We start from the raw sequence: 244,205 nt of genomic DNA, 5'->3' as shown, positions 1-244,205 counted from the left end.
GCCGGGCGTGGCTGGGTGTGGCGGCTCACACCTGTAGTCCCAGCATTTTGGGAGGTCCAGGCGGGCAGATCATCATGTCAGGAGATGGAGACCATCCCGGCTAACATGGTGAAACCCCGTCTCTACTAAAAATACAAAAAATTAGCCGGGCGTGGTGGCGGGCGCCTGTAGTCCCAGCTACCTCGGGAGGCTGAGGCAGGAGAATGTCGTGAACCCGGGAGGTAGAGCTTGCAGTGAGTGGAGATTGCGCCACTACACTCCAGCCTGGGCGACAGAGCAAGACTCCGTCTCAAAAAAAAAAAAAAAAAAAAAAAATTAGCCGGGCGTGGTGGCGGTCGCCTGTAGTCTCCCAGCTTTGCGGGAGGCTGAAGTGGGAGGATCATTTGAGCCTGGAAGATGGAGGTTGCAGTGAGTTGAGATTGAGCTGTTGTACTACAGCCTGGGCAAGAGAGTGAGACTCTCTCTCTCTCACACACACACACACACACACAAAGAAATTTAAAAACAGTGAGTACTGAGGATAAATACCTTCCCACCAGTTTGTAATCTACTGTCATTCTGCCTTGTGACTTGTCTGTTCACGTCCTTGTCCATTTTTTATTGGCATAACAGTTCTGCATTTTCTATTTCTTTCTTTCTTTTCTTTCTTCCTTTTTTTTTTTTTTTGAGCTGGAATCTCGCTCTGTCACCCAGGCTGGAGTGCAGTGGCATGATCTTGTCTCACTGCAACCTCTGCTTCCCAGGTTCAAGTGATTTTCCTGCCTCAGCCTCCTGAGTAGCTGGGATTACAGGCACACGCCGCCACAACTGACTAATTTTTGTATTTTTACTAGAGACAGGGTTTCACCATTTTGGCCAGGCTGGTCTTGAACTCCTAACCTCAAGTGATCAGCCCACCTCAGCCTCCCAAAGTGCTGGGATTACAGGCGTGAGCCGCCACTCCCGGCCCATTTTCTATTTCTTTACCCATGTATCACATCTACCACCAAAACGATATGAATGTCATTGATTGAATATCTGCTCTGTGACAACTACCTGGCTAGATGCTTTGTTCTATTTATCTCAGGTAATTCTGCCCGGTAGGTGTGAAATTAAATCATTCAAACTTAAAGCTATTGGAACATTACATTATTTTGAGCCTCAAGAGAAATCTAAGTGGCTTGAGTCATGCAGCCAGCAACTGCAACTTCTGCTTCTTCCTGTAAATGATGAGAAGTAATGGAATGGCGTCAGAGATGAGACCCCCTCAGATCACTATCCCTCTTCCTGGAATGTTAAAATAATCTTCCTTAGTCTGGCGCGGTGGCTCACGCCTGTAATCCCAGCACTTTGGGAGGCCAAGGCAGGCGGATCACCTGAGGGCAGGAGTTTGAGACCAGCCTGGCCAACATAGTGAAACCCCGTCTCTACTAAAAATACAAAATTTAGCCAGGCGTGGTGGCACGTGCCTGTGCTCCTAGCTATTTGGGAAGCTGAGGCAGGAGAATCGCTTGAACCCAGGAGGCAGAGGCTGCAGTGAGCCGAGATCACGCCCGTGCACTCCAGCCTGGGCGACAGAGTGAGACTCAAAAACAAACCAACAAAAAAACCAAAAAATAAATCTTCGTTAAAATCTAGCAAACTGCCACCGATCATATCACAGAACGTTGTGTACTGGCTTTGTATGGAACACGTTAAATGCTGTTAAACTTCTCTGTTTCTGCCTACATAAGTGAAACCTTTTCTTCCCCACTTAAGAATCACCACATTCTTTCAGAGTCTGGCTATCTCAAACTTTGTGCTTGAGTAAACCCTGTTGTTTTGTTTTGGTGGGGTTTTTTTGGTGTTTTGGTGTTTTGTTTTGGTGTTTTGGTGTTTTGTTTTGGTGTTTTTTAGAGACAGGATCTCACTCCAGGCCCAGGCTGGAGTACAGTGGCACAATCATAGCTCACTGCAGCCTCGACCTCCTGGGCTCAAGCGATCTTCCTGCCTCAGCCTCTCAAATAGCTGGGACCACAGGTGCATGCCACCACGCCCAGCTAATTAAAAAAAAATTTATAGTGTTGGGAGCCTCATCATGTTGCCCAGGCTGGTCTCAAACTCTTGGACTCAAGTGATCCTCCTGCCTCGGCCTCTCAAAGTGCTGAGATTGCAAGTGTGAACCACCACACTCAGTCTTAAACTCAATTCTTTTTTTTTTTTTTTTTTTTTGAGACAGAGTCTTGCTCTGTCACCCAGGCTGGAATGCAGTAGCGTCATCTCGGCTCACTGCAAGCTCTGCCTCCCAGGTTCACGCCATTCTCCTGCCTCAGCGTCCCGAGTAGCTGGGACTACAGGCGACTGCCACCACGCCCGGCTAATTTTTTGTATTTTTAATAGAGATGGGGTTTCGCTATGTTAGCCAGGATGGTCTCGATCTCCTGACCTCGTGATCCGCCCTCCCCGGCTTCCCAAAGTGCTGAGATTACAAGTGTGAACCACCAGGTCCAGTCCTAAACTCAATTCTTAATCATATTTCCTGCTTCTCATTGAGGTAGACATAGGTGTTGTCTTCATTTCACAGATATACAACTTGAAGGTCCGAGAAGTTGAGTAACTTGCCCAAAGCTACACAGCCTTGGTGGCACACTGGGATTCAAATATAAACAGCCCAGGCTCTTAACCACTGGACAATCCCGTTTCTAAACAGTCTTTGACTCTGATTTGTTATCTTATTTGATTATTTGTTTCCCTGTCAATAACATTTTTTATAGTTTTTATTGGGTTATACTGTACAAACATAAGACAACACGGCACCTGTAATCCCAGCTACTTGGGCGGCTGAGGCAGGAGAATTGCTTGAACCGGGAGGCGGAGGCTGCAGTGAGCTGAGATTGTGCCACTGCACTCCAGCCGGAGTGACAGAGTGAGACTCTGTCACAAAAAAAAAAAAAAAAAAAAAAAAGAGACAACACGTTTCAGAAGTGTACAGCTTGATGAATTAATTCCAAATGAACACATCAGTTATGCTGCAACCAGATTAAAAAAAAAAAAAAAGAACATTCCCAGCCTCCCAAAAGCCCATCCCCATCCCTTATCCCGGGAGCCCTCATTCCCATTCTCTCCATCCCCAAGATAACCACGACTCTTACTTCTCAGATTTGGTCATCAGAATTTAACTGCCAGCTCTGAATTCCAAAGGCATACTTAGAAGACGCCTTTGTGGAGCCAACAGAGGATCCTTAGTATGCATCACGCTCTTTTCTCTTTGTAAAAAAAGGTAAAATAAAACCCACAACTCTGTATTCTCTGCATTTAAAGAGAGTGAGGATATTTGTCTCATTTAAATTAACAGCAGATGTGCAAACACACAAGCGCAAAGCCAGAGGGGAATTGGGACGACCCGCTGGACGCATCAAGGCAGCTACGTCACCGGGAACAGAGCAACGTGGTCCCCCCAGGGGCTGGCAGCAGTGGCATTGGTCAGTGGGGAACGTTTCAGCCACGGCTTTGAAAGATAAATCGGCCGGGCACGATGGTTCCCGCCTGTAATCCCAGCACTTTGGGAGGCTGAGGTGGGTGGATCACCTGAGGTCAGGAGTTCGAGACCAGCCTGACCAACACGGAAAAACCCTGTCTCTACTAAAAATACAAAAATTAGCCCGGCGTGGTGGTGCATGCCTGTAATCCCAGCTACTCGGGAGGCTGAGGCCGGAGAATTGCTTGAACCGGGGAGGCAGAGGTTGTGGTGAGCCGAGATCGTGCCACTGTACTCTAGCCTGGGCAACAGGAGCGAAACTGTGTCAAAAAAAAAGAAAGAAGGAAGGAAGGAAGGAAAGATCAGAGTGTCCTAGACAATTGGAGATGGATGAGTTTTATTTATTTATTTATTTATTTAATTTATTTTTTGAGAGGGAGTCTCACTCTGTCACCCAGGCTAGAGTGCAGTGGTGCAAGCTTGGCTCGCTACAAGCTCTGCCTCCTGGGTTCAAGCAATTCTCCTGCCTCAGCCTGAGTAGCTGGGATTACAGGAGCGCACCACCATGCCCGGCTAACTTTTATGGTTTTAGTAGAAATGCAGTTTCACCATGTCTGTCAGGCTGGTCTCAAACTCCTGACCTCATGATCTGCCTGCCTTGGCCTCCCAAAGTGCTGGGATTACAGGCGTGAGCCACCGTGCCCGGCCAAGTTTCAGTTATTTTAACTGCATGTGATATCAGCCCCAGATGGCAGCAGACAGATTCCAAGATGGCGCCTAATGATTCCCGCCACCCAGTGGTCACATCTTTGTGTAGTCTCCTCCCTATGGAATCAGGTTTGGCTTATGGGATCAAAGGAATGTAACAGAAGTGACAGTAAAAGAAATCTGAGACTAGGTCACAAAAGGCATTGCAACTTCCACCATAGATAACTTGCTTTGGGGGAAGCTGGCTGCCATGTTGTGAGGACACTCAAGCAGCTCTGTGGAGAGGAACCATCTTGCCAGCTCCAACATGCCAGCCATGTGAACAAGCCCAGGTGGCAAATCATCCAGCCTCAGTCAAGCTTTCAGATGACCACAGCCCTAGTTGATATCTGACTGTAACCACATGAAACACCAAACTCTGGACTCACAGAAATCATGAGATAATAAACAATGATTGTTTTGAGTTTGGAGATGATTGATTTATTTATTATTTATTTTTTGCGATGAAGTTTCGCTCTTGTTGCCCAGGCTGGAGTGCAATGGCGCGATCTCGGCTCACTGCAACCTCCACCCCCCGGGTTCAAGTGATTCTCCTGCCTCAGCCTCCCTAGTAGCTGGGATTACAGGCACCTGCCACCACAGCTGGCTAATTTTTTGTATTTTTAGTAGAGACGGTTTCTCCATGTTGGTCAGGCTGGTCTCAAACTCCCGACCTCATGTGATCCGCCCACCTCGGCCTCCCAAAGTGCTGGGATTACAGGCATGAGCCACCGCACCCGGCTTGGAGATGATTTTTTAATGCAGCAATAGGTAACTGAATACACAAATGTTTACTGTTGTTCACCCATTCGTTCAGGCAACAGCTGTAGCTTTCTGAGGCTATATCACAGGAAAAGGCAGAATGCAGACGACAAAGAAGGCCATTTTTGGCTTTTGAATTTCAAAAGCCCTGGGCAGGGCAGAGACAATAGATTTAGAGGAAGAGATTCCAGGGAGACTGGAGGAGCTGATAGGACATTAGAAATGTGGGACTGGTAGGCCAGGCGTGGTGGCTCACGCCTGTAATCCCAGCACTTTGGGAGGCTGAGGCAGGTGGATCATGAAGTCAAGAGATCGAGACCACCCTGGCTAACACAGTGGAACCCGATCTCTACTAAAAATACAAAAAATTAGCTGGGCGTGGTTGCAGGTGCCTGTAGTCCCAGCTACTTGGGAGGCTGAGGCAGGAGAATGGTGTGAACCTGGGAGGCGGAGCTTGCAGTAAGCCGAGATCGCGCCACTGCACTCTAGCCTGGGCGACAGAGTGAGACTCTGTCTCAAAAAAAAAAAAAAAAGTGGGACTGGTGGTGCTGGGGCAAGGAGCCCAGATCTGGAGAGACCCCCTTGGACAAGAGAAAAGTCACCAGGTAGAGCCCTCCCTTCCAAATCTTGATGGAGGGAAGCCAGCCTGTCACCAGGGCAGAGAGCCCGCAGCAGCTGCACTAGGACCCACACTGAGCACCAGGCATTACCTAGGTTGAGGAGCTACGTAGACTCAGTGGGATGTGGTGGCTGCTCAGGATGGGTGAAAGGGACTCATACAACAGGTGGAAATTCAAGGGGGGTCTTCAACCTGTTCTTGCACCATGGACCCTGAAGGGTCTCAGTGAACCACACCTCCAGATGTTTGCACCCTGTGGAGTCCCCTCCATGGGATATTGGGCTTGGCCAGTACAACATTATCAAACATGATGCAAGCAGAAGTTTGGTAAAGTACTTGTATGTTTGGGCTTGTCCTCTTGAAACACTCCCTTTTGGGGTCCAAGCAGCCATGTGAAGAGACTACATGGAGAAAGATCATTGCAACCCTCCCAGCTACCCCACCACAACACCAGATGTACAAATAAAACCATCTGGGAAGTTCCATTCCCTGGGGGCCGGGCACGGTGGCTCACGCCTGTAATCCCAGCACTTTGGGAGGCCAAGGTGGGCAGATCAGGAGGTCAGGAGTTTGAGACCAGCCTGACCAACATGGTGATACCCCCATTTCTAAAAAATATATACAAAAATTAGCTCGGCACAGTTGTGCATGCCTGTAGTCCCAGCTACTTGGGAGGCTGAGGCAGAAGAATCGCTTGGACCCAGGAAGTGGAGGTTGCAGTGAGCCAAGATCGTGCCACTGCACTCCAGCCTGGGTGACAGAGTGAGACTCCGCCTCAAAAAAAAAAAAGTTCCAGTCCGTGCCACTACCTGACTCCAATTTGACCAGAGACTCCAAGAGAAATGAGATGAACAGAAGAACTGCCTTGCAGAGCCCAGTCAACACATGGTATCATGAAAAATAATAAATCATTGTTGTTTAAGCCACTACATATTGGGGGGATTTTTTTTAATGCAGTAATGAATAACTGAAATATTTCTTTAGCAGGCCTTGGGCCTTGTTGAGAAAGATTAACTGAACTCTGGATATAATGTATACTTCCTATGTTATTCGACATCAGTGCTTCCCAGGGTAACACTTTGCAACACACCTGAACTGTGCAAAAGCCACTAGCCACATGTGGCTATTGAAGACTTGAAATAGAGAGTGTAACTGAGAACTGAATTTTTTGTTTTTTATTTCATCTGAATTAAATTTAAATAGCTAAGTGACTGGGGCTACCTTATTGGACATTAGGGCTCTAAGGGCACTGTCTAACAAGACCACTTAAGTAGCATCTGATATTCTAGGAATGGGGAGGCAAATTTTTTTCTATAAAGGGTCAGATAAATATTTAAGGCTTTGAAGCCATGTGGTCTCTGTTACCACTACTCAACTCTACTGGTGTCATGCAAAAAGCTCATAAGTGATAATAAGATAACACAAAAATGAATGTATGTGACTATGTTCCCATAAAACTTTATTTACAAAAATGGGCAGAATTTGATCTGTGGGCCACAATTTGCCAACCACTACTCTGGGGGAATTTGTATGACTTTCTATTGATTAAGGGTCTAAACTCTGTAAAGTTATATGTTAACTTGTTCAGAACCAATGCATCGAAATTATTGTTTTTTGGGTAGACATAAAATCCCAAAAGTTATTGTTCTGAATGTTATTAACTGTTTTTCTCTATAAATTCATCATTTTCATCTAGAATTCTCTCTTTTTCTTTTCTTGAGGCAGAATGTCGCTCTGTCACCCAGGCTGGAGTGCAGTGGCGCAATCTCAGCTCTCTGTAGCCTCCACCTCCTGGGTTCAAGTGATTCTCCTCAGCCTCCCAAGTAACTAGGACTACAGGCTTGCACCACCATGCTCAGCTAATTTTTTTTTTTTTTTTAATAGAGGCAGGGTTTTGCCATGTTGCCAGGCTGGACTTGAACTCCTGACCTCAGATGATCTGCCTGCCTCAGCCTCCCAAAGTGCTGGGATTCCAGGCGTGAGCCACTGTGCCTGGCCTGTCCTATCCTCCTTTGAACAAGTCTGTCATTCTTTTGGTTCTCTCATTAATGTATTAAATAAATCCTAGATGTGTGCTTACTATATATTTGTATGAATCATATTTTTAACTGTTTTTTGAATATTATACTCTGACAATACCTTCTCAAAAAAGTTAAGTGTATAAAAGAAAATTCATAGGCTTACAAAACCAACTAAAACAGTTTTCAAAATATTCAAAAGTCACATTTTTATATAATATATACGCTTCTTTATTAACATTAAATAACAAGATCTAGCAGATCCAGCCATATGCAGTGGCTTATGCCTATAATCTCAGCACTTTGGTAGGCCCAGGTAGGAGGATCGCTTGAGCCCAGGAGTTTAATTAGCCTGGGCAACATAGGGAGACACTGTCACTATTTAAAAAGAAAAAAAAAAAAAATCAGGCTGGGTGTTGTGGTTCACAGCTGTAATCCCAGCACTTTGGGAGACCGAGGTGGGTGGATCACAAGGTAAGAAGTTCAAGACCAGCCTGGCCAGCATGGTGAAACCCCTTCTCTACTAAAAATACAAAAATTAGCTGGGTGTTGTGGTGTGCGGCTGTAATCCCAGCTACTCGGGAGGCTGAGGCAGGAGAATCACTCGAACCTGGGAGGCAGAGATTGCAGTGAGTCGAGATCGCACCACTGCACTCCAGCCTGGGCAATAGAGTGAGACTCCATCTCAAAAAAAAAAAAAAAAAAATCTAGCAGATCTAATAGCAAGTCTAATAACTGATATTTCTTTTTCTTTTCTTTTCTTTTCTTTTTTTTGAGACAGAGTTTTGCTCTTGTTGCCCGGAATGGAGTGCAATGGTGTGATCTTGGCTCACTGCAACCTCTGCTTCCCAGGTTCAAGGATTTCTCCTGCCTCAGCCTCCTGGGTAGCCGGGATTACGGGCACATGCCACCATGTCAGGCTAATTTTGTATTTTTAGTAGAGACGGGGTTTCTCCATGTTGGTCAGGCTGGTCTCGAACTCCCGACCTCAGGTGATCTGCCTGCCTCAGCCACCCAAAGTGCTGAGATTACAGGTGTGAGCCGCCGCGTCTGGCCTATAACTGATATTTCAAAACAGTGAGGAAGCAAAAGAATATTTCAAGTATTTGCAACAACCATGATGTGATTTGGAAATATCTGTGATTTATGTTGCTAGAATAATAAATTCCAGAATAAACAAAATCACAGGTCTTGCTAATGTTACCTGTATTCATAACTGTATGAGTCATCTACTGCTGTGTAACAAACCACTGCAAAACTTAATTGCTTAAGACAATAGTAGTTATTTATTTTGTTTGTAGGTCTTCAATTTGGGTGGAGTTCAGCAGAGGCAGCTCATCTCTGATCAATGAGGCAACAATTGAGGCAGCTCCTCTGGGAGCTGAAGAACCCACTTTCTGTATTTTATTTTTATTTTTCTATTCATGTCTTCAGTGCATCTAATAAGAAACCACTTTCAAGATGGCTCACATGGCTGGCAAGTTAGTGCTGACTGTTGGCTAGCAACTTAGTGGGGACTAAGGGCTGGGACATAATTTCCGCTCTTTGTGGGCTTCCTCGTGGACTCTTGAGCTTCCTCACAGCACGGAGGCTGAGTTCTAAGAATTGGTGCTAGCTGTTGGCTAGCAGCTCAGAGGGAATTGAGGGCTGGGGATTTCATTTCCTCTCCATGTGGGCCTCCTCACAGACTCTTGGGCTTCCTCACATCATGGAAGCTGAATTGTAAGCGTGTTTGTACTAAGAAAACAAGGCATGGCATTTTTACAACCTGACCTCAGAAGTCACACAGAAGCACTTCTATTGAATCCTTGTTGGTTGAGGTAGTCCCTTCAGGTTCAAGGTGTAGAGACATAGTCTTCACTTCCCATAGTCTTCACTTCCCAATGGGGAAGTGGCAAGATCTGGAAGAGCATATGGAATGGGAGATATTATTGAGGCTATCTTTGGAAAATACAATCTGACATGAAAATAGGAAGAAATAGCCGGGCGCAGTGGCTCAAGCCTGTAATCCCAGCACTTTGGGAGGCTGAGGTGGGTGGATCACGAGGTCAGGAGATCGAGCCCATCCTGGCTAACACAGTGAAACCCCATCTCTACTAAAAATACAAAAAAAAAATTAGCCGGGCATGGTGGCGGACGCCTGTAGTCCCAGCTACTTGGGAGGCTGAGGCAGGAGAATGGCGTGAACCTGGGAGGCGGAGCTTGCAATGAGCCAAGATCGTGCCACTGCACTCCAGCCTGGGTGACAGAGCGAGACTCCGTCTCAAAAAAAAAAAAAAAAAAAAAAAAACGAAGAAATACTAGATATCAATTAGAGCTTGGGGAAAAGGAAAATGTGATTTGTGATTTTTCTTCTTATCTAAGGCCATAGACCCCATGAATTATATCCACAAGACTTTTGAGGGTCCCTGGACCCCCGGCCAAGAACCTTTGAACCACAGTTAGGTGGGTTCAGTCATGAGAACTTCTGGAAGGATGGAAGAGTTGCTATCTTTTAAACAACAGCTCTAGAGTATTCATTCATTTGTTCAGCAGATAATTATTAAGCTAGCTTCCAGATCTATAACTACAATCAAGACCAAGGCAGTCCCTGCTTGCCTGACAGCAGCATTGCTGTGGGAGTCAAGTATTTATAATTACACTACCTAATTATATTACTCAATATAATATGCTAATAAAACAAGATGCTATGAAATAAAGGAGCCAAGTTCTTTGAGAGCATATAGAAAAGGAAATAATCTAGATTGTGGTGCCAAGGAAGTCATCTCTTAAAAAGTGACTGCTAAGCCAGGCATGGTGGTGGGTGCCTGTAGTCCCAGCTACTTGGGAGGCTGAGGTGGGAAGATTGCTTGAGCTCAGGGTTTCAAGGGTGTGGTGTGGTATGATTATTCTGTGAATAGCCGCTGCATTCCAGCCTGGGCAACATAGCAAGACTCCTGTCCCTGAAAAAAAAGAAAAAGATTAACTGCTGTGCTGGGGTATGGATGTTCTACCTTGCTCCAAAACCTCCTATGACTCACCACTGCCCAGAGAATACAATCCAAGCAACTGTCCTGGCATTCAAGATATTTTATGAACAGGCCTAACTTAAAATGCAGATCCTCCTTATTGATACCCAACATCAATTATCCACCTCTCCTCTTCCTTCTCCTTCCTTTTCTTTTTTGTTTTGTTTTGTTTTGTTTTTGTTTTTGTTTTTTTGAAACAGGGTCTCACTCTGTCACTCAGGCTGGAGTGTAGTGGCGCGATCTCAGCTCATTGCAACCTCCACCACCAGGGTTCAAGCAATTCTCCTGCCTCAGCCTCCCCAAGTAGCTGGGACTATGGATGAGTGCCACCACACCCAGCTAATGTTTGTATTTTTTTGGTAAAGACGGGGTTTCGCCATGTTGGTCAGGCTGGTCTTGAAGTTCTGATCTCAGGCGATTCACCCAACTTGGCCTCCCAAAGTGCTGGGATTACAGGCAAGAGCCACCGCGCCTGACCACCTAAGTTTTAAACGACAATTTAAAATATATGGAGCCCGGGGCCAGGCACGGTGGCTCAAGCCTTTAATCCCAGCACTTTGGGAGGACAAGGTGGGCAGATCACGAGGTCAGGAGTTTGAGACCAGCCTGACCAACATGGTGGAACCCCACCTCTACTAAATATACAAAAATTAGCCGGGCGTGATGGAGCGTCCCAGTAATCCCAGCTACTCGGGAAGCTGAGGCAAGAGAATCGCTTGAACCCGGGAGGCAGAAGTTGCAGCAAGCCGAGATCGACCACTGCACTCCAGTCTGGGCAACAGAGCCAGGCTCCGTCTCAAAAAAAAAAAAAAAAAGAAAAGCAGGGCGCGATGGCTCATGCCTATAATCCCAGGACTTTGGGAGACTGAAGTGGGCCGATCACCTGAGGTCAGGGGTTTGAGATCAGCCTGGCCAACATGGTGAAACCCTGTCTCTACTAAAAATACAAAATTAGCTGGGCGTGGTGGCACATGCCTGTAATCCCAGCTACTACAGAGGCTGAGGCAGAAGAATTGCTTGAGCCCAGGGGGCAGAGGTTGCAGTGAGCGGAGATCACGCCACTGCACTCCAGCCTGGGCAACAGAGTGAGACTCCGTCTCGAAGAAAAGAGAGAGAAAAAAAAATATATATATATATATAGAGAGAGAGAGAGAGAGAGAGACCGGGCGTGGTGGCTCATGTCTGTAATCCCAGCACTATGAGAGGCCTGGGTGGGAGGATTGCTTGAGCCCAGGTGTTCAAGACCAGCCTGGGCAACATTGTGAGACCCTGTCTCTACAAAAATGAAATAATTAGCCAGGCATGGTGGTGTCCACCTGTAGTCCCAGTTACTCAGAAGGCTGAGGCAGGAGGATTGCTTGAGTCCAGGAAGGCAAGGCTACAGTGAGCCATGGTGGTGTCACTGTACTCCAGCCTAGGCAATAGAACAACATCCTGTCTCTTAAAAAATAAATAAATAAAAATGAACAAATAAAAAATATAGGGATACTTAGTATGTATTAATATAGTCTTCTTTTTTAAAAATTTGAGGCCAGGCACAATGGTTTATGCCTGTAATCCCAGCGCTTTGGGAGGCCGAGGTGGGCAGATCACTTGAGGTCAGGAGTTTGAGACCAGCCTGGCCAACATGGGGAAACACTGTCTCTACTAAAAATTCAAAAAAAAAATTAGCCGGGCGTGGTGGCGCATGCCTGTAGTCTCAGCTACTCAGGAGGCTGAGGCAGGAGAATCACCTGAACCTGGGAGGCAAAGGATGCAGCGAACTGAGATCATGCCACTGCACTCCAGCCTGGGTGACAGAGAGAGACTCCATCTCAAACAACAAAAATATTGAGTGATACAGACCTCACATTTCATGTGCACCCTGAGTTTCATTACTATACTATCCTTGCACACCTTTTGCTGGGCGTGTGTGTGTGTACATCAAAAAGTATCTTTGGGGCCAGGTGCAGTGGCTCACACCTGCAATCCCAACACTTTGGGAGGCAGAGGCAGGCGGATCACTTGAGGTCAGGAGTTCAGGACCAGCCCGGCCAATATGGTGAAACCTTATCTCTACTAAAATACAAAAATTAGCAGGGCATGGTGGTGCATGCCTGTAGTCCCAGCAACTCAGGAGGCTGAGTCAGGAGAACTGCTTGAACCCAGGGAACGGAGGTTGCAGTGAGCCAAGATCGCGTTACTACACTCCAGCCTGGGTGACAGAGCAAGACTCAGTCACACACAGAAAAAAGCAGCTTTGGTGGGAGGCCGAGAGGGGCGGATCACGAGGTCAGGAGTTCGAGACCAGCCTGGCCAACATGGTAAAACCCCATCTCTACTGAAAATACAAAAATCAGCCGGGCGTGGTGGTGGGCACCTGTAATCCCGTCTACTAGGGAGGCTGAGGCAGGAGAATCACTTGAAACTAGAAGGCAGAGGTTGCAGTGAGCCAAGATCGCACACTGCACTCCAGCCTGGGCAAAAGAGCGAGACTCCGTCTCAAAAAAAAAAAAAAAAAGCAGCTTGGGATTGTTGTTGCTTTCTGTTTTTTTATTATTTTTAGAGATGGGAATGGGATCTTCCTTTGTTGCCTAGGCAGGAGGGCAGTGACATGATCATAGCTCACTGCCACTACAAATTCCTAGGCTCCAGGGATCCTCCTGCCTCAGTCTCCTGAGCAGCTGGAACTACAAGAAATGTTCCCACGCCCGGCTTGTTTTCTTCTTATGTAAATTGTATCACACTATTCTCATTGTTCTGTGACTTGATTTTTTTCACTTCACATTATATCTTGGAGCTCTTGGAGCTTTTTCTTCCCAGGCCATCGTGTTCTCCAGTTTTTTGTTTTTTGTTTTTTGTTTTTTGTTTTGAGATGGAGTCTCACTCTGTCTCTCAGGCTGGAATGCAGTGGCGTGATCTTGGCTCACTGCAACCTCTGCCTCCCGGCTTCAAGCAATTCTCCCACCTCAGCCTCCCTAGTAGTTGGTATTACATGCATGCATGCATCGCCACGCCCGGCTAATTTTTGTATTTTTAGTAGAGACGGGGTTTCACCATGTTGGCCAGGCTGGTCTCGAACTCCTCACCGCAAGTGATCCACCTGCCTTGGCCTCCCAAAGTGCTGGGATTACAGGCGTGAGCCACCACACCCAGCTTTTTTTTTTTTTTTTTTTTTTTTTTTTAGAGACAGGGTGTCACTCTGTCACCTAGGCTGGAGTGCAGTAGTTCGATCATAGCTCACTGCAGCCTCCAACTCCTGGGTTCAAGTGATCCTCCTGCCTCAGCTTCCTGAGTAGCTAGGACTACAGGTGTGCGCCACCATGCCCAGATTATTTTTTAATTTTTATTTTTGTAGAACCAGGGTCTTACTATGTTGCCCAGGCTGGTCTCAAACTCTCCAACTTTGCACCAAAGTGCAAAGTGCAAAGTGTTGTGATCACAGGCATGAGTCATCATGCCTGGCCTCAAATTGTACCCTTAAGATCTCTGCTTGTTGGCCGGGCGCAGTGGCTCACACCTGTAATCCTAGCACTTTGGGAGGCTGAGGAGGGTGGATCACTTGAGGTCAGGAGTTCGAGACCAGTCTGACCAATGCGGTGAAACCCCATCTCTACTAAAAACAAAAAAAAATTAGCTAGGTGTGGTGGTGCATGCTTATAATCCCAGCTACTTGGGAGACTGAGGCAGGAGAATCACTTGAACCCGGAAGGCAGAGGTTGCAGTGACCCAAGACTGCGCCATCGTGATAGAGCCTGGGTGATAGAGCGAGACTCCGTCTCAAAAAAAAAAAAAAAAAAAAAAGGCCAGGTGCGGTGGCTCACGCCTGTATGTAATCCCAGCACTTTGGGAGGCCGAGGCGAGTGGATCGAGACCATCCTGGCTAACACGGTGAAACCCTGTCTGTACTAAAAATACAAAAAATTAGCCAGGCATGGTGGCAGGTGCCTGTAGTCCCAGCTACTCGGGAGCCTGAGGCAGGAGAACGGCGTGAACCCGGGAGGCGGAGCTTGCAGTGAGCCGAGATCGCGTCACTGCACTCCAGCTTGGGCAACAGAACAAGACTCTGCCTCAAAAAAAAAAAAAATCTCTGCTTGTTATTGTTGTAAATTATACCTCCATTAATAGTGAAATAGGCCAGGCTGTGGTGGCCCATACCTATAATCCCAGCACTTTGGGAGGCCGAGGCAGGCGGATCACTTGAGGTCAGGAGTTTGAGGCCAGGCTGACCAACATGGCGAAAGCCCACCTCTCCTAAAAATACAAAAATTAGCCAGGCGTGGTGGTGCGTGCCTGTAATCCCAGCTACTCGGTAGGCTAAGGCACGAGAATCGCTTGAGCCCAGAAGGTGGTGGCTGCAGTGAGCCGAGATTGCACCACTGCACTGCAGCCTGGGCGACAGAGAGACACTGTCTAAAAAAAAACAAAGAGTGAAATAAATGCTGTTTTGGCAGGTGTGGGAAAAGAAAAAATTTAAAAAGTAAAAAAAAAAAAAAGGTGAAATAAAATATCATTATTGATATTGCTGTCCCTTCAGCTTCTTTCTTTTTGTCCACCCAACCAGGCTGCTGGAATGGAGGCTTGTTTGTTTGCTGAATGGATGAATGAATGAATGAATGAATGAATGAGTTAGTGAACGAAGTCTGAGGCAGCATCCTGGGCTCATGGAATATTCCTCCCCCGGCCTCTCATACCCTAATGGTGCTTCAATTTCATAAAAGAGGAGGAGGCTGTGTCCCCGCCATCCTGCAGCTTGGTCACCCTGGTTACCCTGCTGCACACACACTCGCTTTCCCAGTGGAGACTCAACTCCTTGGCTCTGCAGACAGAGCCTCTGGCAACCTCTGCCCACTGCTGGGGCTGTCTCTCCCTATCATCCCAGCCTCATTCCTGCAGTCACAGTCACTGAGCTTCTTCTGTGTACCCGGCACTGGGGACACAGCAGGAAACAAAAGCAAAGATCCTTGTTCTCCAGGGCTCTATGCATGAATATGCGGCCCCAAGTCAGGTGGAGCTGATTGCAATGAAGAAAAATGAAACAGGGACCAGCTGCAGTAATTCCAGCACTTTGAGTGCCAGAGTCTGGAGGATCACCTGAGGTCAGGAGTTCGAGACCAGCCTGGCCAACATGGTGAAATACTATCTCTACTAAAAATAGAAAAATTAGCGGGGCGTGGTGGCACGCACCTGTAATCCCAGCTACTCAGGAGGCTGAGGCAGGAGAATCGCTTGAATCCGGGAGGCAGAGGTTGCAGTGAGCCAAGATCGTGCCACTGCATTCCAGCCTGGGTGACAGAGCAAGACTCTGTCTCAAAAAAAAAAAAAAAAAAAAAAAAAGAGGCTGGGTGCAGTGGCTCACACCTGTAATCCCAGCACTTTGGGAGGCCGAGGCAGGTGGATCACCTGAGGTCAGAGTTTGAGACTAGCCTCCCAACATGGTGAAACCCCGTCTCTACTGAAAATACAAAAATTAGCCAGGTATGGTGGCGGGCGCCTGTAATCCCTGCTACTTGGGAGGCTGAGGCAGGAGAATCTCTTGAACCCGGGGAGCCGGAGGTTGCAGTGAGCTGAGATCGCATCATTGCACTCCAGCCGGGGCAATAAGAGCAAAACTCCATTTCAAAAAAAAGAAAAAAAGAAAGAAAGAAAAATGAAATGGGTTAAGGGACAAGAAGGGGGTAAGGGTCAGGGCTGCTCCATTGGTGGCCAAGGAAAGCATCTCTGGGGAGGCCACACGTGGGCAGAAGCCTAACTGAAAGAAAGACGTCAGCCAGGTGCAGACCTGGGGAACGGGGAGTCCCCAGAGAACGCGGGGCGCCGAGTACAAAGGCCCCAAAGCTGTTTCTTGCCCATGCAGTGTTGGAGGAACAGGGAGGAGGCCAGCATGGCTGGAAGGGAATGAACAAGGCAAAGTGTACCAGCGAACAGGGCAAACAGACTCGGGGGGCCAGATAATTTGGAGTTGCGTGGGCCGTGGGGAGGATGCTGGCCTTTACTCCAAATGAGATGGGAGCCGTGGGAGGGTTGAGAGCACAAGAGGGACGTGGGCTAACTTCGGAGTTAAGAGGCTTCCTCGGCTGCTGTAGCAAGAAGAGACCATGGGGTGAGGGGCCGAGTGTGGAGATCATCAAGGAGGCTACTGCAATAGTCCAAGCAAACAACGAGGGTGGAAGTAGAGGTGGTGAGAGGTGGCCAGATTCTGGGAATATTTTGAAAATAGAGTCAGCTAATGGACTGGACGTGGAGGTGTGGGAAAAAGACAGCCAGTCGGCAGTGACTGGAAGGTTTGGGCCGGAGCCACCACGCTGGGGAGGCGGTGGGCGGGGCAGGTGCAGGTTTCCCAAAGGTCCCAAGCAGTTCCACAGCTCCAGGCCTTTGTGCCCTCTGTGGCCCCTGCCTGGAATGCCCTCCCTGCTCAGCTCCCCACCCCCAGCCTCAGACTCAACCCTGCTCCCAGCCACAGCCGGGCCTAAATGTCATACTCTCTGGAGGCTTCTCTGCAAGGAACCCTGGTTCAGTGCAGTGCACCCTTCTGCGTCCTCATGACACCTTGCTCTTCCTCTTCCCTGGAATGGACAGTCATAACCCATCGGCTGGAAACTTGTGCTGAGTGGACAACACCCAAGCAACAGGGGAGTGGTCCTGGCTTGAATCAGTCATCAAATGCACCTGCAGGAAATAACCTCGTTCTTTCCTTCATTCAGCCAATTTGTTGTTGTTGCTGCTGTTTTTGAAACAGAGTCCTGCTCTGTAACCCCGGCTGGAGTGCAGTGGCACCATCTCAGCTCACTGCAACCTCTACCTCCTGGGTTCAGACGATTCTTGTGCCTCAGTTTCCTGAGTAGCTGGGACTACAGGCGTGCGCCGCCATGCCTAGCTAATTTTTGTATTTTTTATAGAGACAAGGTTTTGCCATGTTGGTCAGGCTGGTCTTGAACTCCTGACCTCAAGGGATCCTCCCACCTTGGCCTCCCAAAGCACTTGGTTTCCATTGCAAGTTAACGTATAAACCTATTTTTATAAAAATAATAACTATTTGGCAGGGCGTGGTGGCTCACTCCTGTAATCCCAGCACTATGGGAGACCAAGGCGGGTGGATCACTTGAGCTCAGGAGTTCAAGACCAGCCTGGGCAATACGGTGAAACCCCGTCTCTACTAAAATACAAAAAATTAGTCAGGCATGGTGGCGAGCGCCTGTAGTCCCAGCTACTCGGGAGGTTGAGGCAGGAGAATCGCTTGAACCTGGGAGGAGGTTGCAGTGAGCTGAGATTGCACCACTGCACTCCAGCCTGGGCAACAGAGCAAGACTCCATCTCAAAAAAAAAAAAAAAAAAAGCCAGTGGCAGTGGCTCCTCATACCTGTAATCTCAGCACTTTGGAAGGCCAAGGCAAGTGGATCACCTGAGGTCAGGAGTTCGAGACCAGCCTGGCCAACATGGTGAAACCCTGTCTCTACTAAAAATACAAAATTAGCTGGGTGTGGTGGCACATGCCTGTAATCCCAGCTACTAGAGAGGCTGAGGCAGAAGAATTGCTTGAGCGCAGGGGGCAGAGGTTGCAGTGAACGGAGATCACACCACTGCACTCCAGCCTGGCCGACAGAGCGAGACTCTGTCTCGAAGGAAAAAAAAAAAAAGAAATAAAAGTTTCATATATAGGCTACGCACGGTGGCTCAGGCCGGTAATCCCAGTACTTTGGGAGGCTGAGGGAGGAGGATTGCTTGAGGCCAGGAGTTCGAGACTAGCCTCGGCAACATAGGGAGATGCCCATCTCTACAAAAATAAAATTTTAAAAATTAGCCGGGTGTGGTGGCATGCACCTGTAGTCCCAGCTACTCCAGAGGCTGAGGTGGGAGGATTGCTTGAGACCAGGAGTTTGAGGCTGCAGTGAGCTACGATTGCACCACTGCACTCCAGCCTGGGCAACAGAGCGACACCCTGTCTCAAAAAAAAAAGTTTCTTACATTAACATTTCTTTTATACTGAGCATGCAGTCTACTATGGAGTTCTAGTTTATTCGATTCCATTTTTCTTTTCTTTTCTTTCCCTTTTTTTTTTTTTTTTTTTTTTTTGAAACGGAGTCTTACTCTGTCACCAGGCTGGAGTGCAGTGGCGCGGCGATCTCGGCTCACTGCAATCTCTGCCTCCTGGGTTCAAGCGATTCTCCTGCCTCAGCCTCCTGAGTAGCTGGGACTACAGGCACGCACCACCATGCTCAGCTAATTTTTGTATTTTTAATAGAGACCGAGTTTCACCATGTTGGCCAGGATGGCTTCGATCTCCTGATCTCATGATCCACCCTCCTCGGCCTCCCAAAGTGCTGGGATTGCAGGCATGAGCCACCACGCCCGGCCCCCATTAAAAAAAAAAAAGTGCTGATTGCCACGGAGGATTTTTTGTCTTTCTTTCTTTTCAGAGAGTGACTTTGTTTCTGAGACCACCGAGGATCTTGATATCACCCCTGCTAATGGCTGGGCGCTCACAGTTTGGAAAGCTCTAGGGAACCCTCTGTTACTCCCCAGACAAGACCCACTCCATCCCCACCCTGACTCAGTGGTGCCCGGCAGTGCTAAGTCCTGATGTGCAATTATTCCACTCGTGGCTGCTTTCCTTGAACCCCCGAGACTCCCAGAAGGTGAGGGAACGCGTCTCACTTGCTTCCTGTTGCAGCCCCAGCTTCTGGCCCAGCGCCTGCCTAATCACATAGTGGGCACCTAATAAACGTTTGTTGAGTGAATACATGAACAAGCGAGCTGGGGCCAGAGTCAGGACTGCAGCCCCGCCTGTGCCGCTCCCTAGGACTTGATAATTCTGCCCACATCACTTCCAAAGACCCAGGCAGCGGACCCTTCCTCGGCTCCTGCTACCCGCATCCAACCGCAGCTTAATCTGAGCCTCCTTGCTGGGTCGAGCAGGACTACATTTCCTACAAGTCTCAAGGCCAGGACTACACCTCCCATAAGCCTCTGCTTCCGCCAGGTTCTGTGCCCTTCAGCCACCCGGGCAGCGAATTGCGTCTTTTCTCACTCCCCGCCCCCCGATTGCATCCCCTCCACCCTGCAGCCCTGGCCGTGCGCCCCCTCCCTCCCGCGATGAACCTGCCTCAGTTTCTCCAATGAGACACCCCGAGGGCAGCCCCTTCCCCTGAGCCCCCCGATGAGGACGGCTGCGCTCTGCGGGGAGTGTGCACTGCCCGGCCGGTGTGCGCCACGGCTGCGCGTTTTGGTGGAAAGCCCTGGGCCCCTGCTGGGGGTTGGGGTTGGGGGCTGGGTCGCCTGCGCCGAGTGTTGCTGAGGCTGCGTCTTGGGTGCGCAGCTCCGGCCCAGCCTCACCCAGGGGAACGCCTCGCAGGTGCTCACGGACGATGGAGAGGTCCGCGCCCAGGGTGGGAGTCCGCGCTTCCGGGTGTGTCTGCAGCTCGGGGCGCTGGAGGGTGGGATGTGACCCCGAGACGGCGGCGGCCTGGCACGTGATGTATGTGTGTCCTTGTCTGATGTGTCGATGTCCCCGATGGACCGGGTTCCAGTCCCAGCTTTGCCACTCCCCGGCTTGTGTGCCTTGGGGCAGGTGACTACCCCGCGCTGTGCCTCAGTTGCCTCATCTGTACAATGGGCATGATTAAAAAATACCTGTCTCAGAGGGCGGTTGTGAGGATTGAGAGGTAATTCTGTACGTGTAAAACGCTGCGGACGATACCTGGCACAGACTAAATACTCATAAGAATAAATACATTAAATAAACTATGATCATGTATCTTTTGTATGAGGCAAGTGCTGTGGTTGTGTAATGTCTGCGTAACCGCACGGGAAACGTGGGTATTTGCGACCCGTGTGTCTGTGCGCGTGTCTGTCTGTGTTGTGGGTGTGTGACTCTTTGTATGTGTTATGTGTGCCAGTGCGTGTTTATGTATGTGATGTGTGACTGTGGTGGGGTTCTGTGTCTTTGTAACCTTGTGTGAAAGGTGTGTGTATTTGTGATGTGTGTGTCCATGTCTGTTTAGGTATGTGATGTGTGCAACTCTGTGTGTCTGTGTATTTGATCTGTGTGCCTATGTCTGTGCTTATGTATGTGTGACTGTGTATATGTGCATGTTATATGTGTCTGTATGTATCAGTGTGTGGTGTATTTATGTGTATTTTTGCATGTGATTTATGTAGCCCTGTATGTATGAGTTGTGTGTGCCCGTATGCATGTGTATGTAGTGTGTCTGTGTGTATCCATGTGAGTGAAGCTTGTGTCCGTGTGAGTGATGCATGTTATGTGTCCATATACATGCATGTATTATGTTTCTGTGTACTCATGTATGTGATGTGCCTGTCTCTGTGTAGCTGCTGTGTCCGTGTCTATGTTAGTTCATGTGATGTGTGTGTCTGCGTGTGTCTGTGCAATTGCTGTCTGTGCATGTCTGTGTGACGTGCATGTATGTGATACTTGTGCCTGTGGGTATTCTTTGTTGCCCATTTGTCTAGGGACTGTCTGCGTGGCTGTGACTATGAGTGTCAGCATGTCACAGTGGTGTCCGTGGGGATCTTTGTCTGTGGCGTGTGCGTCTGTGGATCTGGGGCTTTACTTTGTCTGGGGTATGTGTGGGTCTTTGTGATGCTTTGACGTTCCTGCGTGGCCGGGTGCATCTGTGCTGGAAGCTGGCCTGCCTGTGCGTTTCCAGTGCGGTCCCTGCGTCTTTGTGTGTGACGTGTACGTGTCCCCGTCTGCTGATGGCTGTCCACCTTTGTATGTGATGCGCTTGTCTATGAGGGTCCCTGCGACGTGTGTCAGCTGTGTGTGGGCTGCGCGTGCCTGACATCTGCATCTTAGCGTGTAGCACATGTGTCCATGCTGGTGGCATGTCACAGCGGTGTCCGGGCCAGGCACCCGTGGGCCCTGCCCCCCCACCCCCGCTGCAAGTGTGTGCCGGTCCCTGTCTGTCCCTCCCCCTCCCATTTCCTCCCCTCCCTCCTGGCAGCCAATGCTACGGGGGAGCCAGTTGCCATGACGACGCTCCATCCTCCCTCCTCCCACCCTTCCTGTGACAGGCTCTCTGCTCCCCCAATCCTGGCTGCCCTCGGGGGCGGGGCCCTCTTTCTCGCCCCCCCCATCCTACCCTCTCCCCCCCACCCCAGCAACCCCGGCTCCCCAGCATCTCTCCTCTGTCCGCCTCTCCATCCCTTCATCCGTCTGTCCCTTCAAAGAGGGGGAGGGGGGTACCTGAGCCAGCAAGCAGCCCCTCCCTCCCCCTGTCCTGCGTCTCCTGCCCCTCTCCTGGGCCGGGAGGAGGCCAGGGTCGCGCGGGTCCCCATGGCTGGGGGCTGAGGGCCCGCCCCCCCCTCCTCCCCAGCCGCCACCACCTCCACCTCCCTGCCATCCTCGACAAGATGCCTGCCCCCGGCGCCCTCATCCTCCTTGCGGCCGTCTCCGCCTCCGGCTGCCTGGCGTCCCCGGCCCACCCCGGTGAGTCTGTCGGGCCATCAGTCTGTCCGGTGGCCCCCACCCCCGCGGCGGCCTCGCTGTCTGCCCAGGGGTCTGTCTGCGGGTCCTGCTCCGTCACCTGGTGCGCGTCTTCCCGCAGCCCAGCCGGGCACGGAGCGGCGGGGACGGTGCCTCTGTCAGCAGGGCCTGTGGGAGGGAGGCTGGGGGCTGGGTGGGGAGGGGGCTCCGTTTGGGCAACATGTGTGTATGCGTGCACGCATGTGTTTGTGCTGGTGTGTGCAGGAAGCCGGGGAAGGACAGGGCCTCTGGGAGAATTGGGGGCAGAGGACAGGAATACTATTTCTAAGGGGGACACAACACGGGAGGCTGTCTCTGGCTTCTGGAGAGACCCAGGGCTTGCGGAGTTCCCTTCTCTGGGTCTTGGGCTGGGGATAGAGGACATCGGTGTGCGCCAAGCGGCCCTAAAAGAGACAGATCTCAACCCCACAAACTGGGGGGTTCCAGCATGGGGCAAGAATCTTCTCCCAGCCTGCAGCTGAGAGCTAGTCCTCCTCCCCAACGAGGGGTAATGAGGCTGTCCACGGGAGCGTATTTTAAATTCTGCAAGCTCCAGACTTCACTATCACTCCTCTTTCCTTCAACCCTCATTGGAATTCATCCAAGCCTGGGGTGAGGGGATGGGGTGGGGTGAGGTGGTGGGGGGTCCCAGTTTGGGACGAGAAGAGAGACCCCACCCCCAATCCAACCACTTGGGAAGGCCCCAAACTACAACTCCCACAATGCCTTGGGCCACTCTGCACCTCTGCCAAGGGACCCTGGTCGCAGAGCATCACGGGAGTTGTAGTCCAAGACGTGCCGGGACGGGAGGGGGCATGATTCCGGTATCCAGGGACTTGAAGCTGGGACCCCAGCCCAGCCCTGTGCCCACAGATGGATTCGCCCTGGGCCGGGCTCCTCTGGCTCCTCCCTACGCTGTGGTCCTCATTTCCTGCTCCGGCCTGCTGGCCTTCATCTTCCTCCTCCTCACCTGTCTGTGCTGCAAACGGGGCGATGTCGGCTTCAAGGTGAGGTGCATGAGGGGATTCAACTTGGGGAGGAAGACTCCAGCAAGGCCTTTACCCCCTACACAGGTGGTTGGTGGGGAGAAGGGGGCAGTAAATCCGAGAGCACCTTCCAGCTTGAAGCTATGGCAAGATCTGGAGCCTTGGGATGGGGAAATGGGGGATGGAAATTGGGCTGGGACTGGGAGACAGTTACAAAAATGAAGGGGAGACAAACTTAAGAGAAAGACGATGGCGTGTCTCTCAGCCCTGCGTTCTCCCACCCCTCTTCTCCTCTCCCGGCCCCAGGAGTTTGAGAACCCTGAAGGGGAGGACTGCTCCGGGGAGTACACTCCCCCTGCGGAGGAGACCTCCTCCTCACAGTCGCTGCCTGATGTCTACATTCTCCCGCTGGCTGAGGTCTCCCTGCCAATGCCTGCCCCGCAGCCTTCACACTCAGGTACTGCCCCACGCCATGACCAGCATCCCATGGTGTCCCGGGAAAGGCCAGAAGATGTTGAGTGTGTTCCTTCAGGGGCTGGGGCGGTTGAGACCAGCGGCAGCCAATGGGAAAGGCATAGGTGGGAGCGCTGGAATCTTGGAAGCAGCCTATGGGGAGGCAGACAAAGATCATCTTGGTGGAAGCCATTGCTTAATCCAAAACCAGATTTGGGGATTTTAAGGGGCAAGCGGTGGTGAGATTACCATAGAGCACAGTCTCAGAGGCAGCCAATGGGAGGCTGAAATCACATCATAGGAGCTTGGGATGCCAAAAGGAAGGACTGATTGGATGCTGGAGCCTTGTGAGCAGCCAATGAGGAAGCTGAGATTCTGACATGAAATGTGGGTGGCAGCCAATGAAAAGAGAGTGATGTCTGCTCTGTCCCAGTCCCCACTGACCTGGGGTGTGTTGGTAGCACTCAGGAAGGGGGAGAGACTCAGGGGCTTTCCCCTCTTGCCCTCCCCAGACATGACCACCCCCCTGGGCCTTAGCCGGCAGCACCTGAGCTACCTGCAGGAGATTGGGAGTGGCTGGTTTGGGAAGGTGAGTGGGCTGGGGAGGGGAGGCAGGGCTCCATGGATCCCGAGCTGTCCTCCTGTTCTGTGTCCACACCCCTGCTCTCACCACTTCTCATCTGTCCCTCGCCTCCTCCCCATGCCCCCTCAGCCTCCCATCCCCCCTCCGTCCACCTCTCACCGGCTCCCACCCGCCCCATCCCCGACATCTGTCAGTCAGCGCCTCCCTCCTCACTCCATTGACCACTCCGCCGCGCCACCCGGCTCTCCACGCGTCCGTCCGTCTGTCCATTCCTCCATCCGTCCCTGCGTCCATCGGATTCTGGGCCCGTGAGTGTCTCACCCCATGTCTGGTGGGGGTCAAGGGTGGTGGGATGTGGAGGGAGAAGCTGGGAAGGAGCCGGGGGTTGGGAGCTGTGTGGTGGAGTGGAGCTGGTCCCAGGGGACGGGGCTGGGGAAACGGCACTCGCTGACTCCTGGGTGCCCCTTGACCAGGTGATCCTGGGAGAGATTTTCTCCGACTACACCCCCGCCCAGGTGGTGGTGAAGGAGCTCCGAGCCAGCGCGGGGCCCCTGGAGCAACGCAAGTTCATCTCGGAAGCACAGCCGTACAGGTACTGAGGGTTTCTCAGTGGGTGTGTGCCTTGTTGAGGTGACATTCAGGAGTGGAAGGAGTGCTGTATGGGGTCACACCTGGAATCTACCTCTTCCGGTTGTGCGGCTCTGGCAGGAGAACTTCCCTCCCTGAACCTCAGGTTCTTCCTCTGGACCGAGCTAAGGGTGGGAAGTGAGAGGCAGGATGGTGGAGGAGGCGGGAGCACAGAAGCTGAGCTAGAGGCCTGCCCTCTCCCCTCTGAACCTCCGGATCTTCATCTGGAAAGTGAGTCCAGGAAGCCCTAGTGTCCTCATGAAGGGGGCAGCTGAGAGGATGTGAGATTCCCATGTCCAGTGTTGGGTACCAGCTGGTACTTCCCTTCCCCAGGCCACAGACTAGGTCCCTGAGCAGGTGCCCGAGCAGGCCACTGTGGAGCTCCATCCCTGCCCTGCTTGGTCTCTACTCCACTCTCAGTGCTTCTAGGATGGGGTCTAGGTATCCATTTGCCAGATAAATTCCTTGTGAGGTAGTGAGTTCCCTGTTTTGGAAAGCGTGTGTTCGCAGAGACCCCTTATCAGAACAGTTGTAAAGGTGGGCTTTACCCTGAGAAACACATTGGGTTTTGGCACTCCCTCACTCCAAAACCTCCCATGGCTCCCTACTGCCTACAGGACACATCTGCTCCTCCTGACAGCCCACAGGCCCTGCGCAGTCTGACACTGTCCCCTTCCTTCCAATGTCCCCCTCACCCCAGCCACGCTGGCCTCTTCACTGACCCTCCCCACGGAAGCCAATTCCCTGCCGCAGCGCATCGGACCTTGCTATATCCTCTCTAGAATATCACTCCTTGCTCATCCCCAGGTGTGGATGGGGCCCCTTCCCTTCCTCAGGCCTCAGCTCAGAGACATCTTCCCTTACTCCTCCCCTCCTTCCAAAGAGGGTCCTGGGGTGCTTCACCCCGTCATGGCATGTGTTTTCTTCATAACTCATACCCCAGGTTGTCACTATATCATTTGCTTACTTGCTTATTGCCTGTCTCTCCCTAAACCTGTGCCAGCAAACACTGGCCACATATGCCTATTACATTTAAGCTAAGATGGGCACGGTGGTATACTCGTGTAGTCCCGGCACTTTGGGAGGCCAAGGTGGGAGGATCACTTGAGGCCAGAAATTGGAGGATGCAGTGAGCTATGACTGCACCACTGCACTCCCACCTGGGCAACAGAGCGAGACCCTGTCTCTATTATATAAATAAATAAATAAAATGTAAGCTAATTAAAATGCAATCAAATTAAAAACACATTTCCTCAGCCACCCTCATCATATCTCAAGTGCTCAATAGCCACCTGTGGCCAGTGGCTCCCCTGGTAGGCAGGGCTGGTCCAGAAGATTCCCACCTTCGCAAAGCTCTGTTGGACAGTGCAGGTCTCTACTAGCAGCAGCTCAGGGTCCATCTCGTTACCCGAGCACAAGTGCCGCTGGCTCTCAGTAGACGTTTGCTGAGCGAGCCACAGACCTGAGATCAAATCCCAATGTTCCCATCATTACCAGCTGTGTGACCCTAGGCAAGTCGCTTCACCTCTGTTCCATCTGGATCAAATGGGGATCATCATCCTGCCTAGCAGGTTGCTGGGAGGATTTGAGAGCAGAGCGGCCGGCCTTGGCCAGATTCGTGGGTGTACAGTGAATCCTGGCTTCCTTCTACACCAGCCACCCCAAGTCTCCCATGCTGGGAACTCCAGCCACTGTTGAAGCCCCACACATGGCAGGAGCTTTATGAACACTTTGTCGGGCTCCCGCCTGTAATCCTAGCACTTTGGGAGGCCAAGGTGGGCAGATTGCCTGAGCTCAGGACTTGGAGACCAGCCTGGGCGAAACCCTATCTCTACAAAAATACAAAAAAATTGGCCAGGCACGGTGGCTCACAACAGTAATCCCAGCACTTTGGGAGACTGAGGTGGGCAGATCATGAGGTCAGGAGTTCGAGACCAGCCTGGCCAACATGGTGAAACCCCATCTCTACTAAAAATGCAAACATTAGCCAGGTGTGGTGGGCAGGCGCCTGTAATCCCAGCTACTCAGGAGGCTGAGGCAGGAGAATCGTTTGAACCCCAGAGGCAGAGGTTGCAGTGAGCCAAGATCACACCACTGTACTCCAGCCTGGGAGACAGCATGAGAAAACAACAACAATAACAACACTTTGTTACACGATTCTTCCACCAAGCAGAAGCAAGAGACCCTGTTCTCCTGAGGACACACAGCATAAACAGCAGAGCCGCGGTTACACACAGGCAATAGAAGGCTGGGTACTGGCAGTGGCCCCACAGCACACAAGTGGCTCTGCCTCCCGCCAGGCCCCAGTAGGAAAATAACTAGTAAGTTACTGTGCACCTACTCCTGGCCAGACCCTGGGCTGCAAGCCTGAAATGTTCTCATCCTCCTGCAGACCTCCAAGCCAGTCCTTCTCTCCACCTGTGTTTATTGAGCATCTACTAGTCTAGGCACTGAGGACACAGGCAGGAAGACACACCAAATTATCATCCTAGGAGAGCTCACCCCCTAGTGGAGAAGACACACAATAGATAAATAAATACTTCTTTTTTTTTTTTCAAGGCTCACTTCAGCCTTGAGCTCCTGGGCTCAAGTGATCCTCCTGCCTCAGCCTCTTGCATAGCCACCATGCCTGGCTAACTTTTATTTTTATTTATTTATCTTTTTTTTTTTTTCAGATGAAGTCTTGCTCTGTTGTCAGGCTGGAGTGCAGTGGCGCAATCTCAACTCTCTGCAACCTCTGCCTCCCGGGTTCAAGCGATTCTCCTGCCTCAGCCTCCAGAGTAGCTGCGATTACAGGCGCCCACCACCACATCTGGCTAATTTTTTGTATTTTTAGTAGAGACGGGGTTTCACCATGTTGGCCAGGCTGGTCTCGAACTCCTGACCTCAGGTGATTCACCCACCTTGGCCTCCCAAAGTATTGGGATTACAGACTTTTTTTTTTTTTTTTAGACAGAGTTTCAATCTTGTTGCCCAGGCTGGAGTGCAATGGCGGGGCCTCAGCTCACTGCAACCTCCGCCTCCCGGGTGCAAGCAATTCTCCTGCCTCAGCCTCCCAAGTAGCTGGGATTACAGGCATGTGCCACCAAGCCCAGCTTATTTTGTATTTTTAGTAAAGACAGGGTTTCACTATGTTGGCCAGGCTGGTCTCGAACTCCTGACATCAGGTGATCCACCCATCTCGGCCTCCCAAAGTGCAGGGATTACAGGCATGAGCCACTGCACCCAGACTATATATTTTTTTTAATTGTAGAGATGGAGTTTCACTATGCTGCTCCAGCTGGTCTCAAACTTCTAGGTTCAGGCCATCCTCCTGCCTCGGCCTCCCAGAGTGCTGAGATTTCAGGTGAGAGCCACCAGACCAAGCCAGAAATGCATTTTAAAAAGAGAAACTGTCAGCAGGGCATGGTGGCTCACACCTGTAATCTCAGCACTTCGAGAGGCCCAGGCAGGCGGATTACCTGAGGTCAGGAGTTCAAGGCCAGCCTGGCCAACATGGTGAAATCCCGTCTCTAATAAAAATATAAAAATTAGCCAGGCATGGTGGCACATGCCTGTAATCCCAGCTACTCAGGAGGATGAGGCAGGAGAATTGCTGGAGCCCGGGAGATGGAGGTTGCAGTGAGCCAAGATTTCACCACTGCACTCCAGCCTGGGCGACAGAGCAAGACTCTGTCTCATAAAAAAAAAAAAAAAAAAGAGAGAGAGAGAGAAACTGTCAGAGAATGACAAATACCAGGAGAAAATGAGGCAGTATGTGACAGAGACAGGGGCCACCTTGGACAGGACCATCAGGGAGGCCGGGTTGACTTGGAGAAGTCAGCCATGCAAAGCACCATGGGAAGTACATTCCAGGCAGAAGGAACAGCAGGTGCAAAGGATGTAGGACAGGAAGAAGCTCATGGAGAGTGAGCAGCCCTGGAAATATATTTAGAATGCAGGGTGAAGCCTGGGCACGGTGGCTCATGCCTGTAATCCCAGCACTTTGGGAGGCCGAAGTGGGTGGATCACTTGAGGTCAGGAGTTCAAGAGCAGCCTGGCCAACATGGTGAAACCCATTATCTACTAAAAATACAAAAATTAGCCGAGTGTGGCAGTGTGTACCTATAATCCCAACTACTCGGAGTTGAGGCAGGAGAATCACTTGAACCCGGGAGGTGGAGGTTGCAGTGAGCCGAGATTGCACCACTGTACTCCAGACTGGGCGAAAGAGCAAGACTCTGTCTTAAAAAAAAGAATGCAGGGTGAAAATAAAATCAAATAATATGTTGCCATTAAAACAGCAGTAATTGCTAGGATCTCAGCACATACCAGCTTCTCTCAGATCTCATGTAATTCCTCAGAGGAAGTTGTTATCGCTGTCCCATTTTTACAGATGAGGAAAACTGAGGCAGGGAGCAGCGAAGTGGCTTGCCTGAGATGACACACCTAGGAAAGTGGGAGTCAGGGTTCAAACCCCCAAGTCTGACTCTTTCCCACAGCGTGAGGGTAAAGGGGAGGGTATCCAACCTGGCATTGGGGGGCAGCAAAGCTTCCCGGGGAGATGATGTTGAGGCAGAGGCCCGGAGGGGCCAAGAGAACTCTGATGAGAGGAGGGCGTTCTGCAGAGAGAGAACCGTAGGTGCAGGCAGGGTGCGGTGGTTCACGCCTGTAATCCCAGCACTTTGGGAGGCTGAGGCGGGCGTATCACCGGAGGTCTGGAGTTTGAGACCAGCCTGGCCAACATGGTGAAACCCTGTCTCTACTAAAAATACAAAAATTAGCCAGGCTTGGTGTCGGGCATCTGTAATCCTAGCTACTCGGGAGGCTGAGGCAGGAGAATCGCTTGAACCCGGGAGGTGGAGGTTGCAGTGAGCTGAGATCACTCCATTGCACTCCAGTCTGAGTGATAAGAATGAAACTCCCTCTCAAAAAGGAAGGAAGGGAGGGAGGGAGGGAGGGAGGGAGGAAGGAAGAAGGAAGGGAGGGAGGAAGCAAGGAAGGAAAAATAAAAAGAGAGAGAGAGAGAAAGAGAAAACTGTAGGTGCAAAGGCCCGGGCCTAAGCAAGGGCCTGCAGGTTTGGGAAAACCCACATGGGATAAAGCTGACTCCTGGGCCAGCCGGAGGAGCAGGAGGAATCAAAGAGCCGGCGCTCTATCCTGGGGTGCTGGGGATCGACAGAGGGCTGTGTGTGGTGAAAAGCAGGTGAGGCAAAGGGAAGGGGAGAGACTAGAGCCAGGGAGGCTGGGAGGAGGCTGTGGGGACGAGGAGGAGAAGACTGAGAAGAGTCTGGGGCAGGAATGAAGGTGGAGGTGAGGTGTAAGGAGGAAGGAGAGGTAAAGGGGTCCCTGGGGACCTGCTCCCCCAGGAGCAGGCCAGTGAGGGCCATCCAGAGATGGGGACCTGGGGAAGGAGTGGGGTGTGGTCGAGGAGAGAGACTCCGAGGTGAGGAAACTGAGATCAAAAAGGTAGAGTGGGCCGGGTGCGGTGGTTCACGCCTGTAATCCCAGCACTTTGGGAGCCTGAGGAGGGTGGATCACTTGAGGTCAGGAGTTCGAGACCAGCCTGGCCAACATGGTGAAACCCCATCTTTACTAAAAATACAAAAATTAGCCAGGCGTGGTGGCGCATGCCTGTAATCCTGGCTACTCAGGAGGCTGAGGCAGGACTCCAGCCTGGGCGACAGAGCGAGACTCCGTCTCAAAACAAACAAACAAACAAAAACAACAAAAAAGGGTGGAGGCAGCAGTTTGGTTCTGCTGGGGGTTGGGGCAGGATGAAGAGGAAGGGGCTGCCTTCCCAACTCAGCCGCCTCCTCACTCCACAGGAGCCTGCAGCACCCCAATGTCCTCCAGTGCCTGGGTCTGTGTGTGGAGACGCTGCCGTTTCTGCTGATTATGGAGTTCTGTCAACTGGTGAGGGTCTTGGGGGGTTGGGGAAGGGCAGAGGGGGCAGCTGGACAAGGCCGGGGCCAAGCCTGGTGCCCCTGGGCTTCGTCGTCATCATCATCATCATCGTAGATGATGTGTGGCATGCGCTAACATTTCATGAGTGCTGCCTGTCCTGGGGGCTGGCCTGAACAAGCAGGCAAGATGGGCTGTGTTATTACCTGCTGCAAGCAGCAGAGGAAACTAAGGCTCAGAGGGGCTACCCAGTGACAGCAGAAGCCATTCCAGCCTCCGGGCCGACTGGCTGGAGACCTGAGCGGCTGGTGGTGCTGACCTTCTTTGCTTCCCTCCCAGGGGGACCTGAAGCGTTACCTCCGAGCCCAGCGGCCCCCCGAGGGCCTGTCCCCTGAGCTACCCCCTCGAGACCTGCGGACGCTGCAGAGGATGGGCCTGGAGATCGCCCGCGGGCTGGCGCACCTGCATTCCCACAACTACGTGCACAGGTGGGCGGGCCGGGGAGCCGCGGGAGGAGCTACTAAGGGGAAGGGGGAAGGAGGTGAGGCCTCAAGGGAGGGGCTAAAGGGGGGGCGGACCCATGACTGGCTGACACAAAATAGGGACGAACCGAGGAGGGTATGGAGGAGGAGGGGCCAGGAGAGGAGGCGGGACCAGGAGGGGAATGAGAGGAACCAAGTGAGAGGGAGGCGGGGTCAGGTGATGAGGGGAAGGGCCAGGAGAGGAGAAGGGGTCAGGAGAGGAGGAGGAGGAACCAGGGGAGGGGAAGGGGTCAAGGGAGGAGGAGGAAGAACCAGGATAAGGGGAGGAGCCAGGAGAGGGGGAGGAGGAGCCAGGAGAGGGGGAGGAGGAGCCAGGGGAGGGGAGGGGCCAGGAGAGAAGGAGGAGGAGCCAGGATAGGGGAGGGTCCAGGAGAGGGAGGAGGAGCCAGGGGAGGGGGGCAGGGGAGGGGGAGGAGTCAGGAGAGGAGGAGGGGCCAGGAGAGGAACGGAAGGAGCCAGGTGAGGGGGAAGCAGGGTCACGTGATGAGGAGAGGTGTCCGGGAGAGGAGGGGGAGGAGTCAACAGAGAAGCAGGAGAAGCCAGAAGGGTCAGATGAATAAGAGGAGGAGCCAGTGCAGAGGAAAAGGAGAGGAGACTTGGAGGAACCAGGGGTGGGGAGAAGACAAGACAGCAGGGGAGAGTGAAAGCAGTCAGAGGGGAGAGACAGATCAGAGGGAAGGGGCAGAGTCAGTGTGGCGGGGCAGGGTCATGGGAGGGGTGGAGTCAGTGTGAAAGGGCGGGGTCAGGGCGTGGCTGGAGGGCTGCCCCTGCGCTCACCTCCTCGCGTTCTTCCCGCAGCGACCTGGCCCTGCGCAACTGCCTGCTGACCTCTGACCTGACCGTGCGCATCGGAGACTACGGGCTGGCCCACAGCAACTACAAGGTAGGGCTTCCTTCCGTCGGGATGGGGGCTGTGGGGTGCCCTGACCCGCCTGACACCGCCCTGGTTCCCTCAGGAGGACTACTACCTGACCCCAGAGCGCCTGTGGATCCCACTGCGCTGGGCGGCGCCCGAGCTCCTCGGGGAGCTCCACGGGACCTTCATGGTGGTGGACCAGAGCCGCGAGAGCAACATCTGGTGAGGACCACGGGCCGCGGGGGCCGAGGCAGGCCAGGAAGGTGGAAGGGTTACTAGATGCCACCGGTTCTGCAGATGGGGAAAATGAGGCCCGGGTGGGTCAGGGCTGGGCTCTGACCTCTCTCTGCTCTCTGCAGGTCCCTGGGGGTGACCCTGTGGGAGCTGTTTGAGTTTGGGGCCCAGCCCTACCGCCACCTGTCAGACGAGGAGGTCCTCGCCTTCGTGGTCCGCCAGCAGCATGTGAAGCTGGCCCGGCCGAGGCTCAAGCTGCCTTACGCGGACTACTGGTGAGGGCTAGCCCACCCGGGGCTCCTGGCCTGCCGCACCCCACCCAGGATGGTCCCAGCATCCCCCCTCGTTTCCCACATCACCCACATCCCGTTTGCCCTCCATACCCCTCAAGAGTGAAGAGGAGCTGTCCCCACCCTTTCTGCCAGCATCCGCTACTTGCAGGGGGACACAGGCAGGGGATGGCAGAGCTGTGATTTGAACCCACTTCACCCTAAGAGGTCCCTGCTTCTTACCTGTCTGATTCCAGAGCTCACAGCGCAAACAGGGACACCACTACCCTCACCAGCCGTTCCCATCTGCTGCTGTGTCCCCTCTGCCTCCAGGTCCCTGTCAGCCTCTCTCTATGGGCATCTTCCCCCCACCCCTGCTTCTTTGGGTCTCAATACCCAGCTCCCCAGCCCAGTTACCTCCTCTGAATCTCTACCGTCTGCTGTCCCCTCTTCTCCCTGGATCTCTGCCCCACTTTTTGGGTCTATGTTTCCCTATCTCTCTAGGTCTTTGTCCCCCTCTCTCTGGGTCTCTGTCCCTCTCTCTCTGGGTCTCTGTCCCTCTCTCTCTTTTTTTTTTTTTTGTGGCAGATTTTTGCTTTTGTTGCCCAGGCTGGAGTGCGATGGCACGATCTTGGCTCACTGCAACCTCCGCCTCCCGGGTTCAAGCGGTTCTCCTGCCTCAGCCTCCCAGGTAGCTGGGATTACAGGCAGGTGCCACCACGCTAGGCTAATTTTTTGTATTTTTAGTAGAAACGGGGTTTTACCATGTTAGCCAGGCTGGTCTTGAACTCCTGACCTCAGGTGATCCACCAGCCTCAGCCTCCCAATGTGCTGGGATTACAGGCGTGAGCCACCACGCCTGGATCTCTGTCCCTCTCTCTCTGGGTCTCTGTCCCTCTGTCTCTGGATCTCTGTCCCTCTGTCTCTGGGTCTCTGTCCCCCTCTCTCTGGGTCTCTGTCCCCCTCTCTCTGGGTCTCTGTTCCCCTCTGGGTCTCTGTCCCCCTCTCTCTGGTTGTCTGTCCCCTCCCTGGGTCTCTTTCCCCTCCCTGGGTCTCTTTCCCCTCCCTGGGTCTCTGCCCTGCTCACTCTGCCCCACCTCTCCCCAGGTATGACATTCTTCAGTCCTGCTGGCGGCCACCTGCCCAGCGCCCTTCAGCCTCTGATCTCCAATTGCAGCTCACCTACTTGCTCTCCGAGCGGCCTCCCCGGCCCCCACCGCCGCCACCCCCACCCCGAGACGGTCCCTTCCCCTGGCCCTGGCCCCCTGCACACAGTGCGCCCCGCCCGGGGACCCTCTCCTCACCGTTCCCCCTACTGGATGGCTTCCCTGGAGCCGACCCCGACGATGTGCTCACGGTCACCGAGAGTAGCCGCGGCCTCAACCTCGAGTGCCTGTGGGAGAAGGCCCGGCGTGGGGCCGGCCGGGGTGGGGGGGCACCTGCCTGGCAGCCGGCGTCGGCCCCCCCGGCCCCCCACGCCAACCCCTCCAACCCTTTCTACGAGGCGCTGTCCACGCCCAGCGTGCTGCCTGTCATCAGCGCCCGCAGCCCCTCCGTGAGCAGCGAGTACTACATCCGCTTGGAGGAGCACGGCTCCCCTCCTGAGCCCCTCTTCCCCAACGACTGGGACCCCCTGGACCCAGGAGTGCCCGCCCCTCAGGCCCCCCAGGCCCCCTCCGAGGTCCCCCAGCTGGTGTCCGAGACCTGGGCCTCCCCCCTCTTCCCTGCGCCCCGGCCCTTCCCAGCCCAGTCCTCAGCGTCAGGCAGCTTCCTGCTGAGCGGCTGGGACCCCGAGGGCCGGGGCGCCGGGGAGACCCTGGCGGGAGACCCTGCCGAGGTCTTGGGGGAGCGGGGGACCGCCCCGTGGGTGGAAGAAGAAGAGGAGGAGGAGGAGGGCAGCTCCCCAGGGGAAGACAGCAGCAGCCTTGGAGGTGGCCCAAGCCGCCGGGGTCCCCTACCCTGTCCCCTGTGCAGCCGCGAGGGGGCCTGCTCCTGCCTGCCACTGGAGCGGGGGGACGCCGTAGCAGGCTGGGGAGGCCACCCTGCTCTTGGCTGCCCCCACCCCCCCGAGGACGACTCCTCGCTGCGGGCAGAGCGGGGCTCCCTTGCCGACTTGCCCATGGCCCCCCCCGCCTCGGCCCCCCCCGAGTTTCTGGACCCCCTCATGGGGGCGGCGGCGCCCCAGTACCCCGGGCGGGGGCCACCTCCCGCTCCCCCCCCCCCGCCGCCACCTCCTCGGGCCCCCGCGGACCCGGCCGCGTCCCCCGACCCCCCTTCGGCCGTGGCCAGTCCCGGTTCAGGCCTCTCGTCGCCGGGCCCCAAGCCGGGGGACAGCGGCTACGAGACCGAGACCCCTTTTTCCCCAGAGGGAGCCTTCCCAGGTGGGGGGGCGGCCGAGGAGGAAGGGGTCCCTCGGCCGCGGGCTCCCCCCGAGCCACCCGACCCAGGAGCGCCCCGGCCACCTCCAGACCCGGGTCCGCTCCCACTCCCGGGGCCCCGGGAGAAGCCGACCTTCGTGGTTCAAGTGAGCACGGAACAGCTGCTGATGTCCCTGCGGGAGGATGTGACAAGGAACCTCCTGGGGGAGAAGGGGGCGACAGCCCGGGAGACAGGACCCAGGAAGGCGGGGAGAGGCCCCGGGAACAGAGAGAAAGTCCCGGGCCTGAACAGGGACCCGACAGCCCTGGGCAACGGGAAACAAGCCCCAAGCCTGAGCCTCCCAGTGAACGGGGTGACAGTGCTGGAGAACGGGGACCAGAGAGCCCCGGGCATCGAGGAGAAGGCGGCGGAGAATGGGGCCCTGGGGTCCCCCGAGAGAGAAGAGAAAGTGCTGGAGAATGGGGAGCTGACACCCCCAAGGAGGGAGGAGAAAGCGCTGGAGAATGGGGAGCTGAGGTCCCCAGAGGCCGGGGAGAAGGTGCTGGTGAATGGGGGCCTGACACCCCCAAAGAGCGAGGACAAGGTGTCAGAGAATGGGGGCCTGAGATTCCCCAGGAACACGGAGAGGCCACCAGAGACTGGGCCTTGGAGAGCCCCAGGGCCCTGGGAGAAGACGCCCGAGAGTTGGGGTCCAGCCCCCACGATCGGGGAGCCAGCCCCAGAGACCTCTCTGGAGAGAGCCCCTGCACCCAGCGCAGTGGTCTCCTCCAGGAACGGCGGGGAGACAGCCCCTGGCCCCCTTGGCCCAGCCCCCAAGAACGGGACGCTGGAACCCGGGACCGAGAGGAGAGCCCCCGAGACTGGGGGGGCGCCGAGAGCCCCAGGGGCTGGGAGGCTGGACCTCGGGAGTGGGGGCCGAGCCCCAGTGGGCACGGGGACGGCCCCCGGCGGCGGCCCCGGAAGCGGCGTGGACGCAAAGGCCGGATGGGTAGACAACACGAGGCCGCAGCCACCGCCGCCACCGCTGCCACCGCCACCGGAGGCACAGCCGAGGAGGCTGGAGCCAGCGCCCCCGAGAGCCAGGCCGGAGGTGGCCCCCGAGGGAGAGCCCGGGGCCCCAGACAGCAGGGCCGGCGGAGACACGGCACCCAGCGGAGACGGGGACCCCCCCAAGCCCGAGAGGAAGGGCCCCGAGATGCCACGACTATTCTTGGACTTGGGACCCCCTCAGGGGAACAGCGAGCAGATCAAAGGTGAGGAGGCTGCGGGGCACAGTCAGGGCTGAGGTCCGGCTGTTTCCGAGGCGTGCGGAGGGTGAGTGTGGGTAAAGATGTCGGGTCGGGCTGGCAGTGATGAATGCAGGTCCTGAAGCCTGCACCACCTGGGCTCACATCCTGGCTCGGCCCCCTCTCTAGCTCTTTGGCCTTGGGCAAATGTCCTTGCTGCACGGTGCCTCAGTTTACCCATCTGCCAAAAACGGATGGCAGGGATAGAACCTACGTCATAGGGTTGCTATGAAGGTTAAATGAATTAGGACATCCAAGGCACTTAATCAGAGCAAGGGATTCAGTAAGCACCTGCTTTTATTATTGCAACTCACTTAGACCAGGGGTCTCAAACTCATGCCCACAGGGGCCAGACCACATAGGGAAACGGATGAAGCATGCTAGGGAGGCAGAGTGGGGCTTCAGAAGAAAATGCCCTGTGTAGAAGGGGCAGCCACTTCTCAGGAATGTGCACCTGGTGTTGGCGAATCTGCTACTTTTCCCTTTTAAACTAGAGCTCTGGTTTTTATTTCTTTTGTTTTTATGGTTGCAGCCAATTCAAAGGAAGCCTGTCTGTGGATGGCTCAAGGGCCCCAGGCTGCCAGCATGTGCTGATTTAAACTTAATAAGCTGGCTGGGCTCTGTGGCTCATGCCTGTGATCCCAGCACTTTGGGAGGCTGAGGCAGGAGGATCACTTGAGGTCAGGAGTTTGAGACCAGCCTGGCCAACATGGCGAAACCCCATCTCTACTAAAAATACAAAAGTTAGCCAGGCATGGGCCGGGCACGGTGGGTGGCTCATGCCTGTAATCCCAGCACTTTGGGAGGCCGAGGTGGGCGGATCACCTGAGGTCAGGAGTTCAAGACCAGCCTGGACAACATGGCGAAACCCTGTCTCTATTAAAAATACAAAAATTAGCCAGGCTTTATGGTAGGCGCCTATAATCCCAGCTACTCGGGAGGCTGAGGCAGGAGAATCGTTTGAAGCCAGGAGGCGGAGTTTGCACCGAGCCGAGATTGTGCCACTGCACTCCACCCTGGGCAATAAAGCGAGACTCTGTCTCAAAAAAAAAAAAAAGAAAGAAAAAGAAAAAAAGAAAAAATTAGCCAGCGTGGTGGCATGCACCTGTAGTCCTAGCTACTTGGGAGGCTGAGGCACAAGAATCACTTGATCCTGGGAGTCAGAGATTGCAGTGAGCCGAGATCACGTCACTGCACTCCAGCCTGGGTGACAGAGCAAGACTCTGTCTCAAAAAACAAACAAACAAACAAACAAAAACAAACAAACAACTTTCCAGTAAGCTAAGGCATCTATCCAGTGTGCCAGGCCTCCTGTGTTCGAGGCCCTGAGCTACCCAAGGCTGGGACCCAGGGAGCTTCAGATCTTGCCCTGACAACTCCACCACCATAGGACTAGTGAGCTGGAAGGCACAGATATGCCTTTCTGAAAATTAAGTTTTGGTAGGAATGCAGGAAGTATTTTGCCACAGAGAAAACTCTTTAAGATAAATGAAGGGTAAAAATAAATAGCCCTTGTTTAGATGTGGACATAGGAAATACAGTTCCAGCAGAATCTCTGGGAGGGGCAATTTCTTTAAATACGGGTATGAAAGTTATAAGTGGCTGGGTCCTGTTTTATATTGGCAACCTCACAGCCACACTTGAGGAAACAGTTATCATCTCCATAGAGGAGCCTGTGGCTCAGTGGGCAAGGGTCAGGAAGTGGGCTGGACGGAGGACCTTTCTTCCTCATAGCCTGTGGTGTTCGAACACTGTCACTTCCTTGAGATTGTTGTAGGGAGTTTGTGAACAGCTGTATCAGGAAACAGCCCAGGCTGCATGAAAATGTTGGGAGATGAGCAGCTAAGATGCGTCAGAGGATCTGGGTTGGATTAGGATTGGGGCGTGAAAAGAGGCAGAGAATGGCCCGCTTTTTCCCAAGTGAACTACTCATCCTTCAAGACCCCAAATTTCCCCTTTCCAGGAAGCCTTCCTAATTTTTAAAGGTTGTCAACCTGACCTTTATCTGGGTACTCATAACTCCAGAAAAACCCCCTCTAGGCTGGGTGCGGTGGCTCACACCTGTAATCCCAGCACTTTGGGAGGCCGAGGTGGGAGGATCGCCTGAGGTCAGGAGTTCGAGACCAGCCTGGCCAACATGGTGAAACCCTGTCTCTACTAAAAATACAAAAATTAGCTGAGCATGGGGGCAGGCACCTGTAATCCCAGCTACTCGGGAGGCTGAGGCAGGAGAATCGCTTGAACTCAGGAGGCGGAGGTTGCAGTGAGCCAAGATCGTACCACTGCACTCCAGCCTGGGCGACGAGAGCAAGACTTCATTTCAAAAAAAAAACAAAACAAACAAAAAACACTCCCTCTATGCAGCATCGCCCATAACCCCATCACCCTGAGATGTCTGGTCAACAAAAGTGTGACTTTTGAGCAGATGTGAAGGAAAGGAGGGAGTGAGGCAGGTGGACATCGGCGGGAGAGTGTTCTAGATAGAGGGCACTGAGATGGGCACTGGCTCACCATGTTTAGAGAATAGCAAAAGGTAGTAAAACTTGAGTAGAGAGAACGAGGACCAGAGAGGGACCATCTGCATTCATCTTTCTCCCTGCCCCACCTCCACCCTCCTCTTGCCCCTGCCATCAGCTCAGAAAGGGCAGTTCACGTATGCAGTAATGGAGAGCTAAGTGACCCTTGTTCATTTGCCAGTGAGGAAACAGAGGCTCAGAGAGGTGGATCTGGCCGGGTGTGGTGGCTCATGCCTGTAATCCCAGCACTTTGGGAGGCCAAGGAGGGCAGATCATAAGGTCAGGAGTTCAAGACCAGCCTGGCCAGCATGGTGAAACCCCGTCTCTACTAAAAATACAAAAAATTAGCCGGGCATGGTGGCGCGTGCGCCTGTAGTCCCAGCTATTCGGTGGGAGGAATGGTGGGGTGGCCCATGTGGCTAGATGGAGGTCAGGCCAGAGGAGGTGGGGACAGAGGCCAGAGAAATCAGGTAGGCCAGGGCATGAGGGCCTGGTGGGCTGTGGGAAGTTGGGGCTTAAAGCCGTTGGCACTGGGGAGCTCTGGGGAGGTTGAGCACTGGAGAGGACCTTTCCCACCCTGCCTGGAGAAAGGCCCCGGTGCAGCCCTTCCGTTCACAAAGTGGGTGCTGAGGCCCAGATTGTGCGGGGGGCTTATCTGAGGCCACACAGCTAGGTGGGAGGGCCTGCCTCAGTTTCACCCGGACAGGGGCTCACCAGGTCTCTCCCCTCGCAGCCAGGCTCTCCCGGCTCTCGCTGGCGCTGCCGCCGCTCACGCTCACGCCATTCCCGGGGCCGGGCCCGCGGCGGCCCCCGTGGGAGGGCGCGGACGCCGGGGCGGCTGGCGGGGAGGCCGGCGGGGCGGGAGCGCCGGGGCCGGCGGAGGAGGACGGGGAGGACGAGGACGAGGACGAGGAGGAGGACGAGGAGGCGGCGGCGCCGGGCGCGGCGGCGGGGCCGCGGGGCCCCGGGAGGGCGCGAGCAGCCCCGGTGCCCGTCGTGGTGAGCAGCGCCGACGCGGACGCGGCCCGCCCGCTGCGGGGGCTGCTCAAGTCTCCGCGCGGGGCCGACGAGCCAGAGGACAGCGAGCTGGAGAGGAAGCGCAAGATGGTCTCCTTCCACGGGGACGTGACCGTCTACCTCTTCGACCAGGTGCGGAACCCGAGAGGGCGCGGTTGCGGGGTCGCGGCCTGGAGGGAGCCGGAGCCTAGAGCTGGGCGGGGCCTGGCGGGAGGCCGAGCTTAGAGTTGGGCGGGGCCTGGAGGGAGGCGGAGCTGGAGTGGGGCGGGGCCTGAAGGGAGGCCGAGCTAGGGTGGGGCGGGGCCTGGAGGGAGGCCGAGTTAGAGTGGGGCGTGGCCTGAAGGGAGGCCGAGCTGGAGTGATGCGGGGCCTGGAGGGAGGGCAAGCTGAATTGGGGCGGGACCTAAGGGGAGCCCCAGTCTAGAGTGGGGCGGGGCCCAGGGAGAGGGCGGGCTGGGGGGCGGAGCCCAGGGCGGGGCCTGGAGGGAGGTCGAGCCTAGAGGTGCAGGGCCTGGGGCGGGGCCTAGACGAAGGCTGAGCTTAGGGTGGGGCGGGGTCTACAGCAGGGTTTGAAGGCAGGCTGAGCCTAGAGCGGGGGCGGGGCCTGGAAGGAGACCGGGCCTAGGATCGGGACAGAGTCTGGATCGGGGCCTGAGGGAGGCCAAGTCTGTGGCGCGGCAAGAGGAGGCCTGGAGAAAGTCCAAGGATGGAATGGGGGCGGAGCCTAGGGCGGGGCAGATCGAGCAGGGCGCGGGAAGGGCCTGAGGGGTGAAGGCGGGGTCTGGGGAGAGACTGGTCAGGGAAATGGGGCGGGACTAGGAAGATGGGAGGAGGCTTTGAGTGTGAGGGCAGGGCCTGGCAATGGGGCAGGGCCAGGAGGACGGGCCGAGCCTAGAGCTGGGGCGGGACCTATGGTGAGGGCAGGGCTTGTGACGGGGGCGTGGTCTAGAGGGCGAGGAGAGGCCTGGAGAGAGAGTGTGGGTCTGGAAGGAAAGAGGGGGTACTGGGTAGTCAAGTATGGGATCCTGGAGAGGCTAGGGAGGAAGTGTTGAGAAGAGGCCTGGATGGTGAAGGGGCCTAGTGAGAGTTTGGGCATGGTTTGTTGACTAGAGTTCTAGTAGGCTGGTTCGGGTTGGAGCAGATCTTACCCACTAGGGAAGGGCCATGGCTAGGCTGCAGGTGGGCTTCAGAGATGGAGCAGGCAGTCTTAAGGTATTCTGGGGTGAGGTCAGGGATGAGCGAACCTAACGACTGGGACGGGTCTTTAGAGAGATGGGTTGAGGAATGTGTTAAGAGTTAGGCCTGTCCCGGGTGGCTCACGCCTGTAATCCCAGCACTTTGGGAGGCCGAGGCGGGAGGATCACTTGAGGTCAAGAGTTCGAGACCAGCCTAGCCAAAATGGCGAGACCTCGTCTCTTAAAAAGAAAAAAATTATCTTGGTGTGGTGGTGCGCATCTGTAGTCCCAGCTACTTGGGAGGCTCAGGTGGGAGGATTGCTTGAGCCCAGGAGGTTGAGGCTGCATTGAGCCATGATCACAACACTGCTCTCCAGCCTGGGCGACAGTGAGACTCTGTCTAAAACAAAAAGAAAAACACAGGATATGGTGTTGAAGAGAAAAAGGGAGGGCGAGTGGTGCTGAGGAACTGGGACCTTGTCTAGATGAACCTGGGGCGGGCATACTGGGCTGAGATTATGAAAGGAATGGAAACAAGGCCAAGAACTGGGGCCTGGGCCACTGAGATGTTTTCAGAGGGGTGGGACTTGGAGGGCGGGAGCAGGTCTACTTCTGAGGGAGGGCTCAGGGGCAGGGTCACTGCATCCAGCACGGCATGCGCTCAGGATGGGGCAGGGGTTGGGAGGGCCACTGGAGCAGGTCAAGATCTCAGAGGTGGGTGGGACTGACGTGGACGGGGTGGGGCTTATGGAGATCGCTTTGGGTTAGGGGATCCGGTGGAGGCCTCACGTTAATGAGCCAGGAGAGAATCCCCGCGTTGGGCTACTTAGCTGTGCGCGGGGCTCCGCTGTCAGGTAAGGAGCCTCGGGCCAGGTTGAGGTTAAGGCTGGCCCAAGGCTTCGAAGCCAGATTAGGGGCTCCAGCCACCTCTCCAGAGCGTGCGAGTCAGTGATTACAAATTGGGATTCCTAGAGCCCCAGAAATATTAGCCGGTTTTGTTGCTTTTGGGGGATGCGGTAAATGGGACGTGAAGGTTTGTCCCCTCTGGCTTCCCCCTAATCTGCCTTCACAGGAGACGCCAACCAACGAGCTGAGCGTCCAGGCCCCCCCCGAGGGGGACACGGACCCGTCAACGCCTCCAGCGCCCCCGACACCTCCCCACCCCGCCACCCCCGGAGATGGGTTTCCCAGCAACGACAGCGGCTTTGGTGAGGACGGGCCCTATGGGGCGGGAGGGGGCGGGAGCCATGGGGCGGACGGGGCGGGGTCTATGGGGTGGGAGGGGCTTGGTCGGGAGGGGCGGGACCAGAGGGCGGGAGTGCCGCAGGTGCCTGCAGCCTGACCGCGGTCTTTCCTTCTGCCGCAGGAGGCAGTTTCGAGTGGGCGGAGGATTTCCCCCTCCTCCCCCCTCCAGGCCCCCCGCTGTGCTTCTCCCGCTTCTCCGTCTCGCCTGCGCTGGAGACCCCGGGGCCACCCGCCCGGGCCCCCGACGCCCGGCCCGCAGGTACCATATCCTCGGCCCTGCCCCCTCCTCTGCCCATCTCTGTCCCCCTATGTTCCACTGCCAACTTCTTGTGACCATCTTTCAATGTCCCTGCCTCTCTCTTCCCAGTCTCTTCTCTCTCCCCTCTCAGTCAACAGACACCCCACCCAGCTCTGGAACCAGCTCAGACCAGGCGACGTCCATCAGACGGTCGTAGGCAGGCAGGCCGGCCGTCCCCAACCCCCGAGCCTCAGTTTTGCCTTCTGTGGGGATTACCCCCACCCCCGACTCTTGCCCATCTTTGTCCCATCTCTGGGCTCAGACTCCGGCCTGGCACTTGCCGGATCCTGATCCCACCTCCGTTTGGGGAACACGGTGCTCAGGGGCAGACAAGGAGAGAGAAACCCAGAGTGCTCAAAGCCGGTTGGTGTGAACCAGAGCAGGGAGGACACAGCTGGGGGTTAAAGAGCAGTCACAGCGGCACCGCTGCTCTCGCGTGGACCCTGCAGTGCCTCACCACAGTTTAACCCATTTAATGTTCATTGCGATCCCATGGGGTGGATTCTAGCCTCGTCCTCATTTCTTTTTTTTTTTTTTTTTTTTTTGTGACGGAGTCTCGCTCTGTCGCCCAGGCTGGAGGGAGTGGTGGAATCTACACTCAGTGCAACCTCTGCCTCCTGGGTTCAAACGATTCTCGTGTCTCAGCCACCCAAGTAGCTGGGTTCACAGGAGTGCACCACCACGCCCAGCTACTTTTTTTGTATTTTTACTACAGACAGGGTTTCACCATGTTGGCCAGGCTGGTCTCCAACTCCTGACCTGGAATGATCCACCCACCTCGGCCTCCCAAAGTGCTGGGATTACAGGCGTGAGCCACCGGGCCTGGCCAGTCTGGTCCCAATTTTACAAAAGAGAACACTGAGGCACGGAGAGAAGTGAGGAGCTGGGATTCAAACCCACAGTTGCGCGGCCTCTGAGTCTGTGCCCTCTCCAGTAGTGAACATTGGTCAGGTTTCTTTCCTGGCGTTTCACATGCGCCATATCGCTAATCCTCGTGGCCACCTTGGGAGAGGGGTCATGCCGCCCCTAGTTTCCAACTTTTAGCGATGCTAAGGCCACTCTCTGGGAGAGGAGGGCACACGGGCAGGTCCCAGCGCAGGACTGGAACGGGACTGGGCTCTCTGCTGCCCTCTGCTGCCGAGCCAGGGAACACCCCCAGGACCCAGGGCTTGTGCCCAGCTCGGCAGGACAGGTGGTGCTCCCCGGTATCAGAGCTAAGGTAGAAGACGCCACTGGAGGGTTTCACTCCTACTTCCCCAATCTTGCCTGAGTCCAGATATTGTCCCTGCCATTTCTTAGCTGTGTGACCTGGGGCAAGTCGCTTTCCCTCTCTGTGCTTCAGTTCCCTCATCTGTAGAGTGGGAATGATAACAGGATCTAACTAATGAGATTGCTGAGGGAATTAAATGGCTTAATCCTCCCGAGTATGCAGCACAGAGCCTGTTCGTGCAGCAGCAGTCTCTAACCATTAGCTATTATTATTATTTAGTTAGTTAGTTAGTATTTTTGAGACGGAGTTTTGCTCGTCGCCCAAGCCGAAGTGCAATGGTGTGATCTCGGCTCATTGCAACCTCCACCTCCCGGGTTCAAGCGATTCTCCTGCCTCAGCCTCCTGAGTAGCTGGACTTACAGGCACCCACCACCACACCTGGCTAACTTTTGTATTTTTAGTAGAGACGGGGTTTCACCATGTTGGACAGGCTGGTCTTGAACTCCAGACCTCAGGCGATCTGCCCGCCTTGGCCTCCCAGCTGGGATTACAGGCATGAGCCACCGTGCCTGGCCCCATTAGCTATTATTATTATTATTAGCTATTACTGCACTTAATTAAGTCAATGTTTTCTGATCATCTTCTGCGTGCAGGCGCCATGCTGGGCACAGGGGATTCAATGTGGCGCAAGACGGGTGAGCCTGCCTGGCCCTCCCCACAGACGCTGACCACACACTGCTATGACAAATGAAGAACTGCAAACTCAGGCTTGCAGAGAAAGCAGATGACAAGAGGAAAGGGCTTTGTTTTCCCCTTAGAAGTGTCATTTAAGGCCAGGCACAGTGGCTTACGCCTGTAAGCCCAGCACTTTGGGAGGCCAAGGCAGGCAGATCACCTGAGGTCAGGAGTTCAAGACCAGCCTGACCAACATGGAGAAACCCTGTCTCTACTAAAAGTACAAAATTAGTTGGGTATGGTGGTGCATGCCTGTAATCCCAGCTACTTGGGAGGGTGAGGCAGGAGAATCGCTTAAACCTGGGAGGTGGAGGTTGCCGTGAGCCGAGATCAAGCCATTGCACTCCAGCCTGGGCAACAAGAGCAAAACTCCATCTCAAAAAAAAAAAAAAAAGTGTAATTTAACTGGGAACTGGAAGGGTTGGTTGTCATTAACTAGGTGAAGGGGAAGGGGATGGCGTGCTGGCAGAGGGGACAGCTTGCACACAGGGCCTGAGGCAGGAGAGAGCTTGGCCCGCTCAAGGAACAGAAGGACACTGGTGTGGCTTGAGGGTTACTTAGAGTGCATGGAGGGCTGAGGAGAGATGGCAGGGGGTGCACTGAGAAGCTGGGACTTTGTCCTGGGGGTGCCAGGGAGCCACGGACGACTATAAGCAAGGGAGGGAAGTCAATGTTGGGTGTAGGAAGACTGCTCTGGGGTCTCTTGGGGGCAGAAGGGCAAGAGTGGGAGCTGGGAGGCTGGGGAAAGGCTGAGGAGAGGATAGTGAGCCAGGGCCGTGGGAATGGAGAGGTTGGACAGGGCAGAGAGTCAAGGGCAGGTGGGACAGGTCTGGGGGCTGACTCTTCCTTCACTTGGCTGCATCCTCAGGCTTCACTCTGAATGTCACTTCCTCCCTTAGGCCATCATCGCAGGGCCTCTGTGAGGACAGGGTGGGGGTGCATTCCAGGGTATGGGGACACTGCCAAGTGGTGAGTCAGGGCTGAGCTGGCAGGGCTGGCAAGCGAGAATGGCTTCACCTTTAATCACCAGGAGAGGAGACGGAGGGTGCAATTGTGCCAAACCCCAAATCCCTTTGCTCAGTTGACAAATATTCCTGCGGCAGCGTGGGCTGCGAGCTGCTGAGCCTGTCTGGCTCCCAAGACCATGGTGTGGGGGCCTGAGGCGGGTCCTCTCCTCTGCCCTGCTCAATGTGGCTCTGTCCACTTAGCAAACATTTACTGGGTACCAAGAGATGCCACATACCCCAAAGTCTCCATGAAGCATGAAGGTCATGCTTCCCATTAAAAGAGCGAAACTCAAGCTCAGGGACTGGGAGTGAGGGCAGTGACTTGACCCAGACCTCCCAGGTACGAAGTACAGGGTGGAGCATGAGGGAGCCTGATATGAGGCCCCCGACGAGAGCCTGCACCTCCCGGACCTTAGCTTTCTGGTCTGTACAATGGATGGGGCTTTCATTCTGCTCGCCCAGGGAAGTCAGAGCTAGAGTCATAGGAAAGTTTGGTCGGAGTTCCTGGGGAGAGCTCTTTCCACAGGGAAAAGGTGTGCTTTGTGCCAGACGGGATGCTGGGGACACAGCAGTGACCGCAGCCCCTGTCATTGAGCTTACATTTTATAGGAACAAGCAGACAGGAAGCTTTTCCACAAGGACAGGGTAGGCCAGGCACGGTGGCTCACACCTGTAATTCCAGCACTTTGTGAGACCAAGGCGGGCGGATCATTTGAGGTCAGGAGTTCGAGACCAGCCGGCCAACATGGTGAAACCCTGTCTGTATGAAAAATACAAAAATTAGCCAGGTGGGCTGGGCGCGTGGCTCCCGCTTGTAATCCCAGTACTTTGGGAGGCCGAGGCAGGTGGATCACAAGGTCAGGAGTTCGAGACCAGCTTGGCCAATATGGTGAAACCCCATCTCTCCTAAAAATACAAAAATTAGCTGGGTGTGGTGGCACACCTCTGTAATCTCAGCTACTTGGGAGGCTGAGGCAGGAGAATTGCTTGAACCTGGGAGGTGGAGGTTGCATTGAGCCAAGATCGTGCCACTGTACTCCAGCCTGGGCGACAGAGTAAGACTCTGTCTTAAAAAAAAAAAATTGCCGGGTGTGGTGGCAGGCACCTGCAATCCCAGCTACTCAGGAAGCTGAAGCAGGAGAATTGCTTGAATCCAGGAGGCGAAGGTTTCAGCAAGTCAAGATTGCGCCACTGCATGCCAGCCTAGGCAACAGAGTGAGACTCCATCTCAAAACAAACAAGCAAACCCCCCCCCGCCAAAAAAACAAACAAGGACAGGGTCGGCCGGGCTCAGTGGCTCACGCCTGTAATCCTAGCACTTTGGGAGGCTGAGGTGGGTGGATCATGAGGTTGGGAGATTGAGACCATCCTGGCTAACACAGTAAAAACCCGTCTCTACTAAAACTACAAAAAATTAGCCGGGCGTAGTCGTGGGCGCCTGTAGTCCCAGCTACTCGGGAAGCTGAGGCAGGAGAATGGCGTGAACCCAGGAGGCAGAGTTTGCAGTGAGCCGAGATCGTGCCACTGCACTCCAGTCTGGGCAACAGAGCAAGACTCCGTCTCAAAATAAAACAAAGCAGCAACAACAACAACAAAACCAAGGACAGGGTCATCCCAGAGTAACAAATGCAAACCAGTCAGAGGGAAATGAGTGAGAAAGATGAGCATGCAGGGGTGACTGCTTGATTCAGTATGGTTGGGGAAGGACTCTGTGGAGGGGACGTTGCAGGTGGGGCCTGAGTCACGTAGGAAGAATGTTCCAGGCAGCGGGAACAGCATGTGCAAAGACCCCGGGGTCGGACTGTGCTGGGAGCACTGGAGGAACAGCAGGAGGCCCAGTGGCTGGAGCAGAGGGGAGAAGAGGGGTAGGTGAGGACAGAGAGGGAAGAGAGCAGATCTTTTGGGCCATGGTGGGTGAGGGCTTTGCTTTTCCGCTGAGTGACCTAGAAGCCATGAGGCTGTCCCCCTAGTAATTTCATTTCTCTGTCTCTTCTGTCCATCCTCAGGCCCCGTGGAGAATTGATTCCCCGAAGACCCGACCCCCCTGCACCCTCAGAAGAGGGGTTGAGAATGGAATCCTCTGTGGATGACGGCGCCACTGCCACCACCGCAGACGCCGCCTCTGGGGAGGCCCCCGAGGCTGGGCCCTCCCCCTCCCACTCCCCCACCATGTGCCAAACGGGAGGCCCCGGGCCCCCGCCCCCCAGCCCCCCAGATGGCTCCCCTGACCCCCCTGACCCCCTCGGAGCCAAATGAGGCAGGAATCCCCCCGCCCCTCCATAGAGAGCCGCCTTTCTCGGAACTGAACTGAACTCTTTTGGGCCTGGAGCCCCTTGACACAGCGGAGGTCCCTCCTCACCCACTCCTGGCCCAAGACGGGCCGCAGGCTTCGGGGACCCGGACCCCCCATTTCGCGTCTCCCCTTTCCCTCCCCAGCCCGGTCCCTGGAGGGGCCTCTGGTTCAAACCTTCGCGTGGCATTTTCACATTATTTAAAAAAGACAAAAACAACTTTTTGGAGGAACACGGGGCCTGTGCGTGTTTCGCGAGGTGAGGAGGGGAGGATGCAGGGAGCGAGTGCGACCCTGAGAAGTCCCATCCTCACAGCCTGGCCCACATGGCAGATGGGACATCGGATGCTCAGAGAAGCGGAAACTCCCTCACAGTGGCAGAGGCCCGGCTTCTCTGCTTCTCCAGATCCCTGCTCTGCGCCTGGGGTTTGCATCGCCCAACCTTGGCCGCTGCAGCAGCAGCACTGCTGGCTCAAGAGGCCATAAGGATGAAGCAAGAGAATCGCTCGAACCCAGGAGACGGAGGTTGCAGTGAGCCAAGATCGTGAGACTCCATCTCAAAAAAAAAACAAAACAAAAAACAAACAAACAAAAAACCATAAGGAGCCCACTGGGGTTGGGTGGGAAGGTGCAGGCTGCGGTCAGAGCCACGTTTCTGCAAGGTGGCCCGCGGTGGTGGCCAGACGCTATCCCAGGGCCAGGGGCTAGTGGGGCAGGGGCTCAGAAATGACCTGCTCATGCCCACACTGGATCACGATCACATCCCACCCACCTCAGGTCGGCACTGCCTGTTCCTTGAAGTTCAGGGTCTACCTCCCCGCCCAGCGTGGTGCTGCCTCAGTTTACCTGTTTTTCCATGCGACCGCCCACCTCGCTGACATTCTCATCCCTTGTCTTTACCCTAACCGCACCTATCTGTGTGGCTCTCTCTCATTTCCATCCTTCTGGCTCCCTGTCTCACCCTGCCCCAGTTTTGGTCTCCAACTGATCTGGAGTTTTCCTGTCTCCCCATCTGAGTCTCTTGCTCTTGGCCTCCTCCTCCCTGTCTAATTCTATTTCAATGTTTTTGTCTCGAGTTCCTCCCTGCCTCCACATTTTTCTCCTTGTCAGTGTCTCCCTGTCACCTCCTCCTGTCTCGATTATGTCCTTCTGCCTTGTGCTTTTGTCTCTATTTCCTTTTTTTATGAGACGGAGTCTCAGTCTGTTACCCAGGCTGGAGTGCACTGGGGCGATCTTGGCTCACTGCAGTCCTCCTGGGTTCAAGTGATTCTCCTGCCTCAGCCTCCCAAGTAGCTGGAATGACAGGTGCCTGCCTCCAGGCCCAGGTAATTTTTATATTTTTAGTAGAGACGGGGTTACACCATGTTGGCCAGGCTGATCTCGAACTCATGACCTCAAGTGATCTGCCTGCCTTGGCCTCCCAAAGTGTTGGGATTACAGGCGTGAGCCACCACGCCAGGCTGTCTCTATTTCTTGTTCTCAGTTTCTCCTGGATTCTGTTTTGACTCTGTCTTTTTCCCTCTGACTGGGTTTGTCTTTGTGGCTCTGATCTCTTGGCCTTGACCTGTCCCCCATCACCTTGGTACCAGGTTCACTGGTGTATTTGCGGGATGTAGTCTGGATTCGGGAAGAGGGAAGGAGCAAGGGGTGGGAACCCAGCCCCTTCCCTCTGTTAGGGAGGCTGTAGTGTAGACTCTGGCCTTGGAGTTAAGGTGATGGCGGCATTAGGGTCGCATGTGAGTCCTGGGGGATTGGGGAAAGGGAGAGAGAGGATAAGGTTTTAGCTTCTTCCCAATAAGTCCTGCTGGGAGACTTGGTGGTGCTTGAAGTGATCCTGAGACACCTGCCACAGGGGGGGTGGGTGCTGCATGAACCAAGCCAGCGGGGGGAAGGTGAGAGCTGGACTTTCTGGGTCTGAGGGAGGAAGGGCTGGTGACTGGGGGCAGGACTTCCGGGTCTGAGGGAGGAGGGGCTGGGGGCCTGGACTCCCGGGTCTGAGGGAGGAGGGGCTGGGGGCCTGGACTCCCGGGTCTGAGGGAGGAGGGGCTGGGGGCCTGGACTCCCGGGTCTGAGGGAGGAGGGGCTGGGGGCCTGGACTCCCGGGTCTGAGGGAGGAGGGGCTGGGGGCCTGGACTCCCGGGTCTGAGGGAGGAGGGGATGGGGGCCTGGACTCCCGGGTCTGAGGGAGGAGGGGATGGGGGTCTGGACTCCCGGGTCTCAGGGAGGAGGGGATGGGGGCCTGGACTCCTGGGTCTGAGGGAGGAGGAGATGGGGGCCTGGACTCCTGGGTCTGAGGGAGGAGGGGATGGGGGCCTGGACTCCTACGTCTGAGGGAGGAAGGGCTGGGGCCTGGACTTCTGGGTCTGAGGGAGGAGGGGCCGGGGTCCCCAACTCCTGGGTCTGAGGGAAGAAGGGGCTGGGCCTGGACTCCTGGGTCTGAGGGAGGAGTGGTTAGTTCTCTAGGGCTGACATAACAAAGTACCTCAAAATTAGTGGCTTAAATCACAAAAACTGATGGTCTCCCAGTGCTGGAGGTCAGAAGTCTGAGATGAGGGTGTCAGCCCTGGCTGCTCCTGAGGCTGTGAGGGAGGATGAGTCCCCGGTCTCTGGCTTCTGAGGGTGTGCCGGCAGCTTTGGTTTTCCTCGGTTTGTAGAGGCGTCACCCCAATCTCTGCCTTCACCTCCACATGGTGTCCTTTCTGTGTGTCTGGGTCTCTGTACAAACTTTTATAAGACACACATCCTATTGGATTAGGGCCCACATGAATGACCTCATCTGAACTAATTATATCTGCAATGACCTTATTTCCTAATCAGATCACATTCTGAGATGCTGGGGGTTAGGATTTTAATATAAAGTTTTTTGTGGGGGTGGGGGAGACACAATTTGACCCGTACTGAGTCCATTTTGTGTTGCTCTGACAGAAGACCTGAGGCTGGGTCTTTATAAAGGAAGAGGTTGATTTGGCTCAGATTCTGATGGCTGGAAGGTTCAAGACTGGGCAGGTGCACTCACTGAGGACCTCCCTCATCCCTGAGGCTGCTGCTGCTTCTGGGGGAGGGCAGAAGGATGCAGCTGTGTGCACAGAAATCACATGATGCTGAAGGAAACAAGGGAGAGAAAACCAAATTCCCAAATTCCCAAGGGTGAGAACTCACTCACCCCTTAAGGCAGGCATTAATCTATCCATGAGGACTCCACCTCCAAGACCACACAGCTCCTATGAGGCCCCACATCCCAACACCTGCCACACTGGGGCTCGAATCTCAACATGAATTTTAGGACAAACGATATCCAAACCATTGCCACCCGAAAGAAGTGGGCCGAGGCCCGGCGCGGTGGCTCACACCTGTAATCCCAGCACTTTGGGAGGCTGAGACAGATGGATCGCCTGAGGTCAGGAGTTCGAGACCAGCTTGGCCAATATGGTGAAACCCAGTCTCTACTAAAAATACAAAAATTAGCTGGGTAGGGTGGCTCACATCTGTAATCCCAGCTACTCGGGAGGCTGAGGCAGGGGAATCGCTTGCACCTGGGAGGTGGAGGTTGCAGTAAGCCGAGATGGCGCCATTGCACTCCAGTCTAGGGCACAAAGTGAGACTCCCTCTCAAAAACAAAACAAAACAAAAAACAACAACAAAAAAAACAACTACAAAAAAAAATCAGAAGCGTGCTGGGAGCTTGGGGGTCCTGGGCGAGGAGGGAGCCGGACGCAAAATCCTCAGGTCCCGGGGGAAGATGGACTGTGGGCAATGCTGAAGGTCAGTGTGAAGTGATGCAGCCTGGCTGGAATGTTCCACAGGCATCTCCAGCTTAATTTGGTCAAAACGGAATGCCTGATTTCCCCTTAAATACTCCCTTTCGACCACCTCAGTCATGGCACCGTCATTCACCAGCTGCGGCAGCTCTCAGCAAGTCCTTTTGGCTCCTCTTTCAAGACTCCTAGCGTGGCCCAACGTTCTCCACCTCCACAGCCACGCCATCCTGCACCGCACAGCTTCCTCTCACCTCCCCGCTCGCCTCCAAATTATTCTCCCTGAAGCAGCCAGGGGCCCCTCCTGCAACCTCAATCCAAACACGTCAGGCCCCTGCCTCCTGCCCTTGCACGGCTTCCATCTGCTAAGAATCCAGCCAGAGGCCCTCCTGGGGCGGCCCAGGCCCCACGCGACCGGCCGCCTGCCTCTGCCCTCCCCTTCCGCCGCCCTCCCCTTCCGCCGCACTCCCCTCTTCGCCACGAGCGGGCTCCGCGCCTCTTCCTGCCTCTGCCTGCCACGGAGCCGGCCGCCCTGCATGCAGTTCATCCGGGGAGGCGGCAGGAAAGGGTGACATAGTGGCGGGACCCGCTGTTTACCCTGGGACCTCATCTCCCACGACCTTCTTGGGTCGATGACTCCGTTTCCCTGGCACCTGTGGGAAAGAGAAGTGGGGAATTCTATTCTCATTTGGAACTCCATTTCCCACCAGCCCCCGAGGCCGCGGCGGTCAAAGCCTCCTCTGTACCCTCCACAAAAGTACGGGATCTGACTAAGAAAAAGAAGACAAACGCCGCCACGGAGTCTCGGGAAACTGCGACGCCCGGAAAAACCTCGGGTCTGGGTCACCGTGGCTTTGGCGCCGCACAGCCTGCCGGTAACTGTAGTCCACCTCCCCGCGGAGGGGCGCAGGGTACCCGCACCGCGGGGGCCTTCAGGCCGGCAGGTGCCTGTGGCCAAGGGCGGGACAGGGATCAAAGCCCGAAATTCCGAAGCGCCGCATCCCATCGGAGAGCTCAAAAGCGAACACAGCGGGCAGGAGGGACTACAACTCGCGGCACGCCTCGGGGCCACAGGCGCCTCTCCCACCCGCGTCCTGGTCCCGGGCCCTGCCGGGACTTGTAGTTTGTTAACTAAAGAGCTCCTCAGCTTCAAAGGCGGGCATGGGAGAGTGACATGGGACCTCCCAATCCGCCATCGCACCCTGCTCGGGATCCACGAGCCCTTGTTCTTTGGGGACACCACACACACCCCAACTGGAGGGCAAAAGGTCACAGACCTTAGCCCAGGATTCAGGGGTACCCCACATGCCAAGACGTCACCTTCATAGAGGCGATCCTCGAATTTCTTTGGCTGTCAAGAATCCCAGGAAAGACGTTCAGAACGCAGGTCCTCAGCCCTATCCTTGACACAAAATGTCCCCCAAAGGAGGCTGATCCTTTGAGAACAGACAAGCCTGGCTCTGGCACTGGCCCATAGTCCTGCCCTCTTAGCCCGATCTAAGGCTGCCCAGCCCTTCGGGACATCCCATCAGCAAGGCCCTTGCAGGACATGGGCCACCTCCCCACTCATCCTTCCCTGACCCTCCCTGAGGTGGTCGCATGTTCTTCCAGCTCCAGGTTGTCCTCAAAGCCCTGGCCCAGCTCACAACCTCACCAGCTTCATCTCCTGCCCCTCAAAGACCTCAAGCCCCATGAAAGCAACGATGGGAACTAGCTGATGGCTGTAGCGTAACTGGCTGATGGCTGTCAAGTAACTTCTAGAATGAATGCTAGACCTTGACCCTGAATCCCTGCATTCTAAACTCTGTCCCCGGCCAATTCCAACTCCAGACTCCCACCATATTAACCTTCTCCCTTTACTCCACTCCTGCTGGGCTCGGGGTGAAACCAGAACAGACCCACTGGGACAGCCCAGGCAGCACCCAGAGACAGGTGGGTCCAGGCCCCTGTCCAGGGAAACAGGCTGGCTCCACGGAGCACCTCGACTCTGTCAACCCCAAGAAATGAGGGGGTCAGCAGGCCAAGTGGTTAAATAATTAATAAGATTACCAACAGCGTGTTAATTACAAAGAACAGTGAGGAGCTAGAGGTGGTGAATTTTCCAAACAGGGAACCAGGATCCACAGCCCCAAGGCCCAGGGGTCCGGCCACCCAGGCGGGGCAGCTCCGTAATAAATAATGGAGTTGGGGGCAGGGGGTCAGGGCTGCTCCTGCTTCTTCTTGACTGAAATCCGCTTCTTTCTCGCTGCCAGCATCTCATAGAAGGGGTCCACACTCACAGCCGCCCTGCAGAAGGGGAGGGGTCCCAGGATGAGGGCCAAGGAGTCCAGGCCTCCAGCCCCTCCCCCCTCATACCCAGGAGGAGTCTCAGACCCCTGGCCCCTCCTCCCTCAGACCCAGGAGTCCAGGCCCCCGGCCCCTCCTCCCTTAGACCCAGCAGTGCAGGCCCCTGGCCCCTCCTCCCTCAGACTCAGGAGTCTAGGCACCCAGCCCCTCCTCCCTCACACCCAGGAGTCCAGGCCCCCGGCCCCTCCTTCGTCAGACCCAGGGGTCCAGGCCCCAGCCCCTCCTCCATCAGACCCCGGTGTCCAGGCCCCTGCCCCTCCTCCATCAGACCCAGGATTCCAGGCCCCAGCCCCTCCTCCATCAGACCCAGGAATCCAAGCTCACTGGATGGACTTGATCCACTCGTCCTTCTCCTCCTGCGTGGGGGCCGAGATCCGGTACACCATGTGGTTTCCCTCCACCACTCGGCCGTCCGCCTCAGTTTTGCAGGCTTTGATGAGCTGCCCCTTGTTGTTGGGGATGTAAAGTTCAAAGCAGTTCTGGGGACGAGAGAGGAAGGGCGCAGGTAAGAACCAGCCCTGGGCAGAGGAGGCCCCGCCCTGGCAGGAAGGTGTACAGAGAGGGTCTTACCGGTTTCCGGGGGTCGTCCACCTCTCGGATGCTCAGATTCTCCAGGGGGATGATTCCTCGGGGCTCCTTGTCCTGAAGAAGCAAGGTGGACAGAACTCAGACTTCCAAGTCCTCACCCCACCCCACCTCCCTCAGCCCCAGGAGTCCAGGCTCCCAGCCACTCCGCCCAGGACCCCAGAGCCCGGGTCGGGTCACGCTCACCGTGGTGTACTCAAAGTAGTACAGGCAGTTGTCTGTGAGGATAAACCAGCGCCGCTTCCACGTCTTCACCCGGCCCCCTGAAAGGGAAGGGGTGGGAGGGGGCCTGGGCTCAACAGGGGGACAGGGCCTCTGGGAGATGGGAGGGGCGTGAGAAGCAGAGCAAGAGCAGTAGAGGTGGGGCTCCTGGGGCCTAGACAAAGCCGCTGCGTTGGGGGAGACAGACAAGCAGGGCCAGGCATGTTGGGGCTCCAGGAATCGTCCACCCCCAGCTTGGGGCTCCACATTTTCTGAGTCTGTCAGTCCCAGCCCAGGAGCCTGAGCCCCCAGCCCCCTCCTCCTGTGGGCAGGAGGCCAGGGCGCCAGGGCAGCCCCCTCCCCTCGTCTAGTGATGGGAGACAAAGACAGGTCGTGTACCTACCTCCTGGGGCAGACAGCGAGAAAGCAGGCAGGACCAGGTGCAGGAGAAGGGAAGGCGGGAGAATGGAGCACCCCCAAGAGCCGCAGGCGACAGAAACAGGGTGGGCACAGGGAGGGATGCGCAGGGGCGGGACAGAGAGGCAAACACAGGAGAGAGAGAAAGATGCAGAGAGGAGGGGAGGGAGAGAGAGGGAAGAAAACCAGTTACATCCACGAGGGGGGGGATGGCCGGGGCTCCTCCCTCCCAGAGAGGCCAAGGGCCATGAGCCCCGGGTGGCAGCCTTGAAAACCCCTTGCTTCGGTACAGGGCCCCAGCCTACCCCCTAGGGTCTGTCCTAGGCCAGGAGCGTCCTCCCTTGACATGGTAAAAGTGCCTCTGCCCTGGAGGAGGCCCCCACAGGACAGAAGGCAAAACCCCCAGCCCTTGGTCTGAGGTGGGTGTGGGGGCCCATCTCAGCTCCTGCACAAACTGGCTGTGTGACTTCAGGGCACTCTCTTGGACTCTCTGGACTCCAGCCTGGAGACTCACTCGGGCCTACACCTTCCTGTGGCAAAATGACCTGCTGCTGGCTTCCTTGTGGGCCCAGAGTTAAACAATGACAGTAAGAATGGCTTTTATCAGGCATGGAGTAGCAACCACCATCACCAATCTCCACTCCTGTATTTCCATCTTTTAAGGAAGGGGTCCCTCTAACTGGCACAAAGGGAACAGAGGCCCTTTGGTCAGAGATGTCCCTGGGGCTGGGCAGCCTTAGGTGGGGCTCAGAACCAAACTGAGGCGTGAGCCTCAATTTCCTCATCTGGGAAATGGGAAAGTTACTGCTCACAGGAGCAGTTTTTGTTTTGTTTTGTTTTTTTGAGACTGTCTCGCTCTGTCGTCCACGCTGGATTTGCAATGGTGTGATCTCGGCTCACTGCAAGCTCCACCTCCTGGGTTCAAGCAATTCTTGTGCCTCAGCCTCCCAAGTAGCTGGGATTACAGGTGCCTGCCACCATGCCCAGGTAATTTTTGTATTTTTAGTAGAGACGGGGTTTCACCATGTTGGCCAGGCTGGTCTCAAACTCCTGACCTCAAGTGATCTGCCTGCCTCAGCCTCCCAAAGTGCTGGGATTACAGGCCTGAGCCACCGTGCCTGGCCTGACAGCAGTTTTGAGGGAAGCAGTTCCTCGTGATGCTGGCGCCTTCCTGCTTCTCTTTCTGGCCCGCTCACTGCCAGGGGCACCTCGAGGACTCTCAATTTCCCCCAGCAGTCTGCCTCCCTTGGATCGAATGCAGGGATCTGGACTGGGGTGCTGGCTGGACAGTGATTTGCATGTTTTATTTTTATTTTATAGAGACGGGGTCTCGCTCTGTTGCCCAGGCTGGACTGCAGTGGCACAATCACGACTCACTGAAGCCTCGACCACTTGAGCTCAAACAATCCTCCTACATCACCATGCCTGGCTAATTTTTTTATTTTTTGTAGAGATGCGGGGTATCATTATATTGCCCAGGTTGGTCTCAAACTCCTGACCTCTAACAATCCTCCTGCTTTGTCCTCCCAAAGTGCTGAAATTACAGGGGTGGGCCCCTGTGCCCTGCCTGACTTGTGTATTTTATATTTACCAGGAAACCCTGGCATCTGTTGAGGTGGTGATGCCCTGGTTTAAGAGCACAGTTCCACATGAGGAGGCCCCCAAGACTCAGAGGCCAAAGCTGCCCTGTCCAACCTCCTTCCAAGAAGCCTGACCTTGACTCCCTTCACTGAGCTGAAAGCTTCCTGTGGGCTCTCCTGCTGCCGTGGGAAGCCTCCACTGCTGTGCTGGACTGTAACTGCCCAGATGTGTCTCTCTGGAGCAGCTGTGCACCGTGTCTCCATTATAAACCACATCTAACACGCAGGTGGCACCTACTGTTACCAGGCACGGCTCCAGGCCAGCAGCTCTCAACCTTGACTATGCATTGGGAGCACCCGAGGAGCTTAAACAATGACTGATGGCCCTTCTGCTCCTGAGAGCCTGACTTCAGGAGTCTATGGCCCAGCCACCGGAGTTTTCGAGGTGCCCAGGCAAATCTCATGTACAGCCAGGGCTGAGAACCACTCCAGTCCTTGTGCTAACCCCTCATCATGCTACGATCCTGTCTGATCCATGCTAACCGACCTTGAATGTGCCAGTGCCACGTGTTATGACGAAGACTCCCCCCTCCATCTCTGCTGGGTTTCCCGACTCATCTGCACCAGCCCTGGCTATTCCCTCCACAGCTGGAAGCCAGAATCTGGGACAGGTTTCCTGGCCTGTTTGGCTCTTTTCTGCCTGTGGGTGGTGTTTCGGGAAGGATGGCACCTGGATCAGCAAGTGCTCTGGGCCTGATGCCTTGGAGTGCGGGGTCAGTCCTGCCTGGGACCCTGGGAGTTCTTGCCAAGGGGAATAGATTCCAGGGGTTTGGCTCCCTCAGGCTGGGTTAACGCAGTGGAAAGAAGCCTGAGTGAACTCTTCTCCCAAGAAAGGACAATGTCAGCTGCCTCTCTGCCTCCTCAGCCCAGCTCAGGGCCTGGCACAGAAGGGCTCCATCAACATTTGTGGGTCAAGAGAAGGGGTTGGGAAGTACTTACTACAGGCCAGGCCCAGCACACAGGCCTGATTTTATTTTCAGCCCCATTTTTTGGGTGTGGAAAACTGAGGTTCAGAGAGGTCGAATCATTTGCCTCAGTTCAGGCAGCAGGTTTGTGCGGAAGCTGAGTCCAGGGCCCAGGCCCACAAATGTCCTCCTGCGGAGGGACCAGCGGGGTCGGGAGGGCACGTACCCAGCTTCAGGAGCCAGCCCTCCCGGTCCGGGTTGAAGAAGGTGTGGGTCAGGTCATTCCCGTCGTCCTCAGGAATCTTGAAGGGCTCATTTCGGATGCTGTCGTACAGGTTCTGAGGAGTAAAGGCTGTATTAGCCATTCGAGCCCCCTGGGGCCCCCCAGGGTTACTCAGGGTGGGGGGCAGCGAGACCAGGGATGGGATGACTCATAGTGGGGAAGAGAGAGGGGTAGTGGGGAGGAGAGGGAAGTGAAAGGCAGAGAAGTGGAGGGAGGCTGAGGTGGCGGAGGAAAGAAGAGATGCCCTGGTGATAGGTGGAGGAGCCGGCTACGTCCTCAGAGAAACAGACAGATGGGGAATGAGGCCAATCGAGGGCCGGAAAGCGCAACAGCCAGAGACAGAGAAGACAGACAGGCCAAAATTGTCAGGGCCAAAGCCTGAGAGAGACAGTCAAGAAGAGAAGCACCCAGAGAGAGAGAAAAAGATCACACACGAGTTGGCATGATCGCACCATCTTGGGGGTGAGGGCAGACAGCTTGGGCACTAGGAGACCACAGGTGGGGCGGGGGTGTCTGTGGCAGGAAGAGGGGCAGGGCTGAGGGGCAGGGAAGGGGGGCTGACCCTGAGCAGCTCCTCAGGCAGGTCCCCGCCCTCGTTGATGCCCCGGTTCATGGCCACAAAGCGCTCCAGGCCCGGCTTGTCCCGGACATTGGGATTGTGGAGACTGGTGTTGAGCATGATGACGGCGAAGGACAGCACATAGCACGTGTCTGCACCGGACAGGGCAGGTGGTGACGACCCAGGCATGTCAGTCCCCAGTGCCCCCGTTCCCCAGGACCCAGGATTCCCAGCTCCCAGCCCCCTCCCTCCCTCAGACCTAGGAGTCTGGGCCCCAGTCTCCTTTCCCAGGACCCAGGATTTGGGGCCCGCACCTGTGGACTGGAAAACCCCAGGGTTGCACAGGCAGTATCGCTGGGCGAAGGCCTCCATCATCCGGTCAATTTTCTGGGCCTCTCCGGGTAGGCGAAAGCTCCATAGAAACTGCCTGGGTTGGGGAGGGGCCAGGAATGGATGCCAGGGCTGGTGGGAGCCTGTCCCCACTCTCAGTCCCTGTGTTAAGAACTGGTCCACGAGGAATCCCGACCTTCCGGCCTCAGCAGTTGTTTCAGGTATGGTCACATGATCCAATCTCACCAATGGGCATTGGCCACGGGAGTGTTGTGAATCCGTACAGAAATAGCCTCTTTCTGCTAAGTTTGCTAGACAGGTCTGGGGGTTGGTTGAGGCTTGTTATCAGGTAAGCGGGTCTGCAGAGAGCAATGCTGACACAGTGGCAAATACAAGAGGCAAAGAAAGTCGACTTTCTGACCACCATTTGAGCTCCTGGATATAGCCATACCTGAAGGAGGCCATAACCCTGAACTTTTATGGTGCAGGACACACTCAGTTCCCTAGTTTTTGTTTCTGTTTTGCTTGTTTCTGTTTTTTTCTTGAGTAAGGTTTGTCACTTGTAACTAGGAAGGCCCTGACAGGTACATTCCTGGCATTCCAAACCCCTCCCCCTCACTCACCTGAGGGCCTGCACCAGATTGAGGTCGGTGAACTCATGCAGATCCACAAAAGCATGGAGCACTGCCAGGTTCAGCTCTTCCCTGGAAGGATGGGACAAAGACACATACAGTTTGGAAAGGATGGGGCAGGAATGGACAGAGGGCAATGCCCTGGGGAAGTCGTGCCCCCTCTACTGCACCACAGCTGCCCACTGCCGAGGGTGAAGTTTCCTGCTGGACTCCCACACAGGCCTGCCCCCAGGGTGGGGGATGCTCAGAACACACTCTTGGGAGGAATATCTGGCTTGGGAACCCTGCTTAGGCCAGACCTTTGTACAGTTGCGAGAAATGCCGCAAACATATATGCTACCTACTGTCACCTCTCTCAAATGATCCCCACGCTCCCCAAGTATCCAGACACAGCCCCCACATCCCCCAGACATCCAGAGATGCTTCCCAAGCACCCCAGATCTCTATAAATCCCTGATTCCCAGACGTCCACAGATGGCCTCCAATCATCTGATGTCCAGTCCTGTGCACCCTAGGCTTCCAAATGACCCCCACAACTCCTAAGCTCCCACAAGGGCCCAGTGGTCCCCACAGCTCCCAGATGGCCACCCAGTGCCTATGCACAGCCATGGTCTACCCACGGTTCTCAAGCTCCCATGATCCTTGAGAGATGTTCTCTACCCTTCTCAGACATAAATGGATGCTTCCCCACAACCGCCAGGTAATTCCAGAAGGCCCCACATCCCCAGATGCTCTCGGTTGGCCGCAGGCTCCCCTAGCCCATGTCAGTCCATTCTGTCACAGTCCAGTCAGAAGGCTGATCTGCCAGGGCCCCTCTGCGGGGAGGCTGCAGGGCTGTTCCACCTGTGAGCTGCCAGTGTGAGGGCAGGAGCTGGGCCTGGGGGGTGGGAGGGAGGGGCCCCACAGGAGCTGAGTGGTGACCGTACCTCTCCCCCAGGTAGTCCCCGATGGCTGTCTTGTTCAGCCCCTCGCCCTTGTACAGGAAGCGGGCGATCTCCTCGGGTGTGTTCTGCAGCAGTTCATTCTCCACCAAGAACTGGATCCCCTGGTGAGTGGGGACAAGGTCTCAGTGCTGAGGGCCAGAAAGCCACCCCACTCACCTCCCTGGGAACCTCAGCATCCAGACCTACCCCCACCCTCAACAGACCAGGGCCAGGTTTCATTTTCAGCTTTCTCACGGGTCTTAAATAGCATTCTTCCCAACTCATGGCCTTTGCACTTCATGGCCTACCCTCTCTGCCTTTGCCTGGTTAATTCCAGCACCAACAACAGGGTCTGGCAAGGCACAGGTGCTCAGTACATTTTCTCTTTTTTCTGAGACCTGGTCTCGCTCTATTGCACAGACTGGAGTGCAGTGGCGTGATCACAGCTCATTGCAGCTTCGAACTGCTGGGCTCAAGGGATCCTCTCACTTCGGCCTCCTCAGAAGCTGGGACTATAGGCATGCCCCAACACACCTGGCTAATTTATTTATTTATATTTTTTCTAGAGATGAGTTATCACTATGCTGCCCAGGCTGGTCTCAAAGTCCTGGCTTCAAGCAATCCTCCCTCCTCGGCCTCTCAAAGCACTGGGATTACAGGCATAAGCCACCGAACCCAGCCAATCAATGTTTGTTGAATGACTGAACAGAATTCCAATTGCTTCAGGAAAGAATAACGTGACAACCTGTTAGCAGACGCAGTCCTTCAAGGGCTGTGAACTCGAAGCCCTGGCTAGACTGGAGGTTTCTCTCACTCTCTGTGCTACGAAGACCTCTCTACTACTGCTTTATCTCACTGTGAACTGTGGTATCGGTGTCCAAGGGCTCTCTGAGTACAAGGCAGCATCTAATTCTTCTTTGGGTCCCCAGCATTGCCCTACACAGGATCAGACTCTTGAGAGGCCTCAGAAAATGGGTGTTAAATGAGTATGTGAACAGGCCGGGCACGGTGGCTCATGCCTGTAATCCCAACACTTTGGGAGGCTGAGGCGGGCGGATCACCTGACGTCAGGAGTTTGGAAGCAGCCTGGCCAACATGGTGAAACCCCATCTGTACTAAAAATACAAAAATTAGCTGGGCATGGTGGTGGGAGCCTGTAAGCCCAGCTACTTGGGAGGCTGAGGCAGGAGAATCGCAGGAGGCGGAGGTTAGTGAGCCAAGATCACATCGCTGCACTCCAGCCTGGGTGATAGAGCAAGACTCTGTCACACACACACACACACACACACACACAAAAAGAGTAGGTGAACAAAAGCCTTTCCTCCACCTGGTGAACACCTACTCATCCTTCAAACCCGACCTGAATGTCTCCTCCTCAAGGAAGCCCTCCCTGACCCCACCAGCCTGCCTCCTCCAGAGGTCCACTACCCTGATACCTTCCTCCGTCACGGCACCTTTGCGGGAGGGAGGTCAACTCTCCTTTGTGCATGTCACTTTGTCCACAGCCCCTACAAGACTCGAGCTCATCTTGGGACCAGAAATGCGCCCATACAAGTAGAAAGTGGAAGACGACCTTCCAGGCAGGGGACAAAACAGTCAGGAGGGCTGGAACACTTGGTCAGTGTTCAGTGTTCAGAAAACAAATGGACAGCCAATATCTGAATCCAGAGATTAGGACCAAGTCTGTCCACCTAGAATAGACCCGGCACCATCACGCTTCTTGAACCCGGAGGTGCCAGAAGCCCCTGCCTGGATGTTTGCCCAGCTGATCCCAGTCCTGTGGCCCCAAGCACCTTCTTGGGGTCCATGTTGAACTTCTTCCTGCCCATTGCCATCTTCCGGTTCCGTTGCAAGGTCTTACTGCAGGAGCAGAGAGCAGGGTTGGGGGTGGAGGGTCAATGCCTGGGCATCCCTGGCCTCAGCCAACCCCACGCCCCCTAGGTCATCCGCCCCAGCCCTCACCTGCCCTCATTGGCCTCCAGCCCCTCCACCTCGCTCATGGCTTCACTGAGCTCCTCCCGCAGGCGCTGAATCTCCACCAGCAGCTCCTGCTTCCGCCGCCGGATGTTCTCCAGCTCCATCCGCTCCTCCGGAGTCAGGTCTGGGGGTTCTAGGGATCGGGGTCAAGGTTTAAAAGTCAGTGCTAGGGGCCGTGAGCCTGAATTCCTGCAATCTGGGGGCGGACAGAGCTGGGAGAGGATGTGTAACGGGCTTCCTATGTCTGCACAGAAGAATGGGCTGGGGGCCTGGATTCCTCCCTGCAGAAGAGAAAGAGCTGGGGCTCTAAACTCTTGAGTCCTGGGGGACAAGGGGAATTGGGTCCCGGATTCCTGAGTCTGAGGGAGAAGGGAAATGGGTGCCTGAGCTCTTAGGTCTGAGGGAAGAAAGGGCTGGGGGCCTCGGCTTCTAGGTCCATTACTTGGAAGGGGACTGAGGCCTTGGTTTTCTGACTCCATTACTGGCGAGGTAGCTGGGGACCTGGTTATCCGGACTACTGGGTCCATGAAAAGTCACTACAGCCGGGGGAACTGATGACAGCTCAGGAGAGTTGGGAAGGTGGGGCGGGACATCGAAGGTCCCCGCCCCCCAAGATTTCTCCCCTCCCCGCAACCCAAGCGCCCCTCCCCGGCCCCGGCAGGCGCTGGGCTCGCCCGCCCCTCCAGCGGGAATGGTTCCGCCCCGGCCTCGCCTCCACCACTCCATCCCGCCCCTCCCGCCGCCACCGGAAACAGGCTCAGCCCAAACAATGGCCTGGAACGCCCGGCTTTCGGGCCCCGCCGGAAGCCCGTCCAGCGCCCAACAAAAGCGGCGCGACAAGTCTACGACTGAGCCGAACGCTTCTGGGCGCCGCGCGCCAGGGGGAAACGTTCGCGGGGGAACGTTCAGGAGAAAACGCTCCAGCAACTCCCAGCCGACCCCGCCCCTCCCCGACCTACCATAGACGCCGTCCTCCATGGCGGCTAGGAAGGCCCGCGGGGAGTCCGGGGCGGTCCCGCCAGTCGGGCCTGGATCCGCGTTGGCCCGCGGGCTCGGGTGAGCCCGCTCAAACGCCCCGGGAGCCACCGCCGCCTCCTCAGCGCCAGTCCTCAGCGCTGAAAAGACTCTCCCTTCGTCGCCCAACCGCCCCTTCAGTAGGGACCGCCCCTCTTTTTGACACTGTCCAATCCACAGTGGGCGCTTTCGTCCTCCCCGCCCTCGCCACCAAAGGATCGTTCTCCAGGGCCAACAGCCGTACAAAAAGCGGGTGTAGGTATGTCCGGCCAGAGGTAGACGGCCCGCGGGGCCAATCGGAGTGCAGGCAGGGCAGCAGGCCCCGCCTCCGAAACAACAGAAAGCACTTGACAGGCTTGCTCTCCAATGAGAAGCCCCGGAAAAGTGTCGCGCGGAGGCGGAGCCACGCGGTACAGCCACCTCTGCGCCTGCTCAAAGGCCCTGGACACTTGGAGTCTAGGTGAACCGAGCCCCGCCTCCGATAATACGTTGTTAGGGGGCGGTACTTTGTTAGTCTTGTTGCTAGGAGGCGGGGCTAGAACTGGCTTGTTTCCGTAAGCCACACCTCCTAGCAGGCCATGCTGGCTTCTGACCGCAAAGGTTGCCATGCAACCGGGAGCGGCTTTAGGCCTCCTTTTCTTTTGCATTTCTTCTCCGCGTATTTCTCCTCCTCTCAGCCCCTTCTTACCGCCGAACTCCTTCTTTATCACCATCTATGCCCTCCCCATCCCCCTCAGCCTCTTCGGAGTCGTGGAGTGGTGAAACAAAAGACTTCTTCGTTTTTTCTTTTTTTTTTTTTTTGAGACAGAGTCTTGCTCGGTCGCCCAAGCTGGAGTGCAGTTGCGCGATCTCGGTTCACTGCAACCTCCGCCTCCCGGGTTCAAGCAATTCTCCTGCCTCAGCCTCCCGAGTAGCTGGGATTACAGGGTTGCACCATGATGGTGCATGCCTGGCTATTTTTTGTATTTTTAATAGAGACGGGCGTTTCACCATGTTGGCCAAGCTGGTCTCGAACTCCTGACCTCATGATCCGCCCACCTTGGCCTTCCAAAGTGCTGGGATTACAGGCGTGAGCCACCGCGCCTGGCCAAGATTTACTTTTTTCTAAATGCTATGCTATTTGGTATCGGTCATGGGGAATGGAACAGGGGAAGGTAAAATTTAGTGAAAGCACAGGCTTGGCCTTCCTGGCACCTTCTGCCGCTCAGACTCCTCCCTCATTTCTCCAAACTCCTTCCTTTAGCTTAGCATCCTCCTAAGACTCCTCCCTTCCCCAAGCATCCTCCTGCTAAGACAACTCCCCTTTCCTCAGCATCCTCCCACCTCTCTGATTCCTTCTCCCATCTCAGAGGCCTTTCTTCCTCTCTGGCTACCCTCAAGTCACGGTCCCCCTTGTCCTCTCATACTCTTGCCCTTTTTTTTTTTTTTTTTTTTTTTTGAGACAGAGTTTTGCTCTTTTGCCCAGTCTGGAATGAACTGGCATGATCTCAGCTCACTGCAACCTCCACCCACAAGGTTGACGCGATACTCCTGCCTCAGCCTCCCAAGTAGCTGGGATTATAGGTGCCCACCACCATGCCCGGCTAATTTTTGTATTTTTAGTAGAGACGGGGTTTCGCCATGTTGGCCAGGCTGGTCTCAAACTCCTGACCTCAGGTGATCCACCCGCCTCAGCCTCCCAAAGTGCTAGGCGTGAGCCACCGTGCCCAGCCACCCTTGCCCTTCTTAAACTCCTCCCTCCTCTGAGGCCCCTTCCCCTTCCCCTTCCCCTTCCCCAGCCTCTATGTCCCATTATTTGTAAGGGAATGTGGTCAAGGGGCTGGCTGGAATAGGGAACCCAGGCACCCCTGTAAAGAGGGAAGCCGTAATGGGGGCTGAAGTGGTGTCTGGGCCTCGTCCTCATTTGCTGTCCCTGGGCTGGGCAGGTGGGGACGGATTCAGGGCCAGGACCTAGTTAAGCTGTCGGATTAGACATGGAGGCTCCTAATCCCCTCACTGACCTTTATGAGTGGCCCAGGCCCTGCCCTCCCCAGTGGAAACCCAGGCTGGGCTTCCCTGCTCCCATACTCCTTTCAAACGAAACCCCCTCCCTGCCCCTTCACTTCCAACTTAACATCTTTCCCCAACCCTGCGTTTCCATTGCCCCCATCCCTACCTACCCCAGACACCCTGAGCTGAGAGAGCAGGCAGCTAATTAATCCCATCCGGTTATTACATGGGGATTCTGAGGGATAAAGGGAGATGGAGAAGCTGCAGGGGGCATTTGGGTTGATGCAGCACTTGTGAAGGCTGAATGGCAATGACAGTGGCTGCCCTCGGTCCAGAACACGGGGTGGGAACACGTCCTCCTCACTGTCACTGGCTCCCTCTGCAGTTGGCTCCCAGCCTGCGGGGCACTTAGGTAGATGGTAGCATGGGCAGGGGGCCAGGTCGGAGGACCCATGCTCGAGAAGCACATTCGCAGACACACCCGCTAGGGCTCCCAGTTCTTTAATCTGGGGGACAGGTCTCCCCCTAAAACACTCACTCTCCCACAATGGGAAGAACCCTGGTGTCCAGAGCTACCTCCTCCTCCCGAGGTCCCCAAGCTGGGCCAGGGAAGTGACTCTGGCTGTTAGCCACAGCCCACGCCTACCCTTGCCCTGTGATTCAGACACCCGAGTTCAGAGCCAGCCTCCAAGAGTATCTTACATCCCAGCGTCTCCTGGAAGGCCGTATGATCCAGCACTGGGGAGAGGAGGGAAATCCCCAGGACTCGAATGCCCATCCCACCCTCGGTGTAGTGAGGACTCATCCTGCTGGAAAGGCCCCTGAAGAACTTCAAGTTCCAATGTCCCGTTTTTACAGATGGGGAAACTGACATGAAGAGGAGTCCAAAGTGACACAGTAAGTTGGGGCAGCATTGGGATTTAGAGCAAAGCTTCTGGGGTCCTTGAAAAGGACCTCATTCCAATTAGCTAGCACTCCATCTCTAAGCCTGTTGTAGGGACCAAGGGAAAAAATAGATAGATATCTGTATTTATATTACATATATATAATATACATATGTATAATATCTTTAAGAAACAGACACACGGCTGGGCATGGTGGCTCACACCTGTAATCCCAGCACTTTGGGAGACCGAGGCAGGTGGATCATCTGAGGTCGGGAGTTCAAGACCAACCTCGCCAACATGGCGAAACCCCGTCTCTACTAAAAATACAAAAATTAGCCAGGCATAGTGGCTCATGCCTGTAATCCCAGCGACTCAGGAGACTGAGGCAGGAGAAACACTTGAAGCCGGGAGGCGGAGGTTGCAGTGAGCTGAGATCACGCCATTGCACTCCAGCCTGGGCGGCAGAGCGAGACTCGGTCTCAAAAAAAAAAAAAAAAGAAAAGAAAAAGAAAAAGAAATAGACACACATCACTAGGTGTAGGGTTCCAGAGCATTCTAGACCCACCAGCCCTGGGCCTCCCCCTTCCCTTGTCCACTAATTAGCCCTGTGCCCTACAGGGTCTCACCTTCACCTTCACCTTCCAGGTCAGGCCAGAAATGTTGCTTCTGAAGTCCTGAGTCCACCTCCTAGCACTGCCAAGCAGTCCACCTGGAGGTGATGAGAACTTCCAGGCTTTGGTAATGGACAACTCTGTATCCCTGGAGCCTTCATTCCTTTTGGCATTACAGAACCACAAGAAGTCATCTAGAATCATTGAGATTCTCAACTCCATTGGGCAAACTGGAACCAGCAAAATCTCAGATATCTAGAATTGCCACTGCTTCCTTGACTCTGTGATCAGTCTACAGCCACAGAATCCTGATTCCCTTTGGACATTCTAGAATGGCACTTAAAAAAAAAATAACAACCCACCCAGTGGATCCTTTCAAAGCATTGCTTATTCTCTTGGCTGAGTGCTCTACAGCCAGAAGTTGGAGTTATCTAATATTAAGAACTCTTAATCTGTCACTTCAGTCTTTCTAAACCCACAGACTAACAATGTTTTGTGCATTCTAGAAACATTACTCTTTAGTTTCTGGAGTAGTTCAACTCTCCAGGTAAAATCTGTCCTAGACTCACCAGTGCTTGCCTCTGTGGTCAACCTAGACTCACAGAATCTCAACTAATGAGCTTTCTGGAACCACAGGTCTTTTTTTTTTTTTTTTTTGGTCTTTGGTCAATCAAGATGATCTTGAATACTTGGGGCATTCCATAACCTTCCCTCCTTAGGTGGTCTAGAACAAATGATTTGCTACTCAGTTGGCTGAGTTGAGAAGCAACACTCCCTTGAATCTTAGGTGAATCCAGACCTACAAACTCTTGATATCTGATGCTGTTCAAGAACTGCCAACTTGCTTCCCCAGAGGCAGTCTATACCATTGGCTTCTCACCCTGGTCAACAATCCAGGTCTCCCCATATAGAGGAATCTAGAACCGCCAGTCTTTTCCTCATGGGTGATCCAGAATTCTGGTGAGACTGAGGAATCAGGCTCATAAAGGGTTCTCAGGAGGGAGCACAGAAGCAGAGGAATTAAGGTCCAGTATGTCCATGGTGGGTCACCAGGCATGGCAGAACCTTACCACCTAGTCATTTACCCAGCAGGCCTGTCGGTATTCAGGAACATCTGCCCCCATCCCAGAAGAGAGCCCCATCCCTCCATCTTGCTACCTTGGGGAAGGGGGCATACATGGGGAAGGGGACATCAGTTTGCATCATGGAGGCAGGGTCAGCGCCAGGGTTGGTGTGAGAACTTGGGGGCTAGCAGCCCCATCTTCTGTTTCCACCCCATTCCCTTCCTCAGTCTCATCGTCCTCATCTTCCTCCTGGCAGCAGCTCAGAGCAAGTTCATTCTCATAACAAAATGCAGTCAGAGAGCCGGGGAAACTAGACTTGAGGCTGTGGGAAGCCTGCTCTGCCCGTTCATCCAGCTCCTTAGCACTGCAGACCGGTGTCCCTGGGACCTCATAAGTGCGATGGAAGTGGCGATAGTCGACCTCATACTGGGAGCCACGCTGGAAGAGAACTGGCTCAAAACGATGGCCCCAGAGCAGTTCACCAGGGAGGTAGGACGAGCGACACTGTGTGGTCATGGCTGTGGCCTCAACCATCCCCTCGAGAATGACCACCAGCTCGAAGTCAGCCCTGGCCAGCTCGGCACGTCCTAGCTCATACAGAGGACTGGCAGAGTCGATCTCATGGACGATGGTGATGGGGGACACGAGGAAGATACGATCGGTGCCTCCATCAAAGCCCACATCCACATCCTGGTGGTCCAGCGGGATGTACTCACCCTCTGGGGTCACACGGGGCTGCAGCAGGAGGCGAGGAGCCAAAGACAGCAGGGAGCACAGAGACGGGCAGAGACGAAGTGAGAGGAAGAGATGCAGAGAAAGAAGGCAAAGACCACAGGAGTGAAGAAAAGGGTGAGAACACAGATCAAGAGATGGGGCCGGCAACCCAGAGAGAGAGGAAGTCAGAGAGGCAGGGGAGGGCACAGAAACCCAGTGAGGGAGCCAGAGACCCAGGAGGGGAGGATGGAGGTCCAGAGAAAACATGGGACATGGGACAGAGACCCAGAGATAAAGAGAGAGGAAAGAGACTCAGGGTTTGGGGTAGAAAACGGGAAGAGGGGCGTGGTGGGGGAAGAGGAGAGAGGGACAGAGTGATATTGGCATAGAGACACAGAAATCAGCAAGACAGAGATGAAATCAAAGCGACAACGGAAAATAAGGATGACATTCAACAGAGAATTGGAGAAGGAGCAGGAGAGAAAAATGGCTTTTAGTATGTGGCCAGAGAAAGATAAATCAGATGACAAGAAGGGGGAGTTAGGGCAACCTAGGTCCAACATTCTGCACCCACCACTGCCTCAGGCTTATCCCTGGGCTCTCCCCTGAGCTATCCTAGCTGCCAGGGCAACTGCAAACCCTTCCATGTCATTCTGTGTGTGAGCACGCTTTGTGGGGGTGTGGGTATTTCACCCCCGCCTACCCGCTGGTTCCATAGCCACCTCCCAGGCCAAGTCACTGCCCCACCGACTTCTGCAAGAGCCAGTGTCCCTCCTATTCATGAATCCTGGTATCTCAAAGCTTCAGGCAGGAGATTGAAGTGGGAGGTGGGCATCTATCCTCCTCTTGTAAGTGTCTCTGGAAGCCCCAAGTAGAGGAACCCCAGAGGCGGCTGGGAGTTGCAGCTCCCACCACCCCCGATCCTCTCCAAGTCCAGCCTCAGCCCAGAGTCCTAAAGTCACTTTACTTGGGCCACGGCAGCTGCTGGCCCAGAGTTTCTTGGGAATGGAGATGTTTGAGCAATTTGACCACAATTCTAGGAACGCTAAGGCCCCTTCCTCAGGGCAGGGAGGGAGCCAGTACCCCAGGGGCCAATGGGAGGTGCAGTTTCGTTTCGTTGCCACCTCCACCCTGCTCTCAGAGGTTAGGAGGCTGGTGGGACACAATGGGCCACTGAGGTGGGGAATGAATTCTCCCACAGATGCCGCAGGACCCCACACCTAGAGGCCTGGAGAACTGTGCTCCACAGCGATGAGCTGCACCCATTCCAGGGCCTGCTTCTCCTGGGGGCCTCAAGTCACAGGCCTCCGACTGTGCCACAGTGTCCAGTGGGAATTGTACACCCGAGTAATAGAACGGTCACGCAGGCCCTCCACCACCCGCTCGCAAAGCTGCATCTGAGGCCACCCCATCTTTGGACAGGTCCCTTGACCCAGAGGCTTCTGGGAATTACGGCCCAGAGCCTTGACAGGCCAGGCGTGGCCCTTTTGGGGTCTACCCACAGGCGGGCAATCCTCAAGCCACAGGAAGCTCTGTATGCCCCAAATCCAGGCCTCCAGGAAGAGCTGGTCACATACCTTTCTGTTGGGTTTACATCTCCAGCTGCCCAGTGACCCATTCGCAGGCCACAGGCCCGAGAGGCTGCTGGGAGTTGTAGTCCACGCCCCCTCCAGGACCGCACGCCCCCTCCAGGACCGCACGCCCTTCGCCCTCGGGCCTACATCTCCCACAATCCCCCAGGGCTCACGGAAGTCCCCGCCTCTCCTCCCGGGCGCACCTGCAGCAGCTGGGCACGCACGTGGGCCTCGACCAGGTGGCTGCGGCGCAGGTTGCCGACGCGCCACATGAGGCAGAGGCGGTGGTCGCGCAGCGCCACGACGGCGTTCTCGCTGAAGACCAGCGTCTCGTTGCGCTTCTTGGGTTTGGCCATCTTGGCCATGACAGCACCCACGACGAAGGCGTCGAGCACGCAGCCGGCAATGCACTGCAGCACCACGGCGGCCACAGCGGCCGGGCACTCCTCGGTGACGCTGCGCACGCCGTAGCCGATGGACGTCTGCGTCTCCAGCGCGAAGAGGAAGGCGGCCAGGAAGCTGGCCACGTGTGAGAAGCAGGGCGCGGGCGGTGGCGGGGCGGCCAGGTCGCCGTGCAGCGAGGCAATGAGCCAGAAGGCCAGGCCGAAGAGCAGCCAGGAGGCGAGGAAAGAGCAGGAGAAGAGCAGGCACATCCAGCGCCAGCGCACGTCCACGCATGTGGTGAACAGGTCGCTCAGGTAGCGCGCGCCCTGGCCACCCAGGTTTACGAAGCGCACGTTGCAGTGCCCGTCTTTCTTGACGAAGCGACCGCGGCGCCGGCCCACGGGTGACTGCACCGGTGCCGGCGCCCACCCGTTGCGGCACAACCCGGGCCCGGCCTCCTCTTCATCGCCCGCCCGGCTGTCTCCCGAATCCAGGGCGCCGCTGAGGCGGCGTAGGGCCCTGGCCAGGCCCATTGGACGGAGGGACCCCCTCCACTTGGCCTAGTGGGGGGCAGGCGCCCCCAACCTGCTGGGACAAGAAACCGGCAGAAACGTCAGGGGCAACAGGAATGGATGAGCTCATCGGCCAAGCATGCTTTCTGGTGGGGCTTAGTGGCCTCATCTGTCAAATAGGTTGAACGATACGCACTTTTTTTTTTTTTTTTTTTTTTTTTTGGAGACAGAGTCTCGCTCTGTCGCCCAAGCTGGAGTGCAGTGGCATGATCCTGGCTTACTGCAATCTCCGCGTCCCAAGTTTAAGCGATTCTCCTGGCTCAACCGCCTGAGTAGCTGGGATTACTACAGGTGCACACCACCACTCCTGGGTAATTTTTTTTTTTTTAATTTTTTTCTTTTCTTTTCTTTTCTTTTTTTTTGAGACGGAGTCTTGCTTTGTCGCCAGGCTGGAGTGCAGTGGCACAATCTCAGCTCACCGCAACCTCAGCTCACTGCAACCTCTGCCTCCCAGGTTCAAGTGATTCGCCTGCCTCAGCCTCCCAAGTAGCTGGGATTACAGGCACGGGCCACCATGCCCAGCTAAGTTTTTGTAATTTAAGTAGAGATGGGGTTTCACCATGTTGGCCAAGATGGTCTCGATCTCCTGACCTCGTGATCCGCCTGCTTTGGCCTCCCAAAGTGCTGGGATTACAGGCGTGAGCCACCGCGCCTGGCCAGCCACCTTCTTTTAAAAAAATTTTTTTTAATTTAATTTTTATATTATAGAGACAGGGGCCTCACTATGTTGCCCAGGCTGGTCTCAAACTCCTGGCCTCAAGCGATCTTCCCTCCTCAACCTCCCAAAGTGCTGGGATTACAGGCCTGAGCCACCCCACCTGGCCCATACTCACCTTCCAAGTTGGAAGATAAACAGCAACAATACTATAGAAGATACTTGTACAACAACAACGGAAAATACTATAACAATAACGATATTATAGCAAGTGCCAAAATAATTACAGCATGCATTTATACAGTGCTAAATCTATGTACTGAATTCATAATTTGTGTTCTATCAATTATACTGTTTATATAATTTGGAGGTTGTTGTAAGTACTTTACATGAATTTACATATTTGAACCTCAGAGCAAGCCTATGAGGCAGACATCATTATCCCCATTTTCTAGATGAGGAAACTGAAGCACAGAAAGTTTAAGTAACTTCCCCAAGACTGCCGGGTGTGGTGGCTCATGCCTGTAATCCCAGGACTTTGGGAGGCCGAGGCGGGCGGATCACCTGAGGTCAGGAGTTCGAGACCAGCCTGACCAACATGGAGAAACCCCATCTCTACTAAAAATACAAAATTAGCCGGGCATGGTGGCACATGCCTGTAATCCCAGCTACTCGGGAGGCTGAGGCAGGAGAATCGCTTGAACCTGGGAGGTGGAGGTTGCGGTGAGCCGAGATCGTGCCATCGCACTCCAGCCTGGACAACAAGAGTGAAACTGTCTCAAAAAAAAAAACAAAAACAAAAAACTTCCCCAAGACCACAGGTAAGTAAACTGGGATTTGAATGCTAGCCATCCAGCTCCAGGGTCCATGCTCATAATCGTAAGGTGTAACTGCTTCTCAGCATGGAGAGATGCCTCAGGGCTCTGAGGTCAGCTGTGGTTCAAAAACAGGCTCACAAAGTAACAAAAGGAAAAAATCCATCAATTGAATTGCATCAGAACTAAATAACTTTTTTTTTTTTTTTGAGACGGACTCTCACTTTGTCACCTAGACTGGAGTGCAGTAGCGCGATCTTGGCTCACTGCAATCTCTGTCTCCTGGGTTCTCCTGCCTCAGCCTCCCGAACAGCCAGGATTACAGGCACATGCCACCACGCCTGGCTAACTTTTGTATTTTTAGTGGAGATGGGGTTTCACCATGTTGGCCAGGCTGGTCTTGAACTCCTGACCTCAAGTGATCCTCCTGCCTTGGCCTCCTAAAGTACTGGGATTACAGGCGTGAGCCACTGCACCCGGCCAGAACTAAAAAACTTTTGTGCTCCGAAAGACACTATCAAGAAAGTGAAGAGAGGCCAGGCGAGGTGGTACACACCTGTATCCTAGCGCTTTGGGAGGCTGAAGCAGGAGGATCATTTGAGCCCAGGAGTTCATGACCAGCCTGGACAACATAGCAAGGGGCTTGCTCTACAAAAAAATTAAAAAATTAGCCAGATGTGGTAATGCAAACCTGTAGTCCTAGTTACTTGGAAGGTTGAGGTGGGAGGATTGCTTAAGCCCAGGAGTTTGAGGCTGCAGTGAGTTATGACTGCACCACTGCACTCTAGCCTGGGCGACAGAGCAAGACCATGTCTCAAAAAAGCTTTTTAAGAAAGGGAAAAGACAACCCACTAATGGGAGAAGATACTGTAGTTGCAAATCATATACCTGATGAGGAACTTGTATCTAGACTATATGAAGAGCCCTTGCAACTCAATCATGAAAAGATAAGTAACACCCCCCAAACTTTTTTTTTTTTTTTGGAGACAGAGTCTTGCTTAGTTGCCCAGGCTGGAGTGCAGTGGCGCCATCTCGGCTCACTGCAAGCTCCGCCTCCTGGGTTCACGCCATTCTCCTGCCTCAGCCTCCCGAGGCTGGGACTACAGGCGCCTGCCACTACGCCCGGCTAATTTTTTTTGTATTTTTAGTAGAGACGGGGTTTCACCGTGTTAGCCAGGATGGTCTCGATCTCCTGACCTCGCGATCCGCCTGTCTCGGCCTCCCAAAGTGCTGGGATTACAGGCGTGAGCCACCAACCCCGGCTTTTTTTTTTTTTTTTTTGAGACGGAGTCTCACTCAGTGGCCCAGGCTGGAGTGCAATAGCGCAATCTCAGCTCACTGCAACCTCCACCTCCTGGGTACAAGAGATTCTCTTGCCTCAGCCTCCTGAGTATCTGGAATTACAGGCTCATGCCACCATCCCAGCTAATTTTTGTATTTTTAGTAGAGACAGGGTTTCACGATGTGGGCTGGTACCAAATAACCCAATTTAAAAGTGGGCAAAGGGGGCCAGGCACAGCAGCTCACGCCTGTAATCCTAACACTTTGCGAGGCCGAGGAAGCTGGATCACTTGAGCTCAGGAGTTTGAGACCAGCCTGGCCAACATGGCAAAATCCCGTCTCTATTAAAAATCCAAAAATTAGCCGGGCCTGGTGGTGCACATCTGTAGTCCCAGCTACTCTGGAGGCTGAGGCACAAAAAAAGTGGGCAAAGGATCTGTACAGACGTTTCTCCAAAGAAGGTATACAAATGGCTCATAAACATATGAAAAGATGCTCAACATCATTAGCCATCAGAGAAATGCAAATCAAAAGCACAAAGGAATACCATTTTGCACCCACTTAGAATGGCTATAATAAAAAAAACAAGTGTTGGCGAGAATGTGGAGAAATTGGCATCCTCATACACTGCTGTGGGGAATGAAAAATTGCAGCTGCTGTAGGAAGCAGTCTGGCAGTTACTTAAATGGTTAAACATAGAATTACCACATCACCCAGCAATTGCACTCCTACTTATGTACCCAAGAGAAATGAAAACAGATGCAAAAACTTGTACACAAATGTTCACAGCAGCATTACTCATAATAGCCAAAAGGTGGAAACCCAAGTATCAACCAACTAATGAATAAATAAAATGTGGTATATTCATCCAATGAATAGCATTTGACAATAAAGAGAAATGAAGTATCGATAGATGCAACAACATGGATAAACCTTGAAAACATTATGCTGGCCAGGTGCGGTGGCTCGCACCTGTAATCCCAGGACTTTGGGAGGCCAAGGTAGGCAGATCATTTGAGGTCAGGAGTTCGAGACCAGCTTGGCCAACATGGTGAAACCCCGTCTCCACTAAAAATACAAAAATTAGCCAGGTATGGTGATTACAGGCGCGCACCTGTAATCCCAGCTACTCGGGAGGCTGAGGTGGGAGAATCACTTGAACCCGGGAGGTGGAGGTTGCAGTGAGCTGAGAGTGCACGAGTGCACTCGAGCTTGGGCGACAAAGCAAGACTCCGTTTAAAAAAAAAAAAATTAATTGTGATGGCTGCACAATTGTGAATACACTAAAAGCCATTGAATTGTACCCTGTAGTGAGTGTATGATATGATATGTGAATTAGATTTCAATGAAGCTATTGTAAAATAAATGAAATGGGCTCATGCCCGACCCTCTGATCTTTGGCAACTCTTTCTGAGTCTCGGTTTCCTCCATTGTAAGGTGGGGAAATTGGGACTTCTTAAAAGACCAGGAAGGGCCTTCTCACCATATGGATGAGGGCCCAGGCCTGGCTTAGTTGCTCACCCACCATGTCCCCTGGGATCTCTGGCTTCTTTTTCCAGAGACTCAGTTTGCTCAACCATTTACTAGGTGTGTGATGGATGACAGGTCAAATCCTTTCCTGAGCCTCAGCTCTCATCTGTGAAAGGCAGGAGGCCTGGGGGCTGGGCATGGTGGCTCACACCTGTAATCCCAGCACTCTGGGAGGCCAAGGTGGGAGGACTGTTTGAACCCGGGAGTCTGAAACCAGCTTAGGGAACATGGCGAGACCCTATCTTAAAAACAAAAAGTATCCAGCCATGGTGATGCAGCTACTCTGGAGACTGAGGTGGGGGATCACTTGAGCCCAGAGTTCAAGGCTGCAGTGAGCTATGATGCTACCACTGCACTGCAGCCTGGGCAACAGAGCAAGACCCTATCTCTTAAAGAAAAAAAAAATAAAAAAAAAGAGGGCAGGTGCGGTGGCTCACACCTGTAATCCTAGCACTTTGGGAGTCCAACTCAGGAGGAATGCGTGAGGCCAGGGGTTTGAGAACCAGCCTGGGGAAGACAGCAAAACCCTGTCTCTAAAAAATAAATAAATAATTAAAAATAAAAAATAAAGGAAGAAAAGAAATGGAGGGAATCGCAGCAGCCTGTCAGGGTGGACGAAAGGAAAGGGCTGGGCATGGACCTGCACCCCTCATTGCCTTCAGGGTTCACTGCAACGTTACCAAACGCTTGGCCCTGTGGTGGGGAACTTCCCAGGAACTGGCTGGATCAGGACAAACCATTCCAGGGGTTAAATAATTTGTGCTGGAACCTGGGGATCCTCAGGGGCTTCTTGGCAGGGCCTGGCACACTCCATTTGGAAAGAAGACCATGAGACAATGTCAAGTTTGGCACCAACTGGGTCTCCCAAAGCCCTGCACCTGCTTCCCACAACAACGCGGGCAGCCTGGCCATTCGCGAAGGTTCATCAGGCCCACTTGACAGAGGCAAGGCTGAGGTGAGGGGACCAGCCTGGCTGTGTCCAGTGCCCACAGTGTACCCCAACCTTGACTCTGTCTCACCCTTGACAACCCTGCATGTTAGAGACTGTTCTCCCAAAAAGGGGAAATAGGCTCGTTGCCCAAGGGGGCGGCCTGGAGGTCAACATCAGGATGCAGCATCTACACCTACAGCCCTCCCCAGCCTGGGGATCCCCACTCAGCACTGACTCCACCCTCGGGAACCACCCCCGTGGGCTGGGGGGGCAGGTGGGCACTGACACTGACCTGTGCTCCCCAGGCCCCAGCCTGGGCCTCTCACCCCCACTTGCCCATCTCTCACCAAAGCCCTTTGATGAAGGGACCTGGCTTTTCACAGAAAAGCCAACTGGGGCTGAGGTTAGTCCCTTGTCGCAGGTCTCTCAGCCAGTGGGGAGAGGAGTGGCAAAACCTAGCCTCCCACCCAGGCCTCCTGGGAGCCACGGCCCGAGTGCCAAACCACAGTCTTCTCAAGAGCACTCTGGTTTCAAACACACCTGGTATGTACGAGGCCTCGTGATGAGCTCCCGACATGCCCACAGCCCCCACTGGACTCTCAGACCCCACTGCTCACCTTGGCCGCTCAGGATGCCGGGAGGTGAAGATCATCACCCCCTTTCACAGTTGGGGAACAGGCTCAGGGAACGCCATGAGCTGGCCAGGCCCCCGCAGTGCCAGGGGGAATGCTGCTTGGGTCCTAAGCCTTTCTTTCCTTCCCAGAGTTCTGCCCTCGAAATCCTCCAGTCCCACCTCAGCCCCGTGAGGCAGACCCGTTGTCTACTTCCCAAAGCCAACGGGAACTTTCACCAGGGGGCCATCTGCGGCCAACATGGCCCAGCTCCCAGGCTGGCTGCGACTCAGGCTCAGGGCACTCCCCTCCCCTAGCAAAAGCAGGGCGGGAGGGAAAGGGATCCTCCACCTGACCTGCGAGAGCAGCTTAATGTTTCCATATAAAGGAGATACAGGGCTTAAGGTGCTTCAACTTCGTGTCAAAGTCACTGTCTAATCTGAGGCCAAGAAGCCCCGCCCCCAGGCCCCACCCTCACCCACCCAAATCAACACTCTCACTCTTCCAAAACCAGGGGTGTTCCCCACCACTCCCCACCTACTGGTGGGGGCTGGACAGCAGGTTGAAAAGCAGAGACTACAGAAAGACAAAGAGATGCAGAGATAGGCAGGAGGAGGGGTGTTGAGAGGGTGCCCCAAGAAAAAGTACAGGGACCAAGCAGGACAGGGACCCTGAGAGAGAGGGGGACAGAGACCCAGAGAGGGCAGCAGGAAAGGGACATTGATCCAGAGAGAAAGGGACAGAGACCTTGAGAGAGGACAGAGACCCAGAGAGAGGGGAACAGAGACCTTGAGAGGATAGAGACTCAGAGACAGAGGGGGACAGAGACCCAGAGAGAGGGGGGTACAGAGACCTAGATGGAGGGGGACAGAGAAGATAGAGGCGGACAGGGCAATTGGGAAAACGAAAAAGAGAAAAGAAATGTTTTAAGAAATGGCGACATGGGGAGATGAAATTGTGAAGACAGAGAGAGGCAGAGAGAGATGGGAGAGACAGAGATGGGGGAGAGAGACAGAGACAGAGACAGACAGACAGAGAGGCTTTCTTTGAAAGGATGGAAGCCAGTGAGAAAATGCATAAAATGGGGATGGGGTGAGAGTTGGAGGCACTGAACCTGCAGGTAGATTCTCCTGGCGCTGAGCCTGTCACTGATGGGAAGACAAGGCCTCCTTGAAGGGGACAAGCTGAGGACAGGGATGCTGGGGCAGGGGTGGATGGGGGCGACGCAGCAGAGCAGGAGGGGATGGCTCAGCGGGGCCTTGCGTGGAGGCACGTACCTGTTGGGGCGGCCCACCCCCATGCCCTCCGCTGGGGGCTCCTCGGCCTCTGTGGGTGCTGAGGGGCTGTAGTCTGTCCTTGGTCCCAGGGGCCGTGTGACGGGCACCCGACCTCGGAGTCCACAGACGGATCAGAGGCTGGATGGAGGGGGGCCGGGGGTGGGGCTAGCTCAGAGCCGCAGAGGGGGAGCCAGGGAGGCCAGCCAGGCAGAGCGGCTGGGCCACAGCCCAGGCAGGCTGGACAGGAGACAGCGGCGGAGGAGCGAGACAGCAACTAGGGGGCAGGGAGACTGGCAGTGGGGGACGGGAGACTCTGAAAGAGGGGGACACAGAGAAGAAAGAAAGAAACGTGATAAAGGGAAGATGGACGGAGGGAGAAATGGGGGGTCCAGAGTTCCCTGAGATGAAGCCTTCATAAGCTGGTGGGGGTCAGGGATGAGGCCCCTTTCACTAAGCCAGAGTGAGTTCCAGATGGAAGGACACTTAGAGAAGACAGAACGCGGCGGCACCCAGTGGGCGGAAGGTTGGGTTGCACTGGACTCCCAGTGGCCTCCCCCAGCCTAGCGGCCTGGGGGCAGCTGGTGCCAAATTCCTCCCCACCCCCAAACTCCCCCCACACCCCGTTTCCTCATAGGGCTGTGGCCAAAGGACCAGAGTCTCAAATACACCTCAGGCCTCTTCCTGGTCCTTTATTGCTGCTCAGGAGCCCTGACCTTCCTCCCGACACAGCACCAGCCTCTAAAGTCAGGGAGGAGGGGAGGGGGTCGCATGTAGCCCCCACACGGAGAAATCCTGGCCAAACCCAGCTGGCAGGAAGACAACGGGCAGAAGCAAATTGTGTTGGAGGAACCCACACCTCAAATTTGGTGCAGCCATTGTATATCCCCCGAGTCCCCTGCTGGGAACCAGCAGCCAAAACTGGGTCCTGAGCCGGACGCGGTGGCTCACGCCTGTAATCCCAACCCAACACTCTGGGAGGCCGGGGCGGACAGATCACTTGAGATCAAGAATTTGAGACCAGCCTGGCCAACATGGTGAAACCCCGTCTCTACTAAAAACACAAAAATTAACGGGGTGTGGTGGCACATGCCTGTAATCCCAGCTACCTGGGAGACTGAGCTGAGAGAATCACTTTAACCCGGGAGGCGGAGGTTGCAGTGAGCCAAGATCGTGCTACTGCACTCCAGCCTGGGCGACAGACCAAGACTCCGTCTCAAACAAACAAACAAAAAACTGGGTTCTGGGGACACAGGTCAAATGGGTCACAGCTGACAGGAAGGAATCCGACACACAGGCCACACCAAGCCACACAAGTCTCTGGGTGGGAGTGGTCTTACAGAGCCCTGGTTAAACCGAGTTCTTTGGTGAGAGGGGTCACTGGATCAGACCCAGGCCTTCTAGAGAACAATACGTCAAACAGAATCCATCACGGCAGCCCACAGGCCGGCCAGTCTCAGTCAACAGACCTGAATGAACCCCTTCCAGGGGAGCCCAATTCGACTTCAGTTTCCAAGCAGGAAGCAAGATCAGAGCCAGTGGGACGCCTCAGACGCTGATGGTGCGGAAGATGGTGAAGCCTGACAGCGCCGTGCTGACCAGGAGCCCTGGGCACTGCGGGTGCCAGTGCAGCTCCTTCAGCTCGGTCTCGCCCTGGTGCACGAACAGCAGCTGCTGCGGGAGGTCGGCCAGTCCGGGGTCGGCCTCCACGTCGCCCGCCTCAGGGTCCCGCTCCACTGCCAGGTCCCACTGTGTGATCTGGTGGTCTGCACCCGAGGCTGCAAAGACCCCGCTGTCCTGGGGGTGCCACTCGACGGAGGTCACGGGGGCCACGTGCTGCTTGAAGGTGGCCACTGGGGAACCAGACTAGAGGGAGAGGATGGGAGGAACGGGCTCTGAATGCCTCAGCCTGACTCTGGGGAGGACCCAGGCAGAAGCCCCAACCCTTCTCCAGCCTCAGGGTTCAGCCAGGGCCCCACCCCTTAAGCCCTCACAAGCCCAGAGTCCAGGAAAGGGACACAGGGTAATTCTGGCTGCTAAGAAGGCTGACCAGCCCAGGGGTTGCTGGGAATTGTGATTCACCTGCAAAGAAGCCCCTCCCAGCTCAGGTAGCAAAACCCCCGCCCCTGCTCTTCCCTCTGCCTGCCTGTTTTCTTCCTTGTAAAAGGAGGGCATGGGCTGGGTGCGGTGGCTCACGACTGTAATCTCAGCACCTTGGGAGGCCAAGGCGGGTGGATCACCCGAGGTCAGGAGTTGGAGACCAGCCTGAACAACATGGTGAAACCCCATCTCTACTAAAAATACAAAATTAGCCGGGCTGGTGTCACATGCCTGTAATCCCAGTTACTCAGGAGGCTGAGGCAGGAGAATCGCTTGAACCCAGGAGCGGGAGGTTGCAGTGAGCCGAGATTGCGCCACTGCACTCCAGCCTGGGAAACAAGAGCAAAACTCCATCGCAAAAAAAAGAAAAAAAGGAGGGCATGGCTCTCCCAGAGCTCTCCCAGCAGATTCTACAAAGGCCTCAAAGGAGGCAGAAACACAATCCCCGGAAGCCAACCCAAAGAAAGACTAAGAATGACAGCACTTTCACTACAGCAAAGGCCCCGCTCAATTGGCGTCTCTCTCATTAGGAGAAGCTGCTCTGAAGTTCCAATGGTCAACAAGCTGGGCCCTGTGTGACCTGGTGGGCCTGGGAGGCTGGAATCCATCTCCAGCCTCCTCCCCAGGGCTGATGCTATAGAAACGATCAAACTGGAGGAGAAAAAGGATGACATCATGGCAGCCCAGGAAGGCAGAGCCACACAAAGCTGCGGCTTTGTCCAGAGGGATGCCGGACACTGCAACTTCTCCTGCACAGGGACCCTCCCAGGTCCACAATGTCAACCTCTAGCTTGGCTGTCATGTCACAGCGGCTCCTGTCCTTTCTGTGCCTCAGTCTTCTCCTACAACGAGCAGGCTGGGCCCCGATTCTCAGTTGCATCTATAAATCTACAACTCTCTGAAGCTCTCAGCACTGGCCATACAGACACCTGTACTTCTGCCCACAGGCAGATGAGAGTCCTAGTCTCTGCTGCCCCAGCCCCTTCCATCTCTTGTCAGCTGTTCCCCTGGTAGAGTGAGTGACCCCAAGAGTGGAGACCCACCACCCTTCCTCTTGCTGAGCCTCAGTTTCCTCCTCTGTACCCTGAAGAGGCGGGAGTCTAGTTCTAAGGGCTCTCCAGCTCTGGTTGTATAAAACTATTCAAGGAGGAAAAATCCTACAAATCCCAGGGGCTGCTGGGAGCAAGCTTCTCTAGCCCCCAGGTGTCCGGCTGGGAAAATACCTTGAACTGCCGAAGGTCCCAGATCTTGAGGGCCCCATCATCCCCGCCACTGAGCAGGAAGGGCTCCCGGCGGCTCCAGCTGATGACATTGACGTCCCCATCATGGGCGGTGGCTGTGGTGAGCATGCAGGCCTTGCTGGGGGCTGCCCGGATGTCCCAGATGCGGATGGAGGCGTCAGCTGAGCAGGAGGCAAACACCTGGGGGAGGCGGAGTCTGAGTGGTCCCAATGCCCCCCAGCCCACAGTGAAGCCCAAGCGCCAGCGGTGGGCTACTCTCTCTTTCACTGTCCCCCTTACTATGACTTGGCCTGGAAACTAAACCTCCGTCAGGCTCCCAGCCCTCTTTTCCCTCAGACCTAGGATTCTAGGTCCCTGGCCTAGAATCCATCAGAACTAAACGACCAGAACCCCACCCTCCCTCACCGTGTTCTCAGTCGGTGACCACTGCAGGTCCTCCACAGAGCGTGTGTGGCCCACGAATGGCCGCTGGTCCACGTGCCAGGAGCCGCCGTCCGTAGGTGTCCAGAGGTGGATGTTCTTTTGACAGTCACCGGTCAGCAGGCGACCTGGGGAAGGGAGTCAGGAAATGACCTCGCCCCACCTGGCCGCAGCTCGATCCCCTCCTTGGAGTCTAAGCGCCCGGCCCCTTGTTGCAGACCCTGCTCCCCCCACCTCCCGGGACTCCTGAACACCCCAGGGACTCACCGGTCACCCGGGGGGACCAGTCAAGGGCAAAGCCCTCGCCCATGTGTCCAGCGAAGGAGAAGATGGGCTTCATTTGGGCCTGCTCATCCCGGAGGAAGGCTGCCAGGGCCTGGGGGTCCTCCACCACCTGCAGAAGCCGCCGCAGCGCAAACACCTCCACCTGGCCCTTCTCTGACCACACCCCAGCCACAGGCTCTTCACCCAGCCATGACACCTGCAGAGGAGCGGTGGGGGAAGGGTGATGTGAAGCGAGGGGAGAGGAGGATCAAGGCACTGACCCCACGCTCCCCATATCCCAGAGAACCAGAAGTGCGCTTCCTCAGATCTCCCAGGCCTGGGACTACAGCTCCTTGAAACCTCTGTGGGAAGAAAATCACAACCTGCAAAAACCAGCATGGTAACTGGGACAGCTCTCCACAGGGGGTGGGAGTGGGTAGGGGAGCTGAGGTGGGAGGATAGAGCCGCAGGATGCCTGGGAGTTGAGGCTGCAATTCCCACCAGCCCTTGGGAGGGTGTTCAGGCTCCTGGTCTCGGTAACCCTCTAAATGCTAGAAGGCCACAAGACTCAGTCCTCGGATCTCCTTGCCTCTGTGTTTGTTCACTAGGAGACCCAGTCCAGCCACGAGGTTTCCAATACCCCTAGCCCTGACCTCTCCCCTGGGCTCCAGACTCTTACTGCATTGACCTTTCAAACTTTTTTGTTTTTGAGACAGGGTCCCGCTCTGTTGCCCAGGATGGAGTGCAGTGATGCCATAATGGCTCACTGCAGCCTCAACCTCCTGGGCTCAAGTGATCCTCCCACCTCAGCCTCCCAAGTAGTTGGGACTATGGGTGAGCACCATCACATCTGGCTTTTAAAATTTTTTTGTAGAGACAGGGTCTCACTTTATTGCCCAGGCTGGTCTGGAACTCCTGGTCTCAAGCGATCCTTCTGCATCAGCTTTCCAAAGTGCTGGGATTACAGGCATCAGCCACTGTGCCAGCCTGACCATTCAAACTTGATACAACCAAAGCCAAGCTCCTAATTGCCACCTGCAACTGCTCCCTCTCCACCTCAGGCCCCAAAATTCAGAACTCATTCTTGGTCCTCATGCCCAGCACTTATGCTGGCTACAGTAAAAATGCTCACTTCCAGGGCCAGGCACGGTGGCTCACACCTGTAATCCCAGCACTTTGGGAGGCCGAGGAGGGCGGACTGCCTGAGGTCAGGAGCGAGACCACCCTGGCCAACATGATGAAACCCCACCTCTACTAAAAATGCAAAAATTAGTCAGGTGTGCTGGTGGGTGGCTGTAATCCCAGCTACTTAGGAGGCTGAGGCAGGAGAATCGCTTGAACCCAGGAGTCAGAGGTTGCAGTGAGCCGAGATCGCACCATTGCACTCTGGCCTGGGCAACAAAAGCGAGACTCTGTCTCATCTAAAAAAAAAAGCTCACTTCCAACCCCCTTCTCATGATGTCTATTGCTGTCACACTACTACTGATGTCATCCTTCCCCTGAATACTGTAAGTCTCCCCACAGGATTCTTTCCTCCGACCCTTACCTCTCTGCAATTGATATTTAAAACAGCAGCCAGAGGGATCACTTTAAAACGAAAGTCAGACCCTGTCTTTCCTCTGCCTGAAACCCTCCAACGTCTCCCAATTAAAAGCTGGAGTCCTTACAGTGGCCGACAAGGCTCTGAACAATGTCTTCTCTGTGCCCGCTCCCCAAATTGTGTCATTCTCCCTTTTGTTCATTCTGCTCCAGACAGACTGGACACCCCCGCTTCACTTGAAACTCCTCAAACATGCCAAGCTCACCCCAGGGCCTTTGAACTTGTGTTTTCCTTGCCTGCAAATTCTTTTACAGGGTTCACTGCCCCACTACCTGTGAGTATCTATGCAAATGGCATTTTATGACTGAATACTTTCCTAACCACACTGTTTAAAAATAGCACCCCACTCCTGGAGCACCCTAACCCTCTTCCCCTACTTCATTGGATTTTTTCCAGGATAGTTAACACCTTTGGACATGGTACACATTTACTTAGTTTCATCTCATTCCCTTCCCCCACTAGTGTGTAAGTTGATGGAGCCAGAGACCTTTTGCTTGCTGCTAAATCCTCTGCATCTAGAACAGTACTGAAACATAGTAAAAATAATTTCATGGAAACAGACAGCCCCAGCTATCAGCCAAGTACTGCTCTAAGTGCTCTTCATATACCGTATCATTTTACTTACAAGTCTACCTGATCAGAAGATGTTTTAGCTTTGAAGCAAAAAACAAATAAACAGGCTGGACACAGTGCCTCATGCCTATAATCCCAGCATTTTGGGGGCCAAGGTGGGCGGATCACTTGAGCTCAGGTTCAAGACCAGTCTGGCCAACATAATGAGACTCCATTTCTATTAAAAATACAAAAATTACTGGGCATGGTGGTGTGCACTTGTGATCCCAGCTACTCGGGAGGCTGAGGCAGGAGAATCACTTGAACCTGGGAGGCAGAGGTTGCAGTGAGCCAAGATCACGCCACTGCACTCCAGCCTGGGCAATGGGAGTGAAACCATGACTCAAAAACAAAACAAACAGCCACAACCAAAAACAGTTCCTGAATAGTAACAGAAAATACATACCTCATATTACAACCAGGTGCTATTCTAGGCACTATATTTCATTTGACCTCATGCCAGCCCCATCAGATAAGTTCTATAACTCACTATGTTACCAAAGAGAAAAGTGGAGAACATAAACCATATCCTCATAATCTAAAACAGTACCTAACATGTAATGACACTGATCATAATAGCTAAATTGTATAAAACTATGTGACAAGTACTTTTCTAAAAACTGAAGGAGGCCGGGTGTGGTGGCTCACGCTTGTAATCCCATGACTTTGGGTGCCCGAGGCGTGCGGATCAATCATTCGAGGTCAGGAGTTTGAGACCAGCCTAGCCAACAAGGCGAAACCTTGTCTCTACTAAAAATACAAAAAATTGGCCAGATGCAGTGGCTCACGCCTGTAATCTCAGCACTTTGGGAAGCCGAGGCAGGCGGATCACGAGGTCAGGAGTTCACCATCAGCCTGATCAACATTGTGAAACCCCGTCTCTACTAAGAATACAAAAATTAGCCGGGCGTGGTGGCGCGCACTTGTAATCTCAGCTACTTGGCTGAGGCAGGAGAATCGCTTGAACCTGGGAGGCAGAGGTTGCAGTGAGCTGAGATCATCCCATTGCCCTCCAGTCTAAGCGACAGAGCAAGACTTCGTCTCAAAAAAAACCAAAAAACAAAAAATTAGAAGGGCCTGGTGGCAGGCGCCTATAGCCCCAGCTACTTGGGAGGCCGAGGCAGGAGAATCCCTTGAACCTGGGAAGGGGAGGTTGCAGTGAGCCAAGATCGCACCACTGCACTCCAGCCTGGACAACAGAGCGAGACTCCATCTCAAAAAAAAAAAAAAAAAAAAATGGGCCAGGCACGGTGGCTCACGCTTGTAATCCCAGCACTTTGGGAGGCAGAGGTTGCAGTGAGCCGAGACTGCGCCACTGCACTCCAGCCTGGGTGACAGAGCGAGACTACGTCTCAAAAAAAAAAAAAAAAAAAAAAGAACATGAGGAGGTGTTGGGAGTTATGGACACAGGGGATGGGTCAGATGTGTTTCAGAGTATGCAGAGCAGGCTCCTGGGACCATACTTACCCGAACTCGGTTGATGCCACCATAGTGGGGCACCATGGCCAGCTCCAGCTGAGGTTTCCGCTCTTCTTCATCCTCTTCATCTTCCTCCTCTTCTTCTTCATCACTGCCCTCTGAGGGTGGGGGCTTCGTCCCATGCAGATTGTGCATCCGAAGCATCATCAGTCTGGGAGAAATTGTGGGGTGAGTTAGGCACTAGATTCCAGGATTCTTAGGAAGGAGAGAGGCTGGAAACCCAGACTCCTGGATCTGCGAGAGGCAGAAACTGGAAGCCCTAACTCCTGGGTCCTGAGGAAGGGGCTGGAAACTGAGCCTCCTGGTCTGGAAAAGCCTCGGGTCTTACCTGTTGCTCTGGGCGCTCTCAGCCTGGGTCCCAGCACACAAGTAAAGTGTAAGAGGAAGCTCTGTCCGGTTGTCTCCCAGGTGATCCCGGACTATGTCAAAGCTGAGACAGGGGGCGCCTGGGGATGGAAGGCGGGGTTTACGAGTTAAGACGGGACAGTAAGAGCTCAGTCCCCACCTCCCTCATGGATCAACCGCCTCCGGTATGAAATCACTTCTCTTAGACCCCAGCCTTCTCTTCCCGAGCACCTCTCAGGTTAAAGGCTCGGGATCAGCCACCTCAGGACCCTGGAGTCCGGACTCAGCCCTACCAGTCTGCGCTCGGTGGTAGAGCACATAGGCCTCCTCGTCCATGACCAGCTCCTCCCCTTCGCGTAGCGGCGGCCCCCGGCCGGGCAGGTAGACCTGGGCCGGGCCCTCGGAACTTGTGTCGCCGGACTCGGCTTCCATGGGCTCCCCGGTTTCACACGTGCGCCGCCGACCCTTGCGCGCCGCCATCTTCAAACCCTCTCGCTGCTGACACCCGGTAAGAGCGTCACTTCCGGGTTTCGCTTTCCGCCTAATGAGATCCGCCCTACTGCGCGGTTACCTTGGAAACTCCGGGGACCGCTAATCGGAGAGGGTGCGGAAACGCTGGAGGAGAACTCAGGTAATGGCGCCAGCGAAAGAAGCCTGCGGATACGGAGAAACTGCATCTTCGCGTGACTTTGGGCGCTGTTCCTCGCGGTAGTGGCAAGGCCTTCTGGGAGTTGTAGTTCTACGGGAGGCTTGTTTTCCCCATTTTCCAGTTTGATTCCGAGAGCGTTCTTTCCACTTAATTAATTATTCATATATGCAAATTTGCTCTTTCACTGGCAAGGAGACTGAGTTTCTACTCCCCGAGGACCCATAAAGCCAGTTTCTTTTCCTCTCTCTGTTGTGATGGCTTATCATTTGTTTCAAAAATGCCTTCTTGTAGACAGGATGGATATTATCTGTAAGTTAGGCGGTTCAATCTACCCTCTAGGGGCAGTCAATTGCCTAACCAGACATTCACATTTCAGCTCTGGTCAGCGAGCACTTAATCAGAAAGTCCACCCTCTGGAGGCAGCTATTACACGTGCTTCGTCTCTCTTTATCGCCCATCAGCACCAGCGGTTTGGCTAATTGACATAATGAAATGTTAGAAATAGATTCTCATTGGTGAGATTAACAGCATTCAAGATAATGCGGATTGGCTGGGATATGTCAGACACTCTCCTAGCTTGCATGAACAGGATATTGAGAATCTAGCAAGCCTTGGTACCTATAGCCATAGGAAATAAAACCATACCTTTGATCTTAATATGTTTTGTCTCCGGGATCTATCTCACCACTCTCTTGGGGTCTCTATCTGCCCCAGTACCCTCTCGACTTTCTTTTCAGGGTCTCTTCCCACCTCCTCTTTCTTGGTCTTTGTCTCCCCAGGCACCTCCTTTCAGAGTCTCTGTTCTCTCTCTAATTCTGTCTCCTCTTCCCCTGTGGGACTTTTGTGTTTCTGTTTCCTCCAGAGAATTTGAGGGGGGCTAACAGATACGGAGCTTAGGCTTGGACTGAGGAGGCATAAAAACATGGTTTATTCCAAACACTGCAATGTGGAATAAGAGAGTGGGAAGGGAAGTTGGTGGAGAAGTGTGGACTCCCAGACCCTCCCCTCCGCAACCCAGCCCCAGACCCGGCTGGAGATGTGGGCAGAGGAGGCTTTTTGGAGGTCTGCTGGGTCATCACTGAAGGGTCGCGAATAAGGGTTGGATTTGGAGAGGATGTGCTTGGTGGCAAGTGGGGTGGTCCGGAGGTGCGGCAGGGTGGGAAGTTTTGGCTTCAGGGAGGTTGGGTTCATCGCGGTGCAAGGGAAGGCGGGGCTTCCGTTGGGGACGTGTCCTAGGTCAGAGTAGGGAAAAGCGACCGAGGGTGGAAGAGGAGGAGGGGGTGTCACGGTTTGATGTCAAGGGTCACAGTCTGGTCGGGGCACAGTCTGGGGTTCGGGTCACAGTTTGGGGTCAGGGGTCACAGTCTGGAGTCGGATGACCATTTTAGGAGTCGGATGTCACAGTCTGGGTCAGGGGTTTCTGTGTGGCGGCGCCAAGGTCTGGGGTCACAGTTTGGCGAACGCGTCTCAGTTTTGAGTCCCAATGGATGAAAGGTTAAAAACGGGCTTCCCCGGAGGCGCGGCTGGGGCCGGGGAGCTGCACAGTGATGTGGGGGCCACGGCCCCGGGCGTGGAGGTGGGACGCGGGAGTGGGGTGAACCCCCCACCTCCCGCCCCATCTGGTGACGTTAAAAAGCCCTTGTCGGGTTTAAAAAAAAGTCCGGTGGGCTCCAAGGCCCCCGCCCCCTCGCTCTCAGGCTGGGTGATAGTTGAGGGACCAAATCCTCTCCGGCTTGCGGTTCCTCCAGAACCAGGGGGCGCAGGACGCTGCTCCAGGCGGGGTCCGGCCAGTTCCACTGCTTTCCTTCCCAACCCACGCGGGTCCTGTCCACTGCGGGCGCCCCCTCGGGCCGTGGCCTGCGCTGACCAAGGGGGCGGTGGGGCCCCCGGGGCCGCGTCATACCTCGGACTCGAGGCTAGAGAAGTGCGCCGAGCCCCTGCGGGTGCCCAGGTCCCCGCCCCGGTGTCTCCGGTGGGAAGCTGTGGGCAGCGGCGGCCCCCAGTGCGCGGCGTGCGGACACCTGCGAGCGTGGCGGGAGGGCCCGGTAAGCCTGCGCGCAGGGGCGGCGCGAGGGCACGAGCTGAGGTCCTCGAGCGAGCGCGAGGTGGGCGCGGGCGGCGGGAGGTCCCAGCCCCCAGCGGCGCGCCGGTGCCTGTGGTGGTGGGGCGCGGCGGCGGCGGGCGTGCGGTGCGAGGCCCGCGGGCGGTGCGGGTGCGACCGCGGGCACCCGCAGCGGGCCCGGCGTCGGGGCAGGGGCCCGGCGGCCCAGGGTGGAGGAGGTGGCGCCCACCAGCCGCCGTCCAGGCCATCGTGCGAGCAGCTGAGATGGCGCGGCGGCGGCAGCAGCTCCAGGCTGGCGCAGTGCCGACAGTGCCAGGCGGCCGGACCGCTGCGCGGGGGCAGGTAGTCCCAGCTCCCGGCGCGCCAGCCCCCGAGCTTGTCGACCGACCAGTAGCGGCCGGGCGGCGGCCCGAGGCGCTCGGCATACGGGTAGGGGAAGTCGGCGAACCACCAGGGCTCCAGGCCGCCCAGCGACGCGCCGCCCAGGCTCTCCGAGTCCTCCGAGTCCGACGGCGACGGCTCGAGATCGAGGTAAGGGCACGGGGGCGGCGCGGCGCGGCACGGGGGCGGAGCGGCCGGGGCTCCTCCGCCTGCGCCCCCCGTGCCCCCCGCGCCGCCCGCGCCCGGCCCCAGCAGGGGTTGGCTCTCGGGGTCCGAGCGCGGCCACCGCGCGGGCGCCGGCGGGCTCTCGTCCTCGAAGGCCAGGCGGCAGAGTGGCGGCCCGACGGCGGTGGCCGCGGCGGCGGGGGGCGCGGGCGGCGACGGGAAGCCGGGGAAGGCGCCGGCGGGGGGCTCGGCTGGCTCCTTGTCGCGTACGATGGCGAAATAGGAGGGCGGCGGCTTCTGCGGGGGCTGAGCGGCCGGCGGGGACAGCGGGCGCCCGGCTGCGCCCCGCGGTGCCGCGCGCGCTTCGCCCAGGCCGAGGCCTAGGCCCTGCGGCTCGATGGGGCCGTAGTAGCGGTGGAAGCCGTCGGCCAGGCCCGCGCCCCCCGGCGGCCCCGCGCCCTTGGTCCGGCGCCAGCGGTCCACTGAGGCGCGCTCGCGGGGCACGAAAGGTGCGGGCCCGGGCGCCGGCCGCGGCGCGGGGTACGCGGGGCTGGGCAGGGGCTGTGGCGGCGGCGGGGGCTTGGCGGGCGGTGGGGCGGCCTCGGCGCTGCAGCAGCTGTACATGCCCTGCGGGTCCGGGGACAGGACGGGGGTCAGCGCGAGATGCCCAGGACGCCTGCCCGCCTCCCCTCAGTCCCTCTCTCCTCTCCATTTACCCGCCTGTGTTTCCCGCTCTCTTCCCCACTATCCACATCTCGACCCACATCTCCTTGTCTCTGCTCGGCTTTACCTTTGTCCCCGCCCCTGCCATCTCCCCCTCTCTGCCCCATACCCTGGAGAAGGCCAGCAGGAAGTCCATGCGGTGGGTGGGCCCCAGGCAGTGCCGCAGGCGCCAGTACACCAGGTGCTCCCAGGCGAAGACCAGCAGGGACAGGCCCATGGCCACCAGGAGCATGTAGAAGACGCCCGCCATGTTGTCGATGTCCAGCTTGCTGCTCATCACCTCGATTTTGTCATTGTGGCAGATCCCAGAGAGCCACAGCCGCTCCAGCATCTCGATCTCATCTAGGGAGGGGCGGTCAAAAGTCACCTGCTATGAGTACCCTCTGAGGACCCTTGTCTGTGATGTGGGAATGTAGGCCCTTAGCCCCTTCCTCCCTCAGACCCTGGTGTTCGGGTCTTTGTCCCTTTCTTCCCCGGAACCCAGGGGCCTCGCCCTCCCCCTCTCCGCTGTGGAAATCCCTGTGTGCAGCCGCACCATCCCCCAGGAACTGCAGCAACGCCAGGTCGATGGGCCGCTTCCAGCGGGAGCCCTTGTGCAGGGCGATGCCATAGCCTGTCGTGGCGAAGACCTTGCCGGAGCCGATGGTGACAAGCTTGCAGCCCTCGTCCTTGCGGGCCATGTAATTGAGCACTGCAGCATCGTAGATGAAGGCGTCCAGCTTCCTGGGGGGAGGGGGAATGGAGGGTAGGGTCAGTCCCACCTAGATGCCCTGGCCGCCCGGCCTGGAACCTCCTCACCTGTAACCTCCAACTGCTCCAAATCCTAACTGGCCCTGAGCTCTTGAACAAATCATTGCACTTCTCAGTGCCTCAGTTTCAACATCAGTAAAATGGGCATGGCAGCAGTATCTCCCTTCAGAGTTGTTGCAAAAGTATGTTGTTTAAGAGACAGGGTCTTGCTATGTTGTCCAGGCTGGATCAGAAATCCTGGGCTCAAGCGATCCTCCTATCTCAGCCTCCCCAGTAGCAGGGACTATAGGGAAAGCTTAGATAGTACCTCATGCAAAGGAGGTGCTGGAGAAGTGTTAACTGTGACTTTTTCTTTTCTTTTCTTTTCTTTTTTTTTTTTTTGAGACAGAGTCTCACTCTGTCACCCAGGCTGGAGTGCAGTGGCACAGTCTCGGCTCACTGCAAGCTCCGACTCCCGGGTTCAAGCGATTCTCCTGCCTCAGCCTCCCAAGTAGCTGGGATTATAGGTGCCCACTACCACGCCCAGCTAATTTTTGCATTTTTAGTAGAGACGGGGTTCCACCATGTTGGCCAGGCTGATCTCGAACCCCTGTCCTTGTGATCCACCTGTCTCGGCCTCCCAAAGTGCTGAGATTACAGGCGTGAGCAACCGCACCTGGCCAGCTGTGACTGTTAATGAAATAGTTACTCCTTTACTCCTCACCATAGCCCTCCAAAGAGTCCATTTACTCTTGCATTTTAAAAAAGAGGATTGAGACTGGCCATGGTAGCTCATGGCTGTAATCCCAGCACTTTGGGAAGCCAAGGCAGGTGGATCACCTGTCAGCTCAGGAGTTCCAGACCAGTCTGGCCAACATGGTGAAACCTCATCTCTACTGAAAATACAAAAATTAGCCAGGTGTGGTGGCAGGCACCTGTAATCCCAGCTACTCAGGAGGTTGAGGCAGGAGAATTGCTTGAACCTGGGAGGCAGAGGTTGCTGTGAGCCAAAATCGAGCCACTGCACTCCAGCCTGGGTGACAGAGGGAGATGCCATCTCAAAACAAATAAATAAAGAGGAAGATTGAGGCTTAGAAGGGGAAATGGGGAAAAAAATAATGCGAGTGAATGATCAGTTATATTGTGCCAAGCATTGTTCTATCTAGTCTAAGGACACTTTTTTTTTGTTTTCCTGAGACGAGGTCTCACTATGTTGCCCAAGCTGGAATGCAGTGGCACCATCATAGCTCACTGCAGCCTTGACCTCTTCGGTTCAACCGAACCTCCTGCCTCAGCCTCCTCAGTAGCTGGGACTAAAGGCACACATCACCACATCTGGCTAATTTTTGTATTTTTTGTAGAGACAGGGTTTTTCCATGTTGCCCAGGCTGGGCTCTAACTCCTGGGCTCAAGTGATCTTCCCGCCTTGGCCACCCAAAGTACTGGGACTACAGGTGTGAGCCTGTAGGGAGATAACCATTCTTTTCAGATGGGAAAACACAGACCTAGACACATAACTTGCTTGGGTTCTCCCACTAGGCCCTGATTTCTTTCTTTCTTTCTTTCTTTTTTCTTGAGACCGAGTTTCACTCTTGTCCCCCAGGCTGGAGTGCAGAGGCGTGATCTCGGCTCACTGCAACCTCCACCTCCCAGGTTCAAGCGATTCTCCTGCCTCAGCCACCCAAGTAGCTGGGATTATAGGCATGCACCACCACACACGGCTAATTTTGTATTTTTAGTAGAGATGGGGTTTCACCATGTTGGCCAGGCTGGTCTTGAACTCCTGACCTCAGTTGATCCACCCACCTCGGCCTCCCAAAATGCTGGGATTACAGGCGTGAGCCACCACACTTGGCCTAGGCCCTGCCCAGGCTGGAGTGCAATGGTGCGATCTGGGCTCACCACAACCTCCGCCTCCCCAGATCAAACGATTCTCCTGTCTCAGCCTCCGGAGTAGCTGGGATTACAGGCATGTGCCACCACGCCCGGCTAATTCTGTGCTTTTAGTGGAGATGGGGTTTCTCCATGTTGGTCAGGCTGGTCTCAAACTCCCAACCTCAGGTTATCGTCCCACCTTGGCTTCCCAAAGTGGGTTTCTCCCAAGGTGCTGGGATTATAGGCATGAGCCACCGTGCCCAGCCTAGGCCCTGATTTCTAAGACTTGGTGGGAAGAAGGGCAGGGCTGTGGAGTTAGTTCTCATGGATGCATTTGTTATGGCACATGCTGCTATCACTCTCATTTACAACTGCTGTCATTTTACATTTATTTCTGTGGTTGTTTGATTAATCTCAACCTTCCCCATGAGACTGCAAGACCCCCAGGGTCCCAGTTGGTCTCATTCTCATCTGTGGCTGGGGCATAGTTCCTGGCATGTAGGAGGGGGTTGATAGATATTTGCAGAATAAATGAATGAATGAATAGATGAATCCACACAGAGGAATACTGTGTAACTCTTCTGTGGTATGAGATAAATGCTTATGCTCTGACAGGTAAGGATGTATGGGGTGTATTTTATATATTTTTTAAATATTTATTTATTTGTTTGTTTGTTTGTTTGTTTGTTTTTAGAGATGGGGTCTCACTCTGTTTCCCAGGCTGGTCTCAAACTCCTGGGCTGAAGCAATCCTCCTGCCTCAGCCTCCCAAAGCTGGGATTACAGGCATGAGCTTTCACACCTGACCTTATGGGGTGTATTTTTTAAAAAGTTAGGCTGGGCGTGATGGCTCATGCCTGTAATCCCAAGACCAAGGCAGGAGGATCGCCTGAGCCCAGGAGTTTGAGACCAGCCTGGGCCACATAGTGATACCCTGCCTCTATAAAAAAAAAAAAAAAAAATTAGCCAGGTGTGGTGATGCACCTATATTCCCAGCTACTCAGGAGGCTGAGGCAGGAGGATCCCTTCAGCCCAGGAGTTTGAAGCTGCAGTGAGCTATGATGACACCATTGCACCCCAGCCTGGGTGACAGAGGGATACCCTGTCTCTAAAAACAAAACAAATGAACACAAAAATTACTCCCAGAATCCTATATAGAATATGAGTTCATATTGGCCGGGCGCAGTGACTCACGCCTGTAATCCCAGCGCTTTGGGAGGCTGAGGCGGGCGGATCACATGAGGTCAGGAGTTCGACACCAGCCTGGCCAACATGGCGAAACCCCGTCTCTATTAAAAATACAAAAATTAGGCCGGGCACGGTGGCTAATGCCTGTAATCCCAGCACTTTGGGAGGCCGAGGCAGGCGGATCACGAGGTCAGGAGATCGAGACTATCCTGGCTAACACGGTAAAACCCCGTCTCTACTAAAAATACAAAAAATTAGCCAGATGTGGTGGCAGGCATCTGTAGTCCCAGTTACTCAGGAGGCTGAGGCAAGAGAATTGTTTGAACTCGGGAGGCAGAGGTTGCAGTGAGCCGAGATCGCACCACTACACTCCAGCCTGGGCAACAGAGCAAGACTCCGTCTCAAAAAAAAAAAAAAAAAAAAGGCGGCTGGATGCTGAGTTGAAGAGAAGCCAAAGGATCTTCCAGAGAAGAATACTTAACCTCTAGTCTTGAGTAGTTAGCCTGTCTGTTGATTTAAGTCCTCCTATGTCCCCAAACCTTCAGAAAAACCCTGTCCACGCACTCACAGGCTCACATATAAATGCCGTGTGTGTGTGGTTGTTTGCGTGGAAATTAGAGAAAAGGACTGAATTAGTCCATACATGCTAAGTGGGGAAACAGACAGGAAGTGGATTCCCCAAATTGAATGTCTCTCTAGCTGAAGCAAAGACTCAGGGGTGGAGAATGTGAAGCTCCCGAGAATTAGCAGAAACGTGGGGAGGACATTCATCATCCCACCGTTGGAGAATGGGGTTTGAATTAATTTTATATAGATCCTAACAGGGAGTTCCCGTATGACATCTGGAAATATAAGTATAGGCGAGAAAAATACCACCACTGCCTGCAGGCACTTCTGCCTTGTAGGCAAACTGTAATTTTTCCCTACGTTTCTCTTTGTTTAGGAAGATGCCCTTGGGGGTGAAAGGTGAAGTGCTATTGATGTTTAAGTGGGAAGAACGTGGAGTTTCTAGAGTTAGGGATAGAAGGGCTGGGACTGGGATAAGATGGGAGGAGTGTCTCCAGGGGTCCTCAGAGGACAAGCGGGAGTGGAAGGAGAGACTCAAGTTGCATTTTGGAGAAAGCTAAAAGTCAAGGCTTCCAGTGGTGGAAATATTTGAGAGATTTCAGAAAGAGGAGCTCTAACAGCATTCACTTTCAATGGTTTGCTCAGTTTTTCTGGGATATACTGTCTCCCTCCCCTCTCGCATCCACCACCCCTTCATGGTCCCTAAATATCTATTAAAACTCAGCCATTCCAGGGGCCCTGGCTCATGCCTGTCATCCCAGCACTTTGAGAGGCTGAGGCAGGAGGACTGCTTGGGTCCAGGAGTTCGAGACCAGCTTGGGCAACAAAGGGAGACCTGTCTCTACAAAAACTTTAAAAATTAGCCGGGTTTGGTGGTGCATGCCTGTCATCTCAGCTACTTGGGAGGCTGAGGTGGGAGGATCGCTTGAGGGTAGGAGGATGAGGTTGCAGTGAGCTATGATTGTGCCATGTACTCCAGCCTGGGTTACAGAGGGAGACCCTGTCTCGAAAACAAAACAAAGCAAAACAAAAAGACCTCAGCCATTTCCTACAGCCTTTGTTTGGGTGTAGGTTGGGGAAAAATTAAAATTCCCTGCATCCGTCCTTTCTTTCTTGTTTGTTCCCACTCTGTCACCAGAGGGATCTTAACATTTGAGTCAGCGCTGTCCCTTTTCAGCTCACCACCCCCTCTTGGCTCCCCTCGTCACTCAGAGTGACTTGGATCACCTCGAGTTTAGAGGCCCTGTGCCACCTGACACCCCATCCCTCCTTACCCATCTGCCCTCATCTCCCAAGCCCCCCTCACTCTGGCCTGGGAGATGCACCTGGACCTCTCCAGCTCGCTCCTGCCCCAGGGCCTTTCGCACTGGCTGTTCTGCCTGCTGGAACATTCTTCTCCTAGACAGCTGCCTGACTCACTCTCTCACCTTGAAAGTGCCTTTGCCTGACTGACTCCATCTTGCTTCTAACCCTTAAGTTGTCCTTGCTTATTCCTGGGCATAGGCCAAACCAACTTTGGGAAGGAATTCTATTCATGGTTTGACTCTGAAACAAAATCGATACTAGCCCTTTCCTAAAAAGACCCCCTTCTTGCCTGGGGACCAGTCTACCTTTGCAGGACTAACAAATTAGCTGCAAGATTAGAAATTAAGGTTAGGGGCCATGCAGCCTCTGGCTCCCCCGATTGCTCCTGGGGATGACATCATTACTGTAACACCTAAGATGAGTGCTTGAGATATTCTACAGACCCTACACTCCATGGATCAGCTGACGCCACCCAGACTGGTAATCTGGCTCAGCCAGTTCTGCCATCCCACCCAGGAACAGAAAACAGCAAGAAAACCTCACTTCGACCGCCTGTGAGTCCAACTCCAACCTGACCAATCAGCACTCCCCGCTTCCCAAGCCCCTACCCGCCAAATTATCTTTAAAAACTCTGGTTCCCAAATGCTCAGGCAGACTGATGTGAGTGATAATAAAACTCCGGTCTCCCACACAGCCGGCTCTGCGTGAATGACTCTTTTTCCATTGCAGACCCCCCCGTCTTGATAAATCGGCTCTGTCTAGGCAGCGGGCAACGTGAACCCACTGGGCAGTTACAACCTCCGTCAGGTGTTTGCTCCAAAGACACCTTCCTGAGCACCCTATTTGATACTGCAACCTCCAGTCTCCCGCCCCAGTTTTCCAAATGCATTCACCCTGCCCTATTTTTACCCATAGCGCGTATCCCCTTGGAATGCACTATAGAATATTCTCATTTATTCCGTGCATTGCACGTCTCCCTTCACTGGAATTTAAGCTCCATGAGGCAGGGACTTTGCCCGTCTGATTCACCACTGTATCCACAGGGTCTAGAACAGTGCCTAGCACACACTAGGTGCTTACTAAGAAATGGCTGGACGGCTGGGTGTGGTGGCTCATGCTTCTAACCCCAGCACTTTGGGAGGCCACCTGGGGTGCGGATCTCCTGAGGTCAGGATTTCATAACCAGCTTGGCCAACATAGTGAAACCCCATCTCTACTAAAAATACAAAAATTAGCCGGGTGTGGTGGCGTGTGCCTGTAATCTCAGCCACTCGGGAGGCTGAGGCAGGAGAATTGCTTGAACCTCAAGCGGATCACCTGAGTTCAGAAGTTCATGACCAGCCTGGCCAACATGGCGAAACCCTGTTGCTACTAAAAATACAAAAATTAGTCAGGTGTGGTGGCACACACCTGTAATCTCAGCTACTTGGGAGGCTGAGGCAGGAGAATTGTTTAAACCTGGGAGGCGGACGTTGCAGTGAGCTGAGATGGTGCCCGGGCAACGGAGCAAGAGCAAGACTCCGTCTCAAAAAAAAAAAAAAACAAACAAGTGGCTGAATGGGCACTTAAAGGGTAGACAAGGTGAAGAGACAGAGGAAGACGGCAGCCTTTTACAAGCCCAGGAGGAAGGTCTGGAAGAGGTCCTCCCACAGCCCTCAAAAGGAGCCATCACTGCGGACACCTTGATTTTGACCTTCTAGCCTCTACAACTGTGGGGCGATACATTTCTGTTGTGTAAGCCACTCAGTCTATGGTATTTTGTTATGGCTGCCCTAGCGAATTAATAGAATTGTATATAGAAAAATCCCAAAGGATCCACAATAAAAATTATTATGGCTAATAGAAGTTCAACAAGGTTCATGATACAAGATCAATATACGAAATCAATTACAAAATATATGAAATAAATTATATTCCTATATACTAGCAATGAACAATTAAAATGAAATTAAAACAATTCCAGGCTGGGTGCGGTGGCTCATGCCTATAATCCCAGCACTTTGGGAGGCTGAGGCCAGCAGATTCCTTGGGGTCAGGAGTTTGACACTGGCAAAAAAATAAAAAATAAAATAAAATAAAATATTTAGGAATAAATTTAACAAAAGTTCAGGTAGGGAGTGGTCACTCAAGCTTGTCATCCCATCGCTTTGGGAGGCCAAGGTGGGAGGATCGCTTGAGGCCAGGAGTTTGAGACCAGCCTGGGCAACATAGTGAGACCATCTGTAAAAAAAAAAAATACAATTAAAAATTTTTAAAAAAGAAGTTCAAAAGAAAAGAAAAGAAGTGGGCCAGGCATGGTGGCTCACGCCTGTAATCCCAAGAACACTTTGGGAGGCTGAGGTGGGTGGATCATCTCAGGTCAGAAGTTCAAGACCAGCCTGGCCAATATGGTGAAACCCCATCTCTACTAAAAATAAAAAGAACTAGCTGGGTGTGGTTGCGTGTGCCTGTAGTTCCAGCTACTCGGGAGGCTGAGGCAGGAGAATCACTTGATCCCAGGAGGTGGAGGTTGCAGTGAGCTGAGATGACACCACTGCACTCCAGCCTGGGTGACAGAGCGAGACTGCATCTCAAAAGAAAATGAAAGACGCGGCCGCCAGGCGCGGTGGCTCGCACCTGTAATCCCAGCACTTTGGGAGGCGGAGGCGGGCGGATCACGAGGTCAGGAGATCTAAACCATCCTCGCTGACACGGTGAAACCCCGTCTCTACTAAAAAAATACAAAAAATTAGCTGGATGAGGTGGCGGGCGCCTGTAGTCCCAGCTACTCGGGAAGCTGAGGCAGGAGAATGGTATGAACCCGGGAGGCAGAGCCTGCAGTGAGCCGAGATCGCGCCACTGCACTCCAGCCTGGGCAACAGAGCGAGACTCCATCTCAAAAAAAAAAAAAAGAAAAGAAGCGGCCAAATGAGTAAACTCAGACTGGTCCAAGGGAGGCCTTCCATGGCCCAGACACTGGAGCTGAGAAGTAGGATTCCATTAACACAGAAAAGATGCCAAAAGGGCTTTCTCCGTGGAAAAAGGCAAGATGAGAACAGTGTGTACTGTTAGTTTGGAATGTGTGAGTGTGAATGCATCCATATTTTAATTGATCCAAAAGAAAAAAAAATAATGCTTACATTATGGAAAGGGGCCTTGATATTTCCTTTTTTGCCCCTCTTGAGTGAGTGAGAAATTGCACATCTCTCATGGAAAGGGCACCAAGAACTGGCTGGGAGGAGAAGCTGTGTTTCTCTATTTCTTTTTAGGACGTGCATTTCCTTTCTCCCCCTGTGGGGTTACTTGCCCGAAGCGGTAGGGTGAGCCCACGTTTGGCCTGCGAGCCGGCCAGAGCCCTGGGAGCTGCCTCTCCCTTGTGCCTCACTGTAAAGATGGAATTTTCTAGTGCTGTCCTCTATGGCAACCACTAGCTCGCCACATATGGCTATTTGCATTTAAATTTTATTTATTTATTTTTTATTTTCTATTTTTATTTTTGAGATAGAGTTATGCTATTGTTGCCCAGGCTGGAGTGCAGTGTGCTGGTCTCAGCTCACTGCAGCCTCCACCTCCCGGGTTCAAGCGATTCTGCCTCAGCCTCCCGAGTAGCTGGGATTACAGGCGCCCACCATCATGCCCGGCTAATTTTTGTATTTTTAGTAGAGATGGGGTTTCACCATGTTGGTCAGGCTGGTCTTGAACTCCTGACCTCAGGCAATCCGCCCTTCTCGTCCTCCCAAAGTGCAGGGATTACAGGTGTGAGCCATTGCACCTGTATTGCAGGTGGTGGCTCACGCCTGTAATCCCAGCACTTTGGGAGGCTGAGGTGGGTGGATCATTTGAGGTCAGGAGTTCAAGACCAGCCTGGCCAACATGGTGAAACCCCACCTCTACTGAAAATACAAAAATTAGCCGGGCATGGTGGCGGGCGCCTGTAGAACCAGCTACTCGGGAGGCTGAGGCAGGAGAATCACTTGAACCCGGGAGGTGGAGGTTGCAGTGAGCAGAGATCGTGCCACTGCACTCCAGCCTGGGTGACAGAGAAAGACTCTGTCTCAAAAAAAAGCAAAATGAAATTAAAAAAAAAAAAAAAAAAGAACAGTTTCTGGCCAGGCATGGTGCCTCACACCTGTAATCCTAACACTTTTGGAGGCCAAGGTGGTAGGATCGCTTGATCCTAGGAGTTCAAGAGCAGCCTGGGCAACATAGTGAGACCCCCGTCTCTACACAAAAGTGTCACACACCTGTAGTCCAAGCTACTCGGGAGGCTGAGGCGAGAGGATTGCTTGAGCCCAGGATGTCAAGGCTGCAGTGAGCTATGATTGCCTCACTGCACTCTAGCCTGGGGAACAGAGTGAGAACCTGTCTCTAAACATAAATAAATAAACAAACAGAAATGAAGGAGAGAGAGATATTGTACATAAAAGAATTTAAGAAAATTCAAGAAATTTTCTCAGAACAAATGACATGAGAATACGATTGAAAGACCCAGCAACGGAAACAGATCAATGGCCATGCGCATGGCTCATGCCTGTAATCCCAGCATTTGGGGAAGCCAAGGCAGGAGGATTGCTTGAGCCCAGGAGTTCAAGACCAACCTGGAAAACATAATGAGAACCTGCCTCTAAAAAAAAAAAAAAAAAGAAAGAAAAAGAAGGCCGGGTGTGGTGGCTCACGCCTGTAATCCCAGCACTTTGGGAGGCTGAGGCAGGCGGATCACAAGGTCAGGAGATCGAGACCATCCTGGCCAACACGGTGAAACCCCGTCTCTACTAAAAATACAAAAATTAGCTGGGCTTGGTGGTGGGCACCTGTAGTCCCAGCTACTCGGGAGGCTGAGGCAGGAGAATGGCTTGAACCCGGGAGGCAGAGGTTGCAGTAAGCCAAGATCACGCCACTGCACTTCAGCCTGGTGACAGAGCAAGACTCTGTCTCAAAAAAAATAAAAATAAAAAATAAAAGAAAGGAAAACAGGCCGGGCGCGGTGGCACACACCTATAATCCCAGCACTTTGGGAGGCTGGGGTGGGTGGATCACCTGAGGTCAGAAGTTTGCAACCAGCCTGACTAACATGGTGAAACCCCATCTCTACTAAATACAAAGAAATTAGCTGGGCATGGTGCCACATGCCTGTAATCGGAGCTGCTTGGGAGGCTGAGACAGGAGAATTGCTTGTACCTGGGAGGTGGAGGTTGCAGTGAGCTGAGATCGTGCCATTGCACTCCAGCCTGGGCAACAAGAGTGAAACTCTGTCTCAAAAAAAAAAAAAAAAAGGGAAACAGATCAAGGCATGTCACTGATAAATGTCAGTCCACCAAGGACAAGGAAAAGAAACAACAGGTTACATACAAAGGCATAGGAATCAGAATGATCTTGGATTTCTCTACAGTAGCACTGGATATTAGAAAACAATAGAGTGACTCTTCCAAATTCTGAAGGAAAATGAGCTCTAATCCAGAATTCTATACCCAGCCCGACTGTCCATCAAGTACAAGGACAGAAAAAAGACTTTTCAGATTTGCAATGTCTCCAAAAATATACCCGCTATGTGCCTCTGTCAGGAAGCTCAAAAGAACAAGGAAGCAAAACCCAGAAAGAGTTAGAATTTGTGCTACAACAGGATCCAAACCAGAGATGAAGGGATGAAGGTGAAAGGTGATCCCAAGATGGCGGCTATGCCCAGGCTGGAGCAGGCCAGAAGGCCATAAGAGCAACTTCTTCAATAAGATGAAATTGACAAGGCCAGGCACAGTGGCTCACACCTGTAATCCCAGCACTTGGGAGGCCGAGGTGAACAGATTACTTGAGGCCAGGAATTTGAGACCAAGCTCTTCAACATGGCAAAACCCCACTTTACAAAAAATACAAAAATTAGCTGGGCGTGGTGGTGCACGACTGTAATCCCAGCTATTTGGGAGGCTGAGGCATGAGAATCGCTTGAACCCAGGAGGCAGAGGCTGCAGTGAGCCAAGATCGTGCCACTGTGCTCCAGCCTGAGTGACAGAGAGACACCCTGTCTCAAAAAAAAAAAAAAGAAAAAAGAAATTAACAGAGTATCTGATACTTCTAACATATTAAGTATATTAATATACTTCTGAACATACTAAGAAGAGATTTAGACAGTAAACAGATAATTTGGGTTTGAATTAGTTAACCACAAAGAAAACTCAGCCATGAAGCAACTGAAAAAGGAAAGAAAAAGAAAAAAGACAGTTACTAACCTCAAGAAAAATAGACCAGGCATGGTGGCTCACACCTGTAATCCCAACACTTTGGGAGGCTGAGGTGGGCAGATCCCTTGAGCTCAGGAGTTTGAGACCAGCCTGGCCAACATGGTGAAACCCCATATCAGCTGGGAGCTGTGGCTCCCACCTGTAATCGTAGCACTTTGGGAGGCTGAGGCAGGCCAATCACTTGAGGTCAGGAGTTTGAGACCAGCCTGGCCAACATGGTGAAACCCCACCTCTACTAAAAATACCAAAATTAGCCAGGCGCAGTGGCGCACTCCTGTAGTCCAGCTAATCGGGAGGCTGAGGCAGGAGAATCACTTGAACCTGGGAGGCACAGATTGCAGTGAGCCAAGATCACGCCACTGCACTCCAGCCTGGGCAACATAGTGAGACCCTGTCTCAAGAAAAAAAAGAAAGAAAAACAGAATTGTGTAGGAGAGGAAAGTAATCACGGTTTACTACTGTGGCAGCTGTGAGAGCATTTACATAGTCATAACATGTAAACACTGAATATTCATCTGTCAGAGTCACAATGTGGGAGGCTGAATTGATTTAAATAAGAGTATGAGTATGTCTTCCATAGTGAGAAGCGGATGGAAAAATGCCTAAAATTGAAAAATCAAGAGGTAGTCATACAAACATGGTATTTAGAGATAGGGAGATAAATCACAAAGTGATACAATAAACAAGGTGAAAGTAGATTCCTCTGGGCTGAGAGAAATGGAGGGTGCCATTTTTTTCCTTAAAGATAAAATTCTTTCCAGGCACAGTGGCTCGTGCCCGTAATCCTGGTGCTTTGGGAGGCTGAGGCAGGAGGATCACTTGAGCCCGGGAATTCAAGACCAGCCTAAGCAACATAGTGAGAACCCCATCTCTACACACACACACACACACACACACACACACACACACACACACACACACATTAAAAAATTAAAATTAGGCCGGACCCGGTGGCTCATGCCTGTAATCCCAGCACTTTGGGAGGCCGAGGTGGGCATGTTACCTAGGTCAGGAGTTCGAGACCAGCCTGGCCAACATGGCGAAACCCTGTCTCTATTGAAAATACAAAAGTTAGCTGGGCGTGGTGGCAGGCTTCTGTAATCCCAAGTACTCAGGAGGCTGAGGCAGGAGAATCACTTGAACCCAGGAGGCAGAGGTTGCAGTGAGCCAAGATCACGCCACTGCACTCCAGCCTGGGTGACAAAGCAAGACTCCATCTCAAAAAAAATAAATAAATAAAATAAAATTAATCAGATGTGGGGGTGCACACCTGTAGTCCCAGCTGCTTGGGAGGCTAAGGCAGGAGGATCACTTGATCCCAGGAGCTTGAGGCTGCAATGAGCTGTGATTGTGCCACTGCACTCCAGCCTGGGTGACAGAGTGCGACCTTGACTCCCAAACCAAACTAAACTAAACTGAAATTCTTGTATCTGACTCTCCAAACTATGTGGATGGAGAACTCTGATAAATATAGAACTAAAAATTAGAAAAAAAAGAAAAAGTAACAAGGGATACTGGGGAACAAGAATTCAGCAGAAGCAGGAAATTAGAGCAAGAGGTGACGATGAGAAACACAGGGGTGTCCTTTGTGAATCATGAAGCTTCTAGGGAGGGGGACAAAAGGAGTGATTCTGGGTTACTCAGTGCACATGTGAGGCAATATAGCCTAGTGGTGAGAACCTGGGCTGTAGAACTGGGCTGCCAGGGTTCCAGTCCTAGTTCTGCCACTTAGCAGATGCAAGAAGCTTGCTGTTCCTCATGTTTCCAATAATACCCACCGAAGATTTTTTTATGAGGTCTTAAGGGTTTAGTTGTGTTCCCTCCCCAAATTCACATATTGAAGTCCTAGCCCCTAGTACTTCAGAACGCGACCTTATTTGTATATAGGGCCTCTACAGAGGGAATCCAGTTAAAATGAGATCATTAAGGTGGGCTCTAATCCAGTATGACTAGTGTCCTTATAAAAAGGGGAACTTGGGCCGGGCGCAGTGGCTCACGCCTGTAATCCAAGCACTTTGGGAGGCCGTGGCAGGCGGATCACCTGAGGATGGGAGTTTGAGACCAGCCTGAGCAATATGGTGAAACTCCGTCTCTACTAAAAATACAAAAATTAGCGGGGCTTGGTGGCACACTCCTGTAATCTCAGCTACAGGAGGGAGGCTGAGGCAGGAGAATCACTGGAACCCGGGAGGTGGAGGTTGCAGTGAACCGAGATTGTGCCATTGCACTCCAGCCGGGGCAACAAGAGTGAAAGTCCGTCTCAATAAAAAAAAAAAAAAAAAAAGCGGGGGTTGGGGGGGAACTTGGCTGGGTTCGGTGGTTCACACCTGTAATCCCAGCACTTTGGGAAGCTGAGGTGGGTATATCACCTGAGGTCAGGAATTCGAGACCAGCCTGGCCAACATGGCAAAAACCCATCTCTGCTAAAAATACAAAAATTAGCCAGGTGTGGTGGCGGATGCCTATAATACCAGCTACTAAGGAGGCTGAGGCAGGAGAATCACTTGAACCCAGAGGGCAGAGGTTGCAGTGAGCCGAGATCATGTCACTGCACTCCAGCCTGGGCAACACTCCATCTCAAAAAAAAAAAAAAAAAAAGAACTTGGCCACAGAGACACAAACAGAGGGAAGATGATGGGAAGAGATACAGGGATGAAGAGTCAAGAGCCAAGGAGAGAGAGGCCTGGACAGATCCTTCCCTCACAGCCCTCTGAAGGAGCCAAGAGGATGCCAGGACTATGAATCAAAACATTGATTTGATTAATTTTTTGCAAACTAATTGTGAACTTAAATTAGTTAGAACAGGACTTGATATATAATAAACATCAAAGTAAATTAAAAAGATACAGGAGTAGACCAAGGAGGGTGGCTCACGCCTGTAATCCCAGCACTTTGGGAGGCCGAGACGGGTGGATCACAAAGTCAAGAGTTCAAGACCAACCTGGCCAAGATGGTGAAACCCCATCTCTACTAAAAATACAAAAATTACCCGGGCGTAGTGGCAGATGCCTGTAATCCCAGCTACTCGGGAGGCTGAGGCAGAGAATTGCTTGAACCCAGGAGGCGGAGGTTGTAGTGAGCCGAGATCGCGCCACTGCACTCCAGCCTGGACAACAGAGTGAGACTCTGTCTCAAAAAAAAAAAAAGAAAAGAAGATGTAGGAATGATCCCAAGCCCTGGCAAGGAGGCAAGAAGGATATGGAACAAGTAGAACTCTCTTGCATTGCTGATGAGAGTGTAAATTGGTACAACCACTTTGGATTTTTGTTGTTGTTGTTTTGTTTTGTTTTGTTGTTTTGAGAGGGAGTCTCACTCTGTCACCCAGGCTGGAGTGCAGTGGTGTGGTCTTGGCTCACTGCAACCTCTGCCTCCAGGGCTCATGCAGTTCTCCTACCTCAGCCTCCTGAGTAGCTGGGATTACAGGTGCCTGCCAGCACACCTGGCTAATTTTTGTATTTTTTTGTAGAGACAGGGTTTCGCCATGTTGGCCAGGCTGGTCTCGAACTCCTGACTTCAAGTGACCTGCCTGCCTCAGCCTCCCAAAGTGCTGGGATTACAGGCGTGAGCCACTGCGCCTAACCGTTTTGGAAGATGTCTGACAGTATCTGTTATAGCTAAGCATACTCTCCCTATAACCGGGTAGTTCCACCTATGGGAATACAACCAAGGAAAAGGAATGTGTATGTCCCCCAAACACTTGTACAAGAATGTTCATAGTAGAATATTCATAATGGGCCAAGGTGTGGTGGCTCACGCCTGTAATCCCAGCACTTTGGGAGTCCGAGGTGGGCAGATCACTTGAGGTCAGGAATTTGAGACCAGCCTGGCCAACATGGTGAGAACCCGTCTTTACTAAAAATACAAAAATTAGCCAGGCATGGTGGTGTGTGCCTGTAATCCCACCTGCTCAGGAGACTGAGGCAGGAGAATCGCCTGAACCTGGGAGGTGGAGGTTGCAGTGAGCAGAGATTGCACCACTGGACTCCAGTCTGGGCAACAGAGGAAAACTCTGTCTGAAAAAAAAAATAAATAAATAAAAATAAAAAATAAAAAAAAAGAGGCAATTACACATGTTTAAAAAAGGGAATATTCAGCTAGGCATGATGGCTCATGCCTGTAATCCCAGCTCTTTTGGAGGCCAAGGCGGTTGGATCACCTGAGGTCAGGAGTTTGAGGCCGGTCTGGCCAAGATGGTGAAACCCCATGTCTACTAAACATACAAAAATTAGCTGGGCGTGGTGGCAGGCGCCTGTAATTCCAGCTACTTGGGAGGCTGAGGCAGGAGAATCGCTCAAACCCGGGAGACGGAGATTGCAGTGAGCCGAGATCGCGCAACTGCACTCCAGCCTGGGCGATAGAGAGAGACTCTGTTTCAGAAAAAAAAAAAAAAAGAAAGAAGAGAAAAGAAAAAAAGCAATATTCATAATGGCCAAACACTGGCAATAACCTGAATGTCCACCAGCAGTAGAATGAAAGAATTATGGTATATTTATATAATGGTATACTCAACGGTATTCAGCAATGAAGGAACAATCTGGTGATAACACTGAGGAAAATAAGCCAGACAGGAAGGTATTATATGCACTGTTTGATTCTGTTTAGAGGACGTTCAAAATCAGGCAAAACTAATTATATGATATTCTATGGTGACTGGAGGGGCAGGGGAAGCTTTATGAGAAGCCGGGAAATTCACCATACCTTAAATCTGGACCTGGTCACATGGATGTCTATGAATGTATAAATAATGAGTTGCATGCTTTTTGTACCTCACTGTACCTCACTGTACCTCACTGTATCTATGTATATATCTCAATAAGAAAAAGATGAAAAATATCTATAAAAAGACACGGGATGAGGCCTCAGCTATTTTTACTTATTAAAGGCTGGTGATGTGGCTGACATTTGTATGGGAAAAAAAAATACAGGTATCCTGCTTTCTCTGAACTCAAGGCGGGGACAGATTTAGGTTCATTTTGAGAGATGGGGCTGGTCTGTCTTGCTAGTCACATTCTCACCACTTGCTATCCAAAACTTGGGAACCAAGTAGATTTGGAAAGTGCCATCCGCTGGATACGGTGGCTCACGCCTGTAATCCCAGCACTTTGGGAGGCCGAAGCAGGTGAATCACTTAAGGTTAGGAGTTCAAGACCAGCCTGGCCAACATAGTGAAATCACATGCCTACTAAAAATAGAAAAATTAGCCAGGGATGGTGGTATATGCCTGTAATCCCAAATACTCGGGAGGCTGAGGCAGGAGAATCGCTTGAACCCGGGAAGTGGAGGTTGCAGTGAGCCGAGATTGCAGCACTGCACTCCAGCCTGGGCAACAGAGCGAGACTCCATCTCAAAAAAAGAAAATGGGATCCCCCCCGCCCGCCCACCGAGAGTCTCTGAATTCTTGCTCTCCCACTGCAAGGACTGAGCAGGCTGGCAATGTGAGGTATCCCTGAAGGGGTAAAAGAGGAAAGTGATTCTGTTTGCAGCCATCCCTGCCTTCTGAGGAAGGCGCAAGTGAAGCAGAGGTGGGAGGTGGCAGCCTGGAAAGGCACCCTGTTTTGTGTGAGAGAGAGAGAGAGAGAAGAGAGAATCTGGAATTCTCAGGGTCCTTCCTGGAGGGAAGGGCTGGCGAGAAGAAAACGGAAGAAGGGGGAAGGGGGAGAGATGAGTCAGCAGGCTGGCTGGGGAGAATGCTCTGGGTGAGTAAGGAAGTGAAAAAGTCCCAGGGTCCTGGGGGGCGGCCAGCGCCCTTTTATATTTTCTGTTCATTATGTTGACTAGGAAACTTTTTGCATTTGGGTGATGTCGACCTGGGCGGTCCAGTGCAGCAGTGACACGCCACTAGGGCTGTGGATCACTTGAAATGTGGTCACTCTGAACCTAGATGTGCTGTGAGTGTAAAATGCCACTGATATCAAAGACAGCGTGTGGGGAAAAAAATTATGTAAACGGTCTCACCCATGTTTATACTGATTACGTGTCAAAATAATATTTTGGACATAGTTAGGTAAAATATATTATTAAAAGTAATTTCCAGCCAGGCGCGGTGGCTCACGCCTGTAATCCCAGCACTTTGGGAGGCTGAGGCGGGTGGATCACGAGGTCAGGAGATCGAGACCATCCTGGCTAACACGGTGAAACCCCGTCTCTATTAAAAATACAAAAAATTAGCTGGGCGTGGTGGTGGGCGCCTGTAGTCCCAGCTACTCGGGAGGCTGAGGCAGGAGAATGGCGTGAACCCGGGAGGCGGCGCTTGCAGTGAGCCGAGATTGTGCCACTGCACTCCAGCCTGGGCAACAGAGTGAGACTCCGTCTCAAAAAAAAAAAAAAAAAGTAATTTCACCTACTTTTTGTTGTTGTTGTTGTTGAGATGAAGTCTCGTTTTGTCGCCCAGGCTGGAGTGCAGTGGCTGGATCTCAGCTCACTACAACCTCCACCTCCCAGGTTCAAGCGATTCTCCTGCCTCAGCTTCCCGAGTAGCTGGGATTACAAGTACCCGCCACCACACCCAGCTAATTTTTGAATTTTTAGTAGAGACAGGGTTTCACCATATTGGTCAGGCTGGTCTCGAACTCCTGACCTCAAGGGATCCACCTGCCTTGGCCTCCCAAAGTGCTGGGATTACAGGTGTGAGCCAGGCCTCACCAGGCATCGTGGCACATGCTTGTAATCCCAGCTACTCGGGGAGGCTGAGGGAGAATTGCTTGAACCCGGGAGGCGGAGGTTGCAGTGAGCCAAGATCGCACCACTGCACCACAGCCTGGGTGAGAATGAGACGCCATCTCAAAAAAAAAAAAGAAATCATAAAATAAATTTCAGTGTGGCTACTAGAAAATTGTAAATGATGCAGGCCGTTCCCCTGCTCTGCTCTAGAAAGACAGAAGGAAACCCCTCAAACCACTGACATCAAGGAAGAGGGAGGGACAGTTATTCATTTTGACAATAACCAAGTGTTGGCAAACAAATCGTTTAATGAAAGGGAGAAAAGGGAATTGAGGAAGGAAAAACTTCATTCCCCAGGCAGGGGAATGTGAAGGAAGACTACAGGTGCCGGGCACAAGGGGGCTCTCCAGATGGGGGAGCCCTGGGAAGAGGGCTGAGGGGCCCATCACGCTTCAAAGCGGACGAGAAGGCAGGAGGCTGGTGAAAGAAGGGTGATTAGAGACAAATGTAAGGCTTTACCTGCCCACAGGGTCCTCGCACCTTCGAATGCGGAAGACTCAGCTGGGGAACCACATGACCACGCCCCACCCCACCATGCTGCTGATTGGTCCTGGCATGGACACTTGACCCCTAGCTGGGCCAATCAGATCCTCAGTATGTGGGGCTGTGGCACGGAACCTTTTCCCAGAGCCACTTGATGGACAGGAGGGATTGTTGACCCCGTAATAGGGAGTCGGAAATTCGGGCTCAGGAGTAAGTAAGGGGTGTAGCTCCCACTGGAACCCAGGACCTTCTGGTTCTTTTTTTTTTTTTTTTGATACAGAGTCTTGCTTTGTCGCCCATGCTGGAGTGCAGTGGCGCGATCTCAGCTCACTGCAGCCTCCACCTCCCGGATTTAAGCAATTCTCCCGCCTCAGCCTACGGAGTAGCTGGGATTACAGGCACACACCACCACACCTGGCTAATTTTTGTATTTTTAGTAGAGACGGGGTTTCGCCAAGTTGGCCAGGCTAGTCTTGAACTCCTGACCTTAAGTGATGCGCCTCAGCCTCCCAAAGTGCTGGGATTGTAAGCGTGAGCCTCTGGGCCCGGCCTCCATCTGGTTCTAAACTCACTGCTGTTAAGCATCCCCAGGATGTTGTTAGGAACTCCCAGACCATGGGGCATCCTATGGGGAGATGTAGAAAACCGTCTTCCAGAGAGAAGGGAATTAGATGGAGTGCAACTTGGAAGCAAACAGAGCTGGACAGAAAGATGGCCAGAGAGAAACTCCCTGTTTCAAGATCTGATATACTTTAAGGGGTAGAATTTATAACATCTGTGTGTTTTCCACCTCCCTCCACTAGAAGGGAAGCTTCAAGTTACCAGGGACCTAGGCATCTGTCACAGAGCTGAACACATCAAAGGTACTTGGTAAGTACTTCTTGAAAGTAATGAATGGATGGATGAATGTGCAGTGTAAAAAATTTATTTTTCCCGTCCTGTGCTGTGTCTTAACATCTCTGTCTATAATTCTACAAATTCAATACCTACTTTAGGCCTCAGGCAAGGCGGTGTTGTTCTGGGCCCCATTTTTTTTTTTTTTAGACGGAGTGTCGCTCTTGTTGCCCGGGCCAGAGTGCAGGCACAATCTCGGCTAACCGCAACCTCCATCTCCCAGGTTCAAGCGATTCTCCTGCCTCAGCCTCCCAGTAGCTGGGATTACAGGTGCACGCCACCACACCCAGCTAATTTTTTGTATTTTTAATAGAGATGGGATTTCACCATGTTGGCCAGGCCGCCCACCTCAGTCTACCAAAATGCTGGGATTACAGGCAGATTTCAGATTGTTAATGGTACTTTTAAGCTATCATGCCAGCCGTGGACTTCCTGTTGTGAGAGATAAAGAAACCTCTGTCTGTTAAAGCACTCCTAGCTGATGTAGGGAACTGACCTATTTTGTTAACTGTTGTTATCCAGTGCACGAACTATACCTGGCATGAAGCTGGTGCTCTTAAATTTTTCTTTTTTTCTTTTTTTTGGAGATAGGGTCTTGCTCTGTTATCCAGGCTAGAGTGTAGTGGTGCAATCATAGCTCACTGCAGCCTCCATCCCCTGGGCTCAAGTGATCCTTCGACCTTAGCCTCCCAAGTAGTTGGGACTACAGGTGCGCGCCATGACGCCTGGCTAATTTAAAAATTTTTTTGTTAGCCGGGTGCGGTGGCTCACGCCTGTAATCCCAGCACTTTGGGAGGCTGAGGCAGGCGGATCACCTGAGGTCAGTAGTTCCAGACCAGCCTGACCAACATGGCGAAACCCCGTCTCTACTAAAAATACAAAACTTAGCCGGGTATGGTGGCAGGCGCCTGTAGTCCCAGCTCCTTGGGAGGCTGAGTCAGGAGAATCGCTTAAACCTGGGAGGCAGCAGTTGTAGTGAGCCGAGTTCGTGCCACTGCACTCCAACCGGGGCGACAGAGCGAGACTCTATCTCAAAAAAAAAAAATTTTTTTTTTTTTGTGAGTCAAGGGGGTCTCACTATGTTTCACAGGCTGGTCTTGAACTCCTGGTCTTAAGTGATCCTCTCACCTTGGCCTCACAAAGCTTTAGGATTACAGGTGTGAGCCACTGCATTGGGCATTAGAAATTTTTTTAAGCCAGGCATGGTGGCTCACGCCTCTAATCCCAGCACTTTGGGAGGCTGAGGCAGGCAGATCACCTCATGTCAGGAGTTCAAGACCAGCCTGACCAACATGGTGAAACCTCATCTCTACCAAAAATACAAAAATTAGCCAGGCATAGTAGTGCACGCCTGTAATCCCAGCTACTCAGGAGGCTGAGGTGGGAGAATTGCTTGAACCCAGGGAAGGCGGAGGTTGCAGTGAGCTGAGATCGAACTACTGCACTCCAGCCTGGGCAACAGAGTGAGATCCTGTCTCAAAACAAACAAAAACAGAAATCAGATCATACCCTTCCTTATGTAAAGTCTCCACACCTCAAGGCTTCTCACCGCCTTTAGCATAAAGTCCAGCCCTGACCTTGGCCTCATGCCCAGAATCCTCCCCTCATCTACTCTCTCACCTCAGCTCCTTGCCCTTCAACCACACTGGCCTTCTTGCTGTTCCTCCAGTAAACCAACACTGCACCTTCCTCAGGCCCTTTGCACACTTGTTCCCTCCGCCTGAAGGCTCTGCTTCCGGAAGTCCACCTGGCTAGCTCTTTCACCTCCTGCAGGGCTCTGCACAAATGTCACCTCCTCCGAGAAGCCCACCCTGAACACCCTGGTGAAAATATCCCAGCCCTGCCGCCCTCTAGCTCACCATCACTTTCTGAAGAGATCTTGATTTTTCTGTTTGCATGTTTATTGTTCATTTCCCACCTCTAGACCTAGGAATCGGGTCTATTTGTTCACTGCTTAGCGTAGAGCAGAGGATAAGAAAAATGCACACGGAAGGACTGAGTAAATGCAGGACGGGGAGAGAGTTACTGTGCTCAGCCTTGTTGTATTCGTGGGCTGCACTTTGGGGCCTGAACTCAACTTTTTTTGTATTGTTTTCTTTTTGAGACGGAGTCTGTCTCTGTTGCCCAGGCTGGAGTGCAATGGCACAGTCTCGGCTCACTGCAACCTCCGCCTCCTGCATTCAAGTGATCCTCCTGCCTCAGCCTCCCAAGCAGCTGAGATTACAGGCGCCCACCACCACGCCCGGCTAATTTTTGTATTTTAAGTAGAGACAAGGTTTCATCATGTTGGCCAGGCTGTTCTCAAACTCCTGACCTCAAATGATCTGCCCGTCTCGGCCTCCCAAGAGCCTGTTGCCGCACCCAGCCTAATTTTTGTATTTTAAGTAGAGATGGGGTTTCACTATGTTGGCCAGGTGGTCTCCAACTCCTGACCTGAAGTGATCTGCCCATCTCTGCCTCACAAAGTGCTGGGATTATAGGCGTGAGCTACCGTGCCTGGCCTCTGAATTTAACTTCATTCCTATGATTTGGGAAAGGGATGTAAAAAGATAAGAAACACAATCTAAGCATTGATTCCAGTGAGTTCAGGTCTAATGATAATGATAATATCAGCAAACACCTATAGTGCACCGGGCACTGTTCTAAATAAATAAATAAATGTTCTGAGTGGATTAACTAGTTTAATTCTTTTTTTTTTTTTTTTGAGACGGAGTCTCGCTCTGTTGCCAGGCTGGAGTGCAGTGGCATGATCTCGGCTCACTGCAACCTCCGACTCCCAGGTTCAAGCGATTCTCCTGCCTCAGCCTCCCAAGTATCTGGGACTACAGGCGCGTGCCACCACGCCCAGCTAATTTTTGTATTTTTTGTAGAGACCAGGTTTCACCATGTTGGCCAGGATGGTCTCGATCTCCTGACCTTGTGATCCGCCTGCCTTGGCCTCTGAAAGTGCTGGGATTACAGGCATGAGCCACCGTGCCCGGCTTACTAGTATAATTCTTGTAACAACCTTATGATCATTACAGTGGGGATACTCTTGTTATCCTCATTTTACAGAGGAGGAAACAGAGGTTCAGAAAGGCTGAGTAACTTGCCCAAGGTCACAAAGCCAAGAAGGGGAAGAGCAAAGATTTGAGCCCCATCAGTCTCACCCCAGAATCCAGAACTACTGCATCCCAGAAAATATCCCAAGGAGCCTGCTCCTGGGAGGAGGAGTCCACTTCCACCCTCGGTGACCTCCGCCCTCCAAGCTGACCCACCCAGGGCTGACCTCTGTGACTGAATGAATGAACCTGGACCCCTTGCCATCTTTGAGCATCCTCAGGTCCCCAGCGGCCCCACCCCCACCCCCGGCCCGAGTCTGCGCTGACCCTGCCTTGAGCTGAGTGAGCGCTTCCTCTACGCGGGGCTGGTTGTAGCGCACCATGTAGCTGTGCATGTCGGGATAGTTGCTGCGGATGTTCTTCTCCGTGGAGCCGTTGGGCACGGTCCCAAACTTCAGGGGCGGGTACTGCTCCTGGGGCCTCTGGAACTGGGGCAGAACGGGGAGTGATTAGGGCACCCTCCGCAGGGACATCCCTAACACAAATCACCCGTTCTGAGACACACCCGCTATCTGGCAGACACCCCAGTCCCAGGAGTGTTCAATATTTCTCAACACTCGCTCACTACATTAGGGAATGCTTTTCCACTCCCACCCAGCATACACGGTTGCAGACACGTGATCCAAAAGTTCACGAGAAGCCTCCCTGAGGCCCCTGATGTGCCAGGTGTTAAGTCTTCACTTACTGAATCGCGGGAGGTCCTGGGGGTAGAGGCTGGCATGGCAGGAGCTGGGGGCTGTTGCTATTTACCAATCCGTTCGGAAATAGTTCACTTTTTTTTTAAACGGAGTCTTGCTCTTGTTGCCCAGGCTGGAGTGCAATGGCACAATGTCAGCTCACTGCAACCTCCGCCTCCCAGGTTCAACTGATTCTCCTGCCTCAGCCTCCCGAGTAGCTGGGATTACAGGCACACACCAGCATGCCCAGCCAGTTTTGTATTTTTAGTAGAGATGGGGTTTCTCCATGTTGGTCAGGCTGGTCTCGAACTACCAACCTCAGGTGATCCGCCCGCCTTGGCCTCCCAAAGTGCTGGGATTACAGGCATAAGCCACCGCGCCCAGCCAACTAAAACAAGTTTTGTAAAACCAAACTTATACATAAGATGCAGGCAACTATTCTATTCTACTCCATTCCATTAAAAAATGCTTATTGCAACCCATCAAACTGATTTCTCAAACCTCTAATAGGTCATGACACCCAGCTAGTTAATCACTTTAGTCTCAAAGTATGCTCTGCAAACCACCAGTCCCTCAACAAACGGTGATTGCAGTGAGATGTGTACAGGAATGGAGGGAGTGAGCATTTAGAGTGATTTGACAGAATCCTTTTTCGTCTGTTGAATCTAATAAATAAAAATGTGAGTTTGGCTTTTTTTTGAGGCAGAGTCTCGCTCTGTCACCCAGGCTAGGAATCAGTTCTATTTGTGGCATAATCATGGCTCACTGTAACCTCCGCCTCCCGGGTTCAAGCGATTCTCCTGCCTCAGCCTCCCGAGTAGCTGGGACTACAGGCACCCACTACCACGCCTGGCTAATTTTTGTATTTTTATTAGAGACGAGGTTTCACTATGTTGGCCAGGCTGGTCTCGAACTCCTGACCTCAGGTGATCCACCCACCTCGGCCTCCCAAAGTGCTGGGATTACAGGCGTGAGCCACCGTTCCTGGCCAGGTTTGACTTTTGTCTGTCTTGGTTTTAGATCTTATTTTACTTTTCTAATAATTCATTTCCGTTGAATTTTACAAAAGCATTGTCTGCAATGGACTAGAAGTTTTTTGGTTTTTTGAGACGGAGTCTAACTCTGTCGCGCTGGCTGGAGTGCAGTGGGGCGATCTCGGCTCACTGCAAGCTCCGCCTCCTGGGTTCACGCCATTCTCCTGCCTCAGCCTCTCGGGTAGCTGGGACTACAGGTGCCCGTCACCACGCCCGGCTAATTTTTTGTACTTTTAGAAGAGACGGGGTTTCACCGTGTTAGCCAGGATGGTCTCGATCTCCTGACCTCGTGATCCGCCCGCCTTGGCCTCCCAACGTGCTGGGATTACAGGCGTGAGCCACCGCGCCCAGCCTTAGAAGTTTCAAAAATTAATCCTTCCTCACAGTTTGAGAGAAGCACTGGTTCTAGAATATCCCATTTGACACAACTGCCCCTAGAACATTCAGGGACACCCTCTTCCCTAGGAATATCTTAAATAGCTCATCGTGAACCGTGTTCTTTCTCCATCCACAACATTCCATTCTACCATTCTGGAATTCTCCTTGGGAAGAGACCCCTTCCCGCCCTCCCCCCACCCCTCTCACCCCCGCCCCCCGCAAGAATCCCCTCTAATCTACCACATGACAAGCCCTGTGACCTCCAGCCCCAGCCCCAGCTCCAGCCCAGCCCTGGGCCCACACACACCTTGCGGTCACTGAGCCCAGACACAGTATCCACGTACTCCTCCTGGATCATGAAGGCGGCCAGGTTGGCTGTGTAGCTGGCGAGGAAGATGACGGCGAAGAAGGCCCACACCAGCACCATGATTTTGCTGGTGGTTCCCCGGGGGTTCTCCACGGGCACCGAATTATTGAACACCAGGGCCCAGAGCAGCCAGATGGATTTCCCAATGGTGAAGGTTGAGCCGCCAGGGCCTGCAGGGGGCCAGGACGTGGACATGGACCCCAAATCCCTTCTCAATAAGGGAGGGGAAAAAAAAAAAAAAAGAAAGAACTACAATTCCCAGTGGCCATCAAGGCATCTGGCACCTCCCGAGAGGCCCTAGCTTGACCGCCCCCCCAGGGGCTGCTGGGAAATGTAGTTCTCTGTCTCTGTGGTTCGGGATCTCCGAGGCGGGGGATGGAGGAAGGGGGACTCACGCTTGCCCGTGGCCAGGCTGCGGTTGTAGCCAACAGGACTGAGGTACTCGAAGATGAAAACAGTGACGGCGACCACAGTGAGGCACATGACGAACATCATCACCCACACGGCGGGGCTGTAGGGCTCTGGTGACAAGGGAGTGCGTGGTTATGGTTCAGCCAAGCAAAAGACTCGGGGATCAGGCTGGGGCGGTGCCTCACGCCTGTACTCCCAGAACTTTGGGAGGCTGAGGCAGGAGGATCACTTGACGCCTGGAGTTCAAGACCAGACTGGCCTTGAACTCCCTGTCTCTACAAAAAAAAAAAAAAAAGGAAGAAAAAAAACCCTAGGGTACTACCAGCAGGGAACAAAGTGCAGCCCAGATCTGACCCCATCCTATTCTGGCCCTATCTCTGCTTCTCCATCTCCAAGATAGTCTTATGGCCCACCCAGACCCCTAGGAGGCAGCCATTCTCAAAGAGAGCCATCGCAGGCATTTCTGTGGTTTCAGCCACCAAATAGAAATTGTCTCCTGAATGTTTCCTGAGTCACAGGCCCAAGCCTCCACCTACCCCAGCCATCTCCTCAGGCCATTCATCATGTCCCATGCTGAGCCCAGACCAGCTCCCACGCTCCTCATGATGGGAGCCCCACCATCCACCAGTCACAGGCCCAAACCTCATTTGCCGTCCTCCCTTCCTCCCTCCCTCTCCCTCGCTGGCCACAGCCTGTCAGTATCCAGCCCCACGCTCCTGCCCCTGATGCTACTTGGGCCTCTCCTCTCCATTCTCATGGCCAACAGGGCTCAGGCCTCATCTCCTCCCACCAACCATTTCCCCAGCCTCCTGAGCTCCCATCTGTCCCCTACAGCCCATCCCCCACACAGCACAGAGAGGACCTGGCCCCTCCCCTGCTTACAGCCCTCCCCAGGCTCCCTAGCACCCCCAGGACAAAGTCCCTGCCACTCAGCCTTGTCACACTCTCCTTTCTGTCCTGATCACTCTCTCAAGCACCCATGCTTTACTCAAAACTCACAGGTGGCTGGGTGTGGTGGTTCACGCCTGTAATCCCAGCACTTTGGGAGGCCGAGGTGGGAGGATCACCTAAGGTCAGGAGTTCAAGACCAGCCTGGCCAACATGGGGAAACCCCATCTCTACTAAAAATACAAAATTAGCTGGGTGTCGTGGTGGGCGCCTGTAGTCCCAGCTACTCAGTAGGCTGAGGCAGGAGAATTGCTTGAACCCAGGAGGTGGAGGTTACAGTGAGCTGAGATTGTGCCACTGCACTCCAGCCTGGGTGACAGAGCAAGACTCTGTCTCAAAAAAAAAAAAAAAAAAAGAACTCGCAGGTGCCTGAATCAGCGACACCCTCTCTTCCTTGTCTCCTAGGTGTCCCTGCTAGAGTTAACACCCTGCCCTGTCCATTAGACAACCTCCCCTTCATGTGTCCCCTCCTCACATTCGATAACTGTGTTTAGCCCCTGGGAGCTCACCAACAATAAACCCAAATCACCATTTCATTGAGATTAGGACCAGGTGATTCAACTTTCCAGGGCCAAGTGTGAGCTGTCAGGACTGCCCCTGTCACAGCAAGGTCAGCACCCTGGACTGTCACTGCGGCAGCTGGGGACACGCCTGTCACCTCTGCTGGGCAACTTGGTGGGGCATAAATAGGACCTTGTCACTCCTCTGCAGTGTGCTGCCTGCAAGCAGGGGCCCCACGTGGTGCTTCTCAGTGTGCCCTGCAGAGACCTTGGTGCAAAGGGGAGGCCACAGGAGACACCATTGGGCGAAATAAACAGAAAACAAAACACAAAGGAAGGGATGGCTCTTCTTCCAGCCCCTCCCCTCTCCCAGGAGCTTTGCTCACACTTCAGAGAGCAAGTGGGAACTGACAAGCACTGTTGCCCTTGGCCGATGTACGCTTCTCCAGCTCAGCAATGGTCCCTCTACCCAATCCATCTCAAAGCCACCAGCCCATCTGGTGGGCAGCTCTCTTAACCACACCCTGCATCTGTCTGCTGTCACCTTCCTATTGCACACCCCCACTCTGTCTCTGGCATAAACCTTGCAGTAGCATCCCCGCCAGCCACTTGCTTCCACAGAGTGGGATTTTTTTCTTTTTTCTTTTTTTGAGATAGGGTCTGGCTCTGTCATCCAGGCTGGAGTGCGGTGGTGCCATCTTGGCTCACTGCAACCTCTGCCTCCTGGGTTCAAGCCATCCTTACACCTCAGCCTCCGGAGTAGCTGGGATTACACAGAGCTGGATATTTTAAAAACCTAAATCTGATTATATATCCCCACACCATCTTCTGTAGTTAAAACCCTTGTCCGGGTGCAGTGGCTCACGCCTGTAATTCCAGCATTTTGGGAGGCTGAGGTGGGCAGATCACCTGAGGTCAGGAGTTTGAGATTAGCCTGGCCACCATGGTGAAACCCCGTCTCTACTAAAAATACAAAAATTGGCCAGGCGTGGTGGTGCGTGCCTGTGATCCCAGTTACTTGGCAGGCTGAGGCAGGAGAATCGCTTAAACCTGAGAGGCAGGTTGAGGTTGCAGTGAGCCGAGATGGTGCCACTGCATTCCAGCCTGGGCGACAGAGTGAGACTCTGTCTGAAAAAAAAAAAAAAAAAAAAGAGAGAGAGAGAGAGAAGTAGAAGTTTATCTTCTGCCTCCTTCACAAGGCTGAGAGATCCTACTGGACAGGGATTTGTGTCTTCCTCATTTGCCACTGTGTTCCCAGTGTGGAGCCCACCGCCTGGCACATAGTAGATGCTCAGTAAACACTGATGGTGACTTAAGTGCTTACAAGGTATTGGTACCATGCTAATTTGTTCTCTTCATCTCATACCTAGTACAGGAAAACACTTGGGTTTTGTGGGGCCTGAAGCTTGCACAATTTGGAGGGCTCTCTTTGAGAAAAAATAATTCAACCTTATGAATACAAAACCAGGTGCAGGGCTTGGAAGCTGCAGTGCAAGAGAAGGCTCCTGAGCTCAAGCTTCTTTAGTCTCTTGATGAAATGTCTTCTGGGTAGAGAAATTATTTCTTCCATCTTGTAGATTAGGAAACTGAGGTTCAGAAATGATGTCACTTCACCGAAGTTGCACAGCGGGTTCAAGTACCGATGATACCGGGAACCCAGGTTTTCTGATCCCAGGGCCCACACGGTTGGGGACAGCTACTTTGCCTAGGGCTAGCTCCCTGTCCCAGGGCCCCAGATTACCGAGGAAGGCCGAGGGGGACACCGTGCCATTGCTGCGCGCCACCATGACGCTGATGCCGGTCTCCACGAAGGGGACGGAGAAGTCCACGATCTCGGAGCGCTCCTCGTTGATGGTGAGGGAGCCGATGGCCATGTCTGCGCGCTGGTAGAACACCTGGGGTGGGGGCGATGAGGAGTGGGCGGGGGAACCCGGCTCAAGCGGACAGACTGACACGGACGGCGAGCAGAGACGGGCCCCGGGAGCAGACCAGTGACAGGGTGAGGGAAGGGGCCAAGAGGGATTGCGAGGTGGGTGAGGAGGGGGACGAAGAGTGGGGCAGGGAAGGGCGGAGGTGAGAGATGGGGAACAAGATTGGGAATTGGTAGCCCGCGTCCTACCCCGCTGCTCCCAGCAAGACCTCAAGGCCTTGGTCCAGATCTTCCCAGCCCCACCCTCTTCCCCTAGATTCCCACCCTCCTGGCCCCTCCTCCTCTGCCCCAAAGTCCCTCCTCCCAGCCCCGCCCCCTCCCCCTAGGAGTCCCACCCTCCTAGCCCCGCCTCCACTGCCCCAAAGTCCCTCCTCCCAGCCCTGCCCCCTTCCCCTAGGAGTCCCACCCTCCTAGCCCCGCCTCCACTGCCCCAAAGTCCCTCCTCCCAGCCCTGCCCCCTTCCCCTAGGAGTCCCACCCTCCTAGCCCCGCCTCCACTGCCCCAAAGTCCCTCCTCCCAGCCCTGCCCCCTTCCCCTAGGAGTCCCACCCTCCTAGCCCCGCCTCCACTGCCCCAAAGTCCCTCCTCCCAGCCCTGCCCCCTTCCCCTAGGAGTCCCACCCTCCTAGCCAAGCCTCCTCTGCCCCAAAGTCCTTCTTCCCAGCCCCGCCCCCTTCCCCTAGGAGTCCCACCCTCCTAGCGCCGCCCCCAGAGCCCCAAGTCCCTTCTCCCAGTCGCCCCCTTTAGGAGTCCCACCCTCCTAGCCCCGCCTCCTCTGCTCCAAAGTCCCTCCTCCAAACCCCGCCCCCGACACCTCCTGACCCCGCCCCCTGTTCCAAGGCATGTCCCTGCCGCGACCCCGCCCCAGGCCCCAATCAGGTGTTTCCTCAATTTGGCCGCGCCCCTGCCCCAGGGTGCCGACCTCTTTTTTTTTTATTATTATTTTTTGAGACTGAGTCTCACTCTGTGCCCAGGCTGGAGTGCAGTGGCGCGATCTCCGCTTACTGCAACTCCGCCTCCCGTGTTCAAGCAATTCTCCCGCCTCAGCCTCCCGAGTAGCTGGGATTACAGGCGCCCGCCACCACGCACGGCTAATTTTTTGCATTTTAGTAGAGACGGGGTTTCACCGTTTTGCCCAAACTGGTCTCGAACCCCTGAGCTCAGGCAATTCGCCCGCCTCGGCTTCCCAAAGTACTGGGATTACAGGCGTGAGCTACCACGCCCGGCTGTGCCCGCCTCTCGACTCCGCCCCGAAGATTCCCCGCCTCCCGTCCGCCCCCTCACCTCCCCGATCATGCCGTTCCAGACGCCATCGATCTTCTTTCCGTGCTTGCCATTGGTGACCAGGTAGAGGTCGTAGCTGAAGCCGATGGTATGCGCCAGCCGCTTCAGAATGTCGATGCAGAAACCCTTGCAGCAGCGCTTTTCCGGGCGGGGGGCATCCGGTGGAGGGCTGCGGGCAGTGACCAGGCTTGGGGAGTTTGGGGACCCCCTCCTTAGACTCTCTCATGAAGAGAGGATATGGAGGAAGGGATACGCGGCAGCTAAAACTATGGTTAGCGCTTTCAGGGGAAACTCAGGCTCAAAGAATTCTGAGGTTTGCCTAAGGTCACCAAGCTGGAGGGCTTTGTGGGTCCTGGGTCCCAAGGGAGGAGGGGGCTGGGGGCCCAGACTACTGGGCTTCACGGGAGGAGGGTTTTGGAGCCGGAACTCCTGGATCCCGAGCTGTCACCTGTGGGTTCGGTTGAGCTGGCTCCGGCAGGGGACGGAGTCTCGGATGCAGGTGCCGCTGATGGGGTCTGCAGGCTCCACGATGACAAACGGCCTTTCCTCCAGCGTGGCCACCGTGAGGTGCTGCGTGTCGTCCACTGGCTGCAGGAAGCGACCATAGCGGGACCACAGTGGGTACTTGAGGCGGAGCGTCTGCTGCTCCCAGCTGCCCACCTTGGGCAAAGGGAAAGAGAGTTAGGCTTCCTGGGGAGACTTCCCGGTGTATCCTCTTCCCTCAGACCTAGGTGTGTGGGTAGCAGCTTCTTCCAAGACCCAGGAGCCCCTCCCACCTTCAGATCCCAGGACCCAGGAGTCCAGGCTCCTTGTCCCCTCCTCCCTCTTAGTCCACGACCTCAAGCCCCGCCTCTGCCAGGATGCAGGAGTCCACACCCTCTGCCATGCCTGAGGTCTGGGCTACGACTCACCACCTCCCACGTCCTGTCTCTGGTGAGGGAGATGACCACCAGGGAGGGGTTCACTAGGAAGCCGTCCTCATTGAAGGAGTAATCCCGGTTATCCCACGTGATGTTCATGAAGTACCTGCCCAGGAGGAGGGAAAGGGGACATGCTGGGGCCTGGGCTGGACCTTGGCAGCGGAAGGCAGAGAAAGTCCCCTTTCTGCAGACCAGCCCCAGCCCCCAGCTGGAATCTCTCTTCTTTTACCTCCAAGGTCTCAAAAACACGAATATACCCCTTCCCTGCTCAGCACCCTCCCCTTGGCTGCCCAGTGCCCCCCAGGATAAGGTTCCAGACTCTCTTTCCGCTTGGTGTTGAGGCCCTAGAGTCCCCTTTTCTTTCCTTCTTTTTTAAAGTAGAGATGGGGTTTCACTATTTTTCCCAGGCTGGTCTTTTTTTTTTTTTTTTTTTTTTTTTTTTTTGAGACAGAGTCTTGCTCTGTCGCCCAGGCTGGAGTGCAGTGGTATGATCTTGGCTCACTGCCACCTCCACTTCCTGGGTTCAAGTGATTCTCCTGCCTCAGCCTCCCAAGTAGCTGGGATTATAGACATGCACCACCATGCTTGGCTAATATTTTGTTTGTTTTTGTTTTTGTTTTGTTTTTTGAGACAGAGTCTTGCTCTGTCACCCAGGCTGGAGTGCAGTGGCATGATCTTCGCTCACTGCAACCTCCGCCTCCTGGTTCAAGCAATTCTCCTGCCTCAGCCTCCTGAGTAGCTGGGATTGCAGGTGTTCACCACCATGTCCAGCTAATTTTTGTATTTTTAGTAGAGATGGGGTTTCACCATGTTGGCCAGACTGGTCTAGAACTCCTGACCTCAGCCTCAGTGATCCACCTGCCTCAGCCTCCCAAAGTGTTGGGATTACAGGCATGAGCCACCATGCCCTCCTCTTTCTTTTTTTTTTTTTTTAATGTGTGGTTTTTTGTTTGTTTTTGTTTTTGTTTCTTGAGACAGAGTTTTGCTCTTGTTGCCCAGGCTGGAGTGCAATGGTGTGGTCTCGGCTCACTGCAACCTCCGCCTCCCGGGTTCAAGCAATTCTCCTGCCTCAGCCTCCCGAGTAGCTGGGATTACAGGCGCCCACCACCATGCCCGGCTAATTTTTTGTATTTTTAGTAGAGACAGGGTTTCACCATGTTGACCAGGGTGGTCTCGAACTCATGACCTCAGGTGATCCGCCCGCCTCAGCCTCCCAAAGGGCTGGGATTACAAGCGTGAGCCACTGCGCCTGGCCTGGCCCGCCTCTTTCTTTCTCTTTCTTTCTTTCTTTCTTTCTTTCTTTCTTTCTTTCTTTCTTTCTTTCTTTTCTTTCTCTTTCTTTCTTCTTTTCTTTTTTTTTAAATTTTTATGTATGTATGTATGTGTGTATGTATGTATGTATGTATGTATTTTTGAGACAGAGTCTCGCTCTGTCGCCCAGGCTGGAGTGTAGTGGTGCGATCTTGGCTCACTGCAAGCTCCACCTCCCAGGTTCACGCCATTCTCCTGCCTCAGCCTCACAAGTAACTGGGACTACAGGCACCTGCCACCACACCCAGCTAATTTTTTGTATTTTTTTTAGTAGAGACGGGGTTTCACCGTGTTAGCCAGGATGGTCTTGATCTCCTGACCTTGTGATCCGCCTGCCTCGGGCTTCCAAAGTGCTGGGATTACAGGCATGAGCCACCACGCCCAGCCTCTTTTTTTTTTAAGTAGAGATAGGGTCTCACTACTTTTCCCAGGCTGGTCTTGAACTCCTGAGTTCAAGTGATCCTCCCACCTCAACTGCCCAACATAGTGGGATTACAGGTGTGAATCACTGTGCCAGGCCCCTAGAGTCTGTTTTTGTTCTGGCTTTGCCTTCCTCTGAAGCCGCATCTCTGAGAGTTCCCACTCTCAAACTTCAAACTCTTTTCACCCCAAAATTCTTTTTTTTTTTTCTCTATCAACACTAGCTGCAAGGTGTCTCCCAAACATGTCAAGTGATTTCTTATCTCTAGGACTTTGCAGATGCTGTTCTCTCTGCCTGAAAACCCTTATACCACCCCTTATCCTGACCAACTATTCTTCTTATTTATTTATTTATTTATTTATTATTGAGATGGAGTCTTGCTCTGTCACCTAGGCTGGAGTGCAATGGTGCAATCTCAGCTCGCTGGAACCTCCGCCTCCCAGGTCCAAGCGATTCTCCTGCCTCAGCCTCCTGAGTAGCTGGGATTACAGGCAAGCACCACCGCGCCTGGCTAATTTTGTATTTTTAGTAGAGACAGGGTTTCACCATGTTGGTCAGGCTGGTCTTGAACTCCTCACCTTGTGATCTGCCCACCTCGGCCTCCCAAAGTTCTGGGATTACAGGCGTGAGCCACCACTCCCGGCCTATTATTATTATTATTATTATTGTTGTTGTTGTTATTATTATTATTTTGAGACGGGGTCTCACTCTGTCACCCAGATTGCAGTGCAATGGCATGATCTTGGCTCACTGCAGCCTCTGCCTCACAGGCTCAAGTGATCCTTCCACCTCAGCCTCCTGAGAAGCTGCTGGGACTTTAAATGTGCACCGCCATGCCCAACTAATTTTTGTATTTTTGGTAGAGACGAGGTTTCGCCATGTCCCAAGCTCAGATGATCTACTTGCTTTGACCTCCCAAAGTGCTGGGATTACTGGCACGAGCCGCTGTACCCGGCCTTGACCAACTCCATGTGTCTTAAAGACTGAGCTCAAATGTCTCTTCCTCTGGTTAGAAGTGCCCAGGGCTGGGGATGGCCGGGGGTGTCCCTGGACTCCTCAATATCTTCACTATGCAACATCACCCTGGGTACTCTGACTGCCTCTCATGTCATCCACCCAGTCACTGGACTAGACTCTTAGCCGCCTTCCTCCCTCCTGCTACCCAGCCTATTGGTCCCCAAGTCTCCTTCTTCCTGGCCTGGGGCTCTCTCTGCCCTGTCTTCTTCTGTGCCTCCCCACAGCCCTCCTAGGCCCTCATCCCAGCCTCCTGCCTGGCCTCCAGCCTCCAATCTCTCTACTCCAGTCTGTTCCCCACCAGGTCCCAGAGGCGTCTTTCTATACCCAAAACTCACGCCACCCGTCTCCTCCTCATAACCCACCCCTGGCTCACCAGTGCTGTGGAACAGATCCAGGCCTCTCAACCTGCATTGAAGGCAAAGGCCTGGTGCCACCCACACTCCGACTGCTTTTTTTTTTTTTTTTTTTTTTTTGAGTCAGAGTCTCACTCTGTTGCCCAGGCTGGAGTGCAGTGGCACGATCTCAGCTCACTGCAACCTCCGTCTCCTGGGTTCAAGCGGTTCTCCTGCCTCGGCCTCCTGAGTAGCTGGGATTACAGGCGTGCACCACCACGTCCAGCTAATTTGTGTATTTTTAGTAGAGACGGGGTTTTGCTGTGTCGGCCAGGATGGTCTCAATCTCTTGACCTCGTGATCCGCCCGCCGCAGCCTCCCAAAGTGCTGGGATTACAGGCGTGAGCTACCACGCCTGGCCTGTCACTCTGACTCCTAATTCTGTGGCCTTCATCTGCTTGGAACTATTGTGGTCCCACCATCTGCCCAAGTTTCTCTCCCCTCTGGGTTTTTGCATATGCTCGTTTCCCCTGACTGGAATACTATTTCCGGTGAACTCCCCACTACTCAGAATCAAGTCCAGGCTGGGCGCAGTGGTTCACGCCTGTAATCCCAGCACTTTGGGAGGCTGAGGGGGGCAGATCACTTGAGGTCAGGAGTTTTAGACCAGCCTGGCCAACATGGTGAAACCCCGTCTCTACTAAAAATACAAGAATTAGCCGGGCATGGTGGCAGGCACCTGTAATCCCAGATATTCAGGAGGCTGAGGCAGGACAATCACTTAAACCCGGGAGGGAGGTTGAGGTTGCACTGAACCAAGATTGCACCACTGCACTCCAGCCAGGGCAACAGAGCGAGACTGTATCTCAAAAAAAAAAAAAAAAGAATCATGTCCAAACCCCTGCCCCCTGGCCTAAAGGCCCTTCACAAGCTGGGCCCTGCAACCCTCTCCATCCACTACTCATACCTTCCTTCCCCTTGCCCACTATGTTCTAGCCACATCAGCAGTGCAGGCTCCCAAACAGGCTTCCAAACAGGCAAGCTATGATTTGGATGTCTGTCCGCTCCAAAACTCATATTGAAATTTACGGCCAGGTGCAGTGGCTCACGCCCGTAATCCCAACACTTTGGGAGGCTGAGGTGGGTGGATCACCTGAGGTCAGGAGTTTGAGAGCAGCCTGGCCAACATAGTGAAACCCCATCTCTACAAAAATACAAAAATTAGCCAGGTGTGGTGGCAGGCACCTGTGGTCCCAGCTACTCGGAGACTGAGGCAGGAGAATCGCTTGAATCCAGGAGGTGGAGGTTGCAATGAGCCAAGATCACATCACTGCACTCCCGCCTGGGCAACAGAGTGAGACTTCATCTCAAAAAAAAAAAAAAAAGAAAGAAATTTAATTGCCATTGCCATTGTGATGGTATTGGGAATTAGGAGGTGGAACCTTTAAGAAGCATTTAGGTCATGGGGCTCCAGTACCCTCACAAATGGACTAATGCTGTGGTTGCAGGAGTGGGTTTGCTTGATCTTCCCCCACTCCTCTCTTTGCCCTTCTACCATGTGATGCCTTCCCTCATGTAATGATGCTGAAAGAAGACCCTCATCAGACGGTGACATCTTGATGTTGGACTTCCCAGCCTCTAGAACCAAGAGCCAACAAATTTCCGTTCATTATAATTACCCAGCCTATGATATTCTGTCATAGCAACACAAAACAGACTAAGACAAGGCAGTTCCAGCCCCAGAGCCTTTGCACCTGCTGTTCCCTCTCCCTTCACTGAGATCTTCCAATACTTGGCTCCTTCGCTTTATCCATTTCTTTCTTTCTCTCTTTTTTTTTTTTTTTTTTTTTTTTTTAAGACAGAGTCTTGCTCTGTCACTGAGGCTGGAGTGCGGTGGTGTGGTCTCGGCTCACTGCAACCTTCGCCTCCCAGGTTCAAGTGATTCTCCTGCCTCAGCCTCCCAAGCAGCTAGGATTACAGGTGCCTGTCACCATGCCCAGCTAAGTTTTGTAGTTTTTAGTAGAGATGGCGTTTCCCTGTGTTGGCCAGGCTGGTCTTGAACTCCTGACCTCAAGTGATCCGCCCACCTCAGCCTCCCAAAGCCCTGAGATTACAGGTGTGAGCCACCACACCTTGCCTACCTATTTCTTAAATTTTAATTTTTAAAATTATTTTAGAGACAGGGTCTCACTTTGTTGCACAGGCTGGACTGCAGTGAAGAGATCACAGTTCATTACAGCCTCGATCTCCAAGGCTCAAGTGATCCTCCCATGTCAGCCTCCCAAGTAGCTAGGACTACAGGCACACACTCCCACGCCCAGATTTTTTTTTTTTTTTTTTTTTTTGAGATGGAGTCTCGCTCTGTCACCCAGGCTGGAGTGCAGTGGCTCGATCTCGGCTCACTACAAGCTCCGCCTCCCGGGTTCATGCCATTCTCCTGCCTCAGCCTCCCGAGTAGCTGGGACTACAGGCGCCCGCCACCACGCCTGGCTAATTTTTTGTATTTTTAGTAGAGACAGGGTTTCACCCTGTTAGCCTGGATGGTCTCGATCTCCTGACCTTGTGATCTGCCCGCCTCGGCCTCCCAAAGTGCTGGGATTACAGGTGTGAGCCACCACGCCCGGCCAACGCCCAGCTAATCTTTAAATTTTTTGTAGAGATGGAGTTCTCACTATGTTACCCAGGCTGGCCTGGAACTCCTGGCCTCTAGCGATCCTCCTGCCTCAGCCTCCCGAAATGCTGAGATTACAGGCATGAGCCATAGCCCGGCCTATCCATGTTTTTTAACCTCCAAATTTCACCTATTCAGAAAGGCCTTTCCTGACCACCCCACCTAGCATAGCCCCCTATGCATTTCTTATCACATTCCCCAGTTTGATTTTCATAGCAGAAGTTATTGCCTGCTTGATATTTCCTTTTCTTTACTTATTTGCTCATTGCATTTCTCTTTTATCAGATTGTAAGCTCTGAGAGAGCAGGGACCTTATTTAACACTATATACACCCTGTGCCTAAAGCAATGCTTGGCACATAGCAGACTTTCAATAAAGGGCGTTTCAATCAATAAATGAATCAATGAGCAATTCATCCCTCAGGTCACAGCTCAGATACCTTCTCCTAGAAACCTTCCTGACTCCACAGGCTGACTTGTGACTTGTGCAACCTGGTTTGGAAGGCAGACTGAGGCTAATACATTTCCTCTCTTGGGATGACATTTTGCTATGAGATCTGGAGGGATGAGTTGTGACCAGCAAGAGCTGAAGTTATGAGGGAGAAGAAATTCTGGGTAAAGAACTGAACAGCGTCTGGGAGAGGCAAGCCTGAGAAACAAAGAGAAAGAGAGAGAGAGAGGGAGGAGATGGACAGAGGGAGGGAGGGAGAAAGCATAGAATAAGAAAGACAGAACCAGCTGGGCTCGGTGGCTCACGGCTGGAATCCCAGCACTTTGGGAGGCCGAGGTGGGCAGTTCATTTGAGGTTAGGAGTTCGAGACTGGCCTGACCAACATGGCCTCTCTACTAAAAATACAAAAAAAATTAGCTGGGCATGGTGGCACGTGCCTGTAACCCCAGCTACTCAGGAGGCTGAGGCAGGAGAATCGCTTGAACTCGGGAGGTGGAGGTTGCACTGAGCCCAGATCATGCCATCGCACTCCAGCTGGGCGACAGAGTGAGACTCCGTCTCAAAAAAAAAAAAAAAAAAGAAAAGAAAAGAAAAATAAAAAGAAAAAAGAAAGAAAGAAAAAGAAAAAAAGAAAGAACCAGAAAGAGCTGAAAGAGTAGCTGGCCCCAGGCTTAGCCTCAATTCCTGGCTTTAATTCCTCTGTGTGTTTATTTTTCCAATAAACCCCCTTTTCCCTAAGGAAACTCCAGTGAGACTCCGCTTCATGCATCCGAAAATCTTCTGGCTTAGCCAGTGCCCCTCCCTGTGCCCCCGCCATGCCCGCATGACCTCCATTACTGCAAGCTTCATGCTGCGTTGCCATTATCCCCGTCCCTGTCTGCCACTCTTACAGGACCCTGCGTTCTTTGAAGAATAACTTCATGGTCTTATTCATCTATGTTCCCAGCGCCCAGCATGAGCCCTAGTTCCTAGCGGGTGCTCAGTAAGTATTTATGAAGAAGGGATGCTTTTCTCATCCTCTTTTTCGGGGATCCTGATTCCCAAGTCACCAGTTCTCAATTACCCTCTCTTAGGTCTTCTTCCCCAACCATCATCTCTTCCCAAATTCACCCCATCCTCGTTCAGGATTAAAGGTCTCTCTTTTCACTGTTCTGTCACCAAACTTATCAATTTTTCCACTCCCAGAGCTTCCTACCGTGGAGATGCTATTTTCCAACAAACTCTGTTCGCCTCTTCTAAAATAATAGTGCGTAAGTTGGGCACACACCTGTTCAGCTAGGACTGACATTTCCCACTCTTCCTTGCAGTTGGCCAGGCCATGTGCAGGAGTAATATTCAAAATATCTAGCAATCGGCGCTGCACAGGCACTAGCCAATCAGAATGGACGTCTAGCCAGGAATGGACGTCTAGCCTATCGGAATGGACGTCTAGTCAATCAGAATAGGCGTCTAGCTAATCAGAATAGACGTCTAGCTAATTCCAATAGACGTCCGGCCAATCAGAATGGACACCACTGTCAACAACCAGTAAGCCAGCCCTGACCATATGACTACGTTCTCAACAGTAAGGTATGAGGCATGTCCTTTCTGCCTCACTTACTCAAAAGGAAAGTGCTTGCTGTCCACTTCCTCTCTTTTCCCCTTCTCATGAACTACAATTCAGACATCCCCACGACCCACTTCGACCATGCAGAGATGCCAGAGTAACAGTGTGGGAGAATCCCGGGTCCCTGAATGATCACATGGAACAGCAGTCTCCTGATAACCAGGAATGCTCCTCTCTGGGTTGTTACGTGAGAGAGGAACAAACTTCGACCTCATCTGGGCCACTGGATTGTTGGGTCTTTTTTGCTACTGAAGCTCAGTTTATAGTCTAGGTATTTAGACTAAATCTAAAATGCTCTCAATTATAAGATGTACCACAAAGAAAGACAAAAGTGCTGCCAATTAAGCTGCCAATTGATGATGTCATCAATTATAAGACACATCTCGTTTTCAAAGACATTAAAATGTGAAACATTATGCATCTTAGAGTCATGAAATACAGTAATACACTCACTTTATCTCAGGTGCTTTTTCCAAATTACTTGATTTAACCTCAGAAAAGAGACCCAATTGCACCCACTTTACAGAAAAGAAAACTGAGGCTCAAAGAGCAGATGTGGCCCATTTGAGCCACTCATTCAGTGAATACTGAGGTAGTTAGGCTCTGGGAGCCCTCCCACACCCCTCCCATTCCAGCCCCACTCACCTATGCAGACTCTCGCCGCGGTGGGTGCGGTTCTGGGCGCGACAGTCGTGGCCGAGCTCAGGAAGGAAACCATAATCACGCAGCAGGGCCTGGGCACCTCTGGCCACTACGGCCACGCCAGCTGCCACTCGCCGAGCCAGGTCATCCCGCCAGCCAGCCGAGCGCACTGCAAACAGCCCGGCAGGCAGGGGGGCGCCTCCTGGCAGAAGAGGGGGCTCACCAGGGGCCCCAGAGCCCCCGCCTCCAGCCAGCTGGGGCCCCACCATGAACCAGACGTAGCCAGATCCAGTGAGGCCAGCCTCCTCAGCTGCGCGGAACACGGGCTCGGCCTCCTCTCGGGCGCAGAAGAGCAGGCGGATCTGCGCGCTGACACTGCGGAGCTGGGCACTGAGCACGGCCTCGCCCGCCCCAGGGTCCAGCGTCAGCGCTCCGCGGTGCTCCCAGCCCACCAGACTACCGTCAGTCAGCACCTCAATGTAGGACAGGAAGGCCCGGTGGCCAGGGGCACGCGTGGTCACGGCTACAAAGGACGTCCAGTCATACTCCTCCAGCACCTCAAAGATGACCTGAAGCTGTTGCTCGGTGGAGGAGCCCAGCTGCAGGAAGGTGGAGCCCTTCTCCTGCCAGGGAGGGAGGAGGATGTCAGGCCTGCCGATGTGGGGACCTTATTTCTCAGCAATGAATAAGGGGACCACAGCTCCCAATATGGCAGACTGACTCGACAGGTTCACTAAACCCATCTCCTTTTCCTCCTGGGGCACATGGCTAGATCTGGATTAGGTTTAGCCACGTGATGAGTTATTCTAGACTCATCCATAAAACCTTAGTTTTTTGTTTTGTTTTTTTGTTTTTTGTTTTTTTGAGACAGAATCTTGCTCTGTCGCCCAGGCCGGTGAGCAGCGGCATGATCTTGGCTCACTGCAACCTCCGCCTCCTGGGTTCAAGTGATTCTCCTGCCGTGCCCAGCCTAATAAAACCTTACTCTTGAAGCTTAGTCCTCTAAAGGGGATTACAGAGCCACAAGAGGGTGAGAGCCTGAAACCCTGAGTCACCATATGGAGGAAAGCCACCTCCAATCAGGAACACCTGTTTGGATTTTTTTTTTTTTTTTGAGATGGAATTTCACTCTTGTTGCCCAGACTGGAGTGCAATGGCACAATCTCGGCTCACTGCAACATCCGCCTCCCGGGTTCAAGCAGTTCTCCTGCCTCAGCCTCCCGAGTAGCTGGGACTACAGGCGTGCGCCACCACGCCCAACTAATTTTTGTATTTCTGGTAGAGACGGGTTTTCTCCATGTTGGCCAGGTTGGTCTTGAACTCCTGACCTCAGATGATCCACCCACTTCGGCCTCCCAAAGTGCTGGAATTACAGGCGTGAGCCACTGTGCCTGGCCTGGATTTTATATGAATGAGAAACAACCTCCTGTTGGGTGATCCACTGAGATTTGGGGGTTCATCTGGTCCAGCAGCTAACATCACTGTCATTAATACAACCAGCATCTGGTAAGGGAACTACAGCCCCCAGCAGCCACTGAGAGGGACTGGTTCCCTGAAGGCAGTGAGGAGACTACATCTCCCAGCATGCAATGAGGGTGCTGATGGTATTTCCCTACTGGAAGAAGCTTTGCAGAATGTCCTTTCCCTTCTTTGGTTTTCCTCCTACCTCTCTGTCACCTCTTCCTCTGCCTCCTTTGCTGGCCCTTCTTCCTCAGCCAGAATTCTAAATTCTAAACACTAGGAGTGCCTTAGTGTTCTCTTCTCTATTCCTCTCTCCCTGGTGATCTCAACCAGGCCCATGAGTTTAAATACTGTCTCCCATGCTATCCAATAGGGTGGCTGTTAGCCACTCATAGCTATTCAAATTAAAATTAATTAAAATTAACTAAAATTTATCCTGAATCAAGGACCAGAGGAAAAAAATGTTAAATAGAATTTAAAAGTTAGTTTTCTGGGTGCACTAACCACTTGTCAAGTACTCAACAGCCACATGTGGCTTGTGGCTTTCAAATCGGACAGAGCAGCTATAGAACAGCTTCATCTTTGCTGAAAGTTTTATTGAACAGTGCTGGATATGCTAATGGCTCCTGTCCTCAGTCACAACCTCTCGTGTGAGCTCCAGACAAATCTATCCCCCAGCCTTTTTTTTTTTTTTTTTTTTGAGACAGAGTCTTCCTCTGTTGCCCAGGCTGCAGTGCAATGGCACCATCTTCACTCACTGCAACCTCTGCCTCCTGGGTTCAAGCAATTATCCTGCCTCAGCCTTCTGAGTAGCTGGGATTACAGGCGCATGCCATCACACCCAGCTAATTTTTGTATTTTTAGTAGAGACAGGGTTTCACCATGTTGGCTAAGCTGGTCTCGAACTTCTGAACTCAAGTGATCTGCCTGCCTCGGCTTCCCAAAGTGCTGGGATTACAGGTGTGAGCCACCACGCCTGGCCCCTATCCTCCTTTTTATTCAATATCTCCTCTTGGATTTCCAAGAGGTGTCTCAAAATTAGCATGTCAAAAACAGATTGCTCGATCTTTCCCCTATCTCAAGACTGTTCCCTATTCTGTCTCTCTCTCTCTCGTAAAGGAGTAAAGAAGCTAAAGGAATAAAGAGCAGCTGCCTTTTTTTTTCCTCTCTCTCTCATTCACCCTGATGCTCAGGCCCCAAACCTAAATCATCCTTTCCCTTTCTTTCCCTCACACATTCAGCCATCTCCAAGTCTTCTTAGCTCTACGTTCAAAGATAGCTCCAGTTGTCCACTCCTCACTGCCATCACTGTCACAACTCTCATTGTCACCCTTTCTTGCCCAGCTATCTACAACTTTCCCACCCATCTCTGTTTTCTTTCCTCTCTCTTTTTCTTTCTTTCTTTCTTTCTTTTCTTCTCTTTCTCTCTTTCTTTCAAGTTTCGCTCTGTTGTCAAGGCTGGAATGCAGTGGCGAGATCTTGCCTCACTGCAACCTCCACCTCCTGAGTTCAAGCAATTCTCCTGCCTCAGCCTCCCAAGTAGCTGGGATTACATGCATGCACCACCATGCCAAGCTCATTTTTGTATTTTTAGTAGAGGGAGGTTTCACCATGTTGGCCAGGCTGGTATCAAACTCCTCACCTCAAGTGATCCACCCGCCTTGGCCTCCCAAAGTGGTGGGATTCCAGGCATGAGCCACTGCGCCCAGCCTATCTTTGTTTTCAATCTTGCATCTTCCAGTCTATTCTCCAAACAGCAGCCAGAGTGATTGTTTCAAAATATTAATTGGATCACATCCCTTCTCAGTTGAAAACCTTCCAGTGATTCTACCTCAGAATCAAAGCCAAAGTCCTCACTGTGGCCCCAAGGCCCTGCGTGAACTGGCCCCTGTTGCTTCTCTGACCTCATCTCCTGCCACCCCAATCCCCCAGTGGGCTCCAGCCACACTCCCTTCTTGCTCTTCCTCAAATACATCAAGCTCCTTCCTGCTTCAAGGGCTTTGTCCTTTGTTGTTGCCTCTCCTGGGGACACTTTTCCCTACCTCCTCCATGCCAGACCTCCACCTGACACCTCCAGCTCAGGTGTCACCGCCTCAGGGAGGCCTCCCCTGACTGCCATCTATTGAAACTCCATCCTCAGTCATTACAACATCCTGTGTTGATTTCCTCCAGGACAGCCGGATTTTACTGTTACTGGTTTTGTCTGTCTCACCATTAAAATGCAAGCTCTATAAGGCAGGGACCTTGTCTCCCTCTCTTTTTTTTTCCCCCCTCTAGAACTGTATTCCCTAGGAATTAAAACAGCCCTGGCACAGAATCAGCTCTCAATAAATCTTCCTGTAATGCAATGAGAACAGCAAGTGGGCTTTCTCCCTAGGCGCATAGGGGATACTGCAGCTGTCCTGAGGGAATGAGTTCTTTTTGTTTATTGTTTTTTTTTTTTTTTTTTTTTTTGAGAACAGTCTCACTCTGTCCCCCAGGCTGGAGTGCAGTGGCAAGATCTCGGCTCACTGCAATCTCGGCTCACTGCAACCTCCGCCTCCCAGGTTCAAGCGATTACTCCTGCCTCAGCCTCCTGAGTAGCTGGGATTACAGGCATGCGCCACCATGCCCGGCTAATTTTCATATTTTCAGCAGAGATGGGGTTTCTCCATGTTGGCCAGGCTGGCCTCAAACTCCTGGCCTCAGGTGATCCGCCCGCCTCGGCCTCCCAAAGTGCTGGGATTACAGGTGTGAGCCAGTGCACCTGGCCGGAAATGAGGTCTTATTGTAAAGCAAGGAGAACCTCTTCCTTCAGCAGGTGGAGGTGTGCTGAGGGGACCACATTCCCAGCATTCAGTGGGGCACAGATGGAGCTGTGAAAATCATTCTTTCTTCCATCCAGGGGCAGCACGGGGACTACATTTCCCAGAATGCTATGGGGGTACACTGAGCCGACCGCAGTGCCCAGCGGACAATGAAACAGAGAGGACCACACTTCTCAGCAGCAATGAAGGCACGAGGGATCACGTCTTTTGAGTATGCCTTGGAAGTGGCAGTTAAGAAATAAGTTCGCCTCCCAGGGCATCTACCTACAAATCTCTGAAAAGTACCATGCCAAGGAGAACAAGAAAGTTGGACAGAGGTCCTTCCCAGAATGCTCTGGACAGGAGAGGACTACGAGCCTCTGCATACAACAGTGATGCAGTCACACAGCCACAGGCCCGCACAGCAGGGAATGGGCAGATTGAATGAAGCTCCACCTCTGGGTTGCGCTGGCCCCACCTCTGGAGAGGCCCCGCCCCTTCTCAGGCCCCACCTCCTAGCTGACCCATTCTCAATCCACAGAGCAGGCTTGGTCCAATTCTCTCCTTCTCTACCAGAGGTCCGCTACAACTGGCCCCTTCTGTGCCCTTGGGAGTCAGGCCTTTCTCCAGGCTCTGGCCAGCTCCAGCCTCTACCATCCCTTCCCAGCAGGCTCCTGGCTTTGATCTCTCATTGGCTGGGTCGGCCTCCACCATAAGCCTTCATCTTCCTGCCCATCCTCTGGACTCTCGCTTTCCACAACTCACAGCGGGGTATGCCGCTTCTCAAACCCTACTCTCAGGACCGGCTTCCTCCCTAGACCCACCCCTTTATTAGAGTGCTTAGGTCCCGCCCCTCGCTGGCCCCGCCCCCAACTGGCTAGCCCCGCCCCCTTTTTCTGACTCACTCCTTCCCTGACTGGCCTCGCACCAAATCTCAATTCCTTGCTTCCTGGTTCTACCCCTTGCCCGTCCTCCTCTCTCTAATGACTCTTCCTCTTTTCCGACTCTTCCACTTAGAAGATGGCTCCTCCATCCCTGGCTGACTTCTAGACCCTATGCTCAACCGGCCGAACGCCTCCCCAAACTCTGTCCTTGGTACCTGATACCTCTGATACTTCCTAGCTGCCACCTCTCCACTAGACTTCGCCCCTTTCTTTCTGAACTCCATTCCTTTTCTTTTTCTTTTGGACAGAGTCTCACTGTGTCGCCCAGGCTGGAGTGCAGTGGCACGATCTCGGCTCACCGCAGCCTCCGCCTCCCGGATTCAAGCAATTTTCTTGCCTCACCCTCCCGAGTAGCTGGGATTACAGGCGCCCGCCACAACGCCCGGCTAATTTTTGTATTTTTAGTAGAGACGGGGTTTCACCATGTTGGCCAGGCTGGTCTCAAACTCCTGTGACCTCAAGTGATCCGCCGGCCTCGGCTTTCCAAAGCGCTGGGATTACAGGCGTGAGCCACCGCGCCCAGGCCCATTCCTTTTCAACTGACTTCTTCCTGTGCTGATCCTAGGTCCCACCCCTCCCTCAGATTTTGCCATTTGGGGCTAGTCCCTTTTCGTTCCCAGCCCCTAACCCTTCCCTCGACTCGCCTTTACTACAGATCCTTACCTGCAATGAATGGGCCCACGTCCTCCCTATACTCTGATCATCGAGGACTGGCCTCTTTCTGACCCTAAAGGCCCAGCTTACCCTATAGACCAGCCCCCTCCAAGTCAGCCCCGCCTCTAATCTAGCCCTAAGCCCTGCCTACCATCTGGGCCCACCTTGTCCCAGACTCGGACCCACAGGACAGTCCCCGCCCCCTCTAGGCCCCGCCCCCGCTGGCTGTCCCAGACCCGCCCCTCAGCGGCTGTCACCGCCCCTCCTGTGGCCCCGCCCCGCCCCGGTCGCGCGCACCTTGGGCGTGAGCACGAGCGCGGCGCCGCCGTGCACGGCCACGATGGGCAGCGAGGTCTGCGCCGACAGGAAGTCGAGGATGGGCGCGACGGCGGGCGCGCGCGAGTCGTCTTCGAAGACCACGCCGTGCACGCGCAACCCCGACAGCAGGTCGCAGAGCTGCAGCACGAGGCTGCGCGGGTCCGAGCCGTTGAGCACCAGCGCCACGGGCCGCACGTCTAGGCCCGGGCTGCGCACCGCCGCCGCCACGGCCGGGCCCAGGCGTGCCGCCTCGGCCGCGTACGCGGGCCCCGAGAACACGAGCGCCACGTTGAGCGGCCGCGCCCCGCCGAGTCCGCCGCCGGGCCCACCGGCCCCGCCCGGCCCCGGCGCCTCCTCCGGGAACGGGCTGGCGCAGGCCAGCGCCAGCAGCAGCAGCATCTTAGCGGGGCCCCGAGGGCCGCGGGGGCCACCGGCGCCGCGCATCGCCTGCGGGCCCCGCCGGGCGGCCTCTGAGCACCCGGGCCGGGAGAGACGGGGAGGAGAGGGAGGCACAGACGGGAGACGCAGAGACAGGGAGACGAGATAAAGAGACGCACAGAGGAGGAGATGCAGCGAGGGACAGGCGCCGAGATGGGGAGGACAGGGAGCGGTCGGGGTGATGGAACAGAGGGAGAGACAGGAACGGAGGACGAGAGAGATGGAAGGGAGAGAGACAGAGGGAGAGACGGGCAGAGGGAGAGAGATGGAGGAGAGACAGGCAGAGAGGGAGAGAGAAATGGAGGAGAGACAGAGGGAGAGACGGGCAGAGGTAGAGAGAGATGGAGGGGAGAGAGAGGGAGAGACGGAGAGAGAGAGATGGAGGAGAGACGGGCAGAGGTAGAGAGAGATGGAGGGGAGAGAGAGGGAGAGACGGAGAGAGAGAGATGGAGGAGAGACAGGCAGAGACAGAGGGAGAGACAGACACAGCAGAGGGAGGTGGAAGGGAGAGGTGGGGAAGAAACACCAGAGGAAGAGGTGAAACAGGGAGAGACGCAGAGATAGGGCGAGACAGAGATAGGAAGAAGTGGAGTATGGGATTGGGGGAGACGCAAAGACGAGGGTGGATAATGGGGTCAGAGGAAGATACAGAGGTAAGAGGGGAGAGAGAGGAAGATAGACAAGGTGGGGATGGGGACACCCACGGAGATGGGATCAAGATAGGAGCAGAGAGAGGCCCAGGGAGACGGGGAGGGAAAGAGCGGCAGGAAGAAGGAGAGAGACGGAAGCAGCAGAGACAGGGAGAAGACGGAGAGAGAGAGGACGGAGTGACAGAAACAGGAATGAGGGAGGCCCAGGGAGAGGATGATAGAGGCGGGAAGAGATGCAGGAAGGCGGGAGAGATAAGCGAGGCAAGAAAGTTGGACAGAGAAGAAGACAGCAAGGCAGGAAGAGGGAGACAGAGACCCCAAGGCCACCAAGAGACACGCGCACATGAAGGATGGGGAAACAATTGAGATTGAGGGAGGCAGGCAGAGCGGAGCGAAAACAGGAGGACAGAAATAGCGAAGCAAGGCCAAGATCGGGACCCCCACCAGGGAGGTGCCCAGTACAGACATGAAAGTAAGGCGGGGAAGGCGAGTGGCAGGAGGGAGCAGAAATAAAAGGGAGGAAAAGGGAGAGAAAAAATGAGAGAGGGAAAAGGGGTCAGGTGTGTGGGGAGAGAAAGAGAGAAATTAGTGGGGTACCCCAAGGAGAGAAAATCCCCACATGACCTTACCCCTCACCCTGACCACAACCCCTAACCCATTTTGTCCCCTTAGTCCTGTCCCCATCCCCTCATTCTCAAAGCAAGGGAGTCATGGCCCCATCTGGGATGTGGGGTTGGGGGGCACAGCTGTGGAGAGCTGGGTAGGGTGGGTGTGGGGGTCCCTGGCACCCAGCCCAGAGCAATTTGGTAAATTAGAGGAAATACAGGCTCTCTTCCTGTGCCCCCTGTTGAATACTAGCCGCCTGGGGTGGTTGGGCTGGGAGCCAGGCTCCTGGGTCCTGCCTGGGACTGAGGGAGGAGGGCACTGGGAGTCTGGACTCCTGGTACCCAGAGAAGGACTGGAGTCTGCACTAGGGGCTTCCAGAAGGGGTGAGGGTCCAGACAAGGAAGGGTTCTCTCCTGGCTGTCATGCTCCTGTCCGGTTGCCATGGTAGCGCAGGCCTCGTCCACCCCACAGACAGCCAGGGCGGGGGAAAGGCCCACCACCCCTCCCCTGCCTCGAGGCCACAGCCCGTCCCCTCTGCCCACCACCTCACCTTCCCAGAGATCTCGGGCCCCTGTCTCCCCAGGGAAGGGGTTGGGGGCTCCTAGTATGCCCATCCCTCCCCGATCCTGGCTTCTCTTCGCTCCTCCTTTCCATTGCCCTTCCCCAAGCAGCTGGCTCAATCAGCGCTCAGAATAACCCCCCCACTCCGCCCCAAAATAACCCACAGCTGTGGCCTGGCCCCCGCGGGGTTAACACTCAACGCTCCCCTCCATTCCCAGTGGCTGCTCACCCTCCAGCCCCTCCTCTGCCTCTCCCAGACCCACCCCTACCTGGCTTCTGCTCTTAGGGACCCCGCGTCCCACTCCCTACTGAGGCCCAGGAGGGCAGCCCCCGGCCCCACCCTTCTCACGGGGGCTGCATGCTCAGTTCCTTCCCACAGGGATTAGGGAGAGCAGCCTCCCCCACTCCAGGGCCTGAGGAGGGGCATCCCCAGTCCTCCAGGACTCTGAAGGCCCAACCCCCAGAACCCACGCCCTCAGGGATCACAGAGTCCAGCCTCTGGACAACCCCCCGCCCCCCCGCCTCCATCTCCACCTCCTCATGAGCCTCCGTTTCCACTTCCATCTGCATAGGGCTAAAGTCCCCGACTCTCATCTCCTGCCCTGTCAGGGACTCAGGAGACTGAGCTCCCAGCCTGCCTTCCTCAGACAGAAGCGCTATCCCCTACCTCCTCCCGTAAAGACCCAGGAGTCCTTCTGGCAGCCCTTTCCTCCCCCAGGCCTTGGGAGTCTGGGCATTCGGTCCTGTTCTTTCCCAGGACCCAGGAGGCCAGGCCCCTCCTGCCCCAAGACTCTGGAACTCCAGTGCCCAGCCTCCTCTCCCTGCAGGAACCAAGAGTCCAGGTCCCCAGCTCCCCTCTTCCTCCAAGGACCCAGGAGTCCGGGTTCCGGCTCCTGTCCTCCCTTAAAGATCCCCTTATGGTTTCAAACCCTATCCTTCCCAACATCCTGGTGCCCCCCACCGAGCTCTGGCCTCCCTAGTCACCCCACTTAGATCCTGTACATAGCACAGCCTGTCCCCAAGCGGGGAGGAGGAGGAGGGTGCCAGAAATTCCTAGGGTGTCCCTGTCTTCATTGCCCCCCACAGCATCCAACAGAGAAGAGAGGAGCGGCCACTTCGATCAACAGCTCCCCCCGCAACCTCGAGTTGTGCTGCAGACGGCATCCCGTTTCCTCCCCCCTCACCCCCCAACACACACACACAACATCGGTCTCTCCCCACCTGAATCCTGATGCTTGGGAGAGGCTGGAAGGGTGTTCCAGAACCTTGAGGAAGGGGTGGGAGCTTGGGGCGAGGGGTGCTGGGGGCCTGGATGCCCTCAAGGTCCTTGGCAGGGGTATTAATAGCAGACTCATAGCTCTGACATGGGAGGGGAGAGCGAGAGGAGAGAGGGAGAGGACCGGCCGGCGATGGGGGGACTGATGCAGGGAGGGGGGTACAGGGAGAAGGTGAGATAGAGAGATGGAGGCACAGGGATATGGGGCATCAGGTATGTGGGGCTGGGGAGAGGGAGCCAAGTGTCAGAGAAATGGGGGCGTGAAAGGTCTGAGGTGTAGGGACTCAGGAAAAAGGGGCTCAGAGAGGGAGAGAGAGAGGGTGGAGGAGAGTCCCTGAGGGACAGGGGAGCTAGGTGGGGGTCAAGACCCCTGCCCACCATTCAAACCCCCTCCCTCCACGAGGCTCCTTGCCAACTTCCCCTGTCCTAGATTTGGGGGTCCACATTCCCACCACCATCCCTGCATCCCCTGTCCCCGCCTTACCTTTTCATGACCCTGTTCTGTTGGGGGGATGGCGGGGGGGCCAGGACCGGAACCCGGCGTCCAGCGACCCCAAGATTCCGAGGAGGGCTCAGAGAGCCGATGTCGGGGGGGCAGGCCCCGGGGCGGCGGCAGTGGTGGCGGCGGCAGCAGCGGCAGCCCGGACCTCCTGTCTGTCCCTGGCTCCGTCTCTCCTTCCTCTTCCTTGGTCCTGTCCTGCCCTGTCTCTCCCCCAAGGTTGCGGCCACCTGGACTAGGCGAGGACGTGGCTACACATGTTGCTCTGGAAGTTGGGCCCCGGACATTGCAGAGGCTGTCGGGGTGTCCTCTTGCCGCCCCGACCCCGTGGGGATCCCCCCTCCGCCCACCCGGGGTGCCCCCCTCTGCCGCTTCAGCCCCGGCTCCTCCCCCCTTTCCATGTGTCCAGTCCCGCCTCTCCCTGGCTCACTCGCACCCCCGCTTTGTGCCCTCAGCCCCCCCACCCCCCCTTCCAGCGTCTGTGTCTATCTGTCTGTCTGGGTCACCTCTGAAGCTAGTGGCTGGTGTGTGTGTGTGAGGAGCGGGAGATTGCCTGCTTGGGGAACTGCTTGCCCCTTCCTCGCTTGGCCACCTCTAGACCCCCCCTTGACTCCCCCACTCTCAAACACAGGCAGAAACACACATACACTCACGCACACACGCACGACCTCACTTCCCTGGGATTCCCCCTCAACACCCCCAGAGCTTGAGGAGGGACACACACACAGACACACACACACAGAGTGGGGGGTCTAATGGGGGCCAGGCTGCCACTGCTGATAGGGGCTGTTTGGACAGACAGGAGGACACAGGCAGCCGGGGACGCCCAGACGCCTGGCCGGACGCAGGCAGGAGGCACAGAACCCAGGTACACACCATCCATGTGGGTTTGGGGGGGCCGGGGGGAAGGAGTGGGAGCCCCACGACACCCAGGCAGGCAGCTCAGGGTCGGTACAGACAGACAGACCCCTCCCTCCCTCCGCCGCCGCAGCGCTTACAGACACACCCCCCCTCCACCAGCCAGCCCCAGACACCCGGACACACAGATCCTCACCGGGCAGATGGCAGACGCTCGAGAGACCCCTGGGGGCCGGGCGGACCCACCCAGGCAACACCCCCCAGCAGGCACCAGTGGCCGAGGGAGGCTGCGGGAGGCTGCGGGCGAGGGTGGCGGCGGCGGCCGCGGCTTGGAGGAGCTGGAGCGGGAGGGACTCACACACTCGCTGTGTTCTCGCACACACACACTCACTCGGGATGCGATTAACATTCAGTCCCCGTCTGCCACTGCCGGGAGACCCACAGCCCCCCCTCCTGGCCTCCCTGGGGACCCCTTCTCCTGCCAGGCTTGGGGAGGGGGCCGCCCCCCACCCCTAGCTACCAGCCTCTGCCTTCCTCCTGGGACAAGGGAGTGAGGGGCTGAAAATAAAAAGGGAGGAAGAAGTCAGGCTGGGGACAGGCAGGCAGGGACTCAGAACCCGGTATGGAGACACCAGCTTCAGAGCTAGACTCCAGGGCTGGGGGTTGCTGCCCTCTGCCCCCGCCCTGCCTTGAGGCTCTGGAAACAGGAGGCCTTTCCCTGACTTCAGTGTTCGCCATACTAAGACCCAAGCTGTGGCTTTTATTGCCCCAGAAGGCCAGGCCTGAAAACCAGGTCTCGACCCTGGTCCCAGGAGTCCCGCCCCCCAGCCCCTCCTCCCTCAGACCCAGGAGTCCCCTTCTCTACTGGGACCCAGGAATTTGGGGACCGCCTCCAAGTCAGAGTCTCTTTTAAGGACTCAGTCATCCCGACTCTCCCCCCTACAAGCCACCCTCAGGGACCCAAGACTCGTGGATGTCACCCTTGGGCACCCCGTCCTTCCAGCCCTCTGAAGAAACCAACATGCCTGCACCCCTTCTTTTATTGAGGGACCCTGGCCTCCATCACCTGTGGGTACCCCATCATCCGGAAGGGAAGCCACGTCTGTCCCCTCATAGACGCAGGAGTCCAGACCACAGGCTGTTCCCCGGGGGTCCCACACCCAGATGCCCAGCATTCCCCTCCTGCTAGAGGGCTGGGCCCGGCAGTTTTATAAAGCCACCCGTGGGGCTCTGGGGTAGAGCGTGGGGCAGGACACCGGGGCCTCTGAGGGTGGAAGAGGGTGTGTGTGTGTGGGCAGGGCAGAAACTCTGGAGCAGGGGGGAAGCCAGGGCCAGGGGCTCCTGAGGTAGTTTGGGTCAGAGTTTCGGCCTTGAGCCTCCTGGGTGGGGCTCCTGTTTCCTTCATCCTCAAGGTCTGGGAGAACAGGGTGAGGTGCACATTCCTGAAAAAGAAGAGAATCAGGGCCTAAATCTGTGGGTCGTAAAGGGAGAAACTGTAGATCTAGATTCTTAAGGTTAGGATGTTTGATCCATAAGATGGTGGGGGTGGGACCCTAAGTTCCAAGGAACAGCGTCCTAGGAGGGAAAAGGGCTGGGGCCCTGAACTCCTGGGTCTGAGGGAGGAGGGGCTGGGGCCCTGGACCCCTGGGTCTGAGGGAGGAGGGGCTGGGGGCCAGGACCCCTGGGTCTGAGGGAGGAAGGAATGGGGCCCTGGACTCCTGGGGCTGAGGGAGGAGGGGCTGGGGATCTGGACTCCTGTGTCTGAGGGAGGAGGTGCTGGGGGTCTGGACTCCTGGGTCTGAGGGAGGAAGGGCTGGGGGCCTGGACTCCTGGATCTGGGGGAGGAGGGTCTGGGGGCCTGGACTCCTGGGTCTGAGTGAGGAGACTGGGGGCCTGGAGTCCTGGGTCTGAGGGAGGAGGCTGGGGGCCTGGACTCCTGGGTCTGAGGGAGGAGGCTGGGGGCCTGGACTCCTGGGTCTGAGCGAGGAGGAGCTGGGCCTGGACTCCTGGATCTGAGGGAGGAGGGGCTGGGGGTCTGGACTTCTGGGTCTGAGGGAGGAGAGGCTGGGGGTCTGGACTCCTGGATCTGAGGGAGGAGGGGCTGGGGACCCAGACTTCTGGGTTTGACGAACGGGCTGGGGCCTTGAGTCCTGGGTCTAGGGGAGGAAGTAGGTGGGGTATCTTTCTTGTCTTCTGGGGGATTGGAGTTAGAGTGCCTGAAAGCTGCAAAAGCTAGCAGCTGAGCCTCCGGGTCCCTGCAGGATTTTTCAAGCTCAGAGGGCAGTCTCTACATCCCTGCAAGGGCTGAGGCTGGTGTACCGGACTGCGTCTCTTCCAGAGACACAGATTGCCTGGGCGAACCGGTGCTGGATTTGGCACTTTCCGAACCCTGCGACCCTCCCAAGTTCCTATGGGGCAGCTTTGGGGGTGCGTTTAGCGCCGCCACGGCAAAGCAGGAGGTGGGCGATAGGGGGCGCCGGGGATCCAGGCCCCGCCCTCGGGGGCGGAGCCTCTCCTCCCGGACTCCTCCCCCTCCCGCTCTCCTCCCTCTTCCCGGCTCCAGCTCCGCCGCCAGCTCCGGCCTTTGCTCCCCCTCCCAAAGTCCCCTCCCCGGAGCGGAGCGCACCTAGGGTCCCTCTCCCGTCCCCCCAGCCCAGCTACCCGTTCAGACCAGCAGCCTCGGGGGGCACCCCCCCGCCAGCCTGCCTCCCTCCCGCTCAGCCCTGCCAGGGCCCCCCAGCCATGAATCTCTTCCGATTCCTGGGAGACCTCTCCCACCTCCTCGCCATCATCTTGCTACTGCTCAAAATCTGGAAGTCCCGCTCGTGCGCCGGTGAGAGGCCCACCAGGGCTGGCGAAGGAGAGAGATTGCGGGCGGGGGTTGGGGGGCGTCGCAGGACTCAGGAAGGGTTTGGGGGCACTAGGGGCACAGGTTCCACCCCCACTGCTTGCTGGGGATCTCTCTTCTAGGTTCTGGGTCTCCAGGGGGTCAGCTCCCTTCCCCAGACTGGCGGGGGTGCATACAGTTTCATGTGAACGGCTTTAGGCCCCCAATTCAGCCACCCCCAGCCCCAATCTGGGCAGCCCGAGGGTTCACGGACCGGGAACAGGGAACCATGGCAGGCGGGGAGGTGGCTGTGAGTTGGTGACGTGGACCGTGGCGGCCAGGAAGGGAACGGGAGGGAGGTGACCGGATCCGGGGCCTGAGGTCAGGGAAGGTCCTCCCTAGGCCTCACCTCAGGTCCAGACTGCGGGAGGACCCTGAGGGGCCAGGGGTAGCCATGAGGCCTAGTCTGGGACGGAGCCTCGGGCTGGAGTAGCTTCGGGGGCCTGGGCTGCCCCCTGGCTGTGGTCCGTGGGAAAGGGCCCTGCTCAGGCGGGGCGGGCTGGGGAGGCCTCCGGGGACAGCTGCACTCCAGAGCTGCCTCCAGGCTGGTCCCGGGCGCCCTGCCTTAGTTTATTGCCCATGCAGCCCACCCCCAGCTTCCTCTCTCCTTCTGTCTGTCTGTCTGTCTGTCTGTCTGTCTGTCTGTCTGTCTCTCTCTCTCTGTCTCTCTCTCTCTCTCTCTCTCTTTCTCTGTCTCTGGACCACAGGAATTTCAGGGAAGAGCCAGGTCCTGTTTGCTGTGGTGTTCACTGCCCGATATCTGGACCTCTTCACCAACTACATCTCACTCTACAACACGTGTATGAAGGTAGAGGCTCCACCCCACCTCTCTGGCCCCCACTGAGGCAGAGGAGCCGGGTGTGGGTCCCAGACTCCTAGGTCTGAGGGAGGAAGGGCCAGGGGCCTGGACTCCTGGGTCTGAGGGAGGAGGGGCCGGGGGCCTGGACTCTTGGGTCTGAGGGAAGAAGGGACTGAGGCCTGGACTCCTGGGTCTGAGGGAGGAGGGGTTGGGGGTCTGGACTCCTGGGTCTGAGGGAGGAGGGGCCGGGGGCCTGGACTTTTGGGTCTGAGGGAGGAAGGGACTGGGGCCTGGACTCCTGGGTCTGAGGGAGGAGGGGCTGGGCCTGGACTCTTGGGTCTGAGGGAGGAGGGGCTGGGGGCCTGGACTCCTGGGTCTGAGGGAGGAGGGGCTGGGGGCCTGGACTCCAGGGTCTGAGGGAGGAGGGGCTGGGCCTGGACTCCTAGGTCTGAGGGAGGAGGGGCTGGGGGCCTGGACTCCTGGGTCTGAGGGAGGAGGGAATGGGGCCCTGGACTCCTGGGTCTGAGGGAGGAGGGGCTGGGGACTTGGACTCCTGGGTCTGAGGGAGGAGGGGTTGGGGGTCTGGACTCCTGGGTCTGAGGGAGGGGCCTGGACTCCGGGATCTGAGCCTACTGGGGCACAGGCCTGTGAGTTGAGGCCCCTTCTCATCATCCCCCTCCTCAGGTGGTCTACATAGCCTGCTCCTTCACCACGGTCTGGTTGATTTATAGCAAGTTCAAAGCTACTTACGATGGGAACCATGACACGTTCAGAGTGGAGTTCCTGGTCGTTCCCACAGCCATTCTGGCGTTCCTGGTCAATCATGACTTCACCCCTCTGGAGGTAGGCACCTTGCTGTGACTCCTTATTTGGGGGGATGGTTGTGGCAGAGTAGCTATGACAGGAGACCCTCTCACAGGCTTCCTTCTGCAGGGTGTGCCCAAACTGCCTTATTTTAGGATGCATAAGTTCAGTGCATGGGCTCTGGGGTCAGAGGAAATTAACACAACAGCAGCAAGACTCGCTATGTGTCAGTCACTACCCTAAGCATTTCACCTACTTACTTTTCTCAGCAGCCCCACTTTACAGATGAGGAAACTGAGGCTTAGGGATTCTTTTTTTTCTGGAGACAAAGTCTCGCTCTGTTGCCCAGACTGGAGTGCAGTGGCATGATCTCGGCTCACTGCAACCCTCGCCTCCCAGGTTCAAGCAATTATCCTGCCTCAGCCTCCCGAGTAGTTGGGAAGACAGGTGCACATCACCATGCTCTGCTAATTTTTGTATTTTTAGTCCAGACAGGGTTTCACATGTTGACCAGGCTGGTCTTGAACTCCTGGGCTCAAATAATCTGCCTGTCTTGGCCTCCCAAAGTGCTGGGATTACAGGCGTGAGCCACCATTCGTGGCCCAGCCTTCTTGAATTTGAATTCCAAATCTGCTAGTTTCTTTTTTCTTTCTTTCTTTCTTTCCTTCCTTCCTTCCTTCCTTCTTCCTTTCCTCCTTCCTTTCTTCCTTTCCTCCTTCCTTCCTTTCTCTTTCTCTTTCTTTCCTTTCTTTCTTTCTTTCTTCCTTTCTTCCTTTCTTTCCTTTCTTTCTTCTTTCCTTCCTTTCTTCCTTTCTTCCTTTTCTTCCTTTTCTTCCTTCCTTTCTTTCTTTCTTTCTTTCTTTCTTTTTTCCTTTCTCTTTCGACAAAGTCTCGCTCGGTTGCCCAGACTGGAGGCAGTGGCACGATTCTGGCTCACTGCAACCTCCACCTCCCAGGTTCAAGCGATTCTCCTGCCTCAGCCTCCCGAGTAGCTGAGATTGCAGATGCCCACCACCAAGCCAGGTTATTTTTTGTATTTTTAGTAGAGACAGGGTTTCAACATATTGGCCAGGCTGGTCTCGAATTCCTGACCTCAGGTGATCCACCCTCCTCAGCCTCCCAAAGTGCTGGGATTACAGGCATGAGCCACCGCGCCCGGCTCCAAATTTGCTAGTTTCTATTAGCATGATCCCGTGCATGTGACTTGACCTCTCTGTACCTCGGTTTCCACATTTGTAAAGTTGTGATCAGGTCATTGTGAGAATTTACTGAGACTTTGCAGCATTGCCTGGTGTCAAAACACATAAAGACTCTAGAATCAGAGTGTAAGGATTTGGACCCTGCCTCTACCATGTAGCAGCTATGGGATTCTGGGCAAATCACATAACTACCCTGTGCCTCAGTTTCCTCATCTGTAAAATGGAGATAATCAGTTCCTATGTCATAGGGTTCAAATGAGAGGTTGGTATTAATAAAGCACAGTATCTGGGATGAGGTAGGAAGTGCTGTGTCAATCAATGTTCAATGACTGAAGTGTTTAGTCCCATCTCTGATACTTTTACTTTTAAATGTTCGCTGTTAATGATTTTTATTCCATGGTGTTTTGCTGGGACCTGTACAAACTCCTGGGAGGAATTTTGCGAGAGCCAGTGCTAAGTTTGCGATCTCTTGCCTCCTGGGGCCTGGCGGGAATCATAAATTCAGGGTAACCTTTTCTTACCTGTGCCCACTCCTGCCTTATAGGAAGATAGGCCTGGGTGGCCAGATGTGCTGATCTTTTCAACAGAAGCCATAATTCAGGAGTTTTCAGGCAAGATGTCTCATTTTAAAATTTTAGCCACAGATTCAGACTATATTTCTTTTTTTTTTTTTTTTCTTTTTTGAGATGGACTCTCATTCTGTCGTCCAGGCTGGAGTGCAGTGGCACGATCTTGGCTCACTGCAACCTCTGCCTCCCAGGTCAAGCGTTTCTCCTGCCTCAGCCTCCCGAGTAGCTGGGATTACAGGTGCTTGCCACCACGCCTGGCTAATTTTTGTGTTTCTAGTAGAGATGGGGTTTCACCATGTTGACAGGCTGGTCTTGAACTCCTGGTCTTAAGCAATTCTCCCATCTCAGCTTCCCAAAGTGCTAGGATTACAGGCATGAGCCACCGTGCCTGGCCTTCAAAACATATCTCTAAAAGCACTGTATAGGCCAGACAAATCCAACAGAGGGTGACTTTGGCCCATGGGTCAGAGATATCAGAGGGAGGCTGCATCATGCTCTGGTGGGAATCCTGGGCTTGGCTCCAGGCCCTAGACTTTGCAAACATATTGTTACCACCTTGCTTGGATCACTTATCCAAGCCCTTGACTTAGCTCATAACTGCCCTGTTGACTAGGGATTACTAGACCCATTTTGAAGATGGGGAGACTGAGGCTGAGGGAGGTAGTGCGGCTTGCTAAAGGTGGAGGAGGCCAGACCAGAACCCAGGCATCTTTTTTTTTTTTTTTTTTAAGTCTTGCTGTGTCACCCAGACTGGAGTGCAGTGGCACGATCTCTGCTCACTGCAACCTCTGCCTCCCAGGTTCAAGCAATTCTCGTGCCTCAGCGTCCCGAGTAGCTGGGATTACAGGCATGAGCCACCACACCCAGGTAAAATTTTTTTGTATTTTTAGGAGAGACAGGGTTTTGCTATGTTGACCAGGGTGATCTTGAACTCCTGGCCTCAAGTGATCCACCTGCCTCAGCCTTCCAAAGTGCTGGGATTACAGGTGTGAGCTGCCGTGCCTGACCTAAGGAAAATATTCTTTAAAAATTCAGACATCAGGCTGGGCGCAGCAGCTCACGCCTGAATCCCAGCACTTTGGGAGGCTGAGACAGGTGGATCGTGGATCACGAGGTCAGGGGTTCAAGACCAGCCTGGCCAAGATGCTGAAACCCCCTGTCTATTAAAAATACAAAAATTAGCCGGGCATGGTGGCATGCACCTGTAATCCCAGCTACTCGGGAAGCTGAGGCAGGAGAATCACTTGAACCCGGGCAGCAGAGGTTGCAGTGAGCTGAGATCGTGCCACTGTACTCCAGCCTGGGTGACAGAGCAAGACGCCGTCTCAAAAAAAAAAAAAAATTCAGACAGCATGGAATAGATAAAAATGCAAGACTGGGCGCAGTGGCTCACGCCTGTGATCCCAGCACTTTGGGAGGGTGAGGTGGGTGGATCACTTGAGGTGAGGAGTTCAAGACCAGCCTGGCCAACGTGGTGAAACCTTGTCTCTACTAAAAAAATACAAAAATTAGCAGGGCGTGGTGGTGAGTGCCTATAATTCCAGCCACTTGGGAGGTTAAGGCAGGAGAATCACTTGAACCTGTGAGATGGAGGTTTGCAGTGAGCCGAGATCGCGCCACCGCACTCCAGCCTGGGTGACAAGAGTGAAACTCGGCCTCAGGAAAAAAAAAAAAAAGCAACAGACCTTCTGTCTCTCTTTAAACCGTGACTCTGTTCCCTAAGGGCAACCCCAGGGGTGAGAGTTGAATGGGCATCAATTTAATGGGTTCGTTTCCCAGCAGCATCAACTAACCTGGCTTCAGGAGAGCCTCCCTGGAGGATTCTGGATGATTCTGGGAGCAGGTCCTGGACTCTACGTGCTTCAGTGGGAATCTGGACACGTTTCTTATCCTTTGGGCCTCAGTTTCCTCATCTGTACAATGGGAATGACAACAGTACCTACCTCATGGGGTTAAGGCTCAGGCCAGTTAACACCCTAAGGAGCGATGCCTTGGATGTCGTAAATGCTAGAAAAGCATGAGTTGTTATGAATAGGTCCTGGTGCCCCCCACCTTCCTTCCACAAACCAAGACAACCAAGGAGCCACACCTGCCACCTGGCTTTGCTCTCTGAGGTTTCAGTGTGTCTGCAGATCACAGATCACCCCAGGTGGCACTTTCAGGGAGCTGGGGACTGAAAGGGGGCTGGCAGATGTCTTCTTCCCTGTCCCATGATGTCCTGTCCTGCTCATGAATGATGGTTGTCACTGCTCCCTAAATGGTGGCCTGTGCTGAGCACATGGGGACCCCTTTATAGATGCTAACTCCCATTTCCTCACTCATTCAGGAACTGTGCTAGGTGCTAGGGCCACGGGGTGAACAAGAAGTAGGATCCCAGCCCTCACAGAGCTCAATTGCTGGTGCGAGTGGCCAGGAAGGAGATAAGATGGGGTGATGTGACAGTCCTGGGGGAAGGATGGCCAGGGAGGGTCCCTCTCGGGAGGTGACTAATGAGCTGAGGCTGGGAGAATACGGAGGAGGCAGATGTGTGACAGTGTAGGGGAAGAGCTTTTCCTGCTGTGGGAACAGCATATGCAGCCTGCCACAAGAAATGGCATGTGGGCCCGGCACGGTGGCTCATGCCTGTAATCCCAGCACTTTGGGAGGCCGAGGCAGGCAGACCACCTGAGGTCAGGAGTTCGAGACCAGCCTGGCCAACAAGGCAAAACCCTGTCTCTACTACAAATACAAAAATTAGCCGGGCGTGGTGGTGGGCACCTGTAATCCCAGCTACTCAGGAGGCTGAGGCAGGAGAAACGCTTGAACCCAAGAGGCAGAGGTTGCAGTGAGCCGAGATCACCCCACGGCACTCCAGCCTGGGTGACAGAGTGATACTCCATCTCAAAAAAAAAAAAAAAAAAGAAAAAGAAAAAGGAAGGGAAATTTCCAAGGCAAGATTCCAACCCAGCCTGCCTTTCAGAGAGGCGCAATTGCAAAGTGTTCATGAGGACGGACTGCGAATCCTTGGTTCAAATCATTGCTCTGCTGCTTGCTGGCTACATGGTCTTGGGCGAGTATCTTACCTTCTCTGGTGTCAGTTTCCTCATCTGTAGAATAAGTGTGCTAATCATAGGATCTCCTCGCCGGGCCATGGTGATGATTAAATCAGAGGTACCAGTAACTCGGGCAGAACTGTGTCTGGCACTTGGCAGCACCTGGATCACCTTCCTTCTCTCCACCTTCGCGGCACCTGTAACTGCAATGTTGTCCTCTGCCTTTTCTCCCGCCCTGTCCCCTCCCACCTCATCATGTCCCCGGCCTCTCTGCAGATCCTCTGGACCTTCTCCATCTACCTGGAGTCAGTGGCCATCTTGCCGCAGCTGTTCATGGTGAGCAAGACCGGCGAGGCGGAGACCATCACCAGCCACTACTTGTTTGCGCTAGGCGTTTACCGCACGCTCTATCTCTTCAACTGGATCTGGCGCTACCATTTCGAGGGCTTCTTCGACCTCATCGCCATTGTGGCAGGCCTGGTCCAGACAGTCCTCTACTGCGATTTCTTCTACCTCTATATCACCAAAGGTAGCTGGGATGTGGGACGGCTGGAAGGGAACCTCCTATTTCTGCAGCTCCTGCCCTCCCTAGGGGCTGGGGTCTCCTTACCCCTGTATTATGCAAAGAAGGGAGCATTTCTTCGCAGGGTTTCTGGGGTGGCAGGCCTACCATCCTCCTAGGAATTCAGACCGTTAGTCTCTGCCTCCCTAAGGGCTAAGGAGTTTCTGTCCTTAGCCCCCATGTCACTTGGAGCGCAGGCCAGGCAGGGCAGGGACTCAGCCCACTGAAATTCATTCATTTATTCATGCAACAAACGTATTGAGTACTTTCTATGTCCCCAGCCAGGTGCTAGGCTCTGGGGATACATTAGGAGGAGAAAAGATAGACAAAGGCCTCCATTTCCCTTTTATTCTGGTGGGGGAGATGGTGAATGAACAAGTAAAGAAAGAATTAGTTGGGCATGGTGGCTCATACCTGTAATCCCAGCACTTTGGGAGACTGAGGCAGGGAGATTTCTTAAGCCTAGGAGTTCCAGAGCAACATAGCAAGACCCTGTCACTATAAAAAATAAAAAAATAAAAAAATTAGCTGGGCATGGTGGTGCATGCCTGTGGTCCCAGCTCCTTGGGAGGCTGAGGTGGGAGAATTGCTTGAGGAGGTCAAGGCTGCACCGAGCTGTGACTGTGCCACTGCACTCCAGCCTGGGCTACAGAGTGGGACCTTGTCTCAAAAAAAGAAAGAAAGAAAATTGCCAGTAGTGAGAAAGGGTAGGAAGGAAAGAAACCAGGAATGTATCTGTGAGTCCTGGGGGACCTCCCTCCCTGTGGATCTGCCCATCTAGCGTGCCTGCCCTGCTCTGGCTGTGGGAGGCTGTCCCCTCCCTGCAGGGGCCCCAGCGGTAATGCCCTCCCTGTTTTCTCTCCATACAGTCCTAAAGGGGAAGAAGTTGAGTTTGCCGGCATAGCCCCGGTCCTCTCCATCTCTCTCCTCGGCAGCAGCGGGAGGCAGAGGAAGGCGGCAGAAGATGAAGAGCTTTCCCATCCAGGGGTGACTTTTTTAAGAACCCACCTCTTGTGCTCCCCATCCCGCCTCCTGCCGGGTTTCAGGGGGACAGTGGAGGATCCAGGTCTTGGGGAGCTCAGGACTTGGGCTGTTTGTAGTTTTTTGCCTTTTAGAGAAGAAAAAAAAATCTTTCCACTCTTTAGTTTTTGATTCTGATGACTCGTTTTTCTTCTACTCTGTGGCCCCAATTTTTATAAAGTGTTTTTGAGTGTCCTATGGGCCGGGGCAGGGTCCAAGATCTTTTCCCTTCCCCAGGCCCCTCGGCTCCCTCCCAGATCCCACCCCCAGCCCCACTGGTTGCCAAACACTAAATCTGCCGACACCCATCTGCCCCACCTCCTGCCATGGCCATGAACCGCAACCCCCACTAAATTTCTAGATTGGGGATAGGGAGAAAGGGAGGCCCAGGAAGGTCTCCCCTGATTTTTTTTCATAGTAGTTTTTTTCCCCAGAGTTTGAATTTTTTGGTCTTCTCCTGGTTTTTTGGCAAATTAGGGGGGCCCAGGGCTCAAGTGCGGGAAGGGGGCTGGCCCGAGGGTCCCATGGCTCTCACACCATGTTTTTGTACAGAACTGATGGTTGAATCTTTGTTCTCTTGAAATAAACAGAAGAAAATGAAACCTTTCTTTTGCTGCTCCTTGCCACTCTGTCTCTGGTGCGTATGGGGTCCCGCCCCCGCCCCTCTTTCTGCTTCTGCTTTTGCCTTATTGACTATCTGCAGGCGACGAGGCCTGGGAGGAGCAGGAAGAGGAGAAACTGGGTCTCCCAAGACTCTCAGCTGTGCAGTTCCTCGCCGTGCTGCTGGGAAGAGGTTTTGGAGAGAATCTTGAAGAGTCTTCTTACCTTGGCACAGAACTTGTCTGATGGTTCTCCAAACCCTCAGGGTTGCAGAGGACCTTCAGGAGCATTGGCTGGGCATGGTGGCTCATGCCTGTAATCCCAGCACTTTGGGAGGCTGAGGCGGGCGGATCACCTGAGGTCAGGAGTTCGAGACCAGCCTGACCAACAAGGCAAAACCCCGTCTCTACTAAAAATACAAAAAAAAATTAGCTGGGCATGGTGGTGTGCCCCTGTAGTCCCAGCTACTCAGGAGGCTGAGGCAGGAAAATTGCATGAACCCAGGAGGCGAATATTTCAGTGAGCCGAGATCACACCACACTGTACTCCAACCTGGGCAACAGAGTGAGACTCCATCTCAAAAAAAAAAAAAGAGCATGTATGTCAGGGACCACACATGGGCAGCCCCCGTCCTACCCTCACTTGACATTTTTTGTTGAGGCATTCTGTTTCCTTAAAAAAAGAGAATGGGTCGCTAGCCTTTAAAAACCAGATTTTCACATTTCTGGCTTCTCTTGAAAAAAAAAAAATCCATCAGTCTAACAATGCTGGGTCCTCATTTCTGGGTGGCAACAGATGGCTGGATCTGAATGGATGGGACGCAGCTCTTTTCACCACAGTCCCCAGGACTTGGCTGCAGGCTTGTTACATTTATTATTGGGCTGATGCCGTGTGGTTATTTTTGTTTGTTTGCGAAGTTAAGAGGAAAGTGAAATATTTTCCTTGTCTCTCTCCAGATTGGCCTCACACCTGGCCTATTTTCTTCACTTATGTTACCTGCCTGGCTGTTGTTGGCTTTTGGATTTTTGACGCTTGACTAGGTCAAACTTCCTAGATGTCCTCTAAGACCTTCCTAACTGTCTGCAGCTTCCCTGGAGGCTGGCTCTGGAAGCCTGAGGAGGCAGGGAGCTGGCGTTTCCTGAGCACTTGATATATGCCAGGTACTGTGTGTTACGTAGATGAGCTCCTGCAACCCTCACAGCATCCCTACAGAGGGGGCACTTTGTGGATGAGGAAACAGGTTCAGAGGGGTGAGTGGCAAAGGTGGGCTTTGCACCTGGGCTTCGTGATGCCAGAGCTTGTGTGTTTAACCAACGCTGTGTGGTTTTTCAGCCGGTTTTTTGTTTCTTTCTCTTAAGTCAAGGGACCTTCTGTTTAGATTTGTGCCTGGAAGCCCGATATGGAAAACACAGGAGCGGGGCTGCTCGCTCGCTGGGGTTGACTGGGGAAGGGGGTTGTGTTGCTGCCTGCTCAGCCCAAGGCACCTCTTTTTTTTTTTTTTGGAGACAGGTCTCACTCTCCCAGGCTGGAATGCTGTGGTGCGATCTTCTCTCACTGCAACCTCCGCCTCCTTGGTTCAAGTGATTTTCCTACCTCAGCCTGCAGAATAGCTGGGACTACAGGCGTGTACCATCACACCTGGCTAATTTTTTTTTGTTGTTGAGACAGTCTCCCTCTATTGCCCAGGCTGGAGTGCAGTGGTGCAATCTCACCACACTGCAACCTCCGCCTCCTGGGTTCAAGCAATTCTCCTGCCTCAGCCTCCCAAGTAGCTGGGACTACAGGTGCCTGCCACCACGCCCAGCTAATTTTTGTATTTTAGAGACGGGGTTTTACTATGTTGGCCAGGCTGGTCTTGAACTCCCAGCCTCAGGTGATCCACCTGCCTCAGCCCCCCAAAGTGCTGGGATTACAGGTGTGAGCCACCGCGCCCGGCCTAATTTTTGTATTTTTTGGTAGAGATGGGATTTCACCATGTTGGCCAGGCTGGTCTCAAACACTCCTGACTTCAAGTGATCCTCCTGTCTCAGCCCCGCAAAGTGCTGGGATTACAGGCGTGAGCCACCATGCCCAGCCCCAAGGCATCTCTCTTTTTTTTTTTTTTGACAGAGTCTCGCTCCGTGGTCCAGGCTGGAGTACAGTGGCGCAATCTCAGCTCACTGCAACCTCCGCCTCCTGGGCTCAAGCAATTCTCTGCCTCAGCCTCTCAAGTAGCTGGGATTACAGGCGCCCACCACCACACCGGGCTAATTTTTGTATTTTTAGTAGAGACGGGGTTTCACCATCTTGGCCAGGCTGGTCTTGAACTCCTGCCCTCATGATCCACCTGCCTTGGCCTCCCAAAGTGCTAGGATTACAGGCGTGAGCCACTGTGCCCAGCCTAGTTTTTGTATTTTTTAGAGATGGGGTTTCACCATGTTGGCCAGGCTGGTCTTGAACTCCTGACTTCAGGTGTTCCACCCGCCTTGGCCTCCCAAAGTGCTGGGATTATAGTCGTGAGCCACCGCACCCGGCCGGCATCTCTTTGAATAGTCTGAAAAGCATCCATCTAAATCCGGTTCAATTCTTTAGCTGGGTGCAGTGGCTCACGCCTGTAATCCCAGCACTTTGGGAAGTGGAGGTGAGAGAATTGTTTGGGCTCAGGAGTTCAAGACCAGCCTGGGCAACAGAGTGAGACACGCTCTTTAAAAAAAAAAAAAGGCCAGGCACGGTGGCTTATGCCTGTAATCCCAGCACTTTGGGAGGCCGAGGCTGGCGGATCACGAGTTCAGGAGATCGAGACCATCCTGGGTAACAAGGTGAAACCCCGTCTCTACTATACAATACAAAAATTAGCTGGGTGTGGTGGCATGTGCCTGTAGTCCCAGCTATTCAGGAGGCTGAGGCAGGAGAATCACTTGAACCTGGGAGGCAGAGGTTGCAGTGAGCCGAGACCGAGCCATTGCACTCCAGCCTGGGTGACAGAGTGAGACTCCATCTCAAAAAAAATAAATAAATAAAAAACAAAAAACTAACTGGACATGGTGGCCTGCACCTATAGTCCCAGCTACTCAGGAGGCTGAGGTGGGAAGATTGCTTGAGCCCAGGAAGTTGAGGCTGCAGTGAGCCATGATCACTCTGCTGCACTCCAGCCTGGGCAACAGAGATCCTGTCTTTAAAAAAAAAAAAATCTGTCTAATTATTTAGTTTTATAGCCAATACAACTTGGGCCCAGAGACAGTAAGTGACACACCCATGCTTATCCAGAGGGACGTCTAGTGCTGAGTCCTCTCATTTCCATGTCAGAACACTTCCTGTCTCACTGCACTGCTGCTGTTTTCTCTCTATACCCAGCGGGACCACATAGTTATTTCTACACCTCCAGGTACAGGGCCAGCCACACAGGAAGCCTCCAAAAAAGGACTAATGGAACCCAAATTTGATTCCCCACATCTCATATCCTTTCGTCCGGTTTGTGAACTAGTGCTCTGCAGGCCACGATGGCCCCAGGCAGGTGTGTTTCGTTTGGACTGCCCAACGTTTATTTTGTATTTGTTACCCACCGATTTCACTTTTTTTTTTGAGATGGAGTCTTGCTTTGTCACCCAGGCTGAAGTGCAGTGGCACCACCTCGGATCACTGCAACCTCCACCTCCTGGGTTCAAGCGATGCTCCTGCCTCAGCCTCCTGAGTAGCTGGGACTACACGCGCACGCCACCACACCTGGCTAATTTTTGTATTTTTGTTTTTTTTTTTTTTCTGAGACAGAGTTTCACTCTTGTTGCCCAGGCTGGAGTGCAATGGCACGATCTCGGCTCACCGCAACCTCCGCCTCCCAGATTCAAGTGATTCTCCTGCCTCAGCCTCCCAAGTAGCTGGGACTAGAGGCATGCGCCACCACGCCCAGCTAATTTTATATTTTTTAGTAGTGATGGGGTTTCTCCATGTTGGTCAGGCTGGTCTCGAACTGCCGGCCTCAAGTGATCTGCCTGCCTTGGCCTCCCAAAGTGCTGGGATTACTGGCGTGAGCCACTGCACCCGGCCTAATTTTTGTATTTTTAGCAGAGACGGGGTTTCACCATGTTGGTCAGGCTGGTGTTGAACTCCTGACCTTGTGATCCGCCCACTTGGGCCTCCCAAAGTGCTGGGATTTTAGGTGTGAGTCACCGCACCTGGCCTGATTTCACATTTTAAAACCTGCCACAGAATGGATGTCCAAACTGTCGTAGAAAAACCAGAGTTTCTATAGCTGCACTGTCTGGTAGGGTAGCCAGTGGTTATGTGTGACTGTCAAGCCCCTGAAACCTGGCGAGTCCAAACTGAGGCGTGCTATTGGTGTAAATACACGATGGGTTTCAAAAACTTAGTACCAAAGAGTGGAAAATGCCTCACTAATAATTTTTATATTGATTACATGTTGAAATGATATTTTGGATATATTGACATAAAATATTAAAATTAATTTCACTTGTTTCATTTTACTTTTTTTTTTTTTTTTGAGACAGAGTCTCATTCTGGAGTGCAGTGGCATAATCTTGGCTCACCGCAACCTCCACCTCCTGGTTTCAAGTGATTCTCGTGCCTCTGACTCCCAAGTGGCTGGGATTACAGGCATACCTGGCTAATTTTTGTATTTTTAGTAGAGACGGGGTTTCACCATCTTGGTCAGGCTGGTCTTGAACGTCTGGCCTCCTCAAGTGATCTGCCCGCCTCGGCCTCTCAAAGTGCTGGGATTATAGGCATGAGCCACCGCATCCACCTTGTTTTACTTTTCTTAATGTGGCCACTAGACTATTTTAAACTCCCCTTGGGTGTCACATCAGATTTCAAGTGGACAGCACTGTTCTAGAAACCCCACGCTGGCCAGGCGTGGTGGCTCATGCCTATAATCCCAGCACTTTGGGAGGCCAAGGCAGGAGGACTGCTTGAGCCCAGGAGTTCAAGACCAGCCTGGGCAACATAGTGAGATCCCATCTCTTCAAAAAAATTGAAAAATTAGCTGGGAGTGGTGGCACACACCTGTAGTCCCAGCTACTTTGGGGCTTGAGGCAGGAGGATTGCTTGATGCCAGGAGGTCAAGGCTGTAGAGAGCTATGATTGTACCACTGCACTCCAGTCTGGGCTGCAAAACGAGATGCCATCTCGGAAAAAAAAAAGAAACTCCAGGCCCCGTTACTGAATGTGCGCTGAGTGAAGGCTGCCCCTCCTGGACGTGGCCTTGTTCCCACTATTCCCTTAATAGGCGCTTCACCCACTGGGGTTTCCTGCCTGGCTCCTACAGGTAGGAACGTTTGTGGCCCGTGCCTGAGTCCCCCGCTTACCACTGGGGTTCTCCTGGAATGAAAACTCCTCCTCCCCGAAGATATTCTTTGAAATATTTGAAGACAAGGGTCTCCCTTGAATCTCATTCGCGGACTCAGCACCCCTTTCCTTCACCGACTCCTCACACGCCATGGTTTTTAGTCTTTGGTCACCATGAGGAGTGAAAGGGCTTGGGCTTGAGTGACAGGGCTGGGTCCCCTTGTTGGCCCTTCCTCTTGGTGCTCTCTCCATGGGTGGAAGCATTTTCTCTCTGAACTTTTGTTTCCTCAACTGTAAGAGGAGGCTCCTTGTGCCTCCCTCCCCTGGCCAGTGTGGGGACTCAAGGAGTAGTGACTTGACAGGACGTAGTGTGTAACAGGCCTGAAGAAAGTGCTTCCTGGCCGGGCACGGTGGCTCAGGCCTGTAATCTCAGCACTTTGGGAGGCCGAGGTGGGCGGATCACAAGGTCAGGAGTTTGACACCAGCCTGACCAACATGGTGAAACCCCGTCTGTACTGAAAATACAAAAATTAGCCAGGCGTGGTGGTGGGCATTACAGGTGCGTACCTGTAATGCCAGCTACTAGGGAGGCTGAGGCAGAAGAATTGCTTGAACCTGGAAGGCAGAGGTTGCAGTGAGCCAAGATTGCACCACTGCACTCCAGCCTGGGCGACACAGCGAGACTCTGTCTCAAAAAAAAAAAAAAAAAAAAAGTGCTTCCCTCCTCTCACCACCTCCCATCCGTCACTATCAAGGTGGTGCCCCAATGATGGTTCCAGGAGATGGTATGGAAATGTGACCCAGTGCAGAGACCCCAGCGGTGACCTTGTGGGATTCTTACCCACCCTCACCACTCAAGCAACCAGAGTGGAACAGACATGAGAAGGACTGAGGGCTGTTTTTAGAAACCCTTCTGGAGGGAGGATTCTCTCTTTATTGATTTGGATAAGGATATTTAGTTGTCAGGCATCATAGCGAGCCGGGGGGCCTTTGGAGCGGTCAGACAGGGGGACAGGGCAGAGCTAGCATAACTCAGGCTGTTGGGGCCAGTGGTGGGCATGTTCACAGGGCTGTTGGCAGAGGGCAAGGGGAGGGTGGTCAGCACCATGCTGCCCTCATCCAGGGAGCGCTTGTAAGGGACTGGAGCATCATTTCGGAGGTCCTGGAATGCCAGGTAGGCCTGGAATATCTGTGGGCAGAAAAGCGCATGCTGAAGGCTGACTTGGGCTGGGCAGGTCAGGAGAGGGACTGGGCTGGGGACTGGCCTGGGAAGGAGACAAAAGATACCGGTGTTTGGACTGCTCACTGCCCAGGAGCCCCAGGCCAAAGCACAGGCCCTGATGCTGGGCTGTGGCTGCTCAGAGGAAGCGGCACCTGGAAGGGACCAGTGGAGTCCTGGGGGAGCCCCCCGACCCCTGACCCCCAGGGGAGCTAAGTGAGAGCAGGAATGTTCTAGCCCTTTCAACCCCACCCTGCAGAGGGTGCCCTCCTAGGGAGGGGTGGTGGAGGGGCTTGTCCTCACCCAGACAAGGATGGAGAAGAAGGTGAAGGCGATGGCCGCCTGGGCACTGCTGCTCCCCAGGAGGAACTCTTTGGGCGGCGAATGCTGCCATTGGTTGGCCAGGAAGCAGAAACCCATGAACCAGACAACTGCCCAGAGAACTGTGGCATCACAGGGAGAGAAAAGGGGCAGGGGGAAAGCTCGCTCAGGCAGGGCTGCTGAGGCATGGGAAGGATGGGGCTGGTGGTCTTGCTGCACGAACTTCCACGAGGTATTGAAAAATACTTTTTTTATTAGCTTCTATGTTGACACATCTCCCACAAGTCATTCCCCAGTCCCTCCTAGCCTTCCCTAAAGTGAGCTGCTGGAGTAGAGTTGCGCTGTCTAATACAGGAGCCGCCGGCCTCATGCAGCGGTTTAAATTTCTATTCATTAACACAGGATTTTAGGCTAGGCGAGGTGGCTAACACCTGTAATCCCAGCACTTTGTGAAGCTGAGGCAAGTGGATCACTTGAGGCCAGGTGTTCGAGACCAGCCCGGGCAACATGGCGAAACCCCGTCTCTACTGAAAAAACAAAAATTAGCCCGGCACGGTGGCGGGCACCTGTAGTCCCAGCTACTCAGGAGGCTGAGGCAGGAGAATCGCTTGAACCTGGGAGGCGGAGGTTACAGTGAGCTGATATTGCGCCTCTGCACTCCAGCCTGGGCGACAGAGCGCAACTCTGTCTCCAAAAAAAAAAAAAAAAAAAAAATGTTTCTCAGCTGCACTGGCCACATTTCTTTTTTTGTTGTTGTTGTTATTGAGACAGAGTCTCGCTCTGTTGCCGAGGCTGGGGTGCCATGGCGCAATCTCAGCTCAGTGCAAGCTCTGCCTCCCGGGTTCAAGCGATTCTCCTGCCTCAGCCTCCCGAGTAGCTGGGACTACAGGCACTCGCCTCCCTGCCCAGCTAATTTTTGTATTTTTAGTGGAGACGGGGTTTCGCCATGTTGGCCAGGCTGGTCTCAAACTTCTGGCCTCAAGTTATCCACCTGCCTTGGCCTCCCAAAGTGCTGGGATTCCAGGTGTGAGCCACCGTCCCCGGCCAGCGGCTGCATTTCAAGTGCTTAATAGCCACGGGTGGGCAGCGGCTCCTGCATGAGAAGGCGCAGGGACAGAACATTTCCACCCTCACAGGGAGTTCTCCTGCACAGCACTAGATTCGATGACCTTCTAAGGCTCCCTTGGCCCTAAGTCACTGGGATTGGCCCAGTAGGGAGCAGGAGCGGCAGGGTGGGGAGGAGTTGAGATCAAACAGACTGAGAGGAAGGAGGTCAGGCCCCAAAGAAGGACACACATTTTGTGCTTGCTTATGCCAGGCTCCATCGGGAGTGTTTGGCAGTGGTTAGGAGGCAAGACTTTGGCTGGGCGTGGTGGCTCACGCCTGTAATCCCAGCACTTTGGGAGGCAGAGGTGGGTGGATCACCAGGTCAGGAGATCGAGACCATCCTGGCTAACACACTGAAACCCCGTCTCTACTAAAATACAAAAAATAATTAGCCGGGTGTGGTGGTGTGCGCCTGTAATCCCAGCTACTCAGGAGGCTGAGACAGGAGAATCACTTGAACCCGGGAGGCGGAGGTTGCAGTGAGCCGAGACTGTGCCAGTGCACTCCAGCCTGGCGACAGAGTGAGACTCCATCTCAAAAAAAAAAAAAAAAAGAGAGAGAGATTTTCTGTAAATGAGGGAAGCAAATGCAAAGAAAGCACGGGGCAGAAGGGAGGCTGCTATAATTTGTCTGGGGGTCAGAAGAGGTGACCCTTACCCAGGGTCTGAAGGATAAAAATAATTCCCCAGGAGGAGAGAGCAGGTGCCAGGCACAGTGAGAAGCTCTGGGCCACTTGTGGTCAGATGCCTCCTACTGGGAGGACAGTCAGGGTGGAGGCCGGCTAGGTGGTGAAGGGTTGTGCCCGGGAGGCCCTGGGGAGCCAGGAGGGCTGTGAGCGGGAGGAGGGGCAGCTCTGGGTTGGGGGTCCTGGGGGCTCACCAGCCAGGATGAAGTCCAGGAGCTGGAAGGCTGTCTTGAAGCGGGTGTCGGCAATGCGGGTCTCCTGTGTGTCCAGGACGAGGAAGGCCAGGCAGCTGAGGAAGGCCAGGAAACCGGCTCCCACGGCAAAGCTGCAGGCCACGCTGTTGCTGTTGAGAATGCAGTGGAGCTGCGGAGACTCCATCTTGTTCTGGTAGCCGTCGGTCAGCAGGGAGGAGAAGACGATCAGGGAGAAGACCTGTGGATTTCCAGGGGCCAGAGAAGAGCTCAGTCTCTCCCTGAAGCTGCTCCTCCTTCCTCCCTGGTGCTGTCGGTCTTTCCTTATACCCAGTCACTGGTCCGTCTGGGCCCCTCCCTCTTTGACATTGTCACAGTGTCAGAGCCCTCAGCTTCCTGCCCCTCGTCCCCTCTGCTCCATCCTGGCTCAGGCCTCATCTGCTCTCCTTGGCCCTTGCCCCAGCCTCCTCCCAGCCTCCCCACCTCCAGTCTTCCCCACCTCAGCACATCTCCACCATGGCCCCAGGGGAGTCTTTCCACACCCTGCCCCTCCCTGCCACAGCCCCTCATGGCTCCCCAGTGCCTCAGGACTGAGTCCCAGCCCTGAAGCCTGGCCTTGGAGGCCCTGCAGAGTCTCTGCTTCCCTCACTCTTCCAATTTCATCTCTCCTCACTCACCCCTGCCTCCCCCACACTCTCCTTCTGCCACCAAACCCAGGTACCCATATAAAATGCCTGGCACAGTGCCCGGGACATGGGAAGAGCTGAATCAGTGTTTGCAGTCGTGATTATTCTCTCTGCCTCTCAGCTCTTCCCTCTGGGGTGGTTCTGAGGACTAAATGAGAGGAGGCACTTAGAGCCCTTCCCTCTGCGACTTCTGTCTCTTCCCTCCTGGCCTCACTAATTCCTATTAATTTCTTAGGTTCAATTTGCAAGATAGTCCAAGCATACAGAAAAATACGAAGAGAAACATAAGAAACACCCAGTGTCGCCTGGCCAAACTAACACATATTAACATTTTGCCTTGTTTTTTGGCTTCGGGATTTTGTTTTAGACAAATACTACGACACTGATCTGGTAACCCTGTCCCTCTCGTCTGTTTTTTTTTTTTGGAGACAGAGTCTGGCTGTCACCCAGGCTGGAGTGCAGTGGCGCCATCTCGGCTCACTGCAGGCTCTGGCCCCCGGGGTTCACGCCATTCTCCTGCCTCAGCCTCTCGAGTAGCTGGGACTACAGGCACCCGCCACCATGCCTGGCTAATTTTTTTTTTTGTATTTTTAGTAGAGACGGGGTTTCACCGTGCCAGCCACGATGGTCTCAATCACCTGACCTCGTGATCCGCCCGCCTCGGCCTCCCAAAGTGCTGGGATTACAGGCGTGAGCCACCACGCCCGGCCATGCCTGTCTTCTATGTGTATTTGCTAAAAAAAAAACCACGGAAACACTCTATAAACACTCACCCAGGTCATCCTTACAGCCACCCTAGGACACGGGCACTACTCACAGCCCTGTGTTTCAGATAATGGAACTGGGGCACAGAGAGGATAAGGAGTTGGCCGAATCCAATTAGCTGGCCAGTGGCTGGGCGAGGTGGCTCATGCCCGTAATTCCAGCACTTTGGGAGGTTGAGATGGGAGGATCGTGTCAGGCCAGGAGTTTGAGACTAGCCTGGGCAACAGAGCGAGACCCAGTCTCTACAAAAATATTAAAAACAAAAATAGCTGGGTGTGGTGGTGCATACTTGTAGTCCCAGCTACTTGGGAGGCTGAGGCAGGAGGATCACTTCAGCCCAGGAGGTTGAGGCTGCAGTGAGCCATGATCATGCCACTGCACTCCAGCCAAGGGGAGAGAGCAAGACTCTGTCTCAAAACAAACAAACAAAAGGCCAAGCACAGTGGCTCACATCTGTAATCCCAACACTTGGGAGGCCAAGGTGGGAGGAATCGCTTGAGCTCAGGAGACCAGCCTGGGCAACAGAGTGATACCTAGTATCTACCAAAACTTCTTAAAAAAAAAAAAATTAGCTCAGTGTGGTGGCATGCACCCGTAGTCCCAAGTACGTGGGGGGCTGAGGTAGGAGGATCACTTAAGACCCAGAAGTCAAGACTGCAGTAAGCCCTGATTGTACCACTGCACTCCAGGCTGGGTGACACAGTGAGGCCCTGTCTCAAAAAAAAAAAAAAAAAAAATCAGCTGGTCAGTGTCAGAGCCTGGATTTGAACAGAAGTAGCCTGGCTTCTGAGTCTGCCCTTGACCTCTTGCTCTTCTTCCTCACACTGGACCATGCGCCTTGAGGGCGGGGGCTCCTATCAACGAAATTCGGTGAAAATGTGAAGCCCCAGTGATTTGTCCCAGATGGTCACAATGCAGCAGGGCAGGTCTGTGCCAGACAAAGACGAGCTGGTGTGTAGATGGGGTGGTGGGGAGGAGGCTGGGGCCTGGGGTGGGGGAGAGAGTCAAGGTGGAAGCCAGATTGAGGGCTGGATTTCAGGTGAGTTCTGAACTGGACCTTAAAGAACAAGGAGTTTCTCAGACAGACAAGAGGAGGAAGGGCATTCCCGGCAGGGTGGATGGCATGTGGAAAAGCCAGATGCTGCAGAGCGGGCAGTTTCAGAGATAAGAGAGAAACTCACTGGAGGGTTCTGGTGTGAGATGAGGCTGGAAAAGTGGGTGGGAGCCAGGCTCTAAGAGGCCCGGAACACCAGGGCCAGGAGCCGGACTTGGGGAGCCATGGAAAGCATTCAATATTATGCATGGGAGGATTCTGTGCAGGGGACAGCTGGGGTCAGCCTTGGGGTTAGAGAAGCCCTCTGGGGTCACGTGGCTGATGGATCGGAGGTGGGCAAGACAAGAGGCCAACATACCTGAGAGGAGGCAGGGAGGCCCAGGTGAGAAAGGCTGAGGCCAGAGCCCTGGGGAATTCAGTAATATTTAGCGTGTAAAATAGGACTTGGTGATTGATTGGAAGTGGCAGTGTTGGCGATAGGGGTTGGGGATCGGGGGGGTAGGCTAAGGGAAACAGACTGTTGAAAATCTTCCCTTTGGTCTGGTGTGGTGGCTCATGCCTGTAATCCCAGTGCTTTGGGAGGTTAAGGCGGAAGGATCGTTTGAACCCACGAGGTCCGGACTGCAGTGAGCTGTGATCGCACCACTGCACTCCAGCCTGGGCAACAGAGTGAAACCCTGTCTCAAAAGAGAAGAAAAAGAAAATCTCCCCTTCGTTAGAATTGGAACTCTTCCTGGATAGGCTCCACACAGGACTCTCTCTCTCTTTTTTCTTTTTTTGAGACAGTGTCTCACTGTGTCTTGCAGGCCGGAGTGCAGTGGCGTGATCACGGCTCACTGCAGCCTCGACCTCCTGGGCTCAAGCAATCCTCCCACCTCAGCCTCCTGAGTAGCTGGGACTACAAGTGCGAAATACCATGCCTCACTCATATTTAATTTTTTGTAGAGACGGTATCGCTATGTTGCACAGGTGGGTCTCAAACTCCTGGCCTCAAGCAATCCTCCTGCCTTGGCCTCCCAAAGTGTTGGGATTACAGGCGTGAGCCACCTTGCCGGGCCCCTGCTCTCTATCCCCAGCATCCAGCGCTAGACTGGACTTCAGCAAATGTGTGTTGAAAGAGTGAATGGCTTTGGCTTTGTCTTGACTCTTGCCCTGCCCTTCAGAGTGGAGATGGAGGAGGCAAAGAACGGACCCCTAAACTCCTGAGCTTCTGTCCATCCTCCCTTCTCCTTTGCCTTAATTGCCTTCTGTGAACAACAACAGCAGCAACACCCTGACTCCCTGTTTTTGCCTAGCCCTTCGGCAATAACGAAGGGTATTCACATCCATCATCTCACTTGATCTGCACAGCAACCCTTGGAGGGAGGCTGTAAGATGATTCTCCCTATTTTGGAGCAGAAGAACTGACTATAGAGGGGGTGTGTCTGGCCCTGCTGGTCTGAGGCAGAGCCAGGTCGAGGACGAGAAAGCACATCGATCATTTTTGAGCCCATATTCATTTTACCTGCGTTACCTCCCTGGAACCTCACACCGGCCCCACGTGGTGGAGGTTATTAATTCATTTCTGTTTCACAGGTGATAAATCGAAGCCATTTTGGTGGAGTGGAAAGAGCCAGACGCTTCTGACTGTGCCAGCTGTATGGCCTGGGGCAAATCACTCATCTCTTGGAGCCTCAGTTTCCTGGTCTGTTTCTATGCTATGAAAAGGAGGAATGTGGGGGTAGGGGCTTGGCTCTAGTAGGTGCTCAGGAAAATGGTAATTCTTGTGATTTGCCCAGAGAGGGAAGGCATCCTCTCAAGGTCAGTAAGTGGTGAAAGGGGGATTGGAATCCAGCCCTCCTGACATCTAGGCGGGTGGGCTGTCTGTCCACTGACCCCCGAAACCCTGGGCTGTGACATGAGCCCGGGACACTGGAGATTTGAGGAGCAGGGACTCATCTGGGCTAGAGGGACCCTATCCCTCTGAAGCTTCAGTCCAAACTCCTTCCATGCCCTCCCTGGCCTGTCCCTAGGGAGGGAGCAAAGATTTATCAGTTAAGGCACCAGCTGGCAGGCGGCAGCGAGGACAAGAGCACCAGCTGCCCAGAGACTCCCTACTGAGGAGCCAGGCCAGGGGGGAAGGAGGAGAGGGCGGGGGGGGGTAGGGACGGTGGAAGGAGGCGGCGGGCAAAGTCCGTGACCAGAACGTCTGGCATGGTTGGCGGCTCTTCCTCCTCCTTCCCCGCACCAGTCCACACCAGCTGGGCTTCCGTCTCCTTGCCACCCGCCCTGCCTTCCGAGGCTTTCCAGATAGGCGGGTGGATCCGAGTTGGACTTGCTCACCAGCTGGGTGATGTCCTTGGGCATGCCACTCAACCTCTGTGAGCCTGTTTCCCCTTGGGTTAAACAGGGATCATAATGCCTGTGTCATAGGGTTGTGGTGAGGAGTAGAGAAGCTAACACCAGCGAAAGATCTGTTGCTGGGATGCAGTTTTCAAGATTCCCCTCTTTCCCTGGGGGAGGACAACGGACACAAATCTCAATCATCCTAGGCCCTCTCCTCACACACGAGTAATGATTTGTTTTGATAATAATCACTATTTAAGCCTGGGTGCGGTGGCTCACGCCTGTAATCCCAACACTTTGGAAGGCCGAGGCGGGTGGATCATTTGAGGTCAGGAGTTTAAGACCAGTCTGGCCAACATGGTGAAACCCCATGTCTACTAAAAATACAAAAATTAGCCAGGCATGGTGGTGCACGCTGGTAATCCCAGCTACTCCGGAGGCACAAGAATTGCTTGAACCCAGGAGGTGGAAGTTGCAATGAGCTGAGATTGCACCAACTGTACTCCAGCCTGGGTGACAGAGCAAGGGTCTGTCTCAAAAAAAAAAAAAAAAAAGAAAAAAAAATCACTAAGGAAAGATCACTACTTGCCTGGCCCATGCTAATCAGTTTATAGGCATTAATTTGTTACATTTTCACAATGATTCTTCCTAGGAGTAGATTATTAGGATCCTCTTTTTACAGACGAGAGTATGGAGATGTTCAGAGAAATCACATAGCTTGCTCAGGGTCACACGGACACAGGGTGACCAGGCAAGCCATCAAACCAAAGGGACACTTTTGAGAAAGAAAGGTGCTGCTGCTGGTAATGACATCAGGCCTGGCCCAGGTAAACTGGGCAGTATGCCACTTTGCATGGACAGCACGTGCCTGAGCCAGGATTCCAGGCCTGTTTGTTCCTTCTCCAAGCTCAGGCTCTAGAAGGGGCAGAGAGGAGATACTCTGGATTAGCACTCTGGGGGTGGAGACCCTGGGTCTGAGCCGGGGAACCCCACCTACTCCTAAGACCTCGATCAAGTCTCAACATCTCCCTGGGCCTTAGTTTCCAATTCTGTTAAAGCAGAGTGGTGGAAGCAGCACAGGTTAAAGGTCAGAGCCACAGCGCTAACCCTTCATGTACTGAGATCCAGAGATGAACAGTGATTGGTTCAAGATCACACAGCAAAGTCTGGGCTGAATGAGGATTTGACTCCAGGTGTCCAGATTCTTCAGGAGTGTGGGGATGATGAAATGAACGGTGGCATGGTGCCTGGCACACGGTTACCACCTAACATCTGGCACTTCAGGTCTGCACTCCTTATTCTCTTCCTAGAAGCCCCAGCCCCTGTTCCTCTCCTCCTCCTCCTCCCTCAACTGGGAGGTGGAAAATAAATGGGCTCTGGCATCTCACAGATCTGAGTTTGAATCCTGCCCCTGCCTCTTACTGCATGACCTTAGCCAATGCTGTCTAATAGAACTCTCTGGCATGATGAAAATGTCCCATATCTGCACTAATTTTTTTTTTTTTTTTGAAATGGAGTCTCGCTCTGTCACCCAGGCTGGAGTGCAGTGGTGTGATCTTGGCTCACTGCAAGCTCCACCTCCCGGGTTCACGCCATTCTCCTGCCTCAGCCTCCAGAGTAGCTGGGACGACAGGCGCCTGCCACCACACCCAGCTAATTTTTTTGTATTTTTAGTAGAGATGGGGTTTCACCGTGTTAGCCAGGATGGTCTCGATCTCCTCACCTCATGATCCGCCTGCCTCGGCCTCCCAAAGTGCTGGGATTACAGGTGTGAGCCACCGTGCCCAGCCACAATTTTTTTTTTTTTTTTGAGACAGAGTCTCACTCTGTCACCGAGGCTGCAGTGCAACCTCCGCCACATGGGCTCAAGCCATCCTCGAGCCTCAGCCCCCTAAGTAACTGGGACTACAGGCTTGCGCCACCATGCCTGGATAATTTTTGTATTTTTAGTAGAGATGGTTTTTCGCCATGTTGGCCAGGCTGGTCTCGAACTCCTGACCTCAAATGATCTGCCTGCCTTGGCCTACCAAGGTGCTGGTTTTACAGGCATGAACCACCACACCCAGCCTGTACTGTCTAATATGAGAGTCCCCAGCCACATGTGGCTGTTGAGCACCTAAAATGTGGCCACTGTGAGTGAAGAATGGACTTTTATTTTAATTAGTGCAAAGTGAGGTAGCCACATGTGGCTGTGGCTACCCCACTGGACATCCCAGATTTAAAAAATTTACTTAGGCTGGGCGCGGTGGCTGACACCTATAATCCCAGCACTTTGGGAGGCTGAGGTGGGCGGAACACTTGACGTCAGGAGTTTGAGGCCAGCCTGGCCAACATGGCGAAACCCCGTCTCTACTAAAAATACAAAAATTAGCCAGGCGCAGTGACGCACACCTGTAATCCCAGCTACTTGGGAAGCTGAGGCAGGAGAATCGCTTGAACCCAGGAGGTGGAGTTGCAGTGAGCGGAGATCACGCCACTGCTTTTTGCACTCCAGCCTGGGCAACAGAGCGAAACTGTTTCTTTCTTTTCTTTTTTCTTTTCTTTTTTTTTTTGAGATGGAGTCTGGCTCTGTTGCCCGGGCTGGAGTGCAGTGGTATGATCTCCACTCACTGCAAACTCCACCACCCGGGTTCGAGTGATTCTCCTGCCTCAGCCTCCTCAGTAGCTAGGATTACAGGTGTGTGCCATCATGCCTGGCTAATTAAGATTGTTTCAAAGAAAAAAAATTTACTTAACTTTTCTAACCCCTAGTTTTGTTATTCTCAGAGATAGGACTTGCAGCACCTACTGTGAGGGCTGTTCCTTACTATGAGAGTCCATCAGTGCCTCAATAGCATAGGGCCCATAGTGGGGTGCTCAGGAAAAGGTGGTGTCAGCATTTGCTCCGTTGTCTTGTTTCCCCGTCTGACCCCTTCCTTGTCCTCTCATCTCCCGCACTGTGTCTGGGAGTTGAGAGCTCCTGGCTCCTGTCACCCAGGGGCACAGTCGGGCCATGGGAGGGCCTCACCCCTTCGAAGACCCGCGTGATGGTCTTGGGCCTTCTCAGAAACTGCACGGCTTCGCTGTTGGCCAGCTCCTGGAGGCTTTTGGGGATGTGCATGGCAGCTGTTTTCCTTTGGGGCCACTGGGAGGTGGGAGCCAGGGTGCTGGGCGCTGCCTGCTGGGCACTGCCGTCCGGGGGCTTCAGGCCGGCCCTGGGCTTGGCTGCTGTGGGATGACACAGATGGGGGATGCCAGTCAGGGGCACGGGGTGGAAGGGCTGTTGGGGGCCCCAGGATTGGGGGACATGGGGTGGGGATGGGGGGGTCCCCGGAATGGAGTTGTGTGGGGTGAGGGGACTGCTGAGCCTCTTAGGAGTCAGGGTGTGGGGTGAATGGGCTGTCAGGGGCCCCAGAAGTGGGGGACATAGGATGGGGGTGCAGGTGGGTCCCAGGGAATGGGGTTGTGTGTGCTGAGGGGGCTTCTGTGGGCCCCAGGAGTGGGGGGCATAGGATGGGGGTGCTGGGGGTCCCAGGAATGGGGTTGTGTGGTGAGGGGGCTACTGGGGGTCCCAGAAGTGGGAGGCATAGGATGGGGGTTCTAGGGGGTCCCAGGAAAGGTGTTGTGTGGAGAGGGCTGCTAGGGGTCCCTGAAGTGGGGGACATAGGATGCGGGTGCTGGGGGGGTCCCAGGAATGGGGTTGTGTGTGGTGAGGGAGCTTTCTGGGGGTCCCAGGAGAGGGGGGCATAGGATGGGGATACTAGGGGTCCCAGGAAAGGTGTCGTGTGGGGAGGGCTGCCAGGGGTCACAGAGGTGGAGGTGCAGGGTGAGAGAGTCGCTGAGGGTCCCCTGGGTTGAGGTGTGGGTTAAGGGGGTCTATGGAGGATTCCAGAGAGGTGAGGGCCTGGGGTGAGGGTGATTCTGGGGGTCCCAGGAGTGGGGGACATAAGTGAAGGGGCTGCTTCAGGTTCCAGAAGTCAGGAATGTGGGCTGAGGGGGTTGTTGGGTGAGAGGGCTGTCAGGGATCCCAGAGGTGGAGTGCAGGGGAGGGCTGGGATATTTGGGGACCACGTCTTGTGACCCAGGAGCTGAAGGGCCTGCAGAGGGACTGGGTCCTTCTGTGAGAGGACACAGGTGGGACTTTCTGGGGACTAGGGGGTGCGGCCATTGAGATCAGAGCCCCTGGGAGGTCTGAAACCGAATAATCCCTTTCAGGTTTGGGGGTGACAGCACCCTTCGTGGAGAACCCAGGTATCTCAGGGCATATTTCAGGCTGTCCTTGTCACTTGGGGCTATTTCCCAGAATAAGGGCCTCCCTTTCGAATTCAGCTCCATTTTCACGGAAGTGCACCTCCTCAAGCTGGGAGTCGGGACCTCGGATTTGTGGGGAACCTCAGAATGAGGCCACGCCCCGGCACTGGGCTACCTTCTTAGAATCGCGGTCTCCCCTTTAAGGACCTGGAATGGCAGTGCTGAGGTTTGGGGGTGACGGCACCTGAGAAGGGGCCGCCCCTTCTCTGGAGGGCCAATCTGCGTCACCTGAGGGCCCGCCCTTCCTTTCGCCCCCCCCACCCCTCCTGGTCCCTGGCGCCACCTCAGCCTTCTTTTGGTTCCGCTTTTTCCCGCCTTTTCGCTCCTCCACAGCTGATTGGCTGCGCCCAAGTCCCGCCCCCTCCTTCTTTCCGCCTACTCAGGAGCTGACACGAGCCGGGGCGTGGCCTCGGCGAACGTTTGCCTGCGCGCCGTTGGCGGACTGCGCGCGGGAGCCCTACCCCGCCCCATCCCTCTAGGGAGTCTCGCGTCCACTCCGCCCCTTCCCTTTGTAGCAAGCTGACAAGGAGACACTCCTGCGGCGCATGCGTCGCGCCCAAACGAGGCCGGCGGTGGAGAAAGGCAGGCAACGCATGCGTAGTTGATGTAGGGAGTCGGCGGTGAGAAATGGACAGCCCGCATTGACCGAAGCTTTGCGCATGCGTTTTACTGCTGGGTGAAGCCGAACTTCGGGAGCCCAGGACGCCCTCCTGCACATGCGCAGGAGGCTCAATGACAGTCGAGCTTTGGCTAAGGTGAGGGAGAAATCGGGGGATTGCATGGCCAGGGAGGGCGGCCCTGCACCCCCTAGGTAACCTTTCCGAGCATTTCCTGCTCTCCTAAGATCTACCTCGCTGTCTAGACCCCAAAGAAACGTTGTACCACTACAGGGTCTCTGGGCCTGAAAAACGCCCCAGAACCTAAGACCTCTGACCCCTGTCTGGGACCCAGGCTAACTGAGCAGTGTGGGAAGGGGACAGGCAACAGGGGCTTCAAGGCGAGCGGATGGGCTCTGCGCCCTGCCTGGGGTAGAGACGGCTTCTGGAGGGTGGGACGTGGAGGTGGAGAGGGCGCTTTTCCTCTAGATGGCCTTTGACCCCTGCCCATTTCCCTCTGTTTAGGCTCCGGGGAAAGGGTCTAGCCATGCTGCATGTGACCCGGGGGGTCTGGGGGTCCAGGGTCCGAGTATGGCCACTGTTGCCCGCGCTCCTCGGGCCCCCCCGGGCCCTCTCATCGCTGGCAGCCAAAATGGGGGAGTATCGCAAGATGTGGAACCCCAGGGAGCCCCGCGACTGGGCCCAGCAGTACCGCGAGCGCTTCATTCCCTTCTCCAAGGAGCAGCTGCTCCGCCTCCTAATACAGGTACCGCCTGTCCCGGGCCCAAGAGCCTGGGGACTACGGCTCCCAGCAGGCTTCGCGGCGGCAGGGCCCTAGTTGCTGCAGAGAGCTGCCCTGGCGCCTCCTGGGAGTTGTAGTTCCCGGGTCCCTTCGTGTTTCCCTAGTGGGCGGGAGATGAGCTGGAATGCAGGAGCCAGGTCTCCGAGATGCAGACGCAGCATCCATTCCCAACTCTGGCTTGTTCTGAGGGCTTGAACAGGCACTCTCTGGGGCATGGTTTTTCCCTCTTTAAGATGGGCATAGTAATCATCCTCATCATTACTATTTCTACTACCTGATAATAATTGTACCTATAAAGTCACAACGCTGTAATCATAATTATTATCACACAATTTGAGCTCTGACTCCATGGCACTGTGCCAGACATTTTTCATGTATTGTTGAATCATCAGTAAGAGAGATACCACCATCATCCCCATTTTACAGATGAGATAATGGAAGCATAGGGAAGGAAAGTGACTTACCCAAGGCCACAACATAGTGGCTTAGATTTGAACCAAAGTGGTCTGACTCCAGAGCTGGCCCAGGACTAGGGTTAGGCAAGTAAGGCACTCGCTTGACCCTAAGAGTGAGTGCCCCGTTAAATTTTGCACCCTTGGGTGCCATATTCACCTCATCCTAGTCTTGATCTCACTCTAGAACCTGAGGTCTTATTGCCACCATCATCATCATTGTCATTATTGAGGATTTTGAGGATTATTATTCATTTATTTTTCTTTATTTATTTTTGTGAGACAGGGTCTCACTCTGTTGCCCAGACTGGAGTGCAGTGGCACAATCTCAGCTCACTGCAACCTCTGCCTCCTGGACTCAAGTGATCCTCCTTCCTCAGCCCCCGAGAGGCTGGGACTCTTGCCTGGCTAATTTTTGTATTTTTAGTAGAGACAGGGTATTGCCATGTTGGCCAGGCTGGTCTCGAACTCCTGGCCTCAAGTGATCTGCCCACCTTGGCTTCCCAAAGTGCTGAGATTACAGGTATGAGCCACCACACCCCACCATCATTCATTAATTTAACATTTATTTACTGAACACCTACTGTATGTACTCAATTCTGTGCTGGACTTGATACACACACAAATACACACAAGTATATGCATACAAGTACACACACAAATACACAAATATGTGTACACAAATACACAAATATACACATACAAATGCACACACACAAATACACACACAAATACACACACACACAAATATATGCACACAAAAGTACACAAATATACACACATAAATATACAAATATATGCACATATATGTAAACACATGTGTATATAGGACATGTGTAATCTCATCAAATTCTCACTGTAGCCCTCTGAGAAAGAGCATGTAATCCTCTGTTGCCAGTGAGGAAACTGAGGCTCAGAGAAGTGAAGACAATTACCCAGGACATTGAGATAGGAAACATAAAGAAGTGGTTCAAGGCCAGGCGCGGTGGCTCACGCCCGTAATCCCAGCACTTTGGGAGGCCGAGGCGGGCAGATCACGAGGTCAGGAGATTGAGACCATCCTGGCTAACACGATGAAACCGTCTCTACTAAAAATACAAAAAATTAGCCGGGCGAGGTGGCAGGCGCCTGTAGTCCCAGCTACTTGGGAGGTGAGGCAGGAGAATGGTGTGAACCCGGGAAGCGGAGCTTGCAGTGAGCCGAGATCGTGCCACTGCACTCCAGTCTGGGCAACAGAGCAAGACTCCATCTCAAAAAAAAAAAAAGAAGAAGAAGTGGTTCAAGGCCAGGCATGGTGGCTCACACCAGTAATCCCAGCACTTTGGGAAGTCGATGCAGGTGGATCACCTGAGGTCATGAGTTTGAGACCAGCCTGGCCAACATGGTGAAACCCCGTCTCTATTAAAAGTACAAAAATTAGCTAGGCGTGGTGGCAGGCGCCTATAATCCCAGTTACTTAGAAGGCTGAGGCAGAATTGCTTGAACCATGGAGGAAGAGGTTGCAGTGAGCTGAGATCATGGCCGCTGCACTCCAGCCTTGGCAACAGAGTGAGACTCCTTCTCAAAAAAAAAAAAAGGAAATGGTTCAATGTGTACCCTGGAGTCAGACAGGCCTAGATTGCAGTCATTTCCCACAGACACTGCAGCCCTTACCAAATGACTTTTCCAGAGCCTCAGTTTCTCCCACTGACAAATGGGAGTTATAATTCCATCAACCTTGGGGGTATGGTGGCTCAGCCTCCCAGCACTTTGGGAGGCTGAGATGGGAGGATTGCTGGAGCACAGGAGTTCAGACCAGCCTGGGCAATATAGTGAGACTCCACCTTTACAAAAAATTGAAAAAAATTCGCCAGGCATGGTGGTGGGCACCTGTAGTCTTAGCTACTCAGGAGGCTGAGGTGGGAGGATCGCTTGATCCCAGGAGGTTGAAGATGCAGTGAGCTGAGATTGCACAACTGAGCTCCAGCCTGGGTGACAGAACGAGACTCTGTCTCAACATAATAATAATAATAATTCCATCTACTTCTGGAGGATGATATTACACTGTCAAACCGTTCCTGGAATTGTGTGTGTGTGTATTGGCTAGGAAATGTCAAAGCAAAAACTTGAACCTCCAGCTTTTTAAGCCCAGTATAGTTTTTCACTATATTTGGCTGCCTCAGTTTCAGTAAAATTGGTCAGCCCCCACCCAACCAAAACAAAACTTTTTTTTTTTTTTTTTTTTTTGAGACAGAGTCTTGATGTTGTCTAGTCTGGAGGGCAGTGGCACGATCTCGACTCACTGCAGCCTCCGCCTCCCTGGTTCAAGCAATTCTCCAGCTTCAGCCTCCTGAGTAGCTGGGACTACAGGTGCATGCCATCACACCCGGCTAATTTTTGTATTTTTAGTAGAGACAGGATTTCACCATGTTGGCCACGCTGGTCTTGAACTCCTGACTTCAAGTGATCCACTGCCTCGGCCTCCCAAAGTGCTGGGATTACAGGTGCGAGACACTGCGCCCGGCCCCAGAACAAAACTTCAAAGTCCAGAGCTCTGATTGTGTAGTTAGGCAGCCAGGGAAAGAATTCTTTCCCTCGGGGAAGGGGAAAAGGCCTACAGAGAAGTTTTGCTTCCTGAGGTAACAGGAATTCCACTCGAGTCCGGCAGAGAAGGCGGCTTTGGAGGCGTTCTCGGCCCACGTGGACTTCTGCACCCTGTTCCACTACCACCAAATCCTGGCCCGGCTGCAGGTGAGGACGGGGCCCTTCCAGCCCTGTGGTGCTTGTTCGCGCATCCGCTCATTTAGCAAACATTCCCTGACACCTTCTTGGAGCCTGGCCCTTATTTTAAGTGCTGGGGATTCAACAGTGAACATGACAGGTGAAGTGACGCCCTCATGGAGCCAACATTCCAACTGGGGAGACGAGGAATCAAATAAATATAAAATATGATGCCTGGTGGTGATAAGTGCCATGAACAATGAGGCGGAGTAGTGAGATAAAGAGGGATGAGATGGGTCGGGCGCGGTGGCTCACGCCTGTAATCCCAGCACTTTGGGAGGCTGAGGCGGGTGGATCACAAGGTCAGGAGATCGAGACCATCCTGGCTAACACGGTGAAACCTCGTCTCTACTAAAAATACAAAAAAATTAGCTGGTCGTGGTGGGGGGCGACTGTAGTTCCAGCTACTCGGGAGGCTGAGGCAGGAGAATGGCATGAACCTGGGAGGCGGAGCTTGCAGTGAGCCAAGATTGCGCCACTGCACTCCAGCCTGGGCGACTGAGGGAAACTCTGTCTCAAAAAAAAAAAAAAAACAAAGAGGGGTGAGATGGGGCCTGTTTCAGACGGAGTGGGTGAGGAAGGGCTCCCCAAGGAGGTGACATGTGGGCTAAAGGCTTAGTGAAGAGGGGGAACGAGCCTGATGAATGCCTGGGGGAGGATGTTCCTGGCAGATGGAAGAGCAAGTGCAAAGGCCCTGAGGTGAGCGGGGGCCTGGAGTATTGAACAGTGAGGAGGCCACTGTGGCTGCAGGAGAGTGAATGTGCGGGGAGGGTGGGATATGAGGGCAGAGGGGATGGGGACAGATCGTACTGGGCCTTGTGGGCCACCGTGAGGACCTTGCTTTGTTTTTTTGTTTGTTTGTTTTTGTTTCTGAGATGGAGTTTTTGTTCTGTTGCCCAGGCTGGAGTGCAGTGGTGCGATCTCAGCTCACAGCAAACCTCCGCCTCCCCAGTTCAAGCGATTCTCCTCCCTCAGCCTCCTGAGTAGCTGGGACCACAGGCGTCCACCACTTCCCCCTGCTAATTTTTGTACTTTTTGTAGAGACGGGGTTTCACCATGTTGGCCAGGGTGGTCTTGAATTCCTGACCTCAAGTGATCCACCCGCCTTGGCCTCCCAAAGTGTTGGGATTACAGGCGTGAGCCACTATGCCAGGCCGAAGACCTTGCTTTGACTCTGAGTGAGCCGGGAGCCATGGGAGGGCTCTGAGCTGAGGAGAGATGTGAGCAGCGGATTTAGGTGTTAACAGGATTTCTCTGGCTGCAGTGTAGGGAACAGACTATCAGAGGCAGGGACATCTATGAAAGAGTCTATTATATTTGTCTAGGGGAGAGATAATGGAAGCTCCGACAAGGGTAATAGCGATGGAAATGGTGAAAAACGGTCAGATGCTGGTTATGTTGGAAGGCATCAGCGTTTTGCTGATGTGCTGGCTGTGGGGGTGTTCTGGGGAGGAAGAGAGAGGAGTAGGGGTGCGTCTCCAGCAGTTCTGGCCTGAGCCTCCTGGAGGATGGAGCTGCCATTTACTGGGATGGGGGAGACCATGGTGGGATGGGGAGAAAGATCTGCAGGGAGGACTGAGAGCTCAGTTTTGGACTTAAGAATTTGAGCTACCATTTATTTATGAATTTATTTATTCTAATTTTTTTTTTTTTTTTTTCTGAGACAGAGTCTCACTCCGCTGCCCAGGCTAGAGTGCAATGGTGGGATCTTGGCTCACTGCAACCTCTGTCTTCCGGGTTGAAGTGATTCTTGTGCCTCAGTCCCCCGAATAGCCAGGATTACAGGCATGTGTCAGTACGCCTGGCTAATTTTTGTATTTTTAGTAGAGATGGGGTTTCACCATGTTGCTCAGGCTGGTCTTGAACTCCCGACCTCGTGATCTACCTGCCTTGGCCTCCCAAAGTGTTGGGATTACAGACGTGAGCCACCACACCTGGCCCATTCTTTTTTAATTAAAAAATTTTTTATTTCAGTAGTTTTTGGGGTACATGTGCTTTTTGGTTACATGGATGAATTCTATAGTGGTGCATTCTGAGATTTTGGTGTGCCCATCACTAGAGCAGTGTACACTATACCCAATATGTAGTCCCTCACCCCCATCCCAACCCCCCTCCCTGAGTCCCCAAATTCCATTATATCACTCTGTGTATCTTCGCACCCACATAGCTTACTTAGCTTCCACTTATAAGTGAGAATACGGCTATTTGGTTTTCCATTCCTGAGTTATTTGACTTAGAATAATGGCCTTCCAACTCCATCCAATTACTGCAAGAGACATTATTTTGTTCCTTTTTATGGCTGAGTAGTATTCCATGGTGTATATAGACCATATTTTCTTTATCCATTGAGCTGCCTTTTAGAAAGGCAGGTAGAAAGATGGACTTGAGGCCGGGCGTGGTGGCTCATGCCTGTAATCCCAGCACTTTGGGAGGACAAGGCAGGCGGATCATGAGGTCAGGAGATCGAGACCATCCTGTCTAACACGGTGAAACCCTGTCTCTACTAAAAATACAAAAAAAAATTAGCCGGGCGTGGTGGCGGGTGCCTGTAGTCCCAGCTACTCGGGAGGCTGAGGCAGAAGAATCACGTGAACCCGGGAGGCGGAGCTTGCAGTGAGCCAAGATTGCGCCACTGCACTCCAGTCTGAGCGATAGAGTGAGACTCCGTCTCAGAAAAAAAAAAAAAAAAGAAAGATGGACTTGAATATGTGGATCTGGAGGTGAAGGGAGAGGTCTGGGCTGAGAAACTGCTGTGGGAGGATCTATTAATAGATGGTAGTACTGCCGGGCGCGGTGACTCACGCCTGTAATCCTAGCACTTTGGGTGGCCAAGGCAGGTGGATCAGCTGAAGTCAGGAGTTCGAGACCAGCCTTGCCAGCATGACGAAACCCTGTCTCTACTGCAAATACAGAAATTACCAGCCTGACCAACATGATGAATCCCCATCTCTACTAAAAATACAAAAATTAGCCAGGTGTGGTGGCATGTGCCTGTCATCCCAGCTACTCAGGAGGCTGAGGCAGGAGAATCGCTTGAACCCAGGTGGCGGAGCTTGCAGTGAACTGAGATCGCGCCACTGCACTCCAGCCTGGGTGACAGAGTGAGACTCCATCTCAAAAAAAAAAAAAAAAAAAAAAAAAAAAAAAAAAAAAAAGGCCAGGTGCTGTGGCTCACGCCTGTAATCCCAACACTTTGGGAGGCTGAGGCGGGCGGATCACCTGAGGTCAGGAGTTCGAGACCAGCCTCAACATGGAGAAACCCCGTCTCTACTAAAAATACAAAATTAGCCGGGTGTGATGGTGCATGCCTGTAATCCCAGCTACTTGGGAGGCTGAGGCAGGAGAATTGCTTGAACCTGGGAGGAGGAGGTTGCAGTGAGCCAAGATCGCACCATTGCACTCCAGCCTGGGCAATAAGAGTGAAACTCCATCTCAAAAAAAAAAAAAAAAAAAAATTAGCTGGGCCTGGTAGCGCATGTCTATAATCCCAGCTACTTGGGAGGCTGAGACAGGAGATCGCTTGAACCCAGGAGGCGGAGGTTGCAGTGAGCTGAGATTTTGCCACTGGACTATCCAGCCTGGGTGACAGAGCAAAATTCTGTCTCAAAAAAAAAAAAAAAAAAAAAGGAGGGCCGGGCGTGGTGACTCACGCCTGTAATCCCAGCACTTTGGGAGGCCAAGGCTGGCAGATCACGAGGTCAGGAGATCGAGACCATCCCGGCCAACATGGTGAAACCCTGTCTCTACTAAAAGTACAAAAATTAGCTGGGCATGGTGGCGCTGTAATCCTAGTAGCTGTAATCCCAGCTACTCAGGAGGCTGAGGAAGGAGAATCACTTGAACCCAGGAGGCGGAGGTTGCAGTGAGCCGAGATTGTGCCACTGCACTCCAGCCTGGGCAGCAGAGTGAGACTCCGTCCCAAAAAAAAAAAAAAAAAAAAGGAAAAAGGCACATGGGGCAGAATCCAAGACAGACCAGGCGTGAGCGTCCAGCTGTCCTCTCCCGGTGGAGTCATGGACGGCACTTAATTCTCCCAGCAAGATGTGTGACAACACGCAAGCAGTACTGCCAACCAGGGACGCTCCTGTAAGCCTGGGTGGCCAGGGTTTTTACTGGGGGTCAGTCACATATGCATGGTGGCTGACCTGAGACTCCAGCCCCTCCGAGGTCAAACTGATGCTCAGTGGCTCCAGGCCCTGACCATAGATGACAACATTAACACACAGCATCCAGTGTGGCCCCAGGCCCCAGGTAAACCAAGACACTCTTATCAGTCAGGACATTGCAAGGGCTTAGAGGTTCCCTCCCAGAAGCTGGTCCAGGGCCGGTCCTTTCTTTGGAATGTGCGGGGTTTGGACAACCCAGGCCTGCTGCATTCACCCCTCGCCGCATCCCACCACTGCCTTCTGCAGCTCCGCACTTTGCTTTGAATAATAACAACCCCAGCAACAGTGGCCATCACAGCCCCTTGTTGCTGAGCGCTTGCTGTGTCTGGCTTATTGACTCCTTCCTGCAGTACGGAGAGGCAGCCGCCATCAGCCCATTCATACATGGAGAAACTGAATGTCTCAGAGGGCCCGGGTTGTGCCCAGGATCACACAGTTCATAATTGGTGGAGTCGAGATCAAGCCCCCGTCTGCCTGCCTCCAAGCTCTTCCACAGGGCACCTATGGCCTCTGGAGCCAAGGTTGTTTTTTTCTTTTTCTATTTTTTTAAAAGTTAAGGCTGGGCTTGGTATCTCTTGTCTGTGATCTGAGCACTTTGGGAGGCCGAGGTAGGCGGATCACTTGAGCCCAGGAGTTCGAGACCAGTCTGGCAAACATGGTGAAACTGTCTGTACTAAATATATAAAAATCAACCGGTTGTGGTGGGGGGTGCCCGTAGTCCCAGCTACTCAGGAAGCTGAGGCATGAGAATCACTTGAACCATGAGAATCACTTGAACCCGGGAGGTGGAGGTTGCAGTGAGCCAAGATCATGCCACTGCACTCCAGCCTGGGTGACAGAGCGAGACTCTTAAAAAAAAAAAGTTAAAAAAAGCCTATTTTATTATAGAAATGTATAAATATATAGAAATGTAGAAAGAACATAAGTGAATAAGCATATATCTCCCAGGCAGGAGATTTTAAACAGAGGCAGGGGCAGGGTAGAAGTGGCAGAGGTGGGTGAGGCCCTCTGGGTGACCATTTGCTGATGACTTAAGTCCTTTGAAGATGTGGCCTGGGCAGGGAAAGAAGCAGCATAGCCTCGGTTCAAACAATAGCTTGGTTGTTCACTAGTGGTGCGGGTGACCTTGGCGGGTGACCTCTCTCTGATCTTTTTTCGCTGATTCATTCATTCATTGAGTTCGCTCAGTAAATATTTATTGAGCACCTACTGTGTCTCTGGAATGGCTCGAGGCTCTGGGAGACAGTGGACAGCATGACAGATGTACCTCACAGGCTCTGTTCTACTGAGGAAGAGACCAGCAACAAGGTACAGAAGTGAAATTTGGCCGGGCACAGTGACTCACGCTTGTTATTCCAGCACTTTGAGGGGCCGAGGTGGGCGGATCACTTAAGGTCAGGAGTTCGAGAGCAGCTTGGCCAACATGGTGAAACCCCGTCTTTACTGAAAATACAAAAATTAGCTGGGTGTGGTGGCGGGTGCCTATAGTCCCAGCTACTCGGGAGGCTGAGGTAGGAGAATCACTTGCACCCAGGAGGCGGAGGCTGCAGTGAGCTGAGATCGCACCACTGCACTCCAGCCTGGGTGACAGAGCAAGACTCTGTCTCAAAAAAAAAAAAGAAAAGAAAAAGTCTGGGCACGGTGGCTCACGCCTATAATCCCAGCACTTTGGGAGGCCGAGGCAGGTGGATCACATGAGGTCAGGATTTCGAGACCAATCTGGCCAACATGGTGAAACCCCAACTCTACTAAAAATACAAAAATTAGCTGGGTGTGGTGGCACATGCCTGTGATCCCAGCTACTCCGGAGGCTGAGGCAGGATAATTACTTGAACCCGGGAGGCGGAGGCTGCAGTGAGCCAAGATCGCACCACTGCACTCCAGTCTGGGCAACAGAGTGAGACTATGTCTCAAAAAAAAAAGAAGTGAAATGTATTAAAAGATGTTTCCTTGTGGAGGCCCTGAGGGGAAAGCATCTATGGTGTCTCTCCTGGCTTCCTGTAGCTGCCAGCAACCCTTGGTGCTCCTTGGCTTGTAGATGAGTCACTCCAACCCCTGTCTCCATCTTCCTGTGGCTGCCTTCTCGGTGTCCTATGTGTGTCCTTTTCTGTCTCTTATAAGGACACTCTCATTGGATTTAGGTTCCACCCTAATTTAGTATGATCTCATCTGTATCTTTACCTTAATTCTACCTGCAAAGACCCTATTTCCGAATGAGATCATATTCTGAGGTTCCAAAGGGATGTAAATTTTTAGGGGACAACATTCAACTCATTATACCCAGTAAATTTGAATTTCAGATAAACTATGTGTAATTTTTTAGTACAGTGGAAGTGTGTCCTATGCAATACAGTCATCCAATATTGCATGGGATGTAGTTAAACTAAAAAAATCGTTTGTTGTTGGGCCGGGCATGGTGGCTCACACCTGTAAACCCAGCACTTTAGGAGGCCAAGGCGGGTGGATTGCTTGAGGTCAGGAGTTCGAGACCAGCCTGGCCAACCTGGTGAAAGCCCGTCTCTACTAAAATACAAAAAAAAAATTAGCTGGGCATGGTGGCGGGCGCCTGTAATCCCAGCTACTGTGGAGGCTGAGGCAGGAGAATTGCTTGCACCCAGGAGGCAGAGGTTGCAGTGAGCCGAGATCACACCACTGCACTCCAGCCTGGGCAACAGAGTGAGACCCCATTTAAAAAAAAAAAAAAAGTTTGTCGTTGATCTGAAATTCAGATGTAAGTGGTGTCTTGCACAGTCAGCCCTCCATATCCATGGGTTCTGCATCTGTGAATTCAACCAACTGTGGATAAAAAATATTTGGGAAAAAAATTGCATCAATAGTGAACATGTACAGACTTTTTTTTTCCCTTGTCACTATTCTCTGAACAATGTAGCATTACAACTATTTACATAACGTTTTCATTGTATTTGGTGTTATAAGTAATCTAGAGAGAGATGATTATTTAAAGTATACATGGCCAGGCACAGTGGCTTATGCCTGTAACTCTAACACTTTGGGAGGCTGAGGTGGGAGGATCATTTGAGGACAGGAGTTTGAGACCAGCTTGGACAACATAGTAAGGCTCTGTCTCCACAAAATATATATATATTTTTTTCTGAGACAGATTTTTGCTCTGTTGCCCAGGCTGCAGTGCAGTGGTGTGATCTTGGCTCACTGCAACCTCTGCCTCTTGGGTTCAAGTGATTCTCCTGCCTCAGCCTCCTGAGTAGCTGGGACTACAGGTGTGCACCACCATGCCTGGCTAGGTTTTGTATTTTTAGTAGAGATGGGGTTTCACCATATTGGCCAGGCTGGTCTGGAACTCCTGGCCTCAAGTGATCCGCCCGCCTCGGCCTCCCAAGGTGCTGGGATTACAGGTGTGAGCCACCGTGCCCGGCCTCCATAATTTTTTTTTTTTAATTAACTGTGCGTGGTGGCACACACCTGTGGTCCCAGCTACTTGGGAGGCTGAGGCAGGAGGATCGCTTGAGCCTGGGAGGTTGAAGCTGCAGTAAGTCATGATTGCAGCACTGCATTCCAGCCTGGGGGACAGGGCTAGACCCTGTCTCTAAAAAAATAAAAATAAAGTATATGAGGGGATGTGCAGAGGTTATATGCAGATATGTTTTTTTTTTTTTTTTGAGACAGAGTCTCACTCTGTCACCCAGGCTGGAGAGCAGTGGCTTGATCTCGGCTCACTGCAAGCTCCGTCTCCCGGGTTCACACCATTCTCCTGCCTCAGCCTCCCGAGTAGCTGGGACTACAGGCGCCCACCACCGCGCCCAGCTAATTTTTTGTATTTTTAGTAGAGACGGGGTTTCATCATGTTAGCCAGGATGGTCTTGATCTCCTGAACTCGTGATCCGCCCGCCTTGGCCTCTCAAAGTGCTGGGATTACAGGCGTAAACCACTGCGCCCGGCTGCAGACATGTCATTTTATATCAGGGGCTTGAGCATCTGTAGGTTTGGATATCCATGGGACATCCTGGAACTGATCTCCTATGGATACCAAGGGATGACTGTATTTTTCTTTTTTTCAAAACCTAATAAGGAGAAAAGGAAAGCAAGGGAGGGGGTGTTTTTCAGTTTCAGGTAAGGTGGTCAGGAAGACCTCACTGAGCAGAGGACATTTGAGCAGGGACCTGAAGGAGAGGGGAGCAAGCCCTATGGAGATGTGAGGGAACCCCACGTGCAAAGGCCCTGGGGCAGCAGTGTGCATGGTGTGTGGAGGAACAGCCAGGAGGCCTGCGGGGCTAGAGGCTGGCGACCCAGGAAAGAGAGAGGAGGTGAGGGCAGAGGGAGGGGGACCTGGGGCCAGATCTTGCAGGGCCCCCCGGGGCGGTGGTGAGGACTTTGCTTTGACTGAGTGGGTCGGTGGCTAAGCAGAGCGTTCTAAGCAAAGACTGGAATTGCTGTAGGTGCAAACTGGCGCCCTCTGGTGGCTGCTTGGGGAACCCACTGGGGATGGGGACGGGGCGGGGAGAATAGCTCCCAGGCCAGGGAGGAGGGTGGCTGAGACCAAGGGTTGAGAAGCAGTTAGATTTTGCATCTGTTTTGAATGTGTTGCCATCACGATTTGCCAATGGGTTGGATGTGTGAGAAAGGGAAGACTCCAGGATGACCCCCAGGCTTTGGGCCTGAGCACCTGGAAGGATGGAGTTGCATCTTTTGAGATGGGGACGAGGCTGAGAGGAGCAGGTTTGGGGCATCGTGGGTTTGAGAGGATGCCCTTGCAGAGGTGTTGAGAGGCCCATGGGGCATCTGTATGGAAGTATTGAGTAGACGCCCAGCCGTGTGAATCTGGAGCTCAAGCGAGATATCTGGACTGCAGATGGAAATCTGGGAGTCCTCAGTAGACAGATGGCATGTGACAGCCACAAGGGAATGCTTGATGGTGGAATATGGCAGCAGCAATTGCCACGAAGACCCAATTAAGTCATTCTTTTTTTTTTTTTTTTTTTTTTGAGACGTAGTCTCACTGTCTCCCAGGCTGGAGTGCAGTGGCACTGTGTTGGCTCACTGCAACCTCCGCCTCCTGAGTACAAGCAATTCTCCTGCCTCAGTCTCCCAAGTAGCTGGGACTATAGGCGCGCACCACCATGCCTGGCTAATTTTTGTATTTTCAGTAGAGACGGGGTTTCACCATGTTGGCCAGGCTGGTCTCGAACTCTTGACCTCAAATGATCCGCCCGCCTCAGCCTCCCAAAGTGCTGGGATTACAGGCGTGAGCCACTGTGCCCGGCACCAATTAAGTCATTCTTTTAGCAGATGTTTGTGCGAGGCCCGGTGCCAGGTGCTGTGTCTTCACTGAGGAGTGAAACTGGGCCTGCATCATGCGCTCTGGGAGCTGAACGTGGGTGGTGGGGACGGTCATGAATCAGATGCTCTCCCCAGTGATGGTTAAGTTCAGACCATGAGGGCGATGGGCATGGTGCCCTGCAGGGGGATAACAGAGTGAACCTTGGTTGCTATACTGGGGTCCATGTGCAAATTAGAAAAAGGTGCCTCTTTCTCTAGCCTGGAACTGTCCGTTATAGTAGCCACGAACTTCATTAAATTTAAATGTAGCCCGGTCGCAGTGGCTCACGCCTGTAATCCCAGCACTTTGGGAGGCCGAGGTGGGTGGATCATGAGGTCAGGAGTTCGAGACCAGCCTGGCCAACATAGTGAAACCCCGTCTCTACTAAAAAAAAGTACAACAACAACAAAATTAGCTGGCATGGTAGCGGGCTCCTGTGATCCCAGCTACTCCGGAGTCTGAGGCAGGAGAATCACTTGAACCCGGGAGGCGGAGGTTGCAGTGAGTCAAGATTGCGCCATTGCACTCCAGCCTGGGTGACAGAGTGAGACTCTATCTCAAAAAAAAAAAATAAATAAATAAATGTAGACACTAGCTGTTAAAATTTAACATAACTAAAACAAAATTACAAATTTTGTTTCTCAGCATACTGATCATGTTTCAGGTGCTCAGTAGCCACCTATGGCCAGTGTCGACCTTATTGGACGGTGCAGATCTAGAATATTTTCCTCACTGCAGGGAGTTCTAGTGGATGGTGCTATTCTGTTCCTTTATTTCCATCTGAAGGGTGGCTGTCATGATAAATGGACAGGTCTGCCCTTAGATCTGGTACCTTTGTGCAGTGTACATCCTGCCCAACCACACAGGGTGGCCCTGCTCAGTTTGATGAGTAGAGGAAGGCTGCTGCTTTTTTCTTTTGAGCCAGAGACTCACACACTGACACACTCTGTTGTCCAGGCTGGAGTGTAGTTGGTGCGATCTCAGCTTACTGCAACCTCCACCTCCAGGGTTCAAGTGATTCCCATGCTCAGCCTCCAGAGTAGCTGGGATTACAGGCGCCCGCCACCATGCCCAACTAATTTTTTGTATTTTTAGTAGCAACGGGGTTTCACCGCATTGCTCAGGCTGGTCTTGAACTCCTGGCCTTAAGCAGTCCTTCCTGCCTTGTTCTCCCAAGGTGTTGGGATTACAGGCGTGAGCCACTGCCCCTGTCCGAGGCTTTTTGATAGTGATAATGGACCTAGAATATGACAGAGTAAGACTTCAATGGTGAAAAGGGAAGGAGGCAGGAAGGGTGTAGAGAGAGTCTTCCAACAGCATGTGCAAAGTCTCTGTGGCTGGAGGAACTAAAACCAATCTGGTTTGTTGTTGTTGTTGTTTTGAAGACAGGGTCTTCTCTGTTGCCCAGGCTGGAGTGCCAAGCTGTGATCATGGCTCACTATAGACTTAATCTCCTGGGCTCAAGCAATCCACCTCCCTCAGCCTCCTGAGTAACTGGTACCACAGGTGTGCACCACCACGCCTGGCTAATTTTTATATATATAAATGTATTTTTTTTTTGGTAGAGATGGGATCTTGCTGTGTTGCCCAGGCTGGTTTCGAACTCCTGGGCTCAAGCAATCCTCCTCTCTCGGCCTCCCAAACTACTGGGATTACAGGCATGAGCGATCGCGCCCAGCCAACCTAAAGACAGTCTGGATGGTATGGAGTGACCGAGGGGATTTACGGTCCTGTGAGGCCTTGCAGGCCCTACTAGGAAGTGTGATCCTGATTCCTGAGGGCAGTAGAAGCCTTGGAAGGGTTTTAGCAGGAGATTGACATGGTCAAATGTGTCATTCTGGTTACACCACTTCCTGGCCATGTGACCTCGGGCAATTACTTAACCTCTCTGTGCCTCAGTTTCCACATCTGTAAAGGAGGAGTTTCACACTGTGAGAATGTGCGTGTAACATACTTCAATCTGTGCCTGGCACACGGTAAGTGCTATGTAAATGTGCACCATTATCATTGATGATGATTGTTGTTATTTTATTGTTTGACGAGATCTCCCTGGAAGCTGTGTAAAGAACCGATTGGCAGGGGATGGTGTGTGTTACAGGATTTGGGGAGACTATTGAGAAGGCTGTTGGGCTCACCCAGGCAGGATGAAATGGTGGTGGCTGGCATGGACTGGGATCGGGCGGGTGGGGAGGAGAGAGCTGGGTGAAGTGCGGTCTGCTTGAAGGTGGAATCGGCAGGATTTATTGTGACAGGGAAGAGAGCAGCAGGGATCACGTGCAATGTCCAGGTTTCTGGCCCAAAGCCCCAGGAGGATGTGAAGTTGCCAGAAGAGAATCTGGCTCACAGTGGACATTTGATCGATGCAGATTTCTTTCTCCTCCAGCTTTCAAACTGCAGCTCAGCCTGGGAATGGAATTTCTCAAGGTCACTCTGTAAGTCCCAGAACTGCTCGACCAGCCTAGGCTGGAGGATGTGGGCACAGCCCTAGGGCTTACTTCAGAGGAGGATTTTCTTGGCTTGACTCTTTCTCTTTTTCTTTTTTTTTTTTGAGACAGGGTCTCGCTCTGTCACCCAGGCTGGAGTGGAGTGGCATGATCATGGTTTACTGCAGCCTCAACCTCCTGGGCTCAAGTTATCCTCCAACCTCAACCTCCCAAGTAGCTGGGACCACAGGCATGCACTATTGTTCCTGGCTAATTAAAAAAAAAAAAAAAAAAAAAAAAAAAAAAAAGACCAAACGCGGTGGCTCACACCTGTAATCCCAGCTCGTTGGGAGGCCAAGGCAGGTGGATCACAAGGTCAGGAGTTCGAGACCAGCCTGGCCAATATGGTGAAACCCCGTCTCTACTAAAAATACAAAAAATTAGCCAGGCGTGGTGGTGCTCGCTTGTAGTCCCAGCTACTCAGAAGGCTGAGGCAGGAGAATCGCTTAAACCTGGGAGGTGGAGGTTGCAGTGAGCTGAGATCGTGCCATTGCACTCCACCCTGGGCAACAGAGTGAGACTCTGTCTCAAAAAAATAAATAAATAAAAAGAAAGTAGTAAGAGTAAAAGTTGGGGAACAGAAGCCCTACATAATTGTTTAAGTGAGAGATGAAGGTGGCTTCAGTGAGAAGATAGCAGCAAAGGAGATAGAGAGGAGGGTGGATTCAAGAAGATTCAGGGGGTTAGCAAGTGAACTTGCCAAAGGATTGGATATGGGTGTGATAAGAAAAGAATCTGCCGGGCACAGTGGCTCATGTCTGTAATCTCACTTTGGGAGGCCAAGGTGGTTGCATCACTTGAGGTCAGGAGTTCGAGTCCAGCCTGGCCAACATAGTGAAACCCCATCTCCACTAAAAATATAAAAATTAGCTGAATGTGGTGGCGTGTGTCTGTAATCCCAGCTACTCAGGAGGCTGAGGCAGGAGAACTGCTCGAACCTGGAAGGTGGAGGTTGCAGTGAGCTGAGATTGCACCACTGTACTCCAGCCTGGGTGACAGAGCGAGACTCCATCTCAAAAAAAAGAGAAAGAAAAAGAAAAAAGGGCTGAGCAAGGTGGCTCGTGCCTGTAATCCCAGCACTTTGGGAGGCCAAGGTGGGTAGATCACATGTCAGGAGTTCGAGACCAGCCTGACCAACATGGTGAAACCCCTTCTCTACTAAAAATACAAAAATTAACCGGGCATGGTGGCGTGCATCTGTAATCCCAGCTACTCAGGAGGCTGAGACAGGAGAATCGCTTGAACCCAGGAGGTGGAGGTTGCAGTGAGCTGAGATTGTGCCACTGCACTCCAGCCTGGGCGACAGAGCGAGACTCCGTCTCAAAAAAACAAAAACAAAACACAAAAAAACACAGGCCGGGCACGGTGGCTTATGCCTGTAATCTTAGCACTTTGGGAGGCCGAGGCGGGCATATTGCCTGAGCTCAGGAGTTCAAGACCAGCCTGGGCAACACAGTGAAACCTCATCTCTATTAAAATACAAAAATATATATATATATATTACCCGGGCATGGTGGCGTGCGCCTGTAGTCCCAGCTACTTGGGAGGCTGAGGCAGGAGAATTGCTTGAACCCGGGAGGTGGAGGTTGCAGTGAGCCGAGAACGTGACACTGCACTCCAGCCTGGCAACAGAGCGAGACTCTATCTCAATAAAATAAATAAATAAATAAGTAAATAAATGAAAGTATCTGGAGAGGGATGTCCTTAGATGTCCCTAGAATCCTTCCTGCAGAGACCTATCCCATCTTTTTCTCTCTGACTCTCCTCTTAGGCCTTATATGACCCCATCAACCCTGACAGGGAGACCCTCGATCAGCCATCACTAACGGATCCCCAGCGTCTGTCTAATGAGCAGGAGGTGCTTCGGGCTCTGGAGCCCCTGCTGGCCCAGGCCAACTTCTCCCCGCTGTCTGAGGACACCCTGGCCTACGCGCTGGTGGTCCACCACCCTCAGGATGAGGTCCAGGTACTTGGCTCCCCAGGAGAACAAAACTCCCAGGAGGCCTCTAGGGTGGGGCAGAGCCTCTGAGAGGCATGGGCTGCTGGGAGTTGTAGTCCTGAGCCCGGGACTGTGGCCCATATGGCGCACTTGGTGAACTCAGAGAAGGTGCTACTTTTGGCTGGATGCAGTGGCTCAAGCCTGTAATCCCAGCAGTTTGGGAGTCCAAGGTGGGTGGATCACCTGAGGCCAAGAGTTCAAGACCAGCCTGGCCAACATGGTGAAACCCCATCTCTACTAAAAATATAAAAAATTATCCAGGCATGGTGGCAGGTGCCTGTAATCCCAGCTACCGGGGAGGCTAAGGCAGGAGAATCTCTTGAACCCGGGAGGTGGAAGTTGCAGTGAGCTGAGATCGTGCCATTGCACTCCAGCCTGGGCAACAAGAGTGAAACTCCATCTGGAAAAAAAAAGGAGGTGCTGCTTTCTCAGGTCACTTCACTGCCATCTGTTGGAAAAGTATCATATGATATGGCTCTCTTAGGGCAAGAGACTTAGCACCATCTGCCAAAATTGTAATAATAAATAGTATAATACAAGGCCAGGTTCAGTGGCTCATTCCTGTAATCCCAGCATTCAGGAGGCCGAGGCAGGAGGATCACGTGAGCCCAGGAGTTCCGGACTCATCTAGGCGACACAGGGAGACCCCGTCTCTACAGAAAATACAAAAATTAGTTGGATATGGTGGTGCGGGCCTGCAGTCCCAGCTACTCGGGAGGCTGAGGTGGGAGGATCATTTGATCCCAGGAGTTTAAGGCTGCAGTGAGCTGTGAGCCATGATCTTGCCGCTGCACTCCAGCCTGGATGACAAATTGAGAACCTGTCTCAAAAAAACAAAACAAAACGCACACACACACACACACACACACACACACACACAGAAACACATAAAAAAAAAAAAAAGAAAAAAAACCCAAGCCCCTAAAAGCACGCAAAGTGCTAACAAAATTATAAGAAATACTAAAATCAGCTGGGTGCAGTGGCTCACACCTGTAATCCCAGCGCTTTGGGAGGCTGAGGTAGGCAGATCATTTGAGGTCAGGAGTTTGAGACCAGCCTGGCCAACATGGTGAAACCCCATCTCTACTAAAAATACAAAAATTAGCCAGGCATGGTGGCAGGTGCCTGTAGTCCCAGCTACTTGGGAGGCTGAGGCACGAGAATCACTTGGACCCAGGAGGTGGAGGCTGCAGTGAGCTGAGATTGTGCCACTGCACTCCCGCCTGGGTGACAGAGTGAGACAATATCTCAAAATAGAAATAAAAATAAAAGCAGAAATAAAAAATACTAAAATCTCCCCAAATTCCACATTTAAGTGATTTTAAACTGCAGTTTTTCCAAAGTCATGTTTTGTCATCTCTGAAATTGGGATGTAATTTACAGGTGGTGGTGTGACATCATTTAATTGGCAACGTATTTTGTTTTTAGTTGCTTCATAAAATAATCGGGTAGAGTCAGTGGCACCTTAGATTCTAGGAAATATGGTAATAAAGATGACTTCTACGTGAATGGCACTGTGTTAGATGATGAGCCCTTGTGCAGTATACGACATGGACAACCATATGTGACAGCCCTGCCTAGATGGTGAATGGGGATAAGTGGGAAACGGGGGAATTATTTAGGGGCAGGACATCTGATTCTGGTATCCTGCCCTCAACACCCCTGCCCATGTTCACCCGCCACTGCTTCCTTCATCCCCCCGGCAGGTGACAGTAAATTTGGATCAGTATGTCTACATGCACTTCTGGGCCCTGGGCCAGCGAGTCGGGCAGATGCCCCTGAAGTCCAGCGTGGGCTCCAGGCGTGGCTTCTTCACCAAGCTGCCCCCTGCGGAGAGGTGAGGCGGCCCTTGTTCCCCAGCTGCAGCAAGAGGGAGCAAGGTTAGAGTCAAGAGGGGACTGACAGGTCAGTGTCTGGTTTGGGTGTCTGGGCCCCAGGCGGGAAGTTGAGAAATGGGAGGCGTGACTCATGCAAATGCTGTCTTTTCTTCTCAAGGGAAAGTGAGTACTACACTCGATTCCCAGGGGAAGAGAAAGGATGGGGACAGTTCTCCCCATTTTCCAATAAGGAAAACTGAGGCTCGGAGAGGGAGGTCCACATTCTGAAGATGTGGCACGGCCAGGATTCCAACAAACAACCTGCACGTCCAATACCAGGGATCGATGGCGCGATTGAACCGATCCCCTGTGGTTGGACACAGCTGATCCCTGGTTTCTTCCCCATGATTACTGAGTCGCTTTTAAGATGGTTGTGCGACTGTAGAGCCAGAGTGAGCGTCCTAGGATTGGAGGGGGCTCCCCGGGCAGTGCAGTCCCGATCCTGCTCCTGCCTCTGTCTCTGTCCCTCAGGAGATACTTTAAGCGGGTGGTGCTGGCAGCCCGGACCAAACGGGGACACCTGGTACTGAAGAGTTTCAAGGACACGCCGCTGGAAGGCCTGGAGCAGCTGCTGCCGGAGCTGAAGGTGCGCACGCCCACCCTGCAGCGCGCCCTGCTCAACCTCATGCTGGTAGTCTCCGGCGTGGCGATCTTCGTCAACGTGGGCATGGTGGTGCTAACCGACCTCAAGGTGGCCACCTCCCTGCTGCTGCTGCTCTTCGCCATCTTCATGGGCCTGCGGGCCTCCAAGGTGAGCATGCGCCTGCCACGCCTCCTGCGGCCCTGCGCTGTGGGGACCAGGTCAGGCCCCCTGTAGTTGTCTCTGTTTCATGCATTGTTCCTGCGTCATGCTCTCCTCCCTCCCTCCCTCCCTTCCTTCCTTCCCATTCTTCCTCTTTTCTTTCCCTTCCCTTCCTGTCCTTCCTTCCTTCCCATTCTTCCTCTTTTCTTTCCCTTCCCTTCCCTCCCTGTCCTTCCTTCCTTCCTCCCTTCTTTCCTTTCTCCCTCTCTCTCCTCCCCTTCCTTTTCCCCTTTCCCTTCCCTTCCTTCTTCCCCTTCCTTCCGCCTCCCCTCCTCTCCCCTCCCCTCCCCTTCCCCTCCCTCCCTTCCTTCCTTCCTGTTCCACTTTTCCTTCCCTTCCCTCCCTCTCCCCACCTCCTTCCTCCCCCCTTCCCTTTCTCCCTTCCCTCCCTTCTTGCCCTCTCCTCCGCTCCCCTCCCTTCCCCTTCCCTTCCCTACTTCATTTACTCAACACCCCTTAGGGGAGTTTCTTAATCTCTCTGAGCCTCAGTTTTCTCATCTGGAAAATGGGGATGATAGCGAGATCTGCCTTGTAGGGTTGTGAGCATGAAATGAGTGAGTCTGTGAGAAGCACTGGGCAGTGCTCGGCTCGTGGTAGGGGCTACATAAGGGTTGACAGCCGCTCACTGAGTGCCGGCTTTAGGGGCGCTTTAGTGATGCGGTGAAGGGGGTGTGTTCTGGAAGCAGACTTCCTGGATTTGAATCTGACTCTACTCTCTTCTCGCTGTGTGATCTTGAACAAGTTGCTTAACCTCTCTGTGTCTCAGCTTCAAAATCTGCAAAGTAGGGATGATGGTGGGACCTAACTCATAGAGGTGTTGTGGGGATTAAATGAATTAACATGCACAGTGCTGAGAATAGAGCCTCCCACATGGCACAGGAGGTACTATGTGAGAGTTAGCTATTACCAGGATGATGATTATTATCATTACTAATTGGGCTGTTTGTTCCAAGTCCCCATCCTGACTGGGTATCATTATCATTGGGGGAGCTGGCTGACAAATGCAGCCTCCTGGGCTCCAGTCCTAGTGGACTGAATTGGAAACTCTGGGACTGGGGCCCAGGGAACTATATTTTTAACAAGCTCCCTTTTGATTCTGCTACATGTGAGTGCCGGGCTGCCTTGAACAGTTGCACAGGTTGTTCACCATCCAAGGATTCGTGGCCCAGGGGCCAGGTGGAGGCTGACACCCAACTTGTGCTCCGCTTGCCAAAATGCGTGTCCTGTCTCGAGGCTGAGTCAGCCCAGAGGGGAGCTGCCTTTTACTGATTCTCCCCAGGGTTGGCACTGGCCCCAGGAGTGTAGACTGGTGTGAAGCATCTGTCGTACGCGATCATTCACCTGCTGGCTCATTGGTTTTCAAGCTGTTTTCAGCCATGCTGACAGGCTCTTAGGAAGGCTGGTAATAAATCCCGCAGATAATAGCCAGGCTGTGCCGCCTGAGAGGGTGCTGGCATACTTGGGCCAACAGAGGGGCTGGGGAGGGAGCAATTTCTGCTTTGGACCAGGGCTCAGGTAGGATCTGAGGAAAGCTCTGGAAGACGGGAATTGAGCCTGGTGGAGAAAGAGCCCACGAGCTCAGCCTGGCGTATCTCATGGGGCTGGATCCAGTGAGCAGGGTAGAGAGGGGAAGTCCCAGAGGGTGGTGAGGGCCTTGAATGCCCAGAGTGGTACCCAAGGCCTTATCCTCAGAGCCGCAGGGAGCTGTGGAATGGCTGTAAGCTGCAACCATGGAGGGCAGAGGGGAGGGGCGAGATGAGAGGCAGGGAGGCCGGTGCCTCTGGGGAGAAGACACTGAGTCCCAGCCCACGGTGACTATTGCCTCACCCCTTGCTGGCCCCAGGGGTGCTATGGAGCCTGTCAGGCTCTGAAAGACCCTATTTCAAACCCAATTCACACCAGGCATGGTGGCACATGCCTGTAGTCCTAGCTACTCAGGAGGCCAAGGTGGGAGGATCGCTTGAGCCCAGGAGTTGGGAGTCCAGCCTGGGCAACATAGTGAAACCCCAAATCAAAAAATAACAATAAAAAAGCCCAGCCAGGCGCAATGGCTCACACCTATAATCCCAGCACTTTGGGAGGCCAAGGCGGGTGGATCACGAGGTCAGGAGTTCAAGACCAGCCTGGCCAAGATGGTGAAACCCCATCTCTACTAAAAACACAAAAATTAGCTGGGCATGGTGGCACATGCCTGTAATCCCAGCTACTCTGGAGGCTGAGGCAGGAGAATCACTTGAACCCAGGGGGCAGAGGTTGCAGTGAACTGAGATGGCATCACTGTATTCCAGCCTGGGCGACACAGTGAGACTCCATCTCAAAAAAAAAAAAAAAAAAATCCCAGTTGACAAGTTAATTTAGTGTATTCATGAATTCATGAGGTATTTCCCCACGCCTTGGGGTGAGGCCCAGCCTTTACATGTGGGCCCTTGGCTGGGTGCAGTGGCTCATACCTGTAATCCCAGCACTTTGGGAGGCCGAGGCAGGCAGATCACATGCAGTCAGGAGTTCGAGACCAGTCTGGCCAACGTAGTGAAACCCCATCTCTACTAAAAATACAAAAATTAGCCAGGCGTGGTGGCGCATGCCTGAAATCCCAGCTACTTGAGAGGCTGAGGCAGGAGAATCACTTGAACTCGGGAGGTGGAGGTTGCAGTGAGCTGAGATTGCGCCACTGCATTCCAGCCTCGGTGACAGAGTGAGACTCCTATCCTAACACAAACAAACAAACAAACAAAAAACAGTTGGCCCTCCCAGACTCCCTCCTGGCTGGTCCCCTCCTGCGCTTCAGTTGCTCCCAGATCTCTGTCTTCATTGCAAGCCCCTCCCCTAGTCCCCTAACCTGGCTTCTCCTGTTCCCTGGACACACCCAAGCCCATGTGCAGCGTGTCCCCATGAGCCCAGAGTCCAGCTGCCTCAACCCTCCTGCTCCTCTCAAGTTCCCCATCTCACCTTGGAACAGGCACTCAGAGCCCCACTGCGGGATGTGGGGTGCGAGGAGCAAGGTGCGGGATGTGGAGTATGGGGCCCTCTTTCTTCCAAGACACAGGGCTGCTCTGCTTCTGTGGTTTCCACAGGAGCTCTCTACTGTCCATGATCAGATCAACCAAGAAGCTCCAGGCTCAGCCTTCCGGCTGGGCCCCTCACTCTCACCGTAGGCCAAGCACAGCGTCTCCCCTGACATCTTCTCTTCTGGGCTCCGCATCTATGGATGACCTGTCATCCCGCCAGTCACTGGCTAGACCCCCAGCCCACCCTTCCTGTCCCACCTCTGTGCCCCCTGCTCAGGCCCTCTTCCCAGCCTCCAGTCGGTCCCTTCCAGCCCATTCCCCATTCTACCCAGTCCTGCCCTGCCCCTCCTCTGGGCACAGCTTGGCACCAGGGACCCTGCTTCCCAGCCTCACTGGACACGATCCTTCCCCTCGAATCTGCGCCTCAGCTCCTCCTGCATGCTTGCGGCGCCCCCACCCTGCCATCCCTTGTTCTCTGCCTTTGCCTGTGCTGTTCCCTTGGACTGAAATGCCCTTTCCTCTTGTTGGGCTGGCGAACCCCTGCTCACCCCTCACCCTCAGCTCAGAGGCTGCCTGCTCTGGGAAGCCTTCCCGGATGTCCCAGGCTGGGGTGGTGCCCCTGTGGGTTCCTCCATACCCTGGGCTCTACTGTGAAGCCCCTTAGCCCAGCACCAAGCAGGCCCATGGGGCAGCCTGGGGAGGGATGTTGAACTGGTGCCCCTGAGATGCAGCAGCCTGATCCTGCCCTGGAGGGAGAGGTGTGGGGTCCCTGGACACAGGCAGTTGGTCTGTAATGGAGGCGGCAGCTGGCACAGCAGGAGCCCGAGGCTGCATCTGCTCGTCCGCGAAAGGTGATGTCCATCCTGAACCTTGAGGGTGAGGCAGTGAACATTTTCCAAGAACACACCAGGGGTGGTTTGGCTTGTGCCTGGGCCTGGAGGCCTGAGAGAGCAGGGCCTGTTCAGGGTAAACCGGCTTATTCACCATGGGCTGCATTCAGAGGGGAGGAGCAGGAGGTGACAGGGAGGGCCTCGTGTGCCGGGCCATGGAGCTTGGACTCTGAGAGCACTGGGGAGCCATGGGAGGACCATGAGCAGGGGAGGGGCAGGGGCAGCTCTGAACCTGTGTGCAGACAAACTGGACGGGGAGACTGAGGCCAGGGAGGAGGCTGGAGTGATGCAGGCGGGGATAAAGTCTGAGCCAAGGATGAGCCGGGGAGCTGCAGAGGAGGAGACGGGCAGAGAGAGTCAGGGGACAGCAGAACGGGGTTGGGACTGGCAGGTTGGCGAAGGGGGAGCAAGGATGGTGCCAGGGGCCTGGCCTGTGACTGAGTAGGTGGAGGGGCTGCCCAAGACATAGACCCCAGGGTAGGAGGAGTGAGTGCTGTATTCCTTGTGGGCAGTGGTGAGTGCTGAAGGGACCCCCCGGGTGGCAGGGGGACCCCTCTCCAGGGAGACTCTGGCTTCATCTGTGTGCCACAGAGTGACCTGCTCCTTTAACTAGAATTCAGCTCCATCGGCTTGGCAGATACTGACACAAACCCAATGTGTTTTTCATACCACACGGTCCCTAACGCATACTATTCCTGCATCTTGCCCTCAACCGAAGAAATGGCGATTCGTTCCAATGCAGGCACCTAAACTGACTGTGCTGGCCTGGTGAGAAGAGGGTACAGTCCACATGCAAGTGTGTCATTGGTACCTTGCAGGCCATTTCAGCGATTTTCTGGGGTGCACTGACTTGAGAGGCATTTCACCTCAGGCCTCGGTGTGAGATGGGAACACCCTATGGGCACCCAGCACAGGGTGTGGGTGACTGTTCCATAGTAGCTGATGTTTGGTAAGTGTTTCTGAGGGGCCAGGCTTTGTCCCAATGTTTTTTTTTTTCTTCTTTTTTTGAGATGGAGTCTCGCTCTGTCCCCCAGGCTGGAGTGCAGTGGTGCAACCTCAGCTCACTGCAACCTCTGCCTCCTGGGTTCAAGCCATTCTCCTGCCTCAGCCTCCCAAGTGGCTGGGATTACAGGCGCCGCCACCATGCCTGGCTAATTTTTTGTATTTTTAGTAGAGACGGGGTTTCACTATGTTGGCCAGGCTGGTCTTGAACTCCTGACCTCGTGATCCGCCCGCCTCGGCCTCCCAAAGTGCTGGGATTACAGGCGTGAGCCACCGCGCCCGGCTGTCCCAATGTTTTATTAACCGTGTATTGACTTCCTGAACCCTCCCTGGCATTGGCATTGTTGTACAGACAGTTCTGCCTGAGGACTTAGGTCTTACCAGGGGCAGCCGGTAAGGGTTTAGTGGGTCAGGCAGCCAGACCTGCCAGCTACAGGGTCCAGTGGCCCTGAGCTCATTTTGTGGCTGAATGGAGGAATCTGGGTACAGGTACAGGTTTTCTTTTTTTTCTTTTTTTTTTTTTTTGTGAGACTGAGTCTTGCTCTGTCACCCAGGCTGGAGTGCAGTGGTGCGATCTCAGCTCACTGCAAGCTCCGCCTCCCAGGTTCACGCCATTCTCCTGCCTCAGCCTCCTGAGTAGCTGGGACTACAGGCACCCACCACCACGCCCGGCTAATTTTGTTTTTGTATTTTTAGTAGATACAGGGTTTCACCGTGTTAGCCAGGATGGTCTCGATCTCCTGACCTCGTGGTCTCGATCTCCTGACCTCGTGATCCACCCGCCTCGGCCTCCCAAAGTGCTGGGATTACAGGCGTGAGCTACCGCTCCCGACCGCTTTTTTTTTTTGAGACACAGTGTCACTCTGTCGCCCAGGCTAAAGTGCCGTGGCATGATCTCGGCTCACTGCAACTTCTGCCTCCCGGGTTCAAGAGATTCTCTTGCCTCAGCCTCCTGAGTAGCTGGAATTACAGGCATATGCCACACACCTGACTAATTTTTGTATTTTTATTTATTTATTTTTTTGAGACAGAGTCCCACTCTGTTGCCCAGGCTGGAGTGCAGTGGTGCAATCCTGGCTCACTGCAACCTCCACCTCCCGGGCTCAAGCGACTCGCCTGCCTCAGCCTCCCAAGTAGCTGGGATTACAGGTGCCTGTCACCATACCTGACTAATTTTTTTTTTTGTATTTTTAGTAGAGACAAGGTTTCACCATGTTGGCCAGGCTGGTTTCGAACTCCTGACCTCAAGTGATCTGCCCGTCTCGGCCTCCCAAAGTGCTAGAATTACAGGCATGAACCACCGTGCCAGGTCTAATTTTTGTATTTTTAGTAGAGATGGGGTTTCACCATGTTGCCCAGGTTGGTCTCGAACTCCTAACCTCAAGTGATCTGCCCTTCTCATCCTCCCAAAGTGCAGGGATTACAGGTGTCAGCCACTGCATCTCGCCTGGGCACAGTTTTTCAGTGGGAGCCCAGAGGGCACTGATGCCCTCATTTCTCCTTACCAATATCAAGGATGAGAACAGGGGTCCAAGCAAAGAGACTAACGGTGGGGAAGTGGGCAGCCAGTAGACAGCTGGGCCCAGACCTGTTCTTCCCCCCAACATCCTTCCCCTCTCCTCTTCTCTTTACAATTTAACTTTTTTCTTTTTTTGAGACAGGGTCTCACTCTGTTGCCCAGCCTGGAGTGCAGTGGTATGATCATGGCTCACTGTAGCCTCAGCCTCCTGGGTTCAGGTGATTCTCCTGCTTCAGCCTCCTGAGTAGCTGGGACTACAGGTGCTCACCATCACACCCAGCTAATTATTATTATTATTATTTTTTGAGGCAGAGTTTCATTCTTGTTGCCCAGGCTGGAGTGCAATGGCATGATCTCGGCTCACTGCAACCTCTGCTTCCCAGGTTCAAGCGATTCTCCTGCCTCAGCCTCCCGGGTAGCTGGGATTACAGGCATGAGCCACCATGGCCGGCTAATTTTGTATTTTTAGTAGAGACGGGTTTCTCCATGTTGGTCAGGCTGGTCTCGAACTTCCAACCTCAGGTGATCCACCTGCCTTGGCCTCACAAAGTGCTGGGATTACAGGCGTGAGCCACTGAGCCCAGCCTGCTATTTTTTTTTAATTTTAATTTTTTGTAGAGATGAAGCTTTTGCCATGTTGCCCAAGCTGGTCTTGAACTCCTGGGCTCAGGTGATCCACCCACCTTGGCCTCTCAGCGTTGGGATTACAGGCATGAGCCACTGCACTTGGCCTACAGTTTAATATTTTAAACCATTTTTTCCTTCATTATAAAAAAGTTCAAACAAACACAGAAATAGGATAGTATGATAAACTCCACTAGCCAGCACCTAGCATCAACAATTAGCAATAGTTAATCAGATTTCCCCTAAAGACCTCCACTGTCCTACTATTGGATGATTTTGAAGTAAATCCTACCAAGACTTATTTGGAAATACTTTATTATGTCTCTAAAACATAAGGATGTATTGTAACAAAATCTTTCAAAGCTAAAACTCCTATCATCTGCAAACCTTTGGGTAAATCCATTAATACGTGGCTCAGATGAGCAAACCAGTGCAGTGGTTGCTGAAAACTGTAGGCCAGATGGGGCTGGTGGTCTTGGAGCCACTGGAATGAGGGCACGTGTGTTAAAAATACAGATCCCCAGCCGGTGCCTTGGGTCACGCCTGTAACCCCAGCACTATGGGAGGCTGAGGAGCGAGGATCACTCCAGGCTGGGAGTTTGAGACCAGCCTGGTCAACACAGGGAGAATCCCGTCTCTACAAAAAATATCGGGCTTGGTGGCGCACACCTGTAGTCCCAGCTACTTAGGAGGCCAAGGCGGGAGGATCGCTTGAGCCCAGGAGTTCAAAGCTTCAGTGCGTTATGAGTTTGCCTGTGAATAGCCACTGAACTCCAGACTGGGCTACAGAGCGAGACCCTGTCAAAAAAAAAAAAAAAAAAGGAAAGAAAAGAAAGAAAGGAAGGAAGGAAGAAAAAGAAAGAAAGAAAAGAAAAGAAAGAAAGAAAAGAAACAAAGAAACGAAAGAAACGAAAGAAAGAAAGAAAGAAAGAAAGAAAGAAAGAAAGAAAGAAAAAGAAAAAGAAAAGACAGACCCCAAAAATCCCCAAATAGATCCCTCGACTGAGCTCTGGGGACCCGTACTGAAGAGGTCTGGGTAGGACCTCCCCGCCTCCTCAGGGGAGTAAGCGGCGTGGGCCGTGCCAGCGGGGGTGACCCCGGGGGCTGTGTATGGGTGGGGGCGCACCCCGAACTGAGCCCACGGGGCGCTGTCCCGCCTGCAGATGTTCGGGCAGCGGCGCAGCGCGCAGGCGCTGGAGCTGGCGCACATGCTGTACTATCGCAGTACGTCCAACAACTCGGAGCTGCTCAGCGCCCTGGCCCTGCGCGCGCAGGACGAGCACACCAAGGAGGCGCTGCTGGCTCACAGCTTCCTGGCCCGGCGGCCAGGGGGCACTCAAGGCTCGCCCGAAGGTAGGACGTGGCCCTGGGACCCTGCCCCCAGGGGCCACACCCCCGCGAGGCCCCGCCCCAGCGAGATACGTCCCCACCCCCAGTTCCCACGGGTGAACCTGACGGGTTTGCGAAGAGACCCCGGCCCTCAGCAGACAGGACCTCCGAATCCAGACTCCGATCTTGGTCCCTGATGTGACCGCCCTTTCTTAACCTCAGCCTGGTTGGGAGTCTTGGCTCCATGGCACGGCCCCCTCCTGTCATTCTTTCCTCTACCTGAGCTGACACTCTCCCTACAAGAGATCCTGCGCGCTCCCTGTGTGGGCTCCAGGTGGTCCCCTTGCCTACAGGAGCCCCCACCTTCCCTGCCCAAGAGCCCCTGACTGGTCCCCAGACGAAAGCCCCAGAGCTGGGCCTTCTGGCCCTCTCGACCCTCCTGGGCCTTGTTCCGCTCCCCTCCAAGCCTCAAGATCACTCCTAGGCTTCTCCCAAACCCAGGCCCTTCCTGTTCTTTGCCCTACGCCCCTCCTTGCTGCTCCCTCGAATCTTCCCCGATCTCAGTGTGACCTCAGAACACCTGCCTCTCCCCTTGCAGAGACCTCCAGGTGGCTCCGGTCGGAGGTGGAGAACTGGCTCCTAGCCAAGTCAGGCTGTGAGGTGACCTTCAACGGAACTCGGGCCCTGGCGCATCTGCAGGCCCTGACCCCCAGCATGGGATTGTACCCACCCCCGGGTTTCCCCAAACTAGACCCAGTGGCTCCGATCACTTCCGAGCCCCCGCAAGCCACGCCCAGCAGTAACATCTCCTGAGTAGAACCTACCTCCCTGCCCAGTCAGCAGGCTAGGAACTAAGCCCCGCCTCCTTCACGACAGGCTGTCAATTACGGTTATTATACTTTTCACTCCAACTTCCAATAACTGACAGGTGATTATTTTTGCTGCACTGTGTGCTTAAGCAAAGCAGCCAATCAAAGCAGCTAGCAGTTGTTAAGTCTTCCCCGCCCCTTCGATGAACAGCCAATCAAAGCGATTTAGCTCTGCTGCTGTTCCATTTCTTAGTCCCACCCTCACCATAAGCATCCAAGTGTGGTTTGGCTGAGGAGCTGGGGGTGTCTGCCAATCACAGCTGCTCAGCTCTGGCTTCTGTAAACCGCCAGGTAGAAGAGTTAAAGCTGCGCCCTCCCGAGACTATATATCATTGTCTTTTTTAGCCCGCTCCGGGCAAACTGCCCATCATGTGCACCAAGGCCGTTAGCCTGCCTCCTGGCAAACGTCCAGTGACAGCTGCTGGGTTCCATCAACTTTGGGCAGCCGGTTGTCGCTGCAGGGAAGGAACCAATAAGAATTTCTAAAGGAAACCTGATCTTGCTATCAATTGCTGCTGCTTACATGGCAGGCCAACTGGTCAGCTGCTGATCAGGGTGTCTAGGCTGAAGGAGTTGGAGACCTTGTGCTAGGTAGGTGAACCAGAAACCACCCTCGCCACCAAGACTCGCTCCCAACCTGGCTCCCGGCAACCTCAGGTGCCTTCCTCGCCCAGGTCTTTCACCCTTTCTACAGAAACTACCTCGGTCTGGATCTCCCCACCACCAGCAGCCTGTGCAATATTTATTGGTCTATCAATTTCTCCCGTCTCCTGTCCCAAAGTAATAAATCGTGTTTAATAAGTCTGGATGAGGCTACTCTTAACACACTGCCTTTAGGGTAACCCTGCTCTGTAGGAGTGGTTAAAAAATTATTTTTAAAAATCTAGATGAGTGGGATGGCTGCAGGAGTTGGAGGGAAGGAAAGCATTTGAATCCTGGAAAGAAGGGAGGGACTCTAGCTAGGTCTTGGGGTCCCAGACAGAGAAAGCTGTAGTCCTAAAAAGAGGCTGGGTTCATGGTCGGTGAAACAAAGACAGTCATAGAAGAGGATCTTAGAAGGATCTGATTCCAGAGGAGTCCCAGGGCCTGATGAACAGAGGAGATAGGGTAGCCATGTGCGATTGTGCAGATTTGCAGATTTTTTTTTGTTTTTGAGATGGAGTTTCGCTCTTGTTGCCCAGGCTGGAATGCAATGGCATGCTCTTGGCTCACTGCAACCTCCGCCTCCTGGGTTCAAGTGATTCTCCTGCCTCAGCCTCCCGAGTAGCTGGGAGGCGCCTGCCACCACGCCTGGCTAATTTTTTGTATTTTCAGTAGAGACGGGGTTTCACCATGTTGGCCAGGCTGGTCTCGAACTCCTGACTTCAGGTGATCCACCTGCCTCAGCCTCCCAAAGTACTGGGATTACAGGCGTGAGCCACCGCACCCGGCCTGTGCAGATTGTTAACTGCACAAAGGAACACAGCCACGGGTGGGTGGCTGTAAGACCCAGCCCATGCCCCTACATGTATCCTGGTGTGGGGCTGGGTCAGCCAGAAGAAGGGGTGCCTCCTAATTTTTGCTAACGTGTCATATGAGCTAGAGGCGGCCTTTGGGGAGAGAGGGGAAGTCTCCCTCTCTAGGACCCCAAATGTTCAGTCCCTAGAGAGGGAGACTGGGCTGGGCGCGGTGGCTCCCGCCTGTAATCCCAGCACTTTGGGAGGCTGAGGTGGGTGGATCACCTGAGGTCAGGAGTTCAAGACCAGCCTGGCCAACATGGTGAAACCCCGTGTCTACTAAAGATACAAAAATTAGCCAGACGTGGTGGTGGGCGCCTGTAATCCCAGCTGCTCAGGAGGCTGAGGCAGGAGAATTGCTTGAACCCGGGAGGCGGAGGTTGCAGTGAGTGAAGATCGCACCACTGCACTACAGCCTAGGTGACAGAGCGAGACTCCGTCTCAAAAAAAAAAAAAAAAAAAAAAAAAAAAAAAAAAAAAGGAGAGAGAGGGAGACTGGTTTCCTAGAGGGAAAAAGAAAGCCGTCTTCCCAAATGGAAAGTTAGTAGAAAGAAAAAAGAGTCCAGAACTAGCCGGGTGTGGTGGCTCGTGCCTGTAGTCCCAGCTACTCGGGAGGCTGAGGCAGGAGAATCGCTTCAACCCGGGAGGCGGAGGTTGCAGTGAGCTGAGATCGTACCACTGCACTCCGGCCTGGACAGAAAGAAAAAAAGAGTCCGACAATCTAGAAACACACACTATGCCCGGGGTTCAGAGAGAGAGCAACAGAGTGACAGAAGCTTGAGCAAGGAGACAGGACTGGTCACTGCAGGCTTCCTATCCTAACAGGGTCTGCTGGGACCCAGAATCCAGGTTCTTCCCACAAGTGTCTGAAGGTCTAGATTCAGGTGCCTCACAGAGGTCTCTTGGGCCTTGAGAGGGGAAGGCCCAGGCTCTTGGGTCTGTGGGAGGGAAAAGGTGCCTGGGGTCCCGGCTCCTGTGTCCTCGGGAGGAAGGGGTTGGGGGCTGGGAGATGGGCATTCTGAGGGCTGAGCAGCTGGCGGTGGGGACCATGTTAGGTTCAGGAGAGGTCAAGCGTGCGCAGCCTGGGTCCCTGGAGGCGGAAGGAAGGAAGGAGATCAAGGCAGAGCCCGCGGTTTAAGTTTTATTTTTTGGAGGACGCGCGGCGAGGGGGGCCGAGAAGGGGCGGAGGCAGCCGAGCGAGGCGGGGCGCTCACTCCCGCTTCCGTAGGTGGATGTAGATGATGCCGCTGACCAGGGCGAGGGGGAAGGCCACCCAGGCCAGGGCGAAGCAGTATCCGAAGCTGCCCCCTCGCGGGTGCTTCGCCAGGATCTCCTCGGCGTGAATGGCATAGATCAAGGCGCCAGTAAACACCGCCACGCCTGCGGAAGATGAAAACCACGCGTCACGCAGTGCCCCCTCAAGACTACATTTCCCAATATCCCATGGGGGCAAAGAAGCGCCGGAGGGCCCGTGGGCAGCGCCGCTGCCTGCTGGGAGTTGTGTTTCTTTCCCCCCAGCGCCATGCAACTGCAGCGCGGCCTTAGGTAACTGATTTAATCTCTCTAGGTCCAATAATATCTCTCTATCCATCCAAGGAATAATTTTGAGTGTGTTTCTATAAGCCAAACATGCAGTAGTAAATTCATACACCAAGAGAGAAGCTTTGCAAGAACCTATAATGTTCCCCAAACTGACTGTGATTAAGTTAGCCCTTTGCACCTTAAGTCAAAAAATTAAAAAGTACGCAAAACTTCTTGAAGTATCTGATGCACAATAGGCACGCAAGAAACAGCGGTTGGCTGATATAAATACCATTATTATTATGATTTAGAGCTCTCTACTGAGGTACTAATTAGTTTATCCCCCCACGTCACGGCCGATCCCTGGGACCAAAACTATTTACCTATACCTCCTTCCCCAGCCCCGGCTCCCTGAAACTCTGAGTTCCCTGATGACTCATACGCACAAGCCACAACTATCATTAGCCACTGAAAACTACAAGTCCCAGCAATCCCTGGGGGCAGAGATGTAGCCCACGGAGGCACCTCTCGTGGCTCTTGGGGTGTTGAAAATTGTTTTTTTCTACGAGAGGCCCATTCTCAGGGCCCCCAGCATCTTGACACACCCCACTCCCTTCTGCTCAATTCTTGGGGGATTAGGCTTGGGGAGGGGCAGTGCTCACTGGTGCAAAGCTGGCAGAGGCCGGTGGCATAGAAGAGACCTCCTCGTCGCATGGTGTAGAGCTGGAACATAAACAGGATGAAGGAGAGACAGCAGAGAATGAGGGAGAGCACCATGAGGACCTGCACCGCCTTCAGCCAGCCTGCAGTAAGGAGGACACAGAGGGGGACATCACCGTGGGTCCAGAGTTCCAGCTCCACCTGCTTGCTCACCATGTGACCCTTCTCTGCCCCATCCCTGCTCCCGTTTAGGCCCATACAAGCCTAGATACTTAGATGTATCACTTATGTTGACCTTGAGCCCTGTTACCTTGCTAAATTCCCTTCTCAGTTCTAGTAGTTGCTTTGCCAATTTCCTTTTTCTTTTTTTTCTGAGACCAGGTCTTGCTCTGTTGCCCAAGCTGGAGTGCAGTGGTATAATCATGGCTCACTGCAGCCTCGTCCTCCAGGGCTCAAGAAATTCTCTCACCCCTGCCTCCTGAGTAGCTGGGACCACAGGCACAAGCCACCACACCTGGGTAATTTTTAAATTTTTGTAGAGACAGGGTTTCCCTATGTTGTCCAGGCTGGTCTTGAACTCCTGGGCTTAAGTGATCCTTCCTCCTCAGCCTCCCAAGGTGCTGGGATTACAGGTGTGAGCCACTGTGTCTGTCTGCTTTGCAGAATTTTAATGGATTTTCTACATAAACAACATGTTTACTGGGAATAGAGACACTTTTTCCTAATTTATTTCCCATGCCCTTTATTTCTTTTTCTTGCCTTCTTGCATTGGCTACTCCAGTAAAAGGCTGAATAGAAGTGGTGAGAGCAGACCACTTCCTTTAATCTTAGTTTTGCATTAAATCTTTCACACAGAACTTTAGATAGATGCAGCTCTATTCCTTTAGAACTCCAATGCACCTGGCCCCACCCCTTTAGAACCTTAAGTGGTTTCAGCCCCATCCCCTTGGAATTTGGATGAAATGGTCCCAGGCATCCATTGAGAGCACCAGCCCCATCTCCTTAGAGCTTTGGAAAAATACTCTTGTCTTCTCAGAATCTTGGGAGATTTTTCTCTATTCTTTTTTTTTTTTTTTTTGAGACAGAATCTTGCTCTGTTGCCCAGGCTGGAGTGCAGTAGTGCAATCTCAGCTCACTGCAACCTCCACCTCCTGGGCTCAAGCGATTCTTCTGCCTCAGCCTCCCAAGTAGCTGGGACTACAGGCGCAGGCCACCATGCCCGGCTAATTTTTTTGTATTTTTAGTAGAGACGGGGTTTCATCATCTTGGCCAGGCTGGTCTCGAACTCCTGGCCTCGTGATCTACCCGCCTTGGCCTCCCCTCTCTATTCTTTAAACCTATAGCATGCTTTTATCTATATGGCCTCTTCAGAACAGGAGGTACTGGCTGGATGTGGTGGCTCACGCCTGTAATCTCAGCACTTTGGGAGGCTGAAGCAGGTGGATTACCTGAAGTCAGAAGTTCAAGACCAGCCTGGCCAACATGGTGAAACCCGTCTCTACTAAAAATGCAAAATTAGCCAGGCGTGGTGGCACACACCTGCAGTCCCAGCTACTCGGGAGGCTGAGGCAGGAGAATTGCTCGGACCCCGGAGGGAGAGGTTGCAGTGAGCCAAGATTGCGCCACTGCCCTCCAGCCTGGGCAACCAGAGGAAAACTCGGTCTCAAAAAAAAAAAAAAAAAAAAAAAAAAAAAAAAAAAAAACAAGAGGTAGGTACATCCAGACAGGCGGGACATGCATTAGCCCTAGGCACTCAGCCACTCAGGCCTGGACCCCGCCCATTCCAACTTTGTTGGGGGAGGGTTCCCAAATCTCAGTCCCATGAGGACACGAAGGGTTTACCTTCCCCTTTGAAGACCAGTCCCGCCGCCCTCACCCCTCACCATTCTCGCTGACATTACTGCAGGCCCATGTTTTGGTGTCGTTGTTCCACGTGCAGTCGTACCAGAGATTCAGGGACTCTTTCCCAGGGAGAGTCCACCAGGACTGGGATGGACAGAGAACGAAACAAGGGGCAGGGTTAGGAAAGGAGAGGGGATAGGGTCAGGCAGACTGTGGGAAGGGCTGGGAAAAGGGCAGGGTATCTGGGATGGGGCGGAACTGGGGAGAGTTAGGATTTAATATGAGAGGGGGTAGGGTCAGGACAGGGAGGAGGCATCGGAGGTAGAGCTAAATGGGTTAACCTGGTGGTTCATGCCTGTAATCCCAGCACTGTGGGAGGCCGAGGCAGGTGGATCACTTGAGGCCAGGGGTTCGAGACCAGCCTGGGCAACATGGTGAAACCCCGTCTCTACCAAAATAAAAAAATTAGCCAGGCGTGGTGTCAGGTGCCTCTAATCCCAGCTACTTGGGGGGCTGAGACAGGAGAATCGCTTGAACCCGGGAGGCCAAGGTTGCAGTGAGCCGAGATCGCACCACTGCACTCCAGCCTGGGGCACAGAGTGAGACCCTGTCTCAAAATAAATGAAATAAAATATAAAAGAAATACTAGGTAAAGGGGGTGGGGCCAGAATGCCTTTAGAGGAGGGGCATGGCAAGATTCCAAAGGGGAACAGAAGGGCCCTGAGCTCCAAGTAGGCTTACCTTGTCCAAAGTGGCCACGAAAAGCAGTATAAGAATGAGGATGTGAAGGGCTGAGACCACCAGCAAGAGGAGTGACATGGCTGCAGTGGAAGCCTGGGGAGGGGGAGCAGGGCACGGAGTCTCAAGAGATTGGCACAGGCCAGGCACACTCACGCCTATAACCCCAGCACTTTGGGAGGCCAAGGCGGGAGGATCACCTGAGGTCAGGAGATCGAGACCAGCCTGGCCAACATGGTGAAACCCCATCTCTACTAAAAATACAAAATTAGCTGGGTGTGGTGGTGCACACCTGTAATCCCAGCTACTCGGGAGGCTGAGGCAGGAGAATCACTGGAATCCAGGAGGCAAAGGTTGCAATGAGCCAAGATCATGCCATTGCACTCCAGCCTGGGTGACAGAGAAAGACTCCGTCTCAAAAAAAAAAAAAAAAATTTGGCATAAAGGCAGGTGAGATGTCTCCTGATGGAGGAAGGGCATGGGTGCAGACTCCTGGGTCTCTCAGGGAGGAGACTGCTGGGGCCTGGATTCCTGAGATCCCCATTGGCTGGAGGGGTGGAGAGGGCCAAAGATGGACTCTTGGGTTCCTTGAATGAGGAGGACTAGCAATGTGGCTCCTCTCTCCCCAGAACCCTGCCTCTGGGTTACATACAGGCCAGATAGTGAAAATTCAAGTTGAGACCCCACCCTGCAACCCGACATCAGGATTGAGGAGCTGCCCCCAGCGACAGGCATTCTTGACTCACACCACTCCTCTCCTGGGTTGAGGGGAGGAGGGGGACCTGGTGAGTCATCTGGTGACTCATCCCCACCCCCCCATCTCTAAGCACCAGGGAAACCCCAGCCCCTGGCTATGTCCACGAGGTCCTCACCCCACCCTGCTGCCAGACTGGTGACTGTTGGACATCTTCTGGAGGCAATGGATAGGATTCGCGCTGGGGGGAAGAGAGGCCCGAGAAGGAGTTAGCCTCCCAGGACTCTTTGGTGCCCAGGAACAGGGGACCTAGAGGTCTCCCAGATTTGGGGTGTTCTCATGCAATGCCCTGATCTCAGGGCCCCCAGAGGACAGTGGACACCGCTGAGGGAAAAACTGCAGGAAGTTTTCCAGTGGAGGGCTCTGCTGGAACCCCAAAACTTTGCCGGGCCCCACCCCTTCCCATATCCCCACCTCAAGTGCTAAGAGATCACTTATTAAATTAAAAGGATTTCCAAGAGTAAGGGACGTCTCTCCCAGCCTGGGGGTGTCCTTCCCAAACTGCTACATTCCCAAGTAAATTAAGAAGTCCCAGCCCTGAATAACGGACTGGAAACTTACCGAGAGCCGCGAAAAAAGTCAGAGCTGGAGTCGGAGTCTTGTCCCTCGCTCGGGCCTCCGTGCCCCGCCCTTCTCCTCCCTCCTTTCACCCTCCCGAGGCCCCCGCCTCTCTCACCGCCTTCCTCCCTCCCTTGCTCTCCCCTCCAATCCGGAACCCTTTCTCTCTCGCTCGCTCTCCTTCTGCGTCTCTTCTCTCCCTCCTGCCCTCACTGTCTGGGCCTCCTTCTCTCTTGCTCCCGTTTCTCTTTCTCTCCTCCTCTCAATATATACTGACCCTTTTATAAACCCACCCTCACCGCACCCAGCTGAGGTCGGCTGCCAGTGGGAGGGCCCAGGCACTCCGGTTCCTCTTTCTTTGGGCCCCCACCCAATCCCTCCAGACAGACATCATCTGGGGCTCCCTCCCAGGGTTGAGATGAGAAACTCTTGGAATGGGGTTCTGGGGGGGGCAAGCGTCAGGGGTGGGAGGGCCCGATTCTCAGGACCCTTGAGTTTTGAGGTCTTGCCCTGGGGCCGGATGTCTGCTTTCCCTGATGGAGCTTGGAGCTGGATAGGAGTCTGGGAAAAGAGGCCAGATTTCTGTGGCATGAACTGAGATTGGGCTGGTGAAGTTGGCCCCGTGGTGGGGGATCAGAGGATGGGAGATGAAATTTGTGAAACTCGGCAGGGTGTTGTGGCTCACGCCTGTAATCCCAGCACTTTGGGAGGCCGAGACGGGCAGATCATCTGAGGTCAGGAGTTCGAGACCAGCCTGGCCAACATGGTGGAATCCCGTCTCTATCAAAAATACAAAAATTAGCCGGGCGTGGTGGCAGGCGACTGTAATCCCAGCTACTTGGGAGGCTGAGCCATGAGTATCGCTTGAACGCGAGAGGTGGAGGCTGCAGTGAGTTGAGTTTGCACCACTGCCTTCCAACCTGGGGGACTAAGTGAGATTCTGTCGCAAACAAACAAACAAACAAACAAAAAAAAACTTGTGAAACTCTGGAAGCGGGGAGGAAGCGGAAGCTAAGAATTCCAGCGCCATCATTTCCTGGTTCAGTGACCTTGAGCCAATTATTTCACCCACCTGGGCTCCAGTATCTTAGTCTATGTTGAGAGTATAATAATGCTGACTAAATACTAATACTGATAATAATAATTCTGATACTTATGCTGAATGAATAAGGTAATACTGGTACACTCACACACCTAACCTGTTCCTTCCTTCATCAAACATTTATTGAACATGTACTCTGATCTGGGAGTTAATAATGAAAACAGACATGAGCCCTGCTGGTATTATGGAGCTTGTATTCTAGTAGAGGAAGACAGACAAGAGAAAACATCAATGATGAAGATAAATCTCAGATAAGGATAAGTGACTTGAAAAATAAATACAATAGGCTGGACGTGGTGGCTCATGCCTGTAATCTCAGCACTTTGGGAGGCCGAGGCCGGAGGATCACCTGAGGTCGAGAGTTCAAGACCAGCCTGGCCAACATGGTGAAACCCTGTCTCTACTAAAAATACAAAAATTAGCCGGGCATGGTAGTGGGCGCCTGTAATCCAAGCTACTCGGGAGGCTGAGACAGGAGAATTGCTTGAACCCGGGAGGCGGAGGTTGCAGTAAGCTGAAATCACGCTACTGCACTCCATCCTGGGTGACAGAGCAAGACTCCATCTTAAAGAAAAAAGAAAAGAAAAGAAGAAAAGAAAAATAAATACAATAATAAATCAAACAGAGTGATGGAGATAATGACAGAGTGCAGGGAAGACTACTTGAAACAGGAAAATCAGGGAAGGCCTCTTGGAGGAGGTAACATTTGAGCTGAAGACAGGAGTCATTTGAACGCTGGGGTTGGGGAGTGGTGGGGGGGCGTCGGGGGGAGAGGAAGTACAAAAGCTCTTAAAGCTTTTGAGAACAAGCTCAGGTTGTTTAGGGAGCAGACAGAAGGGCCAGTGTGGCTGGAGCACAGGGAGACAGAGGGAGTGGTGAGAAGGGAAATCAAAGGGTGCCCTTGAAGACTAGGGGAGGGGCTTGGATTTCATTCTAAGTGCAGTGGAAAGCCATTAGGTTTTAACAGAGTGTAGTACCAAAGATTTTTATTTTTTTTTTGAGATGGAGTCTTGCTCTGTCATCCAGGCTGGAGTGCAGTGGCATGATCTCAGCTCACTGCAACCTCCACCTCCCGGTTCAAGCGATTCTCCTGCCTCAGCCTCCTGAGTAGCTGGGATTACAGGTGCCCGCTACCACGCCCAGCCAATTTTTGTATTTTTAGTAGAGACGGGGGTTTCTCCATGTTGGCCAGGCTGGCCTCGAACTCCTGACCTCCAGTGATCTGCCTGCCTTGGCCTCCCAAAATGATGGGATTACAGGCGTAAGCCACCGTGCCCGGCCCCAAAGGTTTACTGTTAACTATTATTATTAATTTTGGGGATATTAAATTAGGGTCGGGGTGATGACTACTATGTACACGAGTCTCTTGGGAGGGGACCAGGTGCCCAGAACTCTGATAAATTGAGAGCAGGGGAATTCAAATCCTGGATCCAGGGAAGGGAACTGGATGATGGGATGTCTGGGTATCTGATGGGCCAGAGCTGGGTTTGGGATAGCTGTTGGTGATTCGGGCTCCCTGAGGGGGTGAGGGATGGACAGTTCAGTGCTTGGCTGGGTACCCCGAGACCTGGAAGCTGGGATACCAGTATAGCACAGACTCTAGAGCCACACTGGTTGGACTCAAAATCCAAGCTGTTTTACTCAATGGCTGTGTAATTTTTGGCAAGTTACTAATAATTTCTCTATGCCTCAGTCTCTTCATCTGAAAAATAGAGATAATAGTAAATACATTATAGGGCAGTTCTTAGGGTAGTGCTAGTCATATCAGGCATTGGGGCTCTGAGTGGAGTCAGTACTGGGGGACCCTGATTCAGGATCTCTAGGAGTTGGGGAAGGGGCAAATTCTTGGGTCCATTGGGTCTCAAGGCTAAAGTTGGGAATCCAAAATGAGGGTCCCTGGGGGAGAATAAGTAGTCTCAAACTTAAGTGCCTGAGAGACAGAAACTGGGGTCCGCACTCAGATCCCTAAGGAAGTTGCAAAGTCTGGGTCACTGAAGGAAAAATTAGGGGCTGGGGAGACATACGTTCCTCTTGGGGAGCAGGAAAAGAGGGCTCCACTTTCTTGAGAGGACTAGGGGGAGCCAGGGGCTAGGAAGATGGAAACTTGAGCCGGGGAGGTGAAAAACACGAGTCTAGGACTCAGAATCAAGTTCCCTGAGTGGGATCGGCGCCAGGCTTGGGTACCCTGGAGATATTAGGGGGGTCCCCGCACTATGGCTATGTAGAAGGGGAAGAATCAGAGGATCTGAGGGTGGCGACGGGATCTCCCCATCCTGGGCCTCCGAGATTATGAGCTGAGCTGAGCGTACGCAGGCCGCTTCCTCCCACAGGAAACCGCAGGCTTCGGGCACACCCAGCCTGCAGGGAGAGGCGCCCACTGCCCGCCCGCCCGGGGAGGCCCACGTGGGCAGCAGCCGCCGCCGCGGAGGGGGCGTGCCTTACAGAGCGAGTGGGTGTAACCAGAGGGGGCGTGGCCAGAAACCGGGGGGCGGTATGGAGTGCCCGAGGTCTCGCCCACTTCCGCCCTCCAGCGCGCGTACGTGGTAGGCGGCCAAGCGTTTTTGGCTGCTTCCCGGGAAGCCGTTGGTCGCGCTTGCGTAGTGAACCGCTGAGGCTGTGGTGAGCGCTCCTTCTCCGCGCAACTCGCGGCTTCGGCACCGCCTTCTTTCCTATGAATCCTTAATTTAACGTGGTCATAGTCAGCTTAAGACCGGCACCTCTCGGGCTCCGTCTTGTAGGACCTCGGCCTGGCCTCGAGGGCTTCCATACAGGTCACCGCAGGCTCTTTCAACTCCCGCCGCTTCCAAGCCCGCGGTACTAGTGAGACCTCAGCCTCGACCTCCCCAGGACCATTTCGACCTCCCGCAGGCCTTCAAGGCCTGAGCGCCTCCCGATTAGCCCGCCCTTCACCGCCCTTCCACCGGGCCCCTCGTAAGGCCTTCCAAACGCGACCCTCGAAGCCCGCCCCTTACGGGGAAGCCCCTCCGCTCGCTGTCTCCGAAGCCCCGTCCTGTACTGGTGTCTGTGCCCCTCCCCTCGCCGGCTCCTAAGTCGCGTCCTGTACAGGTGTCCGTGCCCCTCCCCTCGCCGGCCCCGAAGCCCCGCCCCTCGAAGTTCCTCCCACTTACTCTCCTCACAGGTCTCAGCCCCGCCCATCACAGCTCCCTACGGCACGCCCCTCTCAGGCCTCACAGCCGTGCACCTCTCAGGGCTCCGCAGCACCGCTCCACAGGCCCACCCGGCTCCGCCCCTTTCAGGACCTCGCCGCCCATCAGTTTTGTTTGTTTGTTTGTTTGTTTTTTGAGACGGAGTCTCGCTCTGTCGCCCAGGCTGGAGTGCAGTGGCGGGATCTCGGCTCACTGCAACCTCCGCCTCCCGGGTTCAAGCGATTCTCCTGCCCCAGCCTCCTGAGTAGCTGAGATTACAGGCACGAGCCGCCATGTCCGGCTAATTTTTTGTACTTTTAGTAGAGACAGGGTTTCACCATGTTGGCCAGGTTGGTCTCGAACTCGTGACCTCAAGTGATGCGCCCGCCTCGGCCTCCCAAAATGCTGGGATTGCAGGCGTGAGCCACCGCGCCTGGCCTTGCCCATCAGTTCTCAGTCCGTGGGAACCCTGCAGGTCTACGCCTCGCATCCTTCTCCGCCCCGCCTCCCATAGTTTCTCCCGCGGCCTCGGTCCCTCCCTGGCCGCTGTCCTCAGTCCTCATTGGTCCCTTATCTCCCCAGTAACCAGACCACAACACTGAACTTGGAGCACCAAGAACAGGTCAGGCCCGTCGGCAGGTAGGGCCCAGGACTCCCCCGACCATGCTCAACCCCCCCTACAGCAGGCCGGGGTTTCCCCCTCTCCTGCGACCAAACAGCCTGGCCTCGGATATCCTGAGAGCCCAGGAGGCCTATCCCCTGCCAAACCCGCGCCAGAATCGGAGCCTAGACGCAAGACCCAGAGTGTGAGAGGTGGGAGGGCTGGAGAGGTGTGGGAGAGGCCTGAGAGAGGTTCCCCCTCCAACCCCTCTTGGAGGAATGAGGCCAGCGTGGTTCTAGGGTCACCCCCTTTCAATTCCCAGTCCCTCGCAGTTCATTGTCCACCCTCTCTGGGCCCTGGCCCGCCTGCTGTCTGAAGGGTCTTATATGTCCATCCCTACAGGAGCCCCACCCTGTTTGGCCAGGATGCCTTTGGGACGCTTGGCAGGGAGTGCCCGCTCCGAGGAGGGAAGCGAGGCCTTTCTGGAGGGAATGGGTAATTCATTCATTCTTTATATCATTCACCCATTCTTTTCCAGCCCCCAGCTTTCCCAAGTTCCAGGTCCTGTAGGGAGGGAGGGAGAGTGTCTGTCCAGGAGCGCCCTCTGGTGGGAACAGACATGCGCCCTAAGGGAGGCGGGGCGGGCACCACCGTGGGTGGGCCAAGCCTGGGCAGTGGGGCAGGCTGGAGACTTCAGGCAGCAGAAGTTTGAGTGGGGCCCAGAACTCCCTGTAGGAATTGCCAAGGGGAGAAGGAAGGAAGGGTGTTTCTACAGAGATGACAGAATGTGGCTAGAGTAGGCTTTCTCAACCTTGGTACTGTTGACTCTTGGGGTGGGATAATTCTTTGTTGTGGGGGCAGTCCTGTGTGTCGTAGGATGCCAAGCAGTGTCCATGGCTTCTACTCACTGGATACCAGTAGCCCCCTCCCTTCTCCACAAGTCATGACAATGACAAATGTCTCTAGGCTGAGCATGCTGGCTCATGCCTGTAATCCCAGCACTTTGGGAAGCTGAGGAAGGAGGATCACTTGAGCCCAGGAGTTCAAGACCAGCCTGAGCAACACAGTGAGACCTCATCTCTACAAAAATAAAATAAAATTAGCCAGGTGTGATGGCGTGCACCCATAATCCCAGCTACTCGGGAGGCTGAGGTGGGAGGATCACTTGAGCCTGTGAGGTGGAGGCTGCAATGAGCTGAGATTGTGCCACTGCGCTACAGCCTGGGGGACAGAGCGAGACCCTGTCTAGAAAAAAATAAGTCTCCAGACATTGCCAAATGTTTTTGGAAGGCAGAATCACCCGCTGATTGAAAACTACTGGGCCTTTGGAGATGGGGAGCATATGGGCAAGACTGGAGAGGTGGGTAAAGTCAGGTCACTTGGGGTCTCGGATCCCAGGCTGAGGTGCTGAGACTTTGTCCTGCAGGTACTGGGGCATCATGGGAGGCCTATGAGGGGTAGGGTCTGCTGTGGGTGGGGTAGGGTTGGCTGTGGGTGTAGAGAGACCCTCTGGGACTGTGTGGGAAGGCTGGAAGTTGAGAGAAAGGTTGGGGTGATGGTCCAGGTAGGAAAGGATGAGGCTGAGCCCAGGGGATGGGTTGAGAGAGGGAGGAGGCAAGAGGATGGGGCTGAGGGCTGCTGATGGTGCGGCAGAAAAGGAGGGAGGGAGCAAGAGCCTTCCCAATTCCAGGTGGTGTGCCCAGGTCCCAGAAGACCCAGAGGCCTTCCAGAAGTGCCCTCTGGTGGGATGGGAGTGGGTTTTAGGGGAAAAAACCCTGAGTTCAGTTTTGGGTATGAAGGGATGAGGAAGCTCGAGGGATCCCGGAACTGAGGTGCATTCCTAGAGGGGTGTTGGAGGCTGGATCTGCAGTTCAGTTGCAGTTTGTGAGACCCCAAAGGGAGCAGAATTCCTAGGTCCTGGGTTAGGAGGAGCTGGTGGCCAGGATCCCTGCTGAGTCCCTTGGCTGGCCCTGTTCTCAGTGGATTGGGAGCTGAGTAGGCTGCAGCGACAATGCAAAGTGATGGAAGGGGAGAGGCGGGCCTACAGCAAGGAAGTCCACCAGCGCATCAACAAGCAACTGTGAGCTGGGCGCCTGGGCCCTGAGCTGGGGAGGAGGGGGTCAGAGGGGCTGAAGACTGGACTCCTGGGTCCTGCCTTCAGTGATGCTGAGTTCTGCCCCCTTACTGGCCCCTCTTCCACCTCCCTGCCTGGGTAGTGAGGAGATCCGGCGCTTGGAGGAGGTACGGGGTGATCTCCAGGTGCAGATCAGTGCAGCCCAGAACCAGGTCAAGCGGCTTCGGGACAGTGAGCGGCTGGAGAACATGGACCGCCTGCTGCAGGGCCGGGCCCAGGTGCAGGCGGAGATCGAGGAGCTGCAGGAGCAGACCAGGGCCCTGGACAAGCAGGTGGGGTTTGAGAGGGGGTTCTGCGGATCCTGCTTATGGGCAACTGTTGTAACCTCCCTGAGCCTTAGCTTCCTCATGTGAAATTGGGGCTATTAGGCCAGGCACAGTGGCTCATGCCTGTAATCCCAGCACATTGTGAGGCTGAGGCGGGCAGATCACTTGAGGTCAGGAGTTCAAGACCAGCCTGGCCAACGTGGTGAAACCCCATCTCTACAAAAAATACAAAAATTAGCCAGGCATGGTGGCACATGCCTGTAATCCCAGCTACTTGAGAGGCTGAAGCAGGAGAATAGTTTTTTGTTTTGTTTTGTTTTTGAGATGGAGTCTTGCTCTGTCGCCCAGGCTGGAGTGCATTGGCACAATCTCGGCTCACTGCAAGCTTCGCCTCCCAGGTTCATGCTATTCTCCTGCCTCAGCTTCCCGAGTAGCTGGGACTACAGGTGCCCACCACCACGCCTGGCTACTTTTTTTGTATTTTTAGTAGAGACAGGATTTTACTGTGTTAGCCAGGATGGTCTCGATCTCCTGACCTTGTGATCCGCCCACCTCGGCCCCCAAAGTGCTGAGATTACAGGCGTGAGCCACTGCGCTCGGCCAGGAGAATCGTTTAAACCCGGGGGGCAGAGGTTTCAGTGAGCCAAGATCGCGCCACTGCACTCCAGCCTGGTCGACAGAGCAAGACTCTGTCTCAAAAAAAAAAAAAAAAATCGGGGCTATTGAAAGCATCCATCTGGTAGAGTTGTGTTCAGTGGAAACATAGATGTTCGCTGCTTTAGCACAGTCCCAGGCATTCAAAAACAGGACTGGTGTGGTTAAGCAGGAAAGGTTCGCATGTTAGAGTCCCCAAAACCTGCATTAGAGTCCTGGCTCTGCCATCGGAGCTCTGTGATCGGGGGCAGGCAGGTTTTCCCCTCTCTGGGCCCTAGTTTCTTCATCTGCAAACAAGGACGGTGGTAATGCCGCAGTCTAGACAGGTTGCGAATCCCATCTGTTTTGGGACCTTGCTATTTGACCTTGCAAACAATGTGATTTTTCTAGGCCAGTGATCTGTCAAGTTTTTATGACCATGACTCATGAGGTGTAGTTCATACACACCAAGATGCATACAGATATACACACAGACATATATTAATATATCTGAAACAGAAGTTTCAGCAAATAATATATATATACACATTTTTTAATGTGGTATTCATTCTGCTAAATTCTGGTCTAGCCTTCATTTAAAAAACCAATTTGTCAGTTGGGCACAGTGGTGCGTGTCTTGAGGCTGAGGGGGCAGGGCTACTTGAGCCCAGGAGTTTGAGGCTTCAGTGAGTTGTGATTGCCCTGTTGCACTCCAGCCTGGGCAACAGAGAGAGACCCACTTTCTTTTTCTTTTCAAGACAAAGTCTCGCTCTGTCACCCAGGCTGGAGTGCAGTGGCTGGCAGGATCTTGGCTCACTGCAACCTCCACCTCCCAGGTTCAAGCGATCCTCCTGCCTCAGCCTCCTGAGTAGCTGGGATTACAGGCACGTGCCACCAAGCCCAGCTCATTTTTGTATTTTTTGGTAGAGATGAGGTTTTGCCATGTTGGCCAGGCTGGTCTCAAACCCGTGGCCTCAGGTGATCCACTCACCGTGGCCTCCCAAAGTGCTGGGATTACAAGTGTGAGCCATTGTGCCTGGCTCGGAACCCCTTTAAAAAACAAAAACCAGTGATGCGGCCACAGGTAAGGAGTCCACAAGTCAAGGAATCCCATCTGCAGAAACTGGCAAAGGCAAGGAATGAAAAGACAAGGTCCAGACTGGGAGAAAATATCTGCAAAGCACGTATCTGATAGAGAACTTGTATCCAGAATATATTAAGAACTTTCCCAAACTCCATTAAAAAGACGGTCCATACCAAGTGTTGCGGGAAGGATGTAGAGGAAACAGAAGTCTCATACTCCACTGGTGGGAATGTGGAATGGGACACTACTTTTGGTACACAGTTTGCACAGTTAGGCAGGTTTTTGTTTTTTGTTTTTGTTTTTTTTTTTTTGACGAAGTCTCGCTCTGTCACCCAGGCTGGAGTGCAATGGCACAATGTCAACTCACTGCAACCTCTGTCTCCTGGGTTCAAACATTCTCCTGTCTCAGCCTCCTGAGTAGCTGGGATTACAGGTGTGTGCCACCACTTCCAGCTAATTTTTATATTTTTAGTAGAGAGGGGGGTTTCACTATGTTGGCCAGGCTGGTCTTGAACTCCTGACCTCAAGTGATCCACCTGCCTCGGCCTTCCAAAGTGCTGGGATTACAGGTGTGGGCCACCGTGCCTGGCCCAGTTTGGCAGTTGCCAAAAAACAAAACGTATACTTGACAATATGATTCAGACATTCCACTCCTAGATGTTTAGCCAAGAGGAAAGAAAGCACATGTCCATATAATGAATTGTACATGAATATTCATAACAACCCAACTTGATTTGTAAAATCGAAAACTGAAACAACCCAAATGTCTGTCGGTGGTCGAGTGGACGAGCAAATTGTGGTCTATACATGCAATGGAATATGACTCATGAATAAAAGGAACCAGCTATTGATACACACAACATGGGTGAATCTCAAAATAACTACTCTGAGTGAAAGAAACCAGATACCCCTTTGATCCCCAAAAGAGTCCTTACTATACAATTCCATTAATATAAAATTCTAGAAAATCAAACCAATCTGTAGTGACAGAAAACAGATGAGTGATTGCTGGGGGGAGACTCGACTGCAGGAAGAGAATGAGGTGAGGAACTACAAAAGGGCATGAGGAAACTTTTAGGGGCAATGCATATTTTCACTATTTTATGTCAAAACATAACAATTATACAGTTTATTTATTTATTTAGAGATGGAGTCTCGCTCTGTCACCCAGGCTGGAGTGCAGTGGCGCAGTCTCAGCTCACTGCAATCTCCACCTCCTGGGTTCAAGCAACTCTTCTGCCTCAGCCTCCTGGGTAGTTGGGACTACGGGTGCCTGCCACCATGCCTGGCTAATTTTGTATTTTTAGTAGAGACAGGGTTTCGCCATGTTGGCCAGGCTGGTCTCGAACTCCTGACCTCAGGGGATCTGCCCACCTCAGCCTCCCAAAGTGCTGGGATTACAGGCGTGAGCCACCGTGCCCATCCCACATTGAACACTAAATATGTGCAGTTTTACCGTATGTCATCTCTTCTTTCATAAAGCAATTACTGAGGCAGGAGGATTGCTTGAGCCTGGCCTGGGAGGTGGAGGCTGCAGTGAGCTATGATGGTGCCACTGCACTCGGCCTGGGTGACAGAGTGAGACCCTGTCTCTAAAAAAGAAGAAAAAATAAAAGAAAGAAAGAAAATTTTGTTGGGATTCATGTGCAGTTGAAAGAAATAATGCAGAGACATCCCTTGTACACTTTGCTGCATTTTCCCCCAGTGTCAACATTTTGGACATTTCTTTTTCTTTTCTTTTTTGAGGTGGAGTCTCGCTCAGTCACCCAGGCTGGAGTGCAATGGTGCAATCTCGGCTCATTGCAGCCTCCACCTCCCAGGCCAGGCTCAAGTGATTCTCGTGCCTCAGCCACCCGATTAGCTGGGATTACAGGCACGTGCCATTACGCCCAGCTAATTTTTGTATTTTTAGTAGAGATGGGGTTTCACCATGTTGGCCAGGCTGGTCTCAAACTCCTGACCTCAGGTGATCCGCTCGCCTTGGCCTCTCAAAGTGCTGGGATTACAGGCGTGAGACACTGCGCCCACCAACAATTGGGTATTTGGCTTTTATTGCAGCAACTGCTGAAAATCCAGCCTCACAAAGATGTGACATCTTCAAAAGGATGATAGCGCCCTCTCATGTTGAACTTGTGAACTGCCTTAAGCTAGCAGTTCATGTGGTATCTGACCAATATCAAGGTCTTCCTCAAAAATTTAAAACATCCTCATGCTGAGTCTTAAGTTTGCTGCAGCCTTCTGAGGTATCTTTGGTACGTGGATTAGTTTGTTAAGGCTGCCGTGACAAAGTTCCACAAATTGGGTGGCTCGTATAACAAAAATATGTTTTCTCATAGTTCCAAAGGCCAGAAGTCCAAGATCAAGATGTAGGCAGGTTTGGTTCCTTCTGAGCAGTGTGGGGGAGAATCTGTCTGTTCCATGCCTCTCTCTCTCTGCTTCTGCCAGTTTGCTGGCAGTCTTGGGTACTTTGGCTTGTAGACATGTCACCCAATCTCTCAGCTCACTGCAGCCCCTGCCCCCTGGGTTCAAGCGATTCTCCTGCCTCAGCCTCCCAAGTAGCTGGGATTACAGGCATGCGCGACCACACCTGGCTAATTTTTGTATGTTTAGTAGAGATGGGGTTTCGCCATGTTGGCCAGGCTGGTCTCGAACTCCTGACCTCAAGTTATCTGCCCACCTCAGCCTCCGAAAGTGTTGGGATTACAGGTGTGGGCCACCACGCCTGACTTCTGCCTTTATCCTTACGTGGCGTTCTCCCTGTGTGCGTATCTATGTCCAAATTTCCTTTTTTGTTTTGTTTTGTTTTGAGACAGGATCTCCCTCTGTCACCCAGGCTGGAGTACAATGGCACAATCACAGCTCACTGCAGCTTCGAGCTCCTTGTCTCAAGGGATCTGCCACCTCAGCTTCCCAAGTAGCTAGGACTACAGGTGTGCACCACCATGCCCAGCTAATTTATTTTGTATCTTGTAGAGATGGGGTCTTGCTTTGTTGCCCAGGCTGGTCTTGAACTCCTGGCTTCGAGAGATCATCCTGCCTCAGCCTTCCAAAGTATTGGGATTACAGGCATGAGCCACCACACCCAGCAATTTCCCATTTTTCTAAGAACACCTCGTCGTAGTGGATTCGGGCCCACCTCAATTACCTCATTTTAATTACTTCTATGAAGATCTGTCTCCAAATAAGGTCACATTCTAAAGTACTGGGGGTTAAGACTTCAACATGTGAGGGTTTTTTTTTTTGTTTTTTTTTGAAATGGAGTCTTGTTCTGTTCCCCAGGCTGGAGTGCAGTGGCACAATCTCAGCTCACTGCAACCTCTCCTCCTGGGTTCAAGCAATTCTCCTGCCTCAGCCTCCCGAGTAGCTGGGATTACAGGTGCCTGCCACCACGCCTTGGTAATTTTTGTATTTTAGTAGAGGTGGGGTTTCGCCATGTTGGCCAGGGTGGTCTTGAACTCCTGACCTCAGCTGATTCACCCACCTCTGCCTCCCAGAGTGCTGGGATTACAGGTGTGAGCCACCGTGCCCGGCCAACATATGAGTTTTTACGGGACGTGATTCAACCCATAACAGAGCACAAATTGAAGTGTTGAGCAATTCATTTATCTATCTAGTCTGCATGTTATGTTGAATACCTGCTTTGTCTCGGACAGGGAGAAAACACAAGACTCTGTGTCCTCATGGAACCCCCAGTTTGCTTGGAGAGACAGAGCACACCCCAATAAGTACAGATGAATACAGAAATGAGAAGGACAGATTGGAAGCTGGTTTTAGGCATAAGCAGACCCAGGGCTACTAATGTCATCAAGTTCATTCTCACCATCTCTCCAACTCTCATCTCCACTTCTGTCCACTGGCCTCATTCTCCCAGGACCCTCCCTGTGGTGGGGCTATGACAGGAGAAGTCCTGGAATCCCATCCTTCCATCTCATGTGCTTCCCCCAGACTATCAGGAAAGGAGTCAGGGCTGGGTGCAGTGGCTCTTGCCTGTAATCCCAGCACTTTGGGAGGCCAAGGCGGGTGGATCACTTGAGGTCAGGAGTTCAAGATCAGCCTGGCCAACATGGTGAAACCCCATCTCTACTAAAAATACAAAAATTAGCTGGGTGTGGTGGTACGTGCCTGTAATCCCAGCTACTCGGGAGGCTGAGGCACTAGAATTGCTCGAGCCCGGGAGGTGGAGGTTGCAGTGAGCCAAGATTGCACCGCTGCACACTCCAGCCTGGGAGACAGAGCAAGACTCTGTCTCAAAAAAACAAAAAACAAAAAACGGAAAGGAGTCAGGCTGGCTCCATGGGGTCACATTCCCATCTCTAGGCCAATCCCTGTGAGTGTCCAGACCTGGGTCATGTGACTGATAGGGTGATACACTGTGGTTGGAAGGCCCACCAGAACCACATGGAGGGCTGGATAGTGTCAGCAGAAGGGTAGATGTTATTCTGGGGTGACAGGGACAGCAGATGTTTGCCATGCTTAGTGACTCATTTTCCCTGGGCCATTCAATCTCTCCCACATTCAGGCAACCAAAAACAGGTACCATCCTCTTTCTTCTAGATCCAGGAGTGGGAGACGAGGATCTTTACCCACAGTAAGAATGTCAGGTCCCCGGGATTCATCCTGGATCAGAAGGTCAAGATCGGGCGAAGGATCAGGATCCTAGAAAACCAGTTGGACAGGGTGAGGGTCAACCTCCTGGTCCCTCGACCTGAATTGTGCGGTTATGGGAAGAACTGGGCATGGTCATTGGATTCTGGAAATGCTGGGCAGTGTGTGCACATGTGTGTCAGGACACAGGATTCTGGAGAGATGGAGGTTCCCAAGGAAAGAAGACTGATGGGTCCTTAGAGGGGAGTGGACATTGATTTCGGGAACCCCAAAGAACCTCTGTTTCTCAGGAAACAGGCTGGCCCAACCTCTGATAAGTGTCTCCTCCTTGGCTGAGCTTGGAGGAGGCAGGCAGACTTGGCTTCAGACCCACTCTTCCATCCGCCTTTCTACTCCCAGGTCACCTGTCACTTTGACAACCAGCTGGTGCGGAATGCGGCCCTGCGGGAGGAGCTGGATCTGCTGCGGATTGACAGGAACCGCTATCTGAACGTGGACCGCAAGCTGAAGAAGGTCAGTGGCCCTGAAATCCAGGGGAGGAGAGAGGGACCCCTGCGCAGGTCCTCCCCACAGCTGTTTGCCCTTCCTGCTCTAGCACTCAGGCCTCAAGTATGGGATTGACTAGAGCTGTAGGCTTGCTTTAGTCCAAAAGGCATGGAGGCCTGGGAAATGTTGGAGGACACTTCCAACAAAAAAGTGGCCTCATTTATAGTTGTAGAAAGCAGAATGTCATTCTGAATAGTATCACCCAGGGCAATCTATGAGCAAGCAAGACCATTTATTATACATTCCACGGGGATCTTTGAAGAACCAGCCCTGTCCCCTCTCTTTTGACTTTCTTTCTTTCTTTTTTTTGAGATGAGTCTCACTCTGTCGTCCAGGCTGGAGCACAGTGAAGTGATCTTGGCTCACTACAGCCTGTGCCTCCCAGATTCAAGCAATTCTCCTGCATCAGCCTCCCGAGTAGCTGGGACTACAGGGGCCTGCCACCACGCCCAGCTAATTTTTTGTATTTTTAGTAGAGATGGGGTTTCACTGTGTTAGCCAGGATGGTCTCGATCTCCTGACCTCATGATCCACCTTCCTCGGCCTCCCAAAGTGCTGGGATTACAGGCGTGAGCCACCACACCCGGCCGATTTTTTTTTTTTTAGTAGGTACAGGGTTTCACCATGTTGCCCAGGCTAGTCTTGAATTCCTGAGCTCAGGCAATTCGCCTGCCTCGGCCTCCCAAAGTGCTGGGATTAGAGGCGTGAGCCACTGCGTCCGGTCTTGACTTTCATTTGGAAATAATTTCAAATTACAGAAAAGGTGCAAGAATTATACAAAGAACTCCTATATATCTTTCACCCAGTTTGATAATTTGCCACATTTATTTTCTCTTTCTCCCCCACTCTTACTATTGGTGTGTGTAATTATTGTTTTGCTGAAAATAATTTATTATCCTGAATGCTGAACTGTTTGACAATATGTTGTAGACATTATGCTCCTAAGTACTTGAGTGAGCATTTCCTAAGAACAACGCCATTTCCTTACATAAACACAGTGCTGTTATCCAAGTCAGGGAGGTTAACATTGTTAGAATTCTAAACCGTCCATATGTCAAGGTCACTGATTGTCCCAGTGATGTCCTTTACAGTGAACTTGATTTTCCTACTCTAGGCTCTGGTCCAGAATCCCACGTTGCATTTGGTTGTTCTGGCTCTGTTCATCTGGGTCAGTCCCTTGGGCTTTTTTCCTCCATGACGTTGACATTTTGGAAGCATCCAGGCCGTTTGTGTTGTGCGATGTCCCCTGACATGGGTTTATCTGGTCTTTTTTTTCTTTTTTGATACTAAGTTTCACTCTTGTTGCCCAGGCTGGAGTGTAATGGCATGATCTTGGCTCACTGCAACCTCCACTTCCCGGGTTCAAGTGATTCTCCTGCTTCAGCCTCCTGAGTAGCTGGGATTACAGGCATGCACCACCATGCCCGGCTAATTTTGTATTTTTAGTAGAGACAGGGTTTCTCCATGTTGGTCAGGCTGATCTCAAACTCCTGACCTAAGGTGATCCACCCGCCTCAGCCTCCCAAAGTTCTGGGATTACAGGCATGAGCCACCACGCCCGGCTGGTTTATCTGATCTTTCTTCATGATTAGACTTGGCGTCTGCACTTTGGGGGGAATGTCACAGCAGTGATAGTGTGTCCTTCCTGCGCAAGATCTCAGGAGGCACCTGATGTCAACTTGTCCCATGACTAGTGATGTTGTCTTTGATCACTTGGCTAGCCAGGAAGAGTTTTCCTTTTTGTAGTGAATAAGTGGTCCGTGGGGAGATTCTCTGAGACTGTGTAAATATCTTGTCCCCTGACACACCTTCACTCAATCATTTTGTTACGGGATATTTACGGCGTCACTTTTCTGGCTGGAAACCTCCTTGGCCAGTGGTGCCTTTGCCCGAGTTCTTGTACTGTGTCCAGGAAGAAGGAGGTAGGCAGACAAGTGGAGCGTGAGCAAGATGAAGAGGAGCTTTACCGAGTGTTAGGACAGCTCAGAGGAGACCTGCAGGGGGCAGCTCCTCTGCAGGCAGGTCGTCTCGTCCAGTGTTCAGCTATCAGCAGTGAGGAGGCCCTGGAGAGGGTGGTTCCTCTCCGCAGGCAGATTGTTCAGATGTCTCTGCAGGCCTCTGAAGCTCTCAGCAGAGAGGGTAGCTCCATGGGCGGCCATGGGCAGGCCTGGAGGAGACGCTGCAAGTCCCCACTCGTTTTGCAGTACTGGCAACCTGGCCCCCAGCCTTCAGGCCCTCCCTGGCTTGAAGGAGGGACCTTACCGGGTACTTGCCCTCTTCTGCCCAGGAATCTGCCTGCCTCCTGCTGCCATTCATGGCACTGGGCTGGACCCCAACCCCTCTCTGAGATCAGAGTGGGTGTGAGAGAGGAGAGAGGCCAAGCAGCAGGAGCAGACACGCTCGAGCCTGCAGGGATCGGGGTGGGGAGGGGGGTGCGGTGGTGCTTTCCTGGGCCGTTCAGGGTACAGGCTGCAGAGAACTTCAGAGATGCCTAGGTCCTGTGGTTGGGAGAGTGGCTGCAGCTGCACTCTGGGAGTTCCCACCCCACCAACTCGGAAGGGGCAGGACCCTCGCTTGTCCCCGGCTGCTGCCTGCTCCCTGGAGTGGGAGGCCCGGGTCTGTAGCTGCGGGTTGGGCAGCTGCAGCTGCACCCGGGAGGGCAGATCCTGCCTGCTCCTCGCTCCCTGCAAGAGCACAGAGAGGCTCAGATCCACAGCAGCAGTTTGGGCAGCTGTAGTCCCGCCCAGGAGGGCGGGGATCCTGCCTGCTCTGTGGAGCAGAAGGCCTGGGTCTGCAGCTGCGGTTCTGGTGGCTGCAGCTGCACACGGGGAGCTCCCATCCCAACTCAGAAGGGGCAGGGCTCCTACCGGCTCCATGGAGTGTGCAGCCACAGCCAGCAGCTACTGCCATCAATTTTATCATCCATGAATGATTCTTCCCTGAATGGTTATTACTGTAATGGCTGCAACAGGGTAATTTAAAAGACTCTGTCATTTCTCCCACATTTATAAGATGGCATTTTCCTTAAGGAAACACTTCTCGGCCGGGTGTGGTGGCTCATGCCTGTAATTCCAGCACTTTGGGAGGCTGAGGCAGGCGGATCACCTGAGGTCAGGAGTTCGAGACCAGCCTGGCTAACATAGTGAAACCCCGTTTCTACTAAAAATACAAAAAATTAGCCAGGTGTGGTGGTGCACGCCTGTAATCCCAGCTACTTGGGAGGCTGAGGCAGGAGAATCACTTGAACCAGGGAGCTGGAGGTTGCAGTGAGCCAAGATTGTGCCATTGCACTCCAGCCTGGGCAACAAGAGTGAAACTCTGTCTCAAAAAAAAAAAAAGCAAAAAGGAAACACTTCTCTTTCTCCCCCTGTGTATTTGAGTGTTGTCAGTGAGCGTTAGTGTATTCTGACTTTATAGATGATGATCCATAACTGTCATTCATTTTAATGTTCAAATTGCCCCAGATTTGGTTAGTGGGAGCCCCTTCAAGCTGGCTTCTGCGGCCTTTGGACATAGCCCATCACCTTTTGGGAGCACTTCCTCACTTTCTGGCACACGAAGATAGTCTGGGTAATCTGGACCTTGTTCTGCCCCATCCCTGGGGTTGGCCATTTTTCTGAGGAGTCCCGGTTCTTTCTAGGGAAGAGTAGGTGTTGAGGCACTAAGAGACCGTTTTCTTTTTTTTTTTTTTTTTTGAGACGGAGTCTCGCTTTGTCACCCAGGCTAAAGTGCTGGAGTGCAGTGGCATGATCTCGGCTCACTGCAAGCTCCGCCTCCCGGGTTCACGCCGTTCTCCTGCCTCAGCCTCCCGAGTAGCTGGGACTACAGGCGCCCGCCACCACGCCCGGCTAATTTTTTGTATTTTTAGTAGAGACAGGGTTTTGCCGTGTTAGCCAGGATGGTCTCGATCTCCTGACCTCGTGATCCGCCCACCTCGGCCTCCCACAGTGCTGGGATTACAGGCGTGAGCCGCCAGCCTGGCACTAAGAGACTTTGTTGCTACTTGGGTGTCATTGCTTTGAGGCCCTTCCTCTGGAGAGAGCTAGGAAGCACACATATTTTATATGTTTTAAAATTCTATTTATGTTTTGTAGAGATGGGGTCTTACTATGTTGTCCAGGCTGCTGTCAAACTCTTGGGCTCAGGTGATTCTCCTGCCTTGGCCTCACAAAGTATTGGGATTACAGGCATGAGCCGCTGCGCCTGGCTGACATATTTTACAATAGTGAGTTCACATTGATACCTCTGATTCCATTCCAATATCACCAGCTTTTTCCTGAGCATTCCTCATTTCATCTTTCTTTCTTTCTTTCTTTTTTCTTTTGAGATGGAGTCTCACTCTTGTTGCCCAGGCTAGGGTGCAATGGCACGATCTCGGCTCACCACAACCTCCGCCTCCCGGGTTCAAGCTATTCTTCTGCCTCATTGTCCCAAGTAGCTGGGATTATAGGCATGCACCACCACGCCTGGTTAATTTTTTGTATTTTTAGTAGAGACAGGGTTTCTCCATGTTGGTCAGGCTGGTCTCAAACTCCCGACCTCAGGTGATCCTCCCGTCTCGGCCTCCCAAAGTGCTGGGATTACAGGCGTGAGCCACCGCGCCTGGCCCTAATTTTGTATTTTTAATAGAGATGGAGTTTCTCTATGTTGGCCAGGCTGGTCTCAAACTCCCAAGCTCAGGTGATCTGCCTGCCTCGTCCTCCCAAAGTGCTGGGATTATGGGCCTGAGCCACCGCACCTGGCCCTATTACTATTTTTAAATAAAGTTCACTTGCTTCCATTTGCATTCAGTTTTAGTTTTCTCTCCTCTCTTTATTGATTTAATTTCCTTTATGAATATGTAAAACATTAACAAGGTTCTCAAATCAAACTATTCCAAAAGGTCTCCTAGGGAAACGTCATTTCCTCTCCATCTCCTCCACCTCATTTCCACCCAGTCCCCGTAGGTTACTAAATATTTTCTTAGTTTCTGCTTATCTACAGAAAGAGCCTTTTGATCCAGCTTATCAATTTGACTTCACACCTCTTTAAAATCCCTTTCATGGGCAGTCGCTAATGAGGAGGGTCCACATTTGGAAGGCTCAAGAGCTTTACTCCTTATTGGAGAAGCACGGGGCCGAAAGGAAAGACTTCAAGCAATGGGGTTGTAAGAAGTGGCACTGATTTTTTTCTCCTCCCCCCACAGGAGATCCACCACCTGCAGCACCTGGTCAGCACCCTTATCCTCTCCTCCACCTCTGCCTACGCCGTCAGGTAGAGACTGCGGGTATCCTGGGATGGCGGGACCCAGATGACTCAGGACGCACCTTTCCATAAGGCAGTGGTGGGAAGGTTCAGGACTCATGAAACACGTCAGAACCTATTTTTTCTCCCATAATATCCCCTTTTTCTCTCTCCCCGCCACCAGTTCCCCACCTCCACTGGAAAGGTCCTGTTCTGTCTTTTTTTTTGAGACAGAGTCTGGCTCTGTCGCCCAGGCTACAGTGCAGTTGCGCTATCTTGGCTCACTGCGACCTCTACCTCCCAGGTTCAAACAATTCTCCTGCCTCAGCCTCCCGAGTAGCTGGGATTACAGGTGCCTGGCACCGTGGCTGGCTAATTTTTGTATTTTTAGTAGAGATGGGGTTTCACCATCTTGACCAGGCTGGTCTTGAACTCCTGAGCTCATGATCTACCTGCCTCTGCCTCCCAAAGTGCTGGGATTACAGGCATGAGCCATTGCACCCCACCGGCCCTGTTCTTTTTCTTGGGCATGTAAATTAACCTCTACTGACCCCATCTAGCACATAAGAATGTATCTACTGGCTGGGCGAGGTGGCTCACGCCTGTAATCCCAGCACTTTGGGAGGCCAAGGCAGGCAGATTGCTTGAGCTCAGGAGTTCGAGACCAGCCTGGCCAACATGGTGAAATCCCGTCTCTACCAAAAATATAAAAACTTAGCTGGGCATGGTGGCGGGTGTCTGTGGTCCCAGCTACTTGGGAGGCTGAGGTGGGAGGATTGCTTGAGCCCTGGGGGCGGAGGTTGCAGTGAGCCGAGATTGCACCACTGCATTCCAGCCTGGGCAACAGAGTGCGACTCCATCTCAGGAGAAAAAAAAAAAAAAAAGTGCATCTAGCACATATATAGTGCAGCAGGGTTCCTGGAAGCATCTGGCGAATTTGTTATTCGTCAGCATTGGTTGCAAGGGGCAGAGATTCTCTCGGGCCACCTTCAGATAGAGGCACACTGTAAGGAGTTGAGGAGCTGAAGCTGCTTTAGGTGTTGGCTTCTCTCTCCCTCTCTGGGGCTCTCATGAGCTCCATGCTCTCTCTCTCACTCCATCCCTGTCTCTTTCTCAGCTTCACCCTCTTCTTTTGCTCCAAATGCTTTCTTACCTTCTACTGAGTTCTTCTCTGGCTTCTGTTTTCTCATGGTCCCTGATCGACGTCAGCTGTGGCCTGGGTCGTCCTTAGGGTCTCTGTGATTTCTCTCTTTCTCTCTGTTAAAACAAACATGGCAAAATTCACCATTTTAAAGCATAGAATGTAGCAGCATTTAGTACATTCACGGGGCTGTGCAACCGCACCACTTCTGTCTAGATCTGAAATATTTCCATCACTCCAAAAGGAAACTGTACCTGCCACCGGGAAGTGCAGGAATCCTCGCTTTTTAGTCTTACTTGGGAGAAAGAATTCTGCCAAGAGACTGATTTAGCCAACAAAGAGAATTTACTGAAGGCAAATAGAGAACAGAGAGTTTACATAGAGAGAGACAGTACACTCTGAAGGATGAGGAGAGCAGGCTGCTGAAAGAACGTGAGCCAGCAGCACACCGAGAGTTTTGTGTTGGGTTTCTAATATGATGTCGCACTCTTTTGAAGTTCTTGCTTCTGTCTTTTTTTTTTTTTTTTTGAGACAGTTTCGCTCTTGCCACCCAGGCTGGAGTGCAGTGGTGCGATCTCAGCTCACTGCAATCTTCACCTCCCAGGTTCAAGCGATTCTCTTGCCTCAGCCTCCCAAGTAGTTGGGATTACAGGCATGCACCACCAGGTCTGGCTAATTTTTGTATTTTTAGTAGAGATGGAGTTTCACCATGTTGGCCAGGCTGGTTTCAAACTCCTGACTGCAGGTGATCCTCCTGCCTCCCAAAGTGCTGGGATTACAGCCTGAGCCACCGTGCCCAGCCGGTTCTCTGCTTTTTGTGACCACAGGATAACTGCAACCTGATTCAGCCCCATTCCTGTGACCCCAGGCTGGCCCTGCCCATCTGGGACACCAGCTGACTCCACCCCACCCCCCACAACCTCTGGCTGACCCCGCCCATCCCCAGGACCCCAGGCCGACCCCAGTCCAGCCTCCAGTCATCCTGACCCCGGCTGACCCCCGCAGGGAGGAGGCGAAGGCCAAGATGGGCTTGCTGCGGGAGCGCGCGGAGAAGGAGGAGGCCCAGAGCGAGATGGAGGCGCAGGTCCTGCAGCGGCAGATCTCGCACCTGGAGCAGCTGCACCACTTCCTCAAGCTCAAGAACAACGACCGGCAGCCGGATCCCGATGTCCTGGAGAAGCGTGAAAAGCAGGGTGAGGCTGGGGCTGCTGCCTTTGCATCTCAAGGGCCTGGCCGCCCCTGGGGCACCTGCAGCACACCTTCGTGCCCCAGGTGGGACCACACTTCGCTCCCCCTCACCCAGGAGGTCTCTGTGTTGGAGGCCACCCAGGAGGCCGACCTGCTGTTCTCTCTTCCCCTAGCCGGGGAGGTGGCCGAGGGCGTCTGGAAGACCTCCCAGGAGAGGCTGGTGCTTTGCTACGAGGACGCCCTGAATAAACTGTCCCAGCTGATGGGGGAGAGTGACCCTGACCTGTTGGTGCAGAAGTATCTGGAGAGTGAGTGGGGCCCTGGGTGGAGGGAGGAGGCCCGGGACCCCGGCACCCCCTGAGTCCAGTGCAGGCTGGCCTCAGCTCTGGCCCTGGGGAACTCCTCCATCTGTGCTGGAGGAACAAGGTGTCATGCCTGGGACCTGCCGCCTGCGTCCACTGGCGTCTTACCGTGGCCCTGTCTCTGCCCCTCCCCACCCCCTCCTCACTCCTGGGCCTGGGGTCACTCTCCACATCCTTCCCTCAACCCTGTTCCTCTCTGTTTCTCTCCTTACCCATATCTACCATTCTCCCCGCCTGCATCTCCCCATCTCCCTTGCTATTGCTGAGTCTCTGGCTTTCCCTCTCTGCCTTGCTGTGTATTTCTGTGTCCCGCCTGCCGTATCTTCCCACACCTCTTTGTCTCTGTGACTCCTCTCTGTTCGTCTCTCTGCCTTGGTTTCTGTGTGGCCTTCCTCATCTTCACTTTCTTTGGCCTTCTGTATGCCTCTCTGTCTCTGTTCTCTCTGTCTCTGTTTCTCTGTCTCCCTCTCTCTGGGCCCCGCCTTGCCCAACTCTCCCAGTCGAGGAGCGCAACTTTGCTGAGTTCAACTTCATCAACGAGCAGAACTTGGAGCTGGAGCATGTGCAGGAAGAGATCAAGGAGGTGAGTGAGGCCTGCCCTCTCCATCTCCTCCTCTCCTCCCGGCCTCCCCGCCCCCTTCCCTCCCTCAGCCTGCCTCCTGCTTCTTCCTAGCTCCACACCCCCCAACTCCCGAGGCTGCCATCTGGCCCAGCATTCAGCCCTGTCCCCACAGATGCAGGAGGCTTTGGTGAGCGCACGTGCCAGCAAGGATGACCAGCATTTGCTGCAGGAGCAGCAGCAGAAGGTGTTGCAGCAGCGCGTGGACAAGGTGCACTCGGAGGCTGAGCGCCTTGAGGCCCGCTTCCAGGATGTGCGGGGACAGCTGGAGAAGCTCAAGGCTGGTGAGCACCCATGGGTGCCCCCTCCCGAGCCTGGCTTCTCCACTTGGAAGGACACCATCAGCCCGCGGGGCTTGGAGGCATTGCATGGACAACCTGGTTCACTTGCTTGTCAGTTGCCCCATATCTGTCCATCTTTCCAACCAGGGTCTATCCCTCCAACTGTCCCATGTCCATCTATCCATCCATCATCTGTCCCTCCAACTGTCCTACACCCATCCATCCATCCATCTGTCAATGCATCCATCCATCCATCTAGGGTTGATCCCTCCAACTGTCCCATATCCATCAATCCATCCATCCATCCATTCAACGTCTGTCTCTCCAATTATCCTATATCCATCCATCCATCCAGAGTCTATCCCTTCAACTGTCCTATATCCATCATCCATTCAGGATCTATTCCTTCATCTGTCCTATGTCTATCTCTCCATCCAGGGTCTATCCCTCCATTCTGTCCCATATCCATCTATCTATCCAGGGTCTGTTCCTTCATCTGTTCTATATCTATCTACCCATCCAGGACCTACCCCTCCATCTGTCCTATATCCATCCATCCATCCATCCATCCAGGGTCTATTCCTCAAACTGTCCTGTATCCATCATTCATCCAGGATCTATTCCTTCATCTGTCCTATATCTATCTCTCCATTCAGGTTCTATACCTCCATCTGTCCCATATCCATCTATCTATCCAGGGTCTATTCCTTCATCTGTCCCATATCTATCCATCCAGGATCTACCCCTCCATCTGTCCTATATCCATCTGTCCATATATCCATCCATCCATCCATCCATCCATCCATCCATCCATCCATCCATCCATCCAGGATCTATTCCTCCAACTGTCCCATGTCCATCCATCCATGCAGGGTCTATCCCTCCAACTGTCCCATGTCCATCCATCCATCCAGGGTCTATCCCTCCATCTGTCCCATGTCCATCAATCCATCCATTGTCTATCTGTCCATCTGCCTCCAACAGCCCCACCTCCATCTGTTCATCCATCTATCTGCAATGACATTTGACTTTTGTCTTCCTAGTCTTAGTCTTAGTTACCAAATTTCTTCTTAGTCTTAGTTACCAAATTTCTTCTTAGTCTTAGTTACCAAAAATGTTATTATTTGTAAAGAAAATGATGATAAAATATAATAGCAATGTTTATTATGTGTCATTCACTGTGCAAGGCACTTATGCATTATTCCACTTGTTTCACAAAACACTAAAAAACAGATGCTGTCCCTCCAACTGTCCCATATCCATCATCCACCCATCCATCCATCTATCCAGTATTCATCCACGGATCATCCATGTACATCTGTCTGTCTATAAATGCCTAGCAGTGGGACTGATGGGTCTTAGGGTAGGTATATGTTGACATTTATTAGAAAATGCCAAACAGTTTTCCACACTGGTCGCAAGATTTTATGCTCTCACCTATGCGAGCATATGGGAGTCCCCGATGATCCACACCTTTTCCACCACTTCCTAGTGTCAGCCATTTTTTATCTTGTTTTGTTTTTGAGATGCAGTCTTGCTCTGTCACCAGGCTGGAGTGCAATGGCATGATCTCGGCTCACTGCAACCTCCGCTTCCTGGGTTCAAGCGATTCTCCTGCCTCAGCCTCTCCAGTAGCTGGGACTACAGGTGTGCGCCACCATGCCCAGCTAATTTTTGTATTTTTAGTAGAGTCAGGGTTTCACCACGTTGGCTAGTATGGTCTCGATCTCTTGACCTCGTGATCTGCCCGCCTCGGCCTCCCAAAGTGCTGGGATTACAGGCGTGAGCCCCCGTGCCTGGCCGTCAGCCATTTTAATATTAGCCATCTAACGTGTGTGCCGTACTCTCTCTATTAATTTAATTGGCATTTCCCTGGTGACTAATAATATTGAGCATCGTATTGGCCATTCAGATGTTTTTGTAAAGTTCCTGTTCAATCTTGTGCACTTGTTTTTTTTAAAAATTGGGTTTGTCTTGCTATAACTGAGTTGAAGGAGTTCTTTGTATATTCTAGATACTAGACTTTTGGTAAATATTTTCTCTTATACTGTAGCTTGCCTTTTCATTTTTTTTGGTGATGAACTGAAGTTTCTTAGTTTTGAGGATATCTAATTTACGAAATTTTCTTTTTGTAGTTGATGACTTTGTGGCCTGCCTAAGAAATTTTTGCCTGTCCTGAGGTTACAAAGGCATTATGCTGTGTTTTCTCCTAGAAGTTTCATTGTTTGAACTCCCACATTGAAGTCTGTGACTTATGACAAATTGATTTGCATGTATGGTATGAGGTAGGGGTCTAGAGTTTCCTTTTTAAAAATTTTTTTAGATTTTTTTCATTTATTTATTTTTTGAGAGGAATTTCGCTCTTTTGCGCAGGCTGGAGTGCAGTGGCACAATCTCGGCTCACTGCAACCTCTGCCACCCAGGTTCAAGCAGTTCTGCCTCAGCCTCCTGAGTTGCTGGGATTACAGGTGCCCGCCACCACGCCCAACTAATTTTGGTATTTTTAGTAGAGACGGGGTTTTGCCATGTTGGCAGGCTGGTCTCAAACTCCTGACCTCAGGTGATCCGCCCGCCTCAGTATCCCAAAGTGCTGGGATTACATATGCATGAGCCACCGTGCCCGGCCCTTTTTTTTTTTTAGAGATAGGATTTTACTATGTTGTCCAGGCTAGTCTTGAACTCCTGGACTCAAGTGATCCTCCTGTCTTGGACTCCCAAAGTGCTGGGATTATAGGCATGAGCCACCACTCCTGGCTGAGTTTCTTTTTTTTTTTTTTAATCCTTTCTGTGGGAATCAGTTGCATCCACCTGTGCATCCTTTTTTTTCTATTATTATTATTTTTTTTTAAAATTTGAGACAGTCTCGCTCTGTCCCCCAGGTTGGAGTGCAGTGGCACGATCTCGGCTCACTGCAATCTCCCCCTCCTGGTTCAAGCGATTCTCCTGCCTCAGCCTCCCAGTAGCTGGGATTACAGGCACATACCACCACACCCAGCTAATTTTTGTATTTTTAGTGGAGGGGGGTTTTGCCATGTTGGTCAGGCTGGTCTCAAACTCCTGACTTCAGATGATCCACCCGCCTTGGCTTCCCAAAGTGCTGGGATTACAGGTGTGAGCCACTGCGCCGGGCCTCATCTTTCTTATTTTTCAGGAAGTAGCCATGCAGAGCACTCAGGAGTCAGGCTGTCCTGTTTCCTTTCTCTTTTTTAAAACATTTATTGTTAGCTTTTATTTGTTTTTTTGAGATGGAATCTCACGCTGTCAGCTAGGCTGGAGAGCAGTGGTGTGATCTGGGCTTACTGCAACGTCCATCTCCCGGGTTCAAGCAATTCTCCTGCCTCAGCCTCTCCAGTAACTGGGATTACAGGCCTGCACTACCATGCCCGGCTAGTTTTTTTGTATTTTTAGTAGAGACAGGGTTTCACCATGGTGGCCAGGCTGGTCTCAAACTCCTGACCTCAAATGATCTGCCTGCCTTGGCTTCCCAAAGTGCTGGATTACAGGCGTGAGCCACTGCACCCAGCCTGTCCTGGGTTTGAATCTCAGCTCCACCAATTGTGAACCTTGGTGTGTGGCTTCCTCCTTCCGCTCTGGGAATGGGGATGGCAGTGCCTACTTTGCAGGGTTGTCATGAGAATTAGAAGGGATGACGGATGGAGAGAAAGGTGGGGGGTGGTGGGGAGCGAGCTGGAGAGCCTCCTCGGGGCATACCGTAGGAGCTCAGATATGGGCAGGTCCTCCTTCCTGCTGTCGTGATGGCTGAGCTGAGCCCTGTGCTAGGTGATGTGGGCACAGTGGGGAGAGGCCCTGGAGGGGACTGACCTGCGCACTGGGCACTCATCACTCAGGGGCTAGGACAGAGGATGCCCAGGCACTGGGGGCGAGAGGAGGCCCTAACTCAGTCTGGGGTGCAAGACCATAATTTGTGGGGCCCAGTGCAGAATGAGGGGCCCCTTGTTAAAAAATTGCTGAGATTTTCAAGATAGGAAGAGCAGCAGTGTGTCAAGCCAAGTGCAGGCCCCTCACCACTGCCTGGATCTCACAGTCACGAGGCTGGCTCTGCTGGGGTCACTGGGAAGGCTTCCTGGAGGCAGTGACACTTGAGGCTGACTTTGAAGGACAAGTCAGGGAGAGAGGGATGCACAGCAGTGCCGTCCCCCTGCCTGGCTGGCTGAGCTCGGGTGACTCCCTTTTGGTCTCTGAGCCTTGACCGCAGTCTCTGTAGAATGGGGCAGTGAGGACCTGAGTGGGGAGAGGGCTGGCACCCAGCTGGCGGTGCCAGATCCCTGACAACCGGCCCTCCATGACGCAGATATCCAGCTCCTCTTCACCAAGGCCCATTGCGACAGCAGCATGATCGATGACCTCCTTGGGGTCAAGACCAGCATGGGAGACCGGGACATGGGCCTCTTCATGAGCCTCATTGAGAAGCGGCTGGTGGAGCTCCTGACAGTGCAGGCCTTCCTACATGCCCAGGTGGGAGGCAGCAGGGAGCCGGGACAGGAGGCTGGTCTCGGGGGTGGCCCAGCTGACCGCAGGCTCCCACACTCTCCAGAGCTTCACCTCCCTGGCCGACGCTGCCCTCCTAGTGCTGGGCCAGAGCCTGGAGGACCTTCCGAAGAAGATGGCCCCACTTCAGCCCCCTGACACTCTGTGAGGCGCAGGGCAGGAGGGACGCAGAGGGGACGGGGCTTCCATGGGGGCAGAGGGAACACACAGGATAGAGGGTTTTGGGGGGCTTTTGGGGACTGGCTGGCGGATGTGGCCCTGGGGGGTTAGAATATGAAGTATGTGCTTCGAGGCAGCCAGAAGGAGTAGGGGCTTGGCACCTGTGTGGGAGGATGGGGCCCCGGGTGCCCCAGAAGGGAAGGGCACTCGGGGCTGGTGGGAGAATGGCTGAGGCTCCCGGGGTTTAGCAGGAAGGGCCGCTGGCCTTTTTGAGGGCTGAGGTCTAGTCTTTTCCAATTATCCTTCCCCTCCCCAGAGAAGACCCCCCGGGTTTTGAGGCCAGCGATGACTACCCCATGAGCAGGGAGGAGCTGCTGAGCCAAGTGGAGAAGCTGGTGAGAGTGGGGCCTGCGGGGGTGGGGCCAGGCCTCAGTGTGTGTCGGGGCCCAGCTCACCTTCCCTGCAGGTGGAGCTCCAGGAGCAGGCGGAGGCGCAGCGCCAGAAGGACCTGGCCGCCGCCGCCGCGAAGCTGGACGGCACCCTGAGCGTGGACCTGGCCAGCACCCAGAGGGCCGGCTCCAGTACCGTCCTGGTGCCCACCAGGCACCCCCATGCCATCCCCGGGTCCATTTTGAGCCACAAGACTAGCAGAGACCGTGGCTCTCTTGGCCGCGTCACTTTTGGCGGCCTCAGCTCCAGCACTGGGCATTTGCCCAGCCACATCACGCACGGTGACCCCAACACTGGCCACGTGACCTTCGGCTCCACCAGTGCCTCGAGTGGGGGCCACGTGACCTTCAGACCCGTCAGCGCCAGCAGCTACCTGGGCTCCACTGGATACGTGGGGTCCAGCAGGGGCGGAGAAAACACAGAGGGTGGTGTGGAGAGCGGAGGCACAGCGTCGGATTCGAGCGGAGGCCTCGGGTCCAGCAGAGACCACGTCTCCAGCACCGGCCCTGCCTCCAGCACTGGCCCGGGCTCCTCCACCAGCAAAGACTCCCGGGGCTAACACGAGGGGCACGCAGCCCCCACCCTGCCCTGGCTCTCTGTGGGGTCTTTTTTTGTGTCTCTACTTCCCCTGTTTGCCTTGTGGGTCTCTGTCTTTTTCTCCCAGTGGCAGGCCTCTGTCTTTTTGCCCCTTCAACTGTTTTCATCTGCCCTTCATCACCGCCTCACCTATGTCTCCCGGTTCCTTTCTCTCTGCTCCTGACCCTGCTTTTCCCTCTGACTCCTGATCTCCTGTTCTCTGGGCTTCCTGGTCAGTGTCTGTCCGTCTTGTCTCCATATCTGCCCCTTCACTGTCTGCTGAGCCCTGGCCCCCTGTGGATCCCCCACCTCCTGTTTCCGGCTCACTCTCCTCATCTCCATCTCCCAGGCTCTCCACGCATCTTGTGTCCCTGTCTCTGTAGCTCCTTACTCCCCAAGAGCCCCCCAGTGCTGACAGGTGTGGGAAAAGTCAGGGCGAAGACGCCAGGTTCAGCATGGGAAAATGGGACTGTGGAAATAAAGTATATGTGTGGAGAGCCGGCTTCTGGCATGGCTGCTTCCTCTACCTCCGGCCTGGGGGTAATCTGTGACCCTGTCCCGATTCCCTGCCATTCATTCATTCATTCATTCATTCATTCACTCACTCATTCAGCATTCTTATTTATTTATTTATTTATTGAGATGAAGTTTCCCTCTTGTTGCCCAGGCTGGAGTACAGTGTCGCGATCTCGGCTCACTGCAACCTCCGCCTCCTGGGTTCAAGTGATTCTCCTGCCTCAGCCTCCCGAGTAGCTGGGATTACAGGTGCCCACTACCACGCCCGGCTAATTTTTGTATTTTTAGTCGAGATGGGGTTTCACCATGTTGGCCAGGCTGGTCTTGAACTCCTGACCTCAGGTGATCTGCCCACCTCAGCCTCCCAAAATGCTGGGATTACAGGCGTGAGCCACCGCACCCAGCCTATTCATCCATTTCTCTGAGATCCACGTGTCAGGCTCTCTTGGAGCTGTGTTGGTCAGGGCAGGCTGGGCTGTGCTGCAGTCACAGCTGCAGATTCTCTGTGGTCCTCAGGCAGCAGAGGTTTCTCTCCTTTGTGGGCCAGCTGAGCGCTCCGCTCCATATCACTCGTGTACCCCGGGCCCATGGCACAGCCATCATCTGGAATGCTGCCAGTCCTTTGGCACGGGAAGAAGAGAGGATGGCACAGCAGGCAGTGACTCGCGAGGCTTGGACCTGATATGACACCTGTCCTCTTAGCTTACACTCAGCCAGAGCGGGTCAGCAGGTCACGCCGAACTTCAAAGGGTCGCCGGGAAGCGCAGTCTTTTCATGTGCCTAGAAGGAGAGAAAGGAAGGATTATTTATGGACAGCCCTAACTCCAGCCACAGGGTCACAGAGAAAAAGCTGACTTTGGCCCTTTCCTGCAGCGGGGGTGGGTGTAGGAGTGAGAGGGCTTAGAACACCTTGATAACTCTTTCCTGTAGTTGAGTCATGCCAAATGCCCTGTCAAAATTTAATCCATTGGTATCAAAGCTATATAAAAACTTCTAAAAATTCAGGCTGGGCGTGGTGGCTCACGCCTGTAATCCCAGCATTTTGGGAGACCGAGGTGGGTGGATCACTTGAGCCCAGGAGTTCAAGACCAGCCTGGTGAACATGCGAAACCCTGTCTCGACTAAAAATACAAAAATTAGCAGAGCATGGTGATGTGCACCTGTCTTCCCAACTACTCGGGAGGCTGAGGCACAAGAATTGCTTGAATCTGAGAAGCGGAGGTTGCAGTGAGCCGAGATCACGGTACTGCACTCCAGCCTGGTTAATAGAGTGAGAGTGTCTCAAAAAAAAAAAAAGTTCAAATCCAAACAGATAATCTATCATCCACCTTCCTAATCCAGGTAGCACCCTGAGCCTCCCCTTAAAATGGCTTGATCATAGTGCATACTTTTTTGTGTGAGAATAAGATGAATTTATACACAAAGCCTTAGAACAGTGGCTGGGCGTGGTGGCTCACGCCTGTAATCCCAGCACTTTGGGAGGCCGGGGTGGGCGGATCACCTGAGGTCAGGAGTTCGAGATCAGCCTGGCCAACATGGTGAAACCCCGTCTCTACTAAAAATACAAAAATTAGTCGGGTGTGGTGGCACATGCCTATAATCTCACCTATTCCGGAGGCTGAGGCAGGAGAATCTCTTGAACCTGGGAGGCGGAGGTTGCAGGGAGCCGAGACCATGACACTGCACTCCAGCCCGGGAGACAAGAGTGAAGCTGTATCTCAGAAAATAAATAAATTAATAAATAAAATGGCTTGATAATAGTACATACTTGTTTGTGTGAGAATAAAATGAACTGATACACAGCCTCAGAACAGTACCTGGCAAGTAGTAAATGCTCAGAACTACATGTGACTATTAGCAGGACAGCGATAAAGATGGAAAGGAGTGTAGTGTTTTCTTTCTATTTATTTATTTATTTATTTTTGAGACGGAGTCTCGCTCTGTCGCCCAGGCTGGAGTGCAGTGGCGCAATCTCAGCTCACTGCAACCTCCGCCTCCTGGGTTCAAGCAGTTCTCCTGCCTCAGCCTCCCAAGTAGCTGGGATTACAGGCACCTGCCACCATGCCTGGCTAATTTTTTTTTTTTTTGTATTTGAGATGGGGTTTCACCGTGTTGGCCAGGCTGGTCTCGAACCCCTGACCTCAAGTGATGCTCCTACCTCGACCTCCCAAAGTGCTGGGAATACAGGCGTGAGCCACTGAGTCTGGCCTGTGTTCAGCAATATTTGAGCCATTTTTCCTTACAGAAAGAGAAATACTTATTTTTGTGTTTTAAATAAAACTGGTGTAGGAAAGTTAAAAAAAAAAAAAAAGAACTCTATTTCTCCCCTTACAGCTGCACAGGAGGGGACATCCACATATCTTTTCTCATTAATTTGATAAATATTTATTGAGCATGTACTATGTGCCATATATTTACTAGGTTCTGGGGATGGAAGAGTAAAGGAGAAATTTGAAAATGGCATTTCAGGAGGGAGGTGGAAAGGCAGCTCCTCTGAGGCGTGGCTCCTGGCAGTGGAGCTGCTATTCTTCCTCCCTGGGGGCCCAGGAAGTCTCATCTTGGTGTGGAGCTGAGTCGTGACCACCAGCCCTATCTCCCATTTCGGAGCGATTTCCTCCTCTTTCCTTCCAAAGACAGCAGAGTAAGCACAGCAGACCGAGCCTTCTGATTTGCTGCCCCTGCAAAGCGGCCTCATAGACCACCACAGTGCGACGGACTCAGGCTAACCACAGCTCTCTGTCACCTCAAGGGTCCTAGTCCTACAATGAGCAGGTTCACTTCCTCTACCTTCCCCTGGACTGGGGCTGGGCTCGCCACTTTTAGATGGTCAACCCTGCAGCACCCAGCGCAGAATACATCGAAGGCCACTTTAGAAACACCTGAGAATTCAACCTAGATTTTTGATTTTTTATTTTTTTGAGACAGGGTCTTGCTCTGTTGCCCAGGCTGGAGTGCAGTGGTGCAATCTTGGCTCACTCCAGCCTCCACCTCCCGGGTTCAAGTGATTCTCATGCCTCAGCCTCCTGAGCAGCTGGGACTACAGGTGTGTGCCACCACGCCCGGCTAATTTTTGTATTTTTTGTAGAGATGGAGGTTTCACCATGTTGGCCAGGCTGGTCTCGAACTCCTGGCCTCAAGTGATCCTCCCGCCTTGGCCTCCCAAAGTGAAAAAGACATTTTAAAGTTTGACCTCTGGAATGCCTTATGGTACAGCCTAAGAGAACAGCAGGTGAGTGCAGCTCAATCTTATCAGCCAAAGTGGAGGAAGGATGAATTAAATTGTACTCAATAGCAGTGAAATTACGGGTATTTAATCATTTTCCTCCTCCAGGAGTGAGGCAGAAACAGGCACTGCCACATCCAGGCTGTGTGGTCTTGGGCCAGTGTCTTCAGCATCCTGAGCTGTTACTCATCCTGACATCAGAGCTGGCAGCAAATCCTGGAGGCAGCTTTGTGTGGTGGGGAAGGCTCACTGGGAGGTAGCGTGGGTGTAACCGGTTCCTCATCATAATCTCTGTCAAGTGAAAAAACATGGGGATAATCTAGAACAGTGGAAAACCCTATCCCAGACCCTTAGAGAGTCAGGAAACCATTTTAAGGTGACCTGACCAGCATTTAAAAATAGGAATAGGCCGGGCCTGGTGGCTCATGCCTGTAATCACAGCACCTTGGGGGGCTGAGGCAGGCGGATCACCTGAGGTCAGGAGTTTGAGACCAGCCTGGCCAACATGGTGAAACCCCGTCTTTACTAAAAATACAAAAATTAGCTGGGCATGATGGCGGGAGCCTGTAATCCCAGCTACTCAGGAGGCTGAGGGAGGCTCAGGCAGGAGGATTGCTTGAACCTGGGGGACAGAGGTTGCAGTGAGCCGAGATCATGCCTGGGTGACAGAGTGACACTCTGTCTCAAAAAAAAAAAAAAAAAAAAAAGGAATAGAGTGGAATATAAAGCATCGTGTAATACAGGGCCGTGTAATACAGGGTGGTATTTTTAAAACTAAAATTTTCTTTTTTTTGAGACAGAGTCTCGCCCTGTCACCCAGGCTGGAGTGCAGTGGCGTGATCTCGGCTCACTGTAACCTCTGCCTCCGGGGTTAAAGCAGTTCTTTGCCTCAGCCTACCTAGTAGCTGGGATTACAGGTGCCCACCACCACACCTGGCAAATTTTTTTTTTTTTTTTTTTTTTTTTTTTTTTTAGTAGAGATGGGGTTTCACCATCTTGGCCAGACTGGTCTGGGACTCCTGACCTGGTGATCCACCCACCTCGGCCTCCCAAAGTGCTGGGATTACAGGCATGAGCCACTGCAGCCGGCCTAAATTTTGTTTTTAATTGTACATATTTATAGGATGCGGCGTGATGTTTTGATACATATATAAATTGTGTAGTGATCAAATCAAGGTTATTAGCAAATCCATCATCCCAGACGCTTGCCATTTCTTTGCGGTGAAACATGCAAAATGTTCTAGCTATTTTGAAGTATACAATCCATTGTTGTTGGCTATAGAGGGTGGTATTCTTTTGTAAAAGTATGCTGATGCGGCCAGGCACGGTGGCTCATGCCTGCAATCCCAGCACTTTGGGAGGCCGAGGCGGGCAGATCACTTGAGGCCAGGAATTCGAGACCAGCCTGGCTAACATTGTAAAACCCCATCTCTACTAAAAATAAAAAATTAGCCAGGCGCGGTGACGGGCGCCTGTAATCTCAGCTACTCAGGAAGCTGAGGCAGGAGAATCGCTTGAACCCTGGAAGTGGAGTTTGCAGTGAGCCGAAATCGTGCCACTGCATTCCAACCTGGGCAACAGAGCAAGACCTTGTCTCAAAAAAAAAAAAAATGCTGACGCAAAATGATTTCTCACTGTGCGTCAGAATTTTGGAAGCCACTGGTAGACAGTCCTTAGTTTCACACAATGATTTTCAGACAACTGCCCATTCGCTAATTCCAACCACCTCGGCCCACTGCCCAAATCGAACGTTTCTGGTCTCCGGGCGGCGCTGCCTTAGCGGGATCCGCCGCCAGGTGGCGCGCGCCCCCCGCCCGGAGTGGGTTTTGTTCCACCCCGGACTTAGATCTTCCAAGACGGCGATTTCCTTCTGGTCGGGTCTCTTCCCGAGGATCCGCTTTACTCGTACTAGAAACTCTGACCTCGAATGCAGTTCCAGAAGCAGAACCCTGTAGGGGGTTTCAGGCGGCCAAGAAGGGAAGTGGTTCTCCTAAGACCATCCCGGCTTCAGTCCACGGCGCTCATTAAATGCCTCCCACGCCAGACGAGGTCCCCCGTCCCCGGAGCTCGCGTCCCAGAGGTGAGGACACACACGAACCCTCCTGCCCGAATTCGCGACCCCGTCAGTGCAGGGAGGCTCTGGCCTGGGGCTGAAGAGCCGAGTCTCTGGTGCCTGACAGCACGGGGTCGAGCCCCTCCCGTCCACCTGCTGGCTGTGTGATCTTGGGCATCGTGCTTGGCCTCGCTGTGCCTCAGTTCCCCCCACTGTAAAATGGTAGTGATAACAGCAGCCACTTCATAGGGTTGCAGGCGTTGCATGAGTTAATACGTGCAAAGCGCTCAGAAGGGGGCCTGGCGTATGTTTGCCAAAACGATTGTTGAAAATTCTCAGTTTACATCTGTGAGAATTGAGGACCAGTTGGGGGTAGAGGGTGGGGAATCCCCAAAGTCGGCTAAGTTCAGCCTCAGCGACTGGAGGCAGGAGGGGTGTTCCCTCAGCTACAGATGTTTCCCCCCTCCCGCCCCGGCCCCCTCCACCCCCGGTTGAATCCAGGGATTCTGATTTCAGCCATGGTCCTTTTCCTCCGCACAGCGCTCCCTGGGGGTGGGAGTGGACCCAGGCCCCTTGGCAAGGTCTGGGACTGTCCTGGAATAGCAGCCTCCCCTCCTCCTCTTCATGCCTTCCAGGATGGGGAGGGCCATGAGTCACCCAGATTCTAGGATAAAGCAGCAGATTGCTGGGAAACGCAGGCAGCAGGGGTCCGGGAGAAAGGGCCAAGCTTGAGCCCCCTCAGCCACAGTGGGGGTCCCTGACCTGCAGGTCTTCCCCAAACACTGAAGCTGAACTTAGCAGTGCTGGGGCCATGCAGAATGCGCGCCTAGGAGGACCTCTGCTCTTACCAGTGGCGTTTCTCTTTTCTTTTCTTTTTTTTTTTGAGACGAAGTCTCGCTCCGTCGCCCAGACTGGAGTGCAGTGGCGCAGTCTCAGCTCACTGCAACCGCTGCCTCCCTTGTTCAAGTGATTCTCTTGCCTCAGCCTCCCAAGTAGCTGGGATTACAGATGTCTGCACCATGCCTGACTAATTTTTGTACTTTTAGTAGAGACGGGGTTTCACCACATTGGCCAGGCTGGTCTTGAACCCTGACCTCAAGTGATCCACCTGCCTCGGCCTCCCAAAGTGCTGGGATTACAGGCGTGAGCCACCACGCCCAGCCAAGAATGACTTTTATAAAATG

The 244,205-nt window shown here is 53.4% G+C and overlaps 11 protein-coding genes across 38 annotated transcripts; 5 read left to right on the top strand and 6 right to left on the bottom strand.

Annotated features, from left to right (window-relative positions):
- The first annotated feature begins 19,594 nt into the window (after window positions 1–19,594).
- Window positions 19,595–47,878, top strand: LMTK3 (lemur tyrosine kinase 3). Of its 4 annotated transcripts, none has more exons than XM_054673685.2 (16): window positions 19,595–19,942; window positions 21,906–22,018; window positions 22,928–23,061; window positions 23,347–23,497; window positions 24,006–24,082; window positions 24,550–24,668; window positions 30,511–30,598; window positions 30,926–31,074; window positions 31,927–32,011; window positions 32,085–32,206; window positions 32,344–32,493; window positions 33,595–36,119; window positions 39,402–39,817; window positions 41,933–42,068; window positions 42,227–42,364; window positions 47,362–47,878. In XM_054673685.2, exons 1-16 carry the CDS (start codon window positions 19,935–19,937, stop codon window positions 47,376–47,378), a joined length of 4,428 nt encoding a protein of 1,475 aa, XP_054529660.1. In that variant the 5' UTR covers window positions 19,595–19,934; the 3' UTR covers window positions 47,379–47,878. The 4 variants fall into 4 exon arrangements, with proteins under 4 accessions (XP_054529660.1, XP_054529659.1, XP_024207289.2 ...); XM_054673684.2 differs by having other exon boundaries at window positions 19,595–19,975; XM_024351521.3 differs by having other exon boundaries at window positions 19,595–20,044.
- A 5,542-nt stretch (window positions 47,879–53,420) lies between these two features.
- CYTH2 (cytohesin 2) lies at window positions 53,421–63,295 on the bottom strand. 3 transcript variants are annotated; one of them, XM_063802035.1, is made up of 12 exons: window positions 63,158–63,295; window positions 62,184–62,331; window positions 61,658–62,081; window positions 60,225–60,343; window positions 59,290–59,370; window positions 58,651–58,763; window positions 58,340–58,488; window positions 57,721–57,832; window positions 54,518–54,594; window positions 54,317–54,388; window positions 54,071–54,225; window positions 53,421–53,686 (listed from the first exon to the last, which is right to left on the bottom strand). In XM_063802035.1, the coding sequence occupies exons 6-12, from the start codon at window positions 58,709–58,711 to the stop codon at window positions 53,599–53,601; spliced, it is 714 nt and encodes a 237-aa protein (XP_063658105.1). In that variant the 5' UTR covers window positions 58,712–58,763; window positions 59,290–59,370; window positions 60,225–60,343; window positions 61,658–62,081; window positions 62,184–62,331; window positions 63,158–63,295; the 3' UTR covers window positions 53,421–53,598. The 3 variants fall into 3 exon arrangements, with proteins under 3 accessions (XP_063658105.1, XP_016791911.1, XP_016791910.1); XM_016936422.4 differs by having other exon boundaries at window positions 62,015–62,081; window positions 63,158–63,289; XM_016936421.3 differs by lacking the exon at window positions 63,158–63,295 and adding an exon at window positions 62,641–62,725 and having other exon boundaries at window positions 62,015–62,081.
- LOC107969779 (serine/arginine repetitive matrix protein 1-like) lies at window positions 62,753–67,079 on the top strand. Of its 3 annotated transcripts, none has more exons than XM_054673693.1 (3): window positions 62,753–63,672; window positions 66,060–66,098; window positions 66,734–67,079. In XM_054673693.1, the coding sequence occupies exons 1-2, from the start codon at window positions 62,753–62,755 to the stop codon at window positions 66,070–66,072; spliced, it is 933 nt and encodes a 310-aa protein (XP_054529668.1). In that variant the 3' UTR covers window positions 66,073–66,098; window positions 66,734–67,079. The 3 variants fall into 3 exon arrangements, 2 of the variants coding, with proteins under 2 accessions (XP_054529668.1, XP_054529667.1); XM_054673692.1 differs by having other exon boundaries at window positions 65,866–66,098; XR_008541059.1 differs by lacking the exon at window positions 62,753–63,672 and adding an exon at window positions 63,812–64,366 and having other exon boundaries at window positions 65,866–66,098.
- On the bottom strand, window positions 65,687–78,686 carry KCNJ14 (potassium inwardly rectifying channel subfamily J member 14). 2 transcript variants are annotated; one of them, XM_009435985.5, is made up of 3 exons: window positions 78,108–78,686; window positions 70,255–71,023; window positions 65,687–68,498 (listed from the first exon to the last, which is right to left on the bottom strand). In XM_009435985.5, exons 2-3 carry the CDS (start codon window positions 70,966–70,968, stop codon window positions 67,902–67,904), a joined length of 1,311 nt encoding a protein of 436 aa, XP_009434260.1. In that variant the 5' UTR covers window positions 70,969–71,023; window positions 78,108–78,686; the 3' UTR covers window positions 65,687–67,901. The 2 variants fall into 2 exon arrangements, with proteins under 2 accessions (XP_009434260.1, XP_009434261.1); XM_009435986.5 differs by having other exon boundaries at window positions 70,255–71,020.
- An 84-nt stretch (window positions 78,687–78,770) lies between these two features.
- On the bottom strand, window positions 78,771–88,423 carry GRWD1 (glutamate rich WD repeat containing 1). The gene is made up of 7 exons (XM_016936420.4): window positions 86,459–88,423; window positions 86,149–86,266; window positions 85,809–85,971; window positions 82,133–82,346; window positions 81,851–81,993; window positions 81,428–81,625; window positions 78,771–79,970 (listed from the first exon to the last, which is right to left on the bottom strand). Exons 1-7 carry the CDS (start codon window positions 86,643–86,645, stop codon window positions 79,653–79,655), a joined length of 1,341 nt encoding a protein of 446 aa, XP_016791909.1. The 5' UTR covers window positions 86,646–88,423; the 3' UTR covers window positions 78,771–79,652.
- Window positions 87,720–141,682, bottom strand: GRIN2D (glutamate ionotropic receptor NMDA type subunit 2D). 3 transcript variants are annotated; one of them, XM_054673686.2, is made up of 14 exons: window positions 141,363–141,682; window positions 140,294–140,573; window positions 136,258–136,748; window positions 130,119–130,738; window positions 121,657–121,771; window positions 121,194–121,405; window positions 120,746–120,914; window positions 119,275–119,428; window positions 116,070–116,195; window positions 115,615–115,844; window positions 113,486–113,646; window positions 90,681–90,868; window positions 90,255–90,487; window positions 87,720–90,049 (listed from the first exon to the last, which is right to left on the bottom strand). In XM_054673686.2, exons 3-14 carry the CDS (start codon window positions 136,720–136,722, stop codon window positions 88,712–88,714), a joined length of 4,011 nt encoding a protein of 1,336 aa, XP_054529661.1. In that variant the 5' UTR covers window positions 136,723–136,748; window positions 140,294–140,573; window positions 141,363–141,682; the 3' UTR covers window positions 87,720–88,711. The 3 variants fall into 3 exon arrangements, with proteins under 3 accessions (XP_054529661.1, XP_024207288.2, XP_054529662.1); XM_024351520.2 differs by lacking the exon at window positions 141,363–141,682 and having other exon boundaries at window positions 140,294–140,657; XM_054673687.1 differs by lacking the exons at window positions 140,294–140,573; window positions 141,363–141,682 and having other exon boundaries at window positions 136,258–138,063.
- A 1,122-nt stretch (window positions 141,683–142,804) lies between these two features.
- On the top strand, window positions 142,805–152,640 carry KDELR1 (KDEL endoplasmic reticulum protein retention receptor 1). The gene is made up of 5 exons (XM_001170972.7): window positions 142,805–143,999; window positions 144,761–144,861; window positions 145,537–145,695; window positions 150,733–150,985; window positions 151,888–152,640. Exons 1-5 carry the CDS (start codon window positions 143,909–143,911, stop codon window positions 151,920–151,922), a joined length of 639 nt encoding a protein of 212 aa, XP_001170972.1. The 5' UTR covers window positions 142,805–143,908; the 3' UTR covers window positions 151,923–152,640.
- Window positions 152,641–158,814: 6,174 nt separating this feature from the next.
- SYNGR4 (synaptogyrin 4) lies at window positions 158,815–170,932 on the bottom strand. Of its 4 annotated transcripts, none has more exons than XM_016936418.3 (5): window positions 170,845–170,932; window positions 169,279–169,478; window positions 161,445–161,682; window positions 159,441–159,580; window positions 158,815–159,107 (listed from the first exon to the last, which is right to left on the bottom strand). In XM_016936418.3, the coding sequence occupies exons 2-5, from the start codon at window positions 169,369–169,371 to the stop codon at window positions 158,874–158,876; spliced, it is 705 nt and encodes a 234-aa protein (XP_016791907.1). In that variant the 5' UTR covers window positions 169,372–169,478; window positions 170,845–170,932; the 3' UTR covers window positions 158,815–158,873. The 4 variants fall into 4 exon arrangements, with proteins under 4 accessions (XP_016791907.1, XP_016791906.1, XP_054529669.1 ...); XM_016936417.3 differs by having other exon boundaries at window positions 170,677–170,864; XM_054673694.1 differs by having other exon boundaries at window positions 169,279–169,475; window positions 170,677–170,864.
- A 130-nt stretch (window positions 170,933–171,062) lies between these two features.
- TMEM143 (transmembrane protein 143) lies at window positions 171,063–201,841 on the top strand. 2 transcript variants are annotated; one of them, XM_512792.7, is made up of 8 exons: window positions 171,063–171,316; window positions 171,683–171,923; window positions 175,037–175,141; window positions 188,888–189,082; window positions 190,822–190,952; window positions 191,464–191,743; window positions 200,001–200,190; window positions 200,765–201,841. In XM_512792.7, exons 1-8 carry the CDS (start codon window positions 171,294–171,296, stop codon window positions 200,977–200,979), a joined length of 1,380 nt encoding a protein of 459 aa, XP_512792.2. In that variant the 5' UTR covers window positions 171,063–171,293; the 3' UTR covers window positions 200,980–201,841. The 2 variants fall into 2 exon arrangements, with proteins under 2 accessions (XP_512792.2, XP_001170810.1); XM_001170810.5 differs by lacking the exon at window positions 175,037–175,141 and having other exon boundaries at window positions 171,177–171,316.
- Window positions 201,842–203,658: 1,817 nt separating this feature from the next.
- Window positions 203,659–210,268, bottom strand: EMP3 (epithelial membrane protein 3). 2 transcript variants are annotated; one of them, XM_513005.9, is made up of 5 exons: window positions 208,608–210,268; window positions 207,296–207,388; window positions 206,596–206,698; window positions 204,715–204,855; window positions 203,659–203,911 (listed from the first exon to the last, which is right to left on the bottom strand). In XM_513005.9, exons 2-5 carry the CDS (start codon window positions 207,371–207,373, stop codon window positions 203,742–203,744), a joined length of 492 nt encoding a protein of 163 aa, XP_513005.1. In that variant the 5' UTR covers window positions 207,374–207,388; window positions 208,608–210,268; the 3' UTR covers window positions 203,659–203,741. The 2 variants fall into 2 exon arrangements, with proteins under 2 accessions (XP_513005.1, XP_016791905.1); XM_016936416.3 differs by lacking the exon at window positions 208,608–210,268 and adding an exon at window positions 208,165–208,222.
- A 1,750-nt stretch (window positions 210,269–212,018) lies between these two features.
- Window positions 212,019–237,726, top strand: ODAD1 (outer dynein arm docking complex subunit 1). 13 transcript variants are annotated; one of them, XM_063802027.1, is made up of 17 exons: window positions 212,241–212,325; window positions 212,445–212,520; window positions 213,435–213,491; window positions 213,856–213,948; window positions 215,434–215,533; window positions 215,670–215,859; window positions 222,125–222,247; window positions 222,575–222,688; window positions 227,907–227,974; window positions 230,091–230,278; window positions 230,447–230,581; window positions 231,136–231,218; window positions 231,370–231,538; window positions 235,848–236,011; window positions 236,091–236,188; window positions 236,520–236,598; window positions 236,670–237,726. In XM_063802027.1, exons 4-17 carry the CDS (start codon window positions 213,879–213,881, stop codon window positions 237,210–237,212), a joined length of 2,124 nt encoding a protein of 707 aa, XP_063658097.1. In that variant the 5' UTR covers window positions 212,241–212,325; window positions 212,445–212,520; window positions 213,435–213,491; window positions 213,856–213,878; the 3' UTR covers window positions 237,213–237,726. The 13 variants fall into 13 exon arrangements, with proteins under 13 accessions (XP_054529664.1, XP_016791893.1, XP_063658095.1 ...); XM_063802028.1 differs by lacking the exon at window positions 212,445–212,520 and adding an exon at window positions 214,748–214,813 and having other exon boundaries at window positions 212,269–212,325; XM_063802030.1 differs by lacking the exon at window positions 212,445–212,520 and adding an exon at window positions 214,748–214,813 and having other exon boundaries at window positions 212,292–212,325; window positions 213,435–213,474.
- Window positions 237,727–244,205: the final 6,479 nt, after the last annotated feature.

Source organism: Pan troglodytes, chromosome 20 (genome assembly GCF_028858775.2).
Source record: "Pan troglodytes isolate AG18354 chromosome 20, NHGRI_mPanTro3-v2.0_pri, whole genome shotgun sequence".
NCBI classification, from domain to species: Eukaryota; Metazoa; Chordata; class Mammalia; order Primates; family Hominidae; genus Pan; species Pan troglodytes.
Note: the sequence above shows the minus strand (reverse complement) of the source record. Positions and strands in the feature narration are given on the sequence as shown.

What these genes read in the sequence shown, in the direction of transcription:
- LMTK3 (XM_024351521.3), top strand. Translation starts at nt 19,935, where the DNA reads ATGGAGAGGTCCGCGCCCAGGGTGGGAGTCCGCGCTTCCGGGTGTGTC. An exon ending in TCCCACAACTACGTGCACAG is followed by an intron (nt 31,075 to 31,926) that starts GTGGGCGGGCCG and finishes TTCTTCCCGCAG; the next exon opens with CGACCTGGCCCTGCGCAACT. An exon ending in CTGCCTTACGCGGACTACTG is followed by an intron (nt 32,494 to 33,594) that starts GTGAGGGCTAGC and finishes ACCTCTCCCCAG; the next exon opens with GTATGACATTCTTCAGTCCT.
- CYTH2 (XM_016936421.3), bottom strand. Translation starts at nt 62,725, where the DNA reads ATGGACCCAGTAGTCCGGATAACCAGGTCCCCAGCTACCTCGCCAGTA. An exon ending in TCAACATGGACCCCAAGAAG is followed by an intron (nt 60,344 to 62,014) that starts GTGCTTGGGGCC and finishes CCCACTCACCAG; the next exon opens with GGGATCCAGTTCTTGGTGGA. An exon ending in GGGCTGGCTCCTGAAGCTGG is followed by an intron (nt 54,595 to 57,720) that starts GTACGTGCCCTC and finishes CTTCCCTTTCAG; the next exon opens with GGGGCCGGGTGAAGACGTGG.
- LOC107969779 (XM_054673692.1), top strand. Translation starts at nt 62,753, where the DNA reads ATGACAGCTCAGGAGAGTTGGGAAGGTGGGGCGGGACATCGAAGGTCC. An exon ending in CCTGGACACTTGGAGTCTAG is followed by an intron (nt 63,673 to 65,865) that starts GTGAACCGAGCC and finishes CCTGTGATTCAG; the next exon opens with ACACCCGAGTTCAGAGCCAG.
- KCNJ14 (XM_009435985.5), bottom strand. Translation starts at nt 70,968, where the DNA reads ATGGGCCTGGCCAGGGCCCTACGCCGCCTCAGCGGCGCCCTGGATTCG. An exon ending in TGCGTGCCCAGCTGCTGCAG is followed by an intron (nt 68,499 to 70,254) that starts GTGCGCCCGGGA and finishes CTCCTGCTGCAG; the next exon opens with CCCCGTGTGACCCCAGAGGG.
- GRWD1 (XM_016936420.4), bottom strand. Translation starts at nt 86,645, where the DNA reads ATGGCGGCGCGCAAGGGTCGGCGGCGCACGTGTGAAACCGGGGAGCCC. An exon ending in GTGGCATCAACCGAGTTCGG is followed by an intron (nt 82,347 to 85,808) that starts GTAAGTATGGTC and finishes GCTCCTCTGCAG; the next exon opens with GTGTCATGGCTGGGTGAAGA. An exon ending in GGTCACCGACTGAGAACACG is followed by an intron (nt 81,626 to 81,850) that starts GTGAGGGAGGGT and finishes CGCCTCCCCCAG; the next exon opens with GTGTTTGCCTCCTGCTCAGC.
- GRIN2D (XM_054673686.2), bottom strand. Translation starts at nt 136,722, where the DNA reads ATGCGCGGCGCCGGTGGCCCCCGCGGCCCTCGGGGCCCCGCTAAGATG. An exon ending in CGCGGCGAGAGTCTGCATAG is followed by an intron (nt 121,772 to 130,118) that starts GTGAGTGGGGCT and finishes CCTCCTGGGCAG; the next exon opens with GTACTTCATGAACATCACGT. An exon ending in CAGCCTGGCCACGGGCAAGC is followed by an intron (nt 115,845 to 116,069) that starts GTGAGTCCCCCT and finishes GGCCCCCTGCAG; the next exon opens with GCCCTGGCGGCTCAACCTTC.
- KDELR1 (XM_001170972.7), top strand. Translation starts at nt 143,909, where the DNA reads ATGAATCTCTTCCGATTCCTGGGAGACCTCTCCCACCTCCTCGCCATC. An exon ending in GAAGTCCCGCTCGTGCGCCG is followed by an intron (nt 144,000 to 144,760) that starts GTGAGAGGCCCA and finishes TCTGGACCACAG; the next exon opens with GAATTTCAGGGAAGAGCCAG. An exon ending in ATGACTTCACCCCTCTGGAG is followed by an intron (nt 145,696 to 150,732) that starts GTAGGCACCTTG and finishes GCCTCTCTGCAG; the next exon opens with ATCCTCTGGACCTTCTCCAT.
- SYNGR4 (XM_016936418.3), bottom strand. Translation starts at nt 169,371, where the DNA reads ATGCACATCCCCAAAAGCCTCCAGGAGCTGGCCAACAGCGAAGCCGTG. An exon ending in TCACGCGGGTCTTCGAAGGG is followed by an intron (nt 161,683 to 169,278) that starts GTGAGGCCCTCC and finishes GGAAATCCACAG; the next exon opens with GTCTTCTCCCTGATCGTCTT. An exon ending in CCTGGACTTCATCCTGGCTG is followed by an intron (nt 159,581 to 161,444) that starts GTGAGCCCCCAG and finishes GTGATGCCACAG; the next exon opens with TTCTCTGGGCAGTTGTCTGG.
- TMEM143 (XM_512792.7), top strand. Translation starts at nt 171,294, where the DNA reads ATGACAGTCGAGCTTTGGCTAAG. An exon ending in ACCCTCAGGATGAGGTCCAG is followed by an intron (nt 189,083 to 190,821) that starts GTACTTGGCTCC and finishes TCCCCCCGGCAG; the next exon opens with GTGACAGTAAATTTGGATCA. An exon ending in TGGGCCTGCGGGCCTCCAAG is followed by an intron (nt 191,744 to 200,000) that starts GTGAGCATGCGC and finishes TCCCGCCTGCAG; the next exon opens with ATGTTCGGGCAGCGGCGCAG.
- EMP3 (XM_513005.9), bottom strand. Translation starts at nt 207,373, where the DNA reads ATGTCACTCCTCTTGCTGGTGGTCTCAGCCCTTCACATCCTCATTCTT. An exon ending in TCGTGGCCACTTTGGACAAG is followed by an intron (nt 206,699 to 207,295) that starts GTAAGCCTACTT and finishes TGTCCATCCCAG; the next exon opens with TCCTGGTGGACTCTCCCTGG. An exon ending in CCTCTGCCAGCTTTGCACCA is followed by an intron (nt 203,912 to 204,714) that starts GTGAGCACTGCC and finishes CATCTTCCGCAG; the next exon opens with GCGTGGCGGTGTTTACTGGC.
- ODAD1 (XM_016936403.4), top strand. Translation starts at nt 213,840, where the DNA reads ATGTCCATCCCTACAGGAGCCCCACCCTGTTTGGCCAGGATGCCTTTG. An exon ending in GGCCTTTCTGGAGGGAATGG is followed by an intron (nt 213,949 to 215,433) that starts GTAATTCATTCA and finishes CCCTGTTCTCAG; the next exon opens with TGGATTGGGAGCTGAGTAGG. An exon ending in TGGACCGCAAGCTGAAGAAG is followed by an intron (nt 222,689 to 227,906) that starts GTCAGTGGCCCT and finishes CTCCCCCCACAG; the next exon opens with GAGATCCACCACCTGCAGCA.